At 41.2% G+C, this 288358-nt stretch overlaps 4 protein-coding genes across 9 annotated transcripts in view; 2 read left to right on the top strand and 2 right to left on the bottom strand.

Moving 5' to 3' along the window:
• Positions 1-58822: 58822 nt before the first annotated feature.
• Positions 58823-61442, top strand: LOC309878632 (uncharacterized protein C11orf91 homolog; the record flags this gene model as incomplete). Its single annotated transcript, XM_082761380.1, has 3 exons — positions 58823-58868; positions 60322-60864; positions 61273-61442. 3 exons carry the CDS (start codon positions 58823-58825, stop codon positions 61353-61355), a joined length of 672 nt encoding a protein of 223 aa, XP_082617506.1. The 3' UTR covers positions 61356-61442.
• Positions 61443-75072: 13630 nt separating this feature from the next.
• On the bottom strand, positions 75073-173856 carry KIAA1549L (KIAA1549 like; the record flags this gene model as incomplete). Its single annotated transcript, XM_082761379.1, has 21 exons — positions 75073-75398; positions 78755-78906; positions 83125-83270; positions 84488-84585; positions 90725-91072; positions 95623-95752; positions 99852-100069; positions 101093-101271; positions 110635-110762; positions 114330-114520; positions 120102-120265; positions 122912-123083; positions 124447-124598; positions 126168-126227; positions 129458-129620; positions 130177-130310; positions 131029-131248; positions 133011-133123; positions 134129-134743; positions 137570-137902; positions 173694-173856. The coding sequence occupies 21 exons, from the start codon at positions 173854-173856 to the stop codon at positions 75117-75119; spliced, it is 4161 nt and encodes a 1386-aa protein (XP_082617505.1). The 3' UTR covers positions 75073-75116.
• Positions 173857-175434: 1578 nt separating this feature from the next.
• On the bottom strand, positions 175435-241533 carry HIPK3 (homeodomain interacting protein kinase 3). Of its 5 annotated transcripts, none has more exons than XM_082761876.1 (16): positions 241297-241533; positions 227146-228241; positions 196318-196441; positions 193212-193331; positions 191251-191337; positions 190260-190444; positions 189332-189491; positions 188778-188901; positions 185873-185994; positions 185575-185699; positions 185313-185474; positions 184026-184322; positions 182931-183071; positions 181594-181829; positions 181197-181324; positions 175435-179541 (listed from the first exon to the last, which is right to left on the bottom strand). In XM_082761876.1, exons 2-16 carry the CDS (start codon positions 228237-228239, stop codon positions 179065-179067), a joined length of 3582 nt encoding a protein of 1193 aa, XP_082618002.1. In that variant the 5' UTR covers positions 228240-228241; positions 241297-241533; the 3' UTR covers positions 175435-179064. The 5 variants fall into 5 exon arrangements, with proteins under 5 accessions (XP_082618002.1, XP_082618005.1, XP_082618003.1 ...); XM_082761879.1 differs by having other exon boundaries at positions 189344-189491; XM_082761877.1 differs by lacking the exon at positions 241297-241533 and adding an exon at positions 240451-240834.
• A 30907-nt stretch (positions 241534-272440) lies between these two features.
• The window catches only part of CSTF3 (cleavage stimulation factor subunit 3), a 49031-nt gene continuing 33113 nt past the window's right edge, over positions 272441-288358 (top strand). Inside the window, exons 1-4 of one of the 2 annotated variants that reach the window (XM_082761041.1) lie at positions 272441-272497; positions 272576-272648; positions 281613-281714; positions 281844-281939. In XM_082761041.1, coding sequence (XP_082617167.1) covers positions 272619-272648; positions 281613-281714; positions 281844-281939 — 228 coding nt within the window. In that variant the 5' untranslated portion in view covers positions 272441-272497; positions 272576-272618. The other variant, XM_082761040.1, reaches the window with a different exon arrangement.

Raw genomic sequence — 288358 nt, 5'->3', positions numbered from 1 at the left:
CTGCACACAAATAAAAGTTGTGTTTTTTTCCAGCCATCTAATACAATTTTGTGTGCAATAAACATCATAGTATTTAGAGGAACGTGTACTCTTACATGCTATAACCTAGCAATTCATTTTATGACATATAGAAGACATCATATTTCAGTTCAGCACTGAGGATAAAACATTCTGTAAAATAAGAGTATGTAATCTAACGTGTTATATAGAGGCAGAAAGACATGCTCTTTCAGTGTACCAAATTTATACATACATTTTTAGCTACTTACCAAATCTCGATGCCAGAGAAAATTGGCCTGGCAAGGGAGGACACATCACAAAGGTAAAGAAGGGGAAAGGAACTGAGTTAAAAAAGGAAAATATGACAGACCATTTCACAGGACAGTGTGGATGGAGTAACCAGCTACAGGATACGTTGAGACACAAACCTTCCTAAAATATTTCTGTCATCCCATCATGGGATGGTCACAGTTCAGAGACTTCCTATCTCTACCTGCTTAAGAAGTGGTACATTGTTGAGAATTAACATTACAGAAAAATACGATATGAGAGCCTAAGGATTTTGAGTAAGGACCAGGAATGAATCCTGGCAACTAAGTCTGGGACTGTGACATCAAAGTGACTGGAAGCTCTGGGAGACACAAAACGACATCTACTGTTTGATTACTTTGGCTTTCAGTATAAGGATGCTGTCATCTACTGTGTGAATAAAGAGGAACACACCAAAAAAGGTCTAAAATTGACCGATTTCTAAGCCGGACTAGAAGAGGACCACCACAAACACTTGCATTGTAGCAAAATCAGAAGGGAAAAAATATTGTCAGAGGGAGGAATTTGAAAATTACTGTCAAAATAGTTCATAAAACTTGCTAAAATATCAGTAAAGACGGGGCAAAAAAAGGCTTCAGTTCCTCTTATTTGTGTCCTTGCTTCTGCTGTTGGAAACTGCCGAGTCATATTTTCACCTTTTCCTTGCAATCAATTAAGCATGAAAGGGTAATTCTTTTAAAAATGAAAGCTGAGATTTTTACATGGTCAAATGCCTCCAGCAAGTGGAGAAATATTGTGACTCACAAAAAAATCCTGAAACATAAATGTATATAAAATCAATAAGGATGTGAAACTTCTATGAAGTTCACAGACTCAATTGTATTCCTATTCTTACAAAAGTCAAAATTTTCTACGGCATAGCTACTTGGAAAGGTAAAAAAGTAGCAGCCTCATTGGTAATGAAAACTGCCTTGAAAATACTAAGTATTACTCATTTTATTCATCTGGTGACACATCACAATGAGAAGGGCTGTTTTATTTACTGTCTCACCTGGTACCAAAATCTTAATATTTTAGCAGTACTGAAGAATGGAGTAGAGTGACAAATACCAATTTATTAATCATTACACCAAGACAACTTAAAAATTGAAAAGGACAAAATTCAACAATTAACTGCTCATTTTACTGTGTGTGCTTTCTGAATTTTCTAATAAGAAAAAAAAAAAGAGAACTGCAATATAAGAGAGAAAGATTTGGAAAGCAGTAAGCTTGAGCAAAAAATTAGAAAAAAAGTGTGCATATGCAGTTCAGCTTCAATGGCAATGTGGCAGAACAATAAAAAATAAGGCTGCTGCACCCATGGACAGCTCAGAGTGGTGTGAGAGTATTAAGTTGTGCTTCTGTAGTGCACTCCAAATGATGCTACTGCTCAGCAGCTGTCACAAATGTACTGCTCACGAATAAGGAGGAAAAAAAGCCACAGAGAGCTTAAGGGGACTGAGCATTAATCTGTATAGAAATATGAAGATTAGACGCTAACCAAGCAACAACTGAACTAAGTGTGGACAAAACTGTCCAGAAATATTTGACAAACTAAACACTTTGGAAGAAGGGGAATTGCTTAGTGTGATACCTAGGGCTATAACAGCAAACAATGGGATGAAATTAGGAGGGAAGATTTAGGCCAGATATCAGCAAAACATCTCAGCAGAGTTATTGTACTGTGAAATAATCTCCCAAGGGATGCAGCTGAAACCCTATTGTATGGGAAATTGAAAACTAGCTCCAATTAGAGCTAAAAACTTCAATGCAGCAAACAATACTGCCTCAGTGGAATGATGTCCTGGATTGACTTAATAGCTTTTTACCCAATTTCTATCATATTTCAATGTAGAATGCACAGATGCAAGACAGTTTTAGAAGAACAGTGTTTTTCACAACAAAAGGGATTGTTTTAGCTAAGTATACTTAAGTTTAAACATCTATTGCTCCACCAGTCATAACTATATATATATTACTAAATATGCCATATGGGCAAGCATATTTTTTTAAACAGACCCTGGCCTTGATGATTCTTTTTGTTCCCTCATTTTAATAGCTGAAGCAGACTGAGTTAAAATTCCCTCTGAAGAGATGATTAGGAACATTTGTAATATGACAGCATATCAAACAGAACAATATTACTGGCAGTTTAAAGAAAAAAAAAAAACAGATGCAATGGTCATCACACAAAGCTTAGAAAAAAAAAAACACTTCATAAAGCTAATAAACTCATTGTAGTAGTTCTACAGAAATAGACTTTTCAACTCTATATGTGTACGAACAGCTTGCACATAACAGCTTACATTTAGGATTTTCTTTCCCGTTTTGTTCTTGCACTTTCTGGAATGTTTTTCTTTGCATCTGTGGAAGGCTCCTTGGGTGACCCTGCAGGCAATAAAGGCGTGTAGAAAACACTCCAAGGGACGTGATTGTTCAGCACAACAGGGTAGATTGGTCAGCACAACTCAAAGGTATGATTGTTGGAAACAATATGATGATTTGTTTATGAAACTTTTCACTAAGCATGTAGTAAGAAGCAGCAATAAAAAGGTTTGTTAAATGAAGAGTTTTTCCTCCGTGCATGCATATCTGATAATGCAATTTTCTATAACTCTTCTTCACATTTGTCTGCTTTCAGGTCAATATTTTCCGTAAATATTTTCAATATTTACAAACCCTGGTATACCTTCAGCTTGGTGAGATACAGGCAGATTTCAGAAACGACTGGTTATTTTACAGCATGTATAAGCAACTGAAGCAATAAGAACACAGAAATTTCATCAAAATTATACGTCACTTAGAGACTGGTATGAGCTACATCACTTCTTTTGCTTATGGATAGAGGGACCTTCTGTCTGATCTACTGACTGATTCTGAGTCCCGATTATAACTGCAAGACTAAGAAAGTAAACAATCTTCCTGAGAACAGAGAACAGTCTCGTATCTTGACAGCTGGCCACATTCAATAACTGTTATGGATACAAGCAGCACCACAGAAACAATGAGTTGGATTAAGATTTTTTTTTTTAAATAGGCAGTTGAATTAATCTCGAGAAACATCCTCCCATCTGGCAAAACATAAGAGAATCAGCACACATATATCAAAAAAAATCAGTGTTTAAAAAAAAAAAAAAAGAGAATATTTTCCTTTGATTTTAATTGTTTTTCACCTTCTAATACCACATATATGTTATGTTCCAAATAACACTAAATGATAAGAATAAATTCTTCATGCCACGGGTGGTGAGGCCCTGGAACAAGTTGCCCAGACAAGCTGTGGATGCCCCAGCCCTGGAGGTGTTCAAGGTCAGATGTGACCTTGGCAACCTGGTCTAGTGGGAGGTGTCCTTGGCAGGGGGCTTGGAACTGGATGAGCTTTAAGGTCCCTTTCAGCCCAAACCCTGCTATGATTCTATAGCCAAAGACTAATCCACCTGAGGTCTTGCATATATTTTATTCCTGTTCTAGCAACAGCTGCAGCAGGCTGTTGCACATGCACAAGAACAAATTGGTCCAGCAAAGGAACACAGGAATTACCCATTTCCGAATGGATTCGGAAAGCTCCAGGCTGAATTAACAGCTGGCCAAACACTGTCCAGATTTCAACATCTTTCAAGAGATACACTAAGCTGCAAATTTTACACTTAAGGTATGATTTGATAGCTCCCTTACGACTTACAGAGTGTGATATAGAGGCAAGAGCTGTTAAAATGCCAGAGATGAAACTCCAAGCACGTTTCCTCTGTGTGACAGCTGTGCCTGGAACAGCATCTGAAGCCACAGAATATGATAACATTATCAAGACCTCAGCTCCCACTAGCTACCTGCTGAAAGCCACAGCAGCTGTGTGGACTTGCATCTCCAGTTTCCTAGGAAACTTTCCTCGGGCAGCCTGGTGGTTCCAGGGTGTCTTGGAAGCATGCAGCTGCAGAAAGCCTTCTGGAGCTGACAGGCTGCGCCTGGTGCTGCGTCCCTGCAGAATCCTCCCCGTGTCTGGAGGCACTAGTGATTTCACAAGGCATCCCAAGTAGTTACTGCTGCGTGCAAATTGCCTATAGCAAGCATGTGGCGTAAGGACTGCAACAAGGTTAATACTCACTTCTCGAAATTACTCTGTCAGGAAAATCTTGCCACTCTCTTGGGCTAAAAGTGAGTTTTCACTGCCTCCTGTAGTTACAGTTAGAGGATCCACGGAGACCTGGAAGCAGCCTGGTAGCACTGGAAGACGATTACATTCTCTTTGGCTCTTAGAAAGTGAATCCCATCATCCTCCCAGAAACAAAGAAAAGCGAGCTCCGTGAAAACCGCTGACATTTACAAGGTTTGGCAGAAGAGCTGATTGTTTTAAGTAGAAAAACACATGGGAAGTCTGAATCCAGCAGGTGAGCAACCATTTTTCAGACTAATGATGCCCTTGTGTACACTGAACAGCTTTCACCCAAGCAGAGCTCAAGTTATCAATGTAATTGCATAGATTTACAAAGGGACAGCTTGGGGTGTTCTTAAACCAGAAATCTAGGAATAGACTTCTAGTTATACAAGAAAAATTGTGGAGAAATTTTTGTTGGACACAAGCCAAAATAATCTGTTTGGTGGAATATCCAAAGTGTACAAATTGCAACATGAGGGTACTCCAGTAACGTGTTCAAAAGGGAGATAATTCGCAGATAAAGACGTCTTTATTCGCAGATAAAGACTTCTTAGAGTGGCCAGTTCTGAACTATAACTTTCTTCCAGCTATTATTCTGGCCTACCCCTCCTCAACAGGATGTAGGAAGAAAAATAGGACTCCTAATTAATTAAGAAATATAATTAAGAGTTATTTAAAGCCACAGAATTATTAATAATAATAACACAGACAGCTTTTGATACCCATAAATATACCAAAATGTGCAGCTTTATGTTGCTAATACCACACATTTATCACAATTATTCCCAGGAGAACCTTCGGGTTCCCACAGTAACATCTGGATGCTACTTCAGCACTCCTAAGGTCAATGAATTACCTCACCCTGAGCAAACCTCACGCCCATTTTCCTGTCATCACACCTCCAGCACAGTCTGCATACCATTTCTCACAGACTCACAGGATAGCTGAGGTTGCAAGGGACCTCTGGAGGTCATCTCGTCCAACTTCCCTGCTGAAGCTGGGTCAGCTAGAGCATGTTGCCCAGAAGCTTGCCTTTGCTGAACTTCACGAGGTTCCTGCTGGGCCATTTCTCCAACCTGTTGAGGGCCCTCTGAAAGGCAGCAAACCCACCTGGTGCAGCAGTAAGTCCTCCCAGTTCTACATTGCCTGCAGACTTATTGAGAAGAAGCTTTAGCTTGCTCTTTTTTTATCCAAGTGAAGCCTCGTGTCACGTCACAGACAAGCACCATTCAAATTAATAGTCAAATCCAGATTTAATTTGCTGCTGAGCAGTAGGCTTTTTTAGAAGCATATTCTAGTGAAGAGAACCATTTATTTGTGCATTTGTGGCAAAGTTGATCCGTGAGTGGTGGTACTACAGGCCAAAAAGGTGTTATAGGAACAAAAGCTGGCAGGGGCATTCTATTATACCATTAGCATTCCTCCAGTTCACAGTCACTTCTTGAAGCTGACAGCTGAAATGCCAAAAAGTCTTCTCCAGTTGCTGCTGTGCTAAGTCTAACCCAGAGACTTATTATTCAATGACTGTCTCCGGGAGAACTGTCTGAAAGAATATCCCAGTATATTTTTCTCAAACTCACTTATTGGTCATTCTAGGATATCTCCCAAAATGTCTTAGTTTTTGGACATACGTTCAAACTCGCAACAGCCACTAATTTTGAGCCATTTCAGAGACAGCAGACATGCATATAATTGTTCCACAATCCTGAAATTGGAGCACAAGACCTACAAGACCCATTACTCTGTCTCAGCATGGGACCTAGATCTGAATTTACTGTGCAATCCTGGACAGGGCCTATGGAGTCTCAGGGTAATTTAAAAAAGCAAAAAAAAAGACATTGTGTTTTTCAATAGGAATAAGGGTAAGAGCTATAAATCATGAAAGTACCCAAATTCAATATGAACTGCACATTAGAAGCCTGAATCCAAGAACACCATATAAAAGACCTCATCTAACCATACTAATGCCTGAAGGTTCATCATTTTGGTTGATCAAATCATGAAGGCTCTTAAATTTCTACTACTGTGCTTGCACAGAGACAACACAACTGTGAAACCTAACACAGACTTCAATTTAAAATCCTCACATCAGGCACACATTTAAGTCTTCTAGGTTGACCTAGCTGGCACGCATAGAGAATGACAGCACAGAGGCAAAACTTCACAGGATAGGCCAAGAACACAACATCTCAGCCTCCCTCTAATTTTTGAGCATTTAAAATCCTTGGAGCCTTCAGCATTTCACATCCTGCCAAGTGCTACAGCTGCTTACAAACAGGTAAAACTGGGCATCAGCAGGTTCATCAAAACCTTCTCACATCTTCAGTTTTAGTGTCATTCAAGTGTCATTCTCCCCCTTACCCAAGCGGAGGGACTAAAATTTTGGAGCCAATTTCAGTCTGCACCCCAGTAAATTGTTACCTAAATCAGGGCTACTTGGTGTTGTGAGATCATTGAACCATGTGTCAGACACATCCTGCTTCCAGCATTTTCTAGCTCCAAGTAGACAATTCCTCCAGCAGGCCTGTTCTCTGCTCTCAATCTCATTCCTGTGCACCAAATTCTCTCGTGTTTCTCATGGACATTTGTGGCTTTTAACTCCCAGGACCAGGGAGTATATAAGAGCGAGGTGCGGCAGAGATCAGTGTCACTCTATTGAAGTTCATCAGTTTGAGCTTCAAAGTCTGTTACCCCTTCAGAAATTCTCCAGGTTCCCATTTTCAGATGTGATTTAGTTAGATAATTAGTTTTTCTGTATTACTGACTCATTGACTTGCAATATAGCTTTACCAATATTGATTTTTCATAGTTCAGTTCCTACGTGCCTCAGTTCTCATGAGACATTAACCTAAGCGAACACACTGGCGGGGGGCATGACGGCTTACAACTAAAAACTTGACTTGCATCAAATGAAACATTTGATCTAAAACAAATATTTATGCTTCAGCTCGGAGCACTCTAACCCATTAAGAAAACAAAAGCTAAAAGGGAAATCAGAAAAGAAAAAGGTATGTTCATAACGGATTTCACTACTCATTAAGTAGCACTTATGAAACCATCCCTCTCCTGTAACGCAGTGCCTACTGCCATTCCTATTTGCATTGCATCTCCTCAGGCCAACACTGTCTTTGCTTCAGTTCCCTTCTCCAGGTCAGACGTGATGAGTCAAGGAGAAGCTACAGAATTGCATAGCAGAGAACATGAAGTTCAGTTTCTCTATTCAGAGCAAACTGTCTATACTGCTCATTTCATTGGTTTTAAATTGTTGGGATTTGGTTAGCAAGTCTATCACTAAGCTCTGCTAAAGCACCTGTGAATAAGAAACAGTGCCTTTTTAAAAAACATCATATTTATTCCTTTTATTCATTGCTTTTTTTTGTCTTTAAAATGGAGATGCCATGACTACCTGATAAGTGTGTTATGAAAAAGAGCGATGTGCTCAGAACCTAACATAATAAAGCCCAGATAGGCGCCTTACAAGGCAATATGGTTTGGAATACTTTATCCGAACTAAACATCACTTTCACTATTTCCTTAGTAGAACTCGAAATATAGCAGTAGTAATAATGGATTGTAATTCTTTTTAAAGAGACCTCCTTACATATCTAATCCCCTGCCATAGACTGCCAAGTACATCAGCATACCTGCTCTTAGCACCAGGGCACTTAACAGCTGCCTTTGATAGATCTGGCGTCAGAGATGGTTGATATAAGGAAAAAAGAAAGCAGTGTCACAAAGTGTCTGAGGGAAAGCGTTCTCCAAATGTTTGCTGTAGCTATATATCCATCCCAATTAAACTTCCTTAAATACGCCGGGGACATTCAAAATGGTTTGCAGTGATTTAACCGCACAGCTCTCGCTGACATTTCTGGGAGTCACAATGATAAATCCCCACATATTGCTCTGAAAGTTCCTCAGCATGTTGGAGGCATGTGTCAAAGTCAGGAGAGCTCTCCTAATGAGCCCTGCTCCCTTTGATGTTTCCACCGGATAGCATCTCTGGCACTGAATGTTTTAGATGTCTCATGCAAAAAAAAAAAAAAGTTAAACAGTTTTCACCTTTGTTAACCATATATCTTACTTCTAAATATTGGGGATAAAAGGTGATTCTTTTATGTCCTTTTTGCCATTGAGAAGTAATGCTTAGATTAGCAAAAATGAATAAAAATGAAATAGCAAAAATGAATAATGTTTCATGTTTTTAACCTTAGAATACACTAGTCAGCCAATGGCAGAGCCTAGAAATATGAAGTTAAGCAGTGCTAATGCAATGAATACCACATTTCTCAATCAAAAGTATATTGAAACCAGGGACATTCATTTTTGTGTAGCAATTCACTAAAGCCTATGGAGAAAATACCTGGAATTTTAAGGAGAGTCACCAGAGATTCTGATGAGCCAAACTTCTGAATGCAAGGTTCAACTGATGTGTCTGATTTTAGTATCCGTCAGTACAGTGTCTGCAGTTCATGGCAAAGAGTAAAACTTAGAAAGAACATTAGCATTATTGAGAAACAGAGTCTAATCGACTTCATCAGGATGCACTTGCTAAGATTAGAGCAGAAAATATTCTGCCTCTTCTATGCAATTAGAGAGACATCAGAAATTCATAGCAAAGGGAAAAGGTTGCATATACATAAATTTAAGAGGCCTAAAGAGCGGGTATTTTACTCCCCCATTGCTGGTTTTTGCACCGTATTCACAAGCATTCCCTCAATTCACAAACAGAGAAGGACTGGTGGAGGACGTGATCGTCGGGAGCTGTCTAGGGCAGAGTGACCACGCAATGGTGGAGTTCACTATTCTTGGCGAGGCCAGGAAGGGGACCAGTAAAACCGCTGTATTGGACTTTCGGAGGGCTGACTTTGAGCTGCTCAGGACACTGGCTGGTGGAGTCCCTTGGGAGGCGGTTCTGAAGGGCAGAGGAGTCCAGGAAGGCTGGGCGCTCTTCAAGAGGGAAATCTTAATGGCGCAGGAACGGTCTGTCCCCACGTGCCCAAAGACGATCTGGCAGGGAAGAAGACCAGCCTGGCTCAACAGAGAATTGTGGCTTGATCTTAGGAGGAAAAAGAGGGTTTATAAGCTTTGGAAAAGTGGGCAGGCCACTAAGGAGGACTTTAAAGAAGTAGCGAGGCTGTGCAGGGACAAAATTAGGAAGGCCAAAGCTCATCTGGAGCTCAATCTGGCTACTGCCGTTAAAGATAACAAAAAACGTTTCTATAAATACATCAACACAAAAAGGAGGACTAAGGAGAATCTCCATCCTTTACTGGATGCGGGGGGAAACTTAGTTACAAGAGACGAGGAAAAGGCGGAGGTGCTCAATGCCTTCTTTGCCTCAGTCTTTAGCGGCAATACCGGATGTTCTCTGGATACCCAGTACCCTGAGCTGGTGGAAGGGGATGGGGAGCAGGATGTGGCCCTCATTATCCATGAAGAACTGGTTGGTGACCTACTACGGCACTTAGATGTGCACAAGTCGATGGGGCCAGATGGGATCCACACAAGGGTACTGAGGGAACTGGCAGAGGAGCTGGCCAAGCCACTGTCCATCATTTATCAACAGTCCTGGCTATCGGGGGAGGTCCCAATCGACTGGCGGCTAGCAAACATGACGCCCATCTACAAGAAGGGCCGGAGGGCTGACCCAGGAAACTACAGGCCTGTCAGTTTGACCTCAGTGCCAGGAAAGCTCATGGAGCAGATCCTCCTGAGAGTCATCATGCAGCACTTGAAGGGGAAGCAGGCGATCAGGCCCAGTCAGCATGGCTTTATGAAAGGCAGGTCATGCCTGACGAACCTGATCTCCTTCTATGACAGAGTGACGCGCTGGGTGGATGAGGGAAAGGCTGTGGATGTGGTCTACCTTGACTTCAGCAAGGCTTTTGACACCGTCTCCCACAGCATTCTCCTCAAGAAACTGGCTGCCCTAGGCTTGGACTGGCGCACGCTTCGTTGGGTTAGAAACTGGCTGAATAGCCAGGCCCAAAGAGTCGTGGTGAATGGAGTCAAGTCCAGTTGGAGGCCAGTCACTAGTGGCGTCCCCCAGGGCTCGGTGCTGGGGCCGGTCCTCTTTAATATCTTCATCGATGATTTGGACGAGGGCATCGAGTGCACCCTCAGTAAGTTTGCAGATGACACCAAGTTAGGTGCGTGTGTTGATCTGCTTGAGGGTAGGAAAGCTCTGCAGGAGGATCTGGATAGGCTGGACCGATGGGCTGAGGTCAACTGCATGAAGTTTAACAAGGCCAAGTGCCGGGTCCTGCACCTGGGGCGCAATAACCCCAAGCAGAGCTACAGGCTGGGAGAGGAATGGTTGGAAAGCTGCCAGGCAGAGAAGGACCTGGGAGTGATGGTGGACAGTCGGCTGAATATGAGCCAGCAGTGTGCTCAGGTGGCCAAGAAGGCCAACGGCATCCTGGCTTGTATTAGGAACAGCGTGACCAGCAGGGCTAGGGAGGTGATCGTCCCCCTGTACTCAGCTCTGGTGAGGCCGCACCTCGAGTACTGTGTTCAGTTTTGGGCCCCTCGCTACAAGAAGGACATGGAGGTGCTTGAGCGGGTGCAGAGAAGGGCGACGAAGCTGGTGAGGGGCCTGGAGAACAAGTCCTACGAGGAGCGGCTGAGGGAGCTGGGCTTGTTCAGCCTGGAGAAGAGGAGGCTCAGGGGCGACCTTATCGCTCTCTATAGGTACCTCAAGGGAGGCTGTAGCGAGGTGGGGGTTAGTCTGTTCTCCCATGTGCCTGGTGACAGGACGAGGGGGAATGGGTTTAAGTTGAGCCAGGGGAGTTTTAGGCTAGATGTTAGGAAGAACTTCTTCACTGAAAGGGTTGTGAGGCATTGGAACAGGCTGCCCAGGGAAGTGGTGGAGTCACCATCCCTGGAAGTCTTCAAAAGACGTTTAGATGTAGAGCTTAGGGATATGGTTTAGTGGAGGGCTGTTAGCGTTAGGTTGGAGGTTGGACTCGATGACCTTGAGGTCTCTTCCAACCTAGAAAATTCTGTGATTCTGTGATTCTAATTTTAGGGAAGAATAGCAGCCACTGAGGTTTTGAGATGGCCATTTAAAAATCTATTTGCTGGTCTAAACGGGTCCATGCCTTTGCTCATTCAAGTTCAAAACCTGAAGAACTCTTCAGATGAGAGCGAGCTTTAGAAAAACCCTAAGCAGGTAACAGGGACAGTCCAGTGCAGAACTAAAATCTAAGAAATCAGAAAGCACACAATAAAGCACGTTTTGGGAAGGTTTTCAATTAGGTTTATGAAGTACAAGAAGCTGATTTAACACGCTGATTCTCTAGCTGTAAGGGTAAATCGCTCTGCCTGGCTACAAAGCCAGAGCCTCTGGAGGCAACCGTGCTAACACGGCCCGGCAGAGCAGCCTGACTGCACAGGCAGCTTCCGACTTCTGCCCGGGTACCTGTGTCAGTAAATCACATCCATGTGTGCATCCTAATTCGCAGTCCTGTTCAATAAATGCAGCCACCAATCAAAGGAAGTTTTGATCAAGTAGCACGTGCAGGATTTGACCTGGTATATTACAGTGGGATCTCCTGCAGCCTATGCCAAAATCCCAGTAGCTACCACACAGGCTGTGTAAGGAACTTGAAACCTCTCATCACAATTTCTTCATATTTTTTGTCCCGCTCCTGAACAATTTAAAGGTCTTAAAGGTTTCTTTGCCTGCTTTTCTTGGGCGGGCATAAGGAACCTTTCACTATGGTACATTCATGAGAGTTGTTTCCAATCTCACATAAAGATTTCCCATTAGACAGCTTCCACAGCAGCAGCTGAGCACAACGAAACCTGGAAATGAGACTTATCCACATGATCTGCTATTTTCAACATTTTACCAGTCTCATCCCAGCAGCTACTGGTGTAGGCCAAGCCCCCTAACAGCACTGCTGCAGTCACCGCCAAGGAAAGGTTTCAGCCAGTGCTGCCACTCACAGGGCTCATTAAAAGCTATCAAGGCTCACTGATTGTGCAACACAGGAGCTCACTGAGACTGTCCTTCAAGTTTGGAAAGTAGGATAAAACGTGGGAAGATGATGATTTTGATTTTCAATTATGTGCTGAATTATTTAATTCAGAACTACCCAACAGAGACGAGACTATGAAAGTTAGACCTTAATGTGCAGTATAATCCTGAGTATGTTTCAGGTCAGACGCGGCAGACAAGCAGAAGGGAAAATTATTGTCCCCCAGCACTGAGAGATATTACTAGATATTACACTGTATTCATCAGAAAATAAAACAAGGGAACATTCATGTAATAACCAACTTAATACCATTATCCAGGGTGCAGTTTGACAAGGACATGGGAATCCCAAATCAGACTGGGCTTCAAAAGGGTTCTGTGTCATTTGAGACCCTAAACAAGAAGCTTGAGCACCACAGCAGCAGTGCAGCACAACCACGAGACCAATGCACTGGGTAACAAAGACTTTCAGTATTTCTGCAGTAACACACACTTTGGAACAACACTAAATAAAGAGAGGAGAGAAGGACACTCCTTGCAAGGTAGTACAAGGATAGGCTTGGATTCCAACATGTTTCAAGATACTAGAAATTGAAATGAAATTCTAATAGGATAGCCATCTTTTGCCAAGACCCCATGTAGAGCCCAAAGTACATGTTTGGACATAATTCCTTGGTGACAGATTTAGGAGAAATTAGTTTTGAAAGAGAGAAATTGGGAGTTCTTTGCATCACAATATTTGGTGCGGGAATGCCTCCTTACCCTTGATTGTCCTTCAGAATTGTGTCAAAAGTCCTAGCTTTCCTCAGAATGCTTTATGCATAATTCACTCAAAAACTGTAGGAACATAAAGCTGGCACAGCTAAACTGGAGCTGTGAAATGAAAACGCTATGATTTTCTGCATACATGAAATGAAAAAACTATGATTGTCAGCACGCATTTTATTTGCCACTCATTCCCTCCTTTCAGCCACTCATTCTGATGCAGCCGATAAATACATGATCTGCTATTTCCCCACAAGATTTTGATTCACTGAATGCACAAACACTTGCTGAAGAAAAAAAATCAGCCTTGGCAGTTAACATCTGGTAACATTTTACACAACTGACAAATGGGTTAAGCTCAAAATAAGCAGCAACTCAACCTAAAATCCATTAAAATTACTGCACTGTATTTAGTATCAAGACGGTAAACCTTGAAAAATGGTCCGAGCCAAAGCTGCCTATGACACAAATAAGCCACACCAAGTTGTACTGCATATCACAATAAAGACCTTTTTTTAAGTAAAACCAAAAAGATGCAGTAAGGCGGATATTATCATGGCAAAAAAAAGTGCAAGGTTAGAAATAATTTGAGAAACTAGAGTAAACAAAATACAGCTGTTCTTATTTGCAACCCCTAACTGTGTCAGGCTGTGAGCATACAACCAACCGAAGAGCTTATGCTTAAAGTTAAAATATCGCTCTGTAAGTTTCAGTAGCTTATTTTGTCAACCCTTACCTTGTGGATAGAACCTACATAATTTCATGAATTCTGGGATCTTGAGCCTTTCGTTTCTGAAGCAGTGCTCATTTCCTTCTCGGCATTTTTCACATGTTGGTGCAAAAAGCCATCCTAGGGAGCGAATATCTAAAAAGATCTTGGGTTCCCCTATTTTAATCTCAATCTGTTTACATGCAAGCTTGCACCTCCTCTAAAAGTTTAAGATTATTCAAACAATAATCTGTCTTTCTACAATCCTAACCCAATATTACAAAATTACAAAATGGGCTTAAACCCCCGAAGTACTATTTTGCCACAGCAGTGTCCTCTTTCAAAGACAGAAAGCTGTCTGAAAGCGAATAACCTAAAGAAGGAAACATTCTTTATTTCCGCAAAAACGCTATTAATGGGATGAAATTACAAAATGACAATAAAAAGGAATTACTTTTTCTGAACACTGAACTCCTTCAGCCTGAGGTGAAGGACTGGCTCTATCCAAGCGGCTCTGTATTATGTGGCACCCTCCGCAGGACAGCCAAAGCTGACATGAAAAAGCTCTACTACTTTTTTTTCCCCTCTTATTTCTACAGCGTTGGCAAGCCCAATGAGAGCAGTGGGTGTCACTGAGCAGCAGCCCCTCGCTGACAAACTGCTGTGTATGTACCAGACAAATGGGCAGCTGGGGCTGGACTGAAAGCTCCCAGAGGATCCAAAATGGGCAGGAGCAGCTGACAGGCCACCCAGGAGCGCTGCCTTTCAAAGGCGCCTTGGGATAAATGGGCCAGCAGGAACCTCATCAAGTTCAACAACGGGAAATGCAAAATCCTGCTCCTGGGAAAGCATAACCCAATGCACCAGTACAGTTTTGAAGACTGATTATGAAAAATTAGATACTATCCCATTCAAATTTTATAACCTCTGCATGGTGCCTTACTGATCATAGTGCTGAAGGTACGAGTTTAATTTGCAAAGATGCCTCATTCCTACCACTTCTGCAAAAGCCCATAGAAATTACAGTTGATTTAGCATCTCTGAAAATCATTCTCACAAGTTGGCATCATAAGAAAAAACATACAGTCACTTTACTTTGGAAAGTGGAGACAAAGTGTTTGTTTGCTATCCCCCTCAAAAAAGAAAAGCATTAAAAAAAAAGCTTTTTTAAAAAAAAGCTGAGCTAAGAATATCTCTAGCTATTTAAGCACGGTCTATATTATAAATTTTTATAACGCTTAAGACTAGAAGTCTCTTCTACTCATTACTAAGAAGTTTGCATCCTTATTTCTTTATTGTTCTTAGCAAGAAGTTTAAAACATCAGAAGCGTGTAAATTTTCAGTTCTAGTTTACAGTCAGACTTCACTGTAAATCAATTTCTAAAACACTGGTGTTAGTTTTGCCTAAGAAGGCATAGCTAAGTTTAAATTCCTCATGAATAAAAGTAACTCAGGATAAATCTCATTTAAACTAAACTCAGATTTCTCCACTGGTTTAACTAAACTCATTCGCAATTTTTCTGTTAATGAAACTGGAGCAATTCTAAATGTCTGTGTCATAATCCAGGTGCCTAAATCTCAGTGAAACCTAAGGGAGGGTAACCCCTCAGTGACTCTGCGCCGATTTTATCTCAGACCTCAGCTATATTTCCAACACATGCTCTCCGGATCAAGACCGATAACATGAACAAGATAGTACTTGCATAGATGCATCCTTGTAGACTGTAGAAACTGTAATACGTCCCCAACACAGAACTGAATCAGAATTGTCCCTTCAACACTCTTTGGCTCCAGTAAGGATCCAAAGGATCCAGTAAGGATCACCTTTAGTAAATCTCCAAAACAGTACTTATTAAGTCCCTTGCTAAAAGAAGGCATTCTCTGTAGTTTACCTTGTTATAGATAGATAACAAGGTAGATGCCAAGGTCACAGCCTGTAGTCCTCAAATATTTTTATTTCTTTTCCAGTGTGTTTATTTTGGCACAGCAGTTATCAGGTTGGCTTTGGATTACAGCCTAGTCAGTCTCTGCTGCACAGGAGTATGGGATTTTTCTCCTCACCCCATCCTCCCAAATCCTTACAGCAAAAACCTTTCCCCCGTAGACAGCTGTGCACCTGCCATAACACATCGTGTTCATCAGCTTCAGCACATGCAGTAGGGAATAGGGGTAGAGTACAGAGAAAGAAAATCACATATACCAAGTTATAAATTCACAGAGAGCATTAGCTAGCAACAGGCCAAAGAGCATTATTGAGTAATTTGTCTGTGCATTCAAAGGTAGCAGTTTTGGCAGGCATGAACTTGTCTTGGACATCTCTTGTCATGATGCAATCTTCAAAGGAGGTATCGTGGGTTTGGGACAGGGCACAACAGGGCTCCAGCTCCTCAGAGAGCTCTCAGTGGATTTTCTTAGTCACACTAACTAACTAGTCAACTTGTGGCTAACTTTGAGGGAGGAACAGAAAAACAAAATTTTCTGCAAACATCCCCGTGGAAAAGTAGAGATGGCTGAAAAATTCTTCAAAATTAATATAAGATATTACTTTTTACGTCGTTTACTCATGTCAACAGAATAAGGCAAGAGTGTATATTAATGTACACTTATGTACACATGCACAAATAAATATTCTTACATTTGTTATTAGTATACATGTATCCAGGTGAGGTATTCCTTAAAGTTCTTTGCCAGTCGGTAGCTGTCCCAGACAACGACTGTCCTGGAGCTTTTTTTCTGTCTTTGTCTGTCAAGTCTTTGTCTCATTCTGGCAAAAAATGGAAATTGGAAATTTTTCCCAGCTAATAAAGAAACAAACAGAAATTGAAATAATTCCCGTAACAAGCCAAACAAAAGAATTTTGTCTTTGTTTCATGTTTCGCTAAAATAGATTGCTTTCATTGTTTTCATGGTAAGTCCACCTATACCATCTTAAACAGAGAATACATTTTAGTGTATGGTTTATTGTGATCTACCTGAAAGAAAGATTTGAGTACAAAGCAGAAATCTGCAAGACACTAGCAGCTGCTCACTCTAAGTTTCCAACAGTTGTTTTACTTATGGGTACAGCTCCTTAGAAAGTTATTAAATTAATGTAATTACCTACTTTTACTGGGTCTCAAGTCTTCAGCATCTACCATACTAGCGTTGCCGTATTTTGGGATAACACACACCAGATGAACGAAGACTCAGATCACTTTCCAAGGAGGACTTGTGAGTGCTATGCAGTGCATGCTAAAGGTATTAGCCTAAATATTAGACTCTGGTAATGCAACTAATTATCATCTGCACCTATTTTAATCATGAGTGCTGTGGACTGCATCAAACACAAAGACCTTCACAGCACCCATTACAAGTAATGGTGTAGGATAAATATGAAAGAACATAGTCTCACCGCTACTAGGACAGATGTCAGACACATTGCAAGTACCTCAAGGTAACATAAAAGTGGCTATTAGTTGTTATCTTAATAGTAAGACTGTTTTCTTGGCTGTGAAAAGCATGAGTTCGCACAGAGTGTAACAATCTTCTATTCTAAACCTGATTAAAAAAGTACTTTACACCTCCTGCAGAGAGAGATCCTTGAGCTGCAATGCCTTTACCAGATTGTGTAATGATTAAAGCTTTAAAAAACTGCTTTGCCCTACCAAGAAACTTCTTGAAATTTCAGAAACTTTTCTGTCATCACTCAAATGAAACAGAAACCTAAAATATTCATGCACACACACAAAAAAAAAAAAGAAAAAGGGAGAAGAGAAGAGAGTGGAGGGGAGACAAAAAGAGAAAAGGGAAAAGATCTACTATTCCTTTACAAGCAAAAGGACATTTTGTATGTGGCTGTGGGTGACCTGATTCAAGTCTTCACTGTGCCGTTTTCCGACATCACAAGTAAAATGTTTTAGGTGTCAGACTACACTTTTTTCAAGGAGGGCCTTCTACTTCTCTTCTGTTTTTTTTTTTTTTTTTTTTTTTTTTGACCTCAAAATCTGATCCGAGATATCTTTTTTTTTCTCTATAACAGGAGCATTCCCAAGAAAAGGTCTGTTTTCAATAATTCCGATTTCTGATGAAATAAGCTTCATATAAAATAATTCCTCAGCAGTTCTAGTAATGTGTGATGCAAAAAGAAATACATAAACAGACTGAAAACTTAATTACAGAATCTCCCAGGAAAAATGGTTTCCTTCTTACAACGGGCAGGGGCCGTGACCATAACACACAGGGGACTGCATAAAACTTCTGCCATAACAGATGGGGGGTTACAGGCACACAGAACAGCTATAAGGATTTCTTCAAAACAGAACAAAAACATGTGGAAAAACAAGAAATGGACAAAGCCATGCAAAACTGTGAAGTTTTCTTAGATCACTTTCTCTGTCAAGAACTTGATTCAGATTTGCCCATGATGCATCAAGAGTGCATCAACTTGGGTCATAATTTGAACGTCAGTAAAAGTAATCATTAAAGTACGTAAAACCATATCTTTCATCAATTCATTTTTAAATCGTCCCTCAGGACCTTGTTGTACTCTGGTGTTTTCTCCAGGACTTTGTTATGTGTGAGAGAGTTACCTGACAAACACTAGTCACAGGAAGATGCTTCTTCCAGAAAAAGCACCTGGTAACATAAAGTCCCCAAAACAGCCCCAGTTGCTCTTTAAATATATCTGTACTAATTAATAAAGAACACTCAGCTGTTCTCTAGCACTGGGGCCAACTCCCATGGAATAGTCCAACCAGAAATTAATAAGTCTCCAGCACTGAGTTGGCCACATCTGATGTGCCTGTTGGGGACACTCATGGTAACTGTCAAAATACACTCAGGAGTTGTCTGGGAGGATGAAGCCAAAGCTGTGTCAGAGATCAACAGCGCTGTTTAACAGCGCTGGAAGTCTTTAAAAGACGTTTAGACGTAGAGCTTAGGGATATGGTTTAGTGGGGATTGTTAGCATTAGGTAGAGGTTGGACTCGATGATCTTGAGGTCTCTTCCAACCTAGAAATTCTGTGATTCCGTGATTAACAGTACATTTAACAGCTACATTCACATACATGTGTCTGCACGCTGCCACTGTTTCATAGATTTTATACGATAGAAATGGCTTCTGCATATTCTTACATTATTTGCAGTGTTGCATGAATGATTCAGTGCCACATTTTAATGGGCCACACACATAGGAATGGAGATTGACAGATTTCGATGGTTCAGCCTTAGTGCTAGATAAAAGTTAAAGACAGATTAATCCCAAAGACAGATTTACAAAAAATAAGACAAAACTGCAATAAAACCAATATTACTTTTTACATCACAGATTTATGCAGCTTTTCAAATGGCTCCTAGGGTATGGTAAATAATTTCTATAACATACCCTTGAGTATTCTGTGAGTCAAAAACCCTCTGGTCCTGTTGTCAGGACCAAATGGAATGACCTTCAGCATCCTTACCCAATGATCTGTCAGGGTCAGTTTAGGTTACTAAGTTTCCTCCGGGTTCCCTACAAACAAGGCTTGCTTTCCCTTAAAGGCAACAAAGCCAGGAGAGATAACAGGAAGAAACTGTATTCTTTCTTTTATCCTTAATGTACCTAACCACGCTAGCAATGCAGAGATAGGAAACTTCTACCTGCTGCTATTGCTGAGATACCCGTTACACTAGGGAGCCTGGAGATGCTCAGATATAACTTGTCTTGAAACTTCTGCCCATACCTTCTCATTTATTGACTTGAATTGTTTTTATGTGTGCTCTGAGCTCCAGGAAACCTAAATTCCTTTTCCCATGAGCATCATGAGAGCTTGCAGAGCTGTCATTTATTTCACAGACTTTATTAATTGTTTTAGTTTAGGGGGAAGATTTTTGGTTTAAAGTAGGGTTTCAGGAACATGGTTTCTTATTATGATAGTGGCTCTATCACAGCTTATTGTATTTCTTATCACCTCCTTTGATAAAAGAAAATAGCTGATTTTAGAATAACTTCCTGTGGCACTGAATAGAATGCATAATCCCTGCTTCAGGGCTTGCAGAGGGTCTGGAGATCAGTAGAAATATTATTCATTGTCATCAATTGATAATAATGCAGCATTTTAGTTGAGGATTTCAGTGCCCAAAAGACAAAAGTTCCTTGGGGAACAGAAGGTTATACACTGGTGTCTGTTCTCCTTTTAGCATTTCACAGTTAACATGGTTCTGTCAGCCTTCTTCAGAATAGGAGCAATCAAAATGAGCATATCAGAGGAACGATCTTTACTGCAACGTTAGATTTGTATCAGTTTAGAGCATTGGCTCACATTTTGCCCTGCCTCCACGTCCCTGGCCCCGGATGGATTGGGAGACCCGAACGGGCATCTTCCACTTAGCTCAAGGTTTACTGAGCCCATACAAAACTCCAGTGAAAGGAGAAAGGGAAAAAAAAAAAAAAAAAGGAATAAAAAGTCCTCTGCATGGGAGAAATTCAGCATCTGTAAGAGCTGCTGCACTCCTGCTGGTTTAGTAGCAGTCAGAGCTGACTTCACTATTCTGCCCAGCCTATAAAAGGAAAATCTCAATTACCTGTGTTAAAGAGTCATTCTCTTACGTAAACTGATTACTCAGGATGTATTCTGATAGCTGCATTTGTCCCTAGTGGAGCAGACAGTATGCTTAACTGTCCAGAAAATATATTCTGCCCACCTGCATCTTAGTAATTGCTAACAAAATAGAAATCAAAATAATTACCGGTGCAAGCATCTCCAAAGCCTACCAATAGGCATTTCAGACCTGGGGAAAGGTTTTGTAATCTGAAAGGCAGAGGATGGCTAAATTCCACTAGGGGCTGAATTTAAAAATGATCACTTGCAAAGTCCTCATAGTCAAAAATCTAATTTATGTGTTATTTTCAAGAAACTTGAAATACATTTGTTAATTTACTGTATCGGAAGTAAGCACCCAGTTTCATTGCCTGAACACTGGAATGCAAACGAAGCAGCAGTGCTTCCAAACCACTTCAAGCAAAAGCAACACTATTCTATAAGAACGTGGGTTTTGATGCTTATTGAATCCTAAAATCACTTATATTTGTTTTTATTTTGAAATCATACCAGAAACACATTAAGCTTACTTTGGAAACCAGTAGACTTTGCTTGCATGAGGGAAAAATCTGCTTAAGGGTTTTATTTTTCTCCAGAAGAAAATGGAAACAAATAATATTGTTTCAAAGCAATTTAGGGCTGATGGAAATATTGGAATTCTTTGTATCACCTCCCATGAGTTACATGGACTTATAGTAAATTACATCTTGTTCAGCAGAGCCTCAGATTGGAAATTACAAACAATATACCAAAAGCCTCCAGCTATGAAGCTTATAGTAGTAAATATAATTTGGTGTAGCTCACATTTTTCTAAAATTGTATTCATTTTAGAAAAAGAGTGATGTTTGTAAAATCTGTTTTCATTTTCCTTACTATATAAAGTATAACAAAAAGTCAAATAAATGCTTCACTGAGCAATTTCGTATATATAAAATGGCTTCAAGTAATTATCTGCAACAGTGTCTTGGAAAAATAACACATTTGTTATTTTTGGCATTTCCTGGTTGGTGTATGCAAAATGTCTCAATATTTAACTGAGATATGTCAGCCACATTCACTGACCCGCTATTTGCTAGACAGCTCCCTGAAAGGATAATTGTTCGTTTTCTTTTCTATGGACTTTTAGACTGGAATAATGTTTACAGAATTTGACAGACACCTTACAAAATAAAATTAATCTCTACAGGAAAATAGATAGAGCAAAACTTTCTTGTTCCAGATCTGGTCTTCAAAATTAGGGCCCAGGCACCTAAGGAAAGTAACTCTTTTTTTTACATGACAGCTTCAGCACAAAAGACTGAAAAATTGCTGAACATATTTACTTCTGCGATTAGGAATAAATACAAAAAAAAAAAAGGAATTTTTTGCTAGTGAAGAGAGTAACAGCAGTATCATTTTTAATACCCAGAAGAAGGTATTATTTCCAGTCACCAAACATTTCTCACCAGGCTCAGTTCATCTGCTCTAAGTAATGAGGACCAAGAAATGAGAGCAGGGATTAGTTTAGAACTGCTGCTTTGGCTGAATTTGCCGTGATATTGCAAATGGACATAGAACATCTTCAATATCTTTTTTTAGGTGTGATTGACAAGTTTAATTTATTTGATGTGCTTAGTTATAGGAATAGCAATAAAGCAATGGAAGGAAGCGGGACTGACGCTGCATGGCAGAGTTGCCTTGGCAACAGAGCAGTCAAAGGTAAGGCAGGAGATGTTAAGGGACTGGATGCAGAGGCAAAATCCTCCCTTGGTATAGGAGGATGAGAAGTTTCACAACAAAAGGCAAATTGTAGCAATATAACACAGCTCTTGCCTGCGACAATGGTAATATTCAGAATATGTGACTTTAAACATCCAGCATTACCGTTCTGAATTTGTCAACACTGATAGGCAGTCTGAAAATCTTGTAGGAAAACATGGAAGTTAACAACCTAAATGAATAGGATAAATAAGGACGTTGGCACCTACTTTTGGGTCTTTGTACAGCTGCAAAAATGAAACCTAGATGAAAACCAATTTTACATTTTCCAGTTATAGCTCTTGCTCCAGACTCGGTCCCTAACAAAGACGAGGGTATCAAGCCACCTGCTTGCTGCCAGACAGCTGAATGTTTCTCCTAAGGTTATGACAGACGAGCACAATTCTCAATGCTGTCTTTCCAAAGAGAGTAATATTTTTGACAGATGGATGTAACAGCTTCCATTTTCATTAGCATCATAATCATAGGAAAGTGCTAGAAAAAAAATCCTGTGTCTGAGCAAGTAAAATTTCACGGTAATATTTCTAGGCCCCACTGAAAGAATTTCATTGCAGCAGGCACTTCCTTTGCTTCCTTCATTAGAAATCAAATGTTACCCAAAAATGCTAAGGTTTGCATGCTAATGACTGAGAAATAATTGAAATGAAGTACAGTTACATGAGTAAAAACTCTGAGGACTCAGCCAGCCTTCTGGAAATCCTGAAATCCTCTCATCTTTCATTAGTTTTCTGTGAAGTTGTGCACCTGCACAGCAGAGAGTCACACTGTGCAGGAGCACACATCCTGGCTGGGCTTCCAGAGGCACAGTTGTGAGCCCAGACACAGCGACACCGAGCAAGGCAGAAATGACACAGCCTTGGAAAGGAAAGGACTGACCTTTTCTTGTCGACAATGCTGCTCCACGGTGAAGCTGGACATCAGCAGAGGACGAGAAGGAAGGTCACATCAGGTGGCAGCCAGCTGGCGTGGATAGGGAAAGGAAGGGCAAGGCAAGTTTGTAATTCAGTACTTCTTCTTGAGCTTCATTATTCCTCACTGCACCTGCAATTGGGAACAGAAGAACAGTTTGTTTTTACTGTTGACATCTTCTTAGGTTCGGAAACCATCACTTACACACAGAACAAAGGAAACAATCACAAATGTGACTTATGATCATCTGTGCCATAGAATTTGTTTTCATTACAATACATCCGCTGTGTTTTTAAGCATAAATATAGTGAACTTTGTTTTTGAAGCAGTTTAGACTATATGGTTTATGTAATACTATAGCTAAGAGATCTTCTGTTCCCCTTGCACAGGGCTTTACAATAGCAATAATATCACAATTTACATTTCCCCCATATATCTTCTGCCAGGACTAAAACTTGACCAATACAGTGAACTTCAACCTGCCACATCTCACAAATTAAGGCATAGAACATGCTGCATTAATTGTTGCATAGTTAAATTGACAGCAATGGGCATCCTTGATATGGCTCTTGTTCTTTAGCTACTACCACTTTGGAGGAGTATGGTGTTCGTTGTACAGCACACACGACAGAAGTGCCTCTCGTAGGACTCCCCTGAGCACAAGGACTCACTAAAATCCACCAACACTGTGGGCTGGGCTCTATTAACATTTTATACTTACAAAGCACTTCCCATTCACGGACTGTGTAGCAGCTTGACAATTTTAAGCCAAACAATATTATTTGACATGAAGTCTGTATGCTTTTCTACATGCAAGTGGCTAGAGCAGAGCATGCAGAAATGTCTTTACCCCAAATCACTAAGTAATATACTAAAACTCTTAACTGATTTTATTTATTTATTTTTGAAGTTCCACATGTAAAATAAGTGGATTACATAGTCTACTTTTCACCAGCAGAATCAAGTCAGGAACCTCAGGACCAAGACTCCAAAAGTGCTACCACAAAGACTGAGCTACTTCATCCACTAGGTATTTCAGCAAAATGAAGTACCAAAGAGGCAAAAAAAAAATATATATATATATAGTGCTTTTAAAAACAAAACTATTCTTGGCCACGATCAGCAAATACAACAGTGAAATAGTACAGTTTCAGTTTGCAAGATTTATTTTTTACCCACATTTAGTATTGTGAAAAAAAACACATGCTAATGATTTGGAGGAAATTCTACGGTTGGCCATGGGATCATCAAAATACATTTTACATTCTTGGAAATTAATTTTCTTCACTAGAACTATACTTCTAAAACGTATCACAGATGTAAACAAATAACCTACATAAATACAAAAGTTAAAATATGTACTGTTAACTCTACTAATAACTGAGGAGATCTGTTTTGCACTGAATTGCAGATAAGGAACCCATACTGCACTATGTGCTGTAGCAAGGGGCTTGGTAAAATGACTTCACAAAACACAGCATAAGTCTCCAGCTGAAGAAGTGTCTGCTTAGTCTGCCTTGTCATTTTCAACCTCAATCAGGTTGTAACGCCCTACATTTCTGTATCTGTTTTATTATAGTGTTTCTTAATACAGTTCATTGGAAATTCAACTTAATTCTTTCTAAGTTTTAAATAAACTAAAGAGTAACATGGTACTGATGTTTTACAAAATCTTTCCTTGATTCTGTGTTCAACTGAGCCAGCAGGTGCTGGTATTCATTAAGAGTCAGAAATTCACTGGGAAGCAACAAATATGAATACAAAGCAAGACATACACATTTTTGAAAACTTCTGGGTTTGGTTCAGATGTTAAGACAATTACACATCTAAAAATAAAATTTACTGTTAAAGCACCTTCATCTTGCTTTTCCAAGCTTAAGTGGGAATTTGCCTGTTAAAGTAGTTTTCATCTTTAAATATTAAGCAGACAGTAACACTGATCGTAAACATTTCATTCACTAGCTTTGGTTAATATACTTTGTTGACTAAATGTAGTTTAAATGAAAAATAAGGTTGTTTTTTTTTTGGTAACTATTTCTACTTTATTAAATCATTTTTATGATTAAAATGCATTTAAGTTCACATGCATGTAGTTGGATGAATGCCAAGTAATTAAAATTATAGGGAAAAAACTTCCCAGCATAATGAACAAATCAAATAAATACATCTGAATAAATACATCTAAAGCCATATAACTTGAGATTCTCTTAAAAAAAAAAAAAAAAAAAAAAAAAGGAGAAAAAATCGTAACTTTGAGTTGAGCACTTGGTTGCAAATCAGTTTTTAAAATTATATGCAAGCAGAAATAAATTCTACTTAGGGGAAAAAGTCTAACACATATAGCTTGAATTACATTTCCCAACAAACCTTTCAGGGGACTAACAAACATCTATTTTCTGTGCTCATGTCCAGCAGAGCTGAGCTCTGAAGCCTCCAGCCTTGACTGCCATGCAGCTATGCAAACACAAAGCAGAAAGCATCTTTTTCTTTTTTGCAGGGTAGACAGCATGGGAGGGTAATATTTTCTTCTCTTTCATTTGGTTCTGAGTGAAATGGTTTTAGGAACCCATTATAACCCTGGCTGTATTGCATTTTCTCATTATTACAATGCTTGGGCTGCAGACGCATAGGCAGAAGGTTACGCCTTTGAAAACATCTGGGCTGTTCTTAAAAATAAAAAAATAAAAGGGGATGTGGGGAGAATGGGACACATCGTGTGAGACCTTGGAAAACCTTGTTTTATAGAAAGCTGAAATTACAGCCAAATTGGGACTGAAAACATCTCTTAACTATTCCCACTCTTGGGAAAGTACACTAGCTCCCAGAAACAAGAGCTGAAACATAAAGATAAATGAACTCCATCCTGCCAAGAGAAACCTGCAGCATTGGGTCTCTGCCTGCTGGGGCCATCCCTGCCATTACAGCTCCTCCAGCTGCCAAAAAGAGAGATGAGCACACGAGCCCAGCTGCCGGAGAACGGAGGGACCCGGTTGCAATTCCCCTACCTCTGCTCCACGTCACCCAAGAGAGGCATAATTGGCACTTGAATTGAAGCATATGCAAGGTCCTTTTGTATCCGCCGCTTGCTTAGCTTGAAAATTAAAAGAAGCTATTGATAGCAATTTATATGCACCAGGATGGCTGAGAGGGGAGCTTGAGCATGCTAAATTGCAAGTAATCGGTCACTGCTCGGTGACAGCTTAACAGAACTTAATCGCAAAATTTAAAAAATAAGAGTGGGAAAGAGAATGAGAGGACATCAAGTCCTTCCCTCTGCTTTTCTCACAGAGTTTCTATTTATAATCTTTCCAATAATATCTCTGTTTGGGGATGGTATTTTAAAGGTGCCGAAGAGACTACGGTTAGCTGCAATTCCTGGGTGCATGCACACGCGTTAAAAGCAGATCTCTCTGCTAATGACAGCTTAATTCAAGATCTGTACATAAACCCAACGTCTGCCTTATTTCCATTCTAGAGGGAATGCCATTTTCATAGAAATTGCATGTACTCAGATGGATGAAAGACTAAATTTTGTAGACTGACTTCACTTTCCTTATCTTTACATTAAAAGAGTTCATGGTGCCAACAGAAAGCTTTCCATGCATGTCCTTTCTGCAGAATATCCCTAGCAAGAGCTAAATACACATTGCAGTTTGCCAGCACTGCCAAAACCCCATTATCTTAGGAAGGGGGAGGTTCCTTTCTTATCTTCAAGTGTCTTTTGAAAATATTTCTTGTCCATTTCTCTTATCTTTCCCGTTATAAATCAATTTCAGCAGCTTGAGAGAAACCTGGATACTTGGTACAAAGATGAAGGGGATGGCAAAAGGCTGAAAAGTCATGCTGGAGAGCACCAAGGAGCTGAAGAGAAGGAGGGAAAGGAAGGAGCCCAAAAGGAGATAGGAATTGAGACAGACAGGCACATAACACACAGAGGTCATGTAAAGCTAAAAAAAAAAAAACATACCACATGCAATAAGTTCTACAGTATTTTGCACTAAATGGTAATATAACAAGATGAGTTCAATGGAATAATTTTTAAATCCCCTTTCCGGGAGTAATGCTAATTCCTAGAACCTCATACATCTGAGGGATTGTACACATTTCTGTTGAACTACAACAGCAGAACAGCCTTTTTAATTTCGTATGTCTCACCTTGTGTGAATTAACTCATTTAAATTGCTGATTCTCTCCCTCACCATTGCACATTCACGTACATTATTTATTGTGTTCAAATGATATCATTCTTGGGTGGCAAATTGAGGTTGAAAAGACTTCTCACATCTGACTTCAATTCATCTCACCTTCCTGCTCCATTCATAAAAGCAGGAGGGAAAGAGACATTTCACCCACCACCTCCTGCTTATTACTTTTAAAATGGCAAATGAAACAGGAAAAGCATATTCAGGATTACTGTGCAGCAGAGAATGCTTTTGCCATCAATGCCTAAATTGAGACAACAGAAAATACATTTTTATATGAGCTTTGGTATTACCCAGCTGGTGCCACTCCTCAGTGATGAGCATTGGTGAAACAAACCATATTTTCCACAATCTCGAAACATCAGAGGGTGAAAATCCCAGCTATGCGGATTCTTTATACCCTTCCAGTGAACAGTCACTACGTACTTTATCTCACATGTGAAGAGAATTTACCCACCTTCCTCTGCCTTCCTCTCCAACTGTCCTCACACAGCTGCTCCCTTACCTACCGTGGTTGTGACTGGTACCACAAAGCTGTACACCGAGGAATTTATACAAGGGAAATTTACTGCCAATGGCAGCAACAATAGGTACTTACCAATATCACAAGTGAAACTCATCACGTTAACCCTTATAATTACTACTGACACTGAGTGCAGCTGTGAGCCAACTTGATCACCCAGGGGCACCTGCAGTGAGGTGAGGGGAGCAACCCAGTGGGAAGTCACTTTGCATCCAAGTTACCATGACCAGGATAAAATACTGTCCCGAGTGATGCTTGTATAAACTGAAGGAAAACAAGTCCTCAGCCAAAGTCCCAAGATCACTAGACACAGCGAGGTAAAGAGTCTGGCCAGCCTAGCTGCATAGGCTCAATGAACAGTTCCAGGTTCTTTTTCTATATCACTGGTAAGAATCTTATCCAAAATTGTCCTGGCTAACTCAGAAACCTTTGTTTCAATGCTTTCAACAGAAGTTGAAAAATATCCTTTCTGGAGATAAGGCTATCTTCAGCCTAGGCACAACTGAACAAAACACACTGCAGCAGCAGTTACTCTGTTCTGTAATCGGGATAATGATTAGCGAGATATCTTCACATCGTGCACTACTGATTTTCCACAGGCTACAGCTTCTCAGAAGGATTATCACAATACAAGCAGGGATCAGAGGGTGCACCTGCATTTTTAATTTGGATGAGGAGTGGACACATGAAACACACCTCCTGACCAGCTCCTTAGTACAATCTCGTATCTGGGTCCACACAAGTGTTCACACTCAGACAGTCTTTAACTTGAAACAGGACCAGACCCTGTTTTGAGACTGGGGATTTTGGCTTCCTCAGTAACTTAGCATCCACAGGAACTTTTAAGCTGTTCACAGGTTCACACCCTTAGTCTTCAACAGATTCCCAACAGGCACGGCCATCGACAAATAGTTCCTTGTTTTAGCAACAAGGATGACCCCTGAAGGTCAGAGCAAGAGCCCTGGGCTAAGCAGTACGGGAAGGGACGCCGTAGCACAGCCTACGCTATGGTTACTCTGAGGCCATCACCAGTGCTGGCATGGCAAACTCCACTGGAACTGACATCTGATGATTTTATTTATTTGTCTACTTCTGCTTCAGAGTCTAAGCTCACAGGACTGCAGAACCGGAATATTTTTAGTCTAGATTCTTCTAATGTATTTCTTTGCACTGCTAGTGATTAAAGATCAATCTACTCCCAAAAGCAGGAAGTATTACTTGGGTATGCAGAAATACAGAATCAGAGTAATAGCACAGGTCTCTAGCCTTCCACGCTAAGAATTGTGGCATAAGTTTGTTGCTATTGCCTTTTGCAGGTTTTCATTTAAGTAAACTCAGAAACACTAAAAATCACCTGCGAAGAAACCATGCAACGTATCGACTTAGATGTAAGGTCCCCTGCAGGTCAGTATTCCAATGAATTTTATTTTATTTCCTTTTAGTAGTTCTTTGCCATGTTACTGAAAGTGCACGGGGGGCAGGAAAACAAACAATGAAGGATCGGATTCTGCAGAATTAATTATCATCCCCTTATAATTTTGGAAGCATGGGTAAAGAACAACCTAACCACATTAAACTGCGTATCCTTGTTTTATATTTGAAATGCTCGCCTATTGAGGCAAGACATTTTTTCATCTGGAATTTTATAGGCATCTTACTTTTATCAATACATTGGTATAAAAAAGTTCCTACAAAAATCACTGCAAGGATGAAAATGTTTAGTCTTCAGATCATCCCCTGGAGAGATGACTGGGACTGGAAGACACGAGCTTTTTATCTTCTGGAAGAGGAGGCGGGTAGTAAGCAGAGAGACCAAGAAATGCAATCAGGGCAGAGGCAGATTATCAATAGCAAGCTACCGAGGCAGAGAGGACAACAGAAGAACTGACAGAGACGAGATAAAGCACTAGCTGTTTTGAACAGGGACGGAAGAATGTGAACATACTTTTGCAGGGCAGCGAAGGTCTATTTTCAGCCTGCTTTTGCCACACTGGAAGTTTCCATGATGGAGAAGAAAATAGCACTGTAGCAGAAAATGATTGTGACCTGCTCAACGAACCTGACCTTAGCTACAGAATGTGCCAGCGTGATGAGGGAAATGAAGAATCTTAATGAGGCAAGAGGAAACCCGGTCATCCTAATGCAGTGGGCTCCTCCCAAGAGATCAGCTAGAGAGGAGCATTCAGTGTGTTTTGCAACTTGATTTGAATTCATCCTGTCTTATCTTTTAAAGAAAGAGCAAGAGCGTTCATAAATTGACACAATCTGCTCGTAAATCTCTTTCTTTCTCACATTTACCCTCTGAAGAATTAAACTGCAAGTCCTCTCAGCTGTCTTTTAGGTCTGGGGAAGCAGGGTCTGAGGAACCTGAGCGAAAGACTGGGGACGTGGCCACCAGTTGTGGCTCCCAGGAGGAGGACACATGAACGGACGGGTCAGTGCAGCACCCTGATTGTCCAAGACAGGATTACATCCCCCAATCTTCCTTTGTTCCCTGTCAACTGTCCTAACACAACCTGGTGATAAAAGACAGCTGAAGATGAAGGCTAAAGCTTCCTTTGCTGTTTTCTGTTTGCCTGCTTTCTTTTATTTTGAAAAACCATCTTCCACAGGAAAGCGACAAGAATTATTAGATTTCAGCTGAAAGCTGGAGATGGCTTTCCTGAATAATTGCAGCTTTTCAGGTTTTTAGGTTTCTGAACTTGTTGGGATTTTTGGTTTGGTAGGCTGGAAATTTTTGTGTAATTTCCAACTTGATAAGGAAAAAAAATACCAACCCATCGCTTTTCCTTCCCAAGTATCATTTTCTAGCTTATGCATTTCTACTTTAGTCTCCTGTGTGATCGTTTTCTTATTAATTAGTAAGGGACTTTTGGTTTCTCATTCTTCTATGACAGAAACAGGTAACTTTTAAAAATCCCAAATCGTATTGTTTTAGCTGAGAACTAGATCCTAGCACAACAGACGGAGAGTTCAGCAGCACTGGGTTGATACTTCTGAGCCCAGAAGCTGATGTGTGACGCAGGGATAATAAACCAGCAGAGGCTAGCTCTGCTAACAACATTAATCCGTCCCTCTGGTCTGCTCCAGCTCTGGCGCCCAGGGCGTTCAAAGAGTTTGATAAAGCCCTGACAATTCTCCCATGCGATAATATCCTGTAGGAGGACTTGTAGAGGCTGAGGAGTTCTGCAGCCTTTCTTGATCTTCACTTTTTGCATAATGAATCTACTCTGAAGTACAGAGAGCAGCACATGAATCCTCCTGTGATCTGTGCTGTGCTAGAAAGAGAAATCTATACAGCACAAGTCACCACTGCTACCAGAATGGCATCTGCAGCAGTGCTGCAGCCAGGCATACACTGGAGCAGCCCCGATTCCCTTCCAAATTGCACAGAGGTTAAAATAGAGCCAGCACTTCAGCAGAGCACAATGGGAAAATGCAGGCAGTCTGCTGCTCCTGCCTACCCACCCCTTACAGCTTCATCACTGGCACACTGAGCAATTCAACCTTTTAATTTCACATTTGAACTTTTTCCTGTAGCTTCAGCAAACTTAGTGGTCTGCTGTGGTGCTGGATAATATTTTCTCTTCAAGAACTGACAGCTAATAAAGCCAAATGACATATTTAGTTCTTTTACAAAATATGGCTCTAATCTGAAAGCTTACGGTGCATCTGTTACTCAGAAACCATCCTCACTTCTACCAGAGACATAAAATCTGACACCTAGACACAAAACTAATTTAAAAGATAGAAGGAAGGACTCTACTGGTGGTCTATATTAGGAACTTACTGTGCAGAAAGGGTCATTTTGGTGCAATTTATCTCCCACCATATCTTATCTTTGAGCCAGCGGTGCCTAATGCAGGCAGCTCTGGGTGGTTTCCCTCTTGGTGGAACCTGGGTGGGCTCAGCAGCAGGTGCCACAGGCACACTTCATAGTGTGGTGGATCACAACGTTTTGAGGCTACTTACCAGGTAAAATACACACAGGGATCCAGTGCAGCCGTAACTGATGAGCCACATGGAGCATAGAGTCCACAGCTCAGTTTTTTTCTAAGAACACTGAACACCAAAAGTGTCCAGTTTGGTGAAAAGAATCTCGTGCTGTTTATGATGATGGTTTCTGTTTGCGAAGGTTTTACACCACTCTGTCTTTCGCAGGAAGCCTGGCCGGCAGTGAAAGTCCCAGGACCAGAAATTGTAGGCAGGTACTTAAAATTCCTCAGGGACAGTCAAGGTCCTCTGACCAACAAGAGGCAGCATGCTCTGCCCACTGCAACCTCCTCTTCACCCAGTCCTAGCATGAGGATCCTAGTAGAATCCAGATAATGAAAATAGCATTTTTCACATTTTTTACTGTATTCAGCTCTACAGAGTCACAGCCAGATCTGGGAAACGGCGGTGGGGCTCTCTACTGCACAAACAGAATTTGCTAACCAAGTTGCAATTACAGGACCAAAACCTACCTGCCCATCTATAGCTGCCATCACATTAAATCTGATGGTAATTGGATTGAGCAGGCTTGTAAATCAGGGCAGAATTTGACCTGCCAAATCTCTATTATTTGTGATGTTATTCACTACATTAAACTCAAGCTGATTTTCAGACTCTAGCTAAAATCCGCCTGTTAAAGCAACAAAACCTTTTCAATTTAACATTGTCCAAAATTTGAATTGGGATAAATAAGGAAAAAACATGTAGCCCTAAATTTTCATTTTGTGCCAAGAACAAGCACACACATAGCAAATCTAGGGGAAGGGCAAAGAAAACAGCTAAACCTCGTCACACAATGTGAATAAACACTGCTGGAAATGATAGCAGCCACTATTCAAAGATGGCATTAGTACACAAAAAGGACACGTGGCTATCTTGAATATCCTGGTTTTCATAGTTAATGATGTTTTCTTCTCTAGGCAGTCCATTTTTAAATCACCTTTTCAGTGCTAGAAAAAAACATGTCAATGATTCCTCTCAGAACCAGAACCAGTAACAAAATTTCTAGAAGTTCAGCAGCGTTGCTCTGCATCATGCACTGAAAACACCTCTCGAATCATTTGTTTTGCTCACCACTTGTGAAACAACTTCTGATAAACAGCCAGCGAGGACCTGGGGGCACGCCTGGCCCGGCTGCTCCTCACCGCAGCAGGAGCAGCACCTCCGGGAGGCAGAGCTATCTCACGCTTCATTTTTCCCCACTCAGCGGACCAAACGCCCGTAGGATATGGATGGCCAGAACCAGCACGGACAGTCAGCAAATCTGGTCACACGGGCATCGCTTCCAGCCCTTCTGCAGGATACAAGAAATGCAGACAACCCACGCCAGCCTAGTGTAATCGCTGTTCGTGTCAATCACATCTACACCAGTTATCTGCACAATTAGAACTACGCCGGGGACTGAAATCCCAAAGGAGACATAACGTACGTCTCCCACCTATACACTGAAAGCTACACCGTTCTGTTTTAATTCTGCGTCAGATTGTCACGTGGGATCTAGAGAGCACAATTTAAAGACCAAGAAAGTAGACGGTGAATACCCGCTGACTACAAAATTTGAAGAAAATCTACGCAAAGGAAATTTGCAAGTATTAATTCCACCACAACTGTGGAGATTCCCCAAGTTCCAGTTTTGTTTGCTATGGACAGAGGAAAATCAAAACCATTAGCCATAGAAAAATAGGTCTTCAGCAGAGTATTTCTTTAATCTGACTGAATGACCAAACATTCTTTGAAATGGTCTTGTATAAAATATTCCTTGATTAATTAGTAATTACCATGCATTGTTACCAAACTAGAATGTCTTATGACAAAGGACATAGCTCTATTAAGCTCACAGATAATAGACTGAATCACGAAGTGCTTCTTTAAATTGATATTGTGTGAGCTATTTCTCCAGGTTCCTTACAATGAAATTGGTCATTTCTAGCACCGTGTTTCTTTTTCTTCCTTTGAAAGTCTCAGTTGGACAAAACACAGAGAAAGAAAAAACTATTTCAAAGACAAAAAATGAAAGACAGTTGAATTCATGCATTTGTTGTTTTGTTCTAACAAATTAAATTAGTCACAGCGGAACTACAGTGTCAGGGAGAGTCGAGCTGGAAAAGAGCTACTAAATTATTTACTATACCCTCCAATCCCTTAATTGTCAAGAACTATCTAGCCTTACCTGTTGTTTTATTTTTCGCAGTCATGCTGTTTGCATTCTGCTTATTTTCACGAAATACCCAACTTTCTTGCAGATGTTCAAATGTGGTTTTTTTTCAGTGAAGAGGAACACCAAGAGCTGTGAACCACATTCCTGCAGTCCAGAAACTGTATTCTGCTGCCACAGTGCTTACTTCAAAAATTGTCCCCCCAACTTTTAAGAAACAGTTGTTTAAATTATTAATACTGTCTTTCTCCGGTGCTTAAATGCAACTGTTTTCTCTAGTGATTAAATACAACTGTTTTTATTCTAGGACATGGTGGTTTTAGAAATTGATGGATTCACTTAGTAAGAATAAGGATCTTGCCTTTTAGTTCCCCAAAGCTTCAGTAATTCTGGAGCTGAATCACAAATCATCGTTTTAATGGATGACCTCAGTAGTTCATCTTAGACATTTTGATTACTGCAGCCAAAGCAATTAGGTAAGACACGAAATCTGTTCTTCAGTCATCTGTAAAGGAATTAAAAATCCTTTGTTTAGGCTGTGATATTCATAAGTTAGCTTACCCTTCTGAGCTCGACTGGCTAGCATTTCCTTGTATTTTTGGTTTTAATAATTTACATCTTCCTGAGAACTCCAAAATATCAGGGCTGGTGATCAAGTCAAATCATGTCAAGCTCAAGAAATTAAGATTCAGAATTCCTGCCAATTCCTGAACTATCTTTAATCTTTAATTTGCAATTTAAGGTTAACATCCAAAGAAGAGAAGCTATTGAAAAGGAGTGCTACTAAGAAAAGTATCAACTCCCGGAAGACAGAGATTTATTAATGTCACTTATAGCTATTTTAAAACAAATCTTCAAAGCTAGATATGTGAGTGATACATAGAAACGTAGGTTTCTGAAAAGGAGGAGAAAAATAACTTTCAAAACAAATCAGAGATAAACAGGTATTGCTGTAGTGCACACATTTGTCTTTACAAGAGCAGTATATTAACTTTAAATAATATATGGAAAAAGTGTAAATGCATTTTAATTATTAGAAGCTTAGTGGGAATTTTTTTCCTGTGGTTGAAATCAGCTGTCAGTATGTGTTAGCACAATATTGCACAGATTTTTTTTTTTTTAAATAAATGTTCAAATGTGGACATACGATGTTTTTTGTCATATGCAAATATATAAATCCACAGAAAAATACAATTGTATTATGATGTTCCAAACAATAAATGTAAAGCAAGTAAAGCAGTGGTTTTTTTTCTGGACTTGCACAAAAAATCTGCTGTTACCACATCATCCTCAATTATAATAATACAATTAGGTTCCTTTTTGAAGGCAGATGTATGAAAAATTTTGCATCAACATTTATAACTCAGGGACAAATCCTAGCACTCTTACACGGTATGGTAGTTTGCTATTTTGTTTCTTTCCCTGGAAGGAATGAATTAATTACTTGGCACTAGCTAGCGTTAGGCCTTTCATTTATTTTGAGAACACTCTCAAATGGTCAATGTCCCAGTTCACTTTAGGTAAAACCCTGTTGAGTTAGTGCTTCATTGTTAATTAGAAATGCTTCTAGTTAAACCAATGCAATTAGAGAGGAATAAGGATGGAGTAAGTGACATCTGACAGAGCCAGCCTCTCCAAAGCTGCCCTTCCTGGTGAACTGGGATAGAAATTATACAAAAACAGATTCTTTCATGAGAAATTTGCCCCTTTCTGCTTGTCACAACCATTGCTTGTGGGAGTCCTTTTTTCCCTGTCCTATTTCAATAGATCTTTAAAACGTGAATGAAAAAGGAGATCTGAAAGAGTTAAACAAGCAACTCTGATCAGAAAAAGCTGTCAACGTGGTTTACTCCACATCACGTACACGGGGCCGTGCTATGCCCACGTTAGCATACACCTCCATATGTTTAGCCCAGGCTTAATAAAACAGGTCTGCTTATCACACACCCGTCTTCAGGAGGTGTTAGCCGGTGTCACCAGTGGGCGGCGAAGGATAAAATTATGTGCAGAGCTTCCAGTTTAAGCAAATGGTCGCAACATGACTCTCCGTATAGCTATCGAGAAATGCTGGCATCCCTGGCATGTATTTCAGTTTAATGCAGTCCATTCTAGCAGTCTCGAGGCCCAAAGCAGAAAATGAGCCCAGAACACGCTGTCTCACAGGACACAGCTCTGAAGGAAGGATCCCACAGCTAACCTCTTCCCTGAGCACAATGACACAATGCCTTTAATCAGTGCCCAAGTTGGAGCATTTTTCCTTAATAGCAGCGTGGAGAAAACTTCTCAGCGACCCCCCAGCATGAAGCAGCTTGAACACACAGCATACCCATCGCACCAGTCACACCCAGTGCAAGCCATTAACTCAGCTCCACAGGCTTTGCCAAAAAAAGGTGAAAAAAGTGTGCTGAAAAACTAATCCCTTGCCCAGAAGAAGTAGGCATGCTTCCTGTCTGTGACAAGGTGGGAGGGTAGTGCCGATCAACTTGCTTGGCAGGCAGTCTACATGGTGTAAATGGTTCAAAAACGAAGAAAAAGCACAAAGTCATGTGTGAACAATTAATGCATCTGTGGCAAAGTCTCAAGTAAATGGGTTGGTCTGCCTTCTGGTACTTAATTAGTACGCTCTGTTCAGTACATACTGTGTCCCCAGTAAGCAGTGCCTCCAAAGCAAATTAAAATGAGCATAATAAATCTTCCTTTTTCTCCAAACACACAAATCTCTCTCGATACACAAATCTATGTACGTGTATGCAAGAAGAGACAGAAGAAAGAAAAATAAAGTTTCAGGAGGAAAAGAGAACAGCAGCCATCTTTTCATTCCTTACCTTTCTGCGAAATGAGCTGGGCAGGGCTGCAGAGCCAATGACAGCCTGCACAAGGGCAGCGCTTGGTGAACGAGTCAGACCCAGTAATTTTATTTAGACGTCTCACAACGTCATCCTCTTGCAAATCAGTTAAAAGTACTTGTATGTTTAAGGAAAAAGCAGCAAAAGATAAACCAAGTCAAGTAGAAGTTTGAAGTGATGTGTGCAGCCTTCTATCAGTTTTATCAGATCAATAATTTCATGACTGTTAAAATACATTTCACAACAAACCGCTCTACCCACAGGTGTTCTGGGGGGCCTCCCCATTTAACTCCAGTGGGAGCCAGCTGCAACACCTGCAGGTTTTCTTACAGGCCATCCATGGAAGAGTGAGAAGTTTGGGCATCCCAGCATTAGCATCCCGGGGCTCTGCAAAATGGCCATGCTGTGAAAGATGCTGCTCAGCCAGCAAGGGAGACGTGGTGCCACCAGGCTAAGGCCGAATAGCTCGCCGAAGCAGGAAGAGGCTACGCGTGGCACACAGCTTGTGTTTATAAAAATTCATAAGCATTTCCAGCGCACTCCTAACGGCATTATGTAGATGCTGCAACAAATTATTAGATAATATAATTAAACACAAAACCTGCAATAGTAAAATAGCATTAAGGGACAGATTTTCGTCGCTGTAGTAGTGGCAGGCTGCAAGCAAAGATCCCATTAGAGGTAATGGGAGCTGAAGTTATAATCCACTGTGCACAGTGTCGGAAATAATATCCCTGTGGCTTTGGCTTAAACGAGCAGAGCTAAGGCAGCAACCGTGTTTCTAATTCTCCCCATTGTGTGCAGATAGCAGCCCTCACAACACCCGCGTTCCCCTCCTCCCTCTGAAACACATTTTCCACCGATCCACAAAGCGTGAGCGCAAGGCAGGGAGGGAGGATCAGGCGTGCTATATATAATTGTGCGGTTCCTTTGCTTTTGTTGGTTTAAATCAAGCTTTTCATTTCTTTTAGCGTGGCTAATGGTAAGAGCAAAGGACTGGAGCTGAGAGCTCTGGTGCTTTTCACTTTGTTGTCATGGGTAAATCACCTTCGGGCCGAGGTGGCCTGGCTGCTAGCATGGTGAAGCAAGCTGCACCCCTCTGTAAAACCACCCCGCGCCTCTTCCAGCCTTCCAACAGCTCACAGCAAAGCATTTTATACCAATAACGCACTGCTTGCCCTTCTTCCCCACCCAAACATGGCAGAGAACTAATCCCATTTCACCTCAATGAAAACAGACACACGCAGACATCTGTAAGCGTGTGCCTAGCTCAGCAGTAGCCCTGTATGCACAAACCACCCAGTGAACCAGCGAGTAATCAGAAACCAAGAATTCCTGGCTCTTGGCTCTGTGTGTTAGCCATTCAACCATACTGATTTTTTACCCTCTTCTAGCCTGTGCCTGCTTTCTTGGTTTGCTGTAACAGCACTGAGCACAACAGCCTTCTGGCCTTCAACTGATAGCTCTTGGCACTACCGTAACGCAGGCTACGAGAGTAATTAATAATGTGCTGGGGTCTGAATAAACTGCTTTGAAAGTATGAAGTGATTCTGGTGCAGATGAGCAAGCTCCAACACAACAGAAAAAAATAGCTAATGGCAGAGAGCATGGAACAGCTTAATCACTGCCACACAAGCGGGAACCACCGAGACAATGTTTCTGGGGGAAGAACTGCCTTTTTCATGTAGGCTCCTAATGGCATTTAGAAATCCTGGATCCACAACCTGTGGAAAACCTAGAAAACCTGGATCCACAACCAGGCAAGCTACACACTAGTATGGTCTCAATAAATGGCAGAATAAGAAAAGAAACTGAAAAGAAAAAAAAAAAAAAGGAAGAAAAAAGTAGGCAGTAATACAAAATGTGGAGACCTATACAGACCTTGTCTCCAATAAAGCAAGGCAGAAAAGGAGAAGAATTTACAGGAAGGGAAAAGGTTTGCACCACCTACACCTCTTCCTCCTTTTTGATCATCACGACCACCGAATTCAGTAACTGGGTAATCAGAATGGAAACTGAACCACTTTTCTGTTATGCTAACAAACCCAGGTTTCAGTGCAAGGCATTTCTGGATTTGCCACACTGTTCAAGCCACTTTTACTCTCCCTCTATCACAAAGTGATTGCAACTGGAAAGCAGACATCACTGTGAATTTGACTAGGACAACAGAAGGTTTTTAAGGCATTGTCCTGGCCTCTGTCATTTCTAAAATTTCATCATCATTTTTGTCCAGCAGATTCAAAAGCTCATTCCAGAAACAGATATACGTGACCAAGGCTCATTTCCCAGGGAGAATACTAGCAGCTACCTCTTAATCCTCTGTAGTGAAAGGGTCAAGTACAAAGTCGTGTCTTACTTCAAGTTTGTTCCCTCCTGGAAAAAAAGTTTTTCAGCAGATGAACTGGAGGAAAAAAAAAAAAAAAAAAAAAAAAAAAAAAAAAAAAAAAAAAGCAAAGCAGTACCATGTGTACCAAGTCAGAGGCAAAATCTATAAAGATCACCATGAAATAATGAGAGACTTCCCTCATCTTTTCCAAGGCACCTGGTATGATTATTCCACTTTCTGTGTTGCTTCTGCCACTGTTTGTTAATTGTGTTATTGTTATCTCTGCTGTTGTGTATTGTTATCTCTTCTGAAATGTCTTTTATTATGTTCTATGCTTAGTTTTTAGTATGAAAAATATGAATTACAAATGGAGCAACAGAAATAAGAGTTGATGGCACAAGCCGAACAAAAATAATCTTTCTATAAATAGTATTTATACTATTTTTATATCTAAGGTTCGAATCCTGTCTCCAGCAAAGCAAATGGCAGAACAAGGCTTTTCACCCCACTTTTGGTACAGGTTCATCAGTGTGATTCAAAAATTAACAATAAGAAGGTATAAATCCTACGATCTTTTTGTTTTCTAGGCAGCACTTGCTAGAGCAGGTGCAGTAATTACTGATTATTGTGGCCTGACTGCCTATGATCGCATGACAGTAAGGCTGACTCACAATTCATTTCATATAGACAACTGGAAAGAAAATAATTTTCAGCTCTCGTCTCTATTTTAAGCATTTCTAAAGCATTTTTCTCCATAGTATGAGTGAAGAGGCTAGACTCTTGAAAGTCTTGAAAAGTCATGGAAGTCTTCATAGATTACCATTAATCCCCTGGGTCATTTACACACAGAGGGCAACATTTCCCATATATCCTTTAGGGTATGCAGTAGTATGGGTTCCCATCTCCAGATTCAAATGCAGCACTACCTGAGAGTGCTGTACATGCCCAGAAAGAAATCTCTTGGGTCTTTAAAACGAAAAGCACTTTACTCGCAATGATTTTGAATAGCTGAAGTCATGGAAACATACTCGTCATTGGTTTAAGTAACTAATTTTGGCATTGAATACAAATGTTGTTTCATTTTTTAGTTCGGCAAAGACCTGTTTCAAAGTTTAATAATTAAATATCTCTATTAAACAGAAATAACCCATAGAAATTCTAGAGTTTGATAAAGTCCTAGCACTTGTATGTCTAGAGCTACATCATCACTATTGCAATTGTCCACTGTACCAAATTTGTGCTTCAATAAATACCCATTTTTTAAGATTTCACCTATTTTTAAATAAACCTAGAGTCATTAAGTGGGTGATGGTAATTCTGTACCCTGGTATTTTTAGTAACACAACATTATCACAACATTGAGATGTTTGCCTACCTGAGAATAAATAAAACAGCATCTTTCAACAGAAGATGAAAAATAGTATTTGATTCTCACACATTACATTCTTGAACAGAGTTAGCAATAATAAATGCTATGGTCCTGCTCTGGTACCAAAGTTAAGTTGTGCTAGGCACTGCACAAACACGCAGGCTGCAAGAATTACCCATCTGAGCAGCTAAACTAGCAAATGGAAAAGGTAATTTGTCTCATATATCACTAGCAAAGCCTGAAGCAGACCAGATCTGCAGACCCCTGCTTCGTTCAGTGGACTATGCTGCCTCTTAAAGAAGCCTGTTCACCGTTATATGTTGGACTTTTATCACCACAGTGCAATTAAAGTGCAACATTGGCACTAGTCTGTAAAATAAATGCCAAGTACATTAGTGGAAGTTCCATGCCCTAAAACGATGAGCACTTCAGTGCAATAAATACCAATATAATAGCAGCTACTGTGAGTACCGCAAGTAAAAAACACCTCTCCAGTAAACCTCCACAAAGAAAGGTTCACCCTTAAAGCCTATTAGTGTTTCCACTATTTTAGAACACAAAAAGTGTGAGGGTAGGAGCCCTACTTCACCCTAGGTCACTTGAGCTTAGGCTAATGAGAGTAAACCTGGCTGACAACCAGCACACCTCTAGTAGAGCTCAGTGCCCACCTTCCACGTTTTGTTATGTTAAAAGCATCAAGAAGCAGAGGAAAAGACCAAAACAGCAGCAAACCTCCCTGTTTTTCATATCACCGAACTAAAGAGAGACAGGCAGTCACACAACAAATACTAAATTAAACAGCAGAGATTCATTCTCTACACTCAAAAGAGTTCCTTCTAAAAATGAAACTGTCAGCACTGACTATAAATGTTTGTTTATTATTGATCTTTTGGGGCCTGCGGTTCTTATAAAGTACTAGAGGTTGCAAACTCTCTGTGTTTTGGAAATCAGGCATTGAACATTTTGATAGCAGAAGACAAGGGAAATAAGTCCTCTCTTTTTTCCTTTTTTTTTTTTTGTTGTTTCCTCTTTTCTTTAACATATCCTTATTTTATAGCTCTCTTTTCATCAGAGCTTCATTTGAAGTTTTTAGTCTCTCTTGTATTAAAAAGAGTTCTGATTCTGCAGGAAACACACTCAGGGGGAGGTATCTTATAAATTCATACATAAAATTGAGGACACCTCTTACAGTGCGAGAGTATAATCTAGAAATAATTTATGGAAACAGAACAAAGAAGACTAGGGGAAAAAAAAGCACAGTAAACTCAAGCTGGAGAATGAGTTAAACATCAGAACATGAAATACTGGTTTAAAAGCCAGCGATCACACAAAGCCCTGGTTACAGCCTCAAACCCAGACAGAAGGTAACCAGGTTGGCTTGCAAGCCTTCACTGAGCTAGAAGAAAACGCTTTGTTTAGAGTGTGCGGAAACAGATCTTCCAAAATTGATTTTCAAGCTTTTGTTGTCAAGTTTCATCCAAGTGCATTAAATAAATCACAGGATTAAGCCTTCTGGCTCCGGCTGGCTGGGAAGAGAAGCAATTCCACCACCTTGGGTACATCTACGCTGGGCTGGGACAGAGGCTCCAGACCTCCCAGTAAGAAGCCAGTTGGTCTACTGAGCTGTGCAGAGCTATTTCTTCCAAAAGAAATAGCTGGACATGAAAAGAAAACGCAGGACGTCTTAACGCCAGTGACGCACTACCCTGACATTACTGTCACACATCACACATGGAAAGCTGGAACGGAAAATCCGGCAGGTGCGCAGCGTCGTGTGTTCCAGCACAGCTAATAAACCTCGCTGAGCTGAGCTGGAGTCAATTATTCTGGAGCTTCCTTGGCACCTGGGAGTGCTCCAGGGAAAGATAAACTTGGGCTAGGAGAGAGCAGGATAGTGCTGCTGAATGGAAACAAAACGGCAAGGAGATTAGATGGGGTTACTCTCCGTGCTTACCGGAGTCTTCCACCATGAATCAGAGACGTTCCCTGCGTAGGGGATAAATCGTGCTGAAAATGGAAAGCTGACCTCCCACTGCAACAAGAGACCAGCAGTCCCGTCGTGAAAATGAGCTGGCTAATAAAGGTGCACATCTCCCTTAAATCCAAGGTGATTCCCAAAAGTCGCAGGAGTGGCCTCCGTGTCCTATCATGGCTGCATTTTGGGGAGGACGTCGGGCCTCCAGGGCTGCAGGTCACTGCCAGCTCTCAGGCACAATTTCAACCCCCAGCAGCGGAGCTGGACCCACTACCAGCCACGTGAGGCCCCAGAGGTCACGGCTGAGGAAAGCACACAAAAGGCATCTGTGGCCCACAGCGCCAAGGACATAATTCCCCTCGGGATGTTAATTAGAGCTCAGTGCTCAGCAGGAAGAAACGGGCCATGCTTGAAGGAAAGCAGGACCTTAGATGACAATGGCTGTATTCTGCATTTTGACATGAATTATTGACATTCAGCTGGAACAACGGCGTGTATAAAGGTTGTGTTAGAGTGGAAGGCAGAACGTACAGCACAGGCCAGGGATTCAGGAATTTAGTTTCCTTCAGATACGCTCCTCTTTCACTGCACATCTACACGCAACGTTTTTCAGACAGGAGGCGGTAGCTGACGCTGTCCCTTTCTCTGCTTTTGAGCCTTGTAAATTCCTACATTAAATTCTGATTTAGTAGCTTGACGTACTGTGAAATGACGACAGATTCCAGCTCTGGCCAGGCAAGAAGCCAAGGGAGCTGCATTGTGAAAAGCATGGGTCTTGGCTCTGCTCTTGAAAATTTAACACATCTGAACAGTTGGCTTTCAAATAACATACACTTCTCTGTCACATCAAAACGGAGCAACATCAGGCTTCCTCCATAGTCGTGCTGCAGGATTCAGAGGGCTGACTTGATCCTAATTGCAGCAAAAAAGACAAATGGCTTCTCACGTTAATAATACTCAAAACAAGGTAGCTGCTTAAATTGCAGCTAGCAACAATCAATAGGAACTGACAGCAGCGTGTATGAAGCAACAAAGAGACAGACACCTGTATGGTTGTAACTGAAGACTTGAAGTCAGCTCTAAGTGCAGCATTCCCAAGCACAGAAGTAAGAAATTGGCTGTGACAAAGGCTAACCACAGCAAAAATGGACCACAAAGGCTGTAACAACCCAACAGTGGCGTATGAGAAAACACTGCCGCTGTTCATCTCCAGAGGCTCTGGAGCACTTTAAAACAAAGCAGAACAATAAGCTCCAATTCTGAATTGCAATTTCTGTATTTCAAGGCTATTTCCACCGTGCTTTTCTGCTGTTTTGCAAAAGCTAGACTGTTTCTTCCTTATCTTGGGCAGCTTTTTCTCATCCAGCCCCTGCCTGAAGGAAGAGATGAAGCAGACAGGTCTGTTTCCCATCCACATACCTTCAGAACAGGCAGCTCCCACTGCTGCTTCAGCCTTCCTTCCATGCTTTCAAACACATCCATGACTTTTGCTATGGTCTGGGTATCTCCAGAATGGAAAACACAGGAATAACTACTGGGATTTCTTTTGTTCTTTTCTGGAAAGACCTAATTACAACTGCCTTTTCCTATGGGAAGCAACATGTTTAAAATACGTTTCCCTGCAGAATAACTAATTATAACTACTAAACTAACCAGCTTGTTTACTTTGATCTTTCTAACAGCTATAGATTCTAAGCATTGTATTAATTGGATATTCAAGCACCATTAGCGATTGTGTTTATTTCTGTCATTTTTCAATTACCAAATCCATTTTCATAGCCACCTCAAAAATTTTTCTAACAAGCAGGTTCTGGTATTTTAGCATACAAATGACAAAGGAAGTTCAGATGAATAATTAGGAAGTAGGACAACTTGTGACTGCAGTATCTATTTACTAATTTTTGCATAAGTGTTAAGGCAGTAGTTACTAGAATGCTGTACCATGAGACATTCGTAGACACTGACAAAAGTCATATTAAAATAATATATTAGCAGTTGAACACAGAATTATGAAGGCCAAAGAAATAATGCTCACTTTGATTCATCTTTAAGTGAACGTAACGTTGAATAATGACATCCTCAGTTTGGAGTTTCTCAGCTCTTGTTGCTTGGTACCACACTTTTAGGATCATTTAGAAATTATATTATCAAATAATTCAAAGGAAAATTTTATATACAATAAATTTGACAAGATATTACAAGCTATTTCTAGCTTTTTAACAACACCATTTATAATAAATACTACTATAGGGCATTTTCAAATGAGATTTATTTTAACTCAATATTTTTCTGCAATATTGAAACCAAAAACTACATTGTGGTCTTGAAAAGAAATGATCTAAAATAAACTGTCTATACCCAGAGGCATATCTACTTTAACTTCAGAGGTAAATGAAATGTAAAAGGAAAACAAAATCTCATATGGTGAAAAACAATGGTTTGTAAAATCAATCCGTGTTAATAATTTAAACAATCTTAGGTAGCTTTGTAAAGCTGATTTTACTAGACATTTCAACTTAAATGTGTTTTTTTCCCTACTACTTTCCAGCCTTTTTTTTTCCCCTAGAAAAAGGTAACTCTAGAACAGGAGTTATTTTGCAGTTACACAAAACTTAGACAATTTGATGTATTTACAGTAAACAAGTAAAAAGTCTGGCATTATCTTATTGCTGCTAATAAAGAGATCCTCATTCGCTTCAAAACATCCCTGGAATACAGTGCTTGGACCGATCACCGCTACAAGACACTGAAAAACGCCGGGCTCAGTGGTTCTCTGACCCAGATCCTGCCCCTGCTACATGAGGACGTATTTCTGCAATGCTATATCCATAAAGCGCGAGGGACTGCTTGTTCCCCTCGTTATTCTCTGCCACTGGGATCCAACCATCTACCTACCTAGAACGCACAGCTATTTATTACACCCTGGAAAAGCTATCTAAACATCAAAACAGTCGTGACTATCAGATCATTTTTAAGTGTTTGGGTTTAAAATACTTACTCAGGGTCGTAACGGTGTTTTGGGAATAGTTTGGACATTGGAAAACAACAGCAGTAAATATTCCCCATACATACTACCTAAAAGGGCTCTCAGACGCCCGCGGAACAAGTGAGTGCATCAGATGAAACCTCTGCGCCACCCCATACTGAACGCATCTGAAGATGAAACAGAAGATGGATGTACCAGCTGTGCAGTACAGCATAAAAGCAAAAAACTCCTTTTGCCAGTTACAGGCCACCAGCAGAGATTCTGAGCATTATTCGATTAGTATTTCACTCAGCCTTTGCAAACTGCAGTTCTGTCAACAGTCATAAATTTATTGACCATCCGTGCTTTAAAGCCTGGTCTTAAAATCCACATTATGTAATGAACGCCTGTTGATCTGCATTTCTACTCAGAGAGGGAAAAGCAGCAGCATGCTATGGGGGAGGTCAACACAACAGGGACATTATGACCCAAGTGTCCTTACTCTCTTGCCTTAACTCCAGAGACAGATTACCAGTTCAAGTCAAGTGACTGGCACTTCCACGGTACACAGCGAAAGCAAGGAAGCAGAGTTTCTCCCTCTGGCACTTTCCAATCCCTTCCCAGGAAAGCATGGTAATGCAGTAAATTAATGTTAATGTTGTGATCAGCAATTTAAGCAAATTCTTGATCAGCAATTACTTATCCGTAACCCACAGTCAGTATTTTGTGCAATAGTCCCTATGCACATACAAGTGGAATAAGGTCTGGCCAGCTGTGCTGAAATACAGCTTCCAACAAAATAATTTATGGTAATTTTGAGAGAGATGTTCCACTGTTTCCAGGAGTACACAGAGCAGAAGGATGCAGCAGGACAGCAGCTATAAATGGCCTCTCTTAGAGGTTGGAACCATAAGGAAAATTCCCTTTGCAAGCCTAGCTAGGAAAACAGACATCCATTTTGCATTTATTTTAAAGACAATTTGCCATCCAGGTATTTTTCTTCCTTCTGCATATCTAGAAATCTGGACTTATAAAGTTGCTGCTACAGGCTTAGAAATAAGACTCTCTTTCCTTTTCTTTGTTGCAAAGTTATCAAGGGCCTCTTTGTTCTTACACTGTGTGATTCATTAAAAAAGAACTTTAGTTTTCCTTACAATGGAATTTGTGCCCTCAGAAACTGCACACATCCCTTAAACAACCCTATGTGGAATCTGTTGATATCAGATACGTATTTCCCACAGAAACGCTCTCACAGTGAAAGAGAAATAGCTTTTCATAAAATAAGCTAAAAGAACTTGAAAAGTAATACAAAACACAATAAAAGAATTTATTTCTAGCAGTGCACTTCTGAAGTATCTATCCTTTTGGAGATGTGTCACAATTTCCTAAAGGGTTTGTATTAAAAAAAAAAAAAGACTGAAAATACAAAGCCCATTTCTTTAGGGCTTCTATCAGACTTCATTTCTAACCGATTTTCCAGAAGTACATATCTTAAAAGAAGAGATCTCACCAGACTAACCATTAATGCCAGGTAGCAGACGAGGTCTGCCGCTCGAGCACTCCACTCATGTGCACCCGAGGAGCTTTCAGTGGGGAACATCACTTGGCTCTCCTGCTACGTACATTCATCTCTGCCCTCACAGCCTCCCCTCATCTCAACCATTACCGTGTGTAAGATGTGCCTGCGTTTCAGAAGGGCCATGTATTTTTAATGTGCTAACACTGCGTGATGTTTGCTTAGAGAAAACGCCTCCATTTACATTGTGTTAAAAACTGGAGCCTTTCCCCATCCCGGTTTCAGTCCTCAATAGCCCCTTCCATTTCTGAAGTTTCTTCTCCTTCTTTCAAACCTTTTCCTGGGGACCAGGCTGTGCTAACAAGGAGAAAGTCCTCAGTTAATCCAAGCCTGCTTCACTCCTCATTTTCAGACCACTTCTTCTGCAATCTATACTCACTAATTTCCACATTTATTGGCCAAACTGTATTCCCTAACTAGGGAACACCCACTGTGACTTCTCTCTGGACTTCCAGCAATGTGCCCACTCCTTTTTAGCGCGTCCAAGGTTCTGCCATCCAACACAGCAGCTGCTATTCCAACTCCATGCATCTCTGATCTATTCCTCAGATAGTAACAAGACAACTTACACTCTTCAGCCTCGATTTCATCTTTTCAGCACCTCCTAACCATCCAGTTTCCTGCCCCAGATTTTCTACTTGGTCCTCGTTAGCAACCGGTCTGCTCCTTACAGCAGAAGCTGCCCTCTGTAAGTAAGGCCTTCCCATTACTGTGCACTGGGCTTGCTCTAATTCCATCTTGCTCAAGATGCTCCTCAAGCTCCACCTTGTCATACAGAATCCTTCTTCAGTATTAGCAAGGTGAAATACAAGAGGTTTTGCTATTTGCCACCCCTATTTCGACTAATTTCTTATTTTAATTCAGAATATGAACTAGGGAATAGGATCCAAAATGGCACTCGTTTGGTATAATCATGAAATTACTCAAAAACATTTTCTCTGCACTTTAGGGAGATCTTTTTTGCCTTTTTTTCTTTCTTTCTTTCTTTTTTTTTTCAAGCTTTGTCTGAGCCCTTGCTTTTTTTGTAATATCTTTCACTAGTAAAATCAAAGGAGATATTTTTCAAATCGCCTTTCCTGCAGTGCGTCATTCCATTATTATTTTTTATGGAGCTGAAGCACATTTTGATGACATTTGTGCACATTCATTCTCGATACCATTAACTCAATATATTTCGTCTTCTGTGTGCACAGCCACATTGCTGCACGGAGCAGAAGACAATTCCAGTTAATTGGGAACCAGCCCGAATGAGGCACTTAACAGCTGTGCGACCTACACAAGGACCTTAAATCAGAGTTAAGGTCGACAATCGTCCTGCCATGCAGTATTCAAGAGAGACATCTGCTGGCAATAAAAGGAAAGAGCACCCATCATGAGCTGTCATGAAAGCACTGCGCATTTAATTACGCGGATATATACTTATCCAGGAAAATGCGCTATTCGGGGCTAATTAGAAATACCCAATCTGCTGAAATCATGCATTTACTTTCACACCACCATTTTCCAGATGCATCCCGTTTCATTGATGATGCAAATCATCTGTTTATGTTGGATATGATTTGTTACATTACTCTGCTTCGCAAATGTTTTCAGTGAGATGCAGCTTAATACAAGAGGCATTTCTTTACCAGAAGGATCGTACATCTGTTTTGAAGTCTGATTATGTGATCCGAGCGTGAGGTATTTTTATAGATACGAATCCTATGACTTTAATAAATTAATGACAGGATGCCACCAAATAACTAATATATATCGGTTAATAGTAAAGGATTGAGCTTTGATGACACACTGCCACATGTCATCCACAGAAATGGTACTGAAGCCTGAGGAAATACGATCAGCAGTGAGACGAGGCTCCAGCCAGCACGGCAATGCTGAAGCTATTTCACTATAATTGGGCCAAAGATTATTTTTAGACAACTTTCATGTGGGCTATAAAGGAAAATACCTCCTTAGCCGATGACTTCAAATGATACTGAGCCACAGCCGGGTTCGCTTGGTTTGTTTTAGCATTCTTTTTCGGAACTTTGTCAAGAGCCAAGGAGGAAAATGTGCCACAGGTGTCAAAACATTTATGACTGTCTGGTAGGGGACATTTCAAAGAAACAGCGAAGCACGGAATTATTTGTTGCTAGTGCAATATTGCCGATGCAGCTGCCTTGCATTTGATATCTCTTAATTTTTAAATTTACCAGCCATGAAGCAATTTCTTTCAGCCCTGCTCAGGAAGGAGCCTGTTGCACTGCAACACTGCATGGCAGAGGAAGGTACCTGTATGTGACAGCCACGCTGTTCTTCCCCACAATTTATCTCTGGGTCTTTGGAAAATGCTTGTGAATGGACATTCACTCTTCAACAAAACAGACTGTATAAAATACCTTATTTTAAAAAATAATCATATTAAAAAAATCTCTGCTCCCTTATTTATATACTTCTTCCTCCTTTTCACCTTCCCTTATTATTTCCATATAGGTCATTTTGATAGACAACTGCCTTCTTTGTTATTTTTGTGATTCGGTGGCTGTAACATGAAAGTCTTCACTGTATTTAGTCCCTTCTCTCCAAAAAGTGTGCCTGAGTTAGGTGTCCCTTTTTGTATTCATGCTACAATTCAATCTTTAAAGTAAGAAAGCATCAGAGGCACCCCTAAATTAGTTGAAAACTCGTCTCGTTGCATTAGGGTATTCAAACAATAGAGGGAATTGAAGAGATGTGAAAACAGTTACTTTTCCAAGAAGCAGTCAAAAACAGGCAATAACAGACCTGCCTATATAAGGAGCCCGATGAAAGAATACTAATGCTTTAAGGAAAATATATTTTAACCAAAGGTAAAGCAAGGGGGAAAAATCCCCAATCATTTCCCGGTAGGAGTTTTAAACTTTTCAAATTGTTCTAATAAAGTCATCTAGAAAACAACCTTTTAAAAATCCCTTTGATGTACATAACTGCAAGATTCCTTCTGGGCTTCCTTTTCAATTCAGTCTTCTTAGTCTAAAAAGCCCAGTCCTACCTCTCTTCATCTCTCCCCCGAGTCACAGGCTGCATGATCTCTAATTACCTCCACCCTCCAGACTTCCAGAGTTTTCCTCCAGTTCTTTCCACCCACCGCAAGCATCGCTACCCACAGGCACCAAGCCTGCCTAGAAGTTGTTTGTCAGAAGTGATCATTTTACAGGAGGCTATCCACCAGAACTGGTATTTGTGAGAGTGCTCTTACAGACAGTGGTGCTTGGTGATCTGTTCAATCTCTTACATTTATTACCATGATTGGCTAGATGTGATGGTAGACGGGCAGTCCTTTAAAAAAAAATTAAAAAAAAAGATAAGAAAAAAAAAAGATATTTTGCTATTGATGCAATATACTGTTATCTCCTTCAGATTCCTTTACGCACTGGGTTAACCTTTGCTGGATCGTTTGCTTTTTCATGATAAACTATGGAAAGAAATATACAGGAAGAACTGCCAAAAGCATCGCTGTGGCAACCAGCTAGCTGTGAAGTTATCTTCCAGTAAAGGGAATGAGGTCCCAGCAGCTGCAGATAGAATTGCACAGAATCCGTTTTAGCCTTGATATACTCCTGATAAAGTCCAAAGTCTTTCAGATACTTAAACTGTTGCACCTTGCAAAGAAAAAAATAAATTCCATGACAGACCACGGTCTTCCCAAAACCTAAGACATGGCTAAAACATAAAGCCTTATTTTTTCCCTAAGGTAAATAATGGCCTAACTGCGACTCTGTTTAAAATTCATCTAGCCTAACCTGTTCAGGAAAAAAGGAAAGTTCAATATTCAGTCAAAAGATGCCAGGTGCTATTCCTCTTTATGTAACACGGATCTTGTTTGTACACTTAAAAAATCAGCATTGAATAGCTTCAAAGAAAATGCTACCTTTATCATAATTTCTGTCCATCAGTGTGCAGTGCTAGTAATGGCGAGCCAGGCACATTGGACCGGCACACGTGAGTGCCGTCCTTGCTCTGAATCAGCCCAGCTGTATAATGAAAATGCCTTTTAATGAAACGCAATGTTCCATTATAATACAGTTTCACTGCAATCATTGTACTTTTGTGTTTGGCATGAGCCACCCTCCATTATTCTAAGTAGTTAATGTAAGTAGAGCAGATTGTACTCACTGATATGATTTTGCAATCCTTGATAGGATGGGCTGCAGCTCTGGAGAAAATTATTAGCAAGTCAGAGACCATTCACATCCCAACGCTGCTAAAATTAGAAGCCATCTACATCTCCAAACTGCAGCAATCCTGATCCCGAGGATAACTGAAACCTGTCTTTTACAGTAACTATTGGCAAGCATGGCAAATATGAATAAAAACTCCTTTTATATGCCAATAATATTTACACAGTTCTGAAAATGCATCTCACACAACACTAATCCTTAAAGATTATACACAGATCATAGCCCCCCACGTATTGTGTAAACTGATAGCGAACAAACCCTACAGATTCACACAAAGGCTTTTTTTTTTTTTCTGTTAATGCACATTTGAATGAAGTTACGAGCAGAGGTATATTCAAATTAAAATCCATCTGAATTTGAGAGGCTTTGCACAAAAACTCCCAAATAAATTTTGAGATCTACATACTACATCAGCATCTCAAAATGCCCAGATTTATGATGGTGTCAACTCCTAGCACATTAAAAAAAATTAATTAAAGTGATGGAGATTAACCTCCTTTATTTCATGACAGGAAAAAACAAATACATTACCCATCCTTCGTCTTGCTGCAGAATTAATAAAAACTATAGAAATCCACCTAAGACTACTTCCAGCACTTCAGAATGACATTATAATTACTGCTGATAAGCCCAAATTAAATCAAAGAAACCTTGAGTTTCTATACAAACTCACCTTCTTTTTATAGGTCCCATGTAGGTTATTCTACCTTCCAGAGAAACTTTCATCCCTTTAAAAAAAAAGGGGGGGGGGAGGCTAACATTTCATTGGGACTCTAGTTCACTCCATGTTAAATCCTCTAGGCAGCCAATACAGAAGTGAGGCAATCAAAGGCACACAAAAACAAGCGGGGAGGTAATAGTACACAACATTTCACCCTGTACATTTTTGTACACCATGTGTACTTCACAAAGATCGGAGGTCTTGTGGTTTACATCACTGCCTGCACTGCTCGGCCCTTTAGTTGGGATGAGAAGCATTTTAAGGTTTCGCTTGAGCTCCCTCAGAAGCTTCTCCAGGAAGCCTTTGTGGTATACACGTGTTTAGTATGCAATGGAGAATTTCATGATTTTGTAGTCTGTGTATTGGTTCAGACCCTGTTTTTATCATTATGGACCAGCATGTATTTCATGCACACTTCAAGTGGTTCTTCCAGTTGAGTCTGCTCTGAAAGAAATCTAGTTTGCATGGACAAAGACATTTTGCATTCAAAACCAAAACGTCAAAGTTTGGGATGAACACAGAGCTTGTTTTAAAACAAACATCCAAACAAAATAAAAAAGGTAAACTCAACCTACATCCACTTTTACAAACTATAATCTTGCAAGTGTGTTTGAGGTCAACCGAAACGGTTAATAGAAGAAAAACAGAACAAACATACCTCAATATAGCGCACTACAAACAGCTTCCTTTGTGTAGTTGTGTTTGTTGTTTTTTTTAATCTCCAGCTAAAACAAGGGAATTTCACTGAGGACTGCATATTCAGCACTGAATAACCAAACTTTCAAACAGAACTAAGTAACGGTGCCGTTTGTTAATTTTAAGTGTCAAATTTGTGTGAGTTATGTGATTCCATAATCAAGAGACTTGGGTAGTCCTTGGCTTTCATAATGTGTAGTTTTGCAAATAATACATTCATGTAACTATTTGTGTTCAAAATTCATAAATACATGGACCTCACAAAAATAAAGCTCTCCTTTTATCCAGAGCATGTTTTCACAGATCACTTCCTTCAGTTTAAGTTTGGAAAAATAAAGCAAGTAACAAACACACACACACAAAAATAAAAATCTGGAAGATAAAGAAAATATAACTCCTTGACCCAAAACACAAACACATCTTACATCAAAACCAAAAATTAGAAGATGTGAGTAAAGTTTCCACCTTAATTATCTATAAAAACATTTTTATGTACATTTTTAAATGCTACTTAGATTATACCTTAAATAGCTATTACAATTATACTAAGTAGTTCGTATTGATACACATCCAATGATGCAATCTCTTTATATTTGCACATCTACACAATGCATTTTGTTGTAACACATTTACTTGTGAATAATCTTTATTATTGTCAAACCTATTAGGGTTTATCGAGCCCAGATGAAAGGGCACTGCAATATGAATTTTAGAAGTTTGGAGTACAGCGTATAAATAGCAAGAAGCAAGGTGCATTCTGGATTATTTGATTTCTATTACCTCAAAGCTGACACAGATTGGGCTCTTTTTCATTTTTTTCATATGGTGACTGTGTTGTTTTTTGTTGTTTTTGGTTTGTTGTTTTTTTAAAGTGTGAGGTAGTACCAAACCCAGATCTCCAGTCTAATGCTCAGTGGAATTCAGCCTTCCCTCTCCACACATCTCATTACCTCCTTTAGATTGCCAAACACACTCCTCAGAAAACATGATTTCCAGAAAACAGACACACTATCAAAAATAACATAAAAAAAAAAAAGAGGTCATCCTAGAGATATACTTAATTGCAAGAAGTAAGGTTTGACAAAGATTCACGTTTAAAGAAGCAGCACCCATCAGTATTCAAAGGCAAATACAGACAAACCAAGTACCATCTGCCGAATTAACATGCAGACATAACTCTGCTGTATCAAAAATAATCTCATGATTTCTTCATCGTCCTACATATATACTCAAAGGTAAGATACAATGCATGGAAACAAACAACTTCAAAAGATCTCTTCAGAGAGCCTGCAAACAAACCAGTTTTTAACACTACTTTATTCAATTTATGCACCTTCACAACTTTTTTCTTGTAAAAACATTGTGTTTAAACCACTTCTGAAGCCACTGGACTCCAATTCTTGACATTCTAGGGAAGAACAGGACATAATAGAAAAAAAGAAAAGAGAGAAACCACACAAAACAAACAGAGCTCCCCCAGCTACCAGACTTGAATGCTTTTAAGCAAGTAACGTGAAGTCTTCCAGGCAATTTCTATCTTGTTGTTTCAGACAACCGTCATGTTTGATACAGTCATGATCTCTAAGCCAAAATCTCCATGATACAACACACCCCAACATATAATGACTGAAACACCATGACGACTGAAAAATACACCAATTTATAATTTCTACCCAAAACAGAGAATTTTCTTTTGATCCTAAAGACTTGCAGAGAGTTACCTGAAGAGAAAATTAAAAATTTGTTTCACATACAGCTACTGCTTTTTTACATTTCTGCTCGTTGGTCCGAACTTCTATTTCAGGCAGACAAGTCTCTGACTTCTTTTGTATTTCAACTGAAAACTCATCTCTTAAAAACTTTTTTAATTAGCACTCCTTTCAAGTTGTAAAATCGTTAATTAGTTGTTCACTGTTAATTTTAAGTTTGCTGGCACAGAGCTTCAAGACTTTATAAATAGCCCTCTGCATACTGATTTGTACTGTAATGGGATAAATCGAGCAGACCAGACACACTCAGCAGTGAGGGGAGCAGAACACTTCTGAAAGCAATTTCACTCATAAATTGTACAGATTGCAAACTCAGTCAAAATAATTACATAAATAGCGAATAATATAGATCAACTTATTCAAGTTATTACAATTTATACTAATATGCTGTAGTAGTAGTGTCACGTCCTAATCAGGACTGGGTCCAACAGCTTGATCAACTGCTTTTCAAAGTGTAGGAATAGAAATGTTGTTTTTGCAGAGTTACATTATTTAGAAGGAGGGGATGTGGTACTGAGATATGCTTACAGTGATAAGAAAGCTTAGCAGGCGACCTTGTAAAATGCAGACAACCTTAGGACAATTAGGTGAAAATCACGGTGTCAAGTCAGATAAGTGAAGAAACATGACCACTTCAAGCAGTAAAAATGGCAAAAGAAATTTGAAATTTAACAGGCCGGCAACTGAAGGCCATGCATTGTTTGTGAAGCATCAGATAGGTTGTGAACCTGGATTACCCACTCAGTGGGGAAACAGGGGAGGGTCCTGCCATCAAAAGGGATATAAACTGTGTTTTGGAACTAGTAGACGTGCTCTCCTCTGCTTGTGGGGCGCCCGCCATTGCAATCGCGAATAAATTACTACTTCACTGAGATCCTCACCTGAGCCTAAATTATTGGCTACGGAGTGTTTCTCACAATTTGGGGGCTCGTCCGGGATCCAGTCACCTATTGGGGAGCCCCACCGCCGCAGCAGCAGGAAGGCATGGGTTTTTAAGGGTTTTTAAGAATCGATCCGGTAACTGTGTGCACAGAGCAAGGTAAGAAATATGAAGTATTGCCTTGGGGGTCGGGTGAGACTCTGTGAAGAGTCTTGGGAAATCTGGTGTATGGTAACTCTTGCACAGGGAAGTGCTTGGAAGTACACCAGGGAATCTGGTAAACTCATAGGTGTGCGGTAACGCTGGCACGGGGAAGTGCTTGGTGGTACACCCCCATTTTTCAGTACGTTGGTGTGTGGTACACTGCAGAAAGGAAATTTCTGTAGCAACATACTTGTGAGGGTTAGGAAAAATGGGAAATAAGAGCTCCAGGGGACAGGGAGATATCCCTGGGGGAGTGCCTACTAATAGTTCTTCCTGAAGAATGATAAGAAATGGGAAACGTAATCCCAAAATTAGAGGGATTGTAAAAGAAAAATAATTAAAAAAAAAAGGTTAAATATTGTGTATCAGTCTGGACAAAAGAACCAATTAAGGAAACAGCAGTATTTTGGCCAAAATACAGGTCTGATGAAAATTCAGGCTTTAAATTTATGTGTAAACAATAAGATTCCTTTTTTCGGAGAAGGAGCCAAGTTATGCTCCCTATAATCCTAACATTGTACCCGTGGCAGCAGCAGTCACTCCAGGAAGGGAGACAGGGACTGGAATTAACACTGTCCCTAAAGAAGGATCGTACTCTAGGCTCTGGCAAGAATTAGAACAAGGTGGAAGATATGTTGAGAATTTTGCCTTCCCTGATACTAACAGTACTAACACTAACTGTGTATCCTCTTAGGTGAACTACCCCCTCCTCCTTACCAGCAGAGAGGTTAGGACTTTTAAGAAGGAGAGGAAGTCTTTATTCGAGGACCCCAACAACCTAGTTGAACAATTAGACCAGTTCCTATGACCTTATTTATACTCTTGGGGGAGGGAATTACGTCTATAAGTATGTTGTTTACAGGGAAAGAAATGGGAATGATCAGGAGGAGAGCTGCTATACAAGAATGGGAAAGAGCTCATCCTCCAGGACCAGGGGTAATACCAGCAGGGCAGAAATACCCACTTGCCAATCCTGGCTGGAATAATAATAGTGTGCAACACAGAAATCATATGAGAGACTTGGGGTCAGAATGAGAAAGTCCTTGGGGATGAGTCCCGAGGACTCGGTATCCCAAGGGCTCTTGAAAGTTCATTGTGTGATTAAAGCCTGGCAAAATACGCAGAAAATGCTTCAGAAGGTGGGGGGATGTAGTGAACAGTCACTGGGGGACCCTCCCGCGGGAGGCCCTGGAGGTGTGTGTCCGAAGGGGAGATGAGAAGGAAAAGCAGAGAGCAAAACTAATGGTACTGACAGTGCAGCGGGTAGTGAGGCAGAGGGTTGGAGAAAGAGGAAGAAAATCTTCAGGGGGAGTCAGGGCCAGGATGGAAAGGAGAGGAAGAGAGATGAAGGAATGGCAGGCACAGAAGGCTGCCTGTGTTGTGGCCCGAGTCCTAGCAGAGACAGGCTTTGGTAAGATGTTGTAAGTGTGGCCAGGCTGGCCACTTGGAATAGGAATATCTGGAGCGGAAGAAGGAGGAAAGAAGGAAAATGGGTTGAAATATGCTATATTGCTCTGTTGTTTCAGTATGTTGGAGGGAAAAGGTATGGAATTAAGTTGGCCCCTGACTGAGCCTTTGGTGCTGGTATTAGAAAAGTACAGGCTGGAGAAAGATGAAGGAAGTGTTCAAAGGGTTGCTGAAGGTGTTACAGGTGTGGCATGTAGTATTTAACAGAGCTGTCTGAAGTTGAATGAGCAGGGAAAGGGGATGTAGGCATTGTCTAAGTAAGGATTGCACAGTTAACGGGGAAACAGGGGAGGGTCCCGGTCCTTGGGAGGAAAAAAAAAAGTATATAAACTGTGTATGGAATTAGTAGGCGCCCTCCTGCTTGCGGGACCCCCGCCACTGTAATCTCAAATAAAAATGCTACTGTACTGAGATCCTCTCCTGAGCCTATGTTATTTTCCAAAGATTGATTCACGGTTTTAAGGTTTCAGGGATAGGGCACTAGGGTTGGGTTTCAGGGTAAGCGTTCTCAGGGTTTATGTTTATGATTTCAAGGTTTTTAGGGTTGGAGTTTTAACGGTTAGGATTTTAGGGGTTTGGGGGTTAGAGTTTTAAGGGTTTCAGGGTTAGCGTGTTAGGGTTTTAGAGTTTTTTGGGTTGTAGTGTTGGTAGGTTCTTTAGGGTTAGGGTCTGAGGGTTTTATTTTTGGTCAGTTATTTACGGTTAGGGTTTTAAGATCTTAATTTTTTTTTTTCAGGTTAGGTTCTCCAGGGTTAGGGTTCTGAGTGTCCTAATTTTTTGGGTTAGGGTTTTGAGCGTCTTAATGTTTTGGGTTGGGTTTGGGTTTTGAGTGTCCTAATGTTTTGGGTTAGGGTTTGGAGCATCCTAATATTTTGGGTTAGTGTTTGGAGCGTCCTATTTTTTCGGGGTTTGGGATTTGAGCGTCTTAATTTTGTGGGTTTGGGATTTGAGCGTCTTAATTTATTGGGTTAGGGGTTTTAGGCATAGGTCTTCAGGGGTTTAGTGTGGTGAATAGTTTGGGTTAGGTCTGTAGGGGTTTCGAGGATTTTTAAGGTTAGGGCTGGAGGCTTTTTTGTAAGGGCGGTAAGGGCCGGGGTTACAGTGAGTGCTGGGAAATGTAGTTCTCGAAAACTCGGCCTCTGATTGGCCACGCCGGCTGCCCAAGGAATGCTGGTAGATGTAGTTTTCTGGCACCAGGCTTCCGGGAGGCCATGTTGAGTGCCCAGAGCATGCCGGGAAATGTAGTTCTCAGGAGTTAGAGTTAGGGACTAGGGCTAAGGCTAGGGTTAGGGTTTAGGGTGAGGAGTTACGGTTAGGGCTTAGGGGTTAAGGTTAAGTTCTTAGGGATTTATTTTTGGTCAGTTATTTACAGGTTAGGGTTAGGGTTATTGGCACACATACCATTTTCATCTCAAAATTTATTTTTTTATCATTTATGATTCAGCTGAGCTACATAAAATGTCTGTCTACGACGCATTCATTTGCTTAACCCAAGACTAATAGTTCTCAACTTTGGAAAAAAAAAAAGAGGCTATCGCTAATTATGTATTACCAGACGGAGAAGATTTTTAGGAGTTCTGAGAATTCGAAATCTCAGAAACTCATAGTATAAAGGTGTGCGTTAAAGTCTAATGGCTCTGCTACAGCCTGTGCACTCCTAGTTATCTTCTTCATCTAATCTCTGTATTTCTAACTTTTGATTCTTTTGGCAACCTTTTCTGTATTCAGTACTTATTTTGGTTTGACTAATGCATTAGAAAGTTAACACCTTAAGCGTGCTGTAAAAATTCCACCAGGTGGCACCTAAAGACAGCATGGCCCACGGCTTTAGTATTAGCAGCACACAGTTTGTACTGGAAGGTAATAAAAGGAACCTTTTCTTTATGTCATGATTGTAGCATCTAGCATACAAAACCATGAACCACTGTGATTCACTAATACACGTTTTAAGAAAATAGAAATGTTTTTAGAATAGAAATAGAAACGTTCATAAGTTTTATATTTGATACCAAACAATGAAAGAAAGCAATGAATAAACTAAACAAATTTAAGATTGGGCTTTAAAATCACAAGAACCTTACTGGTTTTCTAGCACCCCACCTCGTTCACCTGTATGTATACACTTACACCTTGATATACTTGTGTTTTGTTTTTTCCTAACGAAAGCTAAGCAATAACATGTTACATATTTACATTTAATTTTTACAGAGGTGGTGAAGCAATGGTGTACTTCACAGTGTAACAGTTAGACAACAGTTACTATAAAATGTTGACCATGGTGATAGAAAAGGCTTAGAGAAAACAGAAGTCCAAATCCAATTATTTGAACTGTTACTAATTTAAAAGTATGATAATATTACCCCAAAGACAGAGTGAATTTATCAATAAAAGGGATCTAAACTAGATTTGCCTGCAAATAGCATAAACAGACTGAATTCAAATACAACAGAATCATGTCTGTTAAAGTATCTGTTTGTTTCATGCTCACAGATAAACAGAAACTTGCAATAGGGATAGCTAAGTGGAAGCACTGGGCCTCCTGCTGGTTCTCAAAGTAAAACTCCTAGCAAATTCTGCATAAGCACTGTTTTGCTTTCAAATGCTACTCACAAAGACCTGAATAAGGAAGGGTTTTTGACTTTTAGTGTACACCCCTGCCCCCAAAAAGACACTTACAGTTACTGTGTCCATTTAATGCTCGAATTCTCTCCTCATGTTGTCACACAGAATCAACTATATGGCTGGTTCTTCTCTAAGCCACTAAGAATGGAAAAATACACGTTATCAGACTGATTTCAAATATGCATGTTTCATTCATAAAATACACAACCCGTACCTGTACCTACATTGTACTGGTACTGACACATTACTGGTGTAAGCAAACTGTATATACACAATCAATTTTGCCTCTAATAGCACATTCCCTAACCAGTGCACGTGAACATAAAATGCTGAATGACTTCTGCCACTCTCCCTGCTCCTACAGCTTCTCAAGGCACTGACTGTGTCTCTCATGATAGCTGAGGTCCATAGATCTACTAAATTTCACAAGCAAACACACCAAACCAGCAACAAAACCCACTGTTCACCTCAGTATCAGCTTACAGCACGGTGCGCTGCACCTAAATATGTGGAAGCGTGCTTCTAGGAAAAGGCAGTACCAAGCAAGTTTTATGGGAGAAAAGCTTTATAAACACAATTCACTCCAGGGCATGTAGCAAGCCCTCATGGTTGTGTATCGAAGCCTGCTCAGGCCTGCATTAGCGTTGCAGCGGGATTTTCACTTCATTTTGAGTAAATTTACCGCTCGCAGGTAACCTCCACAGCCCCTACAGTCACCAGCTGGCTGCCAACAGCGCTGGTACGGCACCTGGCTTATTAGGATTGACCAAAACGCCTCAAACTGCCTCAAAATCCGCCTGGAAGCCCTGCTGCGGAGGGTCCCCGGAGCCCGGCCGTCCCCGGGCCAACCGCCGTTGGCGGCCGCAGCCCGGCGGCGCCATGAGCGAGCAGCCCCCGCCGCGGCCCCTCTACTTCCCCCCCTTCCACGACCGCGCCGAGCCCGGCGCTGCCCCGGCCGAAGGCGGCGGCCCACGGAAGCTGCTGGCGGCCGTCTGCGGGCCCTGGCAGCCCCCGCTGGCCGCCGCGGCTCCCCGCTGGCCCGCGGGGCTGGCGCCCATCGCCTACGAGCCGCTGCGCTTCTTCTGCCCCGCTGCGGCGGCGGCGGCGGCGGGGGCGGAGGAGCGGCGTCCCGGGGAGCAGCCGCAGCTGGAGGGCGAGATCTGCGAGCTGGGCATCCGCATCAAGGAGCTGGAGCTGCTGGCGCTGCTCGGGGACGGCTTCGACCCGCAGCAGTGTGCGTGCCCCGCAGGGCTTAGGGGGGTGTTGGTGCTGGAGGCAGGACGAGGGGCTCGGCCTGTGGCCGAGGCTGCCGGTCCCAACACTCGCCCAACTGCAAGGGTTGCAGGAGCCCAGGGGCGTTCATCAGACACTCAAGGAAGACCTCAAAGCAATCATGATACATAGTTCGCATGCATTACTTTCCACAACACCAAATTAACCGTGTTTTTTTTCCTTTGTCATACCAATACCTACCAGTTTAACACCTGTTATTTTCAATACACGTAAGAAACTAGTTTACAGGTATTTGCTAAACAAGAAACGCTATGGAAAGTTACTAGCTTACTCAACAAATTATTTCTTAAAAGTCTTGTAAACTATTAACGATAACGGTAATGACAAATTATGTTTCATTCCTGTTTAGATAAACTTCTGAAGGCACTGAAAGAAGAAAAGATACAAGGCATGAAAGCAAGGCAGAAACTGAAGAAACAGCCACCAACATGATGAAGATTATTTGGGCTGGATGTTCTGTCACTATGGAGTATTATTTTAATGGATCTTCCCGATAATTTTTCTACCCATTACATGCTATTCTCTTACTAAATTAAAAAAATACAGTATATTGTTGACTTTTTTTGTATGTCATATCTCTGGTACTAAATACCAATAATGCTGGTATGTATTTTAACATTTCCTTCTCCAAGTACTAGAGACAAACAGGGTGGATAGTATTTTCTTCAAAAACACTGAGAAAATAATACTGCTGATACCAGGATTCCCACCAGTCCAGCAATGAGGTTCAGGATACGGGTAGCAGCGAAACGGTAATTCCAATAGAAAATACATTTGTATTTTGTTATTAATTACAAGTAAGTGCAACTGAGAGTAAATAGATGTGCTTAGAAGCCCCATGCCTCTAAGGGAGCTTTAGGAAACTATCTTCATGATAGCATAAAAATCTGTTACAAACAAGCACAGCTTATTGTCTCAAGTGTACCACCAATGTGTTGAAGTTATGGCTTAAGTTAGTTTTTAACAGTTGTAAAACATAGAATTTCAACTAACATTTTACTATTATTTTAGGATGAATGGTGCTTAGGCTGAAGTCTGAGGCAGTTTTAGGAATGACAACATCCTTATGTTTGGAAGGATTGAAGAGAAAATGGGCAGAGACAGCAATAACAGACTAAAGATCTGGAGAGCATCTGCCATTAAAAAAGCAATGCCACGTACAGCATTGAGAAGAAGTAAACAGGCTTATCAGACTGATAATGGGTTTTGGTAGATAATTGCTTTTTCTTGTTCTAATTCAAGAGCAGTAGGTGGCAGTGTGGAATAATGGTGAATAGTTACCACCCCTGAAGCTATCATATTTTGACAACTTTTTTTAAAAAAGAACAGTATTTCAATCTTTTCTTTTTTTAAAAAATTGCATTAGAGTTGCTCAACTGTGAAGCATTTTAGCACGATACAATATCAAAATATTATTTCCTATTACTGCTTATTCCCAGCATTGAATCTTCCACTGTCTTGTTTCCAGATAGATTTTGATCTATCCCACAGAGGGTTTATATTAAAAAATAAGAAAAAAAATATTAAAAATCCAGTTTATAACTTCCATTTGTCAATCACCGAACTATAATAATCACATTTTATCAGAAAAGCTAGGAAATCTTAAACAGAATCATACCATCCACAATTGCCATCGTCATCCTGGGGTCTCTACCAATATGTCAATTCACAGTTTCAGCTGCTAATCAATATGCTTTTTAATGAAACAAAGCAATAATTTTCAGACCCATCAGTCTGAAATGTGCTGGATGGAGCTGGGATCTCTTTGAAATGTGCTGGATCCTGACGGTGCAGCTGTGCTCAAGGCACAGTGCCCCAGGGCCCCATGGTGGGCTGTGGTGTACAGGGCTGGGGTGGTGTGACAAGGACAGGTCTGGGCCAATGTTGTGTGCCACGCAGGGTGAGGTGAGGAACCAGGTCCAGGAAGCCCAGGGACAGGACTGGTTACAAGACCACCGCTAACACAGGTCCACAGAGGGCCTCACCCAGGCAGCCCCACAACCTAGAAGCCCTGCCACAGGCCTGGGCCTACCTGCCCCAGGTGCTCCAAGGCAACCTGGACAGCAAATCTTTGGTTTCTATCCCCAGGGAGCTTGGTCAGGGCACTTCCAGAATCATAGAGTTAATCACAGAATGGTTTGGGTTAGAAGGGACCTTAAAGATCATCTAATTCCAACGCCCCTGCTGTGGGACACCTCCCACCAGATCAGGTTGCCCAAAGCCCCATCCAACCTGGCCTCGAACACTTCCAGGGATGGGGCATCCACAGCTTCTCCGGGCAACCTGTTCCAGGGCCTCGCTGCCCTCAGAGTGAAGAATTTTTCCTTACATCTAATCTAAATCTACCCTTTTGCAGTTTAAAGCCATTCCAGGCTGAACAACCCCAACTCCCTCAGCCTCTCTTCATAGGAGGGGTGCTCTCAATTAATTTCCCACCCAGCCTGTAGTTGTGCTTGGGATTCCTCCAGCCTGGATGGAGGACCTTACACTTGGCCTTGTTGTACCTCATGAGGCTTGCACAGGCCCACCTGTGGGCCTGTCCAGGTCCCTCTGGATGGCAGCTTTAGGTCTGGACAGCACACAGTTAACCTGGATGGAGCCCACAGAAGACAGCTGGTGTGTTTGTATTTCTTATTTTTTACATCCCAGGACATCACACCCTCAAAAATCAAGACCTACAGGCAGCCTCGAGGGCAAGCTTTTCTCAGCATTTCTGTTAGTCTGTTCCGTGTGTTTAGTTTGATAATTTTGGGGTGGAGAAATTCTCACATTCCACAGAAACAGCATAACCACAGATCATCTCCCTTTCCATCCTTGTCTGAGAGGCTGAGTCAGTAAATATATAAAAAGATCTAGGTACCTAAAGATAGCTACCAAAATGCCTTGGAAACCTGGGCTAAGGTGTTTTACAACCCATCTGTGGAATGAGGATAAAAAGTCTCTCAAAGAGCTCTGATAAATGTATAAACAGATATTACAGTGATTGATTGCAATGAGAAACAGCTCAGTATTAGTCCACAATTAAAAACAACAAAATGAGCTTGGACAGGTGAAAAGGGCCAACACATGGCAGTCTTCAAAGTTTTTGCAAGAAGACCTTTTAAATCAGGTTCAGCAGCAGAGGTGCTGTCTTTACGTTTTCAAATCTCCAGAATAATTTCACTCCTAAACCATGCTAACTCTCCCATAATTACGGCAATGGGCTAAATGGATTTCCATTCCGTATTACCACTGCCTCCTATTATATCCCCTCACCTTATAACCACTCTTTCACTTTTCATACAGCCTTCACCAGCCACTATTCATGCAGGTTTTCTTGGCTCAAACTGAACTGTTTTCCCCAGCACGCAATTTAAATTTTGGTCCACCTATTGTACAGTTTCTGTCATATAGCTATTATGTAAAAAAACCACTTCATGTTTAATTATAAGGGGATAACTCAAGGAATAACATCAGTTAATATGTAATCTCTGTTAAAATTACCTGGGAACATCTATCTACTGAAAATCATTAGTTTTGTGTGCCAAAACACGGCAGAAGGGTTTACCTTGGCCAGCTTCAGCCACAGCATTGTGCTATCAGGGTGCTTTGGTCAAAGCCCTTTTACTAAAGCATCTCAGTGTTCCAAGAAGGTCATTGAAGGATGACAGCTTCACTAGAAAGCCAATTTGGCCTTTTCTCTGTGAAGTAGCACTTACGAAAATAACTTAGAGAAACACAGAAAATTCCATGAAGTGTTTCTGCCTGAAATTAATCAGTCTGCAATTTCAGTTGGAAATATTTAACACATTCATGTGCATGAATTTAGAGAGAATAGTAAGGTTGTATTAATAGCCCAAGCAAACAACCAGTTACACATAATGAAGCATGTATTGATTGTTACTTGGCCATAAACATTTTATTTACCTTTATTTCTCTTCTCTGTTTCCACCTGACCTTGTTACATCCAGTAATTTGCTCTCATCTTTGTAGGCACTTTTTTTTTTCCTTTCAAATCAGCACATCTGAAAACCGATTTGTTAATTGTACCCTTTATAAAAATAAACATGTTTTAACTGAAATACAATGAGCATTCTTACTGCATACCTTTTTTCACAAAGCACGTGCCATCTGTTTTTCAGTTGCTTCTGTTCTCTTAGACTGTTAAGGGAAGGTTAAGCCTGACATTTATATATTGGCACAGCTCAGATCTCTTTCATATAGCTGCCCTGTGACTCAACAAATCTATCCCTATTGCATTCAAGAAAGTAACATTTGGCTATGCTCTGGATTCCTGGGCAAAGATTTCAAAACATCAGTAGGTTGCTCTGTTTCATTTCCAGTTCTTAACAAAGAAGGCTTCTCAGGAAGCATCTTCTCAGCCAACCTGAGGGCTGAGCAATGACAGCTGTCTCGCTGACAGCACAGCATCTACAGCTGCAGGGATACTTGTGTGCTTTCCTATGGAGCACTCTCAGGTTTGTCACTTGGAAACCTGAAATGGCTTTGGCTGTTTTATGATAGGAAACATTAGATGAAAAGCCATTGGAAAGGAAGAATGCATTTAAGCTTTATTTGAAAGGGTTCTATACCAAACAGTTGGGCCCATCAAATTGCAGGCTGCTTCTTTATTTTAGAGTTTGTTATGTTAATTCTCCAAATGGATACTCTGCATTATTACAATGGATCATTAGGATGTAAATTAATCTTGAAGCAAAGCTGCCTTAATTAGTTCTGGGACAGATTACAGAGGAAATCCAAAAGCACTAAACTATCATAAAATGACTTTTGTTTTCAGTAGTGAATGCTGCATGATAGATTCGCCTGTCCTGAAAATTCAGGGCTAGCATCTATGCATAAAGCAGGGCAATCAAGAGTAGCAATTAACTCTAGAAATCCTGGCTCCTTTTGTTTGCTTGGGTAGTTGGTTTTCTCAAGTTACTGAATGTAAGTTAGTTAAAGGTGCTAACCAGGAAGGCTTTCTAGCAGTTGATAAGTGGAGCACTTGGTCTTTCTAAGGAAACATAAAATTATTAACATTCCTAGTCAGTTGTTTAACTTATATTTGCAAAATCGGCTGAAATCTTGGTGTATCTTGAGAAAAGCCAGAACAAACCCTTGAGCCAATTTAAGCACTCTCACTGACAACTTAACATATACATACGTAACAGTATCTGTCCCGAAACTTTGCAGTGATATGTACATTATGAATTTAATTTATCTTCTATTTTGGGAAGATCCTTTCCTGCCTCTTTTTCCCCTCAAACTACAAAAAGAGGGAGGAAGAGGAAGATTTATTCCTTGTAGTAACATGAACTATTTATTCCAAATGACTTGAATTGCAAATTACACAAAAGCAGTACTGTCAAAAACACGTACCTGCATTTGCCATTTTCTTTTCATTCCACATCAGGCTGACAGCAGGAAACTTAGGCCTGATTAAATGCTAGCAAAAAGAACAGAAACTGAATAACAGGGGAGGGCACAGATGAAATGAAGGTAGGGACAAAAATTCACAAAGGAAACACAGGATCACAAGGTGCCCTCAAAATCCTCATGCTTTGCTGATTACTCTCTTGCTCACCTCTGTAAGGCAGGCAAATGCCTCTCTTCAGAGGAGCACCACTGCTGAAATACACCGTTTTATCTCGTGGAGTTCTTTAAACTTCTTCCCTATCCTTTGCCAGGTTCTTTCTTGAGAGCATGAGCAGCACGTCCCCTATGCAGCCCAGAAGCCTGGCTGCTCCAAATGAAAGGCATGCTCACGCTTAAAAGCAGCTGATCTACAGAAAGGAACACAGCAAAAGCAATCAATAAGTAGCAGCATAGATTTTAAGACATATTTTATTTAATGTGCAAAATTGCCAAGAAAGAACATGTACAACTTCAACTAAGCTACAGCACCTGACACAAGAAAAAAACCTACGCTATGTGCTTGTAAGCTTCATTTCTAGGATCACCCTCCAGTTCAAAGTAAAACCAGCCATTTTGTAATGACCCAGAACATCTTACATGTTTTTTTCGTGAAAAGTAAAATTCAACCACTGGTGTGGGCAATGTTTGTAATTGCAAACGGAACCAGCTCTTGGAGGTTTCCTTTCCAATTGCATAGTATAAAATCTTAATTGGTTATTCTCTCCCTCTTTCAGTTTAGTCCCTAGACTTGGCTTTACAAATTACTCACAAATTCGCAGCTCTGACTGGCTTAACAAAACTAATTTACCCATTTACAGCTGAAACACACTTAAAAATAGACACAGCCATTATAGTTCAGTTGAATCAAACTGTAAACAATGAAGATAATGTGGATATTTGTAATTACACAGAACTTTTCCTTTCCATAACTCAAAGATGCAGGAGAAGTGAATGTCATCAGAAATGGAGATGAATTATAGGAAGTGACACAATTTATGTATTAGCATCTCTGTAAAAAAAATAAAAATTAAAAAAAAAAAATTAGAAGCTGTTATTAGAAAGGCATTAGGAGGGGTTTGCTCCCTTATGAATTCATCTGTATTTCAGTGTCCCCAGAGGACTGGGTAATTTATAGTCCTGAACAATTACCAAGCTCCATGAAACAACAAATAATGCTTCATACTGAAGTATCAGCTTCCCCTCCAGGGTTTCACAGTTCTCAGCATTATCAGTTGAGCCCCTCCCAGCAGAATGAGGAGGGGCATTCTCTCCACCCTGCTTTACAGACAACGATGCTGAGGCACAACCAGATTAAGCTGCCTGTAACCAGCTATCCTCCTTTTTGTCTTCACATGATTATAAGATGCTTATGATAGTTAAGTCACTGAGAGAATACTGGATCAACCCTACTCTCCTTGAAACAAGCATGCATTTCGTCTGTAACTTCAGTGGAACACGTTATCAATATTCATGCTGCCTTAATACTAACATGACATTGTCAGTATCACACAGTAGAATATGGTCCAAAGCCACACAGTGCCATAGCTAATTAATAATTACATCACGTGTGTTAGTCACTATCTCTGTCACACCTGCAGTACATCAGTGAGCTACGGAGAGCAGCTGTTGGAGTACACTAATGCAAAAGCTAAATTCAAAATGCACAGCTGCCACAAAAGAAAGTTGTTCAAATGAAAATGAGAAGTCCAATAAGGCAGGAATATCTGCGCTGTGCACATTTCCTTCCTAACCAGACCTGAGCTCTTACTGCTGGGCTGCTCAATCCTAAACCTACCTTTGAGTGAGATGGGCTCTGTTTTATTTTCCATAATATTTGGCTTCACCGTCCTTTTCTCTATCCAATATGACCTTGAATACAGTTTGAAGAACCCAATACAAGTAGGAAACGTAAAAAGCCTTGTCAGTCCCTCCATCACAGGAAGCAATACTGAAATTAATTTAGAGGAGGGTGAAGTGTTTTCTTTTTTTCCGCTTGCACTGTTGAAAGTAGGAGATAAAGGCAAGAACAAACAACAAACCTGAATTTTCCTTGCATTCAGATCTCCCATGTTTATAGCTCTGAATTAGAAGATGCTCTTAATATTGTTATTTTTGTACTGTTTTAACAAGCAACTAAATCAAAAGCTAACAAAATACCTACAATCGATTCCAAGCAGTTAATTTCAGACTCTGTTCGGTCATAGTTATCAACCCCTAAGTAGCTCGTGTCCATGCACTGCTAAAATAGAAGGTTTAACACCTATTCTTCTACCACAGCCACTCGCTTTTTAAAGTACTGGTAAATGCCTGGTGTAGACTCCTGTATTCTGTTGCATCACATCTCAGCGTATATGTTGGTGAAGTTTGCTGGTGATGATTCCTTGTAAAAATCCAGAGTTAAGGACACACAAATTTCTGTTTTAACAGTTTAAGAAGTTAATCACGTGCACAGGCACTCTTACAAAGCCCCACTGGAGCCTGCAAAAATCAGTGCTCCTTGCCAGATATGCTTGATTTTAACTAATGCCAATGTGTTATGGTGTTTCAACATTGGTTTACAAAGCATAGAAATGCACCAAGCTGCAGCAGAGGGACACGCTTTGTAAGAAAAAAATCACCTCCTCACAAAATACTGTACTTAGTGGAATCAATTTTCGGTATTGTTTACAATCCTTCGGACCTATTATTGCCCTAGAATGTGTGTATTGAGTATGTTACAAAGTTATTAGAATACAATACGCTACTCCTTGACAATTACTATTAATGAACTCAGCAATTTTTGAAAAGTCAGGCACTTCTTAAAACAAGAATTATTTTTACCAAATGCAAAAAAAAAAAAAAAAATTACTGAAGCATCTCTTCGTGGCATTTGTAATTATTGTCAACACATCTGCTAGGCATTTAACCACCTAACTCTTTAAAACCCATTTCTTATCTTTCATAAGCTTTGTAACAAAAAAACCCTGCATTATTGCCTCTGTACAGCTTAAGGAACCTGAAATGGGTGGGCACAAACAGGTGGATCTAAGAGTTAGTTTTCAAAAAACTGTAGTTCTTACATCTGTGTGTATTAAGGGCAAACGCATTGCACATTGCAGTGTATCTGCTTCAGAGCCCCGCTGAAATCCTTGTTCCATCTCCCATGTCTTATCTACAGTCCTGACAAAAGTTTTCCTGGATAACAGGGATCCAAGGTGTGCAGTTTTCTGATTGCTTTTCATTCACCGGGTACTGCCAAACATTTTGGACCAAGCATGCAGGATAAGACCAATACTTTTGATGCTGTAACGACTGGTATGCAATACAATTATTCTCAATAAAGATACTGCAGTATTAACCAGGCAGGCCTTTATGTCTTAGCCATCTTGAAACCTTCATTATAGACCAAGTCAGTATCCGATTCATTTACTGACCTATATAAATATCATTTCCACAAGTAAATTTTTACATTATTTATTTACAAGAGAAAGGCAACAGTTCATAAATGCATTCCCAATGAGTACTCATCCTCATTTTGCATGCCTACACTTCAAAGTATTTTGATAAGCGACACAATCTTACACAGTCCTGGAGTTATGTTCAAAACATTAACCCGTGAAAAGAAAGTCTAGCATAGAAAGTTTAAGACACCATTTGCCATACTGATTCTACATAGACCTGTTACAAAATCTACAGTAGATGTATAAATCACTTTATAGTAAACAGGCTTGAGCTGATTCATTTCTCTTTCAATGCACACTGTGTTGAAAAATTGCTCAGCAGACCAATAACGTATCTGGAGAGATCACAGAGATGTTATTTACCCCCATATACTTATTTTCAAAATTACACATGACTTACTCAAAAAAAAAAAAACCTGTGTATTTGTACCCTTGTAGAAGTAGAGATAAGTGGGGAGGGGAAAGATCTGATCCATCAGATATGATAGCAGACTGAGAAGGCGGTAGTAGTGACAAGTAAGCAGTCCTACCTTAGTAGACCAAACTTTCCTCTTTTTCAGAAAGCCCATAAAAAAAGAAAAAAGGCTAATAGTATTAATATACTAGCATAGTTTCTGAACATTTTTTTTTCAAATGGTAAAATACATATAAAAGGACATACAACTTGAGATTAAGTAACCCTGGAAAGCTCTTGTGCTCATTTTGCCACGTTCTCACGTGGAGCTACACAGAGTATGCACATGGCTTGTACAATGGAGTGGAAGCATTAATTGATACATTCTTGTATTTGGACCGAGTATTAATTAATACATATCCGTCATTAACAGCGAAAGCACTGCACCTTTCCAAGGACAGCTGCTTTAAACAACCATTTTCTAGTAGGTATAACGTAGCAAGCATCAGAAGATGCATGGCTTCCAGACTGTTAGGGTACTTCTGACCTGTTAACGTCCTTCATACTATCTCACACTTGTTCTCCTCCTACCCAATTGCATGTCAACAAGGTATGAGAAGCCACTGAGAGATTTTTTTTATGTACAAGAAATATAAGGTCCAGACCATCACTGTTTTACAGAAACCTTAGACACTGTGCTTGGAGCTGCTCACACGTGGACAGGTAGTGCGTTTTGTCAGCAAAACGAAGCAGCTTCTCATGCTAGCTCAGAAAACTATCATTGCTTTCAAGTTTCCTCAGACTTTCAGAAGCAGGCATTTAGCTCTTACATTTACAATGCAGGACTGAAAAAAATACATTAAAGTTTAATTCATTCTTTACAGACATCTTGAAATGTTCCCCGAAATTGCAGTTAGTTTTCTATTTATCACCCCTTAAACAAGACAGAGGCCTCACATCAGTTCTGCCACAGAATCCAATGCTGCTCTCTACCTGCTTCATAGTTTTAGCTTACATTTTCTGTTCTCCATGTCTCCCCTTTTCAAAGTTAGTCTGAAAAAGAAATGATCATTACTTATGATAATTTTCCCATTTCTATATAGGATTTACATGCATTTCTATCAAGTTCTATCTAGAATATCATTAGATTAAAAAAAATAATTGTATTTCTACAGCGTTACAGCTCCTCACAATTCCAGATATATTTGTCTCCAGAAATGACTGTCAAAGAATGCCCTCTTATCCTCTTAAAGTTACTCTTTTAGTAATGTTAATAAAGCATCACACACAGTATGTATACCTACTGAGAATGGTCATTACACACCTACCGAGAAGTAATTTTACACGTGTTTCATTTGTCCATGTTTCTATTAATGATTTACAAATCTGAAGACAAGTATCGGTCAGAAAATCAACATTTCTGTACACAGAAAAGAGTTTTTTCCACCCTAACAGTAGCAACAATTTAAAGAAAGTTGGGGCATTTACTAGAAAAGCCCTAAGTTGTTACTGGAGTAAGCGACATCAACACATTCTGATGATGTCATAACTTTCAACAGGTAAACTTTCTGCTTCGAAATCAATATTGAAAAACTATATTGTAATTGTAGCCATACAAAATGTTTATTATTTTACAAATTATTTGTACACTATATTTTCACTTTTTCATTGCTTTGTGCTCAGACAATATAAATAATTACAGCATGGATTTTTCTTTCCCAGGAATGTCCTTACTGTCTAGATATAATCTTACTTTGTACTTAAAAAAAAATATATAGAAACATTACAAACAAGATAAAAAGCCATTATGAATGAAGAATGTAAAATACCTTTGCGAATAAAAATGTACCACAATGGTTTCAGAGTGATGATTCAGGGAATATTCAGTAGACTGCACATCATCAATACAATATCAAACAAAATTGAGTTTTGAAGTCTAACAGGTCTTCCTCAGTTGTATGAAGAGTACTTTGTTTAACTTTACTGAAATGGTTTGTCCTTCTAGAAGGCAATTTATATGGTTCTTTTGTTTGTTTTGTTGTTCTTGTTTGTTTTGTTTTTCTGTTTTGTTCATTTTGCTTGCACGCAGGTATCCCAACCCTATACCACATATGTAATTTTCAAACTTTTTAAATTTTCAGTATGGCAAGATACATGCTTGGCTTCACCCTCACACATTTTTTGACAGAACAGTTAAATCACTTAAGTTTAAGAATGGGAAGAGATTTACAAGCAGAGCTGAGCGTCCCAAAGATGCTGTTTAAATCTGATACATCCTACCTCCTGTGACTCTTTTGGGACTACGTTGTAACACGACCTGTCCCAGATACATTGCTTCAGCACTCCTGTCTGCATGACTGCTGCTGCTTCCGCACTTGCAGCTTTAGGATAACCCTGCAAAACTTGTGTCTAAAATACAGAAATTTATTTCAGAGGGCATTTCACTCCCATTGCATAGAAGGCCCTATCTGCATACAAAATTTCACTGGAATAATGACAAGAATCATTCAAAAAGCTGATGCAAAAGGCAGCTGACTAAATGAAGATTTAACTTACCAAGTTAGCTTAAGCCAGTTATTAAACAGCTTAGGCTAAATAAAATGAAGCTGCTCTTAAATTATGTCTGCACTTACATTACAGTGATTTAAATACACCAACTGAAAAATAAGCACAATATTGTTTGCATGATTCTAGTGAAACTTGCATGTATGGATGAAAACCAATACAGAGATTCAGCCTTGCTCTCAGTGGTTTGAGTTCCCACCGAGGCCAAACAGAACTTGTATTTTTATGGCACGCTGAGTTTGGCCTGGTATCTTTCAAGCTGTGATTTTTAAATGCAACATTTTTAGGCAGCTGTTAACTCAACGCAAAAAGACATTTGGATGTATTGTGTTACACTGATAAGATCAGTGTTAGTTAGCGGACAGGTAACTTAGACAGCAGTCTGCCTTTAGTAGACTTATATGTATATGAAAGATTGAGTTTCTTTGGTTGTTTAGTATCCAAGCCACCATTTGTGTATTCCAGACACAGCATGTTAATATTGATCATTAAAATTATTATATTTTTTTTTCTTTTTTTTTTTTTCTTTTCACTTGATTTATGGAAATTTTTCGACTATAGCAGATTAGTCACTTATATAAATATACAGCACATATATACATCGAGATTACAAAAATACATTTTATTTATATCTGATTTTTAAATAATAAAAATGAAACTTCACATTCGTTTAAAGATCAGTTAGCATTCCAAAAGCTTCTGCAATATCTAAGGTCTCGGAGCAGAAGATATCTGTGTATTCTAGGATAACTACATATCACAATCTCAGGGTTTATGATATAATTATTTTGGGGAAAAAATAGCTCTGTTTTAAAAGTTTGTGCTTCATCAATTTCTTCTTTCCCCTATTCTAGTCTCCTCTTTCCTCCTCTCGTTTTATTGATGGCCAAAAAGCTAAACCAAGTTCCCTTTCTCACCCCAATAAAGACCAAAGAAACTCAAGAAAAGGAAATGAACAGACAAAATAGCATACGCAATTGAGGATAGCTAACTGAAATGAAGTACATTACCTTTAACTCCAGTTGACATCAAACATGCCCAACACAATGTATTTTGCAACAACTTCAGTTCCCAAAGCTAATTGGCAAAGGAACTGAAAACAATTGTTCATGATCTCCAACTATTCTGTACAACTGCAAAAGACAAACTTTTTGTCCCATTCAACTGGTTTGATTCTCTTTTGGGTTTGGATTCATACAATAATGCAGCTTAACAATTTGTGACCTTTATCTTGAACAACACAAAGTCAGCATCACTTCTGGAAATGCTCTCTTTTTCACAGCACATTAGTATTTTCATTAATCCATTTAACCGTTTACTTATTTACATGTTAATATATAGTCAGGTCCTCTACATTCAGAACTTCCTAGGTGTGTATTCACTGTTCCATTGCAAGATCCACTGTGTCTTCATGTAGCACTTCAGTAGATATCGTTGCTTAAGAAAGAGAAAAAAAGCACTGTGTTAAACAGAGGTCGTCTTGTACAAGCAGGCGTATTCATTATTCCAGGTTGGAAATACTTGCTCAAAGGTCTCAGGTTTACCATCTTCACATCCATAGAAAGTGAAAAGCCTGAATATAGAGCAAACTCAAATAACCTCTTTTATTTATTTCTCCTGGAAGCTTCTAGCACCAATTTCCTTTGTTAGCTCTTCATGCATTGTGTTGTCTCACACTGAAAATCCTCCTCCATAACTCATCAGTGGCATTCACGGACTAGCCACCAATTATCAAAATATCATTAACCTCTTTCAGTCTTCTCTTCTTTCACTTCATTGTACTGTTAATAGGATGAGGAGAATCGGGGGTATTTACAGGACATTTATGTGTATCACTCATCGCAGATTCTTTTGGTTTAAATACAGCCTCTAGAAAGAAAACACTGAACGAGTCCATGTTGATGAAATCAGCGTTCCTTGTACAATGTCCCGCAGCAATTAACATGGCCACCAACCACCACACCTACCATGGCCTTCAGCTTTCTGTGTAATACTGTGTTTTCTTCTTTAACCAAAGAAATAAAGTTTTGACATGCAGGAGTTATTTTCAGCAGCTCTACCTTTGGGCCTGCAAATGAAACACTGTGTCACAGACATGTTCAGCAGCATCTCTAGTGACGATGGGTCATAGTACAAGTGCTAAGTGACTAACAATTGCATATGGTCTATAGTATCTGAATTGAACAGTTACCTGGCAGCATTTCCTTAGCTGGCAAGCAGAATGCATATCTGCAGAGTCTTGTTGCTCTACGGTAAGTGACTTCATAGTGTTGACTTTTCACATGGAGAAAAATGCCATCACTTTGGCACAATTCACAGCAAGTTTGTAAGTGAAAATTAAAGGGATCACTTCCTTGGCTACTCCAAATTATATGATACAACTACTGTGCACAAAAGATGTTAGACCTGGAACTCAAACATATCTGTTTGCTTCTTTGCCAGTTTAGCAACCTCTTCTCTTATTGCCTTTACAAGGGCAGCTGTAGAAATGTTGGTGAGAGGGGCATCAGACAGGTCGTTTTCTGTCAGGCTCTGCTGAGAAGCTGTGGCAGACGGCAAAGGAGCTTGTTCCAGGCTGGGATGCATGCTCGCCTGCTGGCTGTATTGGCGAGGCAGTCGTGAAGGAGAATTGTGTTGGTAGCGGGGCCTTGGGTAAGCTTCGATGTAGCCAGGCAGTGGAACCTGTAGAGCATCGCAATTACACAGAATTATACAGGACAACTGATCCTTAGCGCCACCCGTCAGGGTAACACAAACCTCCACGGGGCAGAGTAAGATGCAAAAGATACGAACCTATGACAAGAACGTAAGCTTCACGTTCCGAAGTGTCAGTTGACAAATGTGTACCTTTGCATGTGCCATTTACGAATGTACATCAATAAATTCAACTCCCTGAACTGTGGCAGCAAAAATACAAAAATACTTTGCAGTATACTAGGACACTGCACGTGCAGTTTTATCATGACTGCAAAAAGACTGAGGAGGCAGCTTTTCTGAAAGTGTCCCCTCTGATTACTATTTCTCCTAAGTATTTTTCTTCCAAATAGCCACTACTGTACATGTATTTCAGGACGCTGACAACATTGGAGAGAAGACTTTGCTGGTTTGCAGCAATAACTTAAGCTGTTTAGTTTTAGTGTCCCTGTGACTATTAAATTTCTGTCCAAAATCCATGAACTGTGATACCAGTCTTTACGTTCATACTAACCTTCTCAGAAGCTTTGGTTTTGTTTTGTCTTTTATATGACAGATAAAATAGTATTTATGTCTTGCAAAGTCTAGGAAATAGTTTCAAAGGCTTTGTGCTGTTTCAAAAGGCAACCCACAACACATCACTAGGACAAGACAATTTCTCCTTGAGAAAACCTCACTGGTACCAACTGGTCGTTGTAATCCATTCCAACAAAAAGAAAGGGAAATTCAAGTTATGCTTTTTATGAAGAGGATGGCTCAGAATACCACACTTACTGTAAGGTAACCAATAAGCTACCACAATGTTTAAGCACTGAAAAGTTAACTTTGTAATTTATATTGCTCAAAGGAGGAAGAATACATGGTTTTAGCTTTCTAAATACACTGAAGTCTTATATAAGTATACATAATACAGGCAGGCAGCCAGGTGTCTCACCTAACTTTTGGATTTCTGTCAGGCTGATGTGTAAGGTACCTGACCCACCAAGGCTTCGGCTTTGGTGGATTTGCCAGAAGCAGACTTTCAGAATTGCAGGTGTCTGCAAACAGACTCAAATGGCAAGATGTGATCCTCTGCCAATTTTAAATACCCCGCAGGGATTATGGGACCACAGCATGAACTTCAGAATGACAACTTTGGAATTTTATTTAAATCCCATTTTGGGTCTGGTCCCATGAGACTTTTACAATCCCCTAGGTGCTTTTGAAAATCTCAACAATTCAGGCATCTAAAAACCTATGAAATCTGACTACTAGGACTTACTCATGCTCTGCAGGATCTTGGATATCCACCAAGAGATGCACAGAACATCATACGTATTCAATATGACGTGATGGCACACGCATGGGAAACAGGTGCAATACAAAACTGATCATGAAATGCAGTCGCCTCTGTTTAGTTGACAATAGATTATTCAACAGACGAACATTTTAGTAATACAACTTGAACACACCACTAGAGGCCACCAGGTTCCTACTTTCACTGAGCAGTGTCTAGCAATTTGGAAAATAAATGCACTTCTCTTCTCCCACAAAGCTCAGTGTGTCAATACTTAACTTATAATTGAGAAAAGGTTAATTTAGGTAAATTAAGCTTCCAAGACAACTCTTGGTTGCCAAATCTCCTATTTCATATGCCTACCTGGTGTCTTATTTACAGTCCCATTAGTGGAAACTCATGACGAGTATCTCATTTTTAAGTCTCTATTCCTACTTAAAAAACAGAAATGTTTTGTTTCTACATTTTTTTCTCTTCTGCTAAATCACAGAAGGGTGAAAAAGCCTCTGTAACATGATCTGGCTTAAAGCTCTGTAACACGTATGTGAGGTTGAAAGAAATATTCATTTCCTTTGAATTCTATATTGTCAGTTATTTTCCAGCCAGCTTCTCACTTCCCTCTCTGTCCCTTTCTGTACACAGCAGAAAGGAACAGTTCCCTGGCACGAACTGCTTTTCTCACCTCTTTCCCTTAAGACAAGGAAAGAAGAGGGCTACATTCTTCTCCTTCCAAAGGAAGGAACTGGGGGTTGGAACATTGATTTCCATTTTTTTCTGGTTTGTTTTTAGTCTTCACTTTTGACAAGTGATACCTGACTCTTATTTAATGCAGCCAAGAAGTAGGGATGCAAAAGGGAAAAGAACAAAAGTCAATTAAAATACTGTTCCTGGCTCTGTTTTCTTTCTGAAGAAAAAACTCTAAATGATTGCTCAGACACAATGGTCCTCCTGAATTTAAAGTGTACATAGGGTTACAAATAAAAATTAGAAAAATAACATTTTTTCATGGTTTCCATGGAAGGTTTTATTTGTTTTAAATGGCAGTTCTGATCTGGAAGGGAATCTGTATGACTTCACAAGCCTCCAGGTGTCAGGGGCACATCAGCAGATGTGCTCAGCTTACACATGAACGTATTCCTTCTTTCTTGACAGTTCAGCCTGCAAATTCAGACTTGTAGCTGAGAGACAAAGTGAATTCTTTTCCTCTCAGACATCAAAAGCAGCAATAAAGATTTGGCAACAAATAGCTGTCCCCAGAACATTTATATGCCCTTACTCTCTCTTGCTTAGTTGCTCAGAGGCAACTATTAGAGAGCAGTTCAGTAAAATATTCTGTTGATGATCTACACAAAGAAATAGAATCCATCTCTCAGTTCACTGGGTTGAATTGGTTCTGCATAAACACCAGATGTGAGCTCAGGCAGCAAAATCAATCTTTTGCTTTTATTTCTTTAATAGCATTAAAGGTAAGTGTCGAAAAAAAGCCCTAAATGTTAGAAATTGTTTCAAACATGACGAACTACCACAATTCATTTTAGGATCTCAGTTTCATTTCTTTGAAATGTAGGTACACTTCAGACTAAAAATTAGATCCGTCTCAGAGTAGAATTGTGCAATTAATTATTTAGTTTAAGATCTGTCAGGCCCTTCAGGAGGACTTAAAATGCTGTGCAGCAGGGTTGCGGCAGGCCTGGGAGCTAGGAGCTGGGCTATCTCGAGAGAAGCCTCCAAGATGTAAAGGTGCTCCCCAGCTCCCAAACAGCAGGAAGCCACTTTGAGAGGCAGCATCACCTGCTCCCTATCCAAATCTTTAAGCTCTGTCTTGAGTATCTGACACACCAAATTTGAGCGGGTGCCAGCCTCTAACCTAGTGAACAATGCTTACAGTTTGTGGGACGGATGACTAAATATTCCCACTCTCTCTCACAGATTTTCATTGCTAGAGATTGTTCCCATTCAGGAAGAATTACCCTTCTCAGATCTTTTGCTGATCGCTAAATATCACTTAAATCCTCTCTTGTGCAAATCACACAAAATGTGTTGTAGTTAGAGAAAGAAGGGTACTTACTGAGTCTGCCCACTGTCCCGGTAGTTCATTCTCTCCAGCATAGGGCAGCCAGGCTTGATTCCTGTATGCGGTGGGTGGCGTTGGGATAAAATAGCCTGTGAAGCCAGGTCGGTTTGCTGCTGGTATGGCAAACACTGCTGGTACTGTATTTCCTATTAAAAGAGAGAGAGAGAGAGAGAGAGAGAGAGAGAGAGAGAGAAAGAGAGAAAATCAGAGATTAGATAAAAATTAATAGGCAGTATTTTCAGTTATAAATTAGGAGATATTACTTATGAAGTAATTGTGTCCTTTTTTTTTTTCTTTTTTTTTTTTTTTCCTTTGGTGAGAATGACATCTCCGTTGACCTTTGGTTGGACGTAAGGCTCTCAATATCTGACTAGAATATCTCCATAATGCTGGGAAAAACTGGAGAAGATGAGATTTGTAGTTGTCTATGTAATCATGCACAGCCCTTAGATAAAGATAGGAGGACTCACTCCTTAGGACTTAATCCTTGAAATGGCTGATCCCCATCAAAACTTTGAAAAAAAAAGTTGTTTTTTTCCTCTTACATTTGTTTCCTTGTTTTCAATTTTGAAGCTGTGGTTGCCATGGGTTTCAAAGTCCTACACCTTTCTTTTCAACGGCAGGCTACAGAGCATTCAGTTTACACAGTAAAACTATCTTAATGTCTCTAGACATAAAACCTATGAAACCGAGTGAATGATACATTTACAAGGCTGTAATCTCAACAACCCCATCATAAAACTTCAATACTTCCATGAAAAATACCAAGGCTCTGCCTGCTCAATTCATTACCCAGCTACAGCCTATGGCTTCCATGAATTATGCAGCTACAACTTAACTAAGTATTTCCAAGGAAACCTGGTGACACGAGATCTGTTTTTACCTTGTCTTGATCAAGATACATGTGTGGGGATGTCCAGGAAGCCTTTTGTTAGAATTCCACTCTCATACTCAAGGCTAGGTGGGGAAAACAGCTTTCCTAACACAAGGTTCAGCCAAGTCTCTGGATATGGTTCTACCTGCTCCTTCAGGTACGGTTTAGTCCTCACGGAGACACACAGGCCAGTGTGGTCCTTTCTGCAATTACTCAGCCTAGCCACAGTATTTACAAAGTTTAAAGTACGATTTGCTTGTCCAGTAAGACTTCCTTCCTCTAGTGTCTACTTACACAGGGAGACAAACACCAGCATCTGTACCACTGCTATGCTAAAGCCCTAAAAACCTCGTTCCTAAACCCTTGGAGGAGAGAGTTCTCCACCAGCTTTATCATGGAGCAAACAAAGCATGTGGACAGGATGTTTTGAACACTCAATTATAATATGTCCCCACAAAACCAGAGATCTCCAGGTTCTCAGCGACCTCCCAGTGCAGCCCAGAGTCAAACAGCTATGAATGCAAGCAGGGCTTGTAAAGAGGAGAAAAAAATACTTTGTAGCACAGGGCAGAACCACACGGCATCTGTTTCAAAAATGACTTAAAAAAAAAAAAAAAGAAAGAAAGAAAAGTGAAACGTCATCTAAAAATAATGGACTAAAAATATTTATCTTGCACTTTACACTTCCCCAGTGTTTTCCACTGTTTGGGACTAAGTCCTACCTTTCATTTTGACATCAGGTTGTAGGTGAAAAGCACCGTGTCAGGATGCTGCTGGAGTCACTTTGCCTCAGAGAAGTAGTCACAGTGAATTTGTTCTGGACCAGTGGGATCTACGATGTACGCCTGAACAGCAGGTAGCCACAGGATATCCCACAAGACCTCTATCCCAACTACTCCACTGCTCCCTCGGTTTAGAAGGAGGTGGGCTAAGAGAAGAGGCGTGGGCAATCTTTGTTCCTACCTGGTCATAGACAGCACAAGGATTGCTGTTTTCAATGAGTTAGCAAGGCTGGAAGTATTCTTCAGACACATACAGAAAAGAAAGTGCTGCTCCTGTAGATGACACAAAGCTTCTACACCAAGAAGCTCTTTTAACTTAACCAGAGCAAAATGAACTGCTATTCAAAGCGAACGCTCAAGTAGCTGAGATAATACCTTATCCCAATTCTTACTGCAAAATCATTGTCTTAGAGTTAATGTCGATGGGCTACACGAGAGCAAATCAGGTCATTTCACGCCAAATCGACACCTGCAGCAGTGTTTTTTCATCTGTTGAAGCAATAAAAACTTATTTTCCAATCAGAACATTAGGAATCCTTGCTTGCTATAGTCGCAGGTTTCTTACAACTCTCTCCATCTTCCCCTGCATCCCAGCCATTTACAGGACCTATCACATATGAATGTTTCCTCCAGCTACCCCCCAGAACAATTCTGGCACATTGCACAACGCACACAGGGGTCTTTTTGTCTCTGATGAAATCCAGTCACTCTTCCGTGGCAGCATAGCATACTTACTTGTTACGTACAGCAAGAAAACCTCCGCGTCACTGGAAGTTATAAAAAGGTATATATCACACAGAACGTGTTACTGCAGTCCTGACGGAGGAGTTCTTGGCCATGTGGCACATTTTATAGTTTGAGTTGCTTTAAAATGAAAGGGAGAGCAGCTGCTCTTTTTAGACTAACGCTGCAGAAGGTACAGTGAGAAAAGCCAGAGTAGAATGGATCCTTCAGATCTACTGCATTTAATTAATTGACAACAGATTTGCGTATCCACAGTATTATTCTCAGTAGAAAATCGCTGAATACAATGCAGATAACTTTCTATTACTTCTAACTAAGATAAGAAAGAAATTCTTCTTGCAGATTAACTGAGCAATGGCTAACAAACCTGCCAATTACCAAACCGAAATGACAATGTACAATTTTTTTAATCTTTCAAGTCTTTTTCTATAGCTCATCAAGAAAACACATTTTGCCAATGAGAAGCTATTTCCAGTATTTTCCCAGCCAAGTGTTATGCAGAGACCATCAAAACAAAGTATCAGATTAATCTTCTGATTACATCAATTAATTCAAAACCAAAATTCTTACCAAATACATATCAGGAACATATGAGACTTCTAAAATAAAGATACCTTGACCCAATACAAGTTCTGCAAGTGAGCACGAGCTATCTTCTCCAAAAAAAGGAGGGCAGACTAGCTACCGTATAACCTTTGACCAGGCAAAAGCACTGCTGCCTTCTGCTTTGCATGGATGGGGACACAACTCCTCGATTTTACCCCTCCTCACTAGTCCACTCCCGTCACCACAGTGAGGGGTTAAGTTTCTCAGGAGGAAATAAGGAGTCATAAAAGACATCCCCCAGTCAGGCTGAAAAACATCAGTCACACACGTTTTTCTTTACGTCCATTTGCTTTTCCTCCCCTTCCTTACAAACCAAGCCGTGCTCAATGCCATCAAGCCTTCTTCTACACAACTCTACTACTTACAGCTTTTGAAGGTGATCTCCCAACTGTTCCCAGTCTTGGTGCTTTGGTTAGCTCTGAAGCATTCTCAAAGTACACAAACTGGACCTCTTTCAGATGAAAACGAACTGGAACAAATGCTCTAATGAGCATTCAGTCCATGGGTCGCTTGAGAGCTATGCCAAGTGTGCGTATGGAAAAGGCAGAAATTCAGCAATGCATACAGCATGGATGCCAGGCCCTCATTTATAAGCTGATCTGCTTTACAGAGCTGCTCCTGTTGGTCTGCTCCTCTGCTAATGTGGATACAACCACTGTGTTATAGTTGATCTCAAGAGGAAGAGAAAAGGCAGCTGATGCAAACTGCTACTGAGGATCAAAAGAATGGAAAGAATCCAGTGATTTCAAGCAATATCAGCCAAGAGTATCTTTTAGTTTGATGAAGGGAGCTCAATGTTTAATAGAAAAACAGCTGCATTTCTTACTGTTCACACCTTATTTTAACCTAGATCACCACATTTGCTGGTAACAGCTTTTCTTCATGCAAAGCTGTAAAGGTTTAGAGCTGCCTCTTGCTGCTGAGCCCCATCAAATGCTGCAAGTTCTGCTCTTGCCAACCAATGCCCTCTATACCAGCTAGAAAATCCCCCCTTAAATTTCCACTGGATTTTGTGGTACAAATGAACTTTTTTACTGGACCTTTAATTGATCAGTGAGCCAGCAGAATGCCATAGTGGAACAAAGACTATCTGGTACATTGCTGCAGGGTCTTACCTTCAGAAGCACCATTTCCTGGTGCTTCTGCAAGATGGGTAGTATTTATAATGCAGCTGCTTCTGCATTTACAAAGGGATAATCTTTTGTATATCCCCTTCAGTTGTACCCTATAAAACACCTAATACCTTCTTTCTCCAAATAATCATCTCTATTTGCTATATCCCATACACTCATTTGGATGCAAAACAAGTTGTGTGGTTCTCAAAGATGCAAGTTGGGTCTGCGGGCCTATTTTTTCACCTGAGTGAAAAGCTGATTGATCAAGTGGGCCAACAGACATCGGAGCTCTTGAACCAGGTGCAAAAGATGCCTGATCGTGATGCTGGGCCGGATCCACCCCACTGGACTCAGGTATTCTCACTTTGCTGCCAATATCTGATGTAGACCTGTGCATTAAAAGAGAGAAAAAAAGAAAAAAAACTTTTGATATCCTGATTAATAGATGAGACTTGTAGCCATACATACATGCCTATCAGATACAGCATGACAAGCCTGCTACGGATAAGTTATCTGATTATGTTCTGGCATGACAGAAGTTTGGAAAATGTCTGAGCATTTCTTTAACCTGGTGCTACTTAGGTGAAGTGTGTAATTACAGTTGCATAGAGCCTTTGCTTACTGCATCAAGCAAATGCCTGTGACATGCAACACAAACAAACAAACAAAAAGCTTTACTGTAGCTAATTAACACAATAGACAACCATAGACAGCAGCATATTACTACAGTGCATATGACAAGGTATCATACGGCAGGTGACTGCTATGCTAAGTAGTGCAAACTGCATGTGAGAAGTACTAACAGCCACTGAAAAGATGTGTCCCCATTGCTTTAGAGCTAAAATGGAATGGATAAACGAGAGCGTGTCAGAAAACTGTATCCATATCCTGAATATTGGGATGCAATTAGAATATCATTAGCAGACATTCAGAAAAAAAAGTTTCCTTTGGTCTCAGTGCTCCACAGCAATTCTCAGCGGGCCTGTGGTGCCTTCAGATTGCAGTTGGCATCAGGCAGTGCACAACAGCACAATATTGAAGGCTAAATGAGCTCATCCACCACAGAAGTGCGAAAATTCCTTGAAATGCATTTTATCAAGTGCCTAACCGTGAGGATATGCCAAAATGTATACTTTGAGCTAAGGCAATCAGGTTTTCACAAATATTTCGCTTTGGAAACACAGGTGTGAGATACCTGAAAGCCAGGCACAAATCTCTGGACCCAGGGTTCTGATAACTCATCTGGATCATGTTGCAAGTCCTTAGAATAGAGAAAAGTAGGGAAAGTGACGGTGTGAATTATCTACCCTACATTGGCTATATGATATGCCATTACGCATTGTGTGAGTTGAGGCAATGAGTGTTTTAAAAGAAATCAGAGACGAGCTGTCCTAATTATGTTGAAACTGATTAGCTAGCGGAAGAGAAAATTCATTGTTCTTTCTTTCCTCTTGACGTTAAAAAGAAAATAAAAATAGTATGTTTCTCATTTCATGGGTGTTTATTAACTAGACGGCTCCTAAGTGCCACTTCAGGGTTTGGCTCAGTTCCTTTGAAAACAGTGGGATTTAGAGTTTACACCTGAAATAAACCGAAAGGTAAATACCTCCTGAGAGAGGCAACAGCCACAGGACCGGTTCTGGGAGGGACAGGAGGAGGAGGAGATCCCATTACCATCTCAGGAAGCTGAGAAAATCTGTAAGCCTGAAAAAGAGAGAGAAAGATCTTCTGAGGCAAGAAGAGATACCATGCAAATTAAAAAGGAAACAAACCTCAGAAATCAAATACCTGCTTTGCATGCTGGCCCACAGGAAGCTAATATTTTGTTGCACCACTAGAAATACCGATTCATTATAGAACTTACAATGCTTGGGTGATTTTAGGATGTTGAAGAAAACATGAACAAATGTGTTCACAGAGGCAAAACAAAGTCTAATTAAAGCAAAAATGTATTAAACGCTGTCTCTGTGACACTTGTAACCTTGCTGGCAAAGCAGATCTGTTACAATTATGTGAGACTCGACAGCTGCTTTGGACCCACAGGTAAAAAATCTCAGTATTTTCAATTCCTCCAAAAGCAAAAGATTCAGAAAGCATCCTCAGAGCAGCATCTGGTGAAATGAAACTGCCCGTGAGCAATGAATATTTCAACATTTTTTTCCAGCCTTGAAGAGATGAAAAGAAAACTCTTCACAAAAACCCCAAGCTCTGTAACTTTCTAAAGCAAACATAATTCAAATTATGTTGAAAAAGGAGAGTAACTCGGAGGAGCACACAATCAGCCCACCAACTCATAAAACCCAGCATTTTGCTCGTAGCTGATTTCATCACTAATACATGTGAAGGTCAAGTAACCGTGTGCGTGAAAGCTGTGGCACACAACAGATGACCTTTAGGGTCTCTTCTAAATTCTCAGGAATGGCATAGATTAGAGGTTATAATTTGGCAAAATTAGGCTTAAAGACAGAGGGATGATTTCAATCTCTCTACCATTTCACTGACACTTCTCTCCTACCCATTGTGCTTTATTTATTGCTCTTTGTGTTTTTATTGACAACACTTCAGAGAAATGCCCAGGTTTACAGATAAGATCAGAGTGATCGCAAATGACTGATTCTGGGGAGGCTCTGCAGGATCAAGATCCATGCATTCGGGCTCAAACTGGAGTCTGAAGTCCAGCACTGGGGCTTTGACCCTCGAAAAGAGAGGCATCTGCTTTACCCAGAGTATCTCCCTCGGCAAACAGCAGAGAAAGCTAAAAACGTGGTAAGAGGGGATGAGTCACTCTCCATCTCCTGCCTGTTGAAAGAGCCTACAGGATTTACATGATTAGCTCAGACTTAACACCTACATTTAGGTTTGAATTTGGCGATATAAATCCCACACTAAATACCCAAAACCACTATCTAAAGTAATCATCTTTACAAATCACACTTTCAGACAGCGCTCCATTGTCTTTTTTTCTCAACTAGCTGCAAAACTGGGTTTGCACACAGGAAAGATAACGCATCCAATGCTGACTTTTGATGTCAACGTATCTAAGGGAAAAGCAACACAGCCCAAGCATCTTTCTCCCACCTCTCACCCCTACCTCTCTTAAAGCAGAGTAAGGTCCCTCAAAGGCAAGGCTTTGAAAATCATTTTCCCCTTTCATGCCACCTATGATGGATCTCAATATTTATTTGCAGCGTGTTACGCTGATATTTAAAGTATTTATTTCTTTAGTGGAAAAAATATGAAAATGCAGTGGTACATTTCCTAGCCAGGCGTGGGAACTACTGATTTTTAATGAAAGAACTGTATAGGGGAAAAAAATGCTGTTGCATCAAAGGAAACCTCATTTATATTTCTCCTACTAGTGCTGGACTTGAAATGGTCTGCAATACCTCTTCTGCATCCAGAAAGCTGGCGATGCTCTCCCAGACTGAACTGAACGCCTCCTTCTGCCTCCATAATCCTTTCATCCCACATCTTGCTCTCAGCATGCGTTAGTACTGAGTATGAAATTATTTTTTCCCCTGTTTTAAAGGTACAGGATATGTTTCAGAGTCGTCGGTGACCACGGATACTACTGAGGATGGCAGGGTTGGAGGAGAGCTGCAGACTTGGGGTTTCACTTGTGTATTAATGCACAGCTTTGAAATGTGGACATCAAAGGAGGCATTTTAAGGAATCGAGAAGAATGATTCACAAACTTCCTGCAACTTGCCCTGAAAATTTGGGGGAAAAAAGTGAAGTAGAAAATCCAAGCATTTATTTTGCTGCTTACATAGGAAATGAAAGATTTTGAACGAGTGGCACCATTTTGCTAATGGCTGGGCAGAGGGAATCCTGTTAAAGGGAAAAATCCTATTAAAAGATCTGCTACACCTCCCCAAGGTGCTGTCCACTCTGGGGAACAGCAGCCAATCCTCCATCACTTTTTTCTGTTCACAAATATATAGATAAATAAAATAAAATTTACAGAGAGAAGCGCTCTGAAAGGATCCCAAATGCAATTTTGTTCAAAACTGAGGAGCTGTGCAATATGAGGCTATAATGACACCGGTAATGGTCATCGCATTTCAGACTGAGGACAGGCTGCACAAGCACCAGACTGCAGACCTCGCACCACCCTTTCAGGAAGAAATACCAGTGAGGGAGCCTGTTTTGGCTAAAACACCAAATTCTTAAAAAGCAAACCAGTGAAGATTTAAAATTAGGAACTGCTGTTTAGCGGGGAACTTTGGGAAAGCCTCTGGGCCCAGGACATACAGCGTGACCTTGCAGAAGATAAAGTCCAGCCAAAAGGAGCCACCTGCACCAGTTTCGACTGGTGTCTTGTACAAAAACCAGAAGTCTAAGGCATCGCCTGTCGGGATGCAGACAGGAGGAGTTTAATCAGCACACAACAACCAAAGGCTGAAGGAGAAACACTGCAGTTCACTTTAATGGTACATCTCACTGGCTGCGCTATCAAAGCCTTTTTACCACCTCCAATTTACAGATTTCTTTGTCTCGGGCTAAATTATTCAATGCTGCCTTCTAATTAAATGCCCATCTGCTTAAATCTCATCACAGGAATTAAAAGGGTAGTGTTTTTGTTTACTCACTGGGTGATTTAAATAATTTGGTTATTCGTTTGCAATCCAGGAAAATCGCATACATTGATTTCAGCTGGATTTGTGTTTTTTTGCTACTAGCTGTACGGAGCTTTATATTTAGTTTATTACCTGTTACTAGAATTAGTTGAACTTTGATTAAACACTCACTTGACCCCTGTTAAACGCAGAGAAGCTGCAAGGGCTCAGATTCCTCACCAGCCATGCCGGCTGTGAGTCTGTCCATGTCCACCTGTGCCTGCTATGCAATGCCAGTTCTCCCCTTGGGATCAAATCGTGTTACTCTTACTTCTCTTTCCGAAGCACTAACAAAGAGAGCTGGGAACTGGCCCAGCCCTGTAATAAAGAGGCTTTTTTTCCCAGGCTGGAGCACTCTGCTCAACTCAGCTACGGGGATTTCCAAAGCAGTAACACGACCTGCCAAGGTCCAGTGCTGGTACTCTGGCCCCTGTTGTACTCTCTATTCTCTACCTCCTGTCCTCCAGCCTCCAGTACAGCAGCTGGACAACAAGCACCCAGCCGAATATTGCTCATCCCGTTTTCAGAGGCTCCGGCACAATGCTGCAAGTTTGCATTTTACTGGCTTTTCTCTGCCAGGAGAAGGAGAGAGCCCCAGATGAAGGAGCTCTGTTCTCACAGGTTACCCAGGAGCAGCTGACAGAGAGGCATTCCCACACAGGCGCTGTAATGCTGGCACGTAAAAACAAAAATGAACAAAAAACACAGAAGGTCTCAAAAGAAAAACAAACATGGAAAAAGAAGAAAGCTCAAGAGACGTACACAGCTCCCTGGCGGTGGGACTAACCAGGAGGTTCACTCCAAAAAAATCAAAGAGCCCTAATTTGGAAGAGACCTGAAGAAACCCAGCCCTGAAGAATGGTTCTGCAAGCATCTGACAAATGCTCAAGAAAAGAGGGAAACACTGAGATGGAGATTATCATGCAGATTTTTGTTGTTTTGCCTCAACCTATTTATTATTTATCCATTAGAAAGGTAGAGAACGTCTACGTTACAAATTTTATCCAGCACTTGTATCTCCTATGAAACGTCTTTGCAAGTGATGGCTCTGAGAAGGGTGCAGTCAAATTACTGGAAATTTGTGGGATATTGTAAAAGTTTGGAGTCCAATGTATGGACTGTGAAGGCCCAGAACTTACAAGAGACCGCTGGGCTGGAGATCTTTATACATATATTGTATCCAGAGACCTCTAAGTAAAGCCAATGTCTGCGTTTGTTCCATCTAAGCAGCAAAATCCTCTTAAATCCAAATTTCAAATGATAATAGCATTATGAATGTTGACTTCTAATTGCAGCTAATAACTGAAATTTTAAAAAGGCAAAAATAAATAATGCCTTGTTTGTAGGGTAAACGTCCTCCCCTGTGTAACAAGCATCCTGGTGCTCACGTACCTCTCACCCTGAAGCCTGCCAGCAGCTCCTCAGCTCCCTGAGCTGGACACGGCTGCTAAGGTGCTAAGATGTCAAGAGCAGCAATTCTTGCACATTTTTCCAGCACACAGGTCCCTCTGCACACACATCTCAACTGTTGTTTTGTTTTGTGTTTTTTTTTCCAACTGCAATCCTCCCTCCCTCCCCACTTGAGCACAAATGGGTAAACAGATTAGTTAAAGTCAGCTTATAATTGGGAAACTGATCAGCAGAAAACTATGAATTAAAGCCCTTATCCAAGCTCTGGTAGCCTGTGACTATCCTAGCCCATGGCAATCAATTAAAATATAAGTCTCTTTGGGGAATTCTTTAGCGCTATCTTCAAAACCCCAGAAAGAAAACCAAATGCTTACAGGTCCTAAAACATGCAGACGATTGAGTAATGAGTCCTGAAAACAAAATAGTGAAGCATTCACCAAAAAAGGGTGGCTAATACATTTTCTTAAATCTGTCACCATACAAGGTTTTTCAGTTCCTTTTAAAAGGACCTTCTCCAGTGTCAAAGTAATTTGACCAGCTATTAGCTGCCTCTTAAGCTCCTAATCAAATTTGAACCATGAAATATGATTAGAAGCCATATTTGAAGTTCTTCAGACCAATTTCAAAGAGCCAAAAATATCCTTTAGCATGATTTAGACAGTACCAGCACGAACCTCAGATGGCAGTGCCATTGGCTTTCACTTATGCTTAGAATAGGTCAGAAGCAGCAACCCTTAATGTATTTTTTATTGTCATGGAAAGAGCTCTTAGTAATAGTTGATTTAAACTGAGGACACTTTTCTGCATTATTCTCTTATTCTAGCCAGTTAGGGACTAATTTTGAAATACATTCTTTCAAAACAACAAATGTATTTCTAACAAAAAAAAAAAAAAAACAAAAACAAAAAAAACAGCCTTAAAGTGAACAACTTAAATTTAATAAGGCTTTTTTTTCACACTGATATTGACAAATGGGCCATTTCTCATCTGAAAGCAATCATCCTTGGTTTAGATTTGTACCTGACACATGTGAAAAAAAAAGATTATGTTGAGTTTCAGAATACAGGATCTGGGAATTCAAGGGTAGCTCGACCTGCCAAGGATACCCACAGCACTACTGCTATTACTGTCTAGACACCTACAAATCACCACCAAATCACATCCATAGACATCAATCCTTAATGCCGTTATTTCTTCTGCACGATAAGGAAATGTTAGCTGCAATTTGAGGTTAGAAAGTGAAGCATAAGAAGTGACTTACGGAAGGGCAACCAAGAAACCCTCAGGGCCTGAACCATCTCGTGAGTCCCACGCCAAGAGCTGTAACCGTGAGACTCTCAGTATCAGCCCATGTTTCAGGTCACTCAGACTGCTACAGTGAGTTCCCTGTCTTGGTATGGTGCTCCTCAGTGGTGGAACTTGTGCAGAAGTGTTGAATGTTTTATTCCCAGCTACGTATATATACGCTTTACAAAACCAGATCGATTCCAAATATGCATTCAGCGAACACGAGGAGACATGCAAATCAGTTCTTGATCTACTGAACAGTCTGGAGCTTAGTGCAGCCTGTTCTTTCAAGCAGAACTTGGACAAGACAACCTTGCTGCTAAAATAGAGCAGCAAGTCTTCATGCAGGAGATGTGTATGTGTGAGGATACATACATACACCCCACTACCCAAACTTACTTCCCATAAGCATGGCTTTACACCTGGTTTTTAAGCATGTAGACAAAACTCCATCTTTAAAAAAAATATGTCTCAGAGTAGAGCTATCTTTATGATATTACAGCATACTAAAGAGAAGTTTCACTTACTGGTCTTGGCAGACTGTACTGATACATTTCTGGTCTGTATGTGGGGACCCACTGCACACCCCCTCTAGGTCGGGTCATGGTACCAGGAGCGCTGGTCACCACCTCTGAGTAGGGCAAGTGTGGTGCTGAGCTGTAGGCCTCCTGCCTGCTCTGTCCTCCGTGGCCCGCAGAGGCCAGGCTGAAAGCCTCTTCCAAGAGCATATGCATCTGCTGTCGAACCTCATCAATGGAGGGCTGAGAACTTAAAGTTGAGGTCTCTGAATGGCCTTTGGCCTGCCGGGACCTGGTGTAGCTCCGAGGCTCATTGACACGGTCAACGTTTGTTTCTTCTATAATTTCGGGCTCAGTCTGTTGGATGGAGTAAAAGGATGTATATGTAAAGCTTTACAAGGCAGTATTTGTGCTGCTTCACACAAGACATTCTCAAACAGAGCTAGAACATACAATGTCAGGACTTGTTACAGTATAGACACACGACAAGCGTTTTAAAGGAATTATGTCACACAGGGAAGGACAATAGCCAGGCACTCAAAGACTCTCATATCCTTCATTGTTTGCTGCAAAAGCTAGCAGGGACAATCTGTAACATGTTAAATTGTTAAGGATTCACTTAAAAACAATTAGAATTAATGCTGAAATTCTTTTCTTCGTTGTTAGTATCGACAGTACCAGGAGGAGTGTGTTTCCCTAAATAGTACCATCGCCGTGAAGGACTGCTTACCAGCAGCTGCGTGGTACAGCTACACAGACTGAAATTCTTTTGTTCACTCACACATACTAAGATTTCAGAATAATTAAAGTTTCAGAGTTCTCCTGAAATTTCTAAGCCAGGAGCACCACCAATAATGTCACAGGATAGGTTCTGTCTTTTGCAGAAAATGTCCCAAACCAGCTCAGACATCCTACCTAGCCAGAGAGCAGTTACACAGAAATTTATCCAAAACTAACGCAGAGACAGTGAACAAAGCAGGTGCTCAACACCTCTCACCTAGGATACTCCTAGATACTCCTAGAGTTACTCCTAGGATAATAAGCGCAACCAAAGAGACTCTGAAATCATCCTGTCCCAACTGAATGGTTCATTGCCATAGTTCTTCTGTATCCCCATGACTGTAAAAATGACAGTGAATGGGATCCCACAGGAGACCTATTAGGACCCAATGCTGAAATAAATCAGGTTTTATACTACAACCCCTTGGTGAAGCCATTACAGCTCGAGATTCTTTGATCCTGTCCAGTAAAAGAAAATAATATCCAAAATAAATCACATGAATATTGGATTCTTAATAGTGGGACAATATTAAGTCGGCTTTGAATTATTAGTTTAAAAGTTGGCATGAAGATTTTGGACACGACTGGTGAGAGTTAATAGTACTCAAGTTTTAAAATATATTTCAATTCATCCTATCACTTTCTGATGCATTTTATTTGCTTTCATAACAACCAAAGCACAAAAGTATTGTAAATAGACATCATTCTATGCTCATGTTAACATAAAAACCTGGATATTGTTCAGACACAGTTACTAGATAATACAAAGACTGAGAGTAACATGAAGAAGGAAAATTAAGTCCTGTACGGCGAAGCAGAGTTTATGCACTTCTGGTACAACCCTGCTGCAACGTTATCAGTAAAATCCTTTGTGTAAACATTAATCCAGAAGCTTATTGATATAATTATATTAATGCAGCTGGTAAATAAAGGTGCACCAGTAAATTCTTTTGCATACCGCTCTCTTAGGCTTTTATAATTAGGTTGTTTTGTTCCTTTTACACCAAAACCAGATTAAATTTTTTCTTCCCTAGCATAAAGCTCTTCAGCAGCTCAAAGGTCCTAGACTCTTTCATTACAGCATTTGCTCTACTCATAATCGTCTTTGGATATGCTGGAAGGAATAAAGATGTTAATAAAGTTTGCTTAAGCTACTTTTTAGGGAAAGGTGACAATAGTAAACCCTGGTGGGGTTATTTAAAATTAAAAGGTGATCTTCAATAATAATCCATTTACAAGAAGATACTCTAAAGCTAAATACCATACTCAGAACATCAAACAGAAAAATTTACAAAAAGCTACGCATTCTATACAGACAGGGATGTAATCATTGGCCTTATTTTCTAACCAGTTTTTAGCTTCAAGAAATTGGACCACAATTCAAAGAAACATCACAGCAATCATTATACAGAATTAACTATTTTAGACAACCATAACTGAAATATTAGATATTTTTACGTAAGGGGAACCATTTAAAAATAATTAGAAAAAAAAAAAATAAGTATCAATAGTATGGAACAGCAGATCTTGAGCTCTTACTTCCCTCTCCTATTTATAGAGCAATGCAAAATCAGATAGAGCAAAAACTCTTATGACTTTGTTGTCAATACCAATCCAGCAATTCTTGAAGTTTCTTCAAGAAAGGGAAAATTTCATCTCTTTTCTTATTAAAAAGAATAAATAAAAACCCACCACCATTTATCATGGTTGGGAAATTAAACTTCAACGCATAACGTAGGCAGACTGGTAAGAGCTGGGAAAAATAGAAAGCCATTTATTGATCTGTAAAATTCCTGTGTCTTGAAGGTAACTTGAGGTACCTGATTCATGAATTGGATCATTTGGAACTGCTTATAAAGCACAAATTTCACATGTAGTTGGTGGAACTTGCTGCTAAATAATGTAGTGGGAGGAGGTTAGCAGGAGTCTGAGAAGGGTGGAACCTTTTGAACAACAAAGCAGATGACAAAAAACTCTATGAGATGTTATTAGATGAAAAAAAAAGTAAGGGCACAAGGTTCAGCACAAAAAGCAGCCCTAATTCATAAGTACATTATATCATTCATGATCTTTTAAACCCAATTTATCAAAATCTGCCACATGAACTTAATGGCTAAAGAAAACAATCCAATAAAAGAATTCTTTTGGACCAGTGCCTCAGCTGCGACTGTCTGAAGGATGCTCGTCTCCAGAGGTCAGACTTCCAGGGGTGTTTAGATGCGCCAGGGGTGAGATCAGCATGGATCCCATGCATGAATATAGATTTCAGCGCCTGTGGGTATCCTGGGAGACCAAGCCTGTCAGATGCTTGGCACAGCACCGAGGTAGCTCGAACAGGAGCGAGGGAAATCAGCCCACGCTGCAAGCTGAGGCTGGGGAACTAGATTTCAACATCCTGTTCCATTTTCCCATGGCATTTCTCTGCTTTCAGACAGAAAATACTTCCACTGCTAGAAGAGGTGCACTGCAGTGAATCTGCAGCACATCAGGCAAAGAGAATTTTATGTAACCTGTCGCTAGAAAAAGACTCTGTCAGGGACAACCCTCCCTGCTACAACATAAAGCAAAGCAAACTTAGGTAAAATATGCACAGATGTCAGAGACTGTACATTTTTGAGAGTGCATAATAAACTCATTATGCTCCTTCTTGAAAATCTATTTTTATACATTACAATATACACAACTTCCTCAAATATATTTTTAAAATCTTCAGCTACATGCTTATGGCATATTCGTTTTGCACTAGTGGCAGGAGGCCATGGCTGCTGCTAGAATGCTTTCAATATTCATTTCAGGAAGATTTCACCTATGAATAACTACCTTCTATTAGCATATTGTAAAATCCCATGATTTTCTTGAAACATATGATTTTCAGGATACACGGGAAAGTCCAGCTTGACAACGTTTTCTTTTTTTAAGAAAACTCAAATAAGAAAGGAAACATGTTAAGTGGGGAAAAAAAAAAACAAAAAAAAAAACCTTCTTTTTGCAAAATGTAAAGCCTGTTGCAACTCTAGGTTTTTAACAGCTATTCCTTTCTTTTTCCAGGCAAGTGCACTGTATCCTAATGCCTCAAAAAGCCGCGAGGCAGTCATTCCAACTACACGGCACAATGTGACTCATACAAGCTGATGGGAAGTGTCAACATAAAGGAAATCTCTTAAGAAATCTGGCACATACAACGTGCCCCAAATAATTCTGTAAAAGGATTAAACTTTCCCAAAGACATTCCTTCACCTTGGTGAATTCCTTCGACTTGCTAAAAATATATCCCTGCCAGCTGAGAGAATTAACAATTCAGTCCCCCACAAAATGCTTGTTTAGAAGATGTTACAGTTTAGAGAATGAACAACCACCAGATGAAATTCTTTATTTTCCAGAAATGCTTAGACCTTTTCCAGAAATTCATCTTCAAGGATAGCTGAGCATTTTGTACACAGGGTGGACTGAAAAATTCTACTTTGGGTTACTTGTATCTTCAGTTTGGGTGTATGCTGGGTAAACTTATAACTAGTGTACGTTCAGATTGTGTAAGACAACTAATTTAGCCTTATGTTGGCTGTGTGAGTTCCTCAGACCACAAACCAGTGCAGAATTTACTCTGGCTGGTTTTAACATTTACCTATTCAAAACTCTCCTGGTTCTGATATAGTAAGAGGAGAATGAGAGTGTGGCCAATAGCTGTTCCCAGGGGATCTCCACAAGCCACTGATATCTAGACTTAAGTGCAATTCCTACAAGTTGGTTGTCCATTCTTCTAAATCAAGAGAGCAGCATAAGGGATATAGAAAAAAACAGAGGATTTTACTTACAACAAAGATTTCGGTGTCCTATAAAAGTAGCTGCATATTTGGAAGAACTATCTAAATTCAAAAATCAATACTTTTGCAAAATATGAGTTTCAAGGAGAATGTTTTGTGTTCCTTTCTTTTCAGACTGTAAAATGGTGTGCAGCTATAAAGTACATTCAAGTGTCTGTGCCTTTTTCAGGATGCTGAGTACACATATAGTGTAATGTTAAGTACCCATGGACACCCTCACTTGGAGCTTATCAACAGTTTCCTGTTTTCAGGAATAGTTTAAGACTTTGCTGAGCAAAGTTCACTGGACATATCTAATAAACTTACATCATATCCACTGTTACGGATTCCTCGCCTAGGTCTTTCTCGAGTCACTAGAAGATCCATCTCAGTTTCTCCTGGGCTAGGACTGTTCAAAGACTGCCTGCTTCTGTATACAGAGTTCTTCATCTGTTGCCTACAAAGCATCAAACAAGAAAACAGTGAACCAAAAAGGATACAAACAAAAGATTATTCTAAAATTATACGGTTCGTAAAAATGTCACTTTATTACTATAGGATATTCTTTTAACGTATATGGAATTTCTAGAAATCAGTTACATTATAAAAATAACATGTATTTTGTTTACTGTTTAAGAAAACAGAACTAAATAAAAGACACAGGCACCACGTGTGGGAGCATCTCAGATGAAATATGTCCCAAGAAGATACCAGAACTCTCTTAGTCTTAGCTGGGATGACTTAAATTAATGAAAAATAAATAGGTGCTGTTGCCAAAACTAATGGCACCTTCCACACACTCAGATGCAGAGCAGAGATTTTGGTTGCTGATACTGAGTAAAGCGGAACAAGACTCCATTGAAACGAACACGCAGCAAAGTGTATGGGAGAAGAGGGAGGGAACTGCTTGCAAGATGCTGTTTTTAAATAGCCAGTTTGGTAACTGGCCACAGCTTTAACAGAGAGCTGTACTCTCTGGGATTAAACCACTTCCAACATAGCTTTAAGCAGCACTGGGGCAAAGAAATCCCTAGACATTGACCTTTCACCACCATGAGCTCAGAAGCAAGGGGAAGCAAAGGTACTAACTAGAAAACCAACATATAATTCAATATCCCAAGTATTCTGTAGTCTTTCTGACATCATCATTGCTTTCCTTGCTATAGGTTATAAAAAAAAAAAAAATAGCATTCTCCTGTAAGATGCAGAACATATCTGTAAGTAAGTACTTAGTAGCTGTTGCCCAATTGTGACACAGGAACTTCATGTTTCATCAAACCCCATCTTTTAAGGTTACCTCTAAACCAGTGCAGTGTAGGAGATGTTGTTCCCACAGTTTATCTGGCTAGTAGTCATTTTCTTGCATATATCAGAGAAGCACTCCTCCCATCATGGGTCCCTAACAGGTCAAATAATTACATGCCAGTTTCGTTGATTAACACTGTAATTATAACGTCATTAAAGCCTCGTGTGAATTTCTCTTTGCCTGGTCATGCTCTTTTTTTTCTGCTTTGGGAAGTGGTTCCATTCCAATTATTAAAAAGCAGATCAGGCCATCTCACGTGGCTGTGTTGCTTGTTTTGCACAGGGGGCCTGACAGCGATCGTACTGAAGTGACAAATCTTGCACTCTGAAGTCTCTAAAATTTTGTACATGATTTACTACAGGTCCCTTAATACTTGGTTGATGCTCTTGTGATGCATCTTCTAAGGGATTCAAACGCACACCTCTCTAATACATGCAGATTCTTGACCTGATTACAAACTATTAAGGAATAACCCAGAATAGTATGTATCATCAGTAAGCTCCTACAAAATTGTCTTGAGATTGCCAATTAGCTCATTTAAGGAAGTTTCACTAATGAGAAAGGAGGTGTGAGAGCTAACAACTGGCATTCAAATGGGTTAGCAAGTGCCTTCTGGGAACACAACTGGAACATTTTAAAACATGGGTTTTATGGTACAGAAGACTCAGTGGAACTAAGGGCACAAAGCTGTTTGTTCTTGAACAGATCAAGTTTACAGAGTGTTGTTTTGTAGATCACTTTTCTATACCATTTCAAAGAAAAACAAAACGTAAAGGTGATCTCTAATAATGTGATCAACTGCATCTTTGTTATCTGGTACGTTTTGGAAATGCCGTAATAACGTCATTTAAGTTAGTGGAATATATGCAAAACAGAAAAAAAGTACAACAGGCCTTTTTCCTTAGAAACTCTGAAATCTGATTCACTCCTAAATTATATTATTTTTTAAAAAGTATAAAGCTTTTTAATGTATGTTTTTAATTGCTGTAACTGTAATGACACAAACTAATGATAAAAGCAGAAAACATTATAAATCAAATCTTTCCAATTTTATGCTAGCCTGGATTATTTTAAAAGCATTTTTATCTCTTTACAGAAGCACAATTTTATTGATTCATTTACCAGTAACATAAACCACATTACCCTTAAGTTTTATTCAAGGTTTCCATCCAGAAGTATGTCATTTTAGCTATCTTGCTTTTACTTAAAAAACAAAGAGAATAATGCTGTGGTGTGTGTTGCAGCACATTACGTTCAGTTCAAAGTCTGTGTGTGGCAGTTTCAGTACAGACTGTGGAACATAATTGCTTGCAAAAAGTCCTGAAACATCTGTGAAGTTCCCAAAATGCTTAGTGTCTTACAGCAAAAAGCATCAGAAACGGTTCTCTCTCCATATGCAGGGCTATAGACTGCACATTCAACAAGTAAATCCGAAAGTCAGCCTTTTCTGGTTCAGCCACAGAAGGGAATCATTCCTCTCGAGCACTATACCTGCCTTCAAGCGGTTTCTATCACGCTAATGATTGCTATCTCAAACGGACTATGACAGATTTACACAGCAGCACACAGAAAAATGTCTTCCAGAACCTTTCAGCAGCACGCTGGCACACGAACAAACATTAGTATATTAAACAAAAAGCAGATGGTTAGCAGCAAAGCTTCACGTGTGAATGTTTCAAATGTTCCCTACGTGGCATGTGACACACAATAAATATCCAAAGCAATGCCTCAGTTCTTCACTGTACGTGCAGCACAGCCGTATAAAAGTCTCTACTTGCTTCATTCATATCCTCTTGACTGACTGTGCACAGGACTCCTGTGTGCTACAGGTTCAGCATCCTAACTTCCCAGTGCATTTGAAGCGACTTGTTCCTTTCTCACTAGGAAACTGCACAAGGATATGATGCTGTGAGCCCCCCAGCACGGATAGAACCTACATTTTTTCTTCACTGGACAGTGCAACAGCGAGACACAACCCACCCAGGGCAGTATACGCTCAGTCATTGAACTCTAGGCCTGTAGAAGTACATCTGATCACAGCTTTTGCCCATATTCTGAGCCAATACTGCTTTCGTAATTCCCATTAGAGTCTTTTTCATCTCAAGGGTAATTGCTGAAGTTGCACTGCATGCAAAGACTGTGTCATCACTGACACTTTGATTGCAGTCCTGATTTACACCTATATGAAAACTTTCCAGGAGATGGGATACAAGACTGTACCTCAAGGCAAAAATGCCTTTTCCAAAGGAAATGTACTTCAGTATCTCTTTCCTTCCATGGATCAACTACTGCTGATCCCTGGTGATAGCACGAACTGGAGCCTTCACGGTGGGAGATGTAGTGACAAGCACAGTCTTTAATAAGACTTCCCCCCTCGCACCTCCACCACCCCTAGCAAGGAGGCAGATGCATGCTTTGCCATCCTTCTCTGGGGCTGCACTGGGGTAGGACTGTTGAGATCTCCTCTTCTGAACATGTCAGCCTGCGTTTTGGGGAGCACCAGTGACAGAGCAGGTCCACCCACCTACTCAGGCAGAGTCAGCATCTACACTGCCCCCTCACTTCTAAAACAGGGAGACGAATACTACTGGTATGCTATCTGCAAGACAATGAAGTGTTAATCAACCCTTAGCACTGTTAAACAACATGCCAGTTTCATGTCGCAGATGAGAAAATTATACCCTTCTCTGTTTAAGGCACAGGACGGTCACCAACCACAGGCACACACACATCCTTAGAGATTTCTGCAGGATTTACTGAAACACACAGGCAATGTACTGGCTGCATTTCCTTATGCCTACTGCAGTAGTTACAGTCAGATTAAAATCATGCAAAAAGAGTAACGGCACTGACTGAGCTTTGGAAAAGAATTCATTCGGATGCTAGCTTCCTGGCTTGAGTCCACTCTCTGTATTACTGAAGGAATTACTACTACTTTTTCTATTTACCTTTCTTGGAAAATGACTCAGAAGAACTTGCAACAGTCCCTTCCCCTATTTCTTTGCTTTTCCATTGCTTTTTAGCAACATTGCAGTTTTACCAAATTACATGCTTTCTTAAATTATATTCTATTAGCTAGTATCTATTGATATAACTACTATAGATATTAGCTAATATACATTTTCTTCATGAAGTAGGAGGGACCAGCTGATCTTATAGCAAACAGTTGCCTCCTTAAGATTTTGATTCCCTACAACCCCTGGAGAGCAAGTTTCCTCCTGGAGGAAGAACTGCACGTAAAAAGTCTCACCTGTTCTTAGGCTCAGCAAACGGAGATGAGACATCTGGATCTGGATCCAAAATGTGGTCCATTTCTTTCTGCTTTTTTTCATACATCCTTTTTCTGTCTGTCAGCCCCTTGTTGTGATCAACCTGCGGGAAGTCATAGTACCCCTTCCTCTTGGCTTTCAAGCGCAGCTTGTTGCGGTAATGCTCTATATCAGACTTCTGCTTCAAAGCCTTGTTCACCTGAAAGGCAAGCAGACATTTAACGGGTGGTGCGGGGCTGACTACTTCCAAATGGTATTGTTAGAGTGTGTTTGATGCGCTTCGTGTGTCATTTTACCCAGCGCTTTTTGTACCACACTGTGCCATCTGTAAGCAGCGAGGAACTGCAAGTGAATAGAGTTGCTGCATTTTTTATGGCTTGGCAGATGGTTAAATAATTTTAGCCTAAAAATTATGTACCATCACAACAGTGACTCAGATACACCCACTGAAGACAAACACTGATGATGATAGCCAACTGCTGTGACCTAAAGCTGTACTTGCCTTTGGGCACTACTGGGAGAACTCACTGCTGAAAACTCCTGTAGGGTCCACGAAGTACTGAGACATCACCTCTGGCTAAACAAAACCTTAAAGAAGTCATCACTGATGGCCGGGGAAGTATTCTAGTGAAATACCTATCATCACATGTTCTTACTTGTATGGTTTTCTTACAAATCTGTTATGGGCCCCTGTCAGAGTCACGATCGTAAAATAAAAGGGTGTTTGGTCTGAGCTGGTGCAGGGCGGGTTCCCATGGACACACCTAAGTATTAAGATTTCCCTCCTGCTTAATGTTGTCAGTGACATGAAAATTAGTAATTTACTTGGGATTTATTCATTTCAGAATCAAATTCTGTAATCTTCTCACAACTCCCAAGATATGTATGCACAGGGGAGGGCACAGTTTCAGGAATGTCACTTACAGAAAATAGATGCTGAATTCTAAATAAGCCTTCCTTTGCATTTAGAAACTGTGTGGCATATCCGGGCTTTGTGCAAGTATGAAACAGAGCACGACAGACTGCTCTAAACCAGTAGTTTCTAAATCGATTCTAAACCAATATTAAATTCTTGGTCCTTAGAGCTCATAATGCTAATGGGACTTTATACAGTATCAGGGTGGAAAGTTCCTACCAGTCGTCAACTATAACAGGCTTAAGATTGTGCCACCTTTGGGTGTAGCCAAGGAAATAACTGCAGGCTTTATCAGGTGGTCCTTACCTCTCCGTTAATGATGGCAGATTCCTGGCTCCTGTCTGACGCGGCGTGAACAGGAGGTAGTGCCACGGGTTTGATAGCTATCAGCTGTACTGAGCCAGAAGAGGTGTCAAAGGGGTCGATGGCAGATTTGGCAATGTTATCGAAGAGAATGCCTCCTTCCTCTTCATCGCTGATTGGCACTGAAGCACATCAAACTTACTTAGCACAAAGACATGTATTTTTACCGCATGTTTAAAGAGGAAATTCAGCAAGCATATGCTTTGGATTAATGTTGTACTCAGTACACTACAGGAGCAGACCTGGGAGACATTTACACTGGAAAGAATCCCATTAGATTACAGCTAACATAAGGTAATCAAAAGATTACTTGGCATTCACCCTATCAAAAAATAAAAAGTTTATTTCCAATCTGCACTAATAAGATGAAAAGAAAAAGGAAAAGATGAATGACACAGAAAACTGAAACTGGCAATGAAACTCAGAGTCCGTCTTTTGCTAGGTTTCACGTGGAAAAGACGCTACATGCACACACATGGATGTGTCCCTGTGCCAAGGCATCAGCAGTTTCACTGAATCTAAACAGACAATGCTTCTTTTTCAGTGTCTTAGAATGTAAAGCATGGCATTCTCAAAATTTAACAAAAAAATATCTACTGTTTTTGGAAAACACTTTAAATTCTAAAACTACCGTCTGTTTAAAATGAAAACATCGCTGTTGTGTGTTAAAGCACACTGAAGAAACTAATGGCATCCACATTCATATTATTTTTTGGTTTGTAAAGCAGTACCTCCAGTGGCTGTAAAGTGAAACCACTAGATTTCTTGAGACAGGTGAAGGATTTGAAAAGCTTTAAAATTAAATGGCATGGTGAAGCACCTGCACTTGTAGATTTCCATATAAATGGATAATTTTCACATACAGTCAGACCCCTTCTACTCCAAATTGTGTTTGTAAACCTGCACCACCTTGTCAGCTGCAGAGCCTTACACCTAACCCCATCCTCATTTTGGAACGAAAGCATGCCTCTAAAGCCTGAGCACAAGTGCTACAGAGAGATTCCTGCGAACATTTTTGAATAATTGTGCTATTAAAGGGAAGAATGCTTGCTCCGTCTCCTAACTGACAGGAAGAGAGATCCTCTGCTACAGAACAAAGTGGTCTGCTCTCAATTTATTTCCTCTGAAAATACGCTCTGTTTTAATATTTAATCACTGCACAAATTACAATGGACTTGTATAAACTCAGCAGTTTAGACAGCCAATGATTTTGATAAGAAAATATTTGACAGTGGCAACAAAATATGAACCCACTGAGTAAGCTCATTATCGTCCTGTCTGTACTCAGTGCAGACTGGAGCTGACGCTACTCGAGCTTTTGAGAACCGCATGGGCTAAATCCCTGGGTCATTAAATATTGTCCCTCCGGCTCCCGGGACCTGTCCAAATAGGACAGAGAGCCTTTAGTCGGTCTGAAATCCCCTCGTTCCTTCTGGGGTTGTTCAAAGTCTGAATTTGTGTGCTTGAAAAAGTGAGCGGATCACAAGCCTGGCTCATTGAAATGAATCGCCAGGCTCCCACTGACCACCACGCCACCAGGGCTTCACACAGGCAAAATCAGATGAAGAAAGAGATACCTGCCTATCCCACACAGCACCTGAACAGGAAAACATTGATATCGCCATGGCTACATAAGTGAAGCATGCACATTCTTCCTTCTGGGTCTCCTGAATCAGCTCAGTTCTCAGGGAAGTCACCAGTTGCACTTTTGGAAGAGGTTTGTTGTTTTTTTTTTTTCTGTAATTCACTACTGAAACTTCCATGCTACTCTATCAGGGTACCTCAGCAGGGACAGGTCTACCTCCAGGAGAGGAAATGCTCATCTTGCACAAGCAAAGATCATCTCTCCTGACTGCCGCAACTCGGGTGAGCTTGGATAGCATCTCACCTGTGGCTCAAGCACCAAAAAGTCACAGAATTGCTTCTTCTTGGCTGCTGAAGCAGTGTTTGCTTAAACCAGGCATGCACAAAACCCCTGGAAGGTGGCTAAGCATCAACTTGCAAAACCACGAGGTGCAGCTCTTCCCACCCCAATGTGTCGAGGAGAGGAGAGGAGAGGAGAGCAGAGGAGAGCAGAGGAGAGGAGAGGAGAGCAGAGCAGAGCAGAGCAGAGCAGAGCACTCATGAATCACAAATGAGAGCTACTTCTGAATTGGTACATGAACAGAGAATAGCACTCTCAGTATCTGCACTCTTATTTCTGAGCACATCTATATCTATCTAGTATAGTGCTGTTTGCTTGGAAATAATAGCCAAATGGGACTAGAAATTGGAAGAATATTCCACCTTAGCTTACCATTTGTTCATTAAGTGGCACTTAAAATGTAAAAGTAGGTTTTTTTCCATTGCCCTTTTTTCACTGAAGTGTGATAAAAGAATCTGTGATCTGCACTTCCTGGCATGCTGCTTCAGTTGAGATTGGCAGCGAACCATAAGCAAGTACTGGGGGAATTTTAATATTTGCTCCTGCCTGTCTCTTTTGGGGAGAATTCACAGCTCATGCTTCTGACAGAAGAACCATGGCCACTCCTAGGCTTTAATGAACTGACCAAAGGAAGCTCAACCCTTTGACTACCTCAGCTGGACGAGCTGGATGGTCACAGAAAATGTAAGCGAACTGTCCAGATGTTCTGTGCAGCCACTCACCATAAGCACACTTGCTTATCATAATTAGCAATACATAACTAAAGTGATGCTGTTAATTTCTTCTCTGGAACAGATGCATGCAACCATTTTCATAGCTTCACTGCTCCTCCAGCGATGGATTGCCCTGTGTGCATGCACACACAGTGAGACTTAGAAGTTCAGTGGAAGAAAATGCCAAAAAGCACCACCTACTTAATCACCTACTTAACAGCAATTTACCCTCTTTGAAGGATCTCATGCTAGATATCTCATGCCACTTAATTCACTGAGATTGAATTACTCTTCCTAATCTTTCTGTGACTGAAGTACATGAAGATATATCCAGAGCAATCATTTATTCAGGTTGAGTGACAATTGCAAAGAAAATCAGCACGACTCTGGGTTTTTGGAGATCAGGACCATCACTGAAGGTTCAACTCCACATTACTGCAGCTCTCAGTATAAAAAATTTTCTAGATTAATGCTGCCTAAGGCATGCTACAGTCTTCACTTTCAGTGTAGCTCTGCATTGTTTCCAGAAGGTGATGCCAGCAGATGGTGCTACCCACTCGTGCCACTGGTGCTGCAGCTGGTGGAGAAGCTGCTGTGAAGCTGTAGCTCTGAATGGTCAGAAAAAGTAGCCAGCTGGGATATCCTGCTTTTCATCTATTTGTTAGTTTATGTAAGAAATCAAAAATTTACTTTTGTCAGCCTAAGATCCTATGAAGGACCCACAAGACTTCTTCTGTCCTTCCTTTCTCTCTCTCCAGCTTGTCTTTCCTACCCTGTCCAAAATCAACATACATCGGAAGAGAGAAAAAGAGGACTGAAATATACACCTTAAAAAAAATAAATAATAAATTTGAAAGAAATTTGAATACCTGTGGACCAGGTAACCTCACAGCAAAATACCTGAAAGAAAAGGTGAGCTGTCCTGCTCAGAGGCAAACATTTCACTGATTCTGGAATCCTCAGAAAAAGAATGACATTTTCAGGGAAAAACGTGGGAAACCAACAGCTGGGAAACATTTGCAAGCAGGCAGGCATGCTCTGCCTCTTCTCAGGTTGTTCAATGTAGCACTAAAATTTACTTTGTATGAGGCAAATGGGAACATTATAACCGTGCCGACAGTATGCAATCAATTCTCTGAGTAATGAAAGGGCTTAAAATAATAGGAAAGCAAGTAAATTATATTAAATGAAAAGCCTAAGTTTGACAATGCAGACTATGTTACAGATCTAAAAAAATCATTAGTTTAAATATTTCAATACTGCCTTTAAGTCTTTCAAACAATAACCCTGACCACTGAATGTAAATTAAATTAATAGTGGGAAAATAATTTTCATTATTAGCTCTCTATATGTAGAAAAAAAAATAGAAAATTTCTAAATCATCTAAATTATTCCATTTGTCAGCTATCTCCAGAAAGATCTGAACACGAGTTGTTAGCAATAAGTAAATGGATGTTCCTGAAGGAGTTTATAAGCCTACAAGTAAAATACGAGTTTCCTAAAATCCAAACCTATTTGTACTGAAATACCTCTGTGGAAGATACTGTGATGTAACAGAGTACTTACTTGTGGAAACACACATCTCATTCCCACCACACACCCAGCTGTCAGCTAGTGCTATCCTAGGCCTTTTGTGAACACCACAAACATTACATTTCCAGAGGAGACAGCTTACAGATGAACAGAGGAAGCTCACACTTTCTCCTGGATGTTGTTTTCTGACATGCAAAGTCTCCTAAAGGCCAGCCCACGTGTCTTAGGTGTTGCAGTCCTGGGTTTGGCTGGGATCCTGAAACAGGAGTTACCCAAGTAGGTGGTCTGAGCTCTCTAACTGACATTTGAAGGGTGTTTTTTTTATGATACGGTATACATGGGATGTCTACTCTTCCGTTTGCTTCATTTCACTGAATGTATCTTGTCCTTATAAAGGGAAACAAGGATCTCTCCCTCTCCGGTTAATCTTCTCATCCAACCACGTTTGTCTCACTTATTTAAATACCAAAGTCTTTGAAAAGGAGACCACGTATCTCGTAACATTTGTACAGAATCCATCAGACCTTTTCCTTGGCTGACATAATTATTAAATTATTAAATAATTTCCTTGGCTCTAATACCATCACAGGCATGTTTAATAATTTAAATAACAATTTAACTGTCAAGGTTGATGATGATACAAAGAAGATAGATAAGTCATGAGCACCTATAACAGAAGCCCTGTTTTTAAGTAGTGCTCTATGAGCTTTAAAGCTTTGCACGAGTATTTTCCCTATGTACAATAAAACCATGCATTTTTCTTCAGTGCTGGTGTATTAGTGAAAGAGCACAACCACTCAGACTGCCGCTGGATCTGATGGCATGAGCACTCCTAGCATCGCTGCTTGGATGAAAAATGCTGTCACACTTGATTAAGTGGCAGAGTAAAGCTCATCCACAGAGGAAGGCAAGCTTGAATTAAGAGATATTTAATTGCACAGCCACCTACTGATCTCAGTTCCTTCAGAGGTATGCTGCAACAGGCACCTTTCAGCAGCATGGGAAAGGTATTTTCATGCCCTGAGAAAAGCAGTCAAAAAGACTGTTTTGTTTTGTTTTTAAATAATACAATCTGGCTTAGCCACAGTGACCAAAAAAAGAAGTCAAACAGAGACATTTTCCACTTTATGCAAGTTCTGCTGTGCTTGTGAACACATCCGAAGACCCCACAGCACATTACAGGCAACTCAGAGGTGCTGCTTTCGCAGGAGTGTGAAAAGGCTCAGAAACATGCACAGAAGTTCACAGAATAGATTATAACACTTGGCTGCCTCTTGCAAACCAAAAAACAAAAAACAAAAAACAAGTGGAGAAAGCAGAAGGAAAGAAGGAAACAGTATAGGCTACATTTGAAGAAACAAGGGGGTTTACTGTCACTTGCAGAGTAATAGCACACAATATTTAAAACAAACAAAACAAACTCCTCTAGATTAGGAAGCCTATAATAAAGGACCGAAAACTGGCCAGATGAAACCTTTTCCATCTTAACTTGCATTTCAACCCACCCAGCACAGAAAAGGCAGCCCGGGATGATATCAGGAGATGTCAGGTCCTCAAGGTAACTGTCAAAGCTGACTGACTGCTGCATCACTGCTGCTGGATTCAGTCGCTGTTGCCATATTTCATTTCAATTTGAGTCACTGCAGACAACTGCTCAGAAATTCGGAGAAGCTGGATCTGACACTGAGCCACATCAGCCTGCGTGAGAACTGGTGGCCAGCACTTCTGTAGGATAAAGGAAGCGGTGTATCACAGCTTGGTGGAGTTACAGCCAAGGATCCTTTTGATGTTAGCTAAGCTAATAAGACAGTCAAGTTTCCTCCCCAGAACTTTTTCCTACAGACATCTGGTTTTCAGAGATCTCAACCGGATGAGCTACAAAGAACAGAGGGAAAAGAATAAAAAATTTATATGACAGCTTCTGCCTGGACAGAGAAAATTCTGTAGTCTTAGAACCTTCTCCTGTCTTAAAAAGGAGTGAGGTCCTTGATTGAACTACTTCTGAGAAGCTCCATCTAATTTTAAAGACAATGTCCAAATGCTTGGAAGATGAGAAGAAGCACTGGAAGTCCTAGGAGGAGGAATAAAAGCTTCCTTACAGAAGAAAGAAGTCATTCAGAAGAAGTTTGACTCCTTCTGAATGCTGCTTGTGAATATTCCCGTGATCTAGTATAAATCTAGGCTCGACTATACGACTTCTCAACCCAAAAGGTACAGAAGCACGTGCTTAAAAACTGCTAGCAAACTAAAGCTTTCCACCTTGTTAACATCTTATTACTCTTCTTTTCTTTTCTCTTCTTTTCCCCTCAAAACAAACAAGCAATCACACGCTCCCAGAGGCGTTAGTGGGAAGGTTGCAAGATCCAGCACTCAAAGTTTGGACAAAACAGCCTGGGTAACTTTTGCTTGCTTCATTTTATGAGGAGCTCATGCAACCTGTCATAAACCTGTCTCAGAAACTGCCAGTATCTCTGTTGGTCAACTCATTCATTTCACAGTCTTCCAACATACGCAAGTAGGCACTTTTTTAAAAAAAGGTTATAATTCTTTCTAAGTGCCCAAAGTAAGTGAAAGCACAGCTCACTAACTTTTAGAAATGAGACCTCCTATTAAAACATGAATAAGCGTTTTGCAAGAAAAACAGAAGGGAAAAAATGCAATTATCTTTCCAAAATGTACCGCTATCATCATACAAATAGGTATTTTCTTCTTGTTTTATCTAAAAATGAGGCTCAGCTGAAGAGTTCTCCTGCTCCTCCCAAACAGCAGGTGCTTAAGCCGAGCTTGTCAGCCTACGGTGGTTTCACATCGGTCACTGTCGGCCCTGACATACTCCATTTGGAGTCAATTTTGATACAAGCCATACAGAGTTTATGTACTGAGGTAACATCCAGTGCTGTCATTTTTCTGTGTAACTAAATGTCAGCAAGAAATAGAATCTAAAATTGGTCTGTAACTATGGCAACTAATGAGCCATTCTAACTTGGAGTCCCCACATCAGACATGTGACCATCAAGGGATTCATTCCTGTTTTAAGAGGCTGCTTTTCAGAGAAGAAAACACGCAGCTTCTTTTGCTGACATTTGTATTTGAGGTGTCAGCCTACAGTCAGGCTGGAGAGCTGGAGCAGGTTCAGACAAACAGCTAAGAGAAAAACAGCTTCTTTCTTGAACTGGAAGGAAAACCAGCCAAAATATTCTCCCGATGCTAATCACACTGGGTAGAGCTAACACCTAGTTATACTATTACATTTGAAACACAAATCCTGCTCTTCCATTCTGCCATTGGGAGTTCAAGATCTTGCTGCCAGCACGTGGTAGGAGCCAAGGAGAAGAATCCATAGCATGAACGGGGTGAACACTAAAGATGGTTGCTCTATGTTGCTAGAAATCACGTAGCTCTTTTGCTTCCCCTCACAAGAAGCACCTGAACCGTATTAAATATCATCACCGCTCAGGCTTTTTTTTCCCCAGAAGACAGAATAATGAAGGTAAAACAAACAAGAAAGTAGTTATTAGTTTTCCAGCGTAATTTGAAAAGTACATAGTTATTGTTATCAAATAAAGTAGAAACTAAAATGAAATTAAGATTTAAAATAAAGAGTTAGGATTCGCACATATGATATTGAAAGGCTTCTTTAAACAGCTATGCCTATGTTCTACAAACGCAGTACAGTCCAGGTCAGAAGAGAGGATGTCAGGTGTTAGTCAGACTTTTAACAACAAATTTCGTGTTCTTACCAATTTTCTTTGAAGATTTAAAACCTAACAAAACAAAACAAAATATACCATTGCTAAATTATTTTGCCAACATGTGTAAACATTACCTGGCACTAGTTTTGAACACGGGCTTTCTTGGGTTAAAAAAATAAATAAATCACAAATTTTAACTCTGGAAACCATAAATGTTATTGTCTTGTAAAAGAAGCTTCATTTGAAACATTAAAATATATCTTTATGATCATAAAAAAAATATATATATATATATATATTTTAATCCTGATTACAAAGGAAAGACTTCTTTGAGATAGCCCAATAAGAGGACTTATTATTATGGGACTGGAGCAACCAGTAAAGTCATAGATCCATCAGAAGAAAGAATAACATTTAGCAAACACATTCACAACAGAAAGTGAACAAAATTTTTCTGTGAATTTGCAAATCACGGATTTAAATCAGTAAAGCTGATTTAAAAACAGAACACTACAGTTATATCAATTTTAGGGTCCCCACAAGATGTAGTGCTGTACGGTACATGCATGGGAAGAGCAGAGGACACAAAAAATGCAGTTTAATTTGCTATATAGGACAAGGGCCATCTCTGGTGCTTTGTATCTGTCTCTATATCACACTGTATTTTGCTAAAGCAGCAAAGACTTTCTTTGCAGGACACTTTAGTATTCGACATAGTGATCGTCAAGAGATGGCAATGTCACACGAGGACTGCCATCAGCATGGTCTGCAGAGGCTACCCAGGTGTTTTACTGGAGAAAGGAGAAGTGATCTAAACTAAGTTTTTCTCTTTATCCGAGTCCTCGCTTCCAAACTTGTATTTTTAACAAGGAATTATAGATCTGTATTCGTGACATAATTTAGTGAGGCCACATGTAGCCTGATTCCCTCCCTTTAAAGGCAAGTGATCAGCTGGGTCAGGCACAGTGTTTTCTATTCATACAGCAAATGGGACCGTGGAAGCAAAGCTGTAACTCATGAGAAATGAGCAGAGAGATGGACAACAGCAAAAAGCAAGGAAGAAAGGGGATTTGATCCAGCTCTCATCAGATGTTCCTGATACACCTCAAATCACAAGTCACCACCATCAACCAAGGGCTTGAAAAAAACACCCAGCATTACATCCTAGGTGCATCAGAAAAAGCTGTCAGTAAGTGTTAGTAACAAAAATGTATGATGAGGAGCATTAGAAATGGGAAGTTAAAGCTCTGGACGTCTCACACGTTTCTCACCAAGTAATTCACCTTCATCAGGTCTGGGCTCAGCAACAGTAGTAAGAGAAATGAACGTAATGCACAAAAATAAATGTAAAGCCAGTCTACCTACTAAGCACCATCAGGTCTCCACTAGTTTACTGGCTTAAAATAAATAAACAATCACAGAAAGCTTGCAAAGGCCCGTGCATAGTAAGTGAACACCATGCTGTTTTGTGTGAAGTCGACAAATAGTTACAGCAGGAAAAAAAGTAAAACCAGCTATAAACAGAAAATGCCCGAAGGGCAGCTAAAGGCATGGGAAGATGTGCCAGGGTGGGTACCATGACAGGGCGGCTGCAAGCAGCTTTCAGCAGGACACGCTTCTCACCGTTTCTTTTCCTTCCTTCGTCCTTTGTCACTTTTTGTGGTGCCATTACTTTCTGCGGGGAGCTCCGGCTGGAGCTGGGCTTTCCCGACTCGTTGCTGATGATGGAGCCGTTCTGACTCGGGGACCGGCTGCAAGTAACCATAGCAACAAGAGAGGCTGTCAGCTCTTCACAAACCTGGTTTCAAGGTTATTTCCTCTGCACAGCTTGCGCCGCTGAGTTTTCAAGTCTGGTTTTGCACCAGAATGAGCCAGAACACGAGCAGCGTGCACAAAGACAGAAAGGCAGGAGCAGACCGCTGCTCCTCCACGAGAGAGAAGCATCTTAGGTGACAGCAAAAGCAGCCACTTCTTGTGCACAACCCCCACGACACCAGAAGCAGCACTGCAGAGGACAAAAACTCCCGTGATTAGTTTAGTGACATTTAGAGAGCTAAAATACAGCAGACCCTTGTTTTCATAAACGCGGCTAAACTAATTCCTTTATTACTCAGCCTGCCTTTACACACAACTATTTTCGCAGCCGTAATGCAAAATTATGTGCTCACTTCACGTGTATGCACACACAATGTGAGGAGAGTATTCAGTCGTAAGGAGCAAATTGAGAAAAGCAGGCCAAAGTAGAAGATAGAAACTTTGGTGCTACTCCAAATCCCGGTGTCGCATTGCTTCTGGGCTTTAACAGGAATGAAAGCAGCCCACAGGACCTGTGTAGTCACCGCTGCACCTACCTGCGATTAATCACTCCCAAGTGGCACAGTCAATGAAAGGATAATGCAAACAGGCTGCATCTCTGGGAAAAAATGGCTTAGTCAAGAGGGCTTTCATTCACAGAGAGAAATCAAATCAACGTCTATGGCTGTCACAGCGGCTTTGTATTCAGAAAATGGTAGCAAGCCAAAACAACTGTGAAGACCATCCTGCAAAATTATTGCTGATTCTGTATCACCAGCTTGAAACACTCATTTACCTCCAGCTCTGACTGTCCTGTCTGGGCTCAATAAAGATCATTTACTGTGGTCGGGACAGGAAGGGACAAGTGTGAGGCAGTCATTCCTAGGGACTCTCTTGAGGATATCCTAGACTGAAATATATATAATTTGACACAGGCTCTTTCCAGATCCATGGATTTAGGAAAACTCAGCATGCAGCCCACCTCATCTCAACTTGTGGATTTTCGTGTGAAATTCTATTGAGAATAAATATTCTTGAAAAGTAGAATTGCTCCCCAATAGACACATCTGTTACTGCTAATGAACAGTCCCGGTAAATAAATGATTCCAGGTACAGACTAATGCCTGAAGAAAAGCTGCTCTGCTTGGGAACAAGGAAAAGAAACAAGTACAGATAGCTTGCAGCATGATTTCTGCTGCCACTGAGCTAAATATTCATCGTTTTTCAGTGACCATCGTATTTATTATCTTTTAAGTTTCCACTGGTAATAATATCTGTATACTGACCAGTTACCAGCCACTTCACACTTCAGAGCAGCCTGCTTTAAATTGACCTTTCCAGACTGCTGAGTAACCAGGACCAAAGAGCAGATACATAAAGGTCAAGAATTTTTTCTTCATCTTAAGAAACCATTCAGTTCCATCCCCAGACACAGCTGATGGGGACGAAAAGAGACGAAATTTCTGCGTGTTCTCACTTACTCACGTAATCACCCCAAGGGAGATAAAACTAACTCCGTAGTATTGTTTGCTTAGGAAGGTAGCAAAGAAGTATCACAGGCTCAACACATTTTTATAGACAGGGTAACGCTCCTGTGAACTCCTGAATCAAGTCTGCTAACCAACTTTTGCCTAAAAAACAGGCAGATTAAGTAGGGGGGAATTTCTACACTCATTCCAAGGACTGAGCGAGGTGCCTAAGCACTTTTTTTAGACAATTAACTAATAGAGCTGCTTTATATTTTCTGTGTGTATTTCCACGTGGCTTTGAAGAGACTTCAAAACATTTTACAAAGCAGTTCCTGTTATTAACTGAGGTAGCACAGCACCAGCAGGTGAAGCTGGTATAACAGTGATCTTCCATTTGCCACTTTACCAGGGAACAGAAGACCAACAGGCGCAAAGTCCACTTTGGTTCACGTTGAATGTAAAATCTGATCTTCATGGTTTGAGCGATTTATGGCATGAACAACACACCGCTGACATTAGAAGGACAGAATAACAGTTTACATGCAAAGCAACTACAGTAACCATAGCAATTCTCACCTGGCTTACTCTTCTCTTTTTATCCTACCTCCAAATAGTACTGCAGATGATTTACTGGACAACCAGACAAACATACCAAACCTAACGTGCCAGCTCAGTAGCCTTCTGTTTCCCTTCTCCTGTAGGGAAAACCTCAGCGTATGACCAACGAGAAGGTTCACCCCTCCAAGAAGTGCAGCAACACCAGGAGCTCCAGCCTCATGCTGCATGGGCTGGCACCTCGCACATGGCACACTGTCTTTCAGCGACAGCACACAGAAATGTTGTACTGAGTTTTCCAAGCTTTTCTGTTACTCCTGCAGGGCAAATATCATTGTGCATTGACATGTGTAAAATGAGGTGACTCAACTACAAAGATTTAATTTTCTATAGGATTTCTCTGCTCTAAACACATAGCCTTCTTTTAGGTAATCAAATCCCTCCAAGAAGCAAGGACCCTTAATGCCTGTGTACTAGAAAACAACCTGTTGCCTCTCCTCGTGCTGTTTACTGCATGATTTTATTTTTCTCTCTTCCCTTCAGTATCATTCTGCAGCAATGGCAATAAAAAGTTGATGATCCTCTGCTCCAAATTAATTTCAAGGACAACAGGTCAAGGAAAATTGGACTTGAAACATGCAAAACACCTGAGGTAAAGGTATAATCTGCTTCCTTGCCTGTCATGACTGAGATAAGAAATACTGACCTAATAGTTTCTCTGAGAATGATTCAGGGTAGACCTCAGGTAAAACTTTATGATGAGAAAGGCAGCAAAGAAGATTCTCAAAGAAGCTATGATGATCACACCACTGGAAGACTTTAAAGAAATTTAAAGAAGTTCAGGCAGGGGTATATTTGACAATGCAGTGGAGAAGAGTGAGGGTCAGGTAACTTCCCAGGGAGCTTCTAATCTGTGTTCCTACAACCCTGTAGACTTTGAAGAAACTGCTAACCTGAGAAACTTTACTCTAGACACTGATGCCATCTAGTCTGCTCTAACTTGTCCTGCTATAGACACTCTGAATCTAGAGGTCTTGCTTTAATGACATAATTCAGTGGACATTTAGGGTTTGCTCTTCAGCTAATGAAGACACTGGGTTCAGTTCTGGACTGATGCAGTCTGTCCGTGGAGCTACAGCAATTTACAGTTGCAGAAGTCCTGCCTTTTGCTTCATTTGAGAAATGATCAGTGTTCATGCTCCAGATCCAATGTTTATTTCAGGTTCATCGCTTGTACAACGCCAGAATGCACAAGAGAGCCACTTCCCATTTACCTCCTCTAACCATGTACAACCCGTGAAGATTTCACTTCATTTTATCTTGCATTTTGCAGCAATCGTACCCATCCAGTGCAGACAAATGTTACGCCAAGAATATATTGCGGAAGAACCATCTGTCACACACAGAGCCTGGGTGCCAAACCTTACAGATTTTCCCAAGCAACTGGCAGCATGTGCCCCATTTCTGCATAAACCTCTGCAGACGCAGGTAACTCCATACCTTTTCCTTGTTTCGTTGGATTGGGCAGTTTTAATGGTGCTCCCATCCTGAGTAATTTCTCTCTCCTGGGAGGCAGGAGCATCTCTCACTGCAAGTGGAAGTACGACGGTCTCCTGAGTTACAGGCAAAACTTCATCTTCAGCTCCCTGCTGCCCTAAGTGTTGTTTGGCGTAGTCGAAGCCTTGCACTGGCTGAAAAAAAAAAATAAAAGAAAAAGAAAAAAAGGTGGGCAAAAAAAGTTTCCAGCATGTGTCATATGTTAATACAAAATTTCCAACTGAATATATAATTTCCTCTATCCTTTAACTTCTTTAATTAAATAAACTAGAGGTAAAAATGTGTAGATTACAATATGAATGCCCAACAAAGCAGTTTTTCTGATGAGATCTCCATTCCATGTATTTTAAACGTGATTAATTGGAATTAAATTGATCTTGGCTAACCTTTCTTTTGCTGCCTTAACACCCCCAGAAATTCCTCTGACAGACAATGGAAAAACGAACACAAAAAAGAAGGTATTAGGAAGGAGAAAAATAAGACCATACAGAAAATGGAAAACTTTGTCTATGAAACAATCTTGTGTTTGCAAAGGAGGTGGGAGTAATTTATTCCACATCAAGACAAAGCAAAATAGGCACAAATAGAAGTTTCATGGGCAAATTTTTCCCCAAAAAAGATCCTTTTCAGGACAGTGAAATTACATTCCCCCTGGCTTGTAAGTTGCCTACTGAGAAGGTTCTTACTGATTTCACTTGTTTCTCTTGAGAAGTGGCATTCACAAGAGGCTTGCAGCCCAGCAGCTGAGGGCTGCGTGCCCAGGCTCTTCTAGCCTGAAGCCACGGCTGTGCTTTTCCTGCTGCCTCTGCAAGCGAGAAGCAGAAATGACAAACGTGATCTGGGCAATGCAGCCACCAAATGTGGATTCTCCCAGCGGAGAAATTAAATCATTTAAGCAAAACTTAGCTTTCCAAACTGCGTTTTTTATTGGGAAAAAAAAAAAATCACTCAAACCAACTCAGGAAAAAATATGTGTATCAGAACAATGTCAATTCACCATCAGTACCCCATGGCAAGTCACGATGCTATTGTCCCTGACAGAGCCGTCTGCTTGCCTCCTCTGAATGCAAGGTACTGCAAAAGCAGCCACCAAATTAACTATCAAGGCAGGAAACGAGGAAAGGAAGCAGAAGCTGTGTGAAGGCAGCTAGGAAGAACTTACTGCACACTATCCTAGAAAACAGTATCTTTAACCAAAATAATATTTTTTCAGCCTCATTATCTATATTAACTGTTAGTCAAGACCATCACAGTTATTCTCCAAAACAGGAAACAACACAGAAAAGCTGATGAAATCAGGTATTTCTCCCTCTGTGCCTTTCAAATAGTAGAATTTACAACTTTTAATTCATATCTTATTTAAAGCAAAAATTAGCAAAGCCAGAACGTGAGAATTTTTACAGAACTCTACGGAGTCCCAGCTTGGATGTGCCAAAGGAAGAAAATGAAGGATTATTTTAATCTGAGCTCTACTTACCACCATGCCTGGTAACAAACTGCATTAAAAATGAATAGCTGAAAAAGCCATCCTCATCAGCGGACATATTGCGTTAAATAAAATTTGATCTTGGAACCCTGCTCTGAGAAAGCCCACAGGAACAGATGGCTTCACCACCCCTGAAGGGAACTGGCAAGGCTGAATCACGATCAGGCACTGCTAAAGCACAGCAAGCATAGGTGTCCAATAAGGCCACAGTACTGAGAAAGACCGAAGGAGAGGGATTTGAATATTGATTTTGAAATAAATGAATGATCAGACAATTAAATTACGCTGTCTGGCAAAGGGCAGAATGAATACAGGGAGTTTTCTGGGACATTTTTTTTTTCTCTGTAACAATCACAAAAAAGACACTGATATTTAACTAAAAGGAAAGAAAAGAACAGAAAAGCAAACAAAGAAGAAAAAAGTAAGGTTACTCCCTCCTTCTGCATATACCCATGTACACAGACAGATTCTCTAATCTTTTTTTTTTTTTTCCCCATGCCCTTTATCAAATTGATAGTGGCTTTTTTCTCATGGCCTGCAGTATTTGCTTGGGGGTCTTAGACTGCAGATCTTATCTCTGTTTACCTGCAAGCTTATATTTTCATGCGCTAAAAGAAAGGAAAGGTGACAAATCAGATTACAGCCTTTAAAAAAAAGCATGCTGTGAATTTGGAAGCAAGAAAGGTAAAAACTAACATCTATCCAAAACCTCAAAGTAAAAACAGTATCTCAAAACAAAAGCAGCATTTAAAGAGCATTAAAATAAATTCCCATCAGAATTCTGCCCATTTGCCTATGTACTACTTTTAATTTTGCAACTGGAAAGTCAATTGGAAAAAATGGTAACCTTGCCATTTCCCTTCAACTTCGTCCTGATGTCACTGGCTGCTCAGTCAGTTCCAAATGGCAACACAACGCAACACAATTCTTAAGACACCATAAACTAACCTGTACATGAGAGGTCATTTTTTAAACTTTACTGATTTAGCCTTCAGTCTGTTACAACAGCAATGTCATTTCTGATTTACCAGGCAGAGGCAGCAATCCTGCTGTTACAGCGCAGCTCCCTTCTGCAGAATGATACAGTGCTGGGCGTTTCAGTACCCCTCTGTGCTGTGCTCACGCATCCTGTCCTGCTGACATGGGACAGAGTCCCCGAAGGGCAGTGGCAGGCAGCTCTGCTCTGCAAAGAACTGCAGCATCCCTCTGCTCGCAGCAGCAGCAGGACTGCAGCGCCGAACAGGCAGCTCTGCTCTGCCAGCTCCCCTGCGACGGGACTTTGGAAATAGAAACACCTCTCAAAACAAAACCAGCCGAAACCCAAGGCTGTTGGTATCCCGTAACACTCTCTTCTCTATATAGTTTACTGTATGTTCTAAAGGCATCATAAAGCTATCGCAATGATTCAACAGCAAGACTCAGGCTCACAGAAAAAAAAAAAAATTAAAGCTGTTCCTTAAACTAAAAATCCTGCTGCTGTGGCTCCGCTTCCAGAACAGATTTAGCATTAATCAAGCAGTCTCAGGCACTTTTCTAAGCAATGAAATATATTATATTTATTTTAAATGTGATGTAGATATGTCATCATCCGCTATTTGTATTGCCAAACTGCATGAAATGAAGAAATTACAGCTCGAGTAATTACTGCTATTCCTGATATAACTAATGCTGGAATTAAAAATAAAACTTTTCTTTTCAAAATGACCTTATTACATTATCTTCCCAAAATACATTCCTTAGCCTTATTTTAAGTAAAGATGCTGAAATCAGGACAGACCAAGCCAGACCATTCCCACCCTGCTGCAGGATTTATCTCCCGTGGTCCATGTGTCCGCGTCTACCCTAAGCTGGGTCTGGCTGAACCTTTCTGATGGAACCATCTTTGCAAAACTAAATAGCAATCAATTTAGCTTTCATTTTGAAATGCATCACTATCTCTATAACGAGATATATCTCTATATTTTATGGAGTCTCAAAATGTACCAAAAATGACCTGCATATGTACTAGCACTTTAGCTTGGATCAGGAATGGACTTTTGAAGCGAATCTCCAAATTACTTTCACTGGCCACACTTTGCTTCACATCTCAAAGCTCATGAATCTCCTTTCAGATAAAAGAAAAATGGGAAATGTTACTCTAGAAGTGGGTCTACTGTACTGCAGTTGCAAAGCAGAATCATAGAATGGTTTGGATTGGCAGGGACGTTAAATATCTAAATACCTAATAAATATCTAAATATTTAAATATCTAATCCCAACCCCGTGCCATGGGCAGGGACCCCTCCCACCAGAACAAGTTGCCCAAAGCCCTATCCAGCCTGGCCCTGAACAATCCCAGCGTTGGGGCATCCACAGCTTCTCTGGGCAATCTGTACCAATGTCTCACCAGCCTCAGAGTAAAGATTTTCTTCCTAATATCTAATGTAAACCTACCCTTTTTTAGTTTAAAACATCACTCCTTGCCCTGGAACTCCACTCTCTGACAAAGAGCCCCCCTCCTGAGAGCAAATGTGCGGTAAAATCTCCTGAAATGAGTATAGCATGGATGCTGGCAGCTCAGCACCAACTGTTTTGATCTGCAGATTAAACTCCTGTGTGATGACATTGACTGCTAATGTAAATTTAGCCTGACTGAACAAGTTTCCACCTGACCACCTGTATTACAGCCTGATTAAATTCTGGTTTCTTAGGGAAAAATCAAAATTTGACATTCTCTTTCTTTTTGGAATGACAGCTGTGGAATACTAAAACACTTTCAAGCTCTTTGCTGTAACCTCTGCCAGCAGTCTTCTGTTGTTGATGGTTTTTTTTTGTTCTTTAATAGCAACTTTGTTCCACTGCACAGCATCCCATAATGATGGCCAGCTCAAAACAATGTACGTATGTAGTTTCACTTTGCATGTCAGCTGGTAATAAGACTGCATATAAAAAGAATTAAATGTTGCACGTTATTTGCAGTAACCCCTAATAAAGTAGGATCTGTATTTTAGACATTTCAATGGGCCATTATGTGGTATCACTGCAGTGGTATTAATTTTTGTCACATTTGCAATATTACTTGTTTCAGTTTTTCAGATCTAGTCTTAACACTAGTTTGATAATGTCAGATAAGTAGATGAGCACACTGTAAATGAATGAAAATGTCTTTTCTGTATCATTTTGGATAAAAATGTCTTTTTCCAGCTGGCACCAGCTGTACCCATCTGCAATTAAGCTAAGCTTAGGAGAAAAGACCTGTCATATGCATCCTTCAGCTCTCCCTCCAATTTACATTTTTCAGCACTAGCAGCAGTGAAGTTGAAATCACAATAAGCCTGCTGTCTGCAGCATTAGCAAACAAATGAAACAAAAATTAACTTCAATCCCATGCCAATGAAAAAGAACAAAGCCAACTAAAAGGGTGAAGGAACAGTACGACAAATACACACACTCTGTGGATACAGACTCCTAACTTCGGCTGGCCCTGTCTAAGAGCAACGTTGCAAAGGCAGACTTTTTCATTACAGAAACAAAATACTATTCTGTAACATAATTCTGCTAGATAATCAAACTGGAAATGTATTTGATTTGAAATATATATATATATCCTTATATTAGGCTAGTAAGTTTAAGGAAGATTTCATTGTTTGAACCCAATCAACAATATCCACAAATAAATTAGAAAGTTCAGACCATCTAAAAGGGAAATAGCATTCAGAGAAATTTTCTGAAGAATTAAAAAAAAAAAAAAATCTCTGAATTACCAGCTGGATGGGGCACTTCTGACTAGGACCAGGTCTGAACTACTGCCAAAGCCCACAACTTCAACTGTTGCCACGCACAGCGCATAGAAGCAGCTCAGGCCACGGGTCTGAGAATGATATTCTAAGGCAGAAATGCTACTGACAAGACCTGGGTGTGATATTCCATGTCCTAATCTGCACACCAGCTTCGTGAAGGAAGCAACTGTCCTGATTATAGCCTACTTAGCCCAAATGACAAAGTGCTTTCCATCACTGTGTAGCAGCTACTCTGTCACCCAGCAAATGTCAAGCTGTGAAGTAATCTGATGAGTAGAACAGAAGGGTAATTGCTCTGACCAGAGGTCTCAAGAACAGACAAATCCAAAGACCCAACCTGTGAGCTGTGACCACTTGAATTCCAAATACCCTTCACTTGCATCTAGCAGAGCATGAGTTAAAACTTCAGAAAGCAAAGGGGTGTCTTGGATCTGGAGATCAGTCACTCACTTTAGCTCTTTGAGGCAGGTTCATCATGGTGTCCGGTTTGAAGTCATTCTTGTTTTTCCTGCACAGAACTGCCGTAATAATAATGATGATAACCGTAACCACAGCAATGGGAGCCAGCACTGCTGCAATGATCCACAGGTTGTTTGGTGGGTTCTTCACCACGGCTATAGAAAATTGCAAAAACTGGTAAGTTTTACCATGTAAATGAAAGATTCAAGTTGCTTCCAATAGTGTCTTCAGCTGCCTATAGTAATTAGTATAAAAGGATTGTTAGTAACCTAGCTATGCCTTTGTATTCATTAAATTAAAAAACGTATCACACTGTTCAATTCACAAATATCTGAGTTCTCTTCTTTAGTTAGTTATAGCCAGCTGCAAAACTAGCCATCAGCTCCCAAGTTAGATATCACTCAAATATTAATTTACAGACTAAGCACAGACATACACACACACACACAAAAAAAAGATGCAATTAATACATCCTTAAATACTTTTCAAAACAAAACCAGCTTATAGTAAGATAGCACGATAGCATGTGTGTTGAAAGTGTACACAGGGAGTCCATACCTCGTGTCACAGACTTGCAGGCTCAGCAAGAATAAATTGGCTCAGCTTTGAGACAATGAAGTTAAGAACACTAACAGTTATTACTGACATCAATAGGCAATAAGAAAATGCTTCTCTCGTGCTCTAGAAATACTTTGTCATAGTTAAGGTCAAAATGAATCCATTATTTCTGAAGGAAGAGAAGGGATGAGGTTGGAAAGAGCTATTTGCAGATATATTAATAATGGCATGAGGAAAAGGGTACATTTCGGAAATGCGGTGGTGCTTAAATGTTTTAGACTCCTTTTCATCAGAATAAAATCCCTTAGTATGCACGCTAAACTCGTACACACATAAACGATCCTCCTGTGACACAACCTCAGTTCTCATTACATTTCTTTCTGGACAAACACCAGATAATCTCCTTATGATTCTGTGTGTGCTTCACTGAAACATTTTGTGGACTTCAACACACCTTCTCTCTTTATTTTCCTGTGCTACAGGTTACTGGCATGGATAGGCAATTGTGAACAAACCAATGTACAACAGCCTTTCCTACTTCCTTGAGGATTAGTGCTTTCAAATGTCATTGCACTTATTAGCTGTCAGAGGCACACAGCATCTCTCAGGATCAGACTTTGAATGCACACCATCTTGCTCAGCAGCAGCTATGAAAGCCAGCTGAAAGTCCTTTTGAAGGTTGAGTCCCTTTTCTTTGTATATCTGCAACTTCTTGCAGAGCCAATGCAATATTGGGCTAGGCAGGAATAGCACCGTTAGGTACCTAACAGCAATTGCATGCTTAGAGACTCTCTAAAACCCACACGAAACCCCAGGATTAAGTAACCTTTCAAGGTTCACTTCTCAATGAGCTTATATAATTCTAAATTAATGACCCTGGACATGTAGTTTGGCAATGAAAGGGCTGTGGGGAAGGAAAGAGAATCTGAATTTCATCAGACAACAATAAGCATAGCAATAATCACAGACTGCTGTTGCATAAGCAGAAAACAATTTTTGAAAAATCATAACTATTCTTTGGAGAGAACTCAGAAGAAACAATGGCCTTATGACTAAGAGGACAGACATTTTGGAATCCTAGTTTGCATCTTTAGTTCAGTTACTGGCTTGCAATGTGACCTTGAATAAGTCAATCCACAATTCATGCTACTCAACAGGATGTCGGTGGATTTCGAAACAAGCCTTTCATTTTGCTATAGCTCAGTCCCTCACTTAGGGAATGGTAACATCTATATTTTTTGTTATTACTCATCTGTCTTGTCTAACCAGACTACAAGCTCCTGAGGGTAGATGTCTTTTCTTACTGCATTTTGGTACAGAGCTTTTCATTCTGCTATAACAGAAATTATAATGAGTAAAAATGAAATGCACACAAAGTATTTTCTTTGGGAATACAAAGGCAGACTACAAACACTGTGTCTAAAATGAAACAAATTGATTTTTTTTTCTCTAAAAAGGTATAAAGGTAGTTCTACTTCCTACATTTCAAATACTCTGGCTTCACAATCTCAGTTAACCAAGGCCGTAATTTCAATTTCTGTAAGTTTTGTTTATAATATTCTATGCATGTTTAACTTGTATGAAAACATGCAGTTGAATGAGGCTGCCTTCTCAGACCATGGAAACACAAAGTTAGATCATCATCATCAGCTGTCATATAATTATCTAAATACCCATATGGATCATAAAACTGCATGAAGAGTTATAAAGCTGCTACACATTTCCTACAGCTATTTTAGTAAAAACAACACTAAGAAATACTGTAATTGAAAACAAATTAGTTTGGAATTTAAATGCCAGACTTTATGAAGACAGGAATGGAGATCTGGGGTTTTAGTCCAGTCAAAGTCAATTACAGACCGTAATCAAATCAAGAATCAGGTACAATATTGTGCACTCCCTGGAAATGATATCGTACTTAAGTATTCTAACTCAATCATATACTTATGGATGATACATCAATTACTTATTACAGTGGTTCCTTCTTTTCCTATCACCATTACGTGCAATTATTTCAGTATCACTGCTCCTCTAGGCAGAAGAGATGGCTGAAATAATGGACCCTGGAAGTCCCATTTTATACACTTTTTAGCCAGTAAGGAGACCCAGTATGGAAACCCAAATTATAACTTTAATTCCACCTGGATAAACATCTTGGAAAAGCGGAGAGATTGTTAAAGACATCAATTCACACATTAAACTGTTATTTAAATAAAACAGAGAAATTTCAAAAGGACTCTTACGATCAGCTTGAACTTGAATCACATAACCTAACGTCAAGGCCATTCGCTGGGAGTCAACAGTACTCAGAATTTTGGCAGCTGCAGTGCCCAGCAAAGGTTTGCCATTATATAAAGTATAGTACGTCAGTTCCGCTGGCTCCTTGGGTCCTGGAATTCGTTGGATTTTAACCATCTTTCAAAAGAAAAAAAAAAAAAAAGAGAGAAAGAAATTAATTTCAGTTGTATCATATCATCAGAAAACCAGCACGAAGCTACCTGAAGGCAGTGCACACAGTCTGTCAGACCCAGTGTAAGCGTAAGCGCCACACAAATAGCCTCAGAGGAGCAGAGCTTCCTCTCACCACATCCCAGTGTATTAAAATTAGTGAGGACTGACTGCCTTCATAAAAATCCTTAAACATAATCCTAATGTATACTCCTATACGAGGAAAAGCATGCAGTAAAAAAAAAGGAAAGGGCATTAGAGTCCTCTGTAAAGAGGGAATTCTTAAAATCGGTCCTAATGTTGAAAGCTACACTTTACCAGCACATTGCAGTTCAAAAATTCCCTCACATTTTACTGCTACATTCATTATTTTTGATCCCAGGCTACCAATAAAAAGAACCACGTTTTCTCAATTTTATTCAGCAGAACACCAGCAGAATTTTAAAATTGTACCTCTAGCTTTTTTTTTTTTTTTTGAGATTCTTCTCCGTTATGTTGAAGCCCAAAATATGTCATATTTTCACAGAGAATTTTAAAAGGTTCACGATTCCCATAAATAACAATGTATTTCTTTTAAAAATTCTTTCATTGGGAAAATACACAGAATTGTGGGCAAATAAGAAAAGTGGTAATTTGTTTTTACATCTCATAATAAGTGGTTATTGAAAAATAACACACAACAAAAGGAAAAAGTAGTAACTTGTGATGCATTTTGGAACAGAGACCCTCTTTGAATCCCCTACAACTAATATCAATTGGCTAAGTAAGTAAGAAAGCAAAATAACGTTGTTTCAAATAAATGAATGGGAAATGTTGCCACATAAGGGAAAGATGATTAATAAATTCTCTCTGCTTCATAATGTGATCTATGGACATATAATTTGATGACTAACCATGTATAAGGACTGCTTCATACATTTTTTCAACAAAAAGAAAAAAGTTCTGCCTTTATTGATGGAAGAGCTAGGAAACTTCTTTTTTTACCCCTTAAGAACAAAAAGTCAGAACTATTCATTATTTCCAATATAAGACTTTTTGATAAAATATGTATATTGTATTTATCTTCACAGGAACCGAAGGCAAAATATTTATTGACACTGATTAACTAATGACAGCTTTTAGAAGATGAGAGGCATGAAAACATGGCTGACTTTAGAAAAAGGAATTCATTAGTAACGCCGTGCATATTGCATTCACTGCTTTAGTGCTGATGAAAAAAGACAGGAAACCTCAACCCGGTTCGAGTTTTCCGCACAAATTCAGGCTGTGTGCATCCAAACAAAGCCCTTTCCAAAACATGTCTAGGTGTAACTGATGTTGCATCAACCACCTGCACAGTGTAGCTGCCCACGGTGGTGGCACGTTTAAATCGTCTTCCTTGCTGATGGGACATCATGAACAGCGGGGCCAGGCGCTGCTCCATCAGTCTTGCAAAGCTCTGGTTGTTCAGTCCCAGCAACGCAATATCAACCCCTTGTATAACTGTGGGAATGGAGAAAAGCAAACATCAGCACATCTTACGTCGACAGGTTAAGTAACACGTGGTTTGCAGGGCTGTTTGCCAGGGACCAGCTAGATTAGAAGGAAAATAACTGGAAACTCTTTCAGTAGAGTTCTGCCCTCTCGACGATTCCCAGCAGGGATACACTGTGCTTCTGTCTCAGTCACTGCACTGTGCTTCTCAGGGAATGCCAAGGATGTTTCAGAGAATAAAATCCTCCACAAACATTCTTAAGCTTTTAGTTTACCAAAAGGTCTTACAAAAGCACCTAATCTGTAATCTCCCATGTAAAAAGTCAGTGAAAACCTGTTTGAGAGCTGTCTGATTTGATGCTTGTCAGAGGAACAGTAGTTAACTAAAAGTGTTGTTAACTAAACAACACTTATTTTTATTTTTTTTTTAATCCAGCAGTTTTGAAACCTGCAGTTAGAATTTTGTACAACTGTTTGGAAAAAAATATTACTTGTTTGAGAGCACTGAACAGACATTTCGTAAGTGCTAATGGGTGTAAAATAAAACGTACACTGAATTTACATAGTTCAAACACAGCATGCTAATTTAGTTCACACATGTGTATGATTTCTCAATATTATTTAAAAATTCATTTGGGAACATCTTTTTTTTTTTTTAACAACACTGTTTGTATTGTAATACCAACAGTATTCCATTACAGTAAGTGCACGAAGGCACGAAATAGAGTATCAGGTTCATGGGGTCCACGTGGGGGAAGCCGTACTTCAGAGGATGACAGTCTCTTCATGTATTTACTTTTAATCTCAAAATTAGGAATAGATGTAACAGAAACCACCAAGTCACACTGGATATTGGAAGAAGACTACAGAATCCAAGCCATTTCATGTCACATTTCTTATCCTTTGCACTCCTGAGCATTAAACACAATGATAACACTCTTTTATCTACTGACTCGATGGTGTCGGGGAAAAGGGGTCTCCTCCCTCTTGCCCAGTCAGCACTTCTAAAGTCAAAACGATTCTGAACGACAATGTGATACTAGTGACGTGATTGTGATAAAGCAAGGATTTTGAAACTTAGTAGCATTGCCTGCACCTTTTTTTTCCTGTAAACACGAAGTTATACGTTTAATGCTTCAGGTGGAAGATGCAAGAATTCCTGGACCCAGACACAGTCAACAAACGATAACAAACTTTCCTTGGTTTAACAGATCACCTTTCTTCCTGCGTAATATCTACAAGCCTCTTTTGTTTTCAGATTTAAATCTAAATCCCAGAAACAAACAAACAAAAACCCTGTGTTTTAAATCGCTGAAAAGACAATGCTGCGCTTGTAAATGCTTAAACCCCAAAATGGCATAAATTTTGAGGCATGTGTTGAATGCAGGAGATTCCTGCACTTAAGGTGACAACTCACAGTTATGTCCAAGAGTAACTTAAAATACATTTGCCCAGCTGAATGCAACAGAAAGGGTCGGTGGACAGTCATTTATTTTGTATAAAATTACTGCATAGATGTGCTTATATAATTAAACACTGAAAATTATTCTCTCAAGTGCAAGGAAGATTAAAAAGTACCTGTGATCACCCAGTAGTCTCTAGTTGACTCTGAGACATCAAGGTTTGGATACTCCAAAGCTTTAAAATAAAAGTTGACATTATTTCAGAACACTGCAACATCCTATCATGTCCTTAAACAATATGGTTCATCAGACACTGATAACTAAGTTTGAACTACGGCTTTTCTAGGCTTTTCTATGAGCATTGTACTACAAAGGACAGTACTATCCAGCCCAGGAAGAGATCTCGAGGCATCAGTTTCAGGATTACAGTTTCTCTTCTGTCTGGAAAAGGGCAAGGAGTGTAAACAGTATAAGTCCTGTACCACACAGAATATGTATCTTCTGCTGCTGAAATACTGTCTAGTACATTTTCTGAGGCAATGCTAAGTGTTGCCCATTACTGAAGATGATACATGATATGCATGTCTCTGTGTTACATACATCTCTGCTGCTTTCTCCATGCGAGGAATCAGCTGGTGGAAAACAAGAGGACTTTCCACCATGCTTCTTGTGAGTTCATCCTACTTAAGCCAGACCACAATTTCATCATAAAATAGTATTAAATAAAATAAACAAGTGCCAGCTTCCACCAATCTAAGTTCAGTTTCACATGAATTATAAACGAGATTGGTAGAACTGTGAAAACACCCTGAAGTGAGGGTGCAGGCACATTAAAAGCATGCAGGTATTACTAGCATATGTGCTTACAGCTGTGAGAGACTGATGTTTGCAATTTTGATGCCTTTTGCGAGGTTTTTAATCTCCAAAGTGCATTAGGCTGTAAAGTTTAATACGCTACTAATTCATTATACACATCAGTGTTTTTTCAATAGATTTATGCAAAGTGGAAAGCATTAATATTTGGTACTTAGTTCAGAAAATATACGTGCTTCCCATGTTGATACACTGCTATTTAGTTACCTTGGTTTTTAAACTCCAAAGTGGTTTGAAATAGTAAACACATACAACATCTGATTATGCACAGTAAGTGCTTTTCAGAAGGAATTTCACTGGGAGTCCTGAGCTGTGCGTTTCCATGATAGACTGCAAGGGCTCTGGAGGAGCCACCAGAGTCTAGGAGGAAATTGTGTGGTCTGAAAATGACAACAATATTTATTTGATGAACTGAAGCCACTGCACCGCCACGTGGATAAGCATAAAACACTTCCCAAAGTAAACATTTTCACAACGCATGCCATCGATCTCAAAGCCATAAATACGTTCATGCATTTGCTGTGTACCTGCTGCACTGGGAATAAAACCCAGAACTCCAGAATGAGCTATAAGCCATTACTTGTCACAGGAGCACTCGCTAAAGGCTCTATTGTGTCAGTTCATCATGTATGGGGATCGGCAGAGAACTGCAGTACTACACAAGACTCTTCATACGTGCCCAATGTCTTCTACAGCTCCTGACTACTGAGCACATGCCTATACTGCTCTTACAAAAAGCACCATAAGCCTTTTGCCCATTCTGGAGACAAAATAATAATAATAACCCAAGCACAGGCATCATCAACATTTCCTAGGACTTACTCCTTGTACTCCTGCATGCCCTGTGAGGACAAGTCCTGCACGCAGGGCACTCTGACAGGCTCACTTGCAAGTTACAAACAGGAAAGAGTCTGTCTCATGATGAATGGTCCACAGCCCTTCCTAGCTCCCTGCACACAACATCCATCAACAGCCTCCCTTCTACTTCCCCTTGCTTGTGGAAAGAACTGGTGAAAACACAGGCTAACCCAGAGATGCCCCTTTCTTGGAATGGAAAGTCTGATTCTGAAGTGCACCAGTGCAGCAGAAGAACTCACCACCAGGCAGTTTCACCTACAGGCATTTGTCTGCAAGCATCTGATGTGGATAGGTAACGTCTCAAGAATATTTCTTCCTTCTTTCTCAAGGATTTTCATAACTACCAGAGTTAGCTGTGATTTCTGCCCTCCTTGCACTGGAGAGGGATCACATACCCCCCAGACAGAGGACTGCTCATTGGGCGAGTACCTAATGAAGAACTACACGAGATGATTACTCTGCAGCTGGGCTGCTTGTAAATAAGACATACTGGTCATACTGGCAACTTGTACTTTCCCCAGTGCTCACTTTTCTGCAGTCTGGTTCTGGTTCTTAGAATCAGAAAATGAACAAGCACTTTGCTAATTTTACTTGAAGCTACAAATCCGCTCAGCTCAGTGTTCTGATCCTGAAGGCATGTTTGGCTCTATCCTCATACGCTCAATTATTTCAATGCTTGTGAAATTAAAAATGACAAACTACTCTGTTAATGATATAGCCTTATCAGTGAATTTGATGGCTACCAGATCTTTACTGGTATTTGAGCACAGTACATCAAATTTAACAAGTATCTCCTGAAGGTTTACACACTGTGAGATCAGCTGAAACCTGCCCTCACTTAACCTGGGTCCATCGCCATGAACAAATGTACCCATTACATCTCTGTCTCTTCTCACTTCCCTTGAACACTGATCTCTTCCAGTGAATGGATAACCTGTCACCACAGCAAGTTTAATTTCACAAACTGAATATCGCAAGCAGATTAAACAGAAATCACCATAATGAAATTTCTAATCTCTTTATTCTTTTTAAAGAAATGAGCACACAACGTGTCAGTGAGCACATATACCATCCAGGCTACCCAGACGTACGACTTCCTTTAGCTTTCTGTACCTCTGACTCTTCATAAGAGTGGAAATGCAAGTGAATCATTGAAACTCAAGTGCTAAGACCACACTGGAAACTGGGTATGAAGCTCAGCAAATGCACAGATGACTTTCCAAAAGGAGCTATGTAGGCAGAACTCACCCACTACCCAAACATGCTGGCATTCAAAGCATGCTAACGAGTCATGTTACTGGACCAAGTACTGGGGGCTTGGTCTTTCAAATAGTAAAGAGCTAGGCTGAAGATCAACTTTACGTGCTATACCGAGGCCCTGTGAAACAGCGAAGTAGGAAGGTTAAGTTTTGTTTCATATAAAACTACATTTTACTTTGTCTGGAAGTCATCACTGGCTTTTTATTAATATATATTAATGGCAGCATACATGCGCTGTTTTTAAATTATCTGACAGTGTTTCTAACAGCTGAAGTAGACATTGAACCAAAGCAAAAGAAATACTCCAAATTCCCCTCTTTCTTCTTATTTTTTTTTTTTTAAAGCAAAGTTAAAAAAAAAGAATTAGTCAGGAAAAAATATACAGTCTGTGAGCTTCATGACAAAGCTTATAGTGCCTGTAAAAGCCTGGTGGTGGCTAATCTTAGAGGTGTGTGTTGAGAAGCACATACTTACATTCTGCAATGGTGAGAGGTGGGTAGGTTAGATAGAAACCCACTAGCTCAGCTGACAGCTGATTAAGAAGGTTGCTGGAAGTGGTGCCATTTAAAGTTGTGCTTTGATTTCTCACCACATAAAACAGAGTGACAGCTTGGGAGACATTGGAGGTATTCAAAATCTGAAACAGAGGTAAAGAAACAATGTGAAGTCACGGTTCAGCTCAGTAAAAATTTAAAAAATAAAAGTAAAAAGAGCAAACAACAAACCGGGGAGATGTTAACTTGAATGATTGACCAGACACAGCTCACTCAACACTACTGTGTAAAACAGTTTGTGGTACTTTATTTCCTACTTCAGCAAACACAGAGCTACTAGAGAACAGCAACAGGCAGAAAAAGTGCCTGCACATTCACTGAAAATATGAAGTTGGAAGAATATCTAACAATTCATTTTTATTTGAATTTCACTTAAATGCTTAACCTTTATTTCTTAAAAGGATAAGAATGTATAAAAAGTAAAATTCAAATTCACAAAAATAACAGTTATAATTTTCTATAAATCATGCATTTATAAATTTTCCTGTAATAAACAAAATGATCTTATTTCAGATGAAAACAAAAACTTATTTCCATGGTGGCTATCCAAGACATTTTGTTGAAGTACAAGCACACACATAACAAAGAATAACCCAGAGACTTTAGCAACAGGCACTTGCAAAGCGTGCAACACTGTACCTGAACTGTTAGGTTGTTGCTGGTGTTCCAAACCTTTCTTTCAGCATCCTGAAATGCTCTCTGTAACCGTTGCTCCATTGTCTGAACAAATTTGCATGACTGGATATTGTCTGTTTGACCCACAAACTGCAGCTCTGGAAAAGGAACAAAGCATTTGTGTGTAGACAAAATATTCTTAGATGCATAACCCCTGTGATGTCTGACAGCAAAACAACCAGTTTGCAGATTAAGCACGTGAGAACAGTGCCGTGTAAGACCATTCTAAACTAGCCCTAATTAAAGAGAAACATAATCATTAAGTTGCATTATTAAAGCGGATACTCTCCACAAACAAGTGGAGATTGTTTCTGTATGGATACGTAAGATGCTAAGACCAGTCTACTGTGTACAGGTTCATTCAAACCCAGGCAGTAAGTGAAGGTCATTCTGAAACGTGTTATGCTCTTAAATCTCACAAGTCGCTCGCTCTTACAAGACATAATCAATTATAATATTGCTTCTCGTTCTGTTTGTGCTAGGAAAAATATGCTTAATGTAACTGCTATATATATGTGCACATAAATACATAAGAACGTGCAAGAAGTCTCTTTGCACTGAATATGTTGTTTTACAGGGCCAAGGCAAGGAAAGAAAGGCAGCATTCATCCTCCTCTGCTGGCAGTCCTGCGGGCACTGGGAGCACAGACATGGTGCAGGTGAAACCAAGGCACAGTTTGTCCTGCTGCTTCTCGCTGTGGTGTTGTGCTGGAAAGCTGAGGGGGTCAGGACAGCAGAGGGAGGACAAGCATCACCCTTCTGCACTGAACCACCAACCAAACACACAACGCTGAGCCTCGGCAGACTCTCACTCACCTGTCTTCAGCTGGAAGTGGTACGCAGGGAGCGGCTTCCATGGCGCGGCCAGGGTTGCAATGGACTGAAGATGCAGCACGTGCTGCTTCACGTCTGCCGTGGCGTTGCTGATCCCGTAGGCAATGAGCCTTTCAATTACAGCAGCTGGTATAAAAACCAGCCTCCCCCGCGTAACGTAGTAACCAACCGTCACGTTGTTCGATTGCTCCAGGATCTCAACCTAAAACACACAGGGAAATGATTTTTGTTTTCGTTTTGTTTGCAATTCAACCGCTATATGACGGGACCTCTCATTCCAAATAAAGCTCCCTCGCAGGCTTTTTGCATGCGTCTAAAGGATCAGTGCCATACAGAGCTGGTCAAGGAGCTTACCACGGCAACTCACAGATCTCCAATTTAGGCTGAGGCTTCATTCACGTACAGATAAAAGAATGTTTTTTACTTCTGAGTATAAAAATACAGAGAATTCAGAGAACACCCAGCTTCTATTTCATTCCTGAAGTTCACTAAATATGTCCACGTTTCTGTCATTACAGGTTTGGGGTTCTAGGTTTGAAAGACCAAAAGTTTCCCATATTTGATTCTTCAGTCTCACCTGAGTCCCCTATGCTGCTTATCCTGTAGTGCCCCAGATGGCTAAGCTACCACTGACGAGTAGAAATGACAGACCACAAGAACAAACACACTGTGAGCCAAAACACGAGGTGATTTTTACTCCACATAGAAAACCTCTATTTTTCAAAGAGTTTAAGCCTCGGAACTTGTCCTCCAAACTAAGTTACAGCCAGGGTTCCTCTATTAGAAAAATGCTCTGTCAGGTTTAGCAGAAAGTGAGAGAACAGATCTGACAGTTTTTTATTGCTGCTTTTGAGACCCAGGAATGTACAATTCCTAAACTCTGTAACATTAACCAAAACTTGCAGCCACAGGGCATGGGGACAAAAGTCAACCTGATGGCCTCTATTGTGAGCAAAAAGTAATTTTTTTTTCCCCCTTATTGGTAAGTGCACCTCGTGTAACAGCCTCAGGCTCAGCATAAGCTCCTGCCTAACAAAAGCAGAAGCGTGTTTTACAAAAAGTACCCCAGCAACCAGCTTCAGCCTGCTCTAACATTCAGCAGCAGAGCTTCATGCAACGTTGCTAGAAAGTGACAAACGTATCTCCCTCATTTATTTTCAACAAAACGTAGTCTCTCCTTGTGCAGGATTTTCATCCCTGTGGAATTGGACTTGTCAGGCACTGCATTTTCAGTGGGAGTGGACTGACAGCAGTGACATCCCATTAACTAGCCCTGCTCTTGCCATTGATCTTGCTAAGCACAGCAGCACTTGCCTGACTGCAAACCAGAGTCCTTCCTACACTGCTGGGGAGGAAGAAACTGCTGTTTGCAGGAGTTTCCTGGAACATATCAAGAAGAAAGTTGCACTTCTCCCTTCTACTTCGTCAAATTAAACGAAAAAAATTTTGGAACGGTCCTTGTATTTTTAGAGCCCAGAGCAGGTGTCACCCACGTGTCAAAACTAATTTGGACATAATTATATATTACATACAAGTGAGGAAGCAGCCAGGAGGGGAGGTCAGAGACTCAGCAGACAAAAGCAGAATGCCTGACACAATCTAGTCCCCCACCTTCTTTACAATGCTGACCTCTCCACAGGATACCTGCTACTTGTCTTTGACACAGCCAAATCATTCAGATTCAGAAGGCCTAAAAGCAACATGTGATTTTTTTTGTACTCACTTATTAGGGATGTGATGGAATAAGGTGCGGATGCTGACAGGAGGGACTGTGTTACCAGGTGCTACTTGGTAAAACCAAGGCAGACAGTCTCCATGGGATTAAATACGCCCAAACTTGCAGTTTACAGTAATGTTGCAGCCACCCACACAAGCACCACTGACTCTTAGTGTAAAGGTTTATTATTTCTCTTGGTGGGAGAGCTGTTTCAGTGAGATCACACAGGCAAGCCAGGCACGCTTACCTGAGCGCTGACATTTTGGTTGAAAGCTTGTCTCAGCGCTTGGTTGAGTCCTTTCGTCACGCTCTCCTTGAAGGACCTGCTGATCATCATCCTCCTTGTGTTCAGAAACAGAACTGCAAAACACCAAAAGCTACGAGTTAGTTTGAGACATTAACATCCTATTGTTTGCTTTCTCAATTCTTTTCTGTTGGGGTGGTAAAGATCACGGAGGAAGCTATCTGTGATTTGCAGCAGCTCCAACGGGAGTAAGAACTGCAGGGGCTCAGCAGCGTCCCCAAGGTCACTGTTCTTCTCATGACAATGGCCCACTGTTCCACAAACAACTGCAATTTCTTTAGCAACAGCAAGGCTTTGCAATGCTGCCTTTCTGTACGTGAGCGAGGTATGATGACACTTGATTGCCTGTGGATAGACTGCTGCAGCACTCCCAGAGGACTGAGCTGGTGCTAGGCAGGGAGGCCTCTGTAAGGGACAGGTGCTTCACAGAGCTCAACAAAGAAATGTCCTTCACTGCTACAACTGCTTTCAGTTTGCCAACTGTCTTTACCTCTATTTGTACGCTTTGTTTATTAACAGTTTCACTAACTTTTATTATTTGCAGAGTTTTACAGCTGCGCTGATGTATTTTCAATCATATATTGTGTACATACAATATGTACACATACAATACTTCTGTCTTAAAAAAAATAATTGTTGCATCTACTGTCATACTGATACAGGTATTTATCGGCTACTAAAACCATGTTACATCAAAAAGCTGCTTATTTCATTATCCTTCAGTGTCATTCAGGTTTATACAGCTTCATAAACCCTTTTATGACTCTTCTTTGTTCAGATCTTCAAGACAAGCATCTTCTGATGCCACCAGAAGGAGCGCATAGGAAGACTGGGCAACCTCTCCAGAACCCCTTAGTCTAGAGCTGTTAAAATTAAGGAGGAGCTGTCTGTGAAAAACACTCTTAGAGCCATAAGAAGTCGTGCTGTTCACACAGACAGCTCAAAATCCTCCCATTTTGAATTGCACAACTTTAAAGATCTGTTTGAAAATAACTTGGCATTCAACGGTACGATTAGGCACAAAACAGAGACCCTTCAGCAAACTCAGTGGCCCCACGTACCTGTTTTAACCATAAGGTTCCAGGAGAGGCGGCAATCCAGGGGAGGAGCTGCTGTCATGTTAGCGAAAGCCACTGCTGCTGTTGTTTCTGGAGGAGCAGAAGTGTTTTCCGTTCGAGTAGGGGGAAGCCTAGTGGCTTTCGCTGATGCTGTAATAGATGTCAAAGCTGCTGTAATTGTCAGCGGATACGGGGTTGACGTTTTGGTGATTTCTGAGCTTGGGAATTTCTGGCTGTCAGTGGCTGTTGTTTTTATCTGTCGTGGTATGTGTGCTGTGGGTGCGAGCGTGGAAGCCATGGCAGTGCTACTTTTAGGGGTTATAAACATAGCTGTCATGTCCACAGGTGATGCAGCTGTGTTTCCTGTTGCAAAAGGAAGATCTGCATGTATTCCTACCGAGCTCAGGACTGAGGTCAGTTTTGTGGCAGTGTTGTTTTTTGTTAGTGTCACTACTGGAGTGTTTAAAGCCATCACAGATGGCAAAGGTGTGTTGGCAGTGCCGAGCGAAAAGAAGGAAGAAGCTGGCACTGGTGAAGCTGGAGATGATTTTCTCGTTAGTGGTTTTGCTTCTGAAGTTCCTACTGTAGGTAGTGCACCAGAAGACACTCCAGATAACACTGTAATGACAGAATGGGTAAAGTTGGTTGTTGACAAAAAAGCAGCAGTTAGCTGTGTTGGTGATGGATGGACAGAAGTTATGATGACTGACTGCAGAGGACTGATGGGAGGGGGGTGCAATGGCATGCCCTCGGTAGCTTTATTAGATATGCTAAAGGGAACTAGACTATGCCTTGGAGCATTTGTGTCCCACTCCTCCACGCTAAATGTAGCTGGAATGTTACCGGCCACAACCAAATAACCAGAGGACTCTAATTGGTTATCAAGAAATTCTGGCAAGCTTCCAGAACTGACCTCTTCTTCTGTAACAAAACTCTGTAAGAGAGCTGAGCTAAAAGGCTTAGTTACAGGAAGAGCAGCCTTGCCTGGCAGCGCGCCGTAGGCAGCACCGATTTCGTAGCTGGCCAAAAGAGTTGAGTTGTCAATGAGGTGAAAAGCCAGCACTGGTGTTGTGCTCAAGGTTTTTGTGAGCACAGTGATCTTTCCAGCACTGGTTGTTTGTGATTCTAGAGAGCTGGGGACAACGCCTGTATCATTAACACAAGGCATGTGTGACTGGAGCAGTGCTTCATCCTGTGCACGGGTAGCGTTGTCCCCAGGGGTGAACAAATTAATAACGTTTTCAGCTATGTTTCCATGCTTTTTCTGCAAGGTGGTGGGTAGTGGCAAAGTGGTAGCAAGGGGTGAATACTGGACAGAGGATGTTTTCAGTGCAAACACCTCTCTATCAAATTCTGAACCACTGCTCATTTTTGCTCCAGAGAAGGGTAAATTTGAACCGCTTTGACTAGACATTGCATGTGTGTGTGTGTGTGTGTTGCTGCAGGGGCAGAGGAAAGCGGTTGCTTATTTGTACTCATTTCCTTTTGCAGGCCTGAAACAACTGCATGCAGTTCACGATACTCAGTTTCCAATGGAGAAGTGCTTGGAGGAACTTCTCTTACTGCTGGTTTGACTGAAACATTAATGCCATCTGAGGACAACAACACTGGCTTGGTCCATGTCAAAGCTGAAGCTGCGAGTTCGGGAGCGTTGATGGGATCTAAATTACTCTCAGAGGTTGCACTTGAAATCCCAGAAAAAGATGAGCTCTGGCTGCCTCTCCTTGTTGTCGTGGAAACAAATGATGGCACAGAAGGCACAACGGAGGTGAGCTGCTTCACAGCAACTGGATGTGGAGCCTGACCAGAGGTAAAATCAGACTGATCTGAAGCTCTTGGTGGTGAATATTCTGTATGTGGGGTTACAACAGTGGGTACTCTCACGCTTCTGTCTTCATGTGCAGTTATGCCCGGATTTTCTGCATTAGCAGGTGGCAGGTGTGCAGTCACAGAGACAGTACTAGCAGATGTATTCCTCAGAGCAGGTTCAGTTTTCGAAAGGCCTCTAATGGCAGTAATTAATGACACTGCAGCTAGACCAGGGCTAATCATTTCTGTGTCCAAAACAGGGCCCGCTGTCTTTGATCCTTTGGAGAGTTTACCAATTTGGCTATCTGGAGAAACTTTGGAAAGCTGAGATCCATAAGGCAGAACGATATTAGCATTAAAGTTTGCGGACAGTTTTGCCGTCACCCCTCTTGTGAGAACCTGTTGACCTGTTCTCGTTGAGGGAGAGCCGTCAGAATTTGGGAGAGCACGTGCAGAAGCAGCTGGCAACAGCGTGCCATTTGATTCATGAGCTCCATTAGTGAGGTCTTCTGCAAAGGTCTGACTGAGAGCCACCGCTGAGCGAGGGAGTTGTAAACTACCCTCACGGGCTGCTGCCGTGCTTGGACTGTTTGTGTGTGCTAACCTAGCAAAGGTCTCATTTGTCTCAGTTAGCAAGGGAGACCTTGTGCTTGTTGAAGAGGAGCGTGTTGCATTTCTAAAAAGGAAAGCTGTCTCACTTCTAAATACTCATCCTGGCAGCACTGCATCATGAGCGTGCTTTGCATCAGGAATAAGTGATTTTGGCAAGAAACAGGAAAAAATGCTCTCTGTTGAGCTGGAGACCTCAGCCAGGCTCTGGGAAGCTGAGGACACAAAAGGTGCACTGGCAGAGCCTGTAGTGCAATTAGTCAGTGCTGTGGAAGACTGAAGGTGACTCATTCGGGGCATTGTATGTGGACTACCCACAGGATGGAAGAACGATGCAAGAACCTCTGCTTTATTCTGAAAAACTGGTGAGGACAGAGGGGTGATATCACTATTTCTGTCAATCAACAGCGAATTACGTGGCTCATTATTAGGTCTTACTCCGGTAGGAGATGCATTATGCATACTTTCATTTGGAAACCATGACACACTTCTGGAAGTTACTGGCACGTAAGACTGATACAGTATTTTTGACACAGGAGTATCTGAGTATACAGATAAAAAAAGAGGTCCTTTCTGAAGGAAACTCTTTTTCCACTGTTTTTGTAAAATGTACTGTTGACAATCCAGAGAAATTGAAAGACATGGTACCCATAAACAACTCAGGACCCTTTCTTTGATTCACCGTACTAGAATTCCCATCAGTGACCATGCTTAAAAGACTATTTCTGCTTTCACTAACCTGAGAGCTGGTTGAATCTGTGCTGAAGGAACTTTCGGGCTCTGCAGACAAAGGAACTTTGAAGGCCAGTACAGCTGATTTAGAAAAGTTAATGGTATGAAGTGACTGTATTGCCAATGAAGAAAATGATGGTGATGGAACAGCAGCAAGCATGCCTGGTCCTGATGTGCTTTCTTTTGAAATGGAGGGTGTTTCTAATGGCATTAGCTGAAATGGCCCAGCTGTACTCAAATGTGTCATTGATGGTGTAGTGGACAATGTGGCAAACATACTGAGTTGAGGCAAACCTGATTCACCAGCTGTTTCATCTGCATCTTGAGATGACGACCTCAGAGACGACTCGGCAGAAACTTCAGCGGGCTCCTGGGATGCACTGTTCCCACTGCCTTGATAGAGGGTGGGTGACAGGTGACTTTGATCCAAAGTTCTGGTCCGTGTGCCCGTCAGGGTTGTTTTTATCATCTGAAGCAAGTTTGCGTTCTCCAAAGTCTGCCCCATAGAAATATCAGCTACTGAGGAAGTCTTAGTTTCTGTGGAAGGCCGTGTTGGTGATAGTATAGATCTCCAGTTCGGAAAAGATTCTGATGAAGAAGCAATGTAGATACGCTGTTGCCTGATACCTGTAAAATAATAAGCAAAATGAGCATGCAGTCCTGCGAAAGGAAAAGTCACTGCTATGTGGCTGCAAGAAATCAGCACAAAGCGCATTGTTTACTCAAAGCAGTTGCTTCTTTTTTATTCAAAACGACAAACATCCAGAGAAAACTGAAAAAAACAGCGAAAGGTTCCAAGCGATAGGTTATAAATCCCTCAAGGTGTTTCACCTGACAGAAGGATAGGGCTAGCTTTCTAGACAGGACTATTTCAAAATGCTACTTGTAGCATTTAAAAAGCTACTGAGAGGCACCTTCTTCAGCCTGGGACAACTTCTGAGGTTATCATCCTGTCAAAATATTCTGTGAGAAGGCGGGTTTAGTGGAAAGGGGATGGGTTTTGACCACCAAGCATCACTGGCTTGGCAAGCCATCCCATCTGGGAATCGAGTCAGCACTGGCTGGGTTCCTGCAGGATGCATCTGGAGGTGCTCGGCTTGCCAGTTCCAATAACGCATGCAATTATGGACACAAAAGAAAGGAAACAAAACACGGGTGAGCATGAGGAAAGGGGGGTAAGATCCAAAACAAAATTAGCAAATTGAATTCCTTTTCTGATCTGTGCAGATGTACAACGCATCGCTTCAAACACCAGTTTGTTCTCCATTCAACACCACAACGTTCCTAGGCTTTGTCTTCTTAAAATGATTACAGTTCTTCTAAAACCACAGCTTGGGGAATCTCAAATTCTCGCTAATTTAAAGATTAAGATGCAATCAAGAGTAAAATGTCAGTTCTTTATCCTCCCTCCTCCCCCAGCCAAGATAATAGACCAAAAACCACTATTGGCTCTCGCTTCTGCCCCCGGCTATGCCCACTTACACAGCTGAGCGAAGGCACAAAAGAGATGAAGTCCCTGCCCTCTGACTGCAGCACATCTGGATATAGACAGAGGGTACAACCTCCTCCGCACACGTATGAATAACTCCAGCGCAATGGCATGGAAGAGGGAGCAGGGACAGCCCCTGAAACACCCGGTTATGAAACGGGCTGGGCAGCAGTTCCAGCCACCGACAGGCCCGGGCAGCAGAGCCACAAGCAGCGGAGGGGATTAGCCCGTGCAAACGGGAGCCGGCAGCTGAGCACCACGCGGCATGAGAGAGGAAAATGGGTCACACTGCACCTATTTAAAGGTGTGCTCCTTCCTTGGGCTGCCCTTGTGCCACGCTGCTGGTGATCTGTGCACGCAGGCCAAAGCAGTTGGCTGGACAAGCCCCTTCAGGCGCCTGGGTGCAACAGGAACGTGCTTGAAGGTACTTAACGTGCTCAGCTTGGCATTCCCACTCTGCAAATGCAATGAATAAATAGATAAATATTCACAGATCTTCCTCTTTATCCCTGTATTGAGAGCTGTATAGGCTGTGGGGAAGCTAGGCACTTTTTTTTTTTTTAAATCTTTCCTTCACCAAAATGCAAGAGTGAGTGCAGAACCCAAATGCAGATTGTTGGCTGCTGGTGTGCCCTCATGGGACCCGAGAGCTTAGCCTGAGCTCTGGTGGCTTTTCCTTCCTCGTTGTGGTCAGACAGCCTGTTATGGAAGGCAGGAAATAAGACGCCACACATTTGGCTGAACTCGAGTCGGTTCCAACAGATGTTTGAAATTGAGAACTAGATGCTGTGCTTGGAAAAACCAGGCCCGAGGCAAGCTGCAGCTTAACCTCCTTTGAAGTAGCTCAGCTGATGAAGCTGCCATTACCGGATCTGTTGCGTCCCAAACCACCTTGTTCCACCTCCGGACCAGAAGGCTGTGCTGAAAAGGGAAGGCAATTTTCCTGTTTATGCCCATTAACGAACTAAAGCCCTTGAGTAAACAGAGGTTTAAAGAATTATTCATATTCTGCAACTAAGATAAAGCACTGGCTTTCCACTGCTACAGATTTTACTTGCTGCTACCTTTACAAAAAGATGCTATCGGTCTCTTTCCCAAACTTCTATCACGCATTCAGTACCTTGGCAGCAACTGGGTGCAGTACTCCAAAGCCAAAATTATCTTCCCATGGAGCTTAAACTGAAGTATAGATTCTGTTCTTGAGAATTGGTAGGATGGTATCCACAACGACGTACCCTTATCAAATACTGTGCACCGAGCCATGGCTTCCACACCCCGCAGCTGGTGCCATGCCCCAGGGTCAGCTCCTTCTCGTTTAGATTTCAGGCCACTGACCGAACACCTCCTCCAACAGTCCCAAAGCCCATTTAGCACTAACCTCATCACAACAGCTGTCACTGATTAGGGACCGAGCCCCCTTGTATCTAAAGGGGCAACAGGGGCCAAAGAAAAGCGTGGAGATGATCACGAGAAAGATCAGCTCCCTCCTTCACCCCTGTTTTGCTAAGGTAAAAGGGACAGCAATTGGAAAAGCAATTCTGTGCCTGTCTAGAAGTTGACGGTGATGCATACATAAAATTAATGATGTATTAATTTTATCTGGAAAAAGAAGTCTCCGTTGTTATCTATCTTCTGCTCCTCAGACATCCAAGTTGCACATTGCTCTTCATACAGTGTAAATTATTTCCGGGGAGACAAGTACTTGGTAAGCGAACATCCCCCGGTAAAAGCAGTAGCCAAGGATAATGCCAGTCCATTTGCCATACCTATAAAAATCAGCATGTGAAGAGAGAAAATTGCACCTGTGCTGCTGACACTGGAAACCAAGCTCCTGTTTGCCTTACACCACGAGAATCCAAAGATCTATAAACAGGAAAAGTTATGTTAGTTCCCCCTAGATCACACGAGAAGCTTGTTGCTGCCTACAAAACAAGTAATTCCCCTTCTCTGGACAGAGGTCCCAGGAAGACCATTCTCTCCCGGGGGATGATCTCTGCAGAAGAACAGGAGCAGAGCTGCGATGCTCTCTTCTCTCTGGCAAGCTGTGGCACCATTGCTGCGATCCCTGAGCCGTGGGAACAACTCCCAGCACTCCTCCTGCTCCCCGCCACCCCCAGGTTTCATCTTCATTCAGGTCCAGGAAGGGCCCCTGTAGGACATCTCGCACCCTCTGTTCAGGGCTGGCCAGCACGGGGCAAGCCTGCAGGACCCCAGCAGCGAAGCTCCTGTGAGGACAGGAGCAGGTACGTCTTTTTTTTTTTTGCTGACTCCACAATTTCTTCTTTCAGGCAGATTTGTGCACCCCCCCTTCACACCCAGACTTTCTTTGGGGCACTACGGGCAATCTGCCGGCCGCGGAGCCTCACATCCAAGGCAGCCTTTCACCCACGGACTTGGAGGCAGAATACACTTGTCCTGCACCCAGCATTGCTCACTGGTGTTTGGGAGAGCAGAGCCCAGCCTGCACACACTTCACGGCTGTCATCAGCCTCGCCGCAGGAGCTGACAGCCGGCTGCCGCTCGCAGCAAGTGCCAGCCTTGCCGGGGGGCGAAACGCGTCCCCTCTGCGGCAGGCAGCGGGGACAGGGCGACAGCAGGATTGGAGGCAAGACACATCACCATCAGCACACTGCCTGTCTGTTTGTTTGTAAATACACGTTTGTCCAGGCTTTTGGGAAGAATACGCACCTGTTCAGGGAGGTTTACACGCACGCCATCAGCGTAATGAATGATTTCGTGAGCAATGTAGGAAACTGGACTGTTGCAATTCTTGGGGAGCAAAGCAAAGTAGGGGAAATGTGGACTCGGCACAGCTTTTCACCACTAGCTACAAGTCAAAGACAGCACAGCTCTCATTGCATGCAACAAAAAGGCCTTTTCTTAACCATATACTCCTTTACCAAAGCTTAGAGTTTAACCCTGCCTCAGAAATCAAACAGGAGAGAAGCCTGAAGGTACTGAAAGAACTGCTGGTAAAAGCCTCGTGTGTTATTCTTGTAACAAAACCACACATCATCATCTCCAGAACTTTGAAAAAGAGCGACAACGCTTTCAAAAGGTTGAACTGCGCAGCAAATTATACACTAGGATGTATTTTGACAGCCTGGTTGGGTAATCGAGAGCATTCCCTGGAGCCAGGAGGCTTTCTGCTCACCAACCCAGACGCACCTTCACGAGCATCTTCTGCACGCCACTTCTGAAGCCGTGAGCAGAGTGGGGCCCTCCCCCCAGCAGCAGAAGTCCAAGCAGAGACCCCCCAACACCGGTGTGCAGACGCAGAGTCCTGGCCCCCAGGGAGAGCTGCAGGATCGCCTCGAGTTGCTGCCACTGTTGGGTGAGCTTTGTGCCCCTCCGCAGGCTGCTCGCCCCGCGGATCAGCAAGCCGAGGAGCAGAAGCGCTTGGCTCGCTCCACGTTACAGATCAAAGGCTGTTTGGGAGAAGAAAACGAAATCCAAGAAGTGTTGACCATCACAGCACCGGTTGTACTTGATCCACGTGTGTAGCAGAAGCACTGGCCTGAAACTGAGCATCGTGTGGCTGTACCTGGACAGTCACAACACAGCCTCTCACCCAAACTCCAAGCTATCACTGGAAACGAGCTGCAAAATCAATTTTCATTTGAACTGCTGTTTTCAGAAGTATACTTTATGAGTATATTTTCAAGATTAACCTTCGATTTTTCTTTTAAATTATGTATCCCTGAACAATGTCATCAGAACTCCGAAAATGAGACCAAGAAGTTGCAAATCAGCTACTGCACCTTTCGTGGCATCACACAGCCTGCGACCCAAACGCCCTAAAACTGCTCCACTTTAACTTATTTCTTTAATTTCAGAGCTTTGCAATAGAAACTTCGTAACGTAGAGCAGCTAAGCTTCCTTCAGGAATCTTCCCTTAAGATTCTGACCACCTTTCAGTCCTGGAGGTGCCCCAACTACAGGATCAGCCCAAGGACAGAGGTTCCCACCGTGTCTCCTGCTACTCCCAAGCTCCTTCCACCGCCTGTGGCCTGAAGGTAAGCAAGGATAAAGAGGTGAATGCTCTGCAGCATTCCCGCTGCGTGCTTCAGCACTGCTCCGCTGGTCGTGCTTTGAAGGTACGAAGTCACAGCGCTGGCAGATCGATGGCATCCTATTGATTTGGGGGTTAGAAGAATTTCTGGTCACTCTGAGCTAAGTGTCTATAAGGATCACTCAATATTTGAAGGACAGTAAACAACATCTTTAAAAAAAAAAATGCAACAGGGTAACAGCCAAGCCTCAGACATCATTCTGTGTGCACGGGTTGTAGTAAATAACCAGCATTTATCCAGCCTGGAGTACAGTGCAATTGCTGAATCCAACGAAGCCAAATCTATTGCTTGGCCCTAGAAGGCAATGAGGTTCCATCAGCAGACGCAGAAGACCACTGCGATGAATGAGCTAATAGCCAAACCCTGAGCCAAAGCGTGACACATGCTTCTTCGGAGGGAAATCCTCTGTACATGAATGAATGAGACTACAAACATAAGCTCTTGCTAAGAGAGAGCCCACGTAGAGCTGTATGTTTTTATTTTTTTTTCTTAGATTAGGGAAAAAAAAAAAAAAAGAAAAGAAAAAATCTTTTCCTGAGCTGGCTTGAAAGCCCTGAGAGCAAGTAACAGCCCAGAGAGCTGCTGCTTAAGGTGTCAGGTCCTCTCTTCCTTTCCCCTTTCAATTCCTACCTAACTCCTTCATTTATTTATTTATTTATTTATCTATTTTCCTTCCCCCCCTCCTCAAACAAACATAGCCAGGGCCTTCCCTCAAGCGAAGGGCGACCATTACTGAGAAGCACAATTTTGCTTTCCAGGGAGCTGCCAGCAGGTTTCCCAGGCCGAGTCAGGCCGTGACTAACTTCTGGCCACCAAAACAACCTGCGGCGGCCACGCAGCATCAAGCACAATATGAATTCTTAACAATTAAATCTTAACTAACTATACATATCAATTAGGTTATTCGTGTTAAGCTCCGTGCCTGCTCTGTAATAGATGAGGACTTGGCTCACATGAGGAAGTGCTATGCAAATATTTTACAATTACTTCAGTTTTCTGTGACTCTGAGCGTGCTGTGCACAGCTCATTAGCCTTTATTTCCTGGAACTTATTCTCTTTGCTGCACAAAAGAGGCAACAGCTCGAGTTTATAGCAATATGTGAGCTCCTTCATCTTCTCCCCCCCCTTGGAAATCCCTGCAAAGGCTGTTTGGCGTGGCGTGGCTACTCCGAGGGGTCCAGCTGCGAGTTATTCACAGGAGTTTGCTGACATCAAGAGAAGAGCACGGGCACCAAATGTGGCAAACCCAAAGGCCACGGGGATGAACCAGGAGCTGCACTCGCAGGTTGCAGCTCTGCTGTTAACCACCGGCTCGCACCGACTGCCTGAACGCAAAAAGTGCCAGCTTTCATCGGTGGCGTGGTATTAAAACGTCGGTCTCCTCCCGCAGATGAAAGCATTGGCATGTTCTGTCAAGTAATTAGGCAACGGCAGCTTCCCTGTGAAATGAGCACACTGGCAGGAGTCCTAACGCTCGTAGAGAAAAAGCAGCAGCACCACTAGAGTCATCATTCGCTTCTGAGTAATAGCTCAAGTCGCTTTTAATTGTAAAATCAACAAATAGTTAATGGGTACCAAAGTGAGCAGCTGGTTTCTCAAAAATCAGATCCACTGCCTGGAACAAAGGGCTTTATTAGAAAGGAAAGATGCTGCCACTTCCAGATGGTGCCTGCACGGCGCTGTCCAACGTGGTGGATGGACCTCCTCATCTAAAGCTCTAAAAGAAAGAAAATACAGAAACTGGGAGGGTTCACGATTGAAAATAACGTCGCAATTATCTCTGAAAAATTAAGAAGCCCAACAAAATATGCTTTCTCCCCTGCAAGCCCTTGGTTTGGTTGGCTGTCTTTGCTGCCCGGAGCAGATGTGTCCGTGTCCGAAGGCGCTCAGCCACACCACAGCGCGCAGAAGGGCAGAAGGGGGTCTCGCAGGTAAGCAGCTGCAAACGCCTCCCCCTCGGCTCCCCTGCTTAAATCCATCTTTCCAATTTAATTCAGAACTAAACCGAGAAAGAGTCTGGCTCTGTGACCCACTTTGGGTACAGCCACAATGCCTTTTTTTTTTTTTTTTTTTTTTTTGACTGCTGCCCTTTTTGCTAAAATTTCCTGAGATTTTGTTGCTCTAAAAACGTCCGGAAGCTATTTCCAGCAAAAGCCTCTAACCAAACCAGGCCCCAGTTCCTTTCCAACTGCTCAGTTAATCTTTTGAGACGGGCACGGTCGCTTCTAACAAAAAGAGAAAGATGATGCACTGCTCGGACAGGCTTTTCCTTTGTGCAAACACGTGCAAGTGCTTTGCATGCATGTAAGCCCAAGTGAACACCTCGGTTTTCAAGCTGTCAGGCTACCCGGGATTTTAGGAGCATTACTACTACATCTCATCTGTCAAAACACAAAGGCTGGGGAATATTCAAGATCTTTTTTTCCCCACTAAACTGCTCAACATTAGTGTGGCTATTGAAACAAGTTAATTCAAGTGACTAAGAGATGAGATAGGGACTCAAGAGGCTCACATGAAAAAAAAAGGCACGGAAGAAGAAAGCACTAAAGCTGCCAGGTCACACAGCCTTTTTTTTTTTTTAAAAAAAAAACTCTCATTAACACATTTCTCAGGTGTCAAAATACCAATGTTTAGATCTACTCTGTGATGCTATCAGAGAGAAATCCTGAACATCTGAGGCTTGGCGCCAGATCAGATCAAAGGCATAAGGTGAAAATTTCTTCCCACAACCTTACCAGCAGGCGACTCATTGCACAGGAGAGCTGAACCAAATTCCTTCAGGCAGATGGACGCCAGCTCTGGGTGCTTTCTGAACCACACACTCTTCGCTGTCAAGACTTACTGGCCTGCCTGCTAGAAAAAACGTGGAAGCACGGGCACAACATCGCAGCTCCGTTCCTTCATCAGTCAGGATGCTGTTACGGTGACCTGGTGACTTGATGGATGAATTAATGTTCACCATTAAGGAGAACTAACACTGTGAGCAACACAGACATCCATACAGTACGAACTGGTAAAATGGGATACTGAACATATGGAGAAAATGAGAGGAGCGTTGTGACTCTCGCACGGGCAGAAAAAAGGGCTGCTAATTAGGATTTTGATTATCCATTTAAGCTCAGATACATCCAGCTCACACAGAATTCGAGCTTCACTGGCCAAAAGCTAGGCAAGGAGAAAATCTACTTTCCACCATGCCAAAGAGGCTACCTCAAAGAGCAGATGCTTTACCTGCAAGTGAGGGCAGAAAGCTGATTGCAAATTCTGGTTACAGTCTACGGGTTTGCTTTCTTAACTTCCGCATTAATTTCTTTCCCATAGTTTTACTAAAGATGATTTGAATCTTAAATAAAGGAAGAGAATTCGTTTCGCTCCTCACTGACTGCTTCTTCATAAAGGACAAGGGATGCATCCCGAATTGCAATCAAAGATCTCAGCCAATCCCCATTACCTGCACGAACCAAAGCCTTGTTGTCTGAGGAATAGCAATTTGGAAGTGATAAATAAGCCTCAGTCACACGTCCTTTCTGCAAACTGCCAGCCACCCCGTTCCTTATCCAAAAGCTTCTTTTATTGCAGCAATTATTTAGAAAGCCGCCTGGCCATATTAACACGTCGACAATAACACAAATAAATTTTGACAACAGGACGCGGCGTATCACATAACGTGGTAGCATCAATCACACAATCTCAGCTTTCTGATATTACAACGAGGCTGCACTGCTATGAAATATGATGGCTTGTTGTCAACACCAAGCTTAGCTGGAAGCTAAAAACGAATACTACACATTTATCCCCATGATGAAAAAATAATGTTAGGGAACAGCAGTGGATTAAAAAGGGAGCCTGAGCTTCAGTACGAGCCAGGACGCGTCCTAACTGCGTCTCCCTGTGCGTGATCAGTGGTGGTCTGCTAGGAAAGCTCAATTTTCTTGTCATCCAAGTCAGGTTTTGCACAGCAGGCAAGGAAAAAGCACGAGTTGATCCAAGCTGTCAATTCAACTACTTCATGAATAAATACTCATCCTCCTGACCTGACAGCATTCGGGTCCTGCTTTGCACAGCTGCAAACAGCTGCGAGAGCAGCAAGGCAGGGATGGCCGGCTGCTGGGATCGGACAGGATCCGCTTTCTCAGGGCTGTCTGTCCTCCTTCCCAGCCACCAGCCAGCATTTCCACGTGCCTTTGGGAGCCTCTGGTTTGGAACAGCCCATGCCAGAGGCTGACTTTCAGGAACTGGCCAGCAGTCTGCTCTTGAAGGTCTGCAGTAATTTTAAGAACGCAAAAATACTCCAGAAGTCACCTGGTTTCGCACGGAGTAAGAGCTGGTGAGCAAAGGCTGAACGAGAACTCAGAACTCACACGGCTGTACACCAGCGAGGCCGGGTGTAAAAGCGATGGGAAGAGGTACTTGGGTACCACCAGGGGCAAGCTCCAAGCTCTGGAAGGAGACACTCTCCCTTTCTCTCCCTAGGCTCCCGAGCACAGCTTTTTTCCTGTAATCCACTGGGCTGACCACCTTCATTCTCCAGGCATGGCTGAGACTCCATGGAAAGAGACACCCAAGAATCCGTAACAAAAGGTAACACATGCGTGCAACTGATCTTGGCCAAAAAAAATAAAAATAAAACCCCTGATTTAACCTCAGTACTCAAGAGATGAAAACACAGCACGGAGACGTGGTACTGAGTACATTACAGACACCAGGTTGAACTGGGAGGCACTGCCCCCCTGCTCAGCCCAACGCAGGGGATCTGACTTACCACGAACAAACAGCACGAAGGGTGCGGTGTAATTATTTCAGCTCTCAACATCACAAAGACCGTGCAATCTCTTGGCACCATCACATGAAAAAAAAAAAAAGAAATCTCCAGGAACTGTATTTAATTGTGGATGCACATCAGTCACGCTGTCACGCTGCGCCTGGGATCACACTACGTGCCCGGAGATATGCATTTCACTTCGTTGAGAAATATCGTAACGAGCTCAGTGAGAACAACGTTTGGGAGGCCACAAATATCATTCAGCAAGTCCCTTCGGTGTGGAGAAGGGCTCTAAGATTCAAAAAAGAGGAGTACGAGCTAGTCTTATGTATAGTATATGCTGAGCACATGCACCTCTGTCCTCTGCAGGCATTTATCTATTTATTTATATATATTATATATATATTTATATATATTTATATATATTCTGTGAAGGCATTTATCCCCTCCATGGGATGAAACAGGTTATAGAGAAGCAGTAGTGAGTTCTGTGCCCCATCAGCATTTCTTCCACGTTTCTAACCAGGAGCGACCTGATTTTCAGAGCTGCTTACCCCTTGCAACATCCACTGACTACACGGCAGCCTGGGGTCGCCCATCACCTGGAAGCCAAGCCACTTCTGCAAAGTCAACCACATGTGCAATTTGCATCCCAAAATTAAGACCGCAAGTAGACGCGTTTCAGCTGCTTGGCCCGAAGCGTATTTGCTGCTGAACGCAAATCAAACTCTCCATAAATAAAAATATAAACCAGAGGAACCCAGAATTAAAAATTATCACACGCCTGTGGGATTTCTTCTCACCAGCCCTCTCCAATGAGCTCACTAAACAGTGATTTAAAATTTTATGCATGTACATAACATTAAAGATTTATTGGGTATCCTGCTCTCCGGATTCTGAAATACACAAAGCACTGAGGATCCTTCATATCGTGTTAATCACAGTTTTGGGAGTGTTTTCTTCCCCCCTCCCACCCGCCTGACAAAACCCAGCTGAAGAGCTGCAAATCTCGGTTATGAGCAAGGGGCTGAAGCCCTCTGGTAGATCAGAGGAAGGGCAGCCAGAAGGGCACAGCAGCGCGAGCAGGGGATGGAGAGCCCTTCACCAACACATGTCCATCACCCGAAGATCAGGCAGGAGCTGCTGACCCCTGCAAGATCTCCAGTGTTTTGGGGACAGCTGGTTTCAACATTGAAAGACCAGCAGAGGGAAAAAGATTGCTGTTTCAGACCATCTCACTGCAGCTGATCTTGTTGCCTTGAAAGCTGACTCACTGACTCCAAAAGCGCAGGGATGGCAAAGATGCACATGCATTCACATCACACAGTCGTCAAAGAAGAGGCTCAATTTGCAAGCTATTCATCATCTGGAGTGCCTGAAAATAATTTTATAAACATCTAATAAGTACTTGGCATTTACAAACTGCCAGGCAAACAGCGATCACCATTCACATGCAGAGCATGGACATCTGCCCTCAGCATTCTGCCCTTTCAAAAGTAATATTAAATAAATAAATAAATAAATAAAAATTGATATATTGTGCTATTCATTTCAACATGTTTTTTTGTGTTTTTTTTTTTTCCTGGAAACAAAAGTCCTGCACACTTGCTATTTATCTCGGAGAAAGGTGAAATTTTGTGCTAACGTAGTACCAGTTTCTGCAAATAAACACACCTGATTTCAAGAGATCTGCAGGTCTAAAAGGTGCTAAAATAAGGAAAAAAACGTGATTTGATCCCAAACCAGCTAGAGATAATGGAGAAGATTTTTTTTTTGTAAATAGTTCAATCAAGTTACAGGAAGCCAGGCTGTTTCCTAAGCTTAGACTATGGTACCAGACGCTAAACATGGCAGTGAATTACAGTAATAAACAATTATTTTTTTTTTTAAGTACTAAACATCATTAATGGGGTAAGATAAGAAGTTAATGGACCATTAGATTAATTCCATATGAAATGTGAAAGTTTTGAGTGCAATCTTCCCAGACACACCGAAATAAGGCAGCTTATGTTGAACCGATGAGCAGAGCCACTGCTGGCGCTGTAAGCAAGCCACAGCCACCCGAAGTCGCTGCACACACAGCTCGCTTAGTGCCAGAGCACACCCCTGCTCAGAGATAAAGTCAGCCTTGGCTCTCCGTGTCGCACAGCACAGCCTAAATCTCTAAACCAACCACCAGCACGGGCGCTTGGCTGGGTGTTGTGATGGCAAGGTGAAGGCAAACCCTCAGCCTCCAGCGGGGAACGCGCTCGCTGCGCTTGGCCACCCTTCCCCGATGCAAGGCAAACAAGCCCAAGCTTTTGGTCCTCTCCCGGCGACAGCTTCTGGCAAATAGAGGGCAAAGCACCTCGTTGTTACAAATGGGGTTTGCAGATGGCTTGTTGACACCTAAATAGACTCGCAGAAGGGCAATTGCATGCTTCTACGTGTAAGCGCTCTGGCTTGGATACTTGTTTCTGATGCAATTTATTACAGAAACAAGCTGTCAGAGTTGATGTGCTCATACACCATAAATAAAAGCAGATCATGCTTAGCAAAGGATTAGGTTGAGAGAAAACAAGCCTTTTCTTCTGACAGCAGTGGAACAAAGTCACTGCGTTTCCAATGAGACCAGGAGCAACCTTTCCCTGACGCAGAGGGGCAAGATTTTACAAAGTACTCCTCCAAAACGAATGTCACAGCACTAATCCCCAGCGGCTGCATACGAAAATACCACAGCACTGGAGACAGGGCATAAAATAAACATTTTCCTACTTTCTTCAGATTCCAGCTGATGAAGAAATGCCTTTCAGGATCTCACTCCAGAGAAAAGGGTTACAAGTGGAAAGCAAACAGGAGACGCTTTCTTCAAACTGCAGAGCAGATGATAGTTTGCATCAGCCTTGCTATTTAGCAAGGTCCTGAATTAATGGGTCCTGAGCAGGATTAAGCTGGAAGGGACAAAACTGCTGGCTGCACAGCAGGACAAGTGTGATGATTTCCCTGCGTGTTCATTCCAGCACATACTCTTCTAATTTAACGAGATAATTATCTTACCCAGAACCACGAGGGGAAAAGCAAAACACAGAACCAGCACCTTCTTTACACGCCAAGGCAAGAGGCAGGCAGGCATGCCCAGCCCCACGCAAGCTCCCCAGAAGAGCCAGGAGAGACCAGACACAGATGCTTTTTTACACAGGAGCGCATCCATCCCTCTAGCAATCGGCTCTCTTTGAATTGTGCCCAGGGTTTAGCAGAGTTTACGCTGTTTTCCTCCAGGATGCTCTTACCCATCTGTTCCCCAGCGCAGATTTTGATGAGTGTGAACACCAACGCTGTGGCGGGAGCGAACCCACAGCCAGATGATTTGCGTGGCTCTGGAGAGCAGCACTTCTCCTCCGTCCCCAGCTAAGCGATCCAGCCCCCTCGCAGCATCCGCTTCACACTGCAATGACCATTTTTCTCCTGGTAGCTCATGCTGCAAAACAAATTTCTCCTCCAGGACAGATCCATCCCCAGCCTGAAATGCTACATATGTTCCCAAAGTACCAGTGTAAGCCCTTTAGGGAGCTGCCAGATTGGTCACAATCTATGGATCTGACACCCCCGGCAGCCATTAATCAGCCTGGAGCCTGCAGTGAAAAAGGGAGGAAAAATCACATCATGCTAATAAAACTTACCTTTATTTCAGAGCTGGACTATGCAGTCTTAAGCCTAACAGAAAATTCAGCATTTACTAAAAACAGCTATTTTCTCTTGGGGACAGGAGTGGAGAGTGTGATACCAGGTGAGCACACAGAGGGGGGATTTCTTTCCAGACCATCACTGCGACAATCCCAGAGAGGGGGCAGCCACGAGCAGTGTTGCTGTAACCTTGAAGCCAGCATTTTCAGACCGCAGCACCTGCTTCTCGTGATTAATAGCCCTGCCCTCAACTACTCAGCAGCAAACATTTACAAAAATGAAGCTAATTATGAGAGTGGTGAAACAAGGGAAACCATCCTCAGGGGGCAACTGACCTTTTTGCCTTGATGAAGTTTACTAATAGGTTTAGTAGGTTATCATTATCAAGATTTTCCACATGAGGGATTTTCTTTACAATCCACAGTCTCAAAACACACAGAAGATGCATTTTTCCAATAAATTAATAACCATCATTTTATTTTTTTAAACTACACAAGCAGCCACAAACGCTAAAAATGATTTATTTGTGACCAGACACCTGCTCACACTGAACATCCTACAGAAGAGTCCTACAGAATCAGTAAGCCAAAATGCACGAAAGGTAATTTAAAAAGAAGTTCAAGTTCGTTCTGATTTGAGACGAAGAAAATTTACAGCCCAGACCTCCAGGCACTTAGAAGGTCAAGTACATTTATATTTATGATCTCCCACCCCCTGATTACTCACTGCAATGTGTGTTGCTTTCACTGGTCCAGTAGCAACCACACCAATTGTAACTTTTCTGAATGAAAAACACACTGCACCTCCAACCAATACCTGTTTATTTTAGAGTCCGCACCTTTGTCAGTGAAGTGCCCAGCCTGCCACATCTCTCTGATACAGCCATGAAAATGGGTGAGTAGGATGCACCTGTGAAACATCACTATATACGTGATAACATGTGTTTACCTTATTTTTTTCCTAAATAAGTGTTTGTTTGTTTGTTTTTTAAACTTACTTCAAAAGAACGTGCATGTTCCTTGCATACACCATTACTATGAATCCACTGTCAATTCCAGATTTATAGGTCCTCAGTAAAACCCTCTTATTCAAAAAAATAATAATTAAAAACAACAAAAAAAAATAAAGACTACTAAAGCTAAAAACTAACTAAAGAATACTACAAATGAAGAACTAGAAAATTATTAAAATCTGGTTCTTTCTTCTCAGTTTACCAGGCATAATACATGCTGATTAATTAGGCAGAGGTAGGCTTGTTTTTCCCATTATCATTATTACATCTGCATGACTCCTTAGCAAATTAAGGTAATTTAAAAAATTACCTGCCACTTGTATTGCCAAAATAATATACGGAAGAAGCAAATAGTTCAGAAAATGTTTTGTTCCTAGAGATAAATAGTTTATTTTCAGACACTGACTGATTATTGTCCATCTGCAAAGACATAAGCACATTTCTCCATGAAGTACACTGACAAATAATTTGACAATGTCAAATATAATATTTTTGTTTTCCTCAAAATCTTCTGAAGCTCAAGGGCAAGCTAATCCAGAAATCTGAGGTAAGATGGTTACATAAATCAGAGTTGTTAGCACCACAAGATCATCCTCTGCCTTTTGCTATTAGCATCAACTGGAAAATTCATCAGTGTGAGTCTGTAGTGTGTCACTTCTTTTTTTTTTCAGTGCCAGCTACAGTTTTCACTACAAACAGTAGTATTTATCTGAACAAACAGTGGGAAATTTGAATCTTTTCTATCCTTAGACAAAAGCCACAGAGGCGCTCAAATGTCATCAGTTCGAAGCATCCTGGTGTCACCCACGTTTCAGTCAGACACCCTGAAGTCATGGCATTAAACACACCAGATGATCTTGGAGGTCTTTTCCAACCTCAATGATTTTATGATTCTCCCTTCAAAAGAACCATGTGAGAGCTGTGGATCTCACCAGTTCTTTGCCTGCACTCCGACTGCCAAGAGCCTGGAGAGAAAAGAGCTTTGTCCCTCAGCACCTGCATCTTGTGCTTCCACATAATGGTTGAAGAGAGAAGGAAAAGATTATAAGGGGTTTTCTGAGAAAGACAAAGAAATTCAAGCTCTGCAGGGCTAAAAAATACTCGCTGCACTTCGCCAAGAGTGGCGACACACAGGTCCCACTTCCAAGATCAACAGCTCTCCACAGCCACTTTGCTGAAGGCAAAAATGAAGACCACAGCTTCTGAGGTGCACGCAGGGTGCATATTTATGGGACACACACAAATAAGCACTGTTTTCAAATACATTTCTTCCTCACGTGGACAGTTCCTTAAACGTACCTGAATTTATTCAGACAATGCCGCTGGAGCTGCGAAGGCAGCTTTTGCTTTAAGTTCCCTGAGAAAGACCTGGTTGGTTTGTGAGGCACATTTAGCATCTGCTGCAAAGGAAGCGTTCAGGAAAAAGGCTGCTGCCTGAGAAAGTCCTGGTAGTTTAATAAGGGATAAACTGAAGGAAAACCCACAAGCAGCCTTGCGTCAGCTGAGCTTTCGCTACGCCTCAAACTAGGCCTAAAACAAGGAAAGGCACAGCACGAGGACGCCTGAGGCGAGGCCTGTTGCACCCTGCCACACCTGGTGCTGGGTTGGGGTGTGCTTTTGTTTTGTGTTTTTTTTTTTACCTTCCCAATATCATGATGGATTATCAGTTCCTCCCTTACATGGGCAACATCCCCACTCGCTCTCTATGCTTGTCAGCTGCCATTACAAAAATCTGTTATTTAGTAATGCGTTATTAGCCCTTTTTCACAAAGTCGTGCCTCAGGAAAGCTGAGGCACAGCTGGTACGGTAACCTGGCAAGGCTCTCACAAAAAAGTCAGAGGGCAAGTGTGACACCAAAGTCAGAAGTCTTTGCTCAGAGCTGTGGGATTGCGAAGGTCAATACTATGTTCTCCCTTCCCATTATTTTCACTGACATAACAAAAATTTTACACAATAGTGCTGAATAGCACATTTCATCATAAAGTAAAACCTGACGTTATTAACGTTACTCAAACTGGAAAGTCAAGTATTCTGAAATTAGAAAATGTTCCTCTAAAACAGCCTTTAGTGACACACAGACACACCACCCTTGTCTCTGAATCCTTGCCTTATTCAGCTGAGGCACTGGATAGCACTCAGGAATTAAGATGTCTGTTTAATTTATTTATTTTTTACTCATCCTCTTCATACCGTATATTTCGTAAATCTGGTGCATGCAGCAAATAGGAGTGATAAATATCAAATAAAAAACTCATGACTGAGAATGCTGTCCCTTGACAGAACTGAACACGGGCCAGCAGTGTGCCAGGTGGCCAAGAAGGCCAACAGCATCCTGGCTTGTATCAGGAGTAGTGTGGCCAGCAGGGCTAGGGAGGTGATCGTCCCCCTGTACTCAGCTCTGGTGAGGCCGCACCTCGAGTACTGTGTTCAGTTTTGGGCCCCTCGCTACAAGAACGACATCGAGGTGCTTGAGCGGGTGCAGAGAAGGGCGACGAAGCTGGTGAGGGGCCTGGAGAACAAGTCCTACGAGGAGCGGCTGAGGGAGCTGGGCTTGTTCAGCCTGGAGAAGAGGAGGCTCAGGGCAGACCTCATTGCCCTCCACAACTACCTGAAAGGAAGCTGTGAGGAGCTGGGGGTCAGCCTCTTCTTGCAGATAACTAGCAATAGGACAAGAGGGAACGGCCTCAAGTTGTGCCAGGGGAGGTTTATGTTGGAAATTAGGAAACATTTTTTCTCAGAAAGAGTAGTCAAGCATTGGAACGGGTTGCCCAAGGAGGTGGTGGAGTCACCATCCCTTGGGGATATTTAAGGAAAGGTTGGACGTGGTGCTTAGGGACATGGTTTAGTGGGTGACACTGCTGTATAGGGTGATGGTTGGACCAGATGATCTTGAAGGTCTTTTCCAACCCTAGTGATTCCATGATTCACCCAAATGTATCCACGCGTTTAGCTTTGAAACTTACAATTTATCTCTTTATGACTTAATATTTATCACTCTTTTAACTTTACTATTTATGACTTAAAATTTATCCAGAACAGTACAGATAACTGATTCATAACCTTTTCACAGTGGATGTATAAACTACAAGGCATTAAAGTCCTGTTGCAAATAATACTCATCTTTGCATTTAAAAAAAAAAGCCTTAAAATTGTTAATATGATAAACAAGAAGTTTTATAACTATTCACTCTGGTGCTGGATGGGAATGTATAATCATTTATGCTGAATTAAGAAAAAGCTATGGATTGCAAGGTTAAAAATAGATTAAACAAGTCACTAAAAATCATTAGAATTTGTATTTTTCTTTGTTCCAATTGAATGTAACAAACATCAAATTTAGCAGAAATATACATGGTTAATAGACGATTCCTCTCCAGAAGAAAATAATACAGGTGGCTTTTTTTTTTTTTAAAAAAAAAAAAAAAAGTTTCATCTGTTGTAAATCAATGTAAGACTGCTGATATAATTGTCAAATCACACCAAGGAAAGATCAAGCCACTTTAATAATCTCCTATGGAAATGCATACTCTTAATGGCAGTAAATGCATAATGCTCTCTTTCAATTATTTAACATCTTAATGATTGTGTTACTTGTGATCAGCTTGCTTGGTAAGTATCGTCATTTAAGAGAGAATTTGTGATTTCTCTTCGGAATAGATTTAAACGATTAGAAAAAAAGAATAGAGATCCCCTCAGAGTAAACGCTGACTGTAGTATTTATGTAACAGCAGCAGCATGGCCTGTGTGGTTCTCATCCCTTGTTACTCACAGCACAGAAAAGAGTTTCCACAAAAAGCAGACAGGGACCATGCCCTGAAGGAAGGAATTTCCGTGGGCTGGAGCAGAGGGGAAGCGGGTAAAACAGGCAGGACAGAAGGAGATGGGTGGGATGTAGGTGGTGTGTACCAGCAGGAAAGGTGTGAGAGAAGAACTGACAGGGTGGGATCACAGAAGTGAAAATTATGCACCACACATTTTATACAAATCACTTCCCCTCTTTAAGTGCAAGTTCAAGTGATGCTGCACGTATGCAATGCGACAGTAGGGCCCTAACACCAACCCTACTGGGTGGACACAGCGATGAAAAATAATGAAAGGTTTAGACTTCAATCACCAAGCTGAAAAGGGACTGTAGTGCTACCTGACAACAGATTTGCTCTTAATGGAAAGGATCAAATGACTGCAACAAAAATAGCAGCTGATGTAGAGCAGGTGAGAAAGTCGTAGAAAAAAAAAATCCTGCTGGATCTTGTCTATCTCAGAGGGAAGCTGACATTTGCACAAAATTTATAGACATAATATATATAACTATTAAAATATTAATTACAGAAGTAAATCAGCAACAAGCTACATCAGAAAAGGAAGAAAAAGCATTTCCTCTAAAAATGAGGCTGGAAGATGGTTTTCAGGGCTGTAGTTTAGGTTGCATTTTGATGGTCAGAGCAAGCAGCTACATTCACCTGAGTGTTAGGAGCTAAAAACATGTGCTGCAATTATTCTCCACTTAGAGAAGTGGAGTATAATTCAAATGGGTGTCTAAGAATCCCACTAACCCACATCAAAATCACAGAACATTTTTGTACTGCAACATCCTCCGCAAATATATAACCATGCCGCATTGTTACACCAGCTCCTACAAACCTGGACTCATAAACGAAAACTGATACCTCTTTTCTATGCCTTGCAAAGAGTCTTTAATTAAGAATGAAGTAGGCAAATCAGGGGTAAAAGATACCTGCAGTTTGTTTATTCTGTATATTCAGGGGTCACCCAAGGGAATCATGTGAGGGATTTCTGTTGGGATTTACTCCCCATCTTTCTTACACCAGTTCCTTTCGCTTCCTTTCCACTACATTCAAATATCTCCTTTTCTTTTTTTTTCCCCACACACCATCCCCATTCCTTTTGTGCTTACTATTTAAAATAAAATACAGAATTAGTCCAAGAAATTTAACAATTAAGCCATCCTGTAGTATGCTGATTACTTAAAGAAAAGCAAAAAGCCTATGCTGGGATTCTTATAATCTGGTTTAATGGGATTACTAAACTCAGTTCAGCTCAATTGCAAAGGTCTATGCTGTATGTATTTTCAAGTCTCATTTCCAGCACTGGATTTAATGAATATGCTCAACGCTGAATCTGACTAAAGGGCACAGGATATTTTACCAAAAAAAAAAAAAAAAAAAAAAAAGAATTAATTTCCCTTTCTTGCATGTGCTGGAGAAGGAAAGTTTGACACTCTGTACTGATTCACTTCCAGTGGATGCCAACCCAAATCCAACTATGGTTAAGAAAAAAATTTCCACTACCTGGAAAGCACAGCCAATTTCTTAGGCTCCAAGGAAGCTACAAAATGTGAGCACAACTACAGCCTGGAAAAGGTCAGTAGAGTCTTTTCCAAGCAAGCAGGATTTCAGCAGAACCATCAGATTCATCGGACCAGCTGCTTGGTATCCGTACATGCAGTTTTTGGCATGAAAATACTGCCGAAATAAAGGTAGCGTAAATCACCGTGCTGCTGCAGGAAGGGCAGATGTTTCCTTCTGATCTGAATTTCTGCTCATGTTCCACATTTTATCGTTATTGCTTTTAATCAGACACAGTTGGGATCATTCAAAATGGGAGAATGTGCCGCTCGATTAGCTCCTTTTAAGGATTATTATTTTCCCCACTTAAACCCTACTTAAGAGGAAGACAGAGAATTTACAGGCCTCATTTATCTGGCCCAAAGGAGTGGAACCAGAGGACAGAGCTGAAGTTATGAAAAGAACTGAGTGAAATCTTAAAACCCCAGAATCAGCCAGGAGGTTCCTACCGAAAGAGCATGGAAAGGATCCCCAGAATTCAGCAAATACTGTGAAAAAGTAAATTATGTGGCAAAAGTGTAATTTGGGGTTGACTATAACAAATTTACGAGTTCGAACAGTCATTGCGGAGAGCTTTTTAAGTGTGCTGAAATTCTCAGTGTTTCTTCCAGCAACCATGTTTGTCATGGTTAGGCTCCAGTACCACGAGTGGATGGCCAGCATCATCGCACGGTCTCTCGGTTGTCTTCTGCAGTTCTGATATGTTACTCCTATAATTTTGTTCTTGTATAGCAACTCATCTAGTGTTTCAGTTGGTGTAAGCATTACAACTGGCACGATTTTATCTTGTCAAAGAGCTCTCGCTTGTTGAGGAAAGTCAAAACTGGAAGCAAGACACCAGCAAGAGATTACTTCAGTGCCCTTGGAGCAGGGAGGCCCAAAGGGTGCAAACCCCTTGATACTACTTGACAGTCTAAGGGCAAGAGAGAAAGAGACACAGCAGCCAGGAAAAATACCATTAAAAATGTAGACCTTTAATCAGACCAAGTGGGCCATATCAGTAAAGAACAGATTTTGGCCAAGTGGGCCACTGCTCTGCAGTGGGGCAAAGCGAAGCTATCACAGCAGGTGTAGAAAGAGTGTGGCATTAATAAATGGTGTAAGAAGTCACTCATTGCTGCCACTGCTAGTATTGGCCTCAGGAAACAGCGATATCCATAAAAAATAAACAATGAAATCACATGCTTTAATGAATTCGGCCTTTTATTGAAAGCTGAAACTTTAGAGACCTTTCGCAGTGAAAGCTGGAAGGCAGCTGGGGGCTGAATGCTGCGAGCAGCATCACAAAACGCCTCAGCTGGGCAGTGCCAACTCACTGCAGGGCAGCCACAGCACCCACCTTCCTCCTCTCTCCCCCACTTCGGTTTTGCTGAGAGTAGATTTCATGCATTGCTGGATCCTGCTGTGTAATGACCCGTGTTGAAACCACTAGGAAGGCATTCTGGTTCTTCTGTGTGACTGACACGACAAACCATGTCTTACTGAGCTTCTCCATCATCACAGCCTGCAAGCTTAACTTTCCAGAGCAGCTTTTGTTTTTCAGTGTCTGTATTTTTAATAACTTTAGCCAAATCATACAGGGATATTTCCAGTGTGAATCAGTAACTTACTTATTGTGTGGAATAATTCAGATACATATACGGATAGTGAAATGTAGTTCCATGTACCTGCCTAGGATGCAAGGCAACTCGATTTAAACCACTAGCACTGGTGTTGAAGGGCTGAATTTGAGACCCCCCCATTCATTATTTTGGAGTCGTTCTGCAAAATGCTACCTTTCTTTGGACTAATCAAATATACCAGCTGAGTCCATAATCCTATAAATACACATGTCCAGTCTCAGACCTTCATTTACTCTAGCAGTCAGTGAGTGCATTGAAGGGCACACAGGTGATGAAGGGACTGGAGCATCTGCTATGGGAGGAGAAGCTGGGGGCTGGGGCTGTTCAGCATGGAGAAGAGAAGTCTCTCCAGTGTGAGGTTTCCCCTAGTGTAGGGGAAGTGAAGATGATGGATCTGAATTATTCTCAGTAGCCCAGTGACAGGGCAGAGGCAACGGGCACGAACTGAAATGCAGGGAGTTTCATTTGCAGGGAGGAAGAAGACAGTTGGCCTCAAGGAGTTGTTTCGCCTCAAGGAGTCATGAAAACAGAGCAAAGCTTTGGAAAAGTTCGTGCTCTTATTTGGACACAGGCTGCTGTCCATGCCTCCCAGCAAAAGTCACCACAGGAACAGCACGCTACAGAATTGCTGGCTAGAGAGCGGGCTGATTTGCTGGACACTGTGATTATTCCCTACTGCACTGCACAGATGAAGAAAAGTGAACGTCCCTCTGAAGTTACCTACAAGCAAGATTTCTCAAAAAAAACACTCAAACCCCACACAGAGACCACCTGGGTGAGGCAGGCAATGCCCCAAAGTCCCCCTGCCCATGGCTGTGCCCCTTTCCTCAGTATGGGCTGCCCCACTGAGGGAAGGGGCACAGGCACAGACCGGGCTCAACCTCCAAAGCATAACTAAGTTATTATTTAAGCACCAATATTTTCCTTTGGAGCCCTTGAGAGAGGATATTGTTCAGGAGAATAGGGCTGGGGAGCAGATTTGGCTGGCAGGTGTGAAATCTCTCCAAGGATGGAGACTCCACAGCCTCTCCAGGTGCTTCAGTTTGAGTATCTGACCACCCTTACAGCAAAAAAAATGTTTTTTTTTTTGCTCAACAGAATGATGCTGAAGGGAGAAATTTAGCACAGTAAATAAGCTGAGGTTGTAAACTACTCTTCTATGATAGGATACTATAAAATTCGGCAAAGAATGATCTCTGCAGAGCCCCTGAATGACCCTGTAGGAACACACAGAGTGCTGTGCTGAGCCGTAGAGGTTTTTAAAGCACTGATTCCATCCTTCTAAAATTTTATGGGAGTATTCTCCTGGGGTTTTTCCCAGAAATCCAGGTCAAGAGCAGCGTTCATCTACAGCTCACGCTAAACCTCAAAATTAACTGGAGTAGGTACTACGTAATGTCTGCAAATTGCTTGCTTCTCCCCAGCACATTCTGCCGTCGAGCAGTTGCCTCGATCAGCGTTAGCGTTACCGCTGGAAGCACTGCAGAAAATATGCAGATTTCTGTTTGACCCAAAAAATAAAGCCCTAACCTTAGCATAGCAAATCATCCCTGCAGAATTGTTCCTTACGAAGCAGACAGTTTCCAAACGGACATCGAGCTGTTTGTTGCACATTAAGAGACCTTCAGAAATGGCTTGGTGACAGCTTTTGATGCACCAGGAAGCTTGATCGGTCAGGGGCACCCAAAAATCACGGCTGTATTTGTGGTGCCTGCTCCATTTCCACCACAGAAGCAACATTTCCAAGCAGGGAAGGCCAGCGCTCCTGCTCCTCTGTTTACTGCACCAGCAGCTGAGTCATCACAGCCTCAACAAATATTCTGTAATTAGAGTTGTTCATTTTAACAATACTAAGCAGCTCCAGGGAAAAAGCCATAAATATTTATTAACATCTCAAGATTTAAACACTTTTGCCACACCATACCCTGACAGTTATCCTCCTTGGCAGCTTTCATTCCCCTCTAAGATGAGAGCTAGTGTTCTGGAGCCTTCTCAGAGAGCATTTATGCATCACAGCCAACAGAAGACTAACACCTTGCCTGCAGCTTCGATGGAGACAAAGCCAACGTTACAGGAGACGGTGCATCATCGGCATCACCAGGGGCAGCTCCTGCAGCTGAGGCTACTGAGTTCTGTCCATAATGCTCTGTTTTCGCTTCCTTCTACGTCTGATGAACTGGAATATTCAAGAGGAGGTTTTATAAATAGATTGCTCTTAAATCAGATTTGGAGACACTGGAAGGTGGCATTTCAATAAAAAAAATAAAAATAAAAATTAGGGAGGAATTTTTTCTATCTTGTTCTCTCAAAAATGACTGCAGCTCTTTCTGTGACAAATATAAGCATGCAGATGCTTTGGAGTAGGGGTGTGAAATACAGAAATGGAGCTGTCTTACTGTCAAAATGTCTCTTACTATCCCTATGAATAACCAGCCAAATCTACTCATTACAAGCCTCTGAAGAAAAATCACAGTTCACTCCTTCTGAAGACCTGTTAGAATTCAGCACTGTTGGCAAAACTCCCTCTTCCCAACACGTATTCCAAATGAGGCCTTACATTTCTCAAACTAGACGCTCAGAAAAACAGAAGCCCCCAATTTTGGTTTAAACGATTTGCATTAGCATCACGAGCAATGCTAATCATGAGCTGCATCTCTCACGTTCACCCTTTATGTTCAAAAGCACAAAGCCTATCTCAGCTGTCTCGTCCCAGGAGACCTTTCCTTCCTGCAATTCATTGCCCACAGCAGAAAACCTTTTCCAAATTCAGCAAGAGCTGAGGCAGTGGTCTCGCAGATAAAAACCCCCTTCATTTCACAGCCCTGGCTCATTCCTAGCCCTTGATCCAGTCTTTACCGAATTTGACAAAAGCCTTCAAGGGCTCAAAAAAAATAAATTAAAAAAAGAGACTGTGAAATTGAAGCCCATCTTTAATGTATACATTACAGACAGAACTGACGTTAAAAAGACAGCCTCAGCCTACCTCTTCTCCAGATTTCTGCACCCTCTTTGCAACCTCCCTGCTATTTCAGTGCCGCTACTCTGGGTATGCGCTAATAAAACAACAGCAACACCAGCTTGCCCCTGCTGCCAAGTGCTTCTGAAGCCTGAATCTTGTGCATTAAGGTAATGGCATTGGTTCTGTCCCAATGTATGGCCACAAAGGGGCAGGTGAATCATGGAAGGGAAAAAATGAACAGTACAGTTGTAATCCGTGAATACATCACGTTTTATAACCCTACTGGTCAGGCCACTATGAATTTCACAGGCAATACACATAATAAGCAACCTACCAAACAAATAAGCCTATGCTAAATTACTAAATAGAGAACAACCCTTATTTACGCCCACACATAACACATCAAATAAAATACTTCTTCCACATTAAATAAAATACCAATTTCTAGGAGACAAGAAATGGAAGCTTTTAAGACAGAACTAGTTAAACAATTTATTTCACCATTTGTAATTCTGTCTGAGAAAGCTATGAAATAAGAGAGAACAAAGGACTTATCCAAGCAGCTATTAAAAATTTGATACCTTGGCTATAATTAGTGCAGTTTGCTGTGAGCTGTAAGTAGCGCTGATTACAAATGCAGCTTAAAGTCCAGGCACCTCACCACTTAATTATCAACATAAATAGTTTAAGAGTGTTTCACCGATTTCTGTAACAGGGAATTCCACTAGATATGCAAATGAGACAATAATTAGTAAAGCATGATGTATTGTTGCAGCGTTAAGACCAAAGCGGAGGGCTGTTGCCAGCAATTCCATAAAACAGCAGCACATAGGCTTCTCCCATCTTGTTCAGCAGCATCCTAATCTTCTTCTTTTCAGACAATTAACAGCAAATTAATTGAATACCTTTCTGGTATACTTGTTTCACCTGTGGCATGGAAGGCACTGCGATCAATGCCTTGCTCCTGCCTGCGATGCAAAACCCCACGGATGCTGCAGGGCAGGTGTTTCGTGCCTCCACCCCAGCTGCCCGACAGCTTCGAGGAAGCCAGGGCAAACACGGGACCAGGCATTCAGACAGAAAAACGGCCGGGTACCTAGCAGATTCGGATTCCCCAGCATGGTAAAATGTTAAAAATAGTAACACTACCAACGTAGGCTTTGAGGCTTTAGCGTAAACAGCTTGTAGCACAAATGGCGCTAATAACACAGCGACTGCACTGAAGATGGGAAAAATTAACACTGGAAAAAAAAAATCTGTAAGAGATTTCATAGCAGTATTTAGAAACAAACCCATTAAAGATGCAATAGCTTTAATGATTAGTGTTATACTACATATGATTTCCCATCTTGATTTGGATGAGCTTATTATACCAGGCTTACTCATTCAAGTATCTGCCACAGCACTGCTACAAACACTTGTGTTTTTTCCTCTTAATTTTGTTAAATCACCTTCATTGCTATAAGTAATAAGATGCTGGTTCCATTTCAGTGCTGACTGACAGAAACTGCCCAATGTATCTTGTTCAGTACCTAGATTTAAACCACGTTTATTTGGTCTAAAAGCACCGAAAGCCCCAGCACCGCTTATGTTTCCTGAGGGCAAGTCTCAGCCTACCTTCATTTCAAGTTTCACTGTATGGTATTCAAACTTCAGGAGTGTCCCAAAAATCAGAAATGCACGACAAATAGAGTTCATGGAAGACATTTGATTAAAAAAAAAAAAAGAAGTATCAGCCTCCCCTGGGGCTCCGGAGCGTGAGGCCCAGGCACCATGCTAGCGTCGGGGCCTCACAGGCAGCGCCATTTCTTTCACCTCATCTCAACCTCTCAACACCTCACCTTTTTCGGGTTGTTCCTAGAGAACCTGCCTGTGCTCTCTTTCCTTTATGTTTACACACTAATAATTAGAAAAGAATCCAAAGCCACTGAGTTTGGCTCCTGTGATCTCAATCACGTCATACAATTTCAGCGCTTATGGAAAAGATCAACGAGGAAATGGCCCATGCAGTTCCCTAAAATAAACTGCCTGTACTTTCAGACAGACATTTTCTTACTCGTCAAAGAAAACATCACTAGAGAAAAGCGAGCAAAAAACAATTCAGTGGTGCCAGAAGTAAGATGCTCATGTTTTACTCTCAAACACCTGATTTAGAAAATACGTAAAGTGGATGGCACAAAATACACAGAGTCCTTCAGGAATTTGGCCTTGAAGAGAAGAGGAAGACTACTCAAAATTAAACACAAGTCAGCGAAGAAGGCTTTGCACTGACACCAGCAGACTGAACGGGACACAGAAGCAATACAAGCTGCTGGGAAAGGGCTACCTTTTAGTGGGGCGTTTGCACGGCAACTACTGCTAAGGAGACAGGTTTAGAGAGAGAGAGAATAAATAAATATTAATAAATGAATACAGTCAGTAATGATGCTCTATTCACTGCCGTGATCACTTCCATGAATGACCATTTGTGATTTTAAAAATCCGCCCATTTGCAGGCTGAAGAATTTTAATAGATTTCTGCCTTGTGGAGCACAGGTCATCACCCAAGACTAACGATGGCGATGGAGCCATATACAGAGTCGAGTAGACAGGAATAAACAGAGTATTTGCTGCCTGCCTTGACCTCCTGGACGTGGGGGTAATGTTTTCTGAATTTTGTCAAGTTTCGCCAAATCATTTTTGGAAAGGGCAGAACCGCGCGGTTACTTTCAGATATTCTGCTCTGCTGCAGTCACTGGCGTTTTCACTGAGCAGCCGCCGAACACAGCCATGCCCAGAGGAAATAAACGGTAATTTAGAAGGTAGGCAAGCTCTGGAAAAGCGAAGGAGCAATATGATGTGGTAAATATCCTAATAACGTGAAGAAACACCACAGCCAGCTCAGTCTAATATCCTAGATCGGTCTTGTGAATGGGTGAACCTGACAGCATCCACTGGCTAATGCAGAACAGCCTTGCTTGGAGAATGATCAAGCTTCTCCTTGTAGGGTTAAAGGAAAACCTACGTTGACACACATCGACCAAGGAGAAAAGCACTCTTCTCCTGCCTATTCATCTTCACTTACAACAGCAGCCTCAGTATAACCAACCTGCCTGAAGCAGCGTGGGTGGCTCTGAAGTCAAATGCAAATCAAGAGTGAATACAAATCTGAGGAAATAAAGACATGTAAAGAGCTCATTTCCATTTCTTTCATGTATTATGAAATTGTAGTGATTGTTAAGCCATTAACATAAATCATGGAGTCAGGCACCTCAGATCAGGCCAAATATTCACATAAAACAACAGCTGTAAAGCTACCACCTTCAGATAAACAGCGGATGATGGCCTTACAGCAACACGGGGAAAAAAGGAGGGAAGTAAGGAAATACATACACTTACCCACCAGCAATACCTTTACATAAAAGCAAACACAGGATTAACTTAATACACCAGCCCATCACAGTTACCGAGACGTTCACTTCTTTATGCAAGAAGTGCAAGGGCTTGGGAGGGCAGAGAGGGAGAGGGAAGCAGCCATCCCTGCGCACAGGGGGGCTGAAGGCTCCCAGCCTATTATGCCAGCACCACCTAACTACTGCAGAACAAGTGCTGTTTTGTGCCACCTGTTTTTCAGTCTTTACTATTAGCATCATAACGGGCTGCTGCTGTTTGTAATTACGGCTGAAGGCACGTGCAGATACTTTGAGCCGAAGAAAAACTACTAGTTTTTCTACTAGTTTTAGTTTTCTGCTGTTTACTTTTGAGCCGTTTGTGCAAGCTCCCACTGGAACATACCGCTCTTTTTGCACCAAAGTTTATGCTAATGTCATTGTGCTTTAATATAAAATCCTAAAGCTTGCAATTGCCCAAATCACACTTCATTATACTATAAATCACTGATCTGAAAGCTGCGTGTGGCAGCGTGTCCTCTTCCTTCCTCTCTCCAAAGGAAAGGCTGAGCACAAGTGATCCGCATCACCTCTTTATGGGATTAACCCACAAACTTGGTGTCAGTGAGCAATTTCTGAATCATCCCTCAGGGGAAAAAAAAAATACCTTATTTCCAGAATGACGCTGAGTGTTGGACAGCACCACAAGATATCTTGGAAGACGGAATTTAATTTCGTGCCTTTTCTAAATATGTGCACTGTGGTGTTTTGTTTGTGCTTGTTTGTTTTCTTTTTAGCAGAATGTCAATAGCAGCGTGGAAAACTGCCAGACAGCTTCAGTTACCGCTGCACCGATGAACACAGGACTCAGCACATGCTGAGGACATGCAGGACAAGGCACGTGCCATAGAAGAGGACTACTGCACGTATATATGTGTTCATATAAACAGGACTGCATGCCAACAGGATTCCTATTTCAAAGAGGAAAAGCCTGGAGAACTAGGCCAGACTTTTTAAGAGCTCATTTTTATTTCTTGGTACCTTCTGCCTGCTGAATGAATCAACACCTGTAATTATAATGTCTTTCAAATTGCACTAACAGCAGTTCCGTGGACGTGACGATCTGTGTTTGTGGCTTTTTTTTTTTTAGGGTTTTCTATTCTTAAGCCCAAAACCAGCTCTCCTTCCCCTGTGCACTGACAGCTTCAGATGCAAGCAGGGAGAAGGTGCCATGGCAGAAAGCGCTGGCTGTCGAATCTGATGACAATCAGCCAGAGGATTAAGAAGTTTTGAGGGGGGGCTGTGCCGTTTCCTGACGTTCAGACTGAGAAAAGAAGGGCAGGCAAAGGCAATTGATTTCATTTTGTTCAGCAGGGAAAGCAAGCAGAATATTAAAAAAACATCCCGAACGCCTCCTGCGCCAGCAACAAGCAGCAGGACCCCGGTGTAACCCAGGAACAAAAGGCTACGTTTGGTTTGATGGCACTGGAGTCAGAACGAGCTATTAAAAGAAGTTGTGGCAGATGACTGGGTCCCGAAGAACCACAGGCCACACGCTCACATGGCAGTTTCGTTTCGTAACTTCAGACTTGCTTCTTCTTTCGTTGTCTATTCTAATTAGTCCTTGATACGGAATTAATGGCATAATCAAATTAAATGCTTGGGAAAGTGTACGAATCAGCTGGCCTGAAAAAAAAAAACAAACCACACACACACACAACTATTAAAAACAATTAGGTGAATATCTCAATTTAGAAAGCTTTGACATGTGTAACATGCCCGAGTAACTGTACAGCAAGGCTGTTGCACCGGGACTGCATAGGTTGGTTACACTGAGTTGGCCAAAGTTAACTTAAAACTGAGACTAAAAAATGAGGTTTGACACTGAGATTAGCCAAGGAAACGCAACCATGGGGAGAGGTGTAAATCGCAGTCAGATGCACTGCTGCTTTCCTTCTCCTCTGGATTTTCAGGGAGACAACTACCACCCGACAACTATTTCACAAGAAATATGGAAAGAAATAAAAAGGTGTAGGTCAAAAAAAAAAAAAATCTCCACACTGTGGCATCAGCTAAAAGGCTGGGGCATCAGCTAAAATGGGAATCCTTCAGTGGTTTACAAGAATAAATGCCAATCTTGTCACCGAGAAGAGCAGTGATCTAACAAATATCACATCTACCCCCCAAAAAACCACCATTTATTTAAGCGGAAACGGATTTTAAGGTAGCACAGGGTACTTCTGGCAGAGCAGAGCCCACGCACCGCAGGCTGAGCCCACATCCATTGCAGGTCACTGCAACTGCTCCCCTTGCTTTCCACGCGGGCAGGATGGCAAATGAGGGCTAAAATAAGCAGACACCAAGGCTAGGACAAACTAGCTATGGAAACACCCAAAGAGCTGAACTAATTCAATGTCAGTATGGTGAATTGAAGCTGGCTGCGAAGACGTAGAGGGATTTTCTGCGCACACACACGCAGACAGCATTGATTTCAGCAGTAACTGCCTACCAAGACAAAGGGAGAATCAAGTTAGCAGTTCAGTAACTAGAGAAACTATACAGGAAGATTTCTTTGGTCGGCCAGCTGTAATAACAGCCCCAGAAATGCATCCTGCACAGGCTCTGTACAATACGCTACATCATCGTAGCCTACGGTTAACACTGGTGAAAACAAATTGCATCCCCGGAATATCTTCCTGGGAGATTATCTCTTTGGGGTGATTTTAATTATCTGCCTTATACTGGAAGTATTGCATATATCAAAAGATCTGATAAAATTTGAATATTCTGTACTTTATTATCTCAGTCCTGTTGCCATTATCTATGACTTTTAATTCATCGCTGATTTTTAAAATGAGCTATTGGCTTTGCAACGAAACATACGCCGCACAGGCAGGTCATCAGTGTGGTTCAGAGCTCGGCAGCGTGGTGGAGGACCGTCACTAATTTCAGATAAGCAGTGTGTGTGCTTCCCTTTGAGCATTCGAGGAGTCTCATTAATCGCAGCCACTGGCTCGGGGCCCTTTGGAGGACAAAAAGGAGACTGGCATTGAAATGACTTTCCACACGCCACCTCCTACATAGGACACTGACCCCATGCTGCAAAAAGAAGGAAGCCAAAGCCACCGGGAGAGGAGAACAAACTGGCTGAGATCTCTGCGCCCTCACCCACACCAGCAGCAGATTTTTCTCTAGTGCTAATACAGCCCTAATATCCTACCTCTTTAGGTGCACCCAAGGAATAAAGGCTTAATAGCCTTCACCTAGCATCCCGTTATCTGCCTGAAACATCTACAAAGAAAAGAGCATCAGGCAGCTTTGGAACTGGGAAGCCTATCCAACTCAGCATGCTCATCCTCTCCTGTTTACCCAGTCCCCTAATTACCTCCTCTCTAAATCTATCTCCAACTCATCCATATGCACAGCTTTCAGCGCTTGCCTTGACAGATCAGTCCCAAATTTCCTCCTCACCTGCACTTGGTTTAAAGCAGTTAGCTCTGTCTCAGTCCCTAATTCCCTCCTACCTCTCTTTCTTTTATGCCCTGCCCCTTAAGCAGCATTAAGGCTGCTCCCTCCATAGTTTCAGATGGGATTTCCAGGGAGGCTTCCCCAGGAGCTCAGGGCAGAAGCTCCACAACCACAGGCAGGCTGAAGAAGCATTGACTGGTTTTGAATCAGGCTTTTTTTTCCAGTTGCTGATTGTCCCCTTTATTGCCCCGGTGTGAGGAGACAGAGCAAACAAAGCCCAGGGTTTATCTTTGTTCCCTAATACCGTAACATTGGGATGGGGTAAATGGGAACTGCCCGATGCAGGTTCTGGTATCGCTGCGAGATGATGGGCTGAATTAGCAGAGAGATGATTTGATTAACGAAGAACAAAAAGGGAATAGGATAACTAATGTCCAGGAACGCATCGTTATGGACAATGAATCACTTCACATTAATTTTATATTTCTATCAGACTACAAGCTTGATCGACTGGCCTGAGATGTCAGTGAGGCATTTGACTTCATATCTCACATTCTGATTAATAAAACATAAAACGAATGTGATGCATATGCAGTAGATTTAAAATGATTAAATCGAGCAGCAGTGCTTCGAGCAGACTCCCACGGGATCGATCTCAGCCTCGCACTGTTCAGGGCGTTTATCAGTAACTTGGAGGAAGCAAAAACCCTCTCAGAGGAAAGCTCACAGGTTACAGACTGGGAAGGAAATGCGTAATGAATCAGGCAGAGGCAGTCACCTGTCAGATGGCACATCTGGAAACAGAGACTACAGACCAACTTCAGGGAATAAGTGTCTACAAAGGGGAACAGCGACCCTGGGGAGCCTGTCCCAGTGCCTGTGAGGAGCCTTCTCCTAACACCCAGCCTGACCTCCTGCCTGGTGTGCATTTGGCTGAGCCATCTGAGCGAGCTCAAAGCGAAAGGCACGGCTCCATCTCGGTGTGCGAGCAGCTGTGCTTGGGAAAGGCTTCTCACAGCTCTTCAGTCTGCTAAATAAGAGCTGGAAAATGAAGTGGGACTTCCTCGGTACAGAAATAAGACACAGATTTCCAAACACGACAGTGACATCCTTTACTAGGAATTGTCGTGAACTACCCAGCCCCAGAAAACATTAATTAGGATGGCGCAGTCTTTTAAGGATTATTCCCTACCCAGAGCTGCTGCGCTTGTGCATCAGTCACTGTAAAATGGCAAATCTCAAGGTCCATCACGTGCAGAAAACAAATTCAACAATGTCAGTGATTCCTTTCTTACCTAAATGCGTTTACTAATACTACCCTTGCTGACCTAAACCTTTTACTAATACTTTATTTTCTGTTTTTTAAATTCACAAACAGCACCCCCTAAAAAGTTTAATCCCTGCTGCCCCCTTGACTCGCCCAGCCAGCGATTGCTGCCTGCAGCCAACTCAGAGCCCGAGACTCTGGTTTCACACCGTGCTGCATAGGAACCCACACACAAAATGGTAAATTGCTTCCTACAGCAAGCAAAACTTTTGGTTATTAAACAGCAATGAATTCTGGATACTGAACTGACACTGATGCAAGCACAAGGAAATGTATTTATGAGTTTAAAAGACGGAAAAAGAAAACTGCATAAAGAAAACCAGGCAAGGCTGAAATGGTTTCTGTGCAATCAGCTTCTCAGAACCTCAGTGGTGAGCAACATAACATCATCTAAGGCATTTTTATTATTTTCAAAACAAAGACCAGCTGTTTGGTAACAATCTGTTCTCAAGGATAAACTTCAGTTTTTCAACTCTTTTCTTGTCATTTTTACGTCGGTTGCCAACGTATTTTAGTGGCCTCAGTTATTTCATTATTTTATAGCTACTACAGAAAACAAATGCCACATCTTTGTTTCCATCTCTTTGGGATGTCTTCTGACATCTTAATTTCCATAAATTGCAATGTTTAGCCTTTCCTTTGAGTTGCACACTTAAAAAATCTCTACCTTAGCATCCGTAAGTCAAACAGATTTATAAAAGAACCTTCTTGTGTTACCCCAGCTAGCAACTACGTGGGGTTGAACATATAGTTTCAGTACAGTGAAATCATCATGTCACTGAACAACACAGTGATGCAGGACAGTTCTGCTGCTTTTTTATTAACTGATATACAAATGGATTTTGATTCAAAGAGCTCGCCTCAGGATTTTTTTTTGTCACCACCCCACTGCACGAGCACTTGGGAAAACACCGCGTATGATCGGTGCGTAGATTGTGCAGACAGAATTTCCTAGACAGCAGCCAAAATCACTGCAGACGGGGTTTTTGGTCATTATGAAGACAATGTATACACGTGCATGGAATACGGGAGGAATGTCAGGAGCAGAGCTACTGCAGCTGTGCCAACTGATGGATAAAGCCCGATCATAATACCTGAAAGCGGGAGCGTTTGGCCACAACATTTACCTTCTTTGTTTATCTTGCACTACTTTCTTCTGTTTATCTTCCTCTACTTTCTCCCATATATTCTCCATGCTCAAAGACAGTAGAAATCAGCTGGGGAGTCTCCCCTAAAAGAACACCACACTGCTGCCAGGTGCACGGCAGGACAGCCAAGGTACCGCCGGTAGTTTCAGATCTACAGCAACGTGGGTTGGAGAAAGCGTGGAAACAGGCTCTGCCTTCAAAGTCTGAATATTTATTTATTCTTTCCAGCTTCGCACACCTTTGCACAGCTGCTGGTGAGGCCCTCCCAGGCCCCGGGCACGTGGAGTTGCCCCTCAGCCGCCCGTGGGCATGGGATTGCTGCTCTGGTTTGCAGAACGTGACTGGCCTTTCTTCTTGTGGCAGCAAGCACGAGATGCACGTGTGCCCTTCGTGTCCTGTCTCACGTGCCTAGAGCTACCACCAAAACGTTGGATCAAAGCCTGGACTTCTCTCTTGTTCACTTCTTTCTCAATTCCAGAGCATTTCGCTTTTGTCCTTTGTCGTAGGCCTCTTCAAATGGAAGTCAGGTTTAAGAACACCACAGCTGCCTCAGCAGCAAACTATGTGTGTGAGACGTACAGGGGCTGGTTCTCCTACACCTTGCACCTCCCAATGTCTGAAGCCTCCCAGTGGTATCCCACCTTGCCAGGGGGAAGGCAGCGTTCAGTCCACGGCCCTTAGGGCTGCAAGTGAAATGCCAACTAGTTCAGTAAGTGCAGTAGCTCCTTCCTCAGACTCGACAGAAGGGAGTTAAAGCAGTAAATAAACACCAAAATGCTTATTATTTTTAATGAAATGTTGACATGTTTCGATGCCGAAGCCTAAATTCATATGCAAATATCATCAGTATTTATTTCAGCAGAAACAACTGCTCCCAAATGACTAAGAAAATGCCAGAAACAAAATTACTCACATTCCCCTTCCCTTTATTCATCAACCTGATCGCGAGCTGGTGTATCAGATTTCAGAAAATACTGCAGTGGAGACTAGAGGCTGTCGGATACCCAGTACATGACTGGATGGCTGAACTTGGCTGAAAATAAGATTGCAAATTTCTTCACTAACCATGGGTTTAAAACAAGCAGCAAATATTCTTTTACGGGCAAACTGTGGACACCTTTCATCCTCATCTAAGATCTGGGGTGCTTACCTTAATCTAAAGAGAACAGTTTCACCACGGTTGTTTCAGCATATATGAATTTAAAGTATCTTGTATCTAGACAAATCCTAAAATTGGCAATATTTTTTAAGAGCTAATGGGGAATAACTCAGGTCCAGGAAAGCAGTGGGAGCATGGTGACTCCTGACTGGTGGATGCATGCTCCTAGAGGCCTGATTTTTTCAGCCCACGTGGTAGGTGCAGGCATAGTTTTGAATAAAATGAGTCAGAATTGGAAATTCTCCCTGTTCGTTCGCCCATCCTTGCAGAGGGCAGGTATCTGCACCTGTTTTCCATTGAGCTGATCAGGCAGAACATTAAAAGAGCGACCTGAAATGGCTGGTTCCCTAAAACTTGGGTTTGTATTTCTGGAGAACAGACTTCTGCCTTCCTGGACATCCTCCTCCCGTGGACACACGGGAAGGAACAGACTTTCCCCTGGCAAGTTCATCGCTCAAACAGGCAAGCACAAAGGATGACTGACGGACTGACAAGGCAGCAGGCGTATTTTAACGTTTCCAATCCCCTATTCCCCCACTGCAGCCCCTGCGATGAGCTGCTGGACCTAATGGCCAACACATCCACGAGCAGCGTGCCTCCTTCACTGTGCTCACACACGGGTGTGGACACGGTCCTTTGGGTCTGTGCGGGCTGGGACGTGGCCCTTTGGGGACAGAGCAGCTTTTTGGGGCTGCCACGAGCCGTGGTCACGCCGTGTGGCCACCGTGACCTCGCTCCTCAGCCTCCGTGCCCCCAGCGCCCTGCTTCGTCCCCACACCGCGCGCTGAGGTGAACCCACCAAGAGGACGAAATATTTGCCAGTGGGTAGGCAGGCACGTACATGCAGCCTCTTCCCATATATATATATATATAAATACGCTCTGGTGGAGAAAGCTGTGGTAAAAATGGTCCCCCAGCCCTAAAACCATACGTGCTCGCCTCCCACCACCCGCCCCTCGCCCCCCCCCCGGCCCTCGAGGCCTCCCCCAGCCGCTCCTTACCCTGCTCGGCCCGGCCGCCCGGGGGGAGCGCGATGAGCGCGGCCGGCAGCAGCAGCAGCAGCGCGGCCCCGGCCAGGCCCCGGGGGCCGCCGAGGGGCGGCGGGGCGCGGGGCGGCGGCGCGGAGCCGGGCCCCGGGGGATGCGCCCCGCGCCGCCGCGACATCTCTAGAGCAGGGGCTGCGGCGGCAGCAGCAGGAGAAAGAGGAGGAGGAGGAGGAGGAGGAGGAGGAGCGGGGGGCTCCGCATGGCGCCGGCGGCCGCAGCCGCAGGACGCGCTGCCCGTGCCCCTCCTCGGCTGCAGCTCCGGCACAAAGCGCTCCCCGCGCCGCCAGCCCTCAGGGCGAGGGGAGGCGGGGAGCGAAGGGCGGGGGCGGCGCTGCCGCCGGGACCCAACCCTCGGTGGGCGCCTCAGGGCCCCCCGGTGCCGCTTCGGGCGGTGCTGCCTCGCAGCGCTAATTGGCTCCGGGCACAATTAGCGGCGAGCGGCTGCCACAAAGGGAAGATGGCAGGGACGCGGCTGCCACAGCCACGGCGCTCCGGTGAGGGGCAACGCCGGTAGCGCAGGGCCCTCTGGCGGCACCGCGCCCTGCCTGTGTGGAGACTCCCCTCTAAAACCGCTCTCACTACCTTCACCTACCAGCTTTTGGCAGAAGAAGCTTTATAGACACAGACCCATCAATAAATTAACTCTGACAGCGTTTGTTTCTGGGTCTAGCTCACTCACAGTCACTCTCCTCCTCATCACAGTCACTCTCCTCCTCATCACAGTCACTCTCCTCCATTATACGCTCTGTGCATATAAACATATTAACACTTTTTTTTTCCTAACATTTTTAGTTTAAGTCCTTTTAAAGACACGTATTTCGCAGCATGGTGTACTGGGTCTGGCTGGAATGTTAACTTTCCCTGCAGCAGCCCATACAGTGAAAGTAAAACCACCACACACGGTGAATTACCCTTACAACCCACGAAAATTCACCCAAGTTTTACCAAGAAACTGCACTTAACCACTCCCTAGACCTACCCCTAGACCTACCTTACCTGATTCCATTTACCTTCATGGGTCAGAAAGGTAATTTCGAGCCCTCAGAGGGGTATCCATGCGTCCATACCTGGTGTTGGGATCTGTTGACTTGTATACAGGCTGCCCTGTATACATGATAACCACATTTTTTAATCCATTGCTGTGTGTGTAAGTTACTCACATTAATGCGAATCTGCCCTCATCGTCAGCACTGTAGGGCTTTGTGAGTGATAAGGAACAGCAGCTTCTCTGTTGCTTCCCAGGGCAGGACCATCTCTCCAGCTGAAAACCAAAGCTGATTCATTGATAAAACAAAGCGTGATCCCCAGCCAGCTTGTCCCACTACAGTTCTGCAGCATGTGACAACTCCATTGAGTCCGAAGGCTTTTCCCTGAATGAATGCTATCACAACTGCAGTACAAATTTGTCCTGTGCACTGAGTGCTGGAGCCTGGGCCAGATAAACACCTCCTCGGGTTGCACGAGCAGGGCACATAGAAAAACGTACCTTTTGGTTTGGCTACGCTAAAGGCAGATTGCTGAGACCCTGCTAAGCATGCCCTGCACGTTGCTAAAATTTAAAATCTCGAACCAAAGAGAAGCTTAGTCAAATGACTACACCGTAGTTTAAGAGTTGGAACCATTCACATGATTTTTTCCTTGCCTTTACCTTAACCCAGCCCGGATCTAACACAACAACAAAGAAAGCCACCAAAGATCATCTGCTGCAATATATATTTTAATTCAAAGTGAATCTCGACAGTAATACACCATAAATTCTTATTTTGACACTCACCAAAATAGTCACCTGGAAAACCCGCTTTTTGTGACAAAGTACAGAAGGCTTGGTCACATTTAAATCACTGAGAACTAGAAAGAAATACTATCGCAAACTGTAAGAGACATTACATCCATAAAAAATTTTCCCAGTCCTCATATTGTAATATTGCACAGTGCAATTGCTACATGGCGAACTAGTGTAGCATAGAAATCCAAAGCAAAAATAAAAATAAAAAAAAAGAAAAGAAAAAAAGCCACAAGTCTACAAGTTGTTAAACAGTAACAGTTCAAACTTAGTAATCAAGTCTCTATCACTGGGTAATTCTAGAACAAGTCTTCCTACAGCTTGCAGTGTGATTTAACTTTTACTTAACACAAACCAAGTTAATTAGCAGTAAAAACAGAAAATTTAAAAACTAAAACCAAAAAAAAAAAAGTTAATACAGTAGCATATTTGACCAATAAAACACCCTGAAGTTAAAAACTGAACACAAGAAATTCATATAAAATCTTGCAAATTAATTATGCAGATATGCAATTCTGTAGTCATGCAGTGTTTTATTTAAAAAAGGCATTAAAACAGTAACATGTATAAATGCTTCTCAGAGGATGACTTTGTGTTTTTTGTTTGTTTTTATTTTTTCCTCCCACAGAACAGGCCTTCTGCCTGAATGCTTTTTTTCTGCAGTTGGGCCCTGGACACTTGGACTTACAAGAGTCCGTTCTCTCAGAATGTATTGCAGGATTGGGGAAAAGCCATCCGTTACGTTGAATTTAAGCTGTGGCAGAATCCCAAATCTGTCGTCCACTGAAATGCAGACATTCCTAAACTTACAATACGTATAGAAAGAGCAGCAGATCTAACGTGGGGCACATTTACAGCAACTTCTTCCTGCATACGGCAGGCTACTGTTGTGATATACAGATAATTGTGTCAATTTAACAAGCACAGTCGCTTAAAACCTTAAGCACAGTAAAAAGAAAGTACAGTAAATACATTAGACCACTGAAAATCCCCATGGCCCCGGAAAAAAAAAAATGCAGTTTTTTTTTTTTTTTTTGTTATCACAATACAAAATTCATCTACTCCATTTGCATTGGTGATTTGTGGTGTGTCCATTGCCTGCAATGGAGTAAGCACCAGAAAAGCATCAATTCCCACCACGAGGGAGTTAACAGAAAACAATCTGCTGGACCATATAGTACAGGTTTGAAGTGGCAAGGTGGATATCCAATTTGAGCATTTTCTTGACTCCATATATTTAGGCTTTATCTATGTGTTGATAAGATTTCAGATTAATCAGGATACTCCTAGTTCCTAATGCATACTTTATATACACATTTATACTTGTACAAAATGCATAGAGCTGATTACTAAAAACACTGAAACTTTTGGGAAAAGTTAGGTTTCTTAATTTTCAGTGTGATTAAAAATGTACTGCTGGTATTTTTGTTTGTTTTATGATCTAATACTGTTGTATTTTAGTTATTACTTAAAAAATAAATCAAATGTAGGCACATTTATTTCATTCAGACATTCATTAAATAAAACACTGCTTGTGTTAGTGGAGTAAAGAAAAAGTTTACCAGTTATTAGCTTATTGACAGAGTTAAAACTCAAATGCTTTGCACTCTTATTCCAGTCAACATTGCAAAGATTGTATTCCAGATTTTGTTTTAAAAAAAAGTTAAGTCAAGCCTGCAAGATGCAGCTGCTTAAGTGTCTACACAATGCCAATATGAAAACATAAAAAAAAAATTAAGTTACATCAATACATCCATTTATATGCAGTGATGAGCTCAAAGTTAATGGAGATAAAATACTGATGCAAATAACACACCCCAAAAAAAACATATGCAATCATCTTTCATCATTTACAGTATAGTAGTTACGACACTTCAAACATGAAAACAAAAGTTAAAAAAAAAAAAAACAAAAAAAAAAACGAACAACCCAAAACCCGGCTTCTATTTCATGTAATTAGACTTGTACAGAAATCAGAAGGCTAAGAAAGAACTAGTTAATCACCTAAGTTCACAGCTATCTGAAGTGGCAATCATTATATAGCAGCTTATCTATGATACATTCAAGATAAATGATACAATTTATTACTTGCCCATAAGCTAAAACACAGCCTCAGTTTCATACCTTCTTTAAATCCCATCTCTACACTACAGTATACTTGAGGTCTATGAAAAAAGTAGCTACCTTTTATAGGAAATGGATGATTAAGTCTTTGGTGCTGCAAAAGCAACTTCATTTGAACAAAACGAAAAACAAAAAGACACACCTCCTAAGGAAAAGAAAAAGAATGCAAAAAGCATGTCATTTACGTCCCTGACGGAATGTATTAAATAAGCAAACACCCCCAACAGGCTAAAACAAATACTATCATGTAAAAAGACTAAAATCTCTCCCATGCATAAATGAAAGATTGCACACAAAGAACTCACATCTTTTCAAGCTTCAATAGTAAATATTCTGCTACTAGTTATTAAATACTGCATGGTTTGCTCAAGCTAAGATGAAACCACATCATGAATCAATGAGCACTTTGCTTTTTCTTTCATTATCTAGTCAGTCATGCCTACTGCACCTCTAAACATTTTATTATATCCAATTAGACAAACACTTTTAAAATAAACTACTTAGATTGTATTGCAGTTCCATTTAACAGTATGAAATACTGTGTTGTGTGTCACTACTCAAGAGCTACTGAATCAACTTTCCTTAAGCACTACTAAAGTCTTTCCTCGAAGCTAGATCATTCTGGGAAAAAAAGACAGCAAAGTTCAGCTACAGCAAAACATGCCGCCTTCTCGTAAGGAAAAAACACCCAATACTAAAATCATACCACACAAAACCCAAAATGAGCAATACGCTACCAAAAAATCAGCAGATCTGAATTTTTAAGTGCTGCAGTCCTCAACATTGATATATAAGTAATAACATTAACAACCTCAAATATTTAAGGCACTATGTGTGGGAACGGTTTACAATGCAGCTGAGATTATTAGGACAACAACATTTAAGAGCAATGTTTAGGCTTTTTTTTTTTTTTTGCCCATGCAAAAGACACATGCAATGTGAAGAACAACAGCTCAACTTTTAGGTAAGTGACTCAACATTTAAACACCAAGATACGTAACACAAACAAGTTACTTCTACACTGTACTGCTGACATATGTGCATCTGTTGCTCTAATTCTGTACACTGAATGGCTTCCCAAATGTAGACGTGTCTTGCACTAGTTAGAAGGCAATTTTATAAAAAATAGCAGGAGCAAAAACAGATTTCTGCTCCCATAAGTCACCTGTCTAAAGTTACTATATAAGAAGATAACATGACCAAAGACAAGTTATACCAAATGTGCAAAACACGTTAAAAGTGAGTTGTTTTTTTTTTTTTTTTTTAAAGCTCAGAGTTGTTTAAATTGCACCCAAGTCTACATGATTCAAAAAAATAATTTTCCTGTTGTGCCATGGCTAATATTTAATAAATACCATGTTTCTTCTTAAATCAAACTTCCGTGTCATTGAGCTTCCTCAATATACTTTATTTGAGTTCTCACATAAATGGATACTGGCTGAGTTTTGTCGGACTCAGTGGAAATCCTGTGTAAGCAGGTGATGCTGCAATGTACGAATGTGGTGGAAAAATTGGTTTGTACTGAGTCTGATGAATGGTTGGGGAAGGTAAGAGGCGGGGGTTTATGCCAACTGGAACTTGGTGAACTATACCACTGGGGTGAGATAGATTGTACGTTGGATGCTGCAGTAAGGGTCTTGAGGTACACGGTGAGGCAAGGAGGTGGGCGACAGGCGCAGCAGTACTCAGGGGTGCCGAGGATGGGTAGGGAAGAATAGCGGGCTGTCCTCCGAGGTGGGTGCTTCCAGAGAGATGCGCGTGCACAGCAGTGGGATTTGGACTTCCTTGGGGAAGGGAGAAGGCGTGACTGGCCACGCTCGCTGGGATGTAGGCCTGCTGTCTGCGCTGAGCGTAGTTCCCGTTCCACTCCTGCGGCCCAGAGCCAAAGTGCTGAACCTGTCCGTACACAGAAACAGACAAGGCTTAATATTTTTTTTTTTAGAGTATAAAGACGGTTTGAAAAATGGAATAATGCACTAAAACTAATCAACTTAAAATCAAGAGGGATAGAGAGACGGGAATAATTAAATGCTTCAACAAAAAATATATTAGCTATTTAGATAGTAGCACAGACAGGAAATCTGACAATAAGAGATGATAAACAGAACACAAGTTGTTTTAATGCTCTTGCAAAAAAAAAAAAAAAGAAAAAGATAATATGCCATGCTGGGCTGTTTTAACAGAAATACCATGTATCACATGAGCAAGGTGCTTATTCCAGTCTACTCAGCACTGGCTTGGCATCAATTGGAAGTGCTGCACTCAGTTTGGGCACCATAATGAGGCACAAAGAGGACAAATAGGAGAGAAATTTTAGAGGAGAGCAGAAAAAATAATAAACGGATTGAAAATATCTGAGACAACTAGGCAAACAGAAGTCTAGGGCTATGATCACAGGAAGGCGTGGCAATCATTTACAGTTACAAAGACAAAGGCTAAAAATCAGATACTCTCATTAAGTGACGCAGATCTGAAGCTACAAGGGCATCTACCAAAGAAGGAAGGCTCAGCATAAATTTTTGTCATGAAAATAACATCCCACACTTCCTGCTAGGAGCCTGAGGAGCTGCAGCCGCTGAGAGATTAAAAATTAATACTATGCTGATCACATTAAGGTTTACTTAGAATTAATTAAATCAATCCTGCATGATTATGCAGAAGGGGAGATTGTGTCACCCACCCAAATGTTTCTTACAGTCTCAACTATTCAAGCCATTATCGGTAAATCCTCTTATCTACATATAGCATACTTGCATTTAATATTTGACTTACAAGTTAATATCCCCTATTTAAGGCTTACACAAACAGGTTTCCTCTTTAAGACTTGCACAAACAGGTACTGTTCTTCTATTAAATGCACCTCCAGATATCTAACCAAAAGCTCAGTGCAGCTACAGCTCAAAATTAATTCATTAAAAAGGGGCTTAAACTTAACGCTGTGTGTCAACTTCAGTTCTCAGCCACAGTAGACACGTTTACTACATTGCTGGGTAATGATAAAAGCAGCTTTTAAATCAGCCTTGGGTATCTTCCAACATTGGACTTAACTAAAATCCCAGCTTCCTCCCCCTAGCTTTGCTACCTGGATGCAAGGGTAAGGAAGAGTTGAGTTTGTTAAGCTCAGTCTCTGGATACTCAAACTACAAGTATTTTCATGCACGCTACTAACAAAACACGACAAAGACAGCTCCAGTTTCTAACTGTACACTATAAGCATTTTAGCATTTGGATGTAGGAAAAAAACAAAAAAAAAAACCACACTAACGCTTTTCGCTTTGTCTTGTGTTTGTAGTTGTATGTGTTGCTTATTTTGTGCGATTTTTCTATCAGTTTTCAAAATAAAGTCAGCTTCTCTAAGAAAATGACCAAAGGTACTCATGACTTGCCCCAAAAGTTGAAATCCGTGTCAAGGTTTGAACATCTCTGAACTGCAATGGTGCTCATAAAAACGGCAGTTGCCATTTACACCGATTGAAACTGTAAGCATCCAGCATGTTTGGAACCTCAAGACAGAAAAAAAACACTTCTTTGATATAAGCAAGTACAAATACCTGACTGAAGTTTATATGTTGCTGATTGAACGCCGATGCCAGTTTTTGCTGACGGCTTCCCACAGCAGAAGACTGGTTTATTCTTCCCAGGACAGACCGACCCTTTTTCAGTGGCTGGCACGTAGCGTCTTCCAAGATATAAATGAACACTGTTATGCTTTTGTTGCCTTTATTCTCTTCCAGCAATTCAAAGACAAAATTTGATTTGCTTCAGCATACAGGGGGAAATAATACACTCATCGAAACCTTAAAACTCCACTATTTGCAAGTGTTTATTACAGGTTAAGATACATGAGTAACTCAAAATCCACATGTGTATAGTGCTACTGAATAAATTATTCAAATTCCTACTTTTATCTACTGGTACAGAAAGGAAACACCACCTCAACTAACTTACCCGCATTCACCATCTGTTCATCAAGATGTAATCTGTTTTCAAGACTCATTGATGGTACCACTACTGTGCAAACAGTTGATTTGGTTTCAGGATTAACTGATGCTCTTGCTTCCTTATTTTTATTGGTATTAGTTACAAAGCCATCTTCCACAAACGGGCTGTCGTGTCCTGAAGAGTCTGAAGTCGGGGAGCCATCTACTGTATCACATCCACTTTCCTGTTCGTCATCTGACATACTACCAAAAAATAAACGTATGACATGAAACCAAATATATTTTCATAATGCAGACACGTTTTGTTAAAAATGCCACATGAAATTTAAGGAAGTAAAACAACTCAAAAGTGGATAAAATGTTACATTTTACTTATGCAAGCACAGGCACTCAAGAGGGCAGTTGATGTTCAAAACTCACCCTATTCACAAATCAAAAGCCAGGGAAAGGATAGAAATCACTTCTACATAAAAACTTAGATGTGTAACTTTCACCAACTTTTTTGGTTATTCTTTTAAATAAGTTTGCACTTATAATCCACCTGAAATTTAGATTTTCAGCCCAAGTAAAAGGTTGAAGACATTTTATTCCAGAAGAAATGAAATTATGGTCTCTGTATGCTTACTACACTAGCAAAAGAGAATACACTGAAAAAAACACAGTGAAATCATTTCCTTTCAATATCAGCCACAACCTGGAGTTTGCAGCAAGCCTTCTCTTGGGGCTAATAGGTTCATTATTGATAATGAAAGTTTGGGAAACTTCCTGCATAACAGCAGGTAGGTCTCTGTCATCTACAAATCCATCGCTAGGAGCTTAACTGGACCTTACCTACTGAAAAAGTAGGTCTCTTTGAAGCTCCTCTGGAAACACCACATGTGCATAACTTCATATGTGTATATATATATATTATACGTTCACATAACTGAAGCTTATGTTTGGTAAAAGCAAAAGGACAGCGTAATTAAAGATTGCAATACAAGATACACAATGGGAGAAGAAGAGACTGCAAAAATTAAAGATGCTGGCAACTTCAGATCTGTCACATCCGACTTCGGCTTAGTTAATTTTGCAAACTGACAAGATTCTCATTCTCACACGTTTGAGTTTTCTGAGTAACCAGCATTCTTCCAGTATTCTGAAAGCTGCCAGTGAGGCAAGAAAGGTCTGTTAAAAAGGATAAGGAAGAGTCTGTACTGTGCAACTGTAAGCCAATAAAGCAATATGTAACCACGTAATTTAGCCTCACCAGAGGGCAACATAACAAAACCTTTGCTTTTTGTTTTTCAATAAACTGAGTCTACCAGGTTCTTTCTTTTTGCTGACAACAGCACAACTTTTTACCTGTTGGATCTCTTGCAAGGGGATGGACTGGACTGTCCTGAGGAGCTAGTACTCAGAGTGCTATCAGGACTGCTTAGAGAACATACACGGTCAATATTCAGAGTGTTCTGGCAGGCTTCGCAGTCAAGGCTACCTTTACACCTACCACACAGAAAAGAAAGTGAGCAAACATGCAATCTCTCATTCGTTCTTTCTGTACACCACTGACTTAGAAATAGTTATGGAACAAAAAGAGATCAGATGCTAGAAAAAGCCCCCTAAATAATGTAAACAAATACCTAATTCCTTCTGGTTTTGTTTTGGTTTTGCCTTTTTTTTTTTGAAGAAATAGTTCCAAAATGGATTTTAAACCGTTTCAGAGTTCTTTTGGAAATTCTAGACAAAACATGCATTGCTGGAAACCTACTAAGGAATTTTATTAGTGAATCGTTACTAAGAAAGTAGATACAGTTCTTACTACAAATAAAGTTCAGAGACTTAAAACAACAGACAAAGTTGAGATTTAAAACGAAGGTTCCTCCAGTTCAGAATTGGTAACAAGTGAAAATAAATTCACACATTAGACTATTCAGCCTTTATTTAAAACAATACGGCTCTGTGATAGCTTTGTGAAAAAAAATCCTTTGTGAGACCACGCTCAGCATTTGTGTTTGTACCCAAGTGCACATCTCTTCACACTGCCTTTTTTTTTTTTTTTTTTTAATCACATACATATAATGTTATCTACTAGACGCTGCTGCTAGAACACGTTGATTATACAAAGCCAGAAGACTAATCTTCAACACAGAAATAAGGCATGACAGTATTAAGGAAAAAAAGTATGCTGAATTTAGAAGTATTCTACTCTGAACAGGTCTGTTACAGAAGAGGAGTGAACTGTTTCCTTTGACAATGCCCAACTTTACTAGATTAATGAAGAATTAATTATTTTTCACTTTTAAATAGCATACTACTGCAGAATTAATGTTGTAGTGAAATCTGATCAGCAGTGCATTGTCTTAAAAAAAAAAAAAGATCAGATTCGTTAAGTACAGCAGCTGTGTTAAGGCAGCTATATTTAAGTAGAACCCAGTAAATATAAGCATCAATTCTTACTCTCTCAGTGAATGTGTTCTTCCTAAGTCATCTTCATCAGTGTCACTGCTGATGGTGATCACACTGACTGCTGGGCTGGGGGAACCTGCGATGAAGATAGCCTGGCGCTGTTTGTTTGAAAGAGATGAATCAGGGTCCAGCCTGACCGACGCTTCGCAACAGTTACTTTCCTGTCCTTCTGAGTTATGATTGTCCTGTGCTTCTACACAGCTTATTCTCTTCACAGCCTTCAGGTTAATTATCTTTGGAGATATAAAGGCTGAATTTTGGATATTGGTATTTTGTAGCGCATTGCTCCTGTGAAGAAAACACAACAATTCATATTTTGTGAATCTTTGCCAACAGATCTTAAAACTGTTCTTTCAAAAAAAAAAAAAAAAAGCTAAAATACCACTTTTCTAAATTAATAAAAAGAAAAATATGAAATGGTAAGCAGTGATAAATATTTGGCATTTATGATTTTAGACATTAATGAAAATTTAGGAACATGCTAGTAAGAAGCTAATCACAGCATCCAGAATAAGATCTAAGACTGAATCTTGCAAGAAAATTAAATACAATATATTGAAACCCCATTATTTTTACAAAGGAAAAAAGTTAAAAAATCCCACTTGGATAAAAAAAAAAACAAAACCAAAAAGCTGGACAGATTTCTGGAAAAGATTCTCCACTGAAATCTCACTGAAAACAAAAGCTGATAGCCTCTGGATGAAATCCTTCCCTATCACAAGTCTGCTGTAATCATGTTTTATAACAAATGTTTTTTTTTTGTTGTTATTAAATGCCCCATACCTTTGCAAATTCTTGGTATGGCAGTGAGACTTTAAGTTGTTCAGCAAGGAGCTGAAGGTTTTTTTGTTTGTTTGTTTTCCTACCAACAAAAGAAAGACTGCTCTTAAGATGGTTGTAAGGCATACTGCGACCTTTATAGGACCTCTTTATCTTTTGTTCTCTAAGCCTGATATTTCCTCATGCATATAAGCTTAGGAATATCTCATTAGAGCTACCTCAGTAGTTTCTTACACCTTCCCAAAGGCAATAAAGACAACTTCACTCTCATGACAGGCTCAGATTTAGCAACAGGAACTAGAATGAATCTCTTGCTACTGCATTTTTTCCCCATCTAGTCTGTATTACCACAAATACTGAATAATAAGGGCAGAAAGAACACATTTTCCCAAAAGGCACTTCTCCCCCCGCAACACGCCACTTTCACAGACATTCCCCTGCACCCTGAACAGCAGTTTCAGATATACTTTCTTTGAATGTTAGAAATATTCGACCAACCTGTTCTGACACAGTTTATTTCTCTTGGTAGCTGCAGGCTGAGGCCAGACAACATGTGCAATGCCCACACTAATTGGCTGAGGGGCAGACAAGGTTATCTGATGTGTTAAAAGAGGCTGCGGCATCACCGAATTATAATGGGTGCCCTGGGTAATCATCTTCCTGAGGAAAAATAAAGGAAAATTTAAACCATTTCCATTGCATCCATAGATCCTGTTAAACCAAAGCCAATAAAGTATTGCACAAAAATACGTGGACTTACCCCCAGTCTCCAAGCCTTTGTGGGCCAGCCACAGGATCAGAAGCTAGAGATGTTGCAGGGGCTGTCACTGGTGCTACTTGCTGCCATGCAGGAACCAGTATTTGCTGGGTATGATTTGACCATGTCTGTTGTGAAGCAGAGAAGATCTCATGACACAGGGAACGACTCAATTTATATTAGCTGATTGTAGTTCAACACAATACAGAAAGCAACTCTGCGGGGCATTATCAAAGCAATTTTCATAAAAATGTTTGCTAACAGTTCAAATAAAAATGTTATTTCTTTTAAGTAAGCTCACCTGAGAAAGGATTCCTGCTCGAATCTGTAGTGGTTGAATTGCATGGGCCTGGGTCACCAGTGGAACTGCATTATCCACCCTCAGGGAGAAACTTGTGGGTTTACTATGGTTTGTAGGAATTCCTATCAGGAAGAAAAACACATACACAAGCTTTAAGCAACATATCAGCCTTGCGTAGCTTCAGAGCAAAGTGCAAACACAAAGGATAATTTTACATTTTACTATTTTGTCTTGATGTGTTTATGACCTAATTCCATAACTTCAACTTTTCAAGCCAAATAAATATCAATATAACTCTTAAAAGATTTTTGTGCCAGTACTGATCTGCACCGATATTTGATGCTGTGATTTCCAAAAAGAACTGCCAATAGTTACTATTTGAAAACAGACTACTAGAAAGGGGAATGACTTTGGCAGAAAGTTTTGCAGAGCGAAGCATTTTACCCTTCATCACATGTTACATAAAAGGTATTTGCAAAGAAGCAGACAAAAGCAAAAACGAATTCCAAAGCTTCTCACCGCTGACTTCTATGCTTCTCACACACACCATTTCCAACTCACCAAAAAAACATTCCTCTCAGCTCTTACAGTACGCAAAGCCACATGTATGATAGCCCTGTTTGTTACCATCTCTTTTGTGGGAAACAACATAAGATTTTCTGTGTCTGCTATCAGATATTTTCTGTAGAGTCCGTAATCCCATCAAATCCTCCTTGTAGCAAAACAATGCAAGCTGCAGTACTGTTATCACAAGAGCATAAGAGCAAAAAGATGCATCTCATGCTTTACATAGATGTCACTACTGTCACAGGAAACTCAGACAGACACAGAGCAATGCTACAACTAACAAGTTCCAGATAACTTGCTAAACTAAAATGAAAGATTTCTTTTAAACAGATTTGCAACAAAACAGCTGTGGCTAAAGAAAACATTGGCTAGAAGAATACTAATTTAACATTCTAATGCCACTTTGCATCTTGTGGCTGTTTGGAGTTTTTACTCAAAACTGAACTAAAGATTAAATGCGTTTTGTGATCTTTAAAATACAGGATAAAGAAACATCTTCAACTGATAGAATACTAGCATGTTATAAAACAACATTAAGTAATCCCCGTGCAGTTAAAAGCTTTGAATTTTGGAATGTTGTTGATTAATTTTTTCAATGCAGACACCTAGAACAGCAACATCTTAACTCTGCCAGGAGTAGCAAGACTTAGCACTCAAGACACTTGATAGAGCAGCCAAACAGAGAAAACTTGAAGTGGTGCCAGGTACCATTAATATCCCTTTCCCATACCAGCAGCTCAGCTTGTCACCTATGTGATGAAGCCAATATACTCCTTTCATCCAAGCTGTAGTAGAACTTCAATTTGGACATTTATCATCACACTAAGAATAGAGTATATAGATCATAGAGGAAGTATTTGTCCATACTGTTTCCTTTTTTATAATCACTTTATTCATCTCATTATAATCAAAACAGTAGGGTTTTTTAATTATGGAATACGCCAGCATGCAAAGCATATACAAATATATAGGGAATGATTTAGCTGTATTAAGCTCAAAAGAAAGTCTGTACGAAGCTATGCATTGAGCTGATATAGCCTCTGACACCCTGCACAGTGAATACTCGAAGCTTTCAAAAGTTTCTGGAATCCAAGATAGAAGCAGCCACCACAAATAACATTGAAGTCTGTTGTATCTGTTTCTACCTGCAAAGATAAAGACTTCCTGGGCTATAAGGTTAGGGAGAAAGTAAGGAAAAGTTTGAAAATCATTCTAAGAAAAACCTGCTTGCAATGAAACTATCATTTCAAGGTCTGATCTCTACAACAAAGTTCAACATTACCAAGACAGATAAATTGCATCTTTGGAGATGGAAGACTAAAATCAAGCTAATAACAACAACCACCTTTCCCTCTCCATAGATGACTGTCACTAGGTTAAGAAACGCTGTTTTTCATCAGCTTCTCTCTGATCAGTCCTTTATAAAAAACAACAAAAAAGTTTATCTTAATGCGTTCTAAGAAATTTTTAAAGATTCCTCAGACAGCATGGCCTGTGTTTGCATGATGCAAATGCATTTGTTTGGGGAAAAAAGAGGTCACCAGCTTTACCATGCATCTTTCCAGAGATGCATATCCTTATCTGGTCATTTTCTATAACTAGGGAAATGCTTCTCTGCTGGCATTTCCACCTCATGGTCTTCCGAATGTTTCCCATAATTAAGCATTCAACTAATTATTTGTTTCAATAAATAGAAAATTGTATACTTAAATCAAATCTTACCCCTCTTAATAAAGGGAGTTTTGGCAAGCTGCCCTTTCCTCCCCGCAGCGCAATGAAATCAAAACTCTCAAAGATTTAGTTAGATGTTTTTCAACCTTCAGAAAGTTGCAACAGTTCTATCTAATTGTCCTGGTTTATCTTATCCATAGGACAGCAAATGTGATTACTGCTTACGTGGGGCAGCCACATCCTTAAGCGAAACCCTGAGTTTCTACATGGTTTATTAAACATTTGCTTGCATGTCCGATTAACAACAGCAAAAATCCAGATTTATCACAAGAAGTGTTGCATTTTCTTATCCTTATCCCTACAGAATTCTAAGAATTTATTGCAGAAAAAGCAACAGTACTCTCCTCATCTTTCTTGCTTCTTCTCAAATTTTATTTTAGAATACCCTTCTTGCTTGCTGTAGAATCCACATTGCATCTCTCGGTTTTATGTGTGTGTGTGTGTGCACAGAGAGCTCAGTTTATCTGGTTCTGACCCTTACACTCCTTTATAATGACGTAACTGTTTTAATAAATAGTTTATGTGGATATCATGGAAAACTCAAATACAACTAACAAGAGACAACAATGCTCATATTCCAGGAACTATCAATTACAGTTGAACATACCTTGAATAGTCGGAGGACATATAATCAACGCCTGCTGGAAAACATCACTGCAACCAAACTGAGCAGTTCCTGCCTGCAGTGGTATCCCTTGGTGCAAAACTGAATGGGCAGATGCAGTTAATGCCTACGGGAACAGGTTCAACACAGACAACATTGTAATTGTGACGACACCCCCCAGGCTAATATACTAAACAGCTAAAATAATTTATAAATACAGAGTTTCAAATACGTTTCACAGGAAGCAATCGCCTTCAGCCACGGGAGGGCACTATAATACAGAAGTGCTTTACTACTACGACTTTTTTTTTTTTTTTTTACTTCACTATTACAATTCCAGCTTGTCACTTGATTTTGAAACGTATTGGATTCTGAAGTTTGGGGGGTTTGTTTTGGGGGGTGGGGAGGTGTTTTTGCTGTTGTTGCTTTAAATGAACACTAAGAAAAGAATGAGAGTATTAGAGAGCACTTTGTCACTTATCCGATATACATTTTTCAGTTATGAAAATAATTAGAGAAACACCACTGCCTGAGTTTTTAATACAAAAATGTTTTACCTGGCTTCTTACCGGGCCAATTTTGGTGAAGTTTGCAGTCAGATTAGCTGCACTGCCTGAGGCAACTGGTCTCATAAGTGATGTTTTATTGCGGTTGCTTAAGTCATACAAATTTGATCTGCATTTGCAAACATCCATGATGTGAAAACAGGACTTTACTCTATTAAAAACAGAAAATATTAAGTTGTCTGAATTAGAATTATATGCAACTTAAATATATAAAACAAGTACACAGCACAAGAAAAAAAGTTCAAAGCCCACAGTTCTCAGTTTCATGGAACAGCATCATGAACAGAAGTAGAAAAAGAAATTACTACGTGAATGTCAAGCCCTTTTAGTGCATATTTATTAAGAATAAATACATTTTAAGAAAACTGCTATTTCCTGCTCCTTGCATCTAACATCATTTTCCAACAACTGGGTAACAAGCAATGAAGATATTAAGCTAAATGAATGGAAAGGTCTTTCCTTCCCTGAAATGCTTGCACTTCAGGAAATCCACACTGAAAGATCTAGGTCTAGGACTGCAAGAACTTTTTAATATATTCCATATTAACCAAGGCACAAAAGAAAGTATCTGAGATGCTAATTTCAAGAACAAGTGCCTACCCTAGCTCTCATACCTGACAGGAGCTAAGGTTCTTCATACCTCTAAGAATCAAACCCAAATTTCTGCAGGGTTGGAATTTTATAACCTAAGCATATAAATGAGCATTTAAAAATCTGTTGTTTTAAGTGTTACTTTTCAGAAAAACACGTATCTATTCAGTTTCTTTGACCTAGTAGATCTATCTAATATTGCAAGCACTTGAAAGAATTTTCTAACATGTTACAGAAATGACTAAAGAATTTTTTTCTTTGACAGCAGATGAAACAACAGTATTGCACACATGAACAGGAGAGATTTAGAACAGTTTTTGTTACATACTGGTTGCTATGAGGAAAATCAAGGAGGTGCTTCATGGTAACAAAAGAATGGTTCAGGGTCTCAGCTGGAGTGATTCTTAAATCAGCATCAATCAGTAACATTTTCTTCAACAGACTGACAAACTCCCTCCTATCTGCCTTCTCCGCCAACAGGTCACTTCCTTCCAAATCCATCACCATGTTCACCTACCATTGAACACAACAGTCAGATAGAAGACATGCATATTAGTTTGCCTCCTCCCATTACCACTTTCTGCTTTAAAATACTAAAATTCAATGAGTAATTGGAATTAGTGAAACTTTTCTACTTCCACCACATGTATTATTCCCCTTGTACTCTCCCCAGCAAAAAGGCAAAACAGAAAGATTTCAGTCTGGGATCTGGAACTTAAAAGTTAGATTTGGGATGGAGGTCTTTATACGGTCTAACTTAAAACTACAGCGATAATCTTCAAAACTTATTTCAAACATGTATTAATGGTAATCTTGAAAAAAAGATTTTATTAACTTTTCAGGATATTAAAGAGAATGAGAAATTTCCTTTTGTTATTGACCAGAGAGGTATAAAGCTCAAGAAAAGCGAGGAAACTGTTTTGTTTTCAACAAAAAACAAACAAAAATGAAATGACGACTTATACTGAAAATTACTTTGCTGATATAGCAGCATCCCCATAAGTTGTTCCTTTATCCAGAATGGCAGATGTGATAAAAGAGAAAACACACGTTACATATAAAAATTAAAGGGTTCCACACATACACAAGAACAAGTGCCATTGCTTAACACACATGGTGACAAAGGAACATCCTTATAAAGACGGACTGACACAGCTGGACACTTCCTCGGTGCAACATATGCAAATAAGGATGGTTAGGATTGATAAAAAAGAAATGATCGTCTAAAAATTTTTTTCTTCAAAACTAATAAAATATTTGAAAAATCATTATTCATTCTCATCAGTCCTTTTGCAAAGGAAGAAGGCTTTAATACTCACATGCACTATATCATCCAAACTGTTGAAAATATACTTCCTGGCCTCTTTAGACTTCATACCTGTCTCTGCCTCATGCTCTTCCAAAGTCTCAAAAAAAGAAAAGGAAAGCTGAGTTTAGAAGCTGGCAATAAAGGACACTTCCAGCTAATTTTAAATATTTATTGGCCTAATAAGCCTGTTTAACAGAAAAAAAAAAAAGCGTGTGCTTGACTTCCTTGTATGTTTTTTTTTTGCTACTTTCATTTTCTAAATTAAAATACGAAACTACTAAATTTCACACCTGAACTACCCCAATACTGGATTACAACAGATGGTTTTTGTAAATCATACAAGAAGCATTAAAAATTTAATCAAAAACTTGGTTAATGAAACTCTACTGAGTGCTTATATATATGTATATATATATAGTATTTATATATATATATACACACACACATATGTATAAAGTACAAGTAACAGAAAATCTGTTATATTTATTTCCTTAAACTCAGAGCTTTAATTCCAAACAGCAGCAACATCACTAAAAAAAAAAAATCAGATAGCCTTAGTTCAATTTCTATGTGCTTTATCTTTTGTTATTTTTATACTTTTATTCACTTGCACAACAGGTAGTGTAAGTACTTTAAATACTTAAGTATGAAACACACAGTTAAATCCTAAAGAACTAATTTCATCAGTTACCAGTGACTTATGAGATGAAATATCCCTTTCTGTTACACTTTTCCTCTTTCAATACAGACCAGTAGACGGGTTTTAAGAGCCCATGCTGCAGGACATAAGTTAGGACTGCATGGAAAACTTTTTAGCATACAAATTACAGAAAAGTTTCTGAAATTAACTTTGAAAAAAAAAAAAACTGTGAGTAATGACCAGTCGTCCATACCAAAATTTCTTTCTTCCCCCAAAACATCGTTTAGTCTGATGGGAGAATTTTAACTTCTGAAAGTGAACAGGTCCTAAAAATGAGCAAAGGACTCGTTTGGATTCCCTGATAGAGAAAAGCCAGATGTACCTTTGCCATGTAATGATCAAGTGCGTGGAGAAAAAAAAAAAAAGAAAGAAAAAAAAAACACAGAAAAGTGGGATAATCACAGCCGTGTAATCAGAGACTCCTTTTACGAGCTGACCCCAGCAATATTCCTCCACATCGGAGGCCAGCCTCGGCTACTCAGCCCGATGCGTGCTGCGGATTTACCGAGCTGCTGTGGGAAGTTATGCAATGCAGGCTTTCAGCTTGTCAGCTGTTTGTTACTTCAGAGGTCTTATGTCAACAGTAACTGCTTCATTACTCTGCCAGTCCTCTGTAAATTCCGTGAAACAGTAACATGAAGCAATTTAATTTACAAAAAAAAAAAAAAATCTTTGCCTAGGAAGTTATAACTGTTTATGGCCAGTGTGCAGTAATGTTCCTTAAAGAGAAGCGAGATGGACAGGTCACAAAAACATGTATTTTTGTCTACTCTCATTCTACTGTAGTTTTCAGCCAAAGGCTGTTTTAGTATGACATCTGAACTAAGTGAATCAAACTGTTTCTTAGTGTCTTTTCTCCTAGGACTTCTGGTCCCCAAACCAGCTCCAAACAAGATTTAAGAGTGGCTTGGGCCTCAGAGAGGGATTCTTCAAAGAGAAGTGGAAATCTGTGCCCAAGCAAGAGCCATTTCATACCTCATGAGATACAAAGCTTACTCTGAATCCCATGCTGCAACCAGGCATGCGTGCACTTGCCTCCCAGCCTCCAGCAGCCTGGGAGTTGTGCAAAATGCACCCCCAGTTGAGAAACAGGGGCACAAATTCGGAGCGCTGGTTTTCAGGAACAGGGTGGGGAAGGTAAAAAACAGAAGGGATACAGAGTGGGGACAGATAAACAAAAAATCACATAAGTGGGAGGGAGCTAATGGTATTGCATTAAATCTTGGCCTCTTTGGTTTCTCTGCTGTTTGCTGCTATGTTACACTGATTACCTTTAGTCTCCAACTAGAATATGGTGCATCAGTTTCTCTACAGAAAAATCTTGCAGTTTTCGTCCCCATGCTTAACAACTGCTCTCCTGGCAAACCTTGAGTCTGAGAAATATAACGAATCTGAGGAAGGAAAAAGAAACATGGCGAATGATTTAGCTCTTGTTTTCAAAATCTGATCCACACAAGATTAAAAAAAATATTTCATTAAAAAAAAAAATAACAAAATGACCCTACAGTTCACCAATTACATCTTACACAGGAGGAAAACCTAATGCTGAATGCCTGACAGTGCTCTCTCACTGTCTTAGAGGGAGCTATACATAAACAAACCTCTACACTGACCTATATAAGCAAGCTTTTCAAGTTCAGTCACAGAAAAAAGGGCCTGGGGGAATGGCTGTCAGTACCTCCTCAGCCCACTCAGATCCTAACTATAATGCATTAATTCTAAACAGGAAAATGAGCACAAGAGCTCTGCTTGCCTACAGAAGTTGAATGATTTTTGGCGTGTTCTCATTATACAACTCTACGACATCCTTCACATGTGCTGTTCTCATTGTATCATTGCCTTTTACACATCTAACACCTGTATTTCAAGCAAATGTCTCACATAGAAAGGGAGTGCACTCCAACCTCTTGGTCTCAGAAATTTATTGTTGAGTTCAATAGGAAAGGACTGGCTTTGTCTGAAATAGGCAGACGCTTTTGTCCATCGAAATGCTTGTCGTGCATTTATTTTGGAAGAGAATTGGGCACAGTCCCACGCCACGTGCCTGCACAGTGTGGGGCTACCCCTGGAGAACATGTAGTGGCTGGAAAATAGCAGAAGGGAAGCAAAAAAAACACACAAGGACAGGGCACTGAAATACCCTGAACCAGAAACCAAGAGAGCAGATGAGTTCAATGGAAAACAAAGGATTTGGGAGCCAGGAACATCTGAGAGGAAGAAAACTGATGGGAAATAGAAAGGAAAGGTATGCACGAGGCTTCTGCTGAAAAATAAACAGACCAAAATAGGCAAGAACTGAAGGCAACACTGCCAACTTTCGATATTTAGTATCCTCCTTAATTCTCTATATCAGGGAATAAAGAGAAACCCAGTCTGACCACAAATGTTTCTAGGTCATGTAGTTGTTACTTAAGCCCATTATAAAGTCTAAGAAATTAGGAGGGGAATAAAAACTAAGTCCATTAAAAGGTCTAAGAAATTAGCAGGAAAAAGACTATGTATTAGTTCAAAAATTTAACATTTAAGCACCTGGGCCTCTTTTAATAAGTATTAAAGCTCAGAAGACATGGCTATTTCCCACTAAGAAGTGCAGCTGTTACTAGACAGAATCTAAATAAAAATAACTACTCTGAGATGACTTTCAAGGCCTAGCTTCTTGGTTGTCACACACCAGGGGGACAGGGAGAATTCAGCATAACGCACTTGCCCGTTCATTTATTGGGTGACACACAGCACACAGCGTGAGGAAGGGAATTTCCTTGAAAGCCGTCTCCCGCAGTTGCTGTGCTTGCAGACACTGAGTAAAACACTCCAACAAATTTCTCTGAAGCCAATTTTGCAGCCCTGCCTACACACGATGACAAGCCTGCCTAAAGCAAGGCGATCGCTGGGGGTGCAGAAGGGGTGAGAGCTCCTCCTCCATCCGGGATCCTCTGGCACGAGGACCACGCCAAGAGCAACACCTGCCTGTATCTGGCATCACGATCAGAAGATCATGAACTAGGGTTACAGCTCCCCGCTTCCTCACCCACAGCAGCACCCTTTTCAGCAGCTATTTACAGCAGTACGGGGGCAATAACAGAGGTCATTCTTGGAAATTGAGTATTTTGATGCTTTTCAGTGTCCAGATCTTCTCCTGCAGTTCCTTCCTGCAAATAGGTTTGCCAAGCTCTTAGAAATTTTAAAGATAGTATTTCAAATTATTTCCGAAACAAGTGTCTTCACTTTTTCCTTAAAGGAAACAGTAAATCATACTGCTGATAGTTGCTTCCTCTTTCCTTCTCTATTTTAACAGCAATACACTGCACAAATGTCTTCTAAATACTGGTCAAAGTCAACCCATGTTCCACTCATAGCTCACTTCCTAACCAGAAAACACTGAACTTTGTGTAAATGAGGGAAACAGAAAAATGAAATGTTTCCAAAATCAACACAAAATCAATATATTCCCTTACAGTTATTTTAACAGAAGTATTTTTGGAAAAGTAAGTCTGGTTTGTAAGCACAGGGAGCCAAAAGCTCCCAATATGAAGACCAGGATCAGAAAAACTTAACATTTTGGAGGAACTGCTACTAAACTGCATGGTGAATCAAACATGTAGAAGTTAGTAAATAATAAGCCAGTGCCGTTACAATTTGGATTTTCAGTAGCCTTCTTCACTTTCAAAGTCCAAAAATTGTTTGCAAAATCAGAGTTCTGGTTATGTTCTTTCCAAATTTCCACATTGTGCTAGAAAATAAGACCTCTCTAAATATTTTAAATGGTAATTGTTCTACAGCTTTCATTAAAAACTTTTTTTTTTGAAGTCAGTTCACTAATGCCAAAGGTGTCAGTAGCTGAAAACACCAACATTGTAAAGGCACAGCTTCAACATCTTCAAGGTGCATATATACAGCATTCTTACAACAGTTGCTTCTAGTTCCTCATGAAGTATAGTCTCTTAAATCTTTAAGCTATGTTAGATGGATTTCCAGAAAGCATCACAAACAGTTCAGAAGACAACTAGTTCTGACATCTGAACAGGTATTCCAGAATCAAGCCCATTTATAACAATTGAAAGAAAGATTATAATGCAATTACAGTGGCCACAAACTTCAGTTTCCATCAGAAAAAGCAGCTTCAATACCAACATGTATTTTGCAAGATAAAGGGGAAAAAATGAAAATCAAATCAGAAAAGCAGCATAATATACAGTTCAGTCTGGAAACAGGAATTGTATTTCTAGGACAGTCATTAGGACTAGATTAAAAGCATTGAACAGACTTGAAGAAATACTACTTAATAGATGTTATTAACATTTGAAATTCTTGGTCTAAGGACCTGAAATTCTTAAGTTGCATAAAATATGCATATGCTTGTGAAAGTTTTTCTACTACCTGGTCATACTCCAGTGCTCCTGGGTACAGTGGCCATCCAAGAAACAGCTCTGCAATCACACACCCTAACGACCACATGTCTATGGCTTCATAAAACGGCAATCCCAGTATGATCTCTGGTGCTCTGCAAATCAAACATGGTTACTGAATGTTTTCCTTTCGGAAAAATAGTAATTCAATAATCCAACATGACAAAAACATCTATTATTTGAAAATCACTTCATTAAAATCATAGCATCAAAGAATGCATTTTTCTTTATCTAGGTAATCTGTAGTAAGATTTTTATAGCTTCAAGGTGTTTTTTTCCTACCAATATCAGTTTTCTATATACATTAAAATAACCACTCTGTCTGAAAAACAGAATGCAACTGATTCAACATTTTTGCCTTTTCTCCAGCATGTCCCATCTGATCAGTGCTGTATGCCTGTAACTATACTCTAAACACAATATAATGATTTATCTCAAAAAAAAAAAAATTAATCTGAAAATACACTTGCACACTTTCAAACTGGACAGTATGCCGAAAGCTATTTAAAATACCAATTTAATTACATAACTGCAAATCCTTTATGCACTCAGATTTATACAAATTGATCAATTTTTAAATCACTTAAATGAAGCTAAAGCACTTGCACAGGTTTTATTTTTCCCACTTAAAACAAATTCGAATTATTTACACAACACCATTTGAATTTATTTCTGTACTCAACAACTTGGAAAACTGGTATTGACACAGCTGTTAAGGTGTTGTGTTTTTGTTTTGTTTTGTTGTTTTTTTTTTTTAACATTTCTGTTCACACTGAGCAAAACTGAAGTATTCCACAGAAATCAGCTGTAATTACATTTGCTCTTTTTAAGCCTTCTCCCCAGTTCCTTCAAACTACAATGTGATTGAGTTTTAAAATACAGAATCTATTGTTAGCTTAGCATGCGATAGAACAGTATGAAGGTGATTAAACCAATACGGTAATTTATGTCACAGCCAGGCAGAACAGTAGCATTCAACTGACCACATCAATTGTTGCTGAGAAAAATCATAATTGCTCACCTGTGTAAAAGCTTAAAAAAAAATTGTATTTCAGCACATTGCTGTATCATTTTAACATTCCAAAACCAAAATGAACCTCTTAACAGACTAAATTCCCATATATCTCATTTATCTTCTTTGACATTTACCTTTAATGAAATATTCTTTAATTCACAGAAATTGACTGTACAGGGAAGAGATTTCTATTTTCATGCCATATTGGAACAAATTCCTATTTCATACTACACTGAGACAGAACTATTTTGGATAGTAACCCAAGAACTAAAGTAGTTTCTTCACTTTTGACATGCCTATTACCTAAAAGAGGTGATGGTTGGTGCTAGGAGTACTTCTATGTACCTATGAGCTCTGACTCCAGACCCGCATGTGCTACAGCTTAAATCTGCCAAACTTGGCTCCAAGGGAAGATATTCACCACCATGGGAAAGACTCATACCAGTGCTTCACTGCTCACTCTAGTCACAACCTGGTTTGGATGCAATCATCTGAAGGATAAATCTTGTCACTAGCAGGGAAACTAGAGAGGCTCAGTTTTCTACTGTGCTCAAAGATTTGATTACATTAAACTTCTAGAGATCACACATATGCGGTTTTGCAATGCAGGATCATGACACTGCAGTAAGTACTAGCTAGTTTTGTTATCTGAGAAATAAATGTAATATATCTACATGCCACAAGACTGGAAATAGCAGTAAGAAATGTCTGCTTTCACTGGTGGGATCGATGCCTCCCTGTGCACTGTTGTTATAGATCTCTGTGAAATATGCTTCCTTTTGTTGTATTATGTTACAGCTCTAAATAGTTAATGAATATACACAGAGCCTATGGATATAGCAGCTCTAACAAATGCTTGTGCTAAAATAAGCTCTTTAGAAACCTCTTATATTTACTCAACAGTTAATATGTGCACTGTATAAAAATAGCCACCGTCAGTCAGTCTGTCTCTGGTCTCTTTTGAGGGATAGGATTGCAAATAAAAGAAGGCTAAGGGTAGATACGATGACAAAAACCAGAAAGCTTTTACTGTATTTCAACACGTAACCATCTGAAAGTTGTTCATGGGTACCGAGTAGTTCTGCGATACCAAGGGAAGCGCGAACACCTCTGAGGAGCGGGGAGGAGAGAGCCAGGGCCCTCTCTGCTCTGAGACCAACGTGCTCCCAGGCAGGGCTGCCGAGCAGCTCAGAGAGCAAAAATAATCCTCACAGGAGCTTCAGGTGAAGATCACGAAGAGCTGTTATGCCACAGACACTGAGACTTGGCTGTTTCTCAGGTTCAGCTCCTGTCACGGCCTAGTGCAGGCCCTTACGTGGTGCAACTGTCCCACACGTGATGGAGTTGTGGGAGGGCTTCTACTGGTTTTGATTATGTTTAGATTGGTTTTAACCAGCTCAACTACTTTTAAAAAAAGTTTGTTCATCTTCCTTGAATGCCTTTTTTTTTGGATTTTTTTTTTTCCAGTTATGCACTATTTGGACAACTAGGGAGCAAACTGTTCGAGAAGCGGTATCATTCCGCCATTTTCTTTTTTAAGGTGATCCACGCTTCTTTTTTATACAAGAAAAAAGATTTTCATACACAGTTTAAAAGGAAAATATTACCGTTCTTAACCACCACAGACATTAAACTGGACAGTCAGAACTCCAGATGTCCCACCACAGTCACTTTAACCTCAGATTACTCAAAAAAGGCTGTAAGATACCAGAACTTCTCTCAAAATAAAACAGCTGCAGCGTGCACACCGCTGCTTGGTATCTACTAGGGGTGCCAAGATGCCCAGTACTCCAGAAGCTACCACAGTGCCCAGCTTAAGCAGTAACATCTGCTTTACCATACCAAGGTATCAACAAGAATTTAGAAAATTCTTATTTTATTCTTATTTATCTAGTACTTGAATGAAATTACAAGCAAGATTTTACAGCAAGCTAGCATGTTTTCTTCTTATCAATGTTATTTAAACATTGACTAAAAACATGAATGCAACACAACGTTTCATTTCAAATTTAAAATGCGACATAACTATGCTGAAAAGCTTCACTTTATTAAGCACTAATTCTTAGATGAACATATCCGGAGCATTTCATTTTCCCTTGACACAGCACAGCTCAGTTTGTCTCTCCTAAAGCAGCCTTTTCCAACAACCAGAGCTATTTAAGATGAAACATGCAAGTGAGGATCTGCTTCAGCCTCATTTGGATAGCAGTATCTCTATTTGTTACATCGCAGACCATGAACACACGTGCTATCCTATGTATTTCTTGCAAGTTTTATGAGGAAAGAAGCCACGCAATGTGTTCTCTTAACTTTTTCAGATGGTCTGGTCGTTAGGCAAGTTAGCCACCTTAGAATAAAGCAACAAAATAAACAAATTTGAAGAAAAGTGAAATAATTCCTCAAGGGAGGATTTAAAAATTATAAAATAAATCAAAACCTTAGCATAGCAATAGAAAAATCCCTCCAGCTTTTACAATGGAGTAACCAATAAAAAAGAATAAGAAGCAGTCATATTAAAAAAAAAAATAATGACAAAGCATAGGAAGTCAAGCTGTTTCAAATGATCATAACCTATAAAGCTGTGGTCAAAAATCTAATTTAGAGCAACAAGTAGATGAAAAAGCTAAAAACCAACAGTTAAGGTACATTTGAATTGAAGAACAGCATAAATTACAATAAATCAGCAGCTTCCTAGCACTGCTAGTTTGTTGAAAAACTGGTTGAATGCAAGAATAATCTCTAAAATTTGTTGCCACTGAAGGTCTCATAACAAACACACCCCCTCACATTTCAAAGAAATCAGACTAAAGTAGTACGTAAGGGTCTTTGTATCTACTGTCTACCACATGCTATTACTTCAGATACTGACCACCAGGGTTGCCACTCCTCAGACAGGTGAGGAGTACACAAACAGCCTTCCTCCCCTCATGGCTCCCACTCCTTTCAACACGTCTGATTTCTTTCTTGGGCCAAAACCTTTAAATACCACCTATACTAACTTCCACACTAGAAGGTGAAGATCCCAGTGCCTTACGAGGCAAAGAGAGCTACTTGCTCTCCCCAGGTGCTCTTTAGATATTCCAGAGATGCAGAACACTGGGAGCTCTGGCAGTGTTACCTATTACCAGGTTTCTTCATTACCAGTTTTGCAATAAAATTCCTTTGAAATATGTCATTAAGTTTGCAATCTGAAGTACACCAAATAAGCATTTTCTCCATAAATTTTGGCTTCCAGATATTTGTATAGTTGAAGGCAAATGCAGACAACATTTGTAATATAAGCACGTAAGACAAAATTTATGCTCTCCTTGTATAAGCCTAACATTACTACCCCTGTTTCATGTGACAATGCCTAATAATTCATCTGCTCTGGATACAACACACTCATCACTATAATGAATACTAATGCAAAGAAGTCATAAAAAGGGCAGGAGATTTATCTTTTTTTCTTGAAGAGTGGTTGAAAGCCATCCTATTGATCAAGAGAACTCACATAAATGAATCAGTTTTCAACAGCAACTGAAGTTAAAATAAATTACAAAACAGAACAGCGCTTTTTCCACTACAACTACTAGCATAATACAAGCATATACTTCATGAAAGCAATAACCAGATATTGGTTGCAAGATGTGTCATTCTTCTTCTAAAGAAAGGAGGTCTAAGAGAACGATCAGATGCAGCGAAGAGTAATTTGAGATGGCAGTAGACAATCTAACAAACGCTCTCACATCCAATTCATATTCTTCAACTACTAGTCTATCACAAATGCAGAGGAGTACACAGAGGAGTGCAAACCTTTCCAAGTGAGCTGCAAGAATGTAGCAAAGATTCTAGGCTAGAGGGATCCAAATTCAAGTGTCAATATTCTTTTTTTTTTTTTTTTCCAATATGCACACAAGTACAATTCAATGATGTTATGGATGCAATGGGACTGAACCATGTAGTGACAAAATTTGTGGATGACAAAGGATTTAAAGAACAGCTGCTTCTCTATTGCTTGTGATGGACTTCAGAAAGAATTTCAAATACACAATTAGATCAACACCAGGACAGGCATTAAAGCATACATAGCAAACAGTAAAACATGGAAAAGTAATGTAAATTATTCATTCATTGATTAGTTTCCCATAAGAATCAGTATCTTACATATTAACTAGATTTCAGCTGCAAAAAATGTAGACAACTTTACAGATTACTCATAACAATATATTAAATTGGGACCAAAAGTAATCAGGGTATCAATATACATGTATATTTTTAAATGATAAAGACATATCCAAAATTATTATGTCTTATATAAAACTAGTGATATTCCCTCACCTTGAATAATGTGTGTTCACTTTTGAATTCTGTGTTCAGTTTTGGTCACCCCCATCTGAAAAAGGATACATCAAATAGAAAAGACGCAGAGAAGGACAATATAAATTAAAGAACTGAAGAAACTCAGGCACAAGAAGAAATCCTGATTAGGACTAGATAGCTTCAGGAAAGAATGAATGAGCAGTAACATTACTCAAGTTATATAAAATAACAGGAAAGAAATGGTCAGGTCTTTCTAATGCCCTGCCTCACTCTAAATGACCAAGGAACCCCCCAGACCCTTCGAAATTAAGGACTGATGCAAATACAAAAGTGTGTGTGTGTGTGTGTGTGTGTTGGTGGTGTGTTTTTGTTTTTCTTTTTTTTTAAGCCACAATTAAATTAGTCTTTGAATCATGGGCAACAATCGAGGTAGAATATGTTAACAATATTAAGGAATGGATTGACAGAAAAAATAGCCACAACCACTCTAGATTAAATAATAAGGTTCATATTAATGAACAATAAAACCAGCCACTAACTGGGTAGAGTTGGACAAAAAACATAAGGTACTGAAATGAAACTTCCTGTTAAGCTAAGTTTTCTTGAACAAAACACCCAGATATGTAAATCCATAGATCTGACACATATATGTTTCTAATTTCCTACATATTAAAATCACTATTGATTCACAAAAATAAGAGTTACTCAAGCAACACCCTTGATCTAAACTAAGCAGGCTTTGCCATCTTCTTCAGGACTCTACACAAGTAAAACATATTACAAATAGGATATTCACTGAAATCATTTTTGTTGTTTTTGTTTTTTTTCATAGTATGTTGGGCTTAAAAGTGAGATACTTTTGGATATTAAAACACAAATTGGTAGTGTCATGTTAATGTACTTGTTCTCTTTGAAATACAAGCACAGTACGCAACGCCAGATAAATACAATGCCAAACTACTCGTTTTCCTTGCAGTCTTTTCAAAGGACTGTTGCTGTCAATTTTTAAAGCAAAACTGCATTCACAATCTGGCTTTTCACAGTTTTCTAGTCTTCTTTCAAACATGATTAGACATTAGGCAGCACACAACTACTGAATTCTGATTATTTATTCATTCATTTACTTTCAACTCTAAGAAGGTTAAAGGATTTAAACAGAGCAAAGACACAGATGCTCAGAAACAGACTAGACAATTTGGCTGGATAGGGGCATCTCTGTCTTTGAGGTGGCAGGAAAGAATTAAAGATATCGCTTCACCACTCCAGCCTATGCCACCATATCTCACAAGAGACAAGGAGAACAAATATGTTGAAAAAGATATGAGACGTTATCCCTCCCATTCACGATTTCATTCCTCCTTTGAAGGAGTGCTATGGAATAGCAGGCTCTCACATGGCAAGCGATAGTGAAGACAGGAGGAAATGAGTCACCGTATCTCGCGTAAACTTCTAAGGATGCGTTATTGCTATGGTGTTGTCCACAGGCCTGCACAAAAAGAATTTTCATTTCCTGACAGAAGAGACTTCATTTTAGCATCATAAAACTTTTCCATAAAGCTATGTAACGTCCAATGGACAGAGAGACCTACTAACATTGCAATTCCACCATGATATATGTTATATATAAACATGGAAGACTGACATGCAGCTGCCACTTTGACTTTGAACCCTGACCCTGAAAGAGAGAAAGGATTTTAAAATCTTATGTATAGAGTAACCCAAACTACATAACTACTCGCAAAACAGAAGCAATCATAGCAAAAAAGGGAACTTAAAACAGGGCTCAAAACCAAGGGTGGAGAACAAGAGACAACAGGAAATCGAAGCAGACAAATAAATAAATCCTAGATCATTTTGTCAAGTAAAACAAAATGAGAAAAAAGCTATCCCAGCACTCTTTCCCCATACTGAAGAATTTTGTTTCTAAAGTCTCATCACCAATTTCAACTCCATTAATATACCTTCTCTAACCACTTACAAGAGATAGTAAAAGTTTACTTTTTTGAAATTTTCAGCTGAAAGTAATAAAATGAAAAGCAAATTTCAACAGATTCTTTCCCACTTATTCACTATCTCTAGTTGAAAGAAACTTTATTAAAACCAGAAGATATTTGTGCCTGCCTTTTTCATAATTTTACTTCTCTCAGAAAGACTGCATCTTAATAAGTGACTTATTCATGTACTTGATATGCTGAACAGCTTTTTAATTACATGAAAATTAAGCAAAGTGGGTACTGATGTAGCAATTTAATGAAGAAAATCACATATAAGGAGAAACTCTTCAGAATTTTTTTACTGGTAAATAAAGACTGCAATTTAATAAATGTTATCTATGTTTTGGATAGCACAGTGTTAATATGCAGACCATCAAATGAGGTTACTTATTGATGACCACATTTTGACAACATCCTTCATGAACTTGCACTGGCATGCTTTATTGCTAACAGTGAAGCCACACTGCAGGGCTTTACTGGAAGAGTGGAGGTTGGCAAAGGATGGACGGATGGTGTCACCCAGACACGGCCTCTGCCTTTCAGACAGCTACATTCGGATAGTGAATGTAGCATTGTGATTTCATGCAGTTAGCATGATACACTGAAGTCACTCTGGAAGAGCAAGAGAAACAGACAAGTAACACCCTCATTTTCCAGCAGATGAGTTCCTTTATCTCCTGCCTTCCTACCCAGTAACACACTAAAGCCCCCAGATGGTGCCCCTGATGACAGTGGAGTGTAGGTGGTGACAGGCCTACACCGGTGTCTAAACTCATTTTGCACACCTCTTACTAGAACACTTGCTTTTGTCCCTTCAGCATAGGACACATACACCTGTGTACATCAGGGTCAAAAGCTCAGCCGCAAGCCGGTCTCTCTGAAGTCATTTTCTAGCACTCACCTGTTGCACAACAGTTCTCTGCATAGGTATATTGCACTGGGAACAAATATGCTTGAGATATCTCAAAAGATACAAAAGTCTTCTAAGCATCTCTACCTGTTCTGAGAAGGTTTATGTGCACTTGCCTGGATGATGGCTGGTGATAATTGGATGGAATTTTGCAACTCAGACTGATAAAGTTTGTATTTAATTATATTGTTTGCATTACAGAAAGCTCAACAAAAAAAAATCAACACAAATGTTCCTGAACAGGCGAAGTGATTTCATGTCATTTATCTCAGACATTCAGATCATTCTGTATTCATATAAACTAGTACTCTTATCTTATTTACCTTCCTAATAATGTTTTCCACCTTATTGGAATAAGAATTTCCCCATCTATTATTCTGCCTTGCAAACTGAAGGTTGTTGTCCATGACACAATCCTGCCCTCTAAAGAAAAAAAAATATCAGAAAAGAAAAAAGTTGTAATTTTAGAAAAAAGTTAATATTTTTATAACGGAAATTTTATGTAGTGATACTGGATTAAAGAAATTGTCAAATCAAGCATCAAACACTGACAACGTGACCCCAGGAAACAGAGTTGCTGAAGTCATTCTGTTTAAAAAGACAAGCAAGTAAGGGTTGTAGAATAAATTAACATTTAAAAGTAATTATATCAAATGAACAGCGATGTTTGATCACTTAAGAAGTTACTTAAATGGAACACCAAAATCCACTTCACTCTGGATATTCCCCTATATAAAGTATTATCTAGTCACTTAATAGTTATGTCAGCTGAGAAGTGGGAGGGGCGAAAAAGAACAGAAGCACCATTTTTGCAATTGTGGGAAAAAAAAAACAGAGCAGCAACTGGGGCAGGTGGGTTAACACACATGAAATTAATCTGTTTTCTCAAGGTTATCCCAATAGAGACTTTTGGTGAACAGCAGTATTCTTAAAGACTTCTAGGTTTTAAATCCACTGCTAGCAAATACATGTATATCTGGCACGTTTTATTTAGCTCTGTTGCTTCCATAAAACAAGGCACAAAAATGCTCCCAACATCCAGTACCTGGTGACATTCACCAACCTAAACTTTAATTTGTACGCTGCTGTACTAATTTACGATGTTCTGGTAAGTGAACAGATTGGATGACCTGGTCAGTTTTCCCCCCTTCTAGTTTCCATGATTAGATCTCTGGTGTAAAATATGACACCCCCAGCAGGAGTCACATTCTCACTGGTGTTTTAGTGGTTCCACGAACATAATCACACAGAAATGCCAGAGCCTAAGCCTGTGGGCACTAGGGCAGGTAACTGACAGCATTCTGACAGACCTCTGAAATGACATTAGAAGATCTGAAATGTTAGTCTTTTCCTCCCCGCACAACTAAACCTATGGACTGCTCGCACGGAAAAATACACAAGTCTATTTTGGTAGGCTAGACTGTAAGACTTCAGCCCTCCAGTATGTCACATCACCTGCTCGCCACTGCACGACAATCTGCTTAAAGAATCCGTATGCAACAGCCCTCTGTGTACTTCACTCCAGCCTTGAACCCCACCAAAACCAGTTTGCTGTTTTTCCCCTTTTTGTTCTCCTTCGATATTTTGTCTTCTCTGCTTCTTTCCCCTATTTTCCTTCCCTGGTACCACACTTTAATTTATTTGTCCTTTCCTGTTGAAAGGAGAGCCACTCTATTCTTAGAAGAGTTTGAGATCCTAAAATAAACTGCTTAACTATGTATCTATTACATCCAGATTGATGCCATGTCAGAGTCTGACAGCACACTGCAACAGGAATGCGAGCGCAGCAGAGAACCCCGGCGTTCCTGCAGGCTCCGGAGTGCACATATTTTTAAAGCAATATTATGTACAAAAACCTTACCCAAACACTAAGACGTAGAAGTCTGCTTGGTTATTTCTTCTTCTCACTACACGAGCGTTCAAGTTTCTTAGCTTTTAACTTTGGTTTCCCTTTTAAAGCAGTTCTGGCCTGACATCGAGCACTGAAAGTCCGTCTCTCCACAGCCACGCTGAAGAGGAGCTCAGGGTAAAGTGGAATCCACCAGAAGTCTTTTTATCAAGCAGAAAGTTATAATTTTGCTGTCATGGCAAACAGAAGTTAAAAACAGCACGGTTTAAAGGGGAAAAAAGATAATAATGGGATCTAGATAATAATTGGATAATAATGGGAGCCTTTCATCCAAGTAAGCCCTTTGAGTCCAGTCCAGTACACTAATAATTGAGAGTAGCTCGTAATTTATGGCTGAATACTTCATTCTGTTCCTAATATAGATAGCCATTCACATAACGAAAAGGCACACTTGTTGACAATATTAACAGAAGCCGTAAGGATCAAATAGTCAGGGAACTTTCCCCTCACCCCCCGAAATACTCCTGCAAAAATAGGGCTGCAGCACGCTGCCTGCTCGCTGGCTCGAGCTGTCGTCGTATAATAATTTGTCTCCCCAAGAAAAAGGGAAAGCACCCCACCTGCCCTGCCCATTTTCTTTCCTCCATGAACAGAGAAAGTTGACACAGAATTTCACAAGGCTCTGCACTAATTCTGCCGGCCAAGTTTTAAAAGCAATAAACATTTCCTCAACTGGGATGGGGGGGGGGGGGAGAGCTGTAGTTATTTCAAGAACACAACTGTCCTTTCATGGAACTATTCAAAAGTGTATTAATATAATACAAATAGGAATTATGAAGCACTCCCAAATCTGTACTAACCCAATAAATGACACACACACCATATAATAGCCATAGTCCACGTAAATACCATACTATTTCAAGACCACACATTAGTTTCAACTTTCAAATGGTCTGCAGCAAAAGACAAAACCAAAACATGCCAACTAAAATTCATTAGAAATACCAACTACTAACAAAAACTGCAAAAGGAAAGCCATTGGGAATTGTCCCTATTTTAAATGTAATATAAACTCACTAAACCCTGACCACTGCCCTAAAGGCTAACGTATTATGGGAATTTACACAGTAGAAACACTTTTTCCACTGGAAATATGAAAGCTAAAGTTAGCTGGCCTTCTCTTCTGAAAAGGTATTTGAGATTTCCCTGGAGGTGTGGGGAATTAACACCTGTTTTGTTTGTAGCATATAGGAATTTCGCAAGGGAAAACGTTCTCCGATCAGAGCATTTCCTTTTTTTAGTCCCAGGAACTGTTTTCGGATTATGCTGTTAAACAACAAATTCACACTGCAGAAGTAAAGGCCCTGCACCTCAGGTAAAGCAGGAGGAGGCCTTTCTGCCCTGCAGAGCTCCTAGGAAAGCCGGGTCCTGGTGGCGTGCTGCCTTTCAGCTCCAGCCCGATGTACCAAGGGCATTTTCCTTCACCTGCACCATCACCATCTTCAGTAGTAGCCAGACACCAAACCCTTTCCTTACGTAGGCGTGGGCACTGCTGCTATTTTGCGTCCTTGCTTTTAAGCAAGGCTCCCGGCACCACAGGCCTCACTGCACCCTCAGGAGCAGTGTTAGCGCTGCCTTTTGAGTCAAGTTCCTTACATCCTCTGGGATTTTTGCATTTTTCACCTTTATGAAGTCCATCTAAAATACAGGTGTAGCCTGAATACGTTAAAATCGGGGGAAAAAGACCTCTTCTTGAAAGAAAAACGTCTCCCAGAAGCAGCCCCTACCCCTCCTTTTCAGCCGTGTTCTACGTGTGTGCTGCCCACAGCCTGGACAGTCCCTCCACATGCACATTTCTATAGGAGGGGGCAATTTGAATGCTTTTCTTCTATGCTCATGATCGTCCAATAAGTCGTTTTGGTCACTGACATTGGCCCAATATTATAAGAGAAATGAGCGAGGAGCATTGTTACCATCTCAATGGGATTCTTGCATAGCATGATATTTCTCCACAGTCAGTTTGAATGAATGTTTTCCTACTGAAATCTCGATTTTCAGATTGACAGCAGCATAGAGAAATTTTTGTTGACTAGATATAAAAAATTATGTTATCCATAGATAGGGTAGCATAAACTATAACAAGCAGAGAAGCAACATACTCAAGGAAATCCCTGGGAGTAATTCCGATGCCGAGCCAGACCCACACATTTGCTTACACCTACCCAGGAAGAGCGTTTGTCAACCCGTTTTGAAGAGGCCCTATAAACAACAAATATGTCAATGATGTCGCCAGGACATGAGTGAGCAAAATTATCCATTAGATACAATTGTTGAAACTGCAATACTTGAAGCCTTGTAGAGAAATAACCTCTTGAGAACGGTTATAAACAAAAACTGTATCAGGACTACATCAAAATCAAAATAGAAGAGACCTAGAGACTAATAACCTTATGAGGAAAAGAGTCCATTAAAACAATGATAAATATGAGTATTTTCGTTACTTATTTGGGAACGAGACTAGATGACAGTGACATTTTTTTTTTAAATCATTATTTTATGTCTCTGACATTGCAAGTACCCTTAAACAAATCAGCCTTGCACTATGATCTAAAATTATAGGTTTTTTAAAAAACAGAAATAACTAAAAATAACTGACTGGGAAAGACATAAAACCCAGCAGATATCCAAGAAAAGCCACATTTTTGGAAAGAAATGGTAATCTGAAGAGAAAAAATATTATAGTCTACAGAAAGTAAGTCAATGATTTACCAAGTCATGACACGGCATGGGGAGTACTTAAAGACAAAAAGCTGCCTTGGTCAAGTAGAAAGCAAAGAGATCTTTACCTATTTAGAGACCTCAAGCAATTGTTTTTGTTTGCTTGTTTTTTTTTTTTTGTTTTTTTTTTTTTAAATAAAAGGCAAGACAATCCAATAAAATACATTATGACTACAAAGGTCTCAGTTCCATAGAATGAGAAGTGATCACGTATTTTTGCACGTTACAACCATAACAGAGTATATTTATGTACCTGCTTTATTTAAACCTGATGTAAACAGGTTTGCATGATTTATAAAACTACAGGTGCAAAGATTTCTTGATGCCAAATCTGTTTCTAAATCTTGTTCATTATTTTAAACACACACAAGCAATTGATTCGCTTTCAATTCTGTATCACAGATTTCAGTTTAAGTTCATATGAACTGTCCTAAAAAAGTATGACTGGCTTTTTATTGAACAAGGTCAACAGGATGAAGTGTTCAACTTTGCTTAGTTTTATTAGGGGAGGGGGAGGAAAGGGAGGAACTGAAAACAAAAAACCCCACAGTCAACCTTAGACCAACATCTGTAATGAACACGTTGTGCACAAATGTTTTACAACTGGAAGGTTTAAGCAATCTATAAGCAATGTCTTTTAATTAAGAACAGCATGGCAATCTTAACAATGCATCGTGTTACCAGCTTTACCGAGTCAAAAAGAGCTACCACGAATAGGCTTCGTTCTACAGAATAAGCACATACCTCACCGTGTTGTGTATTTCTTATCCCTCACTGGTGCCAGTATACCCACTGAAATGAGAGACAAGTGAAATCAGAGTTTCTTTGTTTCACTGTTCAGCGTGGAAAGAAAGCATTAAAAGAAAAAAACTACCCATTCAGAGGTTGAAGTTAGAATAGCTGTTAACTGAATTCAGTGATCATGCATTTAACCCAGCATCATCTGCATTCTAGCCGATTTAAGTCAGGTGTTGCTTGACTGTGAAATGTCTATGTTTATCTTCGGAAGGGGAAGAGAATAAACTGAACTGTATCTTGGAGAATTAATTTTATGGTGAAAAATCATCTCTGGAGATATCCCCTAAATAGGAGGGTAAAGTACAGAAGTACTGGTGTTATAAAATTCAAAGCGGTGTCTCTCGCTGTAAGCTTTCTACGATTTAAAAAAATGTATAAACACAAGTGCAATTACAATTGTCATATTGTTTGGTATTTTCTAAATCGTAAAAGGAATAGACAAAAACTAGCTGACTGCATTAATTCTCACAAGTCAACACAGCTTTAGTTAAGAACGTTCTGAAATAAATACCACTGAAATCCAGCAAGCACGCTAACACTTCAATAATGAGTCACTGTCGTGTCATAACCACGTCAAATCACAAAAATATAGAGGCAATGTTTACGAGCTCAACAATTACTTTAAATGTAATCATTTAGCTAGAACACATGACTTGTATTTCCCTATGAAAGGCTCTCAACTTAACTGGATTAACACACTATTGATAGCCAAATTCCGCTGCCAGGGGCTACTGTCAAGTCATCATTTCCAGAACAAACCTATAAGCTAGTTTCTTTATCCTGTGTCCGGCTATTACAATAAGCTCATCATGAATTTGCTCCCCAAATGCTCTAAAAAATGCTGCGAAGAACATTCAAGAGCTGCATGACACGGGATTACCTGTTCTGCCGGAATTAGGACTTGCAGCAGTCACAGGTTAGAAGGCTAAATACCTTCAGCAGCTAACCAAGAAATTAACATCCAATTTTTCCAACACTGTTTTTTTTTTACTTAAAGACAATTCAAGTTGAATGCTGTGAAAGTTGACTGTCACATAGAAATCAAATCCCAGACATCCTGTTCTAGGGAGGAAAAAAAAAAAAAAAAAAAAAAAAAAAAAAAACAGCTCTGAGTTTTCATGAAAACATTGATGTTTTTCCTATCTAAAGCAGCACTCACAGATATTATGCCTACTTTCCCCACCCACTTCTTAAAGCACACGTGACAACTGGGAGATTTATTAATAGCTGGATAAGTGAGCTAGGAGAGAAGTGAAGTAACCTACGTCAAGGTACCACTTGTGCACCACCACGCACTCAGGGTTACGCTACTGGGCAACGTGCCCTGCACTGCGCCACCCACCTCTGCAGGATGGTAATGGGGAGCAGAAGAGCTTCTGATCCTTGTTCTCATGCAGGGCCTAAGAGCAATTTCAATACAACCACAGCCCTGCTTTTTTGTTAACCCATTCCCGTTTACAGCATCTGGCTAAAACGAGAAAGAAGCAAACTTAGAGAAGAATTAGTTAGTTCCTCCTGTTCTCCACACAAAAAAAAAGAATTGGTTTTAAAGTTACATTTAGTAAGAGGAACAAATAAAAGACTTGTTCTAAACTGAGGAATTTTCAAGTCTACTTCCTTCCCCCTCTGCCAGCAATACTGTTTGTTTCCTGAGACTAATAAAGCTGAGCGGGTGACGGAGCACAAGCATTCCTAATGAAGGAGCCCTAAATGTCATTTTAAAGGGCCAGAGGAGAACAAGCAACCATAAAGGTTACAGCATAGACAACACACAATCCAAAGAAAACATTTTTGTTATGTTAGGGACAGGACAGGCCGACGTGCCAGCTGCAGCCAAAGGACTGGGAAACAAGAAGTGGCAGCCCCCAGGCTCCTGCACGGGCACGGCTGGCTGGATGGCACCACAAAGTCACCCGGCCAACACGACTTACCCCATTTAATCAGCAGCTAGTGACTCCGCTGCAAAAACATCGGTCATTCACGTGATAACATCCTCTGTTGTCTCTGTTGTGACACAGATTAGGACCTCTCCAGCTCCCCATCGGGACAAAGTATAAAATCCATTTCATCATCAAGCACAACCAGGCTGTGGGACTCTGCTGCTGGGTTTGGTCATGCTAGGAATGTCTTTCCAAAAAGTCTCTAACATGCAACTAGACACAAAAGAAACACCCTAAGGAAGCTCAGGAGCTCCAGATTGAATGCAGCTGGGAGAACATACCAGCAGCTGGCAACACAAATGCACCTTCCTAGTTTTTGCTGCTTCATCTCCACTTAGGTTTTCACTATCAGCCACCAAAAACTGAACACTGAATCGATCTTTGGCTGTTCTGAGCTGGTTGTATATTCTCCGTTGATTACTGGAGGCTCATGCACGCATTCCTTTGCCTCTTCCCACCTTTCATGGAAAAGGCTATACTTGAAACAGGAGAAATAATGAGATTACGCCAAGGCAGAATCCCCCCTGTCCTTCTACAAAGGAAAGGACACCCTACTGTCATCTGAAAGAGAACACTGTCTTACAGAAATACACGTCTAGCACTTTTATTTTTGTAAAATATATTGAAAACATTAGCCCTTAATGCATATTTATCAGTTGTGCAAACTTCACAAAGCACTACAAAATTTCCACGTTTTTCTTAGGCCCACCACAAGCGAGCTCAAAGAAGTTCCAGAAGACTACAGCTAAGGGAAAGAAACCACTGGGAATTCAGTTTGAATACAAACAAAAAGGTACAAAAATTTAAAAAAATCTTCCCTTAAAATCCAGCTTAAGTTAAAAGCTTCCATTCACAAAAAAGAGAGACCATGTTGAACCACGTAACAGATGAACATCCAGCAGAATGGTACGAATCCCTTTCAGCTACCACCTTTTAGTAACAGATAGCCTACTCCATGCAAGGGAAATAAAACATTTTAAGTAAAATAAATGAAGTAAATCAGATTAAAAAAAGAAAAAGAAGAAAGACTACCCTAGAAAGTACTGTGCCACTGAGCCCCAAGCCTGCAGGCAGCGTGGGAAGGACCTGATCTTACGTAAGGTGTTATTAAGGCAGCAAAGCTGGCTGCTTACCTGCAGATACTTAAATACTCAAAATAATCGCACAGATTAGTGAGCAACTGTCAGAGAAAAGCATTACCTACCTGTAACGTAGTCAGAGTTCCTCAAACTCTCTCCCCACGTGTATTCTCTTAGAGGTATACGTGCCTTAAGGGCTTCAAGTGGCAGATGTTGTCTGTAGCGTGCTCGCTAGGGGCCAGCAGGCAGAATCGGATTTACCGCTATTCTCTGTACACCCACACAGATCCAAGCTCTGGAAGGATTCCCCAGCCACAGAGCTAATTATGGTTTATATCAATAGGCCAGTATGGCAAGGAAAAAAAAAAACTTGTTTTACAGGCACAAAGTATTCTTCCTTCAGAGAGGCACAGGAGGAACTTGAACCCAGTGATACTGATATCCCAGAAGAGGCATCTGCTCCAGGTGCTTCAGTTAAAGGACAGTGCAGAAATATGGGAAGAATGCCACCTAACAGGCATGTCAAGCAGGGAGTATATTTTAGAACAAACCTGAGCCATTTCTCATTTTGCAGATACTTTCTGTTAGGCTCAAGCCCACAGAAGTTTGGGGCACAAACCGAATACAGCAATCCACTGCTCTGAGAAGGCCTTTGGGGCAACAGTGCCGAGGAAATTAGTCGAACTGAACAACTCCATGATTCAGAAGTAACCCTGACAGCCTTAAACCACGCTGCCTGCCTTTTGGGAACAGGCAATTCTTCCCCTGGAGTGCACACTGTGCCTTCCCTGGGCTATCAGGGCATGCAGTGCTGCATTCCTACATCAGCTTTAACCACAATGGACAAAGGAGAATTTAGAGTGGCATTACTTCTCAATAACTGAGCCTTTAAATACGAAGTTACATCTCTTAATACAGGGAAGGTACTGCACCATTCACTTTGTCCAAGGTTAAGATTTTGTTAAAGGGTCAGACTGGCAAGGATGCTTTTAACTTCTGTTTCCCCAGTCCAGTCTTCCTGGGGCTATAGGGTCTTTTGCTTGACGTGCAGCCCTCTTCGTGTATACCTTTCCTCCTCGTTTTCCACCTGCTCAAGTTGAGAAAACTCATGTATTCCCTCATAATATCCCCTTTCCTCTCTCACCTTATTGCTGTCTTGGACTCTACAGTCCTCTGAACACAGCTTTTCATAGAGCTCACAGATGAGGTCTCTCATCTTGTGTCCTGCAGCACATTCAAAAGGCAACACACCGCTGATTTAGTTAGTCCAGAGCTGTGCACATGCTGACCAGCCAGGTGGCTGCTGTGGAAAAGCAAAGATAACCACCAGCTTCTTCCTTTTTGCCTTACAGGAAGCACTGATTTACATCTTCGCTCTGCAGCTGCTGTTCATGCCACCTGCAGCGGTACCTTCAGGACTCTGACTGAAGATGAAAACACTTGGAAGGTTTGGGTTGGCTTGGGACAAATGCACACATTAAGAAGTTTGTGGGGAAAAAAAAAAAAAAAAAAAACCTACTCCAAAGTTCTCCAAAATCCACCAGATTATATCAACCCAGCCATCACCTTATTTCCTACGGCAGCAGTTTGTTCCTTTGTGGAACCGTGACTGCAGGCAACCAAACAACCCCTGCAACAAACTGACCACAGGGACATCTTCAGCATGGATGCCTTCTCTCGTCCTGGAGGCTCACCAGTGGGGAGCTACAGATGCAGCACACGCAGAGAAACTCCACAGATGGATTTGTAACCACTCCCTAAGGATTAATGAACAGGTCAAAGAAAATATTCAAAGAATCTAGAGGAGGAATTACATTGACACAGTCTTGTGCAGAAGCAAAAAATTAAGCTGTATCACTGAAATTTAAGAAGTGAAGAATGGATCCACTACGGTGATCCCCCTTAACTACTGTTAAGCTGCAGAATACTTGAACTTTTTGATTTGATAATACACGTTACCCTGGGTACTGCCTTTCGTTCATTTTCACTTCAAACCCCACGTCAGGTGCTTGACAACACTCAGGTTTGTCAGACGGAAAAAACGAGACCTCATTCTTAAGTCACTGTAAAAATGTTTCAAAATATGTTTATAAACTGCTGAAGCAAAGCTAAAGCAAAAGCACGGAAGCCAGAGGAAATGAGTTGTTGCATCTGATTTTATACATGCTCCAGATGCAAGTGGTGCAATTCACAAACAGAGACTCAGGTCACGCATGTGTGCAACTCACGGGGGGGCGTGTATAAAGAAAACATAAACGCACCACCATAAGCAGCAGCATTTCACGTTATTCAAGCAAGCAGAACCTAACACGCTAGCTTTACAAAACGGTGCTCTCCTTACCTAGTCCCTGGTTTCCCAGAAGGCGTACATCAGCCCAGCTCTGGGGCTTCCTCTGTGCCGGGCACCAGCACCCAGCTCTGCAGGGTAGGGCCGGATGCTCACCTTCCCTGAAGGCTCGTGGCAGCCCTGGCAATCCCACACAAGCACCAAGAAGGCAGGCACGGGGCTCTTGGGCAGGAGCAGGAACCGCCTGAACTGCAAAGTAAGGCCTAAGGGTTTGGTTTTGGACAGCAGGGAGAGCAAGGGCTGAGGTTACCGCTCTGCACTTGGTACTCCTAATTTATACAGCACCGTCTTCTGTGAAACGACCGAAATTGAAGCAGATGACTTATCTTGGGGGGGGCATGACCCATGTGAAACTGCTGATAGCCAGGTTAATGAACAGGTATTTCACTGGCCTCCTTTCATACATGCCTGCAACAGCCGACCACCCCCACCCAAGCCAGATTCTCTGGGCACAAATAAAGAAAATGCCGACGTGTCAAAAAAGCTACACAACATGAAGTAAAGACACAGAGCACATCGGCATTAAATATCAGACCACGATCTCAGGCTTCTCATTCAGTTTTACGCGAGACACCTCTAGGCTGGAACGGAGGAAGAGTCACTCGATAGCGTCTGCGCACAGGCTGAGAACGGTTCTGCGGATAAAATGCTAAGGAAAAAAAAGCGTTCCTCGTTTGTAAATGCTTAATCACATCCAGTGCAACCTGAGAACAGCCAGAAATGAAGTGCTGATTAGGTTTAGGCGATGCTGAAGTCATTATGTCAGGAACACAACTGCGTGGCTCCAGACCCACCACCTCCTTCAGCGGCACGAGGCCCCGCTACGTTCCCACCGCCCTGCAGAAGAGGGATTAAGAGAGCGCGATGGAGTGCTCCAGGCACTAATGACACACTAATTCCTGCTTATCCCTTCCTTTAACACACTACAGCGTTACAGTACCCCCGCTCCCCTGCCCCCAGTTAAATATCTGACGCTTTCCTAATTTTTTTGGGGGTGCGTTTTAAACCCCTGTAAATTAAAACCAACTCGTCCCTACGTTAAACACTAAGTTAAACAGGAAAATGAAACAGAACAAGACAACGCAAGGGACACAAGTGGCACTGGCAATGAAAACACAGGACTGTATGTCAACGAAACAAAACAAAACTCGAACCGTTCAGCTACTAGGAAGGCAGACAGACCACTACAGAAACAGCAAGAAATAAACTTCATTATTCACTAAGCACTTGACTTCTGTTAGTGCCTCTCTCTTATAGAAATTAATCATCATCCAGACAAACTTCAACTGCAGGGCTTTCCTAGCAACTTTTCACGTACAGGAAAGCTTCTGATTCAAGAACACTTTCTCAGAGGCAGTTGTTGAAATTGAGATGAAAACCAAAGCCCAGTAAGAAGTTATACTGCATAATCTACAAATTCTTTCCTGCCGCTTTCATTTCCAGGACTCTTACTACCCAAAATGCCAAGATCCTTGACTCCACTTTTAGCTACTGCTGCAGAGAGGTCACGAGCCCCAAACCGGCTGCATCTCCAGCCAACACCATGCCTGGCATGGCTGGTCTCACGAGGGGAATATCCAAGCACGTCAGCACACAGACTCTGCCCTGCAGCCCCCAGTCCCCCTGCTAACTGCAGAAGCAGAGGAGCAGCCGCAGAACTCTCCAGTCCTGCTGTCCCTTGCTCGTAGCAGCCAATACCAAATCTGTTCTTCACATAACCCTCTACAGAAGTCAAAGACCTACGCTACATCCTCTGTATTTCCCTCTAGACCAGCCCAACCCCCACAAACCACAGCCAGTGGTTTGACTCAACTCGGAAACTAGGCCAAGTGGAAGATGCAGGAGACATTTTCAGAGCATCTGAGAAAACATCCTTCTGGTGAGGGGGGAATGGGCGTCTGGAAATGCTGCAGGAAGTTTCAAGGTGTTGTAACACTTCTAACAACACAAGCACAGCCAAACAGCATACCTTATGTTAAGGCATACAAGTTGCATCTTGAGCTAAGACGGTACTGGATGACAAGAAGCGAAAGATCAATTATCAAGAGTCAGAAAATTAAAAGCTAAAAAAGAAATTTAAATTACCAGGGTTCAAAAAAGCCCTCAACACAATATATTATTACCCGTGAGACGAATAATTTGGACTTAGACATTTTCAGCAAATACCACTAACTGCTACTAACAATTTGCAATCACCTCAAACCAGCTTTAAAAAAACATGAAGTCTTTAAAATTGATAATACTATAGCAATATTCAGTTTAAAACTTCTCAAATATATTACATACACAGACAAGCTTTGTTATGAGCTATGTAGTGTATGCAGTTCTTCAAAGTTATGAAATGCACACATCCAGAAGTTACCTAAGGAGCGTTTTAACAAAAGCGTACAAAGATAAAAATAAAATAAAATAAATAAAAACAAGAACACACTGTTCCAATTTAACTCCTAGAACCAGCTTTGGACAATTAAAAGCCACTTTAACTTCACATCAGTTTTGAACCTGCAACCTCAAAGAAGAGGAAATTGAGCTGTGTGCTATGGGTGCATGCACGTGTGTAGACACACCGCACACTGATACTGGCATTAATGTGCAAGCTGTTTTTCCAGGTCATCTGTATGCATTACACCTGAAAGAAAGTACACTCTCAGGAAATGTTTTCTCACAAAAGAGCTTATGTTTTAAGCTACTTTGAACACTCACTGTTGATCGACAGTTCTCAAAATTTTCCACGTAAAGCTTTCAAGATACTGCTTGAAGATCCTACTCCAGTGCAGCTGTGAATTAAGGGAACCAAGTAACGAGATGACATTTTAGAAGAGTCTGCAGCGCTGTCCCGGGACAAGAGAAGCATCCCTGGCATTTACAAAGGGGAAAAAAGGCAAGACCTACAGCAGCCCTTAGTCCGCAGAACCAAATTCCACAAACAGTTGATTTGCAGCTCTGAGAAAGCTGCTTTCTGAGCAAGCATGTAACCTCGCTGGATAAATCTCAACTGCATACCAACAGCACAACTGGCACGCTGCGCTGTGTCAGAGCTTGAGGTAGGCCCAGCAAGGCCCAGCGAACCATACAACACGAGAAAAAGCCTGAGAAATCCTGAATTCCCTGGAGCCTCCAACAGAAGTTTAACAGAAACACAAGAACGAGATGAACTTGCCTGCTCTGAAGACGTGCTGTGATGTTACTTCTCCCCTCAAAGAATGAGGCCTTTGGAGCCAGGCCTCCTGCACAGCAGCCACGCAGATAAGGCCGTAATTTACAGAATAATCTGCTGTCTGTGTAAAATGCCAGGTACCACGTTTCCAAACATGCTATTTTTAACAGTTTATCCTTCAAGGTGATACTGTGTGCTAAGGAAGACATTTTGATTTCAGACATTCTGAGTTTATCACAATGGTTAGTAAAGAAAGCTTAAACTTTTGGACGCGCAAGGAAATTAAGTGAGCCCTAACCTGTCCCAGTTTTACCATCGTCTCAAGACCTTCTCTATGAAGTATGGATGTGGTTGTTTCTAGTGCTTAATAATTTCGGGGTTGAGACACAGAAGACCCCACGTGCGGCCCTACCCCTCCACACAGCATCGTGTGTGAGAGAAAATGCTTCCAGGCAGCCTTTTGCTGTGGGACCTCGGTCCCACACTCACATTTCAATTTATTTTCATATATAATTTTACCTGTACCTAATTACATCCCCAATTTTTAAAGTTTTAAAGTTTTTATGGCAGACACCTGCCACTTCTCACTTCATGCTAGAAGTCACTGAAAGTTATTTTCTTGTTGCTAGTTTTTCTAAATGATGGCATTATTTTACATGTCAGTTCAGACCAAAACCGGTGAAGTGTAAGATGTTTCAGGTGTGCCCCCCTTATCTATTTGCACTTGTAATATCAATATCAAGTCTATCATTTAACCCCAACAAACCGAAATACAGCAAAAGCAAAGAGCTCTTTCTCCTTTAAGATGATAAAGGAATTTCCCCTCTCTTCGAACTGTAGCAGCCTAAACGCCAGGAGAACTGTCATCTCAACTCTGATTTAGGCAGCTGCTCCTACAATTGCTATTCATTCAAAACCTGGGCTGCAATTACTCGAATCTCCATCAGATACACGGTGCCTTCTAATGCTTCATGTCCTAAGCACGTCTGCTCCTGCTTATGTTACTCAGAAAATCTCTAGCTCAGAAAAATGGCAGCTTGAAGGCTGGCCACTATGTCATGCACTCCCATCCTCGTGATACTCCTCTGAATCTTCAGGGAGGATAAAAGCAGTTGTAAATTTGCAGCCACCCTGCCATTCTTTTCCACAGCACAAAAAACCAAAAACCTCTAAGAACAAGAGAAACCTGTTCTTGTTTTCTGCTTCTATTAACAGAGAGTAGTAAGGTATCAGGGACCACAGTATGTGGACTAGAAAATATTAAGAGAATTGAAACTGTATTTATTAGCAAACAGACGTAGATAGTTTGGGTGAGCTAAGTCCTTTTCGTGGTTCAGATTGGGTCCTGGCAATCAGGAAATGGAAGTTCAAAACAGGAGTCAATTAAACGATTAATGAACACTGCAGAGAGTGCAAACAATCTCACCAGATCAACAAAGCCATTTGTTTGCAGATACGAGCTACAGAAGTTTATCTCGACATTAAATTCTCTCTGCTCAGAAAAGAAAACAAAGCAGCAATCACAGCCTCCCGACTTTACAGGGTGAAAACTGGGCAGGAGCGCCTCGAATCGCTCATAAAAGCAAATCCATGCATTATCACGTTATCGGGACTCTTTTCCCATATATATTACTGACAGTAACCATGCTCACAAGTATAGCAGCTGACTTTGAACATGCTGACCTTGAGCAGGCAAATGACCTTAGCAGCATGTACTTCTGGCTTATTTCATTGCAACGGCGAGGCAGCCTCACCATCTATAGTAGTCTAGAGTCTCTGGCCACCACCCCTGACTATTTTAAGATATCCCAATACACTTCAGTGATGCACAGTTCAAAGTGATAGAATAACATCTGCTAGCATATTTAAGTGCAAGTTGTTTACAGAGGAATTTTTAGCTTGTTCTCCTACTTGGCTTCCCTGACAGAAAACTCCATTTATTAAGAGTTTTACTTCCTATTTTTGCATCTACTTTTCTTTTTTTTTCTTTTTTTTTTTTTTTTTTCTTTTTTTTGAGCAAGAATTTGAGGTATTGTGAAAGGAGAAAAACAAGACGTCCCACTCTAGATAAAGCTTATTTAGAAACTTCAAGTATGTGACAACAATGGGTGGACTTGAAAGGCAGTTACTTCCTGAGATGTCAACTCTGCATGACTTCTTCCCTGGATAAAGAAAACCTATATTAAGATACGTGTTTATTTGCATGCCAGGCTTTAAATTGATACTTTATACCTGTAAAGTGTGGGCTGATCTCATGTTAGGAAAAGACAATTGACAACTGCTGCAATGGATTAATGTGTTATTACTGCTTCATAATTGCCCATTATAGCTACAAGCCGAACCCACAGAAGGAAAAAACACTCTCAGGAGGTACTGTCAACCTGCACCATCTGGAGTAACTGCAGTGCCACAGAGCACATCTAATCAAGTTACAAAGCCCAGTGAGAAAACAAGCCTGGCCAGGAGTATACAGCCACCAGGGTTTTTTTTTTTTTTTATTTTTTCTAGTTTTAAAGGGTATGTATAAGAAAGAGGGAAAACAACAGATCAAATCAGCTTCACAACAATTTGGGAAAGCAAAAAAAAAACAACACAACCTAAGTTGTTTATACTCTATTCTGATACTAAATATGAAGGTGACAAGTTATAAATAAAAGCAGCCCCAGTGCACTCGTCTCCAAGCATGCACGTAGCCCTCACTGTACTCCAGCTCACGGACCGTAATTAAGCCACACAGCTCAGCTGCTCTATTATTTTCCCCAAATCCTTTAAAAGGGAAGAGTCTGCATTGGATTCAATCGCTCTTCCGAACTGCAGAAACGAATGGGTGAGTGCAAGCTACCATGGCAGACGAAGCACTTATGTTAAGGGGTGAAGGAGAGGTGGTCTTGGCAAGTGTGCTGGGATCGAGGAGGGTCTAGAGGGCTGTTTGCTGTACCAGCAGCACCAGGACCACAGAATGCAACAAATACCACTTTTTTCATCCCCTCTGAGTCTTCACGGGAGAGCAGTTTAAAAGGAGGAGATGGAGAAAAGACCGGTGCCATCCAACAGGGATACATCCAGCAGTGATTTTTCCATCCCTCTGAGCTCTGCCGCAACACTAGTGACATTTGGCATTTTGTCTGGAGCAACTCTGTTGATTAGCAACTATCCTCGGCTGGAAGGCAGGAGGAAGGATATCGCTGACTGGTTCGGGAATGAGTGGACTCCACTTACTGCTTTACTCCTTTGCTTTTCCTTGTGGGCACATTGCTGAATTAACTAGGATCGTATGTTACTGCTGTCACCACCCGAGGAGAAAAACAACCCCAAGCTCTGAGCGCTCCTTTACAGCCAAACACCTTCCAGCCTGCGAGCATCACCCGAGCACTCCGGGAGCCTACCACAGCTTCAGCTCGGCCCCCATTTTATAGAGATCAATTATACTGCTTCCCATCCACTTCATTTTCCCAATCAATTTGGCAGTGCTAAACAGCAGTTTGAGTATGGATCTCTGGCTGCCAGGAGTAGCAGAGAAAACAAAAACAAATAAATCAACATAAAGGTGATCTCCTCTGGAAAAAAAAAATAAAAAAGGCAGGCAGTAGCTCCTCCCAACCAACGCCAAGTGCTGGAAATCACAAGGCTGTGCCTACACAAACACTGACATAATGCTGCAGACTCTCCCTTAGCAAGCTGTGTTCAGCACACACTGCAAATGCTGAGTTGTGCTTTACAAACGTGGTGTTGTGGTCAAGTAAAAAGTGGAAGAAGAAAGATACTGGAGAAGAAAGAGGCTTTATTATTACCAAACTCCACTACATGGCATTAGGTGGAACTGTGCATCCTCTACATAAAATTTTACTTGCTTTGAACAATGCCTAAATGTTACAGACAACAGTGATATACAGAATGAATCTCCTGTCATTTGGTAACAGCTAGCGATGAGAACAGAGCTCCTGGCCACTGCTGTTGCACCCAGCTGGTTCCAAAAGGGGCAAATTCTACCCAAGTTTCTCTGCAAAAAAAAAATCCTGGAAGGAGCACCATGTAAAAGGAGAGGTCTGCTGCGAAAACAGACCCCAAAAGACCTGTGGCAACACAGAACGCCACGCACAAGCTCTTTTCATGACAGTGGGGCAATCGAACACTCTGAAGCCCCCGTTCTCACTTTCTTTTCCCAAAATACATACAACCTTACGAGAGGGACGAAGAAAAGGAAAATGACTCCCAGAGCCTACAAACAGTACGCCTTAGAAAAATCTTCCACCTCACCAGAGGAGCATGAGACAAGAGAGTCAGAAATAAGAGCTATCTGTTGATTCCCCTCCTTCCCAGCCCACACTGTGCGAGGAAGGGAGAAAAGCAGCTTTTAATGCTGGATGTAACGCTCTGGTTTTCTTGGTTTAGGGCACAGATGACCCAGAGCAACATACTTATCATGCTTTTTCCCTATATGACAAAAGCTTGATCATCTACACTGTATATAAAAGCAGCTTTTTTCTTTCCAAAATGTATACACTGCTTAGTTACTTACCTACTTAGATCACTCACAAAAGGTCAGCAATCTTAACGCGTGAGACCAGCAGCAAAGAAAAGGCCTTGAATACCAGACCCCACTAGCCCACGACTATTAAAATCCAGGCCAGCATAAAAACAGCATGGAAGCACAGTCACTGACTTTCAGGGAAACAGCATTTGGAATAACATTTCATGTTTGAAACAAAGAAGAAAGCCATGACTTAAGAGAGTGCCTTGCGGTTAAGCACTTACTCCCATCGATACTCTGTCTTTGCAGGTGAATAATCTAGTTTCTGGCAACAATTTCCAAAGGTTAGTTAAAAACAAGTATAAAAATACTTTGTAACATTTCATTAATTTTCCTCCTCTTTGCTTGGGAAAGCTGAGACCACCAGGAACACATCAGATTGCTATTACTCAATGCAGTTTGTCACCACTCCTCTGCTCGGCTGCGCTGTTGTCAAATTGAAGTAGCATCACTCTGCCTGACCTCTCCTCATACAGAACTGCTGTACCATTTTCAGTGATCATCATTGTCACCTCTTCTCTGCTATAGTCCATGGTAAGGTGAAATTTCGGACAATCCATTGTCCACTCACCTGCCTGTATTGCAGTTCCTGCCTTAAGTGCTAGTATTGGATTATTACTCAGTTTTCCAATTTATTGCTCATGTCCTCTCACAGACCTAAAATACCATTCAAAATATGGTTAACAGAAGATTTTGTTGCCTTCTCTGCTCTTGCAATTCATTCATGACAGTCTCCTACATACACAGGAAAAAACGTGGTGATGAGATACAAAAAAATGTTTTCATTCGCCTCTGCAAAACTTCTTTACATATTTCTCTTGAGCACTTCTACAGACAAGGGTGGACATGTGCCTTCAGCAAAGTGCCAAATCTCACTGCAAACTACAACTCTTATTTTTGAAAATGGCCATGGCATAAGTAACCCACAACCTCTACCAAGTCAAACAGAAGGTGGGAAGTTGCAGTGGGGTTGATGTAACCCTCTGAACAGTTTTGCTCCTCTGCCTGGTTCCCCAGCAAAGCCACAGTTCAGCGTAGGCACCCCCACCGAGGTGGGAAGACAGGCCTGCTTCCTTTCCAAAATACACACACACTGCATCTAAAGGCATTTCATTCCATCCTCCCCTAAGTCTGCAGATCCTAAAATAGTTGTCTAAAGGCAAAACACAACCCTTCTGCCTCATACCTTTTTCTTGAACGTCTTGAGCTTGGCAGAGTGCTTTTGCACATCGGAATAGGTCAAGTTTCACATTACGCTGACGTTTATATAGATATTTCCTAGATAGTGTGCTGTTCCTGTCACTTGGTGAATCAAAACCTCGTGCACTGTCACCTCTGAACAGACAGGGATCTCCACTGGTAAAAACTACAGTAAAGCTCATAATACACTTAAAGGTTAACATGCTCTGAAGACTTCATACAAGAATACAGATGTGATCCTGCTAAGAAAGACAGCTGTAGGGAACAAGCCTTTTAAAAAAAGTTGTTCCAACCTGAACTGTAATGGAATTAATTTAGTTCAAAGCTTTAAAGAGCAAGAAAACTTTCATTTAATTGGATTTGTAAGCGACCTAAACAAACACACAGCACCACTGAACCTAGGAAAATGAGAGAAGATTTCGGTAAGTCTCAATCGCTGCTTGCTTCTTTTTAAAGGGTTTGTTTCAACATGTCATAGTCAAACAAGTCAAACCTGCACTATCACTCCCACCCTCTAATACAAAAACATTTAAGCACAGATATATTTTAAGAAGTAGCTCCTTTGTTGATTGACAAGTGGCAAAATTGCTTGCAAAATAAATTCTACCTCAATACCATTTATTGTCTGAAGGTCCTCCTCATTCCTTGTCAGAGCTTTTCTCTTCAAATCTCCTTAACATCACTGATGTCGAGCACTTTTGGAGTCAACTCCCTATTTTCTGATATTATTTACACTAGTCAGGTACTCCTAAGCAATAAAAAGAAGTCTGAGAAACCGTATGCCAAGCCGCACGAAGTTAATTTGAGCCACTCAGCCAGCAGAGAGCCATGCATCCACAATGAAATCCAATGGGCTAAAAACCTTTTCAGAAGTAAACTTTCTGCTGGAGGAAAAAAAATAAAAGCAAACTTATGTCCATTTCAAAATGTTCTTAACCAATATTTACCTCAAATATAGCATCAGAACTATTAAAACGAACAGAGCCTGATCTACAAGGAAACTTGTTGGACTCTGTTACCCCATGTAAAGCCCTTACACGGAGCCAAGACAAGCATGGCATGTATACCCACCAGCTTTATTCTTAATAACCCCCAAAAAAGTATTTTTGAGTGTACATGCACAAAGCCTACTTGGTCACGCTTTAGTGCACATCATGTAATGCAAGTATCCAAACTAGACAAGAGGTGCCAAGGAGCTGCACACTGATCTTGAAGCACAGAGACCTGTGCAACTCTGTACACGTCAAAACCCTAGAGGATAGGTGCTGAGAAGCACAACCCCCCAAAAAATAACAGCTAAAATTTGTATGAGGGCAGCTGAATGAGCGTAACAATGCTATGTCTGAGTCATGTAAAGGAGAAAAAACAAGCCTGAAACTAGACAGCACCAAATGAAGTATTACAATAGGACCACCCAGCCTGGTTGCCTACAGCCTCTCCCTTTGTCAGTTCTTGGGCAGGGGGGAAGGAGACAAAGAGCAATAGCTCCCAACAATCTGCAGTTGTGTCAATAAAGACAAAAGCCAAAATATGTACAGAAGTACTCTCGTACTTCCATATGAGAATTCTCACACGCACTTCGAGTAGCTGCTGGATTATGAATTTGTACCCAACAGCTGATGTTAAGACTTGTGCATAACCTCACAGAACTCACGCTGCCTTTTCAGGACTTGCTGTATTTCCAGGCTCCATAAAATATGTGCGTCTCGGATGGCACACAGCTCTTACACTAAAAGGAGCTCTCGAGTTACTTCATTTCTTACTTCTCATGTGCACGTTTCTGTATAACGTGGGTATGCATCAGTCAACATGACTTCCCGATTTAGTCAACTCTGCGTGCTTTTGCAAACCTTCGCTGCAGTTTGCAATTACTAATAAGGAAATGCAGGTGATTAGTGAGAATATTTTGTACGAGGACAGTACATGAAACGTTCTCATTTACAAGCTATGGTCAAAAAACAGTTAGATTCTTCTGGCATGAACTCCTATCACCATAGTTTCATCATGCCCAGAACTGTATTGCACAAGTTTTCACTTCCAACATGAATAGCTGCAACATATTTAAAATTGTCTTTAGGTTACTCATTGTCCTAGGCTACTGGCTTTTCCCTGAATTTGCAGAGACAGGCAACACACAGGATATACAGCTGCCAACAACGCAAAGCAGAACTGAAAAAGGTGTTCTATCAAGACAAGCTCAGCTTATAAAGAAAACAGAAGCACTTCAGATGTTAAATATTAATGGCTTTTAAAACGTTTCACCCATTGGATGACTATACGAGGAAAGGATTAAAAAAAAATCAGAAATATACATCCGATGTAGAATGCAACCGTTTACCAAAATCACTTTAAATGCCCAACTGATACCACCTGAAACATTTAAGTATACTGTCACTCCCTAACTCCAGAAGTTCACTGAAGTCCACAGCTGCTGAAGGCACTCAATTAGAATTGAGTTTATAAGAACTAGGCAAAATATTTACAAGTACGGGAGAAAAACAGAGGAGTTTACATCATCTTTGGCAACGGTACATAAAATATGGTGTTTCTAGTACACTGTCCAGCTGCTTACAGAAAAAAAAAAAAAAAACTCTTATTAGGAAGGCAGGAAAGGCATGCTAATCAAGCAAGCAAATGCTATCTTTTTCTAACACACTTCTAGAAAAAAAAAAAAAAAAAAAAAACATTACGAAAACATCCAAAGCAAATATTCATGTTCAAAATAGTAACCAATCACTTAATCTTGGTATGTCCCAGATTCTTAAATGGTCCTAGTGTTCTCCAAATTACTATCAGTTATCTGAAGGAGTAGTTATTTAAACCATTAACATCAATATATGAGAAATTAAAAAAAAAAAAAACTTCTCCATTAAAAGTTAAAAACGTAAAAGACACCTACCTATAATACCGAGATTGTAAATATGTTGAACAAATAGTCTTTGATACATGGCTGGCAGACCCAAAATCTATTACTTTAACCCGGTAAGGCTGCCGAACAGGATCCACCAACATAATGTTCTCTGGTTTGAGGTCAGCATGGATTAAACCAAGACTTTTTAGTTTTTTCAGTGCAGTGGCCACCTGTTGCAGAATAGGCCGTATTACTTTCAATCGAAGAGGGCTGAATTTGTTTTGTTTCAGGAAGTCGTATAAATTCTGTTCCAACATCTCAAAAACCAGACAAGTATGGTTACGATGCTGAAAGCATTCATAGGCTCTCACAAAATTGAATTCGTCGGCATTTTCAGTACTTAGTCTTGCTAATATGCTCACTTCTATTTGTCCTTGGCGTGCATACGAAGGATGATTCTTCAAGATTTTGATTGCCACGATCTCATTCGTCCCCCTTTTCCAGCACTTCACCACTTGTCCAAAGGTCCCTCGCCCAAGGAAGTCAAGAACCTCGTAAGTATTTTTCACAGAGCACAATACCTCATGCTGTACTAGCTGGTAGTCTCCATCTCCACTTGTACCACCTTGTTTTGAAGTCGCAGCAGTTGTCACAACCGTCACTGGGTTTCCTACGTTGGTTTGCAACATCGCAGGCAATATGGACAGTTCATCAACGATCTGCATCGTGCCGTTCTGATTATCCAGCTCTTCACTCTTACGCTTCAATCCACATCGCTGGGGTCCTTCCAGTATATCTAATCTGCTTCCTTGAGTCCCAGTTGGAGGTGCCTCTATCTGAGCTCGCTGCGCCCGCGCTGCTAACGCTTTTGTAGCACCTGCAATATTTTTTAAAGCAACAGCATTTGACTGCAACAAAAAGTTCTGTCCTCGAGGTCTGTCAAATGGGTTTTTAGTCTGAAAGAAAGTACTAACCCTGTGGGGAGAAATTCCAAAGTTTTTACCATTCACGTAGATTTGCGGGTAGGCTCTTTCGTGGTACACGCAACTGCTTGGTTCTAGTTTGAGTTTCTTCACACTACAAAAGGCACTTGACTGGGTTTGATAAACATATGGTGGATAGACCAAGACTTGTGAGGCCATACCTACGGAGGGAGGGAAAAAGAAAAAGCAGGTTAGAATTCTGCATTCGCATTTCCAAAGTTTGCAGCAGTTTCCCCACAAAAAAAAAATAATAATAAAAAAAAAAAAGGACAAGTGTATTCGCTAAACTACGTAGCTTGAATTTTGTATTGAGTTTCTTACAGCAAAAAGCAAGCTCATCATGCCTGACCAGTGCGGTGCCTTTAGCACAGACTGCAGCAGCAGCAGATTACATTAGTAAACATTTTCAGCAACTGCACGGGGCAGAAGAGAGAGAAGTCTGCAACAGGCCAGCGCCAATGATTTTTGATGTGAAAGAACCAGCTTTGTGCCATAAGAACTCTGCTTTCATTTAAAAGCCTCCAGCATTTCTGCATACGATGATACCGCAGCCTTCAACAACTTAAGGTGAAAAAAATACAATTATTTATAAATGGCGATGTAAAAATAACGCCATGGGCTGACCCTACCCTCCATCCTACCCCTTTGTCACAAGTACCATCAGGCTTGGAAGAGCAAACAAACGACACAACGCTCAAGAAATTTCACTGCCATGAAAGTGACAGTGCAAGACAGGGCCCAAAATACCGTGTGCGCACACGTGTTCACGTAAACGATCGTCGCTTTCTGCGTAAATTAAGATGCACAGTAATTAGCCCATTCACGCCGTGCAGGTACTTTAAGTCGTACACCTGCCCGTTGCAGAACTTTGTGTACCAGTGGCACAGCGGCAGGGGGGAGAGGCACCAATTCCCACCTTGGAAATTAAATATTAACCACGTTCTTCTGGGTATGCTGACTTTGTGAGTTGGACCCGTGCGTGTGTTTGTGTATTTCTGCCAACACAATTGCTTCCTTGCTACAAGAGAAGTGAAAGTTAAACTAAAAGTGGGTAACTTTGACTTGGGAAGTCACAGTCAGGTTGAGATCCAGATTTCCATCCGATCCACTTCTCCCTCCTTGAGGCCATCACATTTTCAAAAGGCCTCTAGAGCTTTCCAGCCTCCCTTCCCAAACCACGAGCTGAGCATGGCATTACACTGGATGGAAAAGGGACATGACAGCAGTGCCTTGCCTGCATATAGGATGAGGAATCCCAACTCCACCTTAAAATGCAGAGGCAGAACAGCTCTCAGATGCCAGACCTTCCAGCTCGTCCAACCCTGCTGCGTGCCACTCCAGATCTGTCAAACACCAGCTTAAACCTTCGTGTCATGTAATGCTAAACACCAAGGAAAAGGCACTGACTCACAATCTCAAAGCATCCACAAACATTCTCCAAATTCTTGGATCCTCTCTTAAACAACATGCCCCGTTAAAAAGTGCCCGGCTGTGTTTAAATGGAAGAACACTTCCAAGTACCCCTCGCACAGCTTTAATAAGGAGAGTTTTCATTCCATCCAACATAACAAATTCATGCATAGAGTATGTTTGGACCTACATTAACAAATAACCAAAAAAATAATAATAAAAAAAGCTTTCTTGCCCTGCATTTCTCTTGATATTCTTGCTGAAATGGTTTAGGATTCTGTGTTATCCCCTCCAAAAAAAGTTATTTAAACTGGTTTAAGCTAACATATAGCAGAAAAGGTAATGCGCACAGCAACACAAGGCTTTGTGTACTAACCCCAAATAAGTGACAGTAATCCAGAGAAAAGGGTTCAGGGACAAAACCCATTCTTGCTCCATTTCGAAAACTGTCTCCATAGCTTTTGTGATGGGTGAGACTTTGAAACAGATGGGTTCGTTTCTCTTCTCTGGAGTGCTTCACATAAGTTAATGAATCGAAACATATTTAGGCAATCCCGCATACAAGTATTAATTCAAAACAGGGCGGTAAATCAGCAAGCAACAAAGGAGCACTGCACTGATTTAATCTGAAATGAAGCTTTACTTACAAGAGGAAACAAAGCCCAACAAGCCTCCACGATGCCGTGGTTTTAGAGCTTGGTTTTACTTCTTTTCCTATGCCTAGGCCAGCCTTTTAGTCGAGCTGAGCAGCACACTCCTGAAGCCCACCTCCCAGCGCAGCACAGAACAGCCCCTTGCTTTCCTGCTCCAGGAGGAGCCCACAGGCTCTCCCCCACTTGTGCTGGCTCAGGAAGACAGTGAGAAGGCTCAGGTTTCGGGTGAGCACAGCGTGTTTCTGGCTTGTAGGGTGTGCTGCGGTGCCCAGCGCTTCTGGGGGCGAGGAATCCAGGAGACTCCTCAGGGGAAAGCAGCGATAAGCTTGCAAGGCCGCCCCACCAGCAGTTCTGCTCCCAGATAAGAGGTGGTTATTGAGCTATTAAGAGCACATTTTAGCAATTTGGGAACGAAAAAAAAAAAAAAAAAACAGTTCAGCACTGAATAAAGCAGATGACATACCCTGGGAAAACAATCTTTGGTGCGATCATGGCAGACTAAACTCTAAAAGTCAAATTTCACTCCGGAAAAGTAAAAAATGGTCTCGAGTTCTTGAATGAACATCCTATCTATGATGCATTTTCATTTGGAAACACTACGACACCTTCACATAGCCACAGAACAAGACAGTTGTGCAGGCGTTGCCATGAATCAGGCACATCAGAAACCCTGCAGCATCCTACACCTGAGGAGCTCCGCTCCACACTCGCAGGCGGTGCTCAGAAGGTGTTTCAGGGAGAAGTGCTCCCTGCATTAACCTGCGTGCTTCACCTCGAGAAGCTAACTTTATTAATAGAGTGAGTTTTCCCCCCAACCCAGATGAAAACCCAGGCACAGACCCAGTCAGCAGAGCTGTACAAGCAGCCCGAGAGGGCAAACTGCCAACGCACCCTTTCCCGTAACAGGACCGCCACGTTCGTGTGGGCTTATCGATTTTTTAACATGTATTTTGGGAGATTTGCCTTAAAATATCATGCGCCAGCTACGCTGCAAAGAATAAAAGACCGCCGTGTCGCAGCGTTGGGCACTTGTGATCTTTCTGAGGAGGCCTGCTGGTTCAAGCAGGCAGGATATTGCGCGTTTGCACCTACCGCAGAGTGGATTCTCCCTCAGCTGGCCCTGTCACAAATCATTTCACTGAGCCTATACATCTCTCTGCACATTTCTTATCAGCACTGCTCCTGCTTCCTCATACAAACTGCAGCTTGTCAGGCTACATCTACATTAACAAGCGGAGCAGCGCAACGAGGAGAGGGGTCTGTAGAGCAAGGCAGCTGGTGCCGAAGGAAATATAAATCCATTCTTTATTTAATGAAAAAAACGCGTTTTGCCAAAGAAATGGGAACAACAACGAGCAGAAGGCACGTCACCATTTGCCCCTTCCAGCCTGACTTCTCTCCACACACCCGGGTTCCCCTTCACCCAGCCGACCGGTGCTCTTCACCAGCTTCTTCAAACTATTTCCCCAGCCTTCTCAAGCAGCCCGAGACAAATCCATAAACATGACAAGTTTGGCAGACTGGAACAGGCTGGAGAAGCACAGGCTGTTCCAGGCTTGACCACCATTAATAATTAACTTGAAAATGACATTTCCTCCTGAGAGAGTGAGCGGGGGGAGGGAAGAAGAGCAAGGAGAGCTGGTAAAAGCCCTGCACTACAGCTGGGGAAGAACTGCCACGCTGTAGCTTTAATGCTCCTGCACAAGAAGCGGTGCCTTTTAAAGGCCTGGAGAGCTGCAAGCCCTAAGCGAGCCCGGGTAGAAGCCCCTGTACTGGGGCAAAGCCTGGCCCATGGCAAGAAGCTCCTAATAGTTACAGTTTAACTACAGAAAACTTCTTTTCCAGCTTCTTTCAAGCCCAGGGGGTGAGAATTGCAGCTGACTTACCGGGGAGAGGCAGAAAGCAGCTGGGCAACAGGCAGGATTTTCTGAAAGTTCAGGAACTTCGAGCTCATGCAAGATGTCAGCAGCAGCACGCCTAAAGTGTTTTAATCTGCACCCCTTTAAAAGCACTGAAAGGTAACTAACAAGACTTTTTCCCCAGGAAAAAAAAAAAATCACTTTTTTTATTAGGTGCCGATCAACTTTGGAAGTTATTAAGCAAATGCAGAACTGAGTTAGTTGCCCTCTCTTTCCACACCAGAAGCCTTGGTGCCGGGAGCAGTAGCATCTTCGTGTTATTGTTTGTCTTGGCTCCAGAGCAGAACAAGCTGTCCCGACGTGGGCACTTTCATACCAGCGCCCTGTTCATACCACCAGCCTCTCTTACTGCAACTGCACGGTTTGTAACAAAGCCCCGGCACTTGAGATAGCCCGGAATTTAAAAAGGAAAACACACCTGCAGCGAGAGCTGGGAGTCGAGAGATGCAAGCCCAGGGAAGCCCGGCTGCCCCGCGCCCTTTCCTGCAAAACCTCCGAGCCACAGCGCGCAGGGAGCTCGGCAGAGCAGCCAGCAGCTTACAGCAAGGACGTACCGTAGGAATGGTTTCCTCACACAGCCCCAGAGGCGAGGCCGACCAAGCACCACATCGCTCAGAGGGGCCGAGAGGCACGCGCACAGGTAGCGAGGGGCGACGGGGCCGGCGGCAGCCTCGCAGCGCTGCCCAGTATCAGGCATGGAGCTTGCTCCCCGCAGCCAGCAGTTCCCCGGCCGATTTGGACAGACAGGTAGGGTCTGCGACTAAAGCAGGTCTATTAGTGACGAGAGCTCTCAGAGCTTAGGCATTTTTACCCATCCGATGCCAGCAGTGCTGTGAAGCTGAGCCCGCTGCCGTCCTTCGCCTGCTGGTGGTGCCCGGAGCGGTGCCGGAGGCCGGGGCAGGACGGGCAGCCACCCGTGCGGTGACCCAGCTCCACGGCTGTATGAGATAAGGTTACATCCAGCCCAAGAAGAGTGCTACGAGGCTCATTTGGCAACATCTGAGAGCTCTCCTAAGATGCAGCATTAATACCAGACATGGTACTCAAATTGCACTGCTGTGGTCTTCAAAATTCTTTTTTTATTTTTTTTCCTCCTTTTTTTCTCCATATAGCACGGAGTTTACTAGTAGTGCCTTTACAGTTCAAACAAAATATAATAACCAGGTTGACCGAACAGCCTGTTTGGGGGAAAAAAAAACCTTCAGGACTCAGGAAGCCACAGAGAGCTATGTGTGGCTGGAGCCACCGAGGGCTCAGTCCAGAAGAACACCTGCAGCGTTTATTAAAAACCCCTCAACGATGGGAAATGCAAGTTTGTTCAAGTGTGATACAAACGAGCCACAGCACCATTGTCTCAATACTCAGAAACAGACCTAACACCACGGATTTAATGCAGATGTATTGTACATAAAGTATCCCAGTGAACTCGTGACTCAGTGCTGCCCTTTGTACCAGCAGGGAGACCGAAGAATACAATCGCTATATTCATAATTTCCACAAATATGAACAGCTCAATCTTGTGATTCCAGAATGACTGCAATCACAGTGAAAAAAAACAACGGAACAATACTTCAAGCGTTTATTTTTCTGCCAGGCAAGAAGCAGTTCTGCAACTGGAAAGCAAACTGAAGTTGGATCTGCCACCAGCTCTGCATTAGGCCACGCTCCCTCCATCAGAATGTGCCACCATCAACACAAACGGCACTGCAGCTCGCCTGGGGTTCCCCAGCCTCATCTCTCCTTTTAAAAGGCTCATTCTTTTTGACCCTGGAAATATCAGACCCACGGAAATAGAAGTCCCTAAAGCCCGTGCCTCCAGGTTCTGCGTGCAGGTACAGCGCCGCAGGACACTCTCAAGCCACTGCTGGTGCCTGGCCCTCTCCATGCAGGGAGCGGGATGAAAAGACTTCTGCCACCTTACCAGAAGTAGAACTAAAACTGATAGAAGAGTTAACTCAAACTACCTGTTGGTAAAACAGCACCTGGAATACTGTTTTATTGTTTCTTAAAGCTACCTAAACAAGTATGCATGCCACTTTTCCTTCTCAACTATTCTATTCCTTCTATTTTGATTTCACTGTTTAATTTCACATCCTTCATCTGCGCTTGTTATAACCTAACATTCTTATATATTATAAGAAGTGGATCAATCCAGCTAAAAAATTGATTTAGAAATCTGATTTTAGAATAGTTCTAGACAACATGAAATGCAGCTCCTCCAGGAATACAAACCTGTATGGCTATTTTCTTCATTGGTATTTCAGCTTTGTTCCTAGACCTTCTGAAACAGGGGATGGAGAACAGAACAGCTAATACACCAGAACATCTGTATGCCCATGATAGAGTCCCCTATCCATAAACCTTATTCTTCATTAACCTTTTTGAACTACTCAAGGTGGAGGAGGTTTTTTTTCACAACTATTTTCATCCTCTCTTATTGGAAAAGATTTCCAGCTGGACAGAGCACGCAGAAGTGCAGTGGCTCAAGATTACTGCTCTCCCCGTAGGACTTGAGCATTAGTTTGCGACAGCACACATGCAGATAACCTGGCAAGTTCACCGAGTCTGAGGTGATGAAAAGATTTGCAATTTGGGGTCTACTGCATCAAGAGAAGCCAGTCCAGGAATTGTAGAAAACCGTTTCCTACACGTTGGGAACTATCCAGCAGTAGCTTTTGAGTTCAGTTTCCCCAAATATGTGAAAAATCATTACCACTTTTCCAACAGGACCAACAAGAACTTAGCAAGCAGGTACTGAGGGGTCAGCATAGCACGCCTAGGTCATATTCAAATTCCTTCTGCAATAAACATTTTGCAGTAAGAAAGCATGTGCAGTTTGGGTAGGTTTATGGTGTTTGTTTGTTTGCTTTTGTTTTAAATCTGACTTAATTTTAAAATAAGTAAGATATCTTCTCTTGATTTGTCTTTTTCTGCTATAATCTTCAGATCAGACTCTTCAGCTACACCCAAAAACAACTTGCAAACATATACTTACTAGGGCATATATACAAACACACAAGCATGTGTGCATGTATATAAACACATCCCAGTAAGAACGTGTGTGTGTATATATTAATGAACTCCTTTCATATATATAATGTGTACATACATACACACATACAGAGTAAAACCTTTCCAAGTCCTAACTTCTTTTCAGAATATGAATTTCTTACATAAAAGCAAAATATTATTATGAACACATTAAGTATTGTCAGGCATTTTTATTTCCTTGTAAGTAACAACACCATGAAGATAGATTTGGCTGCTTACTGAAAATAGCTGTATGTACATTGCAGATGTAGAACAATAAAGAAAATGGAGGGAAAACAGTTTCAGGGTGGTGTTTGTTTTTGTTTTAAACCACTTCTTTCAGGTTTCTAAAGATCTGGAGGAAGCAGCGTTTCCTATAGGCAAAATCCCTATCAGAAACGCATCCTCTCTCACAGAACGCTCAGCCTTTTGCTTCCTAACAAATCAATAATCGTAGTAACCTATACTGTAATACTTCCCAAAGCCACCAGTGCAAGAAATTTCTCCCTCTCCCCTACGCAGAAGTTATTGATTTAACTGAACAGGAAGATGTACAATAGGAAAGCAAGATTACACACAACATATCCATCTCGTGCTCTGGCTACTGGGATCATAAGAGTAAGCCAGCTTTCCCCCTGTTGTGTTCCATTCATTTTCATCTTTAAAACGAAGTTTAGCCATCTCTTCAACTTAGTTTTAGGAACATATTCAGTCTGGAAGAGCACTTGTCAAAGAGCTCCCGAAGTATTTCTCAAGGAATACTCCCAAGCTGCCCTGTTACAGAGCTCAAAGCTGCCAGTCACAGGAAGCCATTAGCCCAGAGCATCGTTTCAAAAGCCGTACAGAAAAGGCCTTTTAAAGAAAACTTTAGAGTATCATGAAAGCAACCCAATCCTATCCGACTGAACACCAATTCATTTCTTGACTCACAAAATAAGCTGATATTAATAGATAAGGAAAGAGGAAACAAAGAGCTTTTTCTTCTTCTCTTAGGAATGAAGCCTGTTGCGTTGGAAAGGATTCACAAGAAGACCCAGGAGCACCAAAATTCCCATATTCAACAGATGCAAGTGATGAAAAAGATCTTGCGAAGTCCTTCTCTATCCTTATAAATAGTTTAAATCTTCAAAAACAAGCTGTAAGGGAAAAAAAAAATCCCCACAAGAACAGGCAGATTCTGGACAAGTAAGCAATTCTAATGATTGGGAGAAAAAGAAAACAGAATAATTGAAAGGAAAGGGGGAGGAAGTTTGGGCAGATGACCTAAGATTCCAGGAAAACACAGGCAGGAAGACATTGACAAGGCAGCGATACACACTAGAAGCTTCTCAGTCAAAAAGGAAGATGTTTTACAAGAAACAAGCAGAAAACCTCCTGAAGAGAAGTCACACCACTTGTTAGGCAGCAACACAGGCAGGGCCTGTGTGACACAGAGAAGAAGCAAGTACACTTCACTCGAGCTGGTGGAAATAGCTAGAGGTGAAGACACCATTTTCTGTAAATACCGACGCTTACTGCTTCATTTGGGTGCTCTCCCTGCAGTTTCCCTGTCCAGGGACCAACTTTCCTCCTCCCCTTCTCACGTGCCAGGAGGAGATGAGCATCAGGCGAGCCCTGCTTCCATCTCACAGCTCACGTCCTCCTGCAGAGTAAAGCAAAACTCTCCTACAGCTCCTAAAACAACCCACAGGAAACCTCCTCGGTGATCAGACCCCACGCACCTCAAGGCAAGGCAACAGACGAGCTCCAGCCTGGTGCCACAAATCCAGCAGCTACGGTTCTCTGCAACCTCATGGCCTGCAAACAAGCACTCCTGTGCTCACAGGGTCTCCGTCAGACGGGGACCACGGGGCACACAGGCAGCAGAGGACACCCAGCACGGCCACCTCACGGAGCACGGCTTTATTTTTAAAGCACTGTGATGTTAACAGGACTCGGAATAGGTATCAGGACCTGCTTCTTCTTGTCCCAGGATTTTTCATCAGGTGTAAAATGGTAGAAAAATCTGCCAGTTACCTGAGCAGATAATTACAGCAGCCACGTACATACTCAGCAAGCAATGTTTATACGGCTACGAAAGGATTTTCATTCGACAATAGCTGACTTTTTACACGAAGAGCATTAGTCACATTTAATTTGTAACATGCTTTTAAACAGCACTAAAATAGTTTTCTAGAACCCGTAAATTACATTAGTAAGAATGGAAAGAGTCATATGAGTTTGAGATTACTCATTTTATAAATAGGTTTTTTTGATGGCAGTGTCATTCATAACACGCCATAATAATTCTGTGTACGTAAGAATTCATTTGCTTTTGTAAATATCAAGACTGTTGCTATAACTTGGATCGTACTGAAAATCTATGGAAATATTTTATTTTACCTGCTTTGTCTTTGGATATTTTACTGCATCTTATTCTACTGCTGTGTTTTACAACTTGAACTCAGTATTTTGCTAGACACCATCCTGTTACACAGGAATAGGGTACACCAGAGCTAGAAGAAAGGACACTTTGAAAAAAGGAGTACTTTGTAATGCTTCCTGAAAACACACGGTGGAAAGAAAAAAAAAAAAAAGAAAAAAAACTTTCTGTAATTCCAGGACCATTAAATATGTACAGTTAGTAACATAGGAAGGTAAAGTTCAGCAACACTGAAATTTTAAACTGATTCCAAATCACTAAATAAGAGAAATTCAGAATTAATCTACTTGACCTCCCTTGCCTAAAAGACACTCCAGGTATTTGGCTCATCATCCGTTTTAAGCAAAATCACTAAACTAAAGATTAACCTCGTTTTGTCAGAAAGTCACCCGCTGTCATGACTGAAGTGGAACATTAGGACACTGTATGGAAACAAAATTAGTGACAGTGGAAAAAGAAATACAACTGTACAAAGATTATCCCCAAACTGCATCCAAAAATAATCCTCACACACAAATTCTTACCATCTTTCCCATCATTCACTACATCGAAATAAAACAACTGAAGAATTAAGGGAAGATTAAGAAACAAAAGAAAGAGGACATACCCTGTAGGAAATACTATGCTATCAAAGGAATTCAACCCATAAAAACACTTGTGCAATTACGTGCCGCTCATTAGCTTCTCCGTCACTTAAAAGTTAGTGCCTCTGAAAAGAAATACAACTTCAGTTTCTCTAAAAATCCGAGAGAGAGACAGCAGCTCTAAATCAGAAGGGTCTGCAGAGGGGGGTGGAAAAAGCCCCAGGCAGGGGACAGGATTTTCCAGGCTTTATGCTTCATTCTCGGTTACTTCAGGTCAAACAGAAGGTGCTCCCTGCCTGGAGAAGTTACAAAGCATTGCCCACTGCTAACCCATTTCATGGCTCTGCCTGTTATTAAAGTTCCTTTAAATATAGTTAGCGTGGTTATTTAAGGTATACTGCCCCACTCAGCTCTCTCTGAAATGCCCTTTACTTCTTCTTGCCGATGTCTTATTTCACACACATCGCAGCCACAGATCTGAAATACACTCTCAGATAGCTCACCTGAAGCGTGAGCTTTTCTTCCAAGACCTGAATTAAAAGCCATACATCTTTTCCACTCCACTTCCCACTTTCAGTCAGCAGGGCTGGAGAAGCAAAAATAATATTTCGATGACTTATGAACAGAGCCATTAAACGAGTAAAAGTTCCTAGCACCACGTTCAACTCTAACTCCCCTTTATTTTCAAACACAAGCAAATTTAATAGACCAGCTGAAAATAAGTATTTGACCAGCTGCAAACGCGTACGATCCATCCAGAGGAGCTTCATCATTTTAATGATGAAGTGGCAAGGATGTTTTCTTCATCAGATTAATCCTACGCCAAGACTTCTGAAATCCTTCTGGAACTGCACAGCAACGCTGCCGGTGAGCTGAAGAAGCTTGGCAAAAACACGCAAGCCTCGCTGAGGTACGTACACAGACAATATTTTGCAAAATGCAGCACCGAACTTGTACCGGAGGAGCATTGGTATTACCACCAGGACGTGCTACTTCCCTGTTTGTTCTCCACTAGGCTGAATGTGCCAGCTGAGTATCAGGCCTGCTTTACCTGCTTCGGGCTCGTGGAGTCAACGAAGCAGTTTCCCTTAGCTGTAACTTCTTTTTTTTTCCTGCATAGTCAGTGAAACAACGATGTATTCAGTGACGCTCGGGCTTGTCTTAAAAAAAGAAAAAGCCACCAACGTTCTCTGGCTTGTTCCCCGCAAAGCCCTGTGCAGAAAGTCACGCTGCCTACAGCAGCTATTTTGTAATGCAGACCACTTGTGTGCCAAAATACCTCACGGGCCTGACGTCGCAATGGTGAAATTTAGCTCAACTACAATGTTTTTTCTAGTACAGACCTCTGGATTTAACATCGGCCTGAAACACAAGCTCAGTCCCAAATGACAGCACCGTGCCCACGATCAATGCATTTTTCCCTGCACACACACACAAAAGACAACACCAGAAGCCCTATTTCTAAATGCAAGGTTTTGTCCAAAGTACCTGTGGTTTATATAACCAGTGCACTGGCAGAACAGCAAACAAGAGAACAGAGGCTTGAATAAAAGTTAATGTTTTCTCAAATGATGTTCTTTTTAAGACCACAACCCCCTGAAATAGCACAGGCAGGTACAACCCTGCGTAAGCAAGCTTGAGGAAGCAGAGCCTGACATCCCCACACATGCTTAGGCTGGGATTTTTAACGTGAACCAGCAGAGCTAATTCTGTTCTACCCACAAAGTGGGCAAATCGGCACTGTGCCCTGTAAAATTACCACTTAGAGTCCCGCCAGTTTTAGTGGCTGCAATCAATCCAACACCAGCTTTTTGAAAATCCCCCCCAACACAAACTCTGTTTTGAAGCAACTGCTATAAAGCGCAGAACAGGAAGAGCAGCACACACAGACTGTAATATTTCTATTAACGATGTGGACTTCTAAATGATAAGTTGAAAACACTTCCTCCCCACACCCTGTCTTTATTCCGTCTCCAGCATCTCGTTATGCAGGAGCCGGCCTCATTTCCCTGTTTTTGCAGGTAGTTGTTTGAAAGGCAGGAGGGAGGAAACATGCAAAGAGAACAAACCTCAAACAAAGAAAAAATCTCAGGCAGCAGATCGGGAGCAGCTTCTCGAGCGATTCCTTTGACCACGCTTCACTCCAGCCACGGCATCGCGGTGCCTACACCGTGACCACGCCGAGGAGAGCATCTCTCGGCACAGACCCACGAAGGCAGGGCCGATTTCTGAGCACAGCCCGTGCCACACCCTAGACAAGTAGCACAGCCAGCGCTACCACCCCAGCAGCACGGGCACCGCATGAAAGCCACCTCCAGTGCCTGCTCCGTGTGCTCACAGCCATCTCCTTACCGTGCTACCACACCGGGCAGGCGGCGGGGCAGATAACGCCAGCACCGCTGCTCCAGCCCTATGGGTTGTCTCCCCGTAAGTCCACGTTAACACCTCGCTCCGGCCGCTTGCCATCTCACCACGCCACTTGGTAATGCAGTCTTGACCTATTTTCCAGATGCTTAATTAATCTCTCCGCCGGCTGCCGCGCTTAGGAGATAGTTACGGCGTGGATTTTAAACTTAGCTTCGAGAAGCCTCCCGCACATTATTAATTCTGCTAAGGCATTACGGCTGTGCCAGAAAGTCAGCCGGAGCCCGGCCGAGCTTTTCCGCATTGCTCTGAAAGCAGGGCGCAAACTTTTTGCAAATGATGTCATGGAAGGGAAGGCTGGAAAGGAAGCAGAGAAACGCGCCTGGTTATCCACACGGCCGCAGCTTCGCTCGGCGTCCTGATCTCGATATTAACAGCGGGCTTTCAGAGCGTTTTGCTGACCGAAAGGAGCGAGGTCATCCTCCAGAAAGCAGGCAGGAGGGTGGCAGGGCGGGGTGGGGGGAGCCGAGCCCGGCAGCCCGAAGCCGACCTCCTCCCAGGCGCTGGCGCTGACACCGCGAGGCGGGCACAGCCCGGCCTGGCCCGGGGATATTCCCGAGCGCGTCAACAGGCGGTACTCACAGCCCGGCCCCGAGGGACGGACAGACGGACCGAGGGACGGACAGACGGACCGACGGCCGCCGCCCAGCTCCGCTCGGGGCTCGTTGACGGCAACCGAAGCCGGGCGGCGACCGCCGGCCCCAACGGCGCCCGGGCAGCGGGGGTGGAGGGCACCGGGGGTGGGGGGAACGGAGCCGCCCGCCCGCCGCTCACCTTCACGGGTCGGGCCGCGCTGGCGTCCGGGCTGGAGCTGCCGCTGCCGCTGCCGCCGCCACCGCCCTGGGCATGTCCGGGAGCGCCGCGGGTCAGCGCCGCGCTCAGCCGCTCAGCCCCGCCGCTGCCGCTGCTGCTGCTGCTGCCGCCGCCGCCTCGGCCGCTGCCATCTTGTCCCGGCGGCTGCGAGGGAAGCGCCGCGGCTCAGCCCGCTCGGCAGCCCGGGCCTCCGCCTCATCGTCCCGGGGAGGGCCGGCACCCAGCCCGCCCCCACCGGCCGCCTCCTCCTCCTCCTCCTCCTCCTCCTCCTCCTCCTCCGCCTCCGCCCGCCCGCAGCGCCCCCGCACGGCCCCGGGCACTGACAGGCCCTGGGCAGCCCGTGCCCCCAAACAGGCCTCAGCGCGGGTATAGGGCGCGGGAGGAAGCCCTGCTCGCCCCTAAAGCCTTGGTGCTGCTCCACCTCTTTGCCCCAAATAGCCAGCTGGTGGTTTTTTTTTTTTTTACTTACCCAACCGCCCGCAATCGCTTATTTTTCACGCCGAAATGAGGGGTGGGGAAAAATAGGTGGGAGCCGGCGTTAGGAAATTGTAGGTGGTAAGGGGTGCCCGTCACATTTCTGCGGATGGTACAGGGTTTAATCACGCTCCTCTTCACACCTCTCTGAGAAGGATCCGCTTCCTAGTGAATTATTGATACACGTTATATTAACAATCTATTTTGAAAGACTTCATACAGTCTTACAGAGAGAACAGAAACATTCTTGATCAGTTAAGCATACAAACCCTAAAATGCCTGAATGAAATAAAGCGTTAGGTATATACCGATTCTATCCCTAAGTGTATTGCGTCCACAAACATTAATTGGCATAATCACCCCCTAATTAATAGCTCGTGATCTATTGAAAAATAAAATGGCCCTACTCAGCTACTAACTAGTCTTGCCATATTTTTACAGCTGGTTTGTAGGAACTACTTGAAGCGATTCTCTTACTGTTCCCCATGTAGCCTCTTCTGCTTGGACAACCAAATCCAAATATGGTTGTAAGCAGGATGATGCTGATCCTCTAAACAGAGAGCAAATTATGAATCCAACAGTCCACTGATACATTTGCACAATTTTCACCAACAGCTTTCAGAAATAGGTTTGAATTCAAGTTTAGAGAAAAGGAATTCATGTTTGGGGGTGCATCACCTCTCCTGTTATGCTGAGCTCTCTGGGCTTTTCATGTTTGCTCACGACTTGGTCATGCTTGTTAAATAACAGAGCCTCCCAAAATACAGCACCGTTTTGCAGTTTCATTCATATGTTCCTTTTTTTTTTTTTAAATCAAGCTAGATTTCCACTAGCAGGAGTAAGTAACTCACCAGAGTGTAATCCATCTCTCAAACCTCTTCGCAACTCCTCCAGTTGCTTTTGCAGAGTTTAGCATCTCCCCAAATATCCATCGTTTTACCCTATCTCGGAGCTGTTTCGATAAGTCTTCCTTGTGCTGAGTGCAAACTTCCTCGTACTTAGGACCCAAAGGGTAAGCTGACCAAAAGGGCACAAGAGCTCCAGCTTTTGCTCACTGCAGAGCTCAAGTGCTGATTCTCCTCATTCAGCCACCCACCTCTAAGGCTTGCTGGGGCCACTGAGGACTTTTTAGCTATCTACAACATACAGCAATGCCACACGGAGCGTATCAGCGAGTTTTAAAATCTCTGACAAACACTTGGATCAGAAGTTAAATACGACTGTGTCTGAGAAGCTCTCACATGATTTTATTTTTGTTATCTGATAAATAGCAAACACATCCTTGTCCTAATTTTCTCCGGGCAGGTATTTTTGTGCCAGTAGGCAACTGAGGGGTTAACGCAGAAACTCCTGTTACACCTGTAAGTAACGTGGACGACTGATAGGGCTCCAAGGGGAGTGTTTTGTTTCACTGTACTTGAGTGACTTAGTGGAAGGAGGCCCGTGTCATTTAGATTCGTTTATAAAGTTCAGCATTGAAACACACACCTCCATGGGCTCTTTGTTCTTCCTCGTTTCTATAACATTACTGAGGATAAGAAGTAGGTAGATGCTAGTGCTCAGGGTGGAAAAAAGAAACAGAAATCGTAGAAAAAGGCATTTCTAATAGATGTAAAACTAGTATGCAGCAACAAGAGAAGATCTGAGGACAAACCCAGGCTAGAACCATTTGGCAGCACACCTACCAATGACACTTTGTGCTATTTTTGTTATAAAAATCCCAAGTGTAGACACAGACAGAAAATGCTTTGGCTAGAACAATTTGTTTTACTCAAACTGCTATAAGCTACATCATCAAAATATTTTGTATGGCCCGTGTGAGCTGTTTACATCACTTCATACGTTGTTTACATCTGCCAGACTCTTAATTCTTGAATGTGCTTCAGCACAGAGTTCTGAACAAGGCTGTGCTACTAGAGCTGGCTAGAGAAGCAAAAGCATACAGATAAGGACTGGAAAGGCAGGGCCATAGGGTTGTAATTCCATCCGTCAGGCCCATCGCTCAATCACTAACAACATAGGGATGAAATTGCATGTAACAATGAAGCATCACTGCTAAAAGGACAAGAACTGGTCTCTTACTATTTTCTTGACTCCTCTCCACGCATCCAGTTCAATTCTCCTGACGATTACTGTCCAGCGACACTGGCATTGAATCTCCTACTGAGTAGATGAAGCACGCCCTGCAAAAAAAGCAGAAGGTTTTCTTTGGTGAGCTGAATTAGCTCAGGAAGAAGTTCAGTGGATGTCAGAGCTAACAATGAGGAAGGCAGATTTTTTTTTTTTCCTCAGTCCAATAGAACTGCACAGTCCTCAGTTTAGTTTTCTGGGTAGAAATTACAAAATCCAAACCACCCAGCAGCATGCTGCTTGGGAACACGCTGCTGTGACCGCTGCAGGTTGTTAGGCTGCAGCCACCCAACCTGCAGAGCACGGTAGCAAGTCTAGCCCGTGACGAGGAAAGTGCCAAAGGGGAAGGTCCCACTCCCACTGTTGTTTGTTTTAGTGCTTTTAACCTTCCACACCATGACCTCCATGCTATTACTTTCAAATTTAAAGCAAAGATTCACCTGGCTCTTCTTGCAACAACTGCAAGTTCAGCTGAGAAGCACTGTATTTCCTCAATTTAAAAATTTCTTTATGCAGTTTACATTATTAGTCATTTGGAAAAAAATAAGCATGCGTAGCGAAACATGAACTACAGCTGTTATTTCCACTTCATTTTTTGCACATCAGAATACGACTTTATCAAAATAGCTTTAATACAAGACTAAGAAGAAAACAAGTGCATTTGGTTACTTGCTGTTTAACTTGCCTGGCTTCTCCATAAGATTTAAAAGCTTTAAAACTGCAAAGGACAAAAGACACTTTCCAAGGGCTAGTGGTGCGTTCTGAGGCTTTGTGCAAGGGGCGTGCACATGCCGATGTTCATTTCATGAAGACTTCACCTTTCTTTATGGGTCACCCAAAGTATGCCTGAGGAGTGACCCACATCCGTGGCTCTCACAAAGAAAAAAAAAAAAAAAAAAAACAGACTGAAAATGTTCTTCTGCTCACCTGCCTTTCTGCTGGTACCTCCCGCTGCCCTTAATGCCCTCACGCACCACTGTGGCATTGCCATTTCAAATTCTGTCAAGTGTTAAGCAACAACGCTTGGTCCTGTGCACAAAGATAATGACAGGGTGACCACAGTGGTGGTAGCTCTTAGGAAATGGAGAAGGAATCTCTAAAATCTTTTTTTGTTATCATGTAGATAAAAGCCTTGTATAATCTACTAATCAGCTGGCCCTTCTCACTTTGTAATAAATGCTTACCTCAAGAAAAATACAGAGCAGCCAATTTTGTGCAAGAACTTAGAGCTTCCCTCCCGAAAACATTTGGACAGGTGGAACCCTTAGTTTTTTCCATCAAGGAAAGGCAGCACAACTACACTATAGATGAGCGACATTTACGTCTCAAGCAACTGAAAATGCACAGAAGTGGAAAAATATCAAGCATTTATTTTGAAATTATACAAGTGATTATTACTCCCACTGTAGGGCTTGCAGAGGTTGGTTGCAGGGTTTGTTTTTTGTTGTTTCGGTTTGTTTTTTTGATGATTGCTTGTTTTCGACCTTACTTTTCTTTTGAAGTTTAAGAGCCACTGTTGTTGAAACAACCAAGGGGGACAACTATGGTTAATAAAATTGGCACCTGGCCAACTGTCACAGATGATTTTGTCCAGGGATGCTCTGAAATTCCACTGTGCTCATCTTACATCAAGAGGTGTAGATTTGACAAATGCTTCATCACAGTGTGCTAAGCTGCTTACGCTAAATACTCGTTCATATTTACATATTTTTTAACCCTAAAAAGGCAGAATAATGCAGTATTCTACAGGGTAGCGTAAATGCCTTTACTGAATCACGTAAATAATGATGTATCATGGTATTATATTTTTCAATCAATACTTTCATTTTCAATCTGTTTTTCTTCATTGTAAAAGCTGCAGAAGTGGGTCATTCCTCGTGTATGCTTTAGAAGATCCACAAGGAAAGATGAGATCTTCATGAAACTTACTTACCTTATTACTTTAATTTGCTATTTTCAGGTAGTTATTAACCACCGTGGCATATGAGTGTCTTTCACATAAGTATACACTACATCCACAGTTTTCTTCTCTCTCCAACAGCAAAAGAATTTGAAGAAGTTAATAAGACTAACAAATGTTAAATACGTACAAAAATCTAATGTTTGTATTTTTCAGGCACTTGGCAAGGACAAATAGAATGTTTAACAATACCTGAGTACTACACAACAAAGCTGTGAGAATCCAAACATGGAGAGATATAACCCAAACCAGTCAATGAAAAATAATTATAGTTAGAATCACACCAACAGAATACAAACAATAGAAAATGTAGCTTTAACACTGCTGACAGTACAACTTAAACTTAATTATGGCAGACAAGCAGTAAAAATAACCTTACCAAGTGAATATCAAAACATTGGACGAATGTATTTTTATTAAAAAACAAACAAACAAACAAACAAACATGAGACACCTTCTCCTGTGAAGGAGAAAAATAACTTGCTTAAAAAAAATCAGAGTAAAATGTTTATGATGCCGTGATAATTTATAAAACCTTGAATAAATATTGTACTTTTTACTATTGTTATGAAATGAGCATCACACTTCTGCATCCCACACTTGTGAATATTCAGTGTGCCACCCACTAATATTGCCAACCATTTCATTTTTACAGTTGAGTAATGGCTCCTATTTTTAGCGACTACTACATTGCAGGATCAAGGGTTGCAGACGGATGAACACCACAAGTGTTCCAGCTGACCTCACTTTCCAGAATGCATCATTCCTGCAAATAAACGTCATTAAACATAAGTGGGCAGTCAAATTACTGAATTTAAACATAATCCTGCATTACTCTAGTGAGTAGTCGCTTATTAGTAACTCTATTTACTTCGGTAAAACCACTTGAATAAGGATTTCTGGGGATGTGCTTCTAGGACAGATTCCAAAGCCTTTTGAAGTCAATAGCGCGATTCATTGACTCCCAGCTGAGACTGACATTGCATTGTGGCAAAGAGAAGTTCGCCCTTTATTGAGAGCACACCATGTTTCCCCCCAGAGGGCTCCCCAAACCTCAGGGGGGCAGGCATGGCACCAGATCACCCCTTAACCATAACCCGGCGGAGGGCCCCACCGCCTCGCTCCATCCTGCCTCATCCTGCAACGCACCTGGGGACCAAGCCAGGGCCTCACTCAGTGGCACCCAAAATCCACCCGCATTAAAAACAACCACACAACAAACCAAGCTGCTGTCGCACTGGGGCAAGGTCCTGTTACTCGTCTGTCTGTGGCACAAAACCTTCCCGAGGAGCAGTCCTACCTGAAGCAACATACACAAGGCTTTCAGCTGCTCACCTGTAGCCTCCTGCGGTTTAATGCATCAGGAACTCAGTATTATGTTTTCCTACATTTCAAAAGCAGTTATCTTAGAGCCTTCCTTATTTTCCTCCCATGAGCCATCATTCAAAGATTTTTTTTAACTGGTATTTTGTTAAAGATTTAAATTACCACGTTAGAGACTTGCCTCCTGCAATGAACAACAGAGAAGACACGTTTTAATTACATGAGTTATGAAATGAGATCAAACCATTATAAGAAAAAAATATGTCCTTGTTTAGCAGAGAATATGTTTTCCCATGAATTTGTTTATTCTGAGATACAAGCGTTCTAATGATTTTTTTTCACATTACAGAACTGATCTGCATATATTTTTTTTTTGTTATTTTTCTGTTCCAGACCATTAGCAGTCCAAGCCTGTCCCAAAAGAAAACGTGATGTTCAGCAGTAGTTTCGTGGATTGTTTTGACCGAGTGAAACACACCGCGTCCACTCCTAGTAATGAGACACTTGGCAGAAAGTATCACATCACCAGCACAATAGCAGCAGGCTGCCTTTACGGTCCGCAGAGTACTGTAGCCTGTATGCAATATCGCTTTCAACAATAGAGGGGAAGATAAGTTAACGCTGCTACGTAGCTAACCGCATGTGCAGTTGGCGCTGCGGTTATTTTAGCCTGTAATGTTTTACGTTTATAAGCATTTAAATCACAGGAAAAGGTTTAGCGATATTTTCGTTCGATAATTTTATTTTTTAACTTACTGTTTCTAGTAAGATTTATTTTAGCTCTTGCTGTTTTCTGGCTTAGATTACAGAGACTTTTGACTACATAAAAAATGTGTAAAGTATACTAAAATACCATCCTGAAGAAGGCACGTCTACCCATGTAGCATTTTAATCACATTTAGGATGAAGGCAGTCAGGAAATCAGTTTGTTTTTCTGGCTTTATCGGGGTTTGATATAATTAGCACACTTATTGGAAGACAGAAGTACCCTAAATATATATTGCTTTGATGTTTAGAAGATGACAGAGCAGAAGTGGAAAGGAAAATGGCAAATCTGTACCTATAAATAAAAACATGGTCATAGACACATCACATTCAACATGAAAATGATCAGCAATGAGATACAACAGGTGAGAAAAATGAAGGGACAGAGACTGCAAAGCATCGAATTATTACCACACCAGGCTGAGCATTGCCATATCATAACAATGATTCTACTGAATATATGTACAAACATTTTTACTTTATCCTCAGAGCTTTGCAACAACAAATAAAAGCCCCCATCATCAGTTTCAGATGCTACTTAATACAGACTGAAGCTCTTGAGAAAAACAGAAAATTGGAAGTGAATGTAAAAATGTTGGTTTTGCCAGCACTGTGCTCATGACTTATGAAGCACAGTTTATACGGTTCTAATACGTGCACTGAACTTCAAAACCATTTTCAGATTTATTTTTCCTCATAGAAACTGATTCTGTCTAGAATAAGATAAAACTGGCACATGTTACATAAATAGTACATCTGTCAGAGATTAAAGTACTTCCATTCATGCATCTTGCACTGAACTTTAAGGAAGAAAACACGTACAGCTATTCTAGACAATTATTATTCAATGTATAAATTTATTCTTTTCCTAGCTCAATAACAAAAAGCACTTTTATAGACTTACTTTTCTATATGCAGCTTATAAAATATCTTAATATATTTAAAAATATCTTTTATTTAAAAATACTTACCTGAACATAACCAAATATTTTAATTAAAAATCTGCATTGTTTTTTCAATTCAATTTCATAAACACTAAATATTATCGTAGTAAACACTTCGTAGTGCACGTAGAACATTTAATAGCAAGCATTTTTATTCTGGATAATAACTCAAAATGTGTTAGAAGGGCATCCTGTGAGGAAGTCTTTCACCTACCGTTCATGTTTCACAAAATACCTAAAAGCAACTCAAGGTTATAGCTAGAAGGCAAGTGTTAGGGCACCAGCTGAAATACTTAAATGTTGAGGCATGAGAAAAATGAAAGAAGCCACACTACTTAATCAACAGGGATGGGTTTTTCAACTGACCTTTCTATATAGCAAAAGCCAATTAATTCATGGGGCATGTTTTAAGGTATTTCTTTTCAAGCCACAAGTACCTACTGTACACGTCAGCCAGCTTTCCATCCACTTTTATCTGCCTGCTTCTCACTAACACCTGGAAGGCGAAGAAAGCAGAGATTACAACATGGGGAAAGGCCAAGAGGTGCTGGAAGCGGCGGGGCAGCCCCAAGCAGCAGGGAGCCGCTGCCTGGAAGAAGGCCCCAGCAGAGCAGAGCTAGGGTGCCCTGGCCCCATAGCCACCCCAGGCACCTCACACTGCTTCCCCCTTATGTCTAGTTTTCTTGATAACAGCCAAATTGCATGAGTAACAACCTTTGCCCACAGCAGCACTCGCCATTAATCCCAACACCTCCAGAAGGGACCAGCAGCAGCAGGGCCGAGTCAGGTCTGGGCACAAACCTCAACATCTCACCGTGGAGAGGAAGCTAATGGACAGTTACAGACAGCACAAGCCATGCTGGCTAAATGAATTCCTGGTGCAGAGCCATTATGGTCAGTAAAGTTATTTCTAGGATGAATGTGGCTCCAGTTGCTTATTGATTATTGAAGCAAATTTGCTCACTGAATATTTTATCAAGGTTCTTCTGCTTACAGCTGTGACAAACAATGCTGGAATAACAGTAAAAGTTACGTTTTCAGCCAAATATCTCCTGGCGCTTTACGTGTATCTACTACATAAAAACCTGATCAAAATCACAATGCAGAAATTATATTACTAATTAACAGGACTTACTACGAATACGTGGAATAACAGCATTAATTTCAGTGGGCACAGTGACCGTAACGCTAGCAGAGCAGTCCAGGTTGTCAACCAGGATTTCATGGTCAGGAGTCACCTAAAAAACAAAACAAAGGGATGATTTTTGAATATTTTTTTACATAACTTGCTACCTAAGTATTAGACGAGACACAAGAGCTTGGTTCAGACAGAAAGGGGAATATACAAGGAACAAGGAGACGATGTTGGCCAGCACTTCAGGCAGAGTCTACCCGCACGCCAGCTGCCTGCCTCAGGACTCCTCCTTTCCTGAAGGAAGGAAGTTTGCCAGTTCCAGTGTTATTCATTATGGTTGGGCTGCCAACATTTCCCCTCTCCCGAAAGACATAGAAGTGTGCATACTGCACAACCCCCTTGAAACGGAATACCAGTCTCACCGAAATCTTCAGAAAGTACATCACTGACACTGCTGGCAAGATTTTACTCGGATCTTCCCCTATTTCTTTCAGCACTGCTTACAATCATACCTATCTATCCCCAACAGCCAGTACCTTAAGAGGGAAATTTACAGGCTAAAGTGGAAAAAAAAAAAAAAAAAAAAAGAATTTTTAGTGTATTTTCATTCATCTCTATATGCCATAAAAATAGGGATTTTTTTTTAATAGTCTGGTACGATGATAGCTATTTACTTGTGAATTGAAAAGCAGTATAAGTATTTTTTAACATATGAAATGCAACTATCAAACACTCTTTACCATTTAAATGCACTTCTTCAACAGATGCAGTTCATCTATTATACTAGAAACTAATAACTCTTCCACAGCAGGGTGCGAGCTGCTCTTCATTCATATTTTATTAAACAGTTGTATCTGTTACATGTGTGAAAGATTGCTTTAGCTGCTTATATGAGGCTTTGAAGCCAGAGTAGTATTCCACTCAGATGATGCTGAAAAGCACTAGCTCAATTCAAGAATTACTTCTTTAACTTTCCCACGTTTCAATTTCAAGCTCAGAATATTATCTTTAATTAAAAATACAGTAGGAAATTGCCTAATTATCTAGTTCTTCAACAGTGTATTTCTTACTACCAGGCATTTAAAACTAATTTAATCGATGTCTGCAGCCTTTGCACTAATTGGTACTTAAAAATAAGCAGGTTAACTCATGTCCTTTAACTGATTTTTTTTGCATAGCTAAGGAAAAGGAAAAAAAACAGCTCCTAGCTGTATTTCTGATCATGATGGAGTATCTGGGTTGCAGTTAGCATGGTCATTTATCCTTTTTCTCTTTCATTTCAGTATGGGTATGTTTCAACAGCAGCCACAGAAATGCCTTCTGGACTAGCAAACTGAGTTCTGTCATTTCTAGCATCAATTGCGTTTACATTATTTACAATGATTTTACGTTGGCTTTTGTACCTTATCAGCATCCTCGCTAAGTGACTGTGGAGTCAAGCTTACTCACTGAAATATCTTTGGCAAAGCTCCTTTCTGCATAGTACTTTTAATTTAGTTTCTTTCCAGAGCATAATTTTTACAGCTTGACATTTATGATACAACCAACAAGGTCGTAGGGCTTCAGAAGTGATTTATTTTGGAGACCTCTTTTTAACCTTCTAATTCAAGTCTTAATTTTGTAATTAGTTTAACATGAGAAAATGAAATCTATTTTTCACTCTAATTCTACGTGAATATTAGCTCAGAGTATTATTTTATCTAAGCTAGAGAGCATACAGTTGTACAATTTAAAGCAAGCTGTTCCAGAGGATATACCCAATGCTGCTTCAAAATGGTTAATTTCAGTCGACAGAAAACTCCCAACGTATTTCCACACATCACAATGTTCACTATTTTTTCCAGACATCTTAAAATCAATTGGTCTTTCTCTACAGTCCTCTGTGTACTGGCTTTACTTAGTTAGAGCTAACTGGTACCAGAAATTACCTAGTTAACACATCCCCCAAAAGGCTTGCTTTAGACATCCAAGAAATTATTCTTCCAAGACGCATCAAGACGGCCCCCAAAAGTGACAGAGCTGCAGTATATTGGAAAAGAAAGACAAATGCAACAGCTTAATTACATTACAACATGCTGACATTATTATAAACGTCTACCACGATCGCTATACATTTATGAACCCTTCCAATTTAGTTGAATCAGTCTTTCTCAGTGGAAAACCAGGTTTAAGCAGCGTTTCACAGAAAAGTAAATGTTGCAAAACTTGCTGAACCGAATCTAGGTTTTAATCTAAATAAAAACTCTGCTGATTTTTTGTTCCATACGGGAACCTTTCAGACCATAACTCCATCCCAGGCACTGGGAACATGCAAGCATTGCAAATTGCCGGCATCTTTTTTCACTTTGCGTTGTAAATAAAAGACAGAGAGCAAACAAAGCGAAACCATGCAGTACATGCCATCCCACAGCAGGAAGCTGCTAACTAACTGAAAATGCCTCAGTACCAGTTCCTGACCAAGCAGTGGCTGAGGAAAACCACGGGTGCTGCCAACCACGTATTCACCATATTGCTCAATTCTGTGCAATGCTTCTTAGCAGGGTAGGAACGACAGCCACGAAGACGGCAGGCCTGGGGAGCTGCACCCAGCCACCACCTGGAAGCCAGAAAGGGGAGATACTCAACTCACGTGTGGGAGCCCAAGCTCATCTTTCTCACCCCAGCAGCAAGCTGGTGTTATTTTCCCAAAGCCACACGGCCTTTTGAATGCTTTCCAAGATGTCCCGTCCAGTCGTGCCCCAGCCCGAGGCACCCTCCGTGTGCCCACAGAAGCTGTGCTGTTGCTTTATGCCATCGACAGCCCAGCTCCAGGGCAGGACTGAAAGCCAGCCAAGGAATCAAAGAGAAACAATGGACGAGTAATGCAATTTTTTCCCATCAGTGAGCTTTATAGTAAATTCACTTCACAATTAAGGGAAATAATAGCACTCTGTAGTGGTCTGGCAGGAAGTACAAAATCACATGCATTATCAGCAAAGTTTTGATTTTTCTTTGAATAAGAAGAGACGGTATTTAACCTCATGGTGTTGGCTGCGCTAAAGGGCTGTGGAAATTTAGCACTGTTAAAATTAACCAGATTGAATCGTTTCCTATCCCGTATTAGGAACGCACTCCCGGGCTGCGTGATTCAGAGCCCTCCCTCCCGCACCGAGGTCGAGATCCTTCCTTTCTCTCGTCATGCCGTAATTCTGATTTCCTCTGGGAACGGGGGCTCGCATGGTGCTGCTGCCACGGCTTCATCCAGCCAAGAGGTGTGCCAGGGCACATGCTGTGCTCCCAGCCCGGCCTGGGAGCCTGCTGCAACCCTCCCCAGGGGCTGGCAGGCAGATCAGCTTCTGCCTGGCTTTCAGGAATCGGAAGCTATATGGATAGCATTTAATCGCCTTCATCTTCCACTTGTCTCTTACATCTAGGTTGCTGTTTTCTCTTTTCCTGCACGTTTTTACCAACACGCATGAAATTCAGTTGATTCTCTATTCCAGAGCGTTGCGTTCTCAGAGTTACATTTGCATCACAATTACATTTTACTTTCCTTTGGTCTAGAGACACGACAGCAGCCAACCCAATTCATTCTTATAGATCATATTAGGTGAATCACGGATGAAGATACGTTTCCTAGGTCACTCAAGGTGAAACAGAATTTCAGATCTCATGCCTTCTTATAGGAGAAAAGATACTTAGATGGCTACTGAAGGTTACTCGCAATAAATTGTAACTGATGTTGCACTGCAGAAGCCGTAGTAAAAACTAAGATACGGGTCTCTCAGTTTTAACACTACGCTGTGTTACCAAATACAAAGCCTTGCCCTGAAACGTACAGAGCACTGTGTAATACCAGGAAATCCCAGCACCGAGGAAACCGATCACCGCTCACTGAAGTGTTCAATTCCTCACAGGCCTTCTTGCATCTTTTTCTATTATTATTACCAGTATTTTGCTGAGCCATCTAGCCACAGTCCTGAAGTGCCCACTTGCTAGTTTCCATGCCTCAGGGCTCTGGAGCCTTTATTGTTGTTGTTGTTTTTTTTTTCTCTTGTTTTCTTCTTTCCTTTCTTACTCCTGAAGAGTAGCATATTCTCCAGTAAAATAAGTTTTAGCATCAGATAAGGAACACTAGTCAAATGACTTCAAGATACGTGCTTTAGATTTTACAAGTTTATCACATACATTTTCCAAACAAAATCTAGAGTAGTTCACAACTCAGTAAATTATTCTGCGGTGATGGTACTACAAGAAACTAATTTTACAGAAATAAAAATCACAGTTTCACAGTGTAATGAAAAAGAAAGACAATTAAAGCTTCGCCAGAAATATCAACAACATATGCTTTCTATGAAGATCATGCTGCAGGAACTGTCTCATCTCCATGAATAAGCATTTACTCATCCTTTTTAGCAGATACATATGCCTCCTTGTCCCTTAATTTACCACTGAAGGCCAAATAAGATGACATAATTAATCATTTGCTGAACGAAATAGAAATTAACCATATGCAATGTTATTATTGAAAAGATTTTTCAGAGAATGCCAACATGAATTTGAATCGACTCCAGGTGTTATTCTGCTTGGTATTTGGAGGACTACGAAATCTACTCAGTACTACTTCACTTCAACACAAAAGGGTACGAGGCAAAACCCAAACCACAACAATCAACTTCGACAGAAAGGAGACATTAATAGGAAGAACCAACAACAAAAACTGTAGATCTAAGCAGTGGCTAATCAAACCTAAGAGGATTTCCCTAATTAATCCCGTGTTGCACAGCTATCCAGATTGCTTTTCAGCCCAGTCCATATTGTAACTTACCATTAACTACTTGGAGCTTTCTAGAAACAAGCGATGCACCATGTTACAAGTTAAATACTATTGCCTATTTTTGAACTGGATTAAAAGAATTGCAAAAATAGTTCTTGAGCTCCAAACTGTTTGGAATTATTTGATTTATTTTTTAAGACACAAACCAAATGGTAACTTTAAAAATTAATTATTTGGACAGCAGCTTTTGCCTTAGAATGGAACCTATCTTAAAGAAAAGTGGAAAAAAATGTATGTCTGCATAATTCATGTTTGGCTTTGAGTGCATCAAAGCAAACTTCCAGCCTAACAAAAAGCGTATTGTCAAAGAAACCCAAATGGTCACAGTTTAGAGGCTGCTCTAATTGATAAATTTAAAATATCTGACAAAGAGCTTCAGTATGTGGCAGGTGTGTGTCATGTATAGTTTTACTGTCTAAGTAAAGCAAACATATGAACAGATTAAAAAAAATAGATTAAGTGTTTTATAAGCTATTGCTAGCCTACACCAGCCAGCTGAAGGCTTTAAATAATTTAATCCCTTCAGCAACTGCCAGTCCCAACTGCACGACTGAAACAAGGTCTGAATTCAGTTTGATACCCAACAGGTGCAGCCTAATACTGCTTCCTTAATTCAGCTACTGATCTACGTTTATGCTTGCAGAGGACACCATATTCTTAAATTCACCATGGCATTAATTAAATTAGTCTAAGTGCTCTTGTTTTATCCCATCTTATACTATCAAATTTACCTCAGACAGTACTCTGTTTCTCTCTCCTCCCTTCCAGAAATGCTCTTCATGCCAGATGGAAGGCATAGCTCTTAAACAGCTTTTAAAATAGACTTTTCTTTGTATGTAACTTACATAAAAATACAAAATAAACAAAGCAAACCGAACGATATAAAGCATGCAATACTGATAGTAGTAGCTTGAATTTTACTATTTAGAAGTGGGAGGAGGCACTTAAGATCTCACAGCAGTCTGTAAAAGGCCTATCACCACTTGTACTCCGTCTGTTTGGATAATCCTGGCAATTTAAATTGCCCCAGTACAAGCAAGCTATTCCTTATTTTTTTTTTTTTTTTTTTTTTTTTTTTTTTTACCAACATCTTCTAGTAATGTAAACTAATGCATACTGCCAACGGTAATAATTTAACAGAAAAAACAAAAAACAAACAAACAAACAAAAAAAAAACCTCAAGTTTAGAAGGCAGCACTTCTGTGAAGCTTCTAGTGATAGTAATAAGGATGTTTTTGTTGTTCTTTTGTTTTGTTTTCCCCTACCTTTCTCTTTAAAGTCAGGAGCAGTTTTAACAAAATACAGGGAAACCCTGCCTAGTATCCTACTTCCTGCAGAAGTTTTAAGGCTAACCTGTATTTTTCTCCAGTCGCAGGACAATAGGAGAGGAAAGTTCCCACTGCCCTACTTTCATTCTGGCAGTAGCGCTGGAAGATGAGACAATTCAAGGCACGACTTCCTCTCCCTTTCTTGCAGCCTGGGGCACGTTCACAGTTGGGATGAATTCTCTCTCTTAAGCAATTAAGCATCATGTTTGGCATATGCAAATGAGAGGATAGCATTACCTTTTAATGCAACCTTAATTCAAAAATGTTGCATGCTAAAAGGTGAGCTGCTGGAGAAACAAACCCAGCTCAGATAGCGGATCATAATCCAATGTCATTCAATCAATCCTATAATATACCATGTAGGCTTATGAAAATGAAAACAGATTAAATGAGCAGTGAAACACAAGATTCTTTTAAACCCCAAGCTGCTCAAGATATTAGTAGCTATCTAAAAATGCAAATATTCTCATCCTTAATAAAAGTAACTAAAAAAAAAAAAAAAAACAAAAAAACTTTGGTCCACCAGCACAAACCTGAATTTCCAGTACTTCCATCAGCACATGGACAAACAATACTCTTAAGTGCATTAAAAGAACCACTGAAATCAGATAGAATATGATTATTGTTCAGTTTTGTATATTCAGAAAATAACTTTTTAAATTATTAACCAACAGCTATTCTTCCGTTTATGTGTATTAATTTGTATAGTCTCCACATATTCTCTATTTTAAAGCTGAATGCATTAGATTTTAACACTAAGATGAATGAAGAAACAAAATATAACGTAATATAGTTTTATTATTATTACTTGCCATTAGCATTGGTACTTTAAAGCACTAAATAAATGATTTTTTGGAGCAGAGAGGTATATTCACTTCTAATAATACGTTTTTTCCTGGCGTTTAAAACTCAGGTTTAAAACCACCTGATCCAGGATCATGACTTCTCAAAGGAGGAAGAGTCAGGAGAAGAGAAAGGACCAGAAAATGTACAGAAGACGTATTGTGGGAAGGCTCAGTCAGTGATAATACTGAACAAAGCCTAGAGTAAAAGCTTTAATTCAGAAATCCCTATATAGACACCAAATAGCTTACAAAATTTAGGGAGTCATTTAGCCCTGTAAAAAAATGTATTTACATGAATGACTCTTAATCACATGAGTAATCGCTGCATAAGAATTCTCAGTGTAATCTGCTGGGGACAAGAAGTTGCAGAATCACAACTTTAAGTAGTTAATGTACGTGGTGCCAGGCTTGTGAAAGCTACCACGATAAAGGCACTAAAACCACCCCAATTGTGGTTGCTAACAATTTAAGCCAGACACCCAAACCATCTCAAAATCATAAATAATGGGTTAGTTCAAATTCCAGGCTTTGTGTTTTTGAAGTTTACTTCTTTGTTCTCTTTTCTAAAAACATTACTCAAATAGAAATGAAACTGAACTTACCAAGTATTTTTCAAGAAGAGCAAGATTCAGAAAAAATACCAACTGCTGGGAAACTTAGAAGAGAAACTCACGACCTTCTTGCTGCCTGTCATCAAAAGGCATTGCAGCCTCCCTTTTCCAGAACTCACGGAAGCCTGGCGTGGGGAATAGTCATCTAGGCCCTCCTGCCCATCTGCTTTCTGCCAACGCTTGTCTTCAGGTGTATATAGTAGGAGAAATTAATACTCTTTCCTGCTTGCTGTGTGTGAAGGGTACACAAAACTCACATTAGCTCTTCTGTCACCTCGTGCGTTTGCACAGTCCGGTTTCTCATCAAAAGCAGCATTCCAGCTCCATTTTTCTCTCTCTGTTAAGCCATTTTTGCTTTATTTTGCTGTAGATCAGTCTCCAGAAGAGCACTGATACAAGACAGAAAACAACATTACTTGCTAGAGGCCGACGTGATCCCAACAGACACAGCATAAATTTTCCTCCAAGTTCCACCCCTGTACTGTACGGTACTACCGACTTGCCATGTTCCTGCTATTCTGGTCCTGGGAAAACTCACAGGGAAGCTGCCAAACTACCATGACACAGTGATGTGGACAAATGTCCCAACTAGTTGCCATGCGTGCTGCTTTGCTATATTGCAAAATATAGAAATCCTTTTACTGTACCAGGATTATTTATGAAAGCCATTGACTCGTCATCTAATCCAGAACTGTTTACCAAAAGTAAAGCACTTTGCCCTTCATCGTTCCATGGACAAGCAACAATTGGGCTGTGTTCAGACCTGGAAGAAATCACAGCCTGAGAAGGGTCAGAGGAATTTAAGATTGCACTGGTGGGAATGCCCAGCCCACTGTTGTACTGCGTCTTCCTTGAGACCATCTGTCAGCATCTTGGGCTGTCAAAATTTCTATGGGAGCAGACTTCTCTAGAGATTCCCCATCTCATATTTTGCCACAAACTAAAGGCTGGCTCTAAATTGGGAAATAATACTCTTTGCCTTTGTATAGCAACTTTTTTCTAAGCCTGCAAACAATTTTGCAAATACACACCCATGTACTTTAGTAGACAACATTTGTCAGAGGAGCACAGGGTAGAGAAATCCAGCCCTGTCCTACTTGTGTCAATGTGAACTTGATCACTCGTCCTTTGAACCCAATGGTGAAGTCCCAAGTGTCCACTACAGCCCTGTAAAAAGACTACTTACAAGTAAATTATTAGCCTTGGTTTAGGGAGACTGCAAATAAGATTAGTGAATCGGTGCCTGTTCTTTTCGGTTTCTCATCCTACCCTCAGTCACTTCAGCACAACTGCCTTCCTGTAGTGAAATACACGATAGGACTGATGTTTGCCATATGCAGATTCTTGTTTTACCCCCTCCAGAGAAGGGGAAGGTAATGCTAATACCTGTTGTGCTTGGGAGAGACAGCAGTTTTCTGGTAGGTCTTCATTACTGTGAGACTTAATTCCAGCAGCAAGCAGCAGCCCCCTTGTTGCCAAGTGCCTGTAAGTGACATGCAGGAAGGGACAGGCAGAGCATTAGCGGTGGTCTGCATCCAGCACGCATTACTGCAGCAGAAGATATCACACCAAAGATCAACCTAAGCTCTACAACTTTGTGCCTTAGCACTGAAACTCTGTTAAGAGCCATGAGACAGAACACCCAGGATATATATTTGCTGGCTACGCTTTCTTAGGGCAAGAAGCATCATTGATTGATCATGATCTAACCCTCATGGATCATCATGAGCTAACCCTCCCCACAAAAACCCTTCCAGTTCCCTCACCGTGAGGCAGCTCACCAGGTAGCTACTACATACCTCACTCCCAGCAGCTGACTGGTAGAGCACCTGCTCCCTCTGTACACACACGATCGCTGAATCCTTCCTGAAACCCATCACGTAGTGGCCGTGTGGTGCTCCTGAGTGCTCTGCTGTCAGCCCAGCCTCCACGCAGCAAGCAGCAAAGCCCTGCAAAAGGCCTAGCACAGACAGAAGGGCTGAAAGAAGGAAGGCTTGGTCACTTGCAAAGCAAGGCAGAGGAATCTTCAAATTCTTACAGTGTAATTGCACAGATCTAGCACTTACAATTATTACACCCCTCCCGCCCCAAATTTTCCACTGAAGCTCTCTCATCTTTCCTCTTCAGCATTTGTATCCAATTCTATTTCTAGTTTTGTGTGTACGGTTTTAATCATCATCTACTTTGGGGCATTAAGCGATTCTGAATCATCCCACCTTCTGGGAGATTAGTAAATCCTTCGATTACCAACAGAAATGCTGCCGAATGCCCATTAACCACGTTAATTATTCAATTAAAAACATGCTGGAGTCACCAGCAGGATATTTCCATTTTATGGTTGAATAGAAGCAAAAAGTCTTTCAAAATCACTCTAAAGCAATTAGTTCAAAATTTGTTTTTCGGAGCTAATCTTTCTCCTGGATCCACATCCTGGGTCCAGTAAGACCTGTGCATGGAAGTCACTGGATGTAACAGCCTCTGAGGAGATCGCTCAGTAGATATGCTTGCCTTGGGCACCCAGCAAAAACCATGCCCTCTCATCTACCCCCTCCTCCTCCTTTTTTTCTCCTTTCTACGTGCGTTTGGAGCAGAATACATTTTGTTTCTACCCACCCTTTTTAGACACAGGGATGCTGCCACGTGTTATTATACTAACACTTCTTGTTCCCCTATTTTAAACAAACAGTTATGATCAGGAGGAAAATTTTTCATTTAATCAAGCTGAGGACCATCAGGAATCCAGAGTCTCTAGAACAATTTCTCATCTTTCTAGCGCTTCTGTGCTTCAGCCTTTATTTTCCTTCCATTTTTTAATCTCCCCTTTGCAGGCAGAGTGCCTGTATGTTTGCTTGCCATCTGACTACAGCCTCCAACACGCTGGCTGACGAAGCTACTGGGGGAACTGGGCAGCAGGTGGGAGACTACTCTGGGAAGGAGCCCTTTCCCAGCAGGTAGCAGAACCAGCCAATACACCCATTGAAATACGCTTCCGCCCAGGTCTTTCAAGCTGGTCTTAGACTCATCTATGCCCTAATTACTGCATCACCACGGCAAATTAAGCTACTCCAAAACACCTCCAAACCCGACTGACAAAAACCTGAGTGCATTTCAAAGGCACCTTTAATTTCTGGGAACCATTTGTGGCAACTGCGGAAGCTCACGTGGAAAGCGTTGGGCAACACGCAGTGGTTTGCCAAGCAAGCAGCTTTGAAACGAGGTCCCTCAACACGCACCACTACGTGGAGATGTCACATCACCTGTCCGAGGCTGACATTCTCCAAACGTTTAGCCACTAGGAGTAAAGGTGCGGTAGAACACAGGATCTGAGCAGAAAATACATCTGGAGGCACAGCCTGCGCAGGCAACAATTTGCAAAGCTTCCCCACCTTTTGTACCTGCAGAAGGATTGCCAGGAGGACTTGCAAATGGAAGCCACCGTAGAACATCGTTTACGCGTGCCCCACTTTAAGGAAGGAAAAAAAAAACTATCTGATCCTATCCAAGGTAACAGATGGTGCATGCAGGAAGCCTGTCGGTTTGGCGTGCCTCATAATTCCAGTTACACTCTGTCCATCTCACCAGCAAGAGCAACATGACTGTTCCAGTACCAAATGGACTCAGGAGGACACAGCAGATAAATTGCAGTCAGCTGTGCACGATGCAAACAAAACGGGTATTGTTAAAGGGGCCTGTCATACATAGCTGCATGCATATTTTTATACATGGAGATAAACGCACGCAGGCTTGAAAACACAGAACAAGGGTGAATATATAAGCTTCAGACTTTCTATTTTCATGTGCATTGACATCTGCTGTACAGACACAAAAAGATGTAAAGGTTGGGCAAACAACTATATGCTCAACTCATGACTTAATATGAAGGCACTGTGTCTGCTGCCCGGCTCTGGAGACTGCCCTTTCGTTGGGGCTGTGTGAAAAGGTTTCTGCTTCCCAGCTATTTCTAGCCAAAAGTACAAGCTGTTACTTCAGCAGACTACTTCGACTGTCACAACCACATTTGTTTGGAACAACACAGTCGTACCTTTCACCGGGTCACTCGGTGCCAGAGAGGACAAAACACGGCTCCGTGGAGAAATCTCTCCATGCAAGATGGAGAAATCACTTCTCCCGGTCCAATGCGGTAGTGCCTCTGCTCAGCTTTCAGCACCAGGCTTCACAGGTGAGAAGACAACCATTTGATAAAGCCATCCAGCCAGCAGCTGCTTGCTGGCTCAGGCCAGCTGATGAGCAGCACTTCCATCCTCTCCTCCGCCCAAAGCAGATAGGCAGGGCACAAAAGTAAAGCGAAATGCAAACATTTATATATATTTTATATACATATAGCAGCAAAGCATTCTTTTACACACCATTTCTATCCCCATTTTCTCTTCTCAGACATTTAGGGCCTTTAACTAAAAGGGAATAAATAAAGAAGAGCAATTCTCAACCCAGCACCACCGTGCACGTTGATGCACGACACACCTGGTGACTGGCTTCTACGGGAGACACAGAGCAGTCCGTGTGCTGTCTCAGTAGCAACTCCTACACTAGGATAACCTGAGGTAATTAGGGCACAAATTAGTGAGTACCATGGCACGTAGTCTGTAGTTCTAAAGCTCCTTTAGTAGTGTCTGGGATGTGGCTCTTCACTTGTTCCCCTGACCTTTACAAGAAGGCAGGGCAGGCTGTCACCCAGGACATGTGCCATGCTGCCTCGCACAGCGCTGGGGTTTGCACGTTAGACCCCAGAAACGACCCGAGTTTGGGTTGATTTGTCATCTCCATTTCACTTTTTACCCTGTCTGAACTCAAATTTTTAAACCAAGTGTTGCGTAAGAAAGATCCGCATAAAACAAAAACAAAGGCCAAAAAAAATCTCATGAGCCATTAGGAAGAATAGGGAAAATCTTGCACGGAAAATAAATATCCCAGCTCAGTATCTACTAGACTAGTAACGTTTTGCAGCTCTCATCTCTTCTGGATTTGACAGCTGAACTGCTAAAGGAACTAGCTGAGAGTAAAGAAGTGGTGAGCCACAAGCACACCACCAAGCACGTAGACAGCAATGGAACAGGCAGGGCGGATGCTTTACGAATACCAGAAATGGATGTGCCAGGAGTCTCAAAAGCTGGGAGGGAAAGCTTAAGAAGTAAGTGAAGATACAGGCTAATGTGCCTTCTGGTGCTTTTGCCTTTCTGCTCTTTTTAAGTGGAACCTTTTCTTAGAAAAGCTGTTTATTTCTCCCCCAAGTCAAACTGCCTAGACACACCACACCAGTCTGGACTGACTGCTTTTATTCTTTTTTCTTTACTTTTTTTTTTCTGGTCTGGAAACAGTCCGAGAAAGCTTTGAAGGGCCAATGGTTGTCAAAAATACAAAGTCCTCTGGAACAACTGCAGCACCTCTTCACATTTTTATACCAAGTCTTTGGGGCAAGAAGATGTTATTCTTGCAGATCTTATGGACTGCTGTGTTTTTCTCTGATCTGATAGACCTGACGTGCAGGAAAGCGTTGCACTCAAAGCAAGACGGCTCCTTTGAACCTACAATAACACCCTTTTGCAGCCAAAGTGCCACAAATTACAAGCAACTCCTTAGAGTAGTCCACCAGTAAGATCTCTGTGAGCTTTACAGCTGACTTCTCTGTGATCAGAATTTAAGCCAAAGATAAGAACAAGCATAGCAGGTCTGGACTCACTCCTCCTTTATTAACGGCTATCCAAGCACGGCTATTTTTATAGTATTTGTCAAATTACACTCCAGTTTTAAGAAGCATTCAGCACTCTTTAATTACAGATGGATTTGACTAAGTTTCAAGCATGGTCCAAAAGTATCTACATTTTGAAGGAGGAAGAACAAGCAGTTCCTTCCTTACAAGAAGACAGGCTTTGATGTGCAGAAGATCACAGCGTTGCATCTTACAATTTATTTATAAAATTGGCTAAAGAGAGAAAGTAAGGAAGAGCTACTACTCCTTCCTACCCTACTAACTGTGCAAACTGATGATCCTCCCTCGAGCACTTGCTACCTGCCCTAGCCTATGGCAGGTTTCATTCTTATGTGTTTTGACACTGCGCTATAAACATTATTTCAGCTATTTTCTGTATGTTTGTACTGCCCCAGAGAGCTACACACAAGGCCAACTAGTTAGAATTCCTTTTCACCCCCAGTAAGAAATCTGGGCACCTCCTACAAAGGCTACCCTACAGTTACTTACAGGTACTGACCACAGAAAGGTAGCACAAACCTTTCTCTGAATTTTATCACTCTACAAGTACCCGAAATATTTCCTCATCTTTCTGTTTTCGTAACGTAATTGGAAAATGTATTTACTCTCAATCTTTTGGCAACAAAATAATTACTTTAATGGAGCCCTACATATTCAGATAATCATTTCTGAATTCAGGATAAGTATTACTCCTAAAATAAAAAACAGTTTCTCTCAAACGTTTGTTTCCTTCCTCATTCTGACATTATTGTAATTTCTTAGTCATTTGTTGTTCACCGTCACTCAGATGTTTTACTGAAATAGATGGCAATGCTACCAGAAAGCTTTATCAAATATCCCTGAGGAAGCATGCTGTCACCTTAGATGTATGCAACTTATGTCCCACATTTGGGAACAGTTCAGTTTCTTTTCTAGAACCCTATGTCCAGCAACCAAGCTGAAACCAAGTGCTGAAAGAAGAATGCATAAGCAAATGCTCTGAGCATACAGAAACAATAGCGTCAGCCCAAATAGCTCCCAAGGCCTGCTTGAAATAATAAGTACCCTGAATATTATTAAATATTTTAAACAGATCTTTTAACAAATAGATTTCCTCATCTAGGTCTAAACTTGCCTTTTCACCCACTGACCTCATAACTGGGTTTTATAAATGCTTCTTTTTTTTTTTTTTTTAAATGTTGTTACTGTGATGTACTATATGGACTCCTTTTAAATACAACTTAGATCAAATAAATAAATAAATAAATAAATGAAGTCCATTCAACTAATAGGAGAGGGATAAAACCAGCTCTATCAACTCTTAACCCACAGTTTTCTTCTGCAGACTTTAAAGAGGTAAGTATGTTTTCAAAATTTATCAGATCGTAAGGGTCATTTCTGACTATACCAACTTTATTTAAAACAGTGACATTTTTCCTCATTACCTCTTGGTATTAACTTACATTTCTCACAGAGTTCCCACTTCTCTGGTGCATGCAGCAGCGTTTTCCCTTGCAGGCTTGAATATGTTTGGAAAAGAAAAGATATACGATGATTTGGTAAATAGCTTTGGTGTAGTTCTTAAACACTGGTAACTAGTACGAACAGCTAGCGTCTGGAAGAGATCAATAATTTATAAGCCTATGAATTCACAAAGTAAACCTGAAAAGGAGGATAGCAAAAAGAAGGAAGAGGAGTCATTATGAAAAACAGCAAGTAACAGTAATGAAAGGGTATTATAAGAATGAGTCATGCAGGAAAGAAAGAAACAAAAAGCCAAGTCGAGGATAAAGATATAGCTGGAAAAAAAAAAAAAAAAACACAGCACACTGAGCTAGACAACATAGGCAATGCATTAAAGCTTTCAACTACTCTAACACAACCAGCCAAACCTGCTGTCTTTCAGCGTTTCTCAGTACGATGACATCCTTTGATGAGCAAATGACTTACTAGACACTATGAAGTGTGCCATCCTTCAGCCTATCACATGGGCACGGCCATCAGCATATCATACTCCCCAAACATTTCTCTTCACGATGTGAGCCACAAAGTGAGCCGTCCCGAGCTTTCCAGCAGGACTAATACATCCTGCCATTGCCGATGCTTCAGCTAGGAGCTAGCAACAGCTCCAGAAGCTGTCTTAGAGCTGAAGTACACAAAGATTAGCAGCAACTTTGGGGGACTTTGTGCTGCAGACCCATGGACCAAAACTGGGTCTGTTCTGCTAGAGCAGTGGCTCCTACACAGGCCACTTAACACTTAGCGACATGAGCACATATTGCAGAAAGCACATTTTGAGGAAAATATGTTCAACCCACAGGGAGTTGAGAGCTTTTTATATGCATGCAGCTTTGTGAGAGGGTCCCCTGGTACTTTTAGCATCCCAACAATAGACCAGAAACTGCTTTCTATCATCCTGTGACAACAACGATTCCTAAACGGCTGCAGATCTGCTGGCAACGTTTGGAACTGGGAAAGCCACGGTTGTTGCAATGAGCACTTGGATTTTCCAGGTAGTTAGCACTGACAATATTCCTAACACTATCATGGTTGTGTGGGTTGTATCCCAGCAGCTTGGGAATGCACACAGCCTTCCACGCTCTTCATTTCTAACAAAACACAGAACTGAAAAGGAAAGTCGTGGTATTCATTCACTTCGGGGCTAGCTTGGATGGAGATTTCCTGCCGTGGATGGATGTACGCTGCTGATACACAGCACCTATTGTTCTGCTGCTCAAGGAACAAAACCAGGACAAACGACTGCAAGAAGGGCAGCAACGGAAAGACTGAACAATGAGAAATAAAGGCAGATCACTCCTGGTTAGGGAGCAAGCAAATAATAACCCATGACACACTTGACGTTGTATCAAATCATTGCAGGATCGTTGCATTTGGGGGAACAGCACGGGATAAAAACTGCTTCCAGAAGTTCATCACTGAGGGTTGGAAGTGCCTCATCGTACTGCAATAGTAACTCTCCAGAAGTATTTTATAATATATACCTTAATCAGGGAGGAAATCCTCCCCCAGGAATTGTCCCCAGACAGTCTCTGGAAAATCACTGCTTGGAACAAGAGCTAATATGTAAATATGACTTCTGTAGGACATTCCCTTTTCCACCTCATTGACCTCAGTATACTAATGAAATAAAATGATGTTTCCAGAGTACACACATACCTACTCATTATCTAAAAACTGTCAAAATAACACCAGGACAAAAAATAACAAATGCATAAGTGTAACACGAATGAACTGTAACGCCAGATTCGTTCTAACAGAATCGATATGTAATCAGAGCTGCTTAGAAGAGGCAATGCTCCTCAGATTGTTGATCATCAGGATATTTTTCCTATCCTTATGTTGAGACATTTCCTTTAGGTAAGATCCCAAAGCGCAGTGTTACGCTATTTTAGCAAGAAGAAATACAAATTCTACTTTAGCATGTGGTGGCTGAGCAGAAGTGTCGTGACAGGTTCAAAAGCAGTAACTTCACTGCTAACTACAAGTCTGGCTAATTAAGAAAATTTAAAAGCACCTCCTTTCCTTGGTGTACCTTTTAATTCACTGAAAAATAGCGCACATCTAACACTTGAAATCACCTTATTTATTAGAGGACACAGCTTTGCTAACACAAAGCCTGGCTTCTTATGAAAGGGAAACCCTGGCACTGCCAGCTTACACGAAGCGCGGATTTAACTGTCTGCCTGTGTGATCTAATCACCATGGTACCCAAACGCTTTACAGCTAAATACAAAAACACAAACCTTAACTCAAAGGGCATGCGATCTGCCAAAGTAAATTTACACAGGGATGAACTCAAAGAAAGCTGTTACCCGGAGTGCAGCACGCAGGTCTAAATCTGGCCTAGGTAACATCGCCAGTACGAGGCGGTGCGCACAGGAGTCAGAAACATTGGTTATTTCTTCAGAATAACCCTTGAGAGCTATGAACTTTGACAGCAGCTGCATTAGAGATGGAAGCACAGCTTAAGCTAGGACACAGTACAGGCACAGTGGGCTTTGCAGGTGGGCTGAAGCAGGGAATATTTTGTGGATCAAGTTGTCCAGCCTACACCACAAACGTAGAGAGGGGCTGACTGCTATGCTAGCCCCAGGAAGGGACTGGTATATAAGGTTTGTGAACCAAGCCTGCCTAAAATGAAGAGATTAAAACAACCCAGAACTTGGGTTTCCTTTACGTCGCGTCTATGTTTCTGCGCATTTGTGATACAGTCGGATCACAAAATCGAGTTTTGTTTCATAATCAAGGAAACAAACCTAGAAGAAAGATCGATTGAGTCTTATTTTGTAAAGCCCTGCTTCCTGGAGCTGGGCTTTCAAGTAACACACCAAATACTGCAGTCCCATAGCAACCTCCCCGCCCCCAGCACAGGTGGACCGCCTGCCCAGTTCCACCTTTCCTGTTTCTCTAGGCTGCAGAAACACAGCACTTGAATAGGTCGGATTTATGTCAGCAGGGCGAGCTTCCGAGCTGGTGGACAGCTTGTATTTAAGAAAACAAGAGTTCTGCCCAAAACAGCCTGAGGTGGAAACCTGTGATGTTCTGTGTTCATGTATCCCAAAAATATTGGGTATTATGAAAATGAATAGCATGTAATGTCTTACGAACTTACTTTTACACACCTTATTTACTTACTTTTACTCACCCTACGAAGAGGGGATTATTAAGCTCAGTAGAAAGCACCTAAGTACAAGCAACACTATGCTTAAACAATTTTTGTGATTAACGAGTAGCATTTTTGAAGCATTCCAGTATTATTTCTACCAAGCACAATTAACACTAAATTTTGTACCGCCGCTCATATGTCAGAAATTACTGCTTTTGGAAGGCTCTCGGCGTGCTTTTACACCCAGAGCACGGCCACACCAGGAAGAGGAGGCTGCAGAAGCAAGCAGTGCCAACCACAAACAAGCCCGCTCTGCCCCACCTCGCTTTGTTCTCCTCCTCGCCTGCTGGATGACAAGCTGTGCTGAGCCCTGGGAAGTTCCCTCTCCTTTCCACTCATCCTTTGAAGCCCGGTTTTTCCTTCCGCATGCTTCTGCTTTCTACCTGATGACCGCTGCGAGTACGACTACCCTTAAAAGCGGGATGCGCATCGCTTGCTAAACCCAGGCGGAGTTCATCGCTTCGCAGCGACTCCCAGCTGCTTGCTGTGACTCCCGGGGCGACCCAGAGGAAGCGGCTCCTGGGCTCAGCCAGGACCAAAGCCCCGCAGCCCCTCCGGGAGAGGACCCGGAGCAGCCCCCGGGGTGCCGAGCCCCCCGGCGCGGCTCTCGGCCGCCCTCTCCCGGGGCAGCCCCGGCTGCGGCCGGCCCGGAGCGCACCCCCAGGGGCAAAGGGTGCCGAGACCACAGACCCAGGAGGGCAGGCGGCAGCTGCTGGCAGCAGCTTTCGGCTCCTGGCAGCAGGTTTCGGCTCCTGGCAGCAGGTTTCCCCTTGGATCCCCCGGGAGACGGGTGCCCGGTGCTGAGCGCTGTTGCCTTCTCCTCACTGCCCCATCCCCGTCGCTGCTTCCTTCTCTCTTCACTAGGAGCTCCAGCAGTACCAGCACAGACAGAAAAAAAAATAAAAAAATAAAAAGATCAAAGCGTATTAGCTGGGGTTCTGCTTCCTTCCTCATCTTTGTAGCCGATGCCGCCAATTAGTGGGACACACCTCACTCCAGAACAGTGGATGTCAAACAGGGAGCAGAACCAGTCTGGCAGAAACATGGATTTCAGTCATAATTACAGCCTGTGGAAATATGTATTTAGACTACCTCCTTTAGCCCGCAGAATCCCCGCGGTGCTGTCAAACACAAAAGCTGAAGGACAGATTATGGACTCTGCAAGGCACTGGCCTCCTGCAGAACTCAGCTGCTGCAGCAGCAGCGCCCACCATCACCCCACAGCAAGACAGGGCTCTCAGTTTGCAGCTCAACATGCTGTACCTATACTGAAATCCATCCTAGAGGAGGGGGCGATACAGCCTACAGCCTCCAATGATATAATGGAGCAGTGAGGACAATCCCCTCTGTGTTCAGGCAGCTTACGATCAAGTATTAATACACAAAAATCAATGGGGCAGTTCAAACCTAAGAACTGCTAGCATTCTCTCTCTACAGTTGAGAAATCATACCTCTGAGAGAATCCTACCCTATCCTATCCTCAAAAGTTTCTGAACAATGTTCTCAGTGGTTACAGAGTGATGCTAAAAAGGTTGCACAAAACCTAGGATTTCATAACTAGTAATTCACAATCTGCTGTGGCAGCTAGAATGAATTGGAAGACACGTGTGGCAGCTAGTTGATATCCACTGACATCCATGATATCCAGGAGCACTGTGAAAGCAGCCTCCTCCCCAACAGGCTCCACTCAATGGCAAGGTCTTGGCCTACCACCCTGTAAAGATCAACATCCATTTGTTTTAAGATCTGATTTTCTCGTGTTTTTCAAGTGACACAATTTTTATCTACTTTTTTTCCCTACCAATAGCATTTAAGTACCATTGAACTGCTACATGTATAGCAGGCATCTTCAATTCACCGTCAGTTTCCGATGGCTTTCACTTTGTGATACATAACTTCAGCCACAGCCACTTTTTGAGCAGTAAGATCCACAATAGTTCACTTGTTAAGGCACAGCCTGCCATTCGGTTTCATGTCAGTTACTAAGCCAAGCATGAATCACTACAGCATAATACATCAGCAACATCCTGTTACTTTCATATCAGCAGCGATTTCAGAATTGAAGGGCAGCTTTCCCAAGCAGACAGGCCTGTAATCATGTCTTCACTGCTCCAGCTACATCGGACCAGAAGCCTCGAGCTATTTCACTTGTGATGATGCAGCTTCAAAACAAATGTAAGGAACAGCCGCTTTCTAAAACAACATCTGAGCTACACAGGAGTTAGCAACTAAGCGTTCGTTGTAAGCCTAGCCGCAGCATTCCCATTATTTGCTCCAAGATCATCAGTAAGAAAACTCCAAATCAGCCTATCAAACGGGTCAACTAACACAAAACACTGTTGTACTCAAGCCAGCAGACTTATGCACGAGACCCAAATTGAAGTTACATTCAGAAAAAAAAATAGAATTAAGTTCTATCTTATGTTCTATCTAAACTCTAAATTTAAGACTAGGAAACATTTTTAAGTTACTTTGAAATATAGCTTACAATTTACACACAGTTTATGATTTTTTAAGTGATACTGCCTCTTGACTGAAGCATACCAGAACACAAACATCTTCATTATTACATAAACGTGAAAAGCTTCACATGTAACTTCAAATCAAGGCAGGCTATCAGGGCTGAAGGGGTGAGGCATAACTTATCAACAAGAATTTAAACAATTTTCTTTCTGTGAGCTACTGCTCCTCGTAATTTCCTCCAGCTAATACATTACGGTGTTAAGAATGGGTATTTTTAGCTGCATGTCAGGCAAGCTATCACAGCAGCACTTGACAGAAAGGGGGCAGGCACTAGCTGTATTCACAGCCGCTGGGGTTTTGCCAAAGGCCTATTCCGTGTGTGGAATTACAGAAACGGAGAGCAACACCAGGCTGAGAGATAAAACATGTATTTGGGGGTAGGAGGGCAACGCTGTAAGAAGTACAGAGCAAAAGCCTAAGTAACATTAGGCATCATTCATCTCACTCCTTACTAACTTGCCCTACTGGATGAGCAAGATGCCGCTGGTGATAGCAACATCCAAAGCTGCCTTCATCACTTTAAGAAGCTGAATAAGGTAATAGAGAAGCACCTAAAATTACAGTAGAAAATCTACATCGATAAAACAAAGGAGTACCAGAAATCCCAAAGATCTAGCCCAAAATTTCACTAAGGCCACTGAAACAGCTGACATGCTGTAGGCCTAGAGCAGCATAGGTATTGGGGGGTAGCAGTTTCACCAGCACTGCTTTAAGTCATGCCTTATACATGCCTACATTGGAAATGGAAAAACACTTACTTTTTTTTAATGAAATCATGTTCGTATCTCAAATATTTTCAAAACGGAAGCTGTTGTGATGTGGAAAAGTCCACAAAAAACAAGGTAGGCTGCTACCACAAAATCATCATTCTTCAAGAAATCGGAGACCAACACGGCCTATTTATCAAGAGATTGATAGGCATACATGGATTTCTCCTATAGAGAACAAGATAAAAAATCTTCAGTACTGATTAAAAAAACTACTCCACAGCCTGGTCAAATAAACACTAACTCTCTTTCCCCCACACACCACCTTTTTTCTTTTGGGTCAAGCTTAGGAGGTAAGTATTGTTTTCCTTACGTCCTTTTTCCACACAACCGTAGCTTAAACAGGTGACTTCTGGAAGATGAAGCAGGAGGGAGCTCAAAGAGTACTAACATCGACTTATTTAAAGTATACCTTCATAAATATGACCATATTGTAGAAGTTTAAGCACACTTACACTGTTGTTGTGAAGGTAGCTAAGCCAGCGTTCACCCCAGTATCTGCCGCGCCTGAGTTTGTCTCCTATTTTCCCATTTCTCTGCAGCAGCCGCTTCAGAGCCCCTCACAGACATTGTGTAAGTAAATAAAATTTAGGAGTAAATAAAATTTAGGAGCTTTAAAGGGATCTGCCTCCTGCATCCTCGAGGTCCCTGGGGCTGCTGACCGCTCAGCCTGCCTTTCGCACTCGCCTCCTGCCTTAAGGAGAGCTCTGGCGAGGGGGAAGAGAGAAGCTTAGTGCCAGCAGGCATGGCTCAAACAGCAACTCTCCTGAAAGAAACACCCAAACCCTAAGGGCTGGGCTAGAAGCTAACGAGCCCCCTGCTTGCTGCTCAGGGACTCGCTCGGGGGTCCCACAACGGGGCTCCCTCCACAGCAGGGGACACGGGACAGCACTGCGCTCCCAAAGCACAGCCCTCATAGGCACGGGCGTTAGCAGGAGAAGGTGAAACGAAATGAAATTAAATGAAAGGGAAGGGAAGGGGCTGCGACCGTGCCCGGGAGTCCACTCAGGCCCTGAGGCAGCCTGAGGCAGCCTCACCCCGCCTCACGCCCCGCTCCCGGCGCGCCCCGCGCCGCTCCGCCCCCCGCCCCCGCGCCGCCATTTTGTGGGGAGCGCGGCCGGGGCTGGGGCCGTTGGCACGGCTCAGGGTGGGGAGCTGCCCCCCCCCCCCCCACCTCCCTCCCCGCTTTGCGGGGCGCTTTTTAACGTTTTATTTTTTATTAAAGCCACCGTGGGGGGCTCCGCGCCGCGGCCCTCTTTTAACCAGCCATGTCCGGAGACGGAGGCGCCGGCGAGCAGGTGAGCGGGAGGGGGGAGGCCGCGGGCCGCTCCCTCAGGGAGGCACGGGGGGCGAGCGGGGCTCCTTTGGGGGCTCTTTTGGGGCTCCTTTAGGGCTCCTTTAGGGTTCTGGGGGTGGCAGCGTGGCCTTGCCCTTCCCTTCCCTTCTCCCTGCCCTTCCTTTTCCTTCCTCCTGCTTGGCCAGGCCCTGCCCGGGCCTCGGCCCCGTCCCCTCAGCGCCCCCCCTGTGTTGAGGAGCGGGTGGCACATGGCTCTTGGAGAAATAACTGCTGCTTCGATTGGTTTGGCTTATTTTGTTGTTGTTTGTGTCTTTTTTTAATATGTTAAAAACACATATTTGTCATATTTTCCTATTTTCTAGGCAGAGGCAGTCAGGTTTTCATACCAGGTTCTTTTAATCTAGTGTTAACCTGAAGTATTTTCTACTGAGAGGCGGAATTTCTCTAAATAGCTCTTCTTAGAAGCTAGGGCTGCGTTTAAAATCTGCATTAGTAATAAAATCTGCGGGGTGGGAGTGAAAGTTCTTGGTTGGGGGAGAGGTGATTGATATCCCTACAGCTGCCTGTGGAGCCTATACTTTAAATGGAGCCAATGCTTTAAGTCAAGCCATTGACCTAGTACTTCCTTTTTCAGAAGCTTTTTTTTTTGTAGAATTAAGGCTTTTTCCAAACCTGGTTATGCTTCTGTGTATCTGGGCCTGTATCTTGAAAGGGTGACATATAAGCTCTTTGTAGGGTCACTGGTTTCTGGGGTAGGGAAGGCAAGAATGTAAAATACCCAGTTTTTTTCTCATTGGGAAAACATGCTGTGAATTACCAGCCTGTATGCTCAACACTAGTGAGGTTAGTAAATGTTTGTATGCTCAAGCAAGAGGTTCTTCAGAAAGGTTTACTTCATCAGGAAAAGTAAGAACACGTTACAGTAAAATATTGACAATCCTGCTGTGGAATATGCTTCACATTCAAGCTACCCACCACAGTGTTTTTTTTAAAGTTGCACTGACAGTTAATTGCATAATTAAACTCAATTAAAGTGGTGTCTTCATTTCTGTAACTTGAAATATGTTACTGGGTAACTTACGGAACACATGATGCTGACTTAAGGCTTTATTTTCTTTTGCAAGGAAAGACTTGGTATACAAAAGGTTGAACTACTGTCTATATTCTAAAATAAAAGCTATTCTGGCAAGTATAATTAGCTTTCCTGTTGTGGTGCCATATCACAGAGGGTTTTAGCATTAAAAAAATGCAAATTATTTGCAGCATATGTAAGTCATCTATTTTAATACATGGGTTGGATTTTTGAAGTCTGTATTAACTTCCAGCCTTCATCAGGTTTTGATTACTGTTGTCATATTGGGTACAATTCAAATATTTAAAAAAAAAAAAAAAAAAAAAAAAAAAAACTTCTGTAGGCTTTGTTACATCTTTTCTTTACGCCATGCTTTTTATGAAGGCAGTGTGCTGATTTTCCAGACCTCCAATTTTGTTAAGGTCAACTCCTTCCACCAATTTTCTTCGGTGTCTGTACGTTGCCCTCTCCAATATTATTTTGTCAAGCCCTGGCAGGCTTCTGCTTCTTGTTCCTAACATTAAAACAGGACATAATTTGATATTGGTGTGTTGAGCAGTACCACCGTGAAGGCTCCCCGCTTGGTTAGCACCAGCCCAGCTGCGCAGTGCGGCAGGAGCACTGGAAGGGTTGGTGTGGGTCTCACAGTGCTCGTTGCACAGTTACCTGGTCACTGTGTGGCTGTCCAAGAAGGAACAGCAAAGCATTGTGAGCAGGGCAGTGGCACCTTGCTCTTTTCTGCCACGCTGCTGATGTATAGCATAGCCCAGTGCTGCTAGCCAAAGGTCTCTCTGACCTTACGTGCACAATGTGCTTCCAGAGTTAATGGCTCCTTTCTGTGCGAAGCTGAAGCGAGACAGGTTGGATTGCATCTGGCTTTCTTCTTTCATGTTTCCTCTCTGCTTGCATGACCAGGTGCTGAGCTTTCGTGTGCCATTATTATTGACAGTCACGTACTTCGGTTGGTAGAAGGGGTGAGCACAGCTAGTTGTGCACAAGATGTGCACGGTGGAGTGTGTGATGCAGATGCTGAAGACGAGAAGTTTTCACAAACCAGAAGTGTTAGCTTGGAGTGGAGAGCATGTTGAATGTAGCACGGGTGGGAGAGTAAAGGTTTGGTAAGGTTAAAGGCTCAGGTGGAGATTGGGAGGCTTTGTTACACCACGTGCAGTCCAGCTGGAACGTGCCTTCTCCGCATTTTGGCTGAGCTTAGCTAAGCACTGTCAGGCTGCATGGCTGTGGGGTAGAGCAGGAGCCTGAGCTACCAGGTAGAGGCCAGCTCCTCCTTGTGCTGTTTCTGCTGAACAAAGTTGGGTAAAGAGGGGGATAGGACGGGACATGGGAGTGTGGTGCAGGCACCATTATTGCATGGACCCTTTGGGGAGTCAGAGTAGTTTCAATTCTAGCACCATTTGCTATGCTGGACCCAAACTAATTTCTGCAGAACCCGTTGAGTGATACCAGAACTTAAAATTTGTTAGGCCCCTCCTAAACTCACGGCAAGGTCCACATGATGTTTAACCAGCCAGAATGTACAGGGTTGGTTTCTAGAATACCAAACGCTTTTATCAGTCTGTATCGTAGAAACCAACATTTCATAGACTGAAAGGCAGCATCTGTTGCTGTTTGCTAGAAAATTCCCTCATTTTCCCTGACAAGCTCTTCCCAATCTCTTGCATGTGTCGAGGTTAAAAAGAGGATGCACTTGCAGCTATTATTTCTTTACATTTTTTCTGAACCTTGATGTAATGTATTTGGTTCCATTTTCTGTGGTCATTGCTCCGTGTACTCTCAAAGAAGGCCTAAATGCATCCTGCTCTTTTTGCCTCTTTCTACCATGACAGAGCAACTTCTCTTAGTCATTTAATAAATACAAAGTTGCCAGACATGAATTTTATCTGAAGACTTGAGGCAGTAGTTATTTTACCCTTGCAATAGCTTACTTCTCACCTTTTAAGTCTAGAAACATGCATTTTCCACTTCCTGTACCATTTTCTGAGCTGTGTCTCAGCCTGCGATGCAGGTTACCTCTTATAAATATGAATCTGCTCCAAGACAGCGCTATGGAAAAAAGTCTGTGTGGTTTCTGTGATTATAGAAAAGACCTCAAAACAAGTATATTCTGTTGTGCCTTTTGTAGTATTTCCTGTCCCTCTCTACTCCATTCATACCTTGTATCTGGTTGGTACAGTGCATTGTACAAGTCTCTGAATTTGAGGTGCAGTAGTAAGTAATGTAAGCAACTTCAGCTTAATATTTTAAAAACAGATGTTGGTGAGCACAGTGCTGAAAGCAAAGGCTTATTTTTGCAGGGTTGTGGGAGTTGAGCTTCACAGGAGGAATCATTTGAAACAGCAAGAAAAAAAACTAGGAGCATAGTAGCATATATAGTACATGACTGGCTTTACTATTGCTGTTTACAGTTACTGTAGGAACTGGTAGGACATAGAATGAAAACAAGGTTTGGTGGAGAAAGATGGATGTTTTTTCCATTTTATTTATTTATTTATTTATTTATTTTGCACAATTGTAACCAAACTCTATATTTAAGCTGTGTTTTCTGGGACAATAAGTTCCAGAAACACCAAGAAGCTAAAGTGGAAAACGTCTAAGTCGTAACATTTGGGAAGTAGTCTCTTGAGGAAAGAATGGTAAACCTTATTAATCTAGAACTCTTGATTTGTACAGAGATAAGACATTCCAGATAATTGTTCATGGAAGTTTACCTGTAAAAGTATCCTTTGAAAAATTATTAGATTAATATGCTGGGTTACGTCTGCTAATAGTGACCCAATCTTAATGGGCAAAGATGCTTCCAAAATTGTGTTCACAGTTGAATTTCCGTAGTGGCCAAATAGAAGGCAAGGTATTATAAATAGATTCAAGACTTGCCCATGGGAAATACTTTCCATTTTGGTATCATTGTTTGTTGAATTCAGGAAAGGCTTTAGTTTCCATGGTTAAACAAGGCAATCTGGAGTTCGGTGTGGTCCTAGAGTAACTGCAGCTGGGTGTTTGCTCTGAACTGAGTAGCTTTTCCTGTCAGCAGTGAGTTAAGTTAGTAGGGGAAGTATGCTTGCTGGACACTGAGTATCTTGCTGTGTTTCCCCACTGAAACAATCGTTAGTACACAGAGTGCAGGAGGTCCAGCTCTGTGTTGTTTACTGTGCTAAAGTACAGGATGTGCAACAAGACAGGAACTAACAGCTTGCTATTTGCTCATATAGCCATAACGAAGTGTGAAGAAAAAGCTTAGGCTGGGCAAATGTGTAATTTAACCGAACTGGGAAACTTAACAATGTTTAAGGTGCATGTTTTTTCACTGCAAAAGATAATTTTGTGGAAGCGGGATGCTTTAAGCATTGGGATGCGTTATATGGTGTGAGCAGCTGAAAGAGAAGAAGGGTTTGGCTGGGTATTTTCTGACAGTTTGGAATCACGAAGGTTCGCTCTCAGAGGCCGGGGGAAACTCTTAGTTGATGCTTTTAGCAGGGGGGTATAAACCAAGAATTTTTCCTTGAAGGTGATTAAAAAGAACTTGTCGTAAAGACAAAGTCAATTCATGTGTTCTTGTTCCCTCTGACATATTTCATGAATTCAGATGTGGCTTTTGTACAATCGATTGATTTTGTTGGAAGAAACCTTTTATGCTCTTAGTATCTGTGAAACTAAGGATCCATTGCCGTTTATCTGCGTACAAATAATGAAAGCTGTGAATCAGACTAGATATTATGAATACAAATACTGACAGAGAGACAATTTTAAGTGCTAAAATGATGCAGTGACCTTAAGCGGGTTGTTTGTGGGATTGGAACCCAATCACATGGGATGTATACTGAACACAGTTATCAAAAGAAAAGGACAAAAAGTACTTTCCCAGTTTGAATGCAACAATTCTTTGCAGCATTTTTATCCAGGCGTTGAAGAACAGATAAGTTAGTATCCAATTTGGTAGTTTGTATGGTAGTTTACGCCGATGTAAGTTGGGACTCAGGTTCTGTATTTTTTTGAATTCCGTATTCTTCATCACATCTGATCCTGATAACAGGGAGCTGAGCCAATTAGAAAGCTGATTGCTTTCCTAATAGTTTTTCTATTTTTTTTCTGCTGATTTAACTCCCTGAACTGGCGTGTTACAGAATGAGGCAAGCTCAGGCACGTGCCTTAACCAGAGGAAGGGACTGAAAATGCTTATATAGGGGCAAGATTGTCAGTGGACAGCACCCTGTGGGTGAAGTATTTAAGGTGTAGCATACTGGCTCTTGTGCAGGTGATACAAATAGAAGTACATAATCACAGCTTGGGAGCATGTGACTTTTGATTAACAGCAGCTCTAAGCACAGAGTTAGTTAACATGCAGTTTTCAAGACTGTGATCTTTCTAGTTGTAGCTGGGCAAGGTTAAAAGTCGCAGCTCCCTGCTCCCCTTCACTGTGTGCTTACAGAAGTTAGTCCTCAGAGATTTTCACGTGTCACTGAATGCAGGTGTGTACTCACACCCAGCTCTGGCAAAGTGGTCCACACTGGAAAGCCTAAGCATCGATTTCTCTGGCATGTTGGGAATGATTAGGCATGAAAGTGAAAGGTAATGAGATCTTGTTTAGTTCAGTTATAACCTGAACACTGGTTTGCCTGCAATGTAGTTTGCTCTACATGTGGATGGCTCTTATAGGATATATTTTTTTTTAACCCAGGGAAAAGGAGAGGGAATGCTCACTGGCCTGAAGAGTTCGGGTATTTTCTTGCTGGTGATGTTAGATATAAACAATACCAAACAGTCCATCTTAAAACCATATCTCATTTATCAGTTCTGCAGAGCTCCTGTGTTTTTCTTCTGTTTGCATGGATAAATTTTCTGCTGATGCTAAATGAATACTTGCTAATTTAAGAAATTAGTCCTCCAACTTCTTTCAAATAAAAGAATCAGTGTTTTCTTACGCTTCCTACATGGATTAGGAGTCCTATATCACACATACAACACTATTGTAGGATTACGGGGATCATGCATCGTGTCAGCAGTTATTTTTGTAGTAGCTTAATTTATTGCAGCCATTCGGAGGTTATTGCCCTATATCTGCACGGGTGAAATTGACTTCCTGGAAGCCCTTAACTGTTTTGCAGCAGTGTCAGCTGAGTTCAGTGTGTCAGATGGAAAGGTTGGAGGTAATGCAGCTGAGCTACTGCTGAAAGAGTTGGGATGCACTACAATGCTCCATTCCACGTTTTCCTGTTTGGAAGTGCCTAGTTGCTGTAGAGCACCCTGTGCTTGAAGAAATGTTTCAATTGTTGTGTAGTGTAGAGCAATAAATTGTAGCCAGTGTTAATAGTACTCCTAAAAACTAGGCGTTTCTGTCTAATTGAATAATGAATAATCTATGCGTGCTTGAATATTTGAGAAGAATAGATTTCATTGAGCCAGAATACAATGAGGAGCAATGCTTACCACTGCTGTGGGGCAAATTTGAATTTAGTGTTTTACTGAATTTTTTTGGATCTACTGAACCCTACAGTTTCGGGTCATCTGTAAAGATAACATAAATTGTCTTTTAAGTTTGGAAAATTCAGATTCAGTGCTGTCTTTCATAAGTTGAAGTATGCTCATGCATGCATGTCATTTTGGAAAAAAATAATGTCACTAGTTCATTTCATGCTGTTTCACATCCTAGAGCTGTATTACTTCAACTACTGTATGTAGTATTGTCCAGTCAGCATTTCAATGGACTTAGAGATATAAAGATGTTCATATGGAGACTAATAAATTTCCTACTTTTGAACTGTCAAGTTTGAGCTAAATTTTTAAATGTAATTTGTTATGAAATTAATTTTACAAATTAATTTGCTGTGGGATGTGATACTTGCCTTCAAAGTTACACTGCTTTGCACCGAGCAATTACTCTAAGAATGACTCAGAGCTGAATTAAAAAGAATAGTGGTCTTCATACATAAACCCCTATAAAATGTTCTACTAATTTTTTCTTTTCCTTTCATACGACTGCTCTAACGCATCAGTGTAACGCTTCTCTAGCATTCTTGATCATTTGTCCATTCTATAAGTAAAAAAAAATACTAATGTGAAGTGATAAGGCAAATAACTTGATTTAGATTCTGCTAGGAGGACTGACAGGAAAATTAGTAGTGCTGAGAAATGTTCAAAATACGGTAACTTTCTGAATGATTAAAGTTGAATTATCATGTAGAACACAAGTAACTTCAGTGTAGTAGTATATCTGCAAAGGTTAACAAAACTGAAGTGGGGTGGAGGGAGGAAGAGGACCTGCTGAAAATAAAGTTAATATTCCTAGGTAGGGATATCTTACTTGCAGGCTCACTGCGTTTGCTATCTTCAGCTTTGTCTTGTTTTAAAAATCATTGTGTTGCACAATACTTTGCTGGCAGCTTATCTTCTTATAAGACTACTGCAATGGTTCTGTTTATTATTGCACTGAGGAATAAATGATTTTCCAGTAAAATCCATTAATAATACCGTGGGTTTTTACTCTTAGAATGTCTGGTCCTCAGAAGTGATGTGCAATAGCGATGCTTGTTCATTTCATGAGAAATCACAACTCTAGTGTTACACATGTCTAGTTGCCTTCTCTGTTTTTGTGTGTGATGAAACCTTTGATAGAGGTGAGCATTAGTTCTCTCTGTCCTGCTTACTGTTTATATAATCTTCAGAGCTATATATTGGCCTAGATCCAACAATAAGAAGTAAAATGACTTCCTTGAAATAATCTTATAGCAGCTGACAGTTTTTTTTAGTGTTTTGTACAGTAATAAGTCACCGTCCTCCTGTACGATACAGAATGGTGTATTGTAACAGTAAATACATAGGTAACTTGTAAAATTTCTCCATAAATATTTTATAGTAGTATTATAAATTCTTATTATTACTGCATGAGAGCAAAGCATGCTTGATCAGATGATTTGGACCTGCTAACAATTGCCTGAAAATAAGCCAAGTTCAGAACGTTCACAAAAAAAGAGTACACAAGTCAGAACAATATTTCACATTTAATTTAGAAAAAAAAAAAAGCTTTTTAGCATTTGGGGTTGTAATAAGCATGCGTTTAAAAGGCTTGAGTGGATGTGATCGTTAATTCTATTTTCATATACTTCATGCCAACAGTGTTAAATCTAGGGATTTTTTCTGGGAATCATAAAGCTATTTCCACAAAAACAACTTCAAAAGAAAATTTCAACCTATACTGCAAGAGTAGCTTTGTTAACAAGGTAACGTTCAATGTAGTACAGATTTCAGTATCAAAAAAAGGTTTTAAACTCAAATCTAAATGTCTCAGTGTAAAGAAAACATTTTATGGTAGGTAGTGTCAAAGCTATGGGAGGGCAACTTAGAACCTGCTGATTGAAAGATCAGGAAATGAACAGAAAAGGAATTGTGCTTAGATAGCATGTACGTGTTGCTGCTAGAACTGTCATCTCCTAGTTTTGTTGCTAAATCTTGTGATATAAAATATTTACTGTCTTGCCTATGCAGAATGATTCAAGCAGTAAACTGGATTTGTTTGGCTGAGGGCTGTAATACAAAAATCAGTCTGAATTTACTTAAGCCATCTTAAAAGTTTCAGGTCAGTACAACTGTTTGAAATTCATAGTGTGCTAAGTTTTCTGGCAAACCTGAGTTTGTTCTAGTGTTCTAAAATAATGTAGATTAGTCTAGCTTTTTGCTGGCTCACCAAATGTGTAGAGCCTGTGGTAAGAATACATTATCTTACTGAAACAACTTGCTTTTACAGATAAAATTACAATGAGCTTCAGCATAAAAATCTGACGTCTGTTGTCAGAGTGTTGTCATTAGCTGCACCTTATAGCTGGGATTGAATTTGTGAAAATCTACTTGTGATCTCTTATGTCTTCTCTCTAATTTTTCTAGGCTGCCGAATATGTCCCAGAAAAAGTGAAGAAAGCTGAAAAGAAATTAGAAGAGAATCCATATGACCTTGACGCTTGGAGCATTCTCATTCGAGAGGCACAGGTTTAGTGACATAGGATTACATTTCCTTATCTATGGTCCACTCACACTATTTGGTTCTGGAGTAAAATCAGCATATTCATTTACATAAATCATAATATTGTAAATGCTGTTTTGATTTTCAATTTTTAGAATCAACCTATAGACAAAGCACGGAAGACCTATGAACGCCTTGTTGCCCAGTTCCCCAGTTCTGGCAGATTCTGGAAACTGTACATTGAAGCAGAGGTTAATATTTTAACATTCTTTCTTATATAACATTTAATAGGAATTTAAGTTTACACTCTCATAAGCATAAATAAGATAGGCACATTCAATCTACAGACAGGGGGATTTAAAGTATACCTTGCATTTATTTTTGTAAAATAGGTACAAAGTAGTAATTAAAATGAATTCTTAAAGTATTGGGTCTTTTATGAGATGATGATTGTTGCATTATGGAATTGCAACAACATTAAAACAGTTTCACTGGTATTGGAGTGCTTTAGCCTTTTCTTTACTTGTCGTGTCAATTTATTGCCTCCTGTGTCATTTATTTAGAGGACATTTTTTATTCATACGTACAACGTTATTTGACTTTCTGTGGATGTTTGGATCTTTTAATATTTTTGCTTCCATAGGGAACTGAGTATTTCTGTGAGTAGTGTTTTCAGGGAGGGTGTGGGATGGGGATGGCTGAGTTCTGGATCAACAATGCTGGGAAAATGTGTTAGCACTACTCATTAGCTGCTAGAAATCCAATCAAAATTGGGATTATTCACGTAACTATAAAACTACAGTATTTTTGTACCCACTAAATGCACTGACCACTTAAACATACTTTAATGATGTGCTATGAAATATACTCTAGTATGGGTGTGTTTTTAAAATTTTCTTTATTTTATAACAATACACATACTTTTCATGGGCATCTTTTAGCTGCACATTTTTCTTGAGACAAGTCTTCTGAACAAGTGGTGGGGACCTGTGCTTCATAGATACGAAATGAGCTAGCTAAATTTTTTACTATTTGATGTGAAAATTGATAAGCAGCAATCTGAGTGGCAAAACTTTACTGTATAGTTATCATATTGTATTTCACATTAATTTAAGAATCAAAATGCATCCTGGCAGTAAATCCTTAAAGCTTATGAAATAAAACTGGGATTATGGGAACCTAACAGAGAATTTTATATTGCAGTTTGTAGGAAGATGTAATAGTACAACCTCAAATGAAAAATACTGAATGAAGTACCCTTGAGTTTACACAATTTCGTTTCTAATAGTTTGTAGTGGTTACTGGAATGATGGTGATTGGACATATTTGGGAGATTGTGAATGCACTAACACATACAGATGTGAATTTTTCCTTTTGGCACCCTACAGGCAAATTCATTAGCCTCTCGTACCCTTCAATGTTTGCTATAGAAGCTAGTCTTTAGAATCTAACCTAATTGGAGGATTACCCTAAAGTTGCCTGGGATTTGGTGGTTATTTAAAAGTTTTATCTTTCCCATGACTTAAATTTAAGAGGTGAATAAGACCACCTCAGAAAGTCTGTACTATGTATGGCATCACAGATCATTCAGCAGAAAGTATTGTTATCAGTGGAAGGTTCCTTGTCTCAGTCTGAGTCTTGAACCACAATCAGAGATGAATAGACAGACATTACTGCCCTTAATCAATACCTTTTAACTAATATATAAACTCATAGTATTTAGAAACACAAACAGTGGCAAAGCTTAAACAGTCTAGGATGTAATTCTTAAGTGCTTCTTCAAGGAGAGAAGATGAGCTTCTGCACAGCTGGTATGGTAACCAAGTAACACAAGGTAAACTTCAGAAGGAGACAGTTGGCAGTAAGATCTTGTGCATGCACGCGTGTGTGTGGGTGTCTGTCTGTAATTACACTTGAAATACAAGAGAAATGGAATACATGATTCTGTTAAAAAAAAAAAAAAGGAAAAATGTAAACTCTGGAGATCTGGTAGAGTTTACACTTGAAATGGGTTATGCTTAAAAGAAATGCAAGGGGTTATTTTTTGGAAACTTATCTGAGAAGAGAGAAACTCCTTTTTTAAACTAATTTTTTAAACTCCAGTTATGACTCGTATTTCCAACTTTTCTTCCCTGTTCTCAGTAATTCTTTCAGAACTGACTTAGTTACTGATACAACTCCTAATCAACGTGCTTATATCTGCCTGTTCAGTATATGTAACCATTTATAGCTGCAAGCCGAAATAACTTCCCGTTTCCAAATTCTTCAGTAAAAAATATATTCACACAATTGTACACTGTTGTCAGTGTTGTTTAAAGTTGTACATTGAATTCACTCTGACAGGACTGTACATATAAAGTGAAATGTTTTCTCAAGTGTTCTTATAACAGTATGAGCATAAGTTATTTTTTTCCAAGTCTACCTGACATAGCTAGAGGAATTGTTTTGAGGCTTTTCTCACAGCCTTAAGATGTACAAGAAATATATGGAAGGTACTTCCCGAAATCTTTTTTCTCTTGGAAACCCTAGCATTCTCCTGCTGCTATGAGGTTTTCCTTGGATACTTCAGAATTACAGGTCTTTCCAGTCTTGAGTTGGGAAAGTAAACTTGGGGTAAATCTGTGTTTATCGTTGCTTTTGATTCACTTTCACTGCTTCTGTATTTAAATCTGGAAACTGCTACATCTTCAGTTATCTCTGAGGTATGTTTCTCCTGATGTCAGAACAACCATATCACTTTCCTCTTTAACATGATAACTTGTTTCCTCTGGGTGTCACGGAAGGAGAGGAAGGTGAGGGCTGTTTCCTGCCAGGTTGTCTTTCACTGGATAGTTCTGTCCACTGAACTACACAAGTCTGAGATGAATATCATTACATAGTGATGTTCTATTATAGGAAGATGAGTTAGGGTAAAGGTTATGATTGTGGCCTCAAGAAAAATGATTTAGCCCTGTAACAGATGTTCTTTATAAAAATATTAGGAAATATTTAAATTTCCCTTTGTCTAACTTGAGGAATGTGTTCTTTTCAGTTACTTCCAATCTTATAGTTTATAAACAATGATTTTTACTTTATGAACAAAAACCGTTGCCATGCATACGTTGCTTCATTTTGTAGTGTGAAACTTAACAACTTAACTGCAGACCTTACTGCTGTGATTACTTTTTTTTTATGACAGTGTTACTCACTGTCTCTTTTATTTTGCTATATTACTTGGTTCCCTAGTGGAATATAGTGTAAAGCAGTGCTCAGCACTTAGTATATCATCTAATGTATTACCACTGATGTACAGACTGTGCTGAATTAGCTGAATACTTTGTGTTTCCATTTTGTATGCCAAGCACTGATTCTGGTCTCTGTTAAAGCTGGTTTGGCAGTCATTTGAACAGGGAAATTAACTGGGAAGAGCGCACTTGGACACTTTGCTATGTGGAACTTTAATATTAAAAGTTTGAATTTGTCAAAAGGAAATTTTGATTCTGAAATCTAAATTCTGAAATTTTGATTTATTTCTTCTGACATTCAGAGAAGCAGTTGCAGGACATAGAATTAGTAGAATTGGATCAAGTGTCTCCTGGCTCACAACATGTTGGGGTCATAGCATTTAAATGCATAAGGCTTATGAAAATAGAGTTAGAGTTAGAGTTTGGTTAGTGAATTAGACTGTAGTCTATTTTTATACATTTTAACAAGTAAAAGTATTTAACTATATATTTATCATCTCTTAAAACTTGGGAATTGGAGCAGTTATATTACTCCGGTTACTCAGACTGTTTTCTCTAGTTGCTTGAAGCACATTTTTCTCTTGACGCTTTTTCCATCAAAAACCAACTTCCAGAAAATTAGACTCAATTCACATATCAGGGCCTCTTTCACAATTTTAAAAACGATCATAAAAGTCGGTCCCACGTGTACCATAATGTTAAATTAATAGATCACATGATCTGGATTCTGTCCTGCTCTGCTGATTTGCTGTGCCTTTTTGGGTAAGTTATTTAACCTGTTTTTACAATTATTAAAACACGGATACCTACCTACCTCACAGGGTTGTTGTGAGGCTCACTTAATGATTAAAGTGCTTTTGGCATCTGGCTAAAAGGTACTGCAGAAATGTAAAAATAAATTATGTTCTAATACACCCTGTGATGCTGTAGGCCCAGCTGTCTGTTACTGTTTCCTCTGTCTCTTTGATTGTTTGACCAATCTTTTTGATACTGAAAGTCCTGTTAATTCCTTTCATACACTTGAAAGAACTTTCACTTTACTGGTGGTGTAGGTATGTCAGTAGTTCTGCAACAAGCATTTGACATCATTGCCTTTTTTTCTCTAGTTTCCCTTGAGAAATCACTAGGTTGACAATCCTTTCAAGCACATTTATTAAACTGTGTTCGTATGATTTCAACACTTTATGAATTTTTAGTTCCTGTCAGGTTAAATTGAAACTTTAATTGTCCTGAATGTTTCAGGCCAGTTCACACCACACCTTTTTTACCTTTTCTGTTGGGCATATTTCATTATATCTTGGTCACTTTGAACTGTTGTTAGTAGGCACTGAAAGTTTTCTATTATTAAAGATTTAAAAGTCATAAGCACAAGACAGTTGTGACAAATATCCCCACATCTAGAAACAATAAATACACAACTAGTAAGTTGCATGTAAAGTGTTTGGCTGTTAATATGTATTTTTCATCTTGCAATTTTTTTCAAGTAAGACCTCTGTGTTACTGCTTGTTCTAAACAAATGAAATTAGATACAATTGTTCAGATAATTTCTATTTGATATGAACATTTTGAATTTTAGATGTCTCAGTAACAGAACAGATGCTGTATGAGGGTTCAGATGGTGGGCCCAAGGCTTAGGGTTGATTGTTTTGCATTTCATCATATGCAATACATCAGTATCTTTAATTCGTGTATTTCACACTGGTGTGGATGCTAGTCAGAATGTATCATTTAACACACTTGTATATGAAAAATGTAAATAAAACCATTTAGAAAAATGATTGTTTTTGTTCAAAATGTTTGTGTTTCTTCAAAGCATTTTCTTCCCGTTTTACTTTAATCTGTTTCTGAGTTCAGAAAAAAATTATTACACTTCCAGAATGCTTCTGCTTGGGGAGAAATGGGAACTGACATCTGTCAGGATGGAGTGATCAGAATCATAGAAAAATAGACTTAGCTGAGATTCTGTTTAGTGGTTCATTCAGTTGAAAATATTGTATATATTGCTAGCCAATTTGTGTAAATTTCTTACAGAAAACATATCCCGTATCACTCCCCTCCTGCCCCCACCTCCCCTATTTTACCACAGTTCAGATAGAAAACTTCTGCTTTTGAGAAACTGTTGTACAGGTGCTCTGTACAAACATCCATAATGCACATTCTTGACTACCTCAGTCTGAGACTTTTAATCTTTTTTTTACAACTGTATTATTTATGATCTTTTCTTATTCATGTGTGGACTTGTTCCATTCCTGTTAATAAATGTTGTTCTGTCTGTGTGATTATTGTAGACTTGCACTAGAAATGAAATGCAACTCCTTCCCTGTCTTTTCTGCTCAATATGTAAATACAGGCACGTACACCTTGCATAGTTGCCATGGTCCTATAATGTGTAATATCAGAAAGCTATCCGCATCACTGATGTTAGTTTCAGGTGGTGTGGTACAATAGTAGTAGATTTCTAGATAACTTCTGTATTTAATCATAAAAATAACATCATGGGGAAGTATTAGGAGTTTTAATTTTGAAGTGGAAGTGATGCTTAATGAAGAGATTACTGTGAACCCTCTTCTATAGTGTGTTGCTGTTTTCACATGAATAAACATGGACTGCTTCTTGTTCTGTCGTATTCTTTCAATGTGGGGTGACAGAAGCATTGGAAATGTTAGTTATATAAAACACTCGTTCACAACACCTTTGAAGTCTCACTTCCAAGTGTAACGAAGACAGTGACAACTTTCCTCATTGTGTGCCTTCTTTTGTTCCGATCATGTGCTGATCCTTCTGCTGATGTTCTGAAAGGGGGGGGAGGAGTATGTGTGTGTCAGGTCAGACACAAATGCCAGCTTCTTTCCAAGGTCTGAACCTGAAAGAACTTATCGTAAATACGGAGCTTTTGTATGAACCACTTATTAGCTACAGATTGGTTATCTTCATCTGGATCGATGAAGGAGCTGTAATTTGAAGCAGCGTATTGTAATTTCTCATTCCTTTCTATATCTTTTCCAGCTTCCAGTTGTCAGCTGGTTGAGTTACTTGTTGATCTGTCTTCAGGTTTTGAGAAGCCCACTGGCTGGGAGGACGCTTTCTGCTAAACCATATCTGTTAGTGCTGCTGCATAAAACAAATCATTATTTGCTGCAGGATCTCTTTGCAGATTGTGAAAAGGCTGTTGAGTCACTGCTGCAATGAAACACAGTGGCTTCTCTTAACTAGCAACTTCTGTGAAGGCAATTCTTTCATTCTGTGGGCTGTTAGTATGCACTCTTAAAGAGTGTGCATTTTTTTTTTCCCCTTATTAGGGTATGCTTTTTCTCGATGCTGGTTCAATGTGACAAGTGTTCTACATCCAGTTCTGGAATTCTGCAATGAAGTGTTATGTAGTTAACACAACAAGCTTTGACGTTTTCTTACATAAAACAATTCAAAAGTGAGAAGAGATAATGTA

Source organism: Aythya marila, assembly GCF_965140915.1.
Source record: "Aythya marila genome assembly, chromosome: 5".
NCBI lineage: Eukaryota > Metazoa > Chordata > Aves > Anseriformes > Anatidae > Aythya > Aythya marila.
Note: the sequence above shows the minus strand (reverse complement) of the source record. Positions and strands in the feature narration are given on the sequence as shown.

Excerpts from the sequence above, each read along its gene's own strand:
- HIPK3 (XM_082761876.1), bottom strand. The coding sequence starts at position 228,239 with ATGGCCTCACAAGTCTTGGTCTATCCACCATATGTTTATCAAACCCAG. Across the intron at positions 188,902-189,331 it reads TTGGCCCGGTAAGAAGCCAG|GCATTAACTGCATCTGCCCA; the intron begins GTAAAACATTTT and ends CTGTTCCCGTAG. Across the intron at positions 185,700-185,872 it reads GAGCAGGAATCCTTTCTCAG|ACATGGTCAAATCATACCCA; the intron begins GTGAGCTTACTT and ends GCTTCACAACAG.